This window comes from Phoxinus phoxinus, assembly GCF_949152265.1.
Source record: "Phoxinus phoxinus genome assembly, chromosome: 16".
Classification (NCBI taxonomy): Eukaryota; Metazoa; Chordata; class Actinopteri; order Cypriniformes; family Leuciscidae; genus Phoxinus; species Phoxinus phoxinus.
In genome coordinates, this window is record NC_136891.1 from 29807398 (window position 1) to 30056949 (window position 249552).

A 249552-nucleotide genomic window follows, 5' to 3' on the forward strand; every position below is an offset into this window, starting at 1 on the left:
TTTAATAATTTATAGGATTTTTTTTACAAATATGGTTTCTGTAATTTTAGGTAGCTTCTATAACACTGATATAAGGTCAAGTTTTTTTTTGTTTTTTGTTTTTTATAAGTTTGTTATACATTTTTTGTTAGGCTATTCGCAATAAAAACGGGGGGGGGGGGGGGGTGACGTTATGGTTGACAGCTTCTCTGAGTGAAGGAGTAACTGGGCACCTACAGTACAGACTTTTTTCAGGAGGAAATTGGAGCTTCAACTGTAATTCCTACATTTCCATAACTGTTTATTTCACACTGACATAATGAGTTGTTCTGCAATAAACTGTATTCACACACACACACACACACACACACACACACACACAATTGTGCTGTAATACTAAATATATTGTGTCTACACAATAATGCTGCTATTCAGAACAATAACACTGGGTGGTATTGCTTAATTAGCCTAGTCTATTTGTAAATGAGACTTTTAACTTTATAATCTTACATTCGCTGGCTGCACACTTCAGAATGTCACTGGGTGCGTAGAGCAGTGGTTCTCAACCTCTTTGACATTGCCGACAACAATATTGGAAGGTCCAGAGATTTTTCCAGTTTTGCATGATCTACTGGGAAAAAAATATGGAAAAGGATTAAAAAAAAAAAAATATTGACTCACAAAATTTTACTTAATTTAATATTTTAGAGGTTGACATATTCATTATAAGAATTCCCAAACAAATGAGATATAAGATTTTACTAATTTACATGGCTATTGAATGTAATCATACTTTTAATAAGATTACCGGTATGTTTTTTCTAGACAGTGATCCTGGTTCCTCAAAACAAAACAAACAAACAAACAAAAAACAGTTAAGGGGGTAAATAAATAAAAAATATCATCTAGTTATAGTTGTTTTTGCCTTATTTTAAAACTTGTCTTTTTTTAATGAAGTATTCTTGAGGATACCTCTGAAGTTTGCTTAGGCCCCCTAGTGGGGCCCGGCCCCCTGGTTGAGAACCACTGCAGTGGAGGTCATCCATGTATGCCTATTGTTCTCATGATTTTGTATAAATACAGTAGGCTACACTGCAGACTGCACACTGATGTACTTTTGCATACTAAATATTAAGGAAGTATGCATATTCCGAAGTGTTGATGGGCTCAAGGCTACCTTTTCCACTTACTGATGAAGAAATTAATTAGGTTATCAGTTTTGTTATAATTACATTTAACATAGGAAAAATAGCCTAACGAAGCAAGTTTTTTTTTAAACCTAGAGTTTGGGTCAACCTAGAGAGATTCTTCACTCAGTAGTTGAACTTCAGTTTGTATCGTAATCACGCCGTTGATTATAATGGCTGCTCGACTTGTGTCGCGTCGCGCGCTCGTAGACACGGTGTTCAGCTCTACATGTCTTTCCACATCAAAGGGAAATCACACAAGTTCCAACAGTTCAGCGGTGGGAGGCTGCCAGCGCTTGAAAGGATCGTTCGCCTCCAATGCACCAAAGCAAACAAACACTCTTGCCCTCGGAAGTTGCATATTTCCATAAACTGCTCTATGGATAAAAAGCGTCCTTGAGTGCCGTCAGTGTTGTTTGTGATTCAGCTCGATATGTCTGAAAATCAGCCTCTTTGCGCTCTGGTTTTCTTAACTTCACTTTTCTGCTCGACATTCTCACAGGGGACACGATTCGTTCATTCAGCTGCCCTAGATGCGGATGGGAGATACAACATTAGGTGGGGATTTGACGAGTCCACGATCACTTTTGAAGTAGAAGTGGAAACGAGAGGATATATAGGGTTCGGTTTGTCACCGACCGGTGCGATGTCTTCGTCTGATATCGTGATAGGTGGTGTGCTCCTCAACGGAAGTTCATATCTGCTGGTAAGTGTGTGCACGCACCTTTGGGTGTGAATGCATCTCTGATTATACACAGTTCACAGTTTAAAATTAGCCTGCTGCATTCTGACTTCTGTAAATGTTGTGCTGGATTGATTATTAGTATTAGTATTTCAGTTTTAAGCAGGTTACTAAATGATTTAAGTCTTTTGAATAAAACATTTATGGATCTGTGATGGATAAAAAACATAATTAACAACATATTTGCTCCCATCCATTTAACTTATACAACAATGATATGTAAAAATTAAAGAAAAAAAATGAAGTAAAAAAACTTTAAAGTTCAAGTTATTTTGTCAGATTTTATTTTTAGCCTACTTTCATTTGTTTCACCATCCCATAATGCTACTGTGCATTCAATAGGAAACAACATTGGTCACACGACTGGTGAAGTAACTTATTTAAGGCATAATTTTTGCATACTTTTTACATCAATTCAAACAGCCATCTGTTATGAGCATTTTAAACTTAATAGTAATAGACATACGCCAAAACATCAAAATTAATCTGCACTGGTTTGGATCACAAAACAACTTTACATAGATGCAGTGGCATACATATTATATTAATCAATAATATAATAATAATTATTATTAATAAAGCATCCATAATGCATGCTTTTTATTGTTGTAGTATTGTTTTATTAATTATTTGTGCCAATAAAGCAGAAATAAAAAATAAAAAAATGATCTGTTCTGCATGCCATTGTCAGATCATCTGTATCGGTAGTGGTCGCAAGAACTGTATTATAGTTTCTGTCCGTTTTATTTTATTTTAATCTGTTTATAAAATGACATACTTTTTCAAGAGTGTGAGCAACATTAAAGACCACTGTCTAAACATTTAAATCTGCTGTAATAGTTTTTTGTTTGTTCTGAAATCTGTTGCAATGAGATCATCAGCAGTAACCCACTGACCTGTCTATAATAGGCTGCCCGGTTGTGACCTGGATTTTAATCAGACAGTACTTGCACAGACACTATACCTTTCCAAATGAAAACAGGGCAATATTTGAATACACCCTCCCCAACTGTCCACATTCTGCACATTAAATCCCCATCCAGCTGTGTCTAACTGTATGATGTATAGAATAGTCCAATATGTTTATGATTAGTGTTCAGTACACAGGGTTATTCATCAGCATTGTTCATTGAAGACTCTTTTATACCTATACATTGAATTTTTAATTTTGTAAGCATGAGTCATGACTGTTTTTGTTCCAAAATGTCTGAATGCATTGGACAAAAATAGAACATTTGCGAGAGCAGCTGACCAAACATTTTGATCAAAGGTAATCAAATGTGAACGCATGCAGACCAAAACCAAGAAGATCTACTCACGTGATCCCAATACTCCATCAAAACAGGTTCAGAATTAAAAGATGCATACCTAATCTAACTTGGTTCCTCCTCACTCTGCTCAGGACTACTTTACAGACTCGGACAGAAAGGTCCACAAAGATCCACTGCAGAGCTACCAGCTTCTGTACGGCCGAGAGAATGGCACACATACTGTCCTGGCTTTCAGCAGAAACCTCCAGACCTGTGATGACAATGACAAAGTCATTACGGTAGGTTTGACTACATGCATCGTTACATCTGGCTCCATAAGTCTAAAAAGAAACAGCTTTTAGTGTCAGGGTCTCTTTATCCAATGTTTGGAGCATGCACCAAACCAAAGCCTTGTAACTGCGCTCTCAGTTGTAATTATAATGTCAGCACATAGCCTTTTGTTCAAGGGAAAAAAACAATAGTATGGTGTTTTATTGAGGAGTTCAATGAACTCAATTCCCTAAAATGTTGTCAAATGATGACTTATATAAAAAGTCTATTGTTTATAAGCTTACAATTACCCATAATTTGTCACTGAGCAGGGCAGTACAGTGAGAGTGATCTGGGCGTTCCATGAGGAGGACGTGGGAGTGTCAGGACCAGTCTACCATGGGATGAACAGAGGCAGAAAGAGTCTGCGATTACTCAACCCTGGAAGCAGCTCCAGCATCCCAGCAGGAACAGCTTTCTTTGACCTTCAGAACGAGGAGGTGAGGAAAGTGCGTGCAGCAGACTGCTGGAGCGTTTGATGCGCTAAGAGTGACATAGAACGGCTTAGCTTCAGGCAGTGTTATGCCAACTGTTTTGTCTATTTGTGCATGCTTAAAAATCAAGGTCCTTAATGTCAAGGTTTTGTGGTTACAGTACATATGAATCCTTTTAAAATACAGACCCTTTCGCCTGCTGATTGGGTATTTTCAATGAATACAAGGCTCCCTTTTATGCCTGTGGGATACTGCCAAACACCAGATTTTATAAGAGTGTACATATTTACAGCCTCATAACAAATGCCTAGCATTGAATAGGGAGCAGAAAAGAAAAAAACAGGAAATGGGATTAATAAAAAGCTGGAAGTCCACACTCTCCAGTCCACAATGCAATATTGCCGGTTGTTGCCATCTAACTGCTATGTTTAACTGTTTTGGGAATTTTGTAAACATTTTGAAATATTGCAGGTTTCTGTGCCTCATAAGGATACAACATACTGGTGTCAGATCTATAGATTTCCAAAGCTGAAGAAGAAACAACATGTAATCAGAGTGAGTAATACAACTATTTAAATGGTAAAGCATGCCCATCTTAATGAAACCATAATGTTTAAAACACTTGCATTAATTTAAGTCATGTTTTAATCCAGAGATTAGAGAGCTATTCCAGAGATGCATGAAATTATAGGCTTGCATATCGCCAATTAAACCCTCCCTGTTGTGAAGTCTTTTACTATCTCCGTTAACTTCTACTGTACCTGCATTTATGGGCTTGTGCATTTTACTTCTCTCTGCCTTTTTAAACAAAGTCCTTAATAGTAGATATTACTATTATATTACCACAGTGATGGGGAAGCTACTGTAGTTTGCCAGGCTACTAGGTAACCATATTTTTTGTAATTTGTCGCTAAACTTTATTCAAGCTTCTGTTTTCAAAAAGTAGCTAGGCACTCTACAAGTAGCAAACAATAGCTAACATTGAAGATTCTTAAGGGATTTTATTTATATATATATATTATTTATATATATATACATATATACAATTTCTACAATTTAACCAGTGCCATATATTTTACTGGCATAATAAAAATGTGGAGTTTTACATTGAAAGTATCAAACTTTAACAGGTAAATTTACACTAAATATGACAACATGAAAATGCTACAAATAAGAGACTGAATCAGATTCAATGCTGTACAGTATGTATGACAGAGAGGATCAGACTTGACAATCTTTACTGATTTAATAACTGATATCCTTAACTCAATCTGCTAGCGATCACATCATTCTCTATAGGGCACAGCTGATTGGTTCCTCTTGCATCAGCAGCCAATGAGCTCGCTACTCAACTTTTAAAATACTTGGTCAGTGTAGCTGTAGCTTTCAGAAACCCCACATCTTCCCCAGCTCCACCTGTATAAATCTGCTATGGGTAATTCATGTATGCTATATTGTACAGAAGCATGTCTTACATGATCACAGCAGTGTGTATGTGTACGTGTACGTGTACGTGTACGTGTATGTATTGGCAGTAGCAGGTCCCGTACATACTCTGCAGCAGCAATAGCAGCACCGTAGCAGATCTATTCCGCCAAAACCAAATATATCAACATTGTCATACCCATTACCATGCCAAACACTCAAAAAAAAAAAAATTTTTATGACAACTACTGTCATACTACTGAATAGCTCAACCATTTGTACAGAAATTAGATTCCACATGCATGTTTCAAAACATGGTATGTTTTACCTCATATTGGTTGTTTTTACATCTTGTTTATTTTGCTATGTTGTCACCTGAGTCGGTTTCCATCTCTTTCTGTCTCCCTCGCTTCTATTTAATGTCTCACCTGCTTATTATTGTCTTTTGCAGCTGCTATTTGTAGATCAGACATGTTACTGAAATTATACTCTCTGACCCAGATGAAAGAGTCGTCCCACAACTAAGCTTTTCAAGTTTTACTTAATTAAAGGCAGAATATGTACTTTAATCATATGGTAAACTACTACAATTAAGCTTCATCCTTTCAGGCTAATTTTTCAGATGCACCAACCTTTAATTTAATTTAATTTAACTGTTGTAGTCACCAGTTCGTGCCTATGTAAAAATTCAGCTGTGGAAAGACAGGCGTGCATTCATCTCCATGAATTCATCACTATGGCTACAGCTCCACGTTTTTAGCAAAAACATAAGCGCCGCACATGCAGAAGTGAGCAGCACGCAGTAGCCTATGAATGTAAGCCATTTAGTTTGCTGCAATGTTCAGCGTAGTGTGATGGATACAAAGACTCTATACAGTGAATAGACTTGAGTAGTCCATGTTTTACAAGATGATGAGACATACAGACAAATGCACACTTGCATATCACTAGTGCCTAAATCAAGCAATTGTAAATGACCAAAATACTTCTGGAGCATACTGTAAAATAAAGTTTGTCATATCACTTACATGTACTGTTAATAGTACATTTTAACAGATTAATCTTTCATTAACATCAACTGAACACAAATCAGTTAAAACTAATAAGTGAATAATTATTGTGACCCCTCTTCACCCTGTCCTTTCTACATACACTAGTCTGGTATTTGTGAAGCTCCAGGCTGTGTTAGTCGGATGCCAGCTGCCCCATTTAACCACAGCAGTGTCTGAATGTTTCTTGCTCTGTTCCTGCTCAGTTTCAAAGAGCAGATGTTGAACTGTCAAACAGGAGCAGATTTTCCAGACACTATGCTCTCACTGTCTATATTCAGGCTATATTGTCACTGTCCTTATTCAGTCTAAGCCTCATGCTATTTGATGCCTGATGAGGGTGTACTTTATACAGTAAGATCCCAAATAAAGGGTAGTTCGTTTGCTTGTGTAGTCTAACAGATTGCATGCACGCTTCGTAGGCATATTGCAGATGATTTACTTACAATAAAAGCACAACTGGACACCCATATTTAAATTAGGCATGTCCTTGTAGTAATTGTCACAAATGTTTGTCATCCAGCTCATTTTCTGAACTCTGATGAGCATTTTATCAGAATACCCTGCAACATTTTTGGATGATTGCAAGCGATGTTAGTGTGTTACTTTTTGATTAAACACACAATTGTGTTACCTAAACAAAAAAGTGCATAGATTAAAATCAATACAGCCATGTGCATGAAATCATGCTGTTCAATATAAAGACAACATAGGTGGTGAGAGCTGAATCTGTGATGGATTTACATTAGATGGATTAGACATGCTTTTATCAGTTAGATACAATATAATACTACTATACAAAATGTTACATGTTCATTTGATTTTGGGGTCTCAAAAAACAAAACGGCTCCCCATGGGTAAAAAAGAGGAGGTGGAAGGGAAATAAAGGAATGTTTGAATATTTATCCAGCCACTGTTTGGCCCTGGGTCCCACTGCTTTAGGCAGAGGCCCCTGGAAGAGAGGACACAGTTAGCTCTGTTGGAAATGCTTTTATTTAGAATTCCAGTTCCGACAGAAGAAGCCCACTGTGAGGAGAAAAATAATTCTAAAATCCCCCACTTCCTACTCCAAAGATATCCGAGCTAGTTTTAGCTCAAGAACACACACACACACACACACACACACACACACAGTTTTCTTGTAGAGTGTTTTAAAAAGATAACCTACTTTTAAAAAATCTTTATGGCTGATCCCTTCATCAAAGCTCTGAACCGCATGTGTAGTGGAAAGTGTTCTTATTTTGGATTTACTAATTTTTTTCACAAGGACAAATTAAATCAAAAGTGAAAAAGTTCTGAAAAAAAATGCAGCTTTGCCATCACAGGATTTAATCACGTTGTATAATATATTAAAGGACAAGTTCGGTCAAGTTATTTTACACTTAAAGCACTGTTTTCAGATCGTTTCTGGTGAAATAGAACGGTTAAGATTGAAATTTGGACACATGCTGCTGGCCCGAGAATTTTCAGTTTCTGTTTCCTTCCTAAAACGCATTAAACTTTCATTTACAAAGACGTGAAACTCACCGAGTGATCAGGGGTGTTCACTGATATGCCACAGAAACTGAAAATTCTCTGGCCAGCAGCATGTGTCCAAATTTCAATTCTAACCGTTCTATTTCATCAGAAACGATCTGAAAAAAGGGCTTGAAGTGTAAAATACCGAACTTGTCCTTTGAAATAAACAGTTATTTTAAATTGTAATCATATTACACAAGAGTTCGGTTTTTGCTGTATTTTTGATCAAATAAATGCAGTGTGGCTGAGCATGAGAGAGTTCTTTTAAAAACAAAACACAAACCCCAAACATGTGAACAATAATAAATATTAAAGGGTTGGGTTATTTATCAAAATTTCTATAAAATGTGTTCCCCTTGGATCCAACAGTCTGAAGTTGTCACACCCGTTAACAGGATTGTTGAAGTGGAATTTGAATTGGTGTAACTGGAAGTCAAATGTACTGAATTTTTAAATCTAATTATGCCATACATATTGACATTTATAATATAATTTTCTGGTTCAATCTATAATGATATAAATTTACTAATAATAAACAAATAAATACATTTTATACTCCATTAGTCCTATAATAAGGTTTTTCTGTACTCTTAAGTGAGATGGCTATTTGAATTTAATACCATTTTAATTCCTTCAGTTAAAATTCAAACAACTCTGCACCCTGTTTGCTACCTCAGTTCAAACTCAAAAACCAAAATGAAATGCAAAAGCCATTCTCAATTCAATTCTGAGTGGCGCACAGCCCTGCTATACATATTCCACTCTCTTTGTTTGCTGTTTTCAGATAGAGCCATTGGTTCAGAAAGGTCATGAGAATCTGGTTCATCACATTCTGCTCTACCAGTGCGACAGCAATCTGAACAGCAGTGAGATCAACAGAGGACATGAATGCTACCATCCAAATATGCCAGACTCCTTCTTCACCTGCGAAACCGTCCTGTTCGCCTGGGCTATTGGAGGAGAGGTGATCATTTCATAAGTTCATGTTCATTTGAAATAATGAGAGTTTCAGATATTGAATGAAAATGATTGTATGTATTGCAGGGCTTCACCTATCCTCCACATGTTGGAATGTCTATAGGAACCTCAATAGACCCAGTCTATGTACAGATGGAGATTCACTTTGATAACCCATCTTTAAAAAGAGGTACCATATGCTATATCTGTTTTTTATTTAATACCCTAACAGTTTAAAGCCAAACCTGGCTCACTTGGTGACCGATTACATGACTAAACATTACAGTTATTTTCTGTCACATTTTGAGTCGGTTATATTTTATGTAATCAATATAGTCTCCACGGTATACTACAATTATTTTTTTCAGCCAATCAATAATGAGCTTTTCTGTAAGGGTCGAGCCAACACAATCTCATCGCGAAATTTGGTAAATTTGTGGCTAAGGGTGAGGATACTTCCATGCTCACTCTTTTTTCGAACAATCAAGTTTTTACGATTCACGTCGCACAAATTCATACGAAATCGCCACTTCGTAGCATAGTTATGTTTTCCCATGAGATCAGGTTGGATAAGCCGCAACGAGCTGAGCTCTGAGTTTTGGTCTCTCCACAGGGATAGTGGACAGTTCAGGCCTGCGTTTGTACTACAGCCCCAGCCTGAGGCGCTATGATGCTGGGGTCATAGAGACAGGAGTGTGGGTCAGTCTCTACCACATGCTGCCCCCAGGCATGCAGGATTATATTACAGAAGGACACTGCACACAGGAGTGTCTCCAGGAGGTGAGACCGCAAAAACACAGGAATTATAGTGGTTACTCTCCATTTACACTCTATGAGATATTTGATAGCTACACTACCCTTCAGACATTTGGAATCACTATGAAAGTGTTTTTGAAAGACATCAATACTCTTATTCACCAGGATGCATTCAATTACAGTAAACACTTATATTATTACAAATGACTGTTTATATAAATGAATGCTGTTGTAAAAGTATTTTATGCATACCAAGGCTGCATTTATTTGGTCAAACATACAATAAAAACAGAAATATTGTGAAATATTATTACAATTTAAATGAACTGTTTTCTATTGTAATATATTTTAAAATGACATTTACTCCTGTGATGGCAAAGCTTAATTTTCAGCATCATTTCTCCAGTCTCACATGATGTCACATGATCCTTCAGAAATTAATATAATATTCTGATTTGCTGCTCAAGTAACATTTCTTATTATTATCAATGTTGAAAATAGCTACTTAATATTTTTGTAGAAACTGTGATACATTTTTCAAGATTCTTTGATGAACAAAAAGTTTAGAATAAGAACATGATTTATTTGAAATAATGATCGTTTGTATCATTACAAGAATCTTTACTGTCACTTTTGATCAATTTAATGCTCCCTTCCTGATTAATTAAAAACATTTTTGCATTGATTCCAAATTTTTGAAGGTAGTGTATAAAAACAAAAAACAATTATTTCAAATGTTTGTTTTTTTTTACAATTAAATACTACATTGCTGAAAACAAAAACAAAAGTCTTCTTTGTTTCAAACTTTTTAATGTAAACAAAGTTTCCCAAAACTCAGACCAAAAAAAAAAAAAAGTATAACGTGTCTCTCTTCCTGTAAGTCATTAGACAGTGAGATGCCCAGTGGAGTTCACGTGTTTGCAGTTCTGCTGCACGCTCACCTGGCAGGACGGGCTATGAGAACCAGACACTTCCGCCAGCGGGTCGAGCTCCAGCCACTGGCCTCAGATGACCAGTTTGATTTCAACTTCCAGGAGTTCCAGCCGCTCAGCCAGGAGAGGATCATCCTGCCTGTCAGTCAGAAACCATTTCAGTTTCATAATCTGCATTGCTCCATCTGAGGGTGAAATTGATGTGTTGCATTAATCACCAGATACAGTGAACCTCACCGTTTGCTTCAACCAAAAAATAGGTTCTGTTGTACTGTGCTTTTATCTACCGCAGTCTCGTTTGGGTCAAATTAAATATGACATTTACTCCGACTAAATTCTTTACACTGTTCTCAGGATTTAGAGTTTATAGCTGAGGGATTGGTTGTATTGTAGCAGAAAAGAATAGAGCAATTATCATTATCTGCTCCAGTGTCAATTTTCATACACTTTGCATTACCTGAGAGTAATGAAATAAATTCCACATGTAAACAGCGCAGATTGTGTATCCGTACGACTGGTGTCTGCAGGCGAGAGGTGACTCATACGTGAGTTGTGACCTGTTCTATTCTGTGATAACAATCAGCGAGGTTTTAACGGTTTATACTCAAATGAGTTTTTGACAATAGCATAATAGATAAGCAAATGTTTTTACTAACCGTGCATTAACTCACCTGCTTTTCTGTCACCAGGGAGATTCTCTCATCACTGAGTGTAGATACAACACTAAAGGCAGAATGAACATGACCTGGGTAAGATTAAAGCTTGTGAGGTCTTGTTTGCTTTTTTAACAGTTGAATAGGTGTATGTCTTGTACAGAATTATTTATCATATTAATGCTGGATAATAGCAAACCTTAATAATACTGTAATAGAGCTGTTCTGTCAAGATGTCTGATTTTTAGGCCACCCCGAGCGGTAATTTGCCATGGCTTCCTTTGGGAGTTTCTAATGGGATTTTAAAATAGCATTTCTTGATGTATGACTTAAAAAGATCTGTGGGGAATATTACTTGAAACTTTAACATTTTGTTCACCAATTTAAAGGGATAGTTCGCCCAAAAATGAAAATTCAGTCATCATTTACTCACCCTCCTGTTGTTCCAAAACCTATGACTTTCTTTCTTCTGTGGAACGTAAAAGATACGTATATGTTCTGTTTCACAGAAGAAGTTGTAGAAGATTTTGGACCAAAACGAGGGTGCAAATGATGACAGAGTTTTCTTTTTGGGGTGAACTATCCCTTTAAATTGGTGAACAAAATGTTAAAGTTTCAAGTAATATTCCCCACAGACCTTTTTTAATCCCATTAGAAATTCCCAAAGGAAGTTTTTTAAGTCTTTAAGTTTACAACCTTGTACATGTTGTAAGGTACACAACTACGGTAGTCCTAATGTATGAACTTGTAAGCAACTTTAAGAACCCTAATATATATATATATATATATATATACATATATATATATATATGTATGTATATATAAAGTTTCTTTTATTCTTTCGAATTTTACATTTTAAATTACACATATATACTGCATGCGTGCGTGCGTGATTTAAAAAAGACTTTAGGACTACAAACTGAACAGCTCTATTAGAAACACGTCTTTGAATCTCAACAGCGGGCTCTTGGCTAAACAATGTGTCTGCAAACAGCTGCAAGTCTGTGGAGATGATCCAGCTGCTGACGTTTGCCCGTACACATGCAGCCGGTGAGCTGATAGGCTGAGCCGAGCTGCTTTTTCTCTGTAGACAGTCCACAATCCATAAACATCAGGGCCAAATCACTGGTGTTTTGGATTCATATTAGAGAGATCGAAATATATTTGCTGCTCTGTGCATGTCAGTTCGGTTTTGCTCAGTACTGGGCATAATTTGTCACAGGCCTCTGGCTGTTACAGTGATTCAGATGCATTATGTCAGTGTAATAGTTCAAGGTCTTGACCCTAGTAATGTGGAATGACTTTTTTTTTCTTCTACAGGGCGGTCTTAGTACACGCGATGAGATGTGTTTGTCGTATCTGCTGTACTACCCCAGGGTTAACCTAGCCAGGTGTGAGAGTTTACCAGAAATCACCGGACAGCTCAAATTCATTGGGGTCAAAGAGATTCAGGAGCCTGTTACGTAAGTCTGAAAAAACACCTTAGAGAAGGACTTCCTTGTAAGTGGCAAATACACACAAATTAAGTTCATAACAATGAATAACATTTATCGTAAATGGCACTGAAGTATGAAGCAGCACAAGAAAAACATCCACATTACCTGACAGATATGATTGTATTAAGCATCCTGAAATAACAGACATGTGTCTTTGACAGGCTGAGACTAGACTCTAGATTTTTGTGTTTAGCCAATCAGAAGACTTTAAGGTGTTGTCTGCCTGTCAATCATTTTGCATTTAGCTATCCAGCTTTATTTAGCAATTGCCAATTGTTACTTTAATATTCAAAAGTGCTACTTCTATTGTTATTTTTGACAACTTTGACAGGATAGAGATTCTACTAACACGCTTCAAGTACAATGTATCTTTAAAGGCGGGGTTTTGGAAAGTCTAATTCATTGGCTAAAGTATACTTCCATTTTGGCATGAATACTTAACTTAGCTGAATGCATAGCCTATCAAAGTATAATCCATTTGATAGTGTGCTTGATAGACATCGTTTAAACTAGAGTTGCGTATCTTCTGAAAAAGAAACGGATGAGACGGAACTACAAAAGATTAACAAGCACTTGTGTGAAAGAGTTAAGAGACACTCGCAACTAGTTTAAACAAGTACAAAGTTATCAGTCATAACTTCTGGAGAGAAATAGCACAGAAAAGGACAAAGATTAAACTTTCTAGAGCGCAAGTGTCGAACACCTGTGTTTGCGCACGCTATCAACTTAGAGTATACTTTGAAAGGCCAAGAGTTCTCATCAAAAGTGATGTATACATTTACATTTCAGAGTAAGGAGTATATTTTCGGTGATTGTGCGAGACTTCAGATTCATTAGCCACTAATAACTAGAAGAAAAACAACGCGCACTGAAGCAATTTGCACTAAAAACGTCTCGGGTTACGACTGTAACCCTTGTTCCCTGAGGAGGGAACGAGACACTGCGTCGTTGAAAACGACTCTTTGGGGACGCTCCCTAAGCGTACGCCTCTGAAGTTGAATGAAACTAATCCAATCCTGATTGGTGTTGCGTCGTGACGTAACATGTGACGGCATAACCGGATGCATAAAAGTGTCGCCGGCGCACACACACATTAGCCTCGCGATGAAGCAAGCCGCTCCCAGGCGTTAAGGGGCGTGGCAAGACGACGCAGTGTCTCGTTCCCTCCTCAGGGAACAAGGGTTACAGTCGTAACCCGAGACGTTCCCTTTCGTAGGGAACTCGCACTGCGTCGTTGAAAACGACTCTTTGGGGAACGAATACCCACTAGGCCACGCACTGAAAAAGCCTGTCCTAGAGTGAAGTTGATCTCAGGCACTTAAGCTAGGACGAGAGCACTCGTGCGCCAGACGCACTAAGGAGGTGAAGACAATAAAACCTGATGAAAGTGTGCAGGGTAGCCCAACCGGCTGCCTCACAGATCTCCTGGAGGGGCACTCCCAAACGGAGGGCCCTAGAGGACACCATGCCTCTGTTAAAATGAGCCCTTACGGCCAAAGGTGAAGGCAAATTGCGCACCTTGTAGGCCTACTTATGGTTTGTTTGGATGCCGGGAGCCCCTTATTAGGTGACCCAAAACACACTAACAGTAGGTCCGACCTCCTCGAAGAAGAGGACCCCTCAAGGTAAATACTCGGAACCCTGACTGGCAGAGCAAAGGAACCTCTCTTCTTCTGCCGACACATGAGGTGGAGGATGAAATGCTCGCAGGACCATGGACCTAGCCATGTTAGAATGCACTTAAGGCACATAGCCGGGTCTCGGGTGCAGGATGGCCTTAACTCTGCCGGGGGCAAAACCCCAAGCAAGCTGGCGTTAGTGCCAGGGCTTGGAGATCTCCCACTCTCTTAATAATTTTAAGAAACAGCTAAGAGAAAGGCTATCTTGAACGTGAGGTCCTAGGCGAAGCCGACTGGAGGGATTCGAAGGGAGCCAGGGATAGCCCTTCGAGAACCACCACCAGGTCCCAGGAAGGACCTGACCTCCATGTACCATGGAGAAATAGTATGACCCGTTGGTGCCTCCCCAAAGGCCCATCACTCAGTGGTGCATGGACCGCCGAACTGGCAGCCACGTACACCTTAAGTGTGGACGGGGAGAGATCCGCAGAGAAACGATCTTGAAGAAACTCCAGAACTGAAGCCACTGGGCAGTTAACTGGATCTAACTCATGTTCTCTACTCCAAGTGGAAAAACCTACCACTTGAGGCCATATAATCTCATAGTAGACGGAGCCCTAGAGCTAAGTATGGTTTTGACCATCCCAGCTGATAGACCGGCATCTAGGTACTGGACCCCCTCAGGGGCCAGACCCACAATTTCCACAGCTCCGGGCGAGGGTGGAATATTGTGCCCTCCGCCTGAGACAACAGATCCCTCCTCAGAGGAATCTGCCACGGTGGAGCTATCAGAAGTGAAAATATGTCTGAAAACCATACTTGGGCCGGCCACAACGGGGCTATCAGAAGAAGACTGATGCCCTCCTGACGGACCCTTTCCAGGACTCCCGGGAGCAGAGCGATCGGGGGAAAAGCATACAGGCGAAGTCTCAGCCAAGCCTGTACCATGGCATCCAACCCCAGTGGGGCTGGATGAGTGAGGGAGAACCAAAGTGGACAGTGGGACGCAAACAGATCCACTTCCATTGGTCCAACCTCTGCCATATCAACTTCACCACCTCTGGGTGAAGTCTCCATTCCCCGGGCCTCAGCCCCTGCCTCGACAGGATGTCTGCTCCCTGATTCTGAACCTTCGGGACATATATTGCTCTAATAGATAATAATTTCCCCTGGGACCATAGATTAATCTGATGCGCCAGTCTGGATAGAGGGCGCGATCTGAGTCCCCCTTGTCGGTTCAGATAAATTGATGTCTGGGAGGAAGCTCCTCGGAGCCCTGAACACAGCCAACATCTCTAGGCAAAATATATGCCAAACATGTTGATGGTTCTGCCACAGACCCCTGGCAAAGCGGCCATCCATGACCGCGCCCACGCCAGTGAAGGAGGCGCCTGTCGAAACGGTTTTCCGGCGACATGACGCTGCTAACACTGGCCCTTGGGACAGGAACCAAGGTTTCTTCCATATTAATTAGGGAAACGAAGGCATCGGCGCGTAACCCTGATTGTTCGGAACGGATTCCCCCTTGGGGAAATCCCCTTGGCTATCAGCCACCACTGAAGGAGCCTCATGTGTAGAAGGTCCAAAAGGTATTATGTTGGACACAGCTGCCATGAGGCCCAGCAGTCTTAGAAATTGCTTTACAGTGATGGCCTGGCCTAGCTTTATCCCGGATGCCATGGCCCAGATGGACTCGATACACGCGGAAGACATATGTGCCCACATTCTATCTGAGTTCCATACCACGCCCAGAAACTTAGTTTTCTGAGCTGGTACCAACACGCTTTTCTTCGTGTTGAGTCTCACCCCCAAGCTCGGAATACGGCCAAGGACGACATCTCGATGCCGAACTGCCATTGCTCGAGACTGAGCCAGAATGGGCCAGTCGTCGATTCAATTAAGTGTGAGGATGTCCTGAAGCCTCAGTAGGACCAGAGCTGCATCCATACACTTGGAGCTTTTGTGAGGGGAGAGTGCTAGGCCAAACGGAAGAACCCGAATTTGGTACGCTTCGCCCCCGAAAGCGAACCTCAGGAACCTCCTGTATATTGGAAGGATGGAGCACGGAAGTATGCGTCTTTTAGACCTATCGTGATAAACCAGTCCTCGGACCTGATTTGATTCACGATGAGCATCTTGAACCTGAAGCTCCTCAGAGAACGATTTAAGTGACTCAGATCTAAAATCGGCAGGAACCCTCCATCCTTCTTTGGAACTATAAAGTACCGGCTGAGAAATCCGGACTCCCTGTCTGGAGGAGGAACCCATCATATGGCCTCTCTGACCAGTAGAGAGTATACTTTTTGTTCCATCACCCAATCCTGCTTATACGCAGGACCCATGCAGATATGTTGGGTAAGCGTTTGACACGCTTCAACAAAATCTATTACGGGAACCAGCCCCTTTAGGCTGGTTTCGGGTATTCTTTGAGCATTGTTGAGCATTGTCCGATTTTGTAACCATAGTCAATGCCCTTTTTCAAGCTTTTTGGAGCGAACACAACAGTATGCGTTCGCTGGAAACTGATGTGGCCCGAAGCGTCTTGGACGGCGGGCAACCACATAGTTTTCCTGAGGGCTCCGCTGTGAGAACAACCTCAGTTGCTCTACAACGGGGGGGAGGGAAAGGGTCTAATTTTTATTTCAGGTAGAACCTCTTTCCTGAAGCCCTCTTGCCTGAAGGACGGCCCTCAGGTCATCCTTCTGATCAAAAGAGCGAGATAAATTTCTCTGTTGCCAAACTCCAGAGGGAGGGGCTCTAGAGGAAGGAGTGGGGTTTATCCCATGACTTAGATAATTATACAAGTCAGGAAAAATAAATAAATAAATAAAAATGGTAAGCTCCGGCGCTGATGTTGTGATTGTTGCTGCAGGAAGTGTTCACTTATTTCCTTTCTAAGTTATTTATTAAGCGCTTCCTGTCTAACATGTGGCCAGTTAATTTTCATCTGGCCACAGCACGCATCACAACACGCTATTAAGCCTCGATGTTGAAGATTTTTTATTTTAACATCGGGTGCTTGTCATGGGCAGAAGAAGCCGCATCGCGGGCTTAGAACCATTCGAATGAGAAAGTGCCGCAGCAGTCTCACTCTCATCAGCAAAATTCATATTTTATTATTTATTTTATTTACGAACCCCACGATCTGAGTCGCGGACCTGAACAACGGAGAACGTGAGCTGGCGAGTCTAATTCACGTTCATCCGCCTCGATGCTGAACACACCCACTCCCTCAGAAGCAGATAGTTCAAACATCAGGTTCTCATCACGGGCAGAAGAAGCCGCAGCGCGGGCTTCTGCACCATGAACGGGAGCCCTAGAACCTTTAAATAGGGAATGAGAAAGTGCCGCAGCAGTCTCACTCTCATCTGCAAGATCCTATCGCGAACCCCGCGATCTGATTCGCCGCGCGCGAGCTGTGTGAATTTAACTCATGCTCACCCGCCTTAATGCTGAACACATCCACTCCCTCAGAAGTGTATAGTTCAAACATCATGTTCTCATCACGGGCAGAAGAAGCCGCAGCGCGGGCTTCTGCACCATGAAAGGGAGCCACAGAACCTTCAAATAGGGAATGAGAATGTGCCGCAGCAGTCTCATTCTCATTTGCAAGATCCCCGTGAACCCCGCGATCTGAGTCGACGCGCCGCCTCAACGGACGCGGGACCCGAACCGCGGGGAACGCGAGCTGGTGAATTTAACTCACGCTCCTCCGGCCGCCTCGATGCTGAACACATCCACTCCCTCGGAAGCAGATAGTTCAAACATCGAGGTCTCGTCACGGGCAGAAGAAGCCGCAGCGCGGGCTTCTGCACCATGAACGAGAGCCTTAGAACCTTCAGATGAAGAATGAGAAAGTGCCGCAGCAGTCTCATCCTCATCTGCAAGATCCCTTTGCGAACCCCGCGATCTGAGTCACCGCGCCGCCTCAACGGACGCGGGACCTGAACCACGGGGAACGCGAGCGCAGTACTGATAGGGAGTGTTTCACAGAGATCACAGACAGCCCCCTCGAGAGCTGCCCGTGCGTGTGTTACACTCCAAAACAATTCACACACAACTGATGCGTGTCCCCACTCGTAATATATTTTGGGCAGGGGTGCACACATCTAATGAATTGCTCACTCGCCATAATACAGTGACTGGATCAGACAGACAACACCAAATAAGACAGACAAAAACAGAGAGCGCTTGCTGAAGAGCGAAAGCTAATGTGTGTGTGCGCCGGCGACACTTTTATGCATCCGGTTATGCCGTCACATGTTACGTCACGACGCAACACCAATCAGGATTGGATTAGTTTCATTCAACTTCAGAGGCGTACGCTTAGGGAGCGTCCCCAAAGAGTCGTTTTCAACGACGCAGTGCGAGTTCCCTACGAAAGGGAACTAGTGTGTTTATGATGACAATAAGAAATTAAAATAATATGATGACAAATACCAGTTTGCAATATCAAGCAGGATAACGGACTGTTTCTGTACAGCTAAAATAACTGGAAGCAGATGAGACCGGAAGCCTTGTACTTTCAAGTTTTTAAATGGCTGGACCCACTGTTACATAAATAAGGTGGATACTTTGAGCTTTAGTCCGGTTTAAGTTCCAGAACAGCTAACACTTACAGCTCCTTTAAAATGAAATTTAAAATAACAAAAGTAGTACTAAGCAGTAAGCTACAGTAGGTTATGAAACATAAGAAAAAGGGTGAAAAACAATGGATAGAAAGCTCAAGGACAATATGTTCATTTAAATGGAACAAACTTGAGACAATTCTGTGAAATGGTAGACCTTCCAATGACAACTTGGTTCACATAAGACTGGCGTCACGTAATAGCTCAACAGCGGTTGATTGATGGCCTGCCGGGTAGTTAGACGATCAAGTGAGGACACATTTTTTTCACTTATCATCCAAATGTTCTTGATGTCATGTCAGCACAAGAGCTTTACCAGAAGATGTACCATCTTGCTTCCATCAGAAAGTGCAAATTGTTCGCCCGACCAACTGGAACATCTGGAATGGTCATTGTAAAATGTGTTTGTATCATTCTTCTAACAGGGCCAAAAGACAGATCAAATCTAGTTTGCCCTTCTTGCGAAACCTAGTTTGCAATTTTCATTGCTGAGATAAAAGTAAATAATCAATCAATCTTCAAGACTTCTCTTTTACGTTTCTGAAATTTCAGTTATGCTAAACACATCATCTGTGGACATCATAACATCACTGTTGTGTAACAGTTTAGTAACACATTCAAACATGGTGGCTCTCCAGCAGTCATTTAGAAAGATAAGTGGTTCTTAGCTAATTGTATAGGTGGAACTAGCTCTTCGAGATAAATCTAAAGACACAATATATGAGTTTTAAGGGAGGTCCACATCTCAGGGCAGCTGCGTGTTTTCGACTGTGTGGGCGTCTGCTGAGCTGCTGATGTTTTGTATAGATTCGTTTCACTAGTTTGTATAGGGAGAGAGAGATGTGCGGTTTGTTATGTCCGCACATGTTTGTTTGTGATTTTGTGTGTGAGCAGGCGAATGTGTGTTTTGGATGGACGTGTACGTCTAAAATGAGGAACATCTGAAGGGCCCTGCTGGTGGAGTGTGTTTATTCGACCCCCTGAGGCTCAGAGCAGTATTGTGCTCAGATGCTGGAATTGGGGGGATTGTAAGGGAATAGACCTGGCAACTCTAAACAGTTTTAGTTTCAAAAGCTCTGCCCCAAGCGCCCTCTGTCTTTCGATCACTACTCACATTCTCTCACACACACCTATAAAGCTCACTGAAGGGATATGGACCCTCTGGCGTATCTTTGATCAGTGAGTACATTTATGACACTCAAAGTACCATAATTAATATGTTTAAAAATCAGTACAATATTCAAAAATCAGTACAGTCCATATTCAAGTAATTTTTTTAATTCAGTACTGCTAAAGGAGTTGTATTATAGGTAATTCAATTAATATAAACTATGATATTTGCGTTGATTTGTATAGACTTACTGTATAAGCCAAGCATAAAGTGTTTAAAAATTAAAGGATTAGTTGACCTGAAAAATGGAGGCGGAAAAAATCCATCATTTACTTTCCCTAGTTTCAAACCTGTAAGACTTTCTTCTCTGAAACACAAAAGGACAAATTTAAAAGAATTGTGCTGGTTGCTGTTTCCATGCAATTACTCAACACTGAATGAAAACATAAGAGTTTAGTACACAACCTGAAAAGTGTCATAAAGGTTGTGTGTACTATTAGTGTGGATATTTTGGTTGTTGTGCTGTAAAATATGAACAAATCATTCCGTTTTGCAAAAGAGCTATCGATTCATTAAAAGATTCATTTAAAATAAATGATCAGACCACTACTTCTCTCACACCAAGAGAGTTATGGATGTCTTCAGTAAATAGCAGATGCTTAATATCCAAATTCAAATTCAAAAAAGTAATATGGACAAGTGTCATTTAGTTCAAGAGAGTCATATGGACTCTATTTTATGATACTTATATATAGTATTATATATATTAATATATATAGATAGATAGATAGATAGATAGATAGATAGATAGATAGATAGATAGATAGATAGATAGATAGATAGATAGATAGATAGATAGATAGATAGATAGATAGATAGATAGATAGATAGATAGATAGATAGATAGATAGATAGATACTCATTAGGTGCTTTGGTTTGTATATACCATAACCATAACTGTGGAAAAATGTATTGGAAAGACTTGGGGGTGATCAAATGTGGATAGAATTAAGTATGGTTATGATATTAAGTAAATGCACTACACCAAAACCATCTCTTTTGCTTTTTTGAAGAACTTGGCCATTTGTGATTAAGAGTCCTAAGAAATACAGTAACCTCTCCTTCACGGAGGCCATGGACAAATATAAGTGGACGAGGAAGAGAGGGAAAGCGTTCAACAACATTGTACGGAAACTTCCCATGAATGTCCGCTGCTCCAAGATCGGCCAGGATGAGTGGTCGGTGAGTGATTTTGGTTATGCAGGGCCTGTACTGTATTCTTTTATATTCTTTCATTTTAAAGTCGCCCTCAGTGATTGTTTTGTATATGTGGCTAGTAAGGCACCTTGGACATATACTGACACCTAGTGATGTGGATGCCAAATAATACAAAAGAAGCAGGTTTTTTTATATATATATACCGAATGCACATTAAATATGCTGTTCACAAGGATTAATTTCAGATAATACTATTATTTGGCTGGTCATGTGATCTTAAACGTTCTATTTGTTTCTTTACTGTATGTGAACAACTTTTTATTGTGCAAATACCATTCAAAAGTTTGGCTTCAGTATATTTTTAGTAGCAAGGTCAATACAGTATATTGACAGTAAAGACTTACAAATGATATCAAAGAATCCTGAAAAAATATCACATTTTCCACAAAAATATTAAGCAGCACAACTGTTTTTAACAGTGATCTTAATAAGAAATTATTCTTGCGCATCAAATCAGCATATTATACTGATTTCTGAAGGATCATGTGACACTGAAGACTGGAGGAATGATGCTGAAAATTCAGCTTTGCCATCACAGGAATAAATTACATTTTAAAATATATCAAAATAGAAAACTGTTATTTTAAATTGTAATAATATTTCATAATGAAATATTATGCAACCTTGGTGAGCATAAAAAAAAAGACAAAAAACTGAACAGTAGTGTCCATATCAATGTTTTTTCAAATGGTCAGTATTTTCAAGAGGTTTCTAAAAGGTTGATTCAAGTTGTTTTCTCTGTCTCTGTCAGATTCAAGGGATGATCGTCTCTCCTCCTCCAGAGCTAAAGTTAAAGCAGATGTCTGCTGCTGTCGTGACCTGTAGGAACGTCTCAGAAATTCACTGTGAAAGTTCCCTCGCTCTGCTGCTCACTGCTTGTCTCTTGCTCATACTGCAGACCTGCTTTCACCTCTAATGTCTGCTGTCATCTCATCCCGTGTACTCATAAACACACATAGCTACAGCAGGTTCCATTGGGCCTAGTGTTTTCCAGCAACAGTGAAGCTCAAGATTTACACCTTACAGACAGTATAGAGTAATTGCACTGTGTTACTTGACCTAAATCAAGTTTATCACTAACACTGATCACAACTGAGCTGTGTTCATGTAGGCATCATTCATCCTTCTCGTGGAATCTCCTTTGGTTAGTACACTGCGGTTTTGAAAGCCTTTCTAACAAACGCCTTGCATATAAATCTTCAAAATGTCACCACATCCCGTGTCTTGTGAGTTAAAGGGATAGATCACACAAAAATGAACATTTCATTTACTCACTCTCATGTCATTCCAACTCTGTATGACTAACATTCTTCTGCGGAACACAAAAAAACAATCTTTTGTTTTTTTGGTCCATAAAATGAAAGCCAGTGAGGTCTAATATTGTTTTGGACCCCATTGACTTTCATTGTGCAATGAAAGCAGTTAAAAGTACTTGTCATGCAGACCTCTTCAGAAGTGGTGTATATTTTTTAATACATTTATCTCATTCGCACTGGTAGTTTTATTAAAAGTGAAAGCTGCCTTGAAAATAACACATGCAAAAGCGTTCAGTCCAAAGCTCTGCGAACTGTGTTCCTCTAGCTAAATGTGTGTTTCATAAATGAATGCTGGCATTATATTCCAAACCATTACATTTTTATATGCTGTCTATGTCTTTTAAGCAATAAATGTTTATTTCTTGTAAATATTTAGAGACTTTATTTGTAGCTGGAGTTTTTAATGAAATGACACTCATGGCCATTTTATATTACAAATGTATTTTAGGTTAACATGTTTATTATTTTTATTTTTTGCATTATTTAGTTTGTTTGCTTTTAAGGTTTAGTTCATCTGAAAATGAAAATGATTCCTCTGTATAAAACAAAAGGAGAAAATTAATGTAATATATATATATATATTACTGAATACATATTACATGTGAAAATTGTATTCAGTAATGTAATCTGTTACATTATATATTTTAGGTAATTAATCTGATTACTTTTGACAACTCATTTATCAAATTGATTTTAATAGAATAATCAATCCGACGTCGGGTTCTGACGTGACAACGAGTTCTGACGTCAATCCGGCATCAAGTTATGACGTCAATCCGACGTCGGGTTCTGGCGTCAAACCGATTTTCCTTTCCTTCCAACCAAAATGCAACCAAAATCATCCCCTGACTGACATTACAACTTTCTACTCAAGGACCTTGCCAGAATTGTAGTGGAGTAAAAATTATGATATTTGTCTTTCAAATGTAGTAAAGTTAAAGTAAAAAGTTTCTATAAAAAATAAGTACAGTAAAGTACAGATACTCAAAAAGTGTACTTATAGTACTCAAGTAAATGTACTTTGTTACTGTCCACCTCTGCTGAGTGTTCAACATATAATAGACCTTTTTTAGAAAGGAAAAATGGTAAAAGATGAACTTAGGAAAATTCATTGAATTGTGAATAATTTACTACCATTTTGTGAATATTAAGTAATGATGTAATCAATAAAAAGTAACTGTAGTCAGATTCCGATTACATATAATCAGTTACTAGGACTGATATATTCATAATTCAATCACCCTCAATTCCAAACCTGTATGACTCTCTTTATTCTGTGGAACATAAAGATATTTTGAGGAATGTTTCAGTGTTTTTTGTCCATACAATGACATTAAATGGGGTTAAGTGTTGTTTGGACCCCCACATTTTCCAAAATATCTTATTTCTGCAGGTCAAAGAAAGGAACGGGTTTGGAATGACAATGTCGAGTAAATTATTTACAGTTTTGGATGAAGTATCCCTTTTACAGAGGACACAAAAGCAAGTTGTATCATGCCGAACGATATCTTTGCTTGCTGCACAGGTCTAAAATGTTACAAGTCTTAAGCACACAAAAAAATGAATTTTCAGTAAGAAAATACAATTACAGGTACACAATTGTTACTTTTATGTAGCATAATTCAGACTGGTACAAGATCATGATCAGAAATGATTTAAACAGACTCTTCAGGAACTCGGGATGTATTTTACAGTCCTTAAATTTGAAGCTGAAGGGATGTGATTGTTCTAGATTTATCCTCTGTTACAGCAGGGTACTGTAAGCCCACTGTTAGCCCCTGGGAGTCCCTGGTACAGCACGGAACATCTCTTGTTAAGGCCTTCAGGCTCTCTCACACACACCGACACGGCAAAAAATGTGCCAATGTGTGCTCGAGAATGCCACAGAACGGTTTCCTTCCCTCAATCTCTCATTCCTAACTCCCAAGATGTTCTTCAAGAGCGGTAAGATTTGTTACTTGTTTACTGTTTCAGAAGACGCTTAGCCTAATGGCACTAATGATGTGTGCTAGTTGTGTTGAAAATTGTACCACAACCGTCAAGCTAAGACTGAAAGAGGAAGCATGATCTCACATCTTTTCTTTCTCTTCAAAAGACTTTTATGTATGTTTACTCCTATTATAATATGGAAAACAGAAGTCAGGCATTATGGGTCTTAATCGTTGACGGGCCGTTATAAGCTTGTGGTCATAGTAGAGTTTAGGAGAGGAAGTCACTGATGTAATACAAGGACAATAGCCTTTGGTTTGGGGCAACACTGTCAACTGGAGCCGTGAAAAGAGGTTTTGTGACTGAGACTTTCCAGGCTTTGGTGTGGGAACACGATCTTCATCCGTTTAGCCACATCACAGGAACCACAGATGCTTAGATGGTGTCCAAAATCTCATTTTGTAAAGAAAGAAGGATTAAAAGACAGATTTTTAAACATGTATTTGTGGTTGAGTTATTGTTTATTGTGGCTTGAACTGGGTTATATAAAGTGGAGAGACTTAGTTGAAAATGTCATGTTTGGTAGTCGTCTTCCAGTCTGAACTGAACTTTAACTGAGGTTTAGATTCTTGTAATGGAACATCACAGAGAGTTGAGAATATGGCAGGGTAATGAGAAAGCTAACACATCCTGTCGTGCCAATGCAACTTCCTGTTGATTTTGTTTCCATTTTGACTTAGGCTAAGTCAAGAGTTGTTAGGCTTTATATAAATCTCTGCCAACTGTTTGGCTTGAAGACGTTTTGTAATATTGATGTTGTTGATGTTATTAGTGATGAATTATTAATATGTTTAAATGATATAAGAGAACGAAAACCTGACGTGACTTGTGTGGACATTCTGTGTAGCTTCACAATATTTCAGATAATGTTAATACCAATAGGAGCCAGCAGAGTGCGGTGTTTGCTAGGGATGGAAATTACGTATGGTTCGTTTTTTGTCATAGGAATGTTTAAACAGAGATTTTATTTGGTCTGATTTGGAAAATATTAAAAAGTTGCCTTATTTTTCTTTTCTTTTTCAAGGAATGTTTTAGTAAGCTTTATCATAATAAAAGTATTATGAAACATTATGCTTTTTAATTGATTATAAAACTTACAAAAAAGTTTTTTTGTATGATTAAGTAGTAGGTTGTAGTAGTAGTAGTAGTAGCTTAGTATTAAATTTGTAGGGTTTTGTACTACAGTGGGGGTTTTTTGGGACATGATACCATAGTTTGGCAATATTTTTGCCATGTGAATGCAATGGTATATATAGCCGACATATGATACCATTATTTTTTTATTATCTTACAACAGAGTACTGTGGCAGTACTATCAGATGGCAATACAATGGTATTCTGACATATACCATGGTACAGAAATGAATGTGCCATGGTATTTATAAGATACTGGCAAGAATACCATGGTACTACAGTACATGGCAAATGTCCAAAAAAATTAGATTTAAATATCAGATTGTTCAACTTGTGTGACAGACACACTGAATAAGTCTGCCTTGTATTAGTTGGCTAGTAACGTTTTTTTTTTCAAGTGCCATGTCAAGTAGTTTTTTGTTCCATTCAAAGCCCTTTGCTAAAGTATGCTTGTAAATGACTAAACCCATCTGCTCCTTTAGTACATTCTGTCCTTGCTCGTGTAGGCTACTTTTTCATTCTGACAGTAATTCATAATGGCACTGAAACTCAGAATAACCAGATAAAAAAAAAAAATCAATTTTAAGGTTCAACTGTTAGCCTACAAAATAGTCAACGCATTACTGGAATTTATCCCTGAAGGACAACTGACTAAGGCTATTTGCTTTAAATAAATGTCACATCCATTCAACATCCTGAGCTTATAGGAGCTCAGAACACATGATTCGATTTATCTAAATATTACATGACTTTGGAAATAGGAGCTTTGAGGCACAGCACATGCTCCAAACTGCTGTCGCTGAGGTCTCCCAATCTCGGTTTCCTCATTAGGAGCTTGAGGTCACCATTCAGAATGTAACCAGAGTACTGTAGTCTGGGACCATGACCTAAATATCCTTCAATAGGCCTAAAACCAAACTGTTTCCGATAAAGGGCTCAGATGAAAAAAATAACAAGCTGGACAGCTGGTTTGCACTGGTTTCTCAGCCGGTCTACAGCTGAAATGTGTCCAAATCAGTTTGCTGTACTTCATTAAAAAATATGATTATATTATATTAGCCTATATTATATTATACTGATGATTCTTTTTAATACAGTACAGCCAGTGTTGTTATTGTTAAGTAAAACTGAAACTTTATTTATTATTTAAAACTATTACAAACCATTTTCACTGATTGAAATAAAGCGAAGAAATGATAATATATGATAATTAAAACAAAATAAGGTAAAGTTAAAGTACTAACATGACTGAAACTAAAATTGAAATAAATAAATAAAAAATAAAATAAATAACAAAATGACTAAAACCTAAACTATAATTAAAATAAGACATAAAAAATAAAAGCTAATTCAATACTATACTTGTACATAAACATTACAACAACAAAAAAATAATTACAGCAAAAAGATAATACAATAAAAATAATATAGTTTTTTTTCACGGTGTACTTCATAGTAGAACTCAAGTCCAGTTTCATTTGTCTTTGATTGCTGTCAAAATCCCGCTGAGAGCCGGGCAAAATGTACCAGAGTGTTCTGCCAGCAATATTTTTAGACACTGTGCCAGCTCACGGGAAATACATTTCTGTATTTATCTTTATCCGGAGGGAAAGGAAATAACTGCAAACCAAAAAGCTACAACTCTAGTTAGAAATGTACATTCCTCCCCTTCCCAATAAAACGGTTCCAGGCTAGGATTTGCTTACGGGCGGATTCAAGGGACTCTTCCACAACGCGTTCTGTCAAATTCATCAAAACCTCCACGGAATGCAAACTTTACTTTGGAGCGATGGCGTCGTCCATGTTGTAGCAGCTCCATGTGTGCAGATGTTGTGTGTTTGCTCATAAAAGAGCATATTTGAGCACTGTAAACTACAGTTCACTTCTTCAAGTCCTGATGCATGAAGGACTGGAGCTTTGAGTTAAGTTTACGATGAGGGCTAGTCTACTCCACGGTGTTTTTGAGTCCGGCAGCATGGCCTCGGGATGTTCAGGATTCCTCTCAGGTCTGCAAGGAATGTGGAACATTTGAGGTGCCAATGCTAGTGACGCACACGACTGACGGCAAACATTTCCTTCCACCTGTCCTTTTCCCTTCTGGCTGGAGTCTTGTCCAGAAAAAACATGTAGGATGGCATCGTTTTATTGTATCTTATTTGGAGGACTCAGTGTTGAAATTTGTCTTGGATTAGGAAGTCAAATGACTGGTGTATTTCGTGTCCAACTGGCTGGATGGCGCCACATGGTGCCAAAAGAAATCATGGCAAATTGCGTCAAAACAAACAGAAAAAATGGATCGAAATGAGTGATGTAAATAGGATCCACCCTGCCAAGTGAGTGACATCAGCTTTGCCAGTGTAAACCATTACGGCCCACGTTACCATGCCAGCAGACACTGTTTGTTGTTAAAATCGCATGGTGGAAACTCAAAACACAGAGCGCTGCTGAGCTGTTGTCAAAATCAGCTTTCTTTCCACTTCCAGACAATATCGCTTTCAGGCCCAGGACTCAACTGAACTGAGTTCAGCTCCTACAAATACATGAACAAATACCACTTTTCCTTTTCCTGTTCTCCATCATGGTAAAAACTGCCTCTATCTGGAGCTTCCACTAACTGACATTAACCCAGACACAGCACTGAAGAATGTGCTTTAAAGAGACAGTTCACCCAAAAAGGAAAATGCTGTCATCATTTATTCACCCTGCTGTCATTCCAAATACTTTGTCCATGAAATATAAGAAAAGAAGTTCTGTAAACTGTCTGCTGCTCTCTACCATACAGTAAAAGTGGATGGGGATCAGCAGATGTCAAACCCCAAAAAGGACTATCATAAAAGTGCTGTAGTTCACACTTATGCACTGTATTCTTTGTCTTTTGAAGCCATACAATAGCTTTCTCTGAAAAAATATTAAGCGAAGAGTTGAAAGATTTATTCTGTTAAAATGTATTCCCAAAAACCTGCATACTGTCAGAAATGTCATAGTGTATCATGGGCACAGACTCAGATTTATTTTATTATCTTTTTATCTTTACACTATGATTTTATCCAGTTAAAGGATATCAAACATGTTTGGTAGTTGGAGAATATTTCAGAACACATATTTTCAGGCTTCTGTGATTTTGTTGTTTTCGGACTGTTTAATGTGTTTTTGGATGGTTCTGCTGAGGAAGCACTGCAAAAATATCTTTCCAAGAACCTTCATTAGACATAAAACTCCAGGCAACATGAGCTGTAGAAAATGATAAGTGATCTGGCAGTTGTATACATCTTTTTACAGCAGATGCCATTGAAAACAATCTATTCCTCACAGCCTCACTTTACCTGTCATGGCACTGCTCGGAATAAGGTCTATTCTATTCAATGCCTTGGATCATGTCCTGTCTTCTAGCAATATGGATCAGTGTAGGTTAATATAGGTAGTTCAACGGACAGACTAAGGGATCAGAGGTCAAGGGTCAAAGACCTGCCTACACTGAAGCCAGACAAAGGGAAGTTGTTCTTTCCCTCTCACATATATCTTTCACCTTTTATCAAGCACAACACCCAATTCCAAACAGAAAGACATGAATATACAGCATGTCATTTTTTTTGGCACGTCTGAAAATCTGCTGTACCTATAATACTATACCTTAGCTATTATACTCATACCATCATTTATACTGTTTTGTTTTGCATGTATCAAGTTCCAAATAAAAAGGAAAATCCCATAAGATGAAGCACATTTCAATTTAAACTTTTTTAATTCCCTTACATTTATGTTTAGAAGACGCTTTTATTCAAAGCGGCTCACCCTGCATTCAAGGTATATCCATCAGTTTTTGCATTCCCTGACATTCCACACATTTTACTCTTTGAGCAACAGGAATGCACTTAATGTTGTTATATATAAATTTTTTGTGGTTGAATTTATAGCAAAAAAAATTTGCTATCATGATATAAACACTGAAAAACATTGGGTGTCAAAACAATTTTTCACTCAGAATTTGCTTGTATGATTTCACAAACAATTACAAAATACAAGGTAACACATTGAATTAAACCGAGAACATGAAGTATTCTTGTAAAACATACTCCAATAGTAGGCCTATTTAATTACAACTAATATTATATATATATATATTAGTTGTGAAGATGACACAACTAGGTAGTGAGTGTGTAGGTACACACAATGATGTGCATCCTATCACTGTTGTTACTTCCCTACTATATATATGCAAAAACCAGTGTGTGGAAAAAGTTTATATATATATATATATACATGAGAATGACTATAAAACAGACCCTGAAGCAGCTTTGTGACTCCTGAGCTTTCTAAAGAGCCCTGTTCTAATAACACACATTCACATTTCCCAGATAGACAAACTCTCTCACACTCACTCACAGATTCCCCCACAGCACAGCATTTATTGACTCTCAGCATACTGTTACTTTCGTCATGTAACGCCTCCGATCTCACGCAGGCTACTCCGTTTCCGTTTTGTGTTTTTTTTCTCCCATCCGTCTTAACTCTGTCCAGACGGATTAACAGAAACACATGCGGGCTAGAAAGATCACAAATGCGTGTTTGAGGAAGTGAGGTGGCATAAAGCCTGAATTCGACAGGTGAGTGTGTGCGAACACCGTACGTCTCGCTTACATCCTGGGCAAACAGGGCCGGATCGCAAAACTGCTCCCTGAGCTCAAAGCGTATAGTTGCGAGCCGGGGCCTATTGACAGACGCTTCGTTCATTCGCCCACAGAACGTTGTTTCTCCTCGCAAACCGGTTTGAGCCGACCCCACTGCTGGACATAGCTTCAGCATCAAAAGATATTTTTAATAAAGTGGTCAACAGCAGTTGCGCAAACATTCTAAAGTAGCTTACGAAAACAGCCGCTCGAACGGCCGTAGAGAGAGAAGCCTTCTTATGTCCGCTGGAATGTCCGTAAGGCCCCGTTTCACCAGCCTCTCAGACACAGGGGCTCTTTGTAACCGTCCACTGACCACATAGCACACCAGATCGCTCTGGAATTCTGGGGTTGTTTGTCCTGCAGCATGCAGGACTTGTTTATTTTCTTTGACATTTTTCAATACAGTATGTGCTATAGGAGTTTGTCTAGCTGTCACAGTTAATCCTGTGAACCTTATGAAGTAAAATTAGAAATAGACTTTAGTGAGTTTCTGAAGTTAGTTAGGAAAATGTTTGCTTTTAATTTCAGAAGTTCAAGTTTAGCTTCAGTGAATATGGCGGCTTGCTTTTAACAGGGACCAATTTCACATTTCAGAGCTCTCACAGATGTTGTGCATGGGTAGCAGTTTGGTATTATTACTTTACATTTCTCTGAAACAATGACGCAGTGAGAGTAAAGAATAATACCAGTCAACATTTTACGGCAAAACGTGGGTTCTCGGAAACAGTGTTTTCTAACCTTTAATGCCCTCGTATTTTGAATAAAATCTCCTTTAAATCTTGGACACGAGAAAATGATTAGAGGGCCCCTGGAGGGCCTAATGCGGGTCATTCGCTGATGGATAGACTCTGGATGCTGGAGAGAAACCAAGAGTTATCCAAGGTGAACATATCATTTATATACTCAAGCATACAGCTTGGCATAAAAAAATTGCATAAAAAACGCATAATTTCTAAGAAAAGTGTGATTTTCTGAATATCTAGCATTCATCTCTCACCCTTTCACTGATAAACGCATTCAGGCAATCTGTGGGTGTTTCTGGCATGCTGCTTAATGATTATTAAGCCTGTATTTCTGAAAATCCATAAATTGTAGAGAAAAAAAATCAATGGCAAGTAATGAGTGCAAAAGCAAAAAATGTGTTTGTGTGATTGTCCTAGTAAACCCATACTGTACGTTACAGGGACACACTGTAATATCGTTGTCCTTGTGTGCAATATCTGAAATCCTTATATTTGTGTGGATTTTTCGGTCCCCATGAGGAAAACAGATTAACAATCACACGTACGTGTGTGTGTGTGTGTGTGTGTGTGTGTGTGTGTGTGTGTGTGTGTGTGTGTGTGTGTGCGTGCGTGCGTGTGTGTGTGTGTGTGTGCGTGCATTCTGGAATGTTAAATCTTTCCTAATCCTGATAACTTATAGAGAATGACTTCCTACTTTTATTTTCTGTAAATGACTTCAATTCACATGTAAGATGTATTGCTTCTCTGCGCCTTTGAAATAAACCCAGTCATCTGGCGATGGAACTGTTGCTATTCAAGGTGTCTGGAGCAGTGAATAGCTATTGAATGATATCTAAACAGAGTTGCTCTGATGCAAGGCCTGTTTTAAACTTCACCCATGATATATGCCTTCACGTCACATACCTCTCTTCCTCAGTTCATCTTTGGCAGCCTAAACAATTACAATGACTTCACCCCCTCTCGAGTTCCGCCGCAATAATAGCAGGGTGTGTGAATGTCTATGCGTCCTGGAAGCAGTCTGTTTGCTTTATTTGAACTGCATTAAGCAGGGCTCATACTTGGAACGGACACTAACCGATCTATGATTAAAGAATGCAGGGCTTTTTTTTTGACATCGCTGTTACTGTGTGTGCTGCGAAGAATTATCCCATTTCCCAAGCTTTCCATTCAGCACCGCGCCAAAGACGTTTGAAACAGCACGTATACACTAATCAAGGGAGAGCCTCGGCTGGGTTTCTTTTCACAAAGAGAATGATCAATTAAGCCCCTTGATTTATGAAGAAAAACTTCACAAAAATGTCTAAGCTACTTGTTTTACATCTGGCTATGTAATGTACTCCCATCTGTTTTAGTCAGGTTTTTCAGAAATTCAGGGTCAAGAGGTCGCACAGTTATGGAGTTCACGCTTATCTTTGGAAATGAAAGTGTGGGAGAAAACATGTTTTTAAGAGATTAAAATGGTTCATAAAAGATTGTTTTTCTCTTTTCTGCCTATCAGAGAGAGCAGAGGTAAAGTGTCCATACAGGGAGGCCGTAAATCACACTCCCATAGTCGGAATGTCCGCTTTCAGGGCAAACAGCACCCGCTGTAGTGCAAACAGTTCTGCCATTTACTGAGAGGATTTTTACCCTATTCTGCCAAAATGCCAAAAAAAAAAGTGGAATTTATCATGTCAAAAACATCCTCCAGCGCTATCAGACTGGGTGAGAGTTTATCTAACATTTTCCACCCTGTGCATTTCCTAAAACACATATCACTTTATTTCAGCTCCAATATTTAATATACTTTTTAATCAAAATGCATCAGCTTACTTGATGTGCGTCCTATCACTGTTGTTACATATGTACACTTCCCTACTATATATAGGCAAAAACCAGTGTGTGGTAAAAGTGGGTAGTGAACTAAAACTAAAGTTTCATTTTATTTCAGCTAGATGCCAAAGCAACATTTGTCATCTTCATATAGTTTAACTTGATGTACTAAAGTAACAAAATAAAACGTAAATAAGATTTAAAAATGAAAAAACACTCAACAAAATGACTAAATCTTTAACTAAGATACTAAATACAAAATAGAAAACGCACTCAAAATATAAAAAACAGCAAAAGTATCTCAATATATATTAGTTATAGGAGTAATATGAATCTGAATTCACAGTATTCATAAAACAGTAGGCCTAAAGTACCCAGATGACCTTCTACTTCCAGTACGATTCTGAAGTGTGCATCCAATGGACACTTTACCATCCCATGAGGCCATGTGAGGAGTTGAATGACAGTGAACATAACTAACGCTAAAGGTCACATGACAACATGTGGATGTAGTAAATCCGGATCAAATTCACTTTTTTTTAATTTGGTCCAAAATAATATTTATTCCTGGTGTGAATGCAACTTTCCCATATGCGATTTGTCTCGCATTTGGTGTGAACAGGCCTTTACATGCTAGACTAACAACAAGTAGGCCTATACTGAGGTTTTTCAAAACCTGTGTGAAATGACTGATATGAATACGCAAGTTATTTGACCTGGCAGCAACAACTCTGTCCTTGTCTGTAAGTTGTTTGTCAGACTTAGCCAGGCCTTGGAGTTTTTTAATGGTTAGCTGAGCGATTTGGCACTAAACTATAAACTTAAGCATCTTGATTTGTTTTGAAGTGGATTTTGAAAAAATTTCACAGCATGTCTGAAACTGGAGAAAACTGAGATTCTGTAACATGGTTGAATGAGGTGAGAGCTCCAGAAGTTGTGTGTTTCAGTAATGTGCTGTGGTTTACGGTCTCAGGGATCAGACTATAGGCTGGGCGAATGAGTGAACTAACGCCATAACTGTTTTTATACTTCCCAGGGCTCCAGTTATTAAACTCGAAACGAATGAGACCCAGACCTGACTTCCAGCCGCCTTTTTATCTTGATCCCCTGGCACTGAGATATAAATCTGAAAAGCACAAGCCTCAGAGGACGCAGAGAGGGTATTTCCCAAGTTTTCTGCTGACCTCTACGCCAGGTGTGCACCTCTGAAACAATGACTTCAACATGGAGGTGGATACAGACACACACAAAGTAGCAGTGGAAAAACAAAAACTGTCAGGTCAGCAGCTTTACAGAAGATTACGGGTGAGCCACAGAGATTACGGGTGGTGGGTTTGGACTCTGACGGTACACACCTTGATGAGGTGAAAAACAGTAATAAAAAAGAGTATGGGCCCTATTAAGTATCAAACGCAAAACGCAAGTAACTTTGTGGGCGTATCTCGGAAATCTAAAATGGGTTGGTCTGAAGTAGCTACATTACTCATAAGATGTGGTTTGGGCGTAACGTGCAATAAACCAATCAGAGCAACATCTCACATTCCCTTTAAGAGCAGGCGCGCTTGTTCCATGGCGGATTGCTATTATAAGGGCGGATTTGCCAGTCGCACGCAACTTACATGATGGTAAAGGGGATTTCGCAGTCTTCAGAATTGTGTTTCCTGGTTCTTGACGGACAACCCACTTTGCCAGGTGTCCATACATACCTATATGTCTTGCCACTATTGGTCAAACAGGTTTGATCCGTCATTTCTACATTCTGCATTCCTGAATAATTTGGCTAAATGTGTAAGCTAGATTTATGCCTATTTTTTCACATCTTCATGGACACCACAATGATTTCCCTTGTGTGGTAATATTTTTCCTTGTAATTATGTATGGTTTGCCAATATGGGAACTGCTGCGTCTGTGTAGATGAGAGAAGCAATATGCGTTGCGCATCGTGCACACGCTACATTATGGCCAAGAATGCACCCTTACAACAGCATCTGAATAACGCTTTCTTTTCCTGGTCTGTGGCGGAACTGTTTTCTGAAACTGCAAAATAGCGCCAGGGAACGTTTGCGCCGGAACACGGCTCCTCTTTTCGCTGAACCGCCCGGGAGCGCAAGTTCATTCCCTAATTTACCGACGTGCGTCAGTGGAGGGAAAAGTCCGCTGTGCGTCGGGTGCAAAATAGATTACATGCGTCGACGAACAAAGTAATTTGCGCTGGGTGCAAGATAGGGCCCTAAGTCCGAATTAAAAGTAATCATAAAACGGTAACAAAAAGGTTACGGTAATTATGTACGGTAACTATATACGGTAATTATAATAGACTTATAAATATTATAGCAAGTGCCAAACCAAAGACAGCCATCACAATATACAATAGAATAACATCATCACATTACAACGGCAAGGGACATAAGTTCAGAGTGCTATCTGGTCACCCTCTGAATCTGACCTACTTGAGCTCACACAAATACTTGTGTCATTGCATCATGAGAATCTAAATGTGTTTAAAGTGAGCTGAACGCCTGGCGTGAACTCTTGACACAGAGCAGAATAACCATGACGCAACCCACACAAACCGTGTCTTTGTAATGGCCGCGTTGCTAATAACAGCACAGCGGAAATGTATCGGTATACAGACAGCTCAAGAAGACCCAACATCTGCCCTGCGGACTGCCCGTGTCCTTGCATTTGCAAGTGTGTGAGCGAGGCGACTACTTTGGTGGTTATTTCCGCCACCCACCGCCGTCGTGTGTGGCTGAAGAGGCCTCAAGACCTCCAGCATGTTCTTGGAACTGTTGCTTAGTAACTTGTGAAATGCTTAGAGGAAATAAGTAACTAAAAGTGCACTGGTAAAAACAACAGTGGTTCGGACTACTTTTATATAAAGTAACTGTAGTCTGACATTTCTCTGGTTGGCATCACTATTGATAAACCATAGACATGTGCACATTATCACACACACACACACACACACACACACACACACATCATGTAGCCTTCCTGCTCACTTTCGATCTTTCCTCTGCGTCATCATACCACACACAGGTTTACATTCATACTAAAACACATACTGCTACTAGGCTAAGTGACCAACTGACGCAATCGCACATACGCAAAACGCATTAGTACTTCCGCAAGCAATGTTAGGACATGTGATTTTTACCCAAAGTGGTTTCAAGGTAAAACCAAAGCAACATTTCCCTGTTATTATTCAGTAAGCCATGTGTAAAATCGCGACCTAGATATATGAATCATTATATGGTGATTTTGCTGCAGGCTACTGAACCAGGAGCAGACAGAGGCAGACATCTGTTGTGCATCTCCTGTGTGGGCCGATGGTTTCGGGTCAGGTTAGTGATGTAACGGATGTGAGCTAGAACTGTTCATTCATAGACAGCTGATGCCTCTGGGTCTTGGGACTCTAAAAATAGCTGTTTAGATTCAGCTGACTGACTGAGGAATCTCTTCTTTATTTTTATTAGTCTGTTCCGACCTCCCCTGCCGAGTTCACTCTCTTGTCTTCCGTTCTCGCTCTCATCTGTTTCAAAGACTATGGATGTCCACCTGAAGATAAAACACTGTTGTGCATTCATTTAAAAAAGAAAATGTGCGCATTTTTGTATTTAAAAAAGGGTGATGTTTTGCTGAGGTAGCAAACAGGGTGCAGAATTACAATTTGAATGTGAATGTACTGTAAGAACAGATTTACAGTTACTGTTTACAGATCACAGAGGTAGTCTAAAAGTTTCATCGGTGACCTTTAACCTGTGTTGAAGGTGAGAAAGTGTTGAGTGAATGGTGCGGAGGTGCTCAGCGAGGGGTGTGTGAGGAGTGCTGGGTCGTTAAAGCAGTCTAGCCATACGGCACACAGCTCTAAGCTTCCCATAAGGCAGGAAATTCCTCCTATGGGCCGTTCCACACCTGCACAAACATATCGTGCCGTAGCACGAGCGAAACTCTACTACTGACACCCAAACAGGTCATGCAAACCACACAGACTAGATCTGAGATATGCCTGCACATTTTTCTCATGTAAACACACACAATCATTTTTAGGGTCGTAAGAGAATAAACTTTTACCTTTACTGTAAAAGTAAATGCTTTAGTGTGTTATTTGCATAAATGAAAGGGTTAGTTTACCCCAAAATTTAACTTCTGTCATTAATTACTCATGTCGTTCCAAACCCGTAAGACTTTTGTTCAATTTCGGAAGACAAATGAAGATATTTTTTTATGAAATTGAAACATTTTTGTTTCTCCATTGACAGTCTACGCAACTACCACTTTGACGATTCGTAAAACGAATCCATATGAATTAAGAGGTTTAGTCCAAATGTTCTAAAGAGACAGTCACTTTATATGATGAACAGATTGAATTTAGGCTTTTATTCACATATAAACATTCATCAACAAACGCGTGATTTGTGGGAAATTGGAAGTTCAAGCATATTCTCTTGACATGCGAGAACCAGTGAGCTTCATTCTCCTGTGTTACGCACGTTTGAGCCTCAGCAAGAACCAATGAGGTTTGTTCTCGCACGTCAAAGCAGGTTCGGTTGAGCTTTTGTTTATGATTGCTTATATCAATGTGTGAATAAAAGCTTAAATTCTATCTGTTCATCATATAAAGCAATCAAGTCTCATCAGAAAATGTTGACTAAACAGCCCAATTCATATGGATTAGATTTACGATCTCTTTATGAACTTTTTGAACCGTTAAAGTGGTAGTTGTGTGGACGGTTCATTAACTACATACTTAAGTTATGGAGTTATGGTTAGGGTTTGGTTTAGGGTTAGTAACTTATGCATAATTTACTGTTATTACTATAGTAAGTATGTAGTAATGTGTAACTACATTACCTTAAAATAAAGTGTTTCAAGTTCCAAAATTAAAATATCAACAATATGACCATTGCACTGCATTTCAAGTCTCCTGACCTGAAATCTAGCTCTCCTCAGTGAGTTCATATGAGAAATAGTGATATCTGATTCCGGAACAGATTTCTAAAGACTTCAAAACATCTTTTCAATTAATCAGTTGATTCAGTTCACAAAACCAGTCTGAATGATCCATACACATATTGGATTGGACTCACTGTCTCAGTAATCTGGTCTGTTTCTCACATAAAGCTATCGTTGGACTTCAGAACTGTAACAGTGTACGAGTAGTGGACTACTTTTATGATACTTTTATGTGCTTTCGTGTCCTTTGTAAATCTTGAAAGCTCCAGTCCACATTCATTGTATTTGCACATACAAGAGCGGCCAGCATATTCTTCAAAATATCTTCTTTGGTCATACAGTTGGAACAACATGAGAGTGCATAAATCATAAATTGTAATTTCTGGGTGAACTATCCCTGTAACTTCATCTGCTACAGTATTCGAGTAATATAGCTACCCATGTGTGCTAAAGTCCTTCTGTTAGCATGTGGAATTAAAGAAATGACATACATAGGAAAAAAGGTACAGTACCTGTGCAGAAGCAACTGGCAGAGCGATGTGCCAAAAGTTATTTCTTTAACTTTTTATTTAAACTTGACTCAATCAAGCTATGACATTATTGTCTTTACATCATGTCAAATGTTAAAATGAATTTGTTGGCTGGTAAAAAATAAAAGGCTATAACACACCAAGATCCTGCAAAATGTGTTTTTCAAATATTGAAACATAAACACTGCTTGCTATTTTCCTTTACATAACAGGCCTTGCCTCCGTCTCCATCTCCCTTCTATATCTTTTTTTTTTCTGTTATTTTTTTCCCAGTAGGCCCTGCTGTGAGTTATTAAGGCACTTGGGTCTGTCTGGTTTTATTTCCAGAGTCTCGTTTTTCTTCAGCAACAGCAGCTGGAAACAGTGCCGCCTGACACGCTGCCAGCCCTCAACGAACGGTTCCTCTGCTTCCCTCTGACAGGAGTGAAGACCATGGCCCAGTGCTTACTCAGAAACAGAGACCCTGGGGTACCATGGAAAGGATATAGGGATTCCAGACGTGTCTAAAGATCAGGAGATGCTACAGTATGGAACTAAGCCGAGGGGGATCGCCATTGAACAAAAGTAAATTGTGCAGCATCAACTTCAATAGTGAGTGATCTACATGCTGGCTTGAGAAACAAGTACTGCTTCATCATTAAGTAATGTAGGATACAATGTAAGTTCAAATGTTAAAAGTCTTTTATTACTCTTCCTTCTCACTCTCTTTCTGAGTCTGGCCTGTGGATAGAGGGCCGTATGAGTGTGTGAGTTTATGGTGAGAGAAGTCAACAGGGAGCTGTGAGAATGAGTGTGTAGAGCAAACACACATGCCGTGTACTAACATCACTTCAGACGTCATCAGGACCAAACATGAGAAAGTGTAAAACCCATCTCACCAAAATGTCAAAGATAAATATTCTGATAAAGATGTTGAAGTAGGAATTGGAGACGTACAGGTACAGATGTGTGCATGTTTTACTGTAGAGCTCATAGAGAAAGTTGGTGTAAAATGTCAAACAAGCATTAGGATTAATTTACAATTTGTTATATAAAACAAAAAAATATGTATTTTTATTTTATTATATTATTAATATAATATTTTATAGTCCTCTTTCGCATGAACATACTGTGTACTTATTGTAGTAAAATGCACGTACTGTAAAATAAAGTGCAACCGTTATTTTTGTGTTATTTATATATAGGATGTATTATTTTTAGTTATTTTAGTTTAAGATTACATTTTTGTATTTTATTTTATACTGTTAGATTTATTCATTTTAGCATTTCAACAAACTTATTTCAGTTAGAATGCAAGGCAACATTTTCAAGTTGAAGTTTTTCATCCAACATTTATATTTTATTTCAGCTTTATTTCAATTAACCAAAACAAGTTAACAGTAATGATTGACTTGACCGGTTTTTGTAATGTCTATTCAAAGTTTCATATGAATTATCTTCATCATCTTCATTATCCACATCTTCTTTGTGATTAATCTGATTAATTAAACAGAATTTTGTGCATATACATTATTGTGCATACAACTAATTTACAGCACTGATCAATTTTACTTCACCTTCCACTTAGGCGTTTGTCTCAAAGATCCTGCTCATCCTTGATGATATCCAGCTATCACAGGGGAACGTCACTCTCAAACGGACCTATAGGATCAAGGGGAAACATAGCATCTTATTTTCCATCCTTTAAAAAACTAGCCTAGAGGCTTTATCAACTTTCCAGAATGTTCGAAAGCAACAGGTGTTGCAATGCCTGTACACAGGGGAATTCTGGGGCTGGGGCCATGGTGAATAGGCCCTCAGTGTAGATACTAACCAATCGGGAGCAACAGGACCCCGTACATCATTGTACAATCGCATAGTCAAGTCAGTGCCCAGCAACACACAGTCAACCATGTGTAAACCCTTCATCTGTACACACTGTCAATCTTCTGTTACGAACAAATGAACATCTGAAAATGTCTTGCTTACAAAGACAATTACTCTAACAGAACAAGGAGCAATGAACAAATCAATGATCTGATATTAAGCTGGAGGTCAATTACTGATATATTTCTCATTTGCTAACTGTTTTTTAACACTTAATGTTTTTTTCATTATGATTCTCCAGTAATGACAAATCTGCTGACCAAGCTGCTACCAGATCAAGAACAGGACAAACTGTGCCCTGGCCTAAACCTTCAAATCCAACCCTAAACCTTCACGTTATTTTCAGCTTTTCCAGAGTATAAATCTCAGGCTTTTAGAAGCATTACACATATAGGCACGCAAGCACACAGACATTTGGATCGAACCATTTGAGATTCTAATTAGGAACAGACCTGCTTTTCACAAGCTCTCAGTACACGCACATTTTACGTAACTCTCACCTAAGTGCCATAGGTCAAGAACTCTATCGTGGGGCCCTGAGACGAAAAAAACATGTTTGTTTTATAAATTGTTTTAAATCATAGGGTCATATTATTCGAGCTCTAGAGCTCAGCAGGATGTGTTGTGACATCCAGTTCCACATTACTTTCACTGGAGATTCCGTCCACTACAGTCTCAGTGAGAAATAGAGGAGCTACAATGATAGATTTTGTTGAGGCTGTTAGAGGAACTGATGATTGCAGACCACTGACTTTCCCATGTCGTGGGTTTAGTGAAGGTTCAAGCACACGGTTTAGAATGAGTCATGCCCAGACAGACAGTGTTGCTCTCAGGGGCTCCTTCACTGACACAGACAATATGACTCTGGGTCCAAATGGGTGTCTGCCAGACACATCAGCCAGATAGAGCCAGATTCCAAACAGACATGTAATCCACCCCATTTATATAATCCTTTCCTTTGTCCCTGGCTTTTGCTGGAAAAGAAACACAAGTAATCATAACCAAGCTGTATAAATGACAGATTCGCTTATGACTCAGTAGCAATAACTAAATAAATAAAAATAATAATAAAAAAAAAGATTATTTTTATTTAATTATTATTATTACTAATGATGATGATTTATTAAATTTGAATAAAAAAAATTTGACTGACCACTTTACTATTTTTACACCTTAACCCACCCTTAAATCTAACCATACCACTAAACCTGCCCTTAACCTTACCCATATCCCACGTAAATAGCAGCAAAGGTGTTTTGCAATACAATATGAGCACAATGAGTACATAAGTACCTATGTTTTTATGTAAGTACAAGGACACCTCATAAAAAAGTTGTTTGGTAACACTTAAGTTTAGGGTCCAAGTCTCACTATTAACTAGTTGCTATTAGCATGCATATTACTAAGATATTGGCTGTTTATTAGTACAAGCACACGCCTTATTCTGTATGACCATATTCTACATTCCTAATATCCAATTCCCAATACCTAAACTTAAAAACGACCTAACTATTAATAAACCGTAATTAGTTTATTGAGGCAAAATAGTAGTTTATAGTTGAGAACTAGACCCTAATCTAAAGTGTGATCCCTTTTTACATAATAATAAGGCAATAATGCAAGATTAAAGTTTTTCACATTGCAAAAATCTAATCAAAGGCATGACACTTCTGTGGACTTTTAACAAACATTTACGAGAGTCAGTGGAATGTGTCAGCTTTGTTTGACTGTGAGCGGGAAACACACCTGTGACCAAACATGACTGCCCTCCAAAACCTCGGGTCAAATGCAATGTGTTCAAGATCTCTCCATTTCCTCGTCTCACTGAATGTGATGACACTTTATCACTCATTAGGTGGAAAGTTTGACTTCCTTGAGGCACAATATATTTAAAACTTTTCTGTTCCAGGAAGAAGAAGAAGAAGAAGAAGAAAAAAATCACAAAGAGCAGTGAAAAACTAACGCTTCGGTCAGAAAATGACTTTTTCACTATTATCTATCTAAATCATAATAATCCTATTATCACTTATTCTACTTCAAATCATCAGACTTACTGTAACTGCTATATAAGAAACGTTTCTGTTTTCTATTCAAATAGTCATGTTTTTAGGGGTTGCTTGTAGTAAAATCCAGAGGAAGATGTGTGACGCAGAATGAACGATGATAATAGGCTTTTAATAATCACAGAGCGATAGCATAATAATATAACATTAACGAGAAACAATAAACAGAGAAATAAGGGGTTAAACACTGAGGATGATAATCAAAGGAACAGGAAACAGTGTAACTAATAAGAAACCATAGTTGCCTTTCCACCGTCAGGCCGAACGGTTCTTAGAATAGTGAGGAATGGTTGTAGTTACTGTGTTTCCACTTGAGCCTGGTATGGCATGGCGATTACAAACAGTTCTCGGCCCGGTTGGCTAATTGTGCTGAACCGTGCTGGTAGAATGCACGTAGTGACGTCGCCACTCAGGATTGGTCACTTGCCTGGTCCCTGGCAGCCATTTTCTCTCAAGCCGGCTAAGCACGTTATTTGAGCGACGTAAACACAAATAGACACATTAATAATAAAATGTCAAGAAATATCATATCATCCTCCATTACGTGGTCCCTATTTATATCTCATTACATCATAACGCCTGACGCATGTGTATTACATTCCAAAGAGTTCCGTATTAGCTGGGCCGGATCATCACGGACTGGAGCGGTTAAGAAACGAGAACGGTTTGGCCCGACGGTAGAAAAGTAGCTCATGACAACTAATGAAGAACTAGAACAGAGTCAAATACAGACAATGAAAACCAAGACTAAACTGAACAAGACAATGAAACTAAACATGACAGTGACGCATGCATTGTGCACATCCACATCTATTTTTGAGTCAAAAATACATCCTCCAGAACTAAATTAAGACATAAAACCTATCATTTCTGTCACATATTTAGAGCTGATGGGGGAGTTCATTCTAGAATTATATCATATCTACAATTACTCAATTATAGAGCCCTATGTGACATCTCACATTTCACTTAATTTGATAGCCAACAAACACAAGTACAAATCCCATAGTTCATAGTAGAACAAGAGCTTATCATGTGACCAACTTAGCCTAAACCACACAGTAAATGTACATTTAAGAGGGGCAGTCACAATTACTGTTTGTCTGGCAAATTTTACAAGTGCAAAATTTAATTGGGAATTTTGTATTAGGTCTTTGCGTTGTTTTTCGAGTTAGCGACGCAAGTTCGCAGCGCTGGCCTACAGAAAGCTGCCTGGTTTGAAAATAACCTTGTGCTTAATACATTGCTACATACTGACAGTAGAAAATTGACCTTTTTTTGCCTTTGAAATTTCTCTAATGTGACCGCACCTAAATTGTTTTGATCCCAGGGGCTAAAGTTTATGTTCTTTCATAGCTCATCTTTCCTGTTTTGACTTTAGAAAGTATTTTGAGGGTCAGAATGAGCTGGAGTTCATCAGATGTTGCCAGGAAAGATCTGAGAGGTGATATTACCACTGGAATGAGGGGCATTCAAAACAAAAATATTAAAAAGACTATGAAAAAACTTTTCCCAGCATACTTGGACAAATGACTCAGACACCTCAAGGTTCAGGGCCGATCTCGGGGTGTTTGTTATTTTCCTGAACGCGTGCTGTGCAGCGCTGTTTTTTAAAACGCTCATGACCAGTCAAGGCTGAGAGACCACACTACATTAAGACTTTCACCCGGTTACACCCTTAAGACACACAATTGAGGCTGTCTTCTCTTTCTACAGGACTGGAATCTGGGCCTATCACATCTCGTCTGATTCAGCAGCAGCGAGGTGGAGCTCAGATCGGACTTCAGCGGGCCAAATGTGCAGCATCAGCTAATAAAGTTCCTCATCTGAACCAGCATCTGCATTAGATTTGGGTCAGCTGCACGCGTAGACTAAACAGGAGTCGGTTTCTCTTGCTCTGGTGATTTTCAGTCTGAGAAAGATTCGGGAGGTGTCCAGGGTTCCTCTGTGTGTGGGAGTACAACGTTTCGGATGTATGCTGACATCACTTCTAGCGCATGTTGTCATCGTTTAAAACCATTAATGGTGTTATATAACTGAGATTTATTGATGTATTGTCATAATTATGCATGATGTAAACAGAAAGCCATTGCAATTGCATGATGTCACTAAAACGAGTGTTCTGTGTACTGTAGATGTCATGTGCAATTTATCATGTGTGCTTTTTCTCACAATGGCTATAAAACCCTTTACTCTGTACAGTACATTTGTAATGCTTTACAAGGCCTAATGCTAGTTCTTCCATTACTGAATAAACATGATAATGCTTTATGGACAACGGCATCAAGGGTTGTTTAGACAGCCACTCTCATTATCTGTGTTATATCCTCTATAAGTGTCAGTATCTTTACAACACAGTTACACTTCCTGATAAAAGGCAACGCTTCAATAACAGAGTGTATCTCTCTGATATGGGCACACACATCCTTTAAGCCAAAAAGAGCTGATCATGTGAAGACTGTTGATTCTGAATTGGGAAACATCAGTTCTTCTTCTCTTTTATTCTTTGTTCTGAAAAATGAGCAGATATCATTTGAAAAATAAACTTATTTTTAAAAAATATACCAAATATACTTTTTTATTATATTATATTATATTATATTATATTATATTATATTATATTATATTATATTATATTATAATTTTAAGGTCAGATGACATTTCAATAATGAATAAGCTCATTAAGTTTTCATTGAGTTAGTAATAATAATAAAATAATATTAATAATAATGAATAGCATTTATAAATAGTATTCTATTAATTATTATTATTATGTTATTAAAAAATTTTTTTTTTTTTTTTTTTTTATAAAAATCATGATAATGACATATTATTGTTGTCATTATGACATATAATAACAGATAATTAAATAATTAACATTATTTATTGATATTGATATTATTATTAAGTGTTTAAAACACACACACACACGTACACACACACACACAAAATCCTTTACCATTCAAATACCTGCAAACATTTGAAGTGAGAAGTGAATGTTATTCAGATTCTGTCTGCGACCATTAAGTAAATAGGCCGTAACACCTGTAGGTCTTTTTAGGCTGTCAGACTCTGACAGCTCCTTCAGGAAAGGCAAAGCCACATGAATTTACAGGGTGAATGCAATGTTTTGAACTAAATATTCATTGGGGGGAAAAAACAACATACCAGGTTCCTTTGATATCTTTGGATCATACGCGGTATAATTGGGAAGGATAGCGGCGTATCACGCTATGAAACACCTGTTTTGAAAAAAAATGGTAAAGAAAAACAGTCAAGTCACACTCCTTATGAATGAAACATTTACCTTGGCACATAAAGAAACAAAAAAAGGTAGATTTGACAAACAGTACTCAAAGCGTTTTCAGGAAACCAGTTAGGAGTGCCTGCCAAATTACAAAGAGAAAGAGAGAGAAAATGGTATTCCTGTTAAATCACCCGAAAGCAAACAGCCAATGTCAGCTTATGAAAGACGGATAATGACTGTTTGGGTACACGGCTTCATGAACGAGGCAAATTACACAAATAAATGAAAGGAAGTCAAGTTTCCGTCTCTCTTTTTTTCTTGCAGTCTATTGAATGCCAAATGAACTTAACACCTGGGCAGATTGGAGAACTTAAAAGAAAGAGAGAGGAGAAGGGCTACTTTCTGGAGCCTAGAAGACTGAGTGACCGTGACCTACTCTGCAACCCAATGTCTGAAGGTGGCATGTGAATAGTTATAGATGACTGAAGACATTGAAAGAAAACAGAAGAAAAACAGAGACTGTAGGCTCGACATCTGGCAGGGTAGCGTGCTAGATTGGACGTGTTGTTAGTAGGTCAAGACTCGACAGTTGTCTGGAAAACGTCTCTTTTTTTGGGCACCTCTGTGCCCTGCTTTTTAAAAAAAGTCTAAGCCACAAAGACAAGGAACTTCTCATGTTGTTTACTGACATCATCTGTTTTCGTTTGATAATCTCGTTTGCGGATAATACTGTGTGTCTTCTTTTGTACAGTACAGTGATCTTTGCCATGGAAGCATGTTTCTTAAGAATCCTGCCCATGAACCCACATGAATTGCCTTTTAAGGGAAAGTTAAGCACAAAGACGGCCCGAGCTGAATAAGATGCCTTTCCAATGAGGGATTCACCACAAGCAAGCAATACAGCTAGAATAAAGACAAAGATTTTTTTGTGCATATCCTGTATTTTCATAACTTGGAATTTCAAAGCAAACCCATTCTGTAACACACTAAGTCTGGTTTGATTGTGTATAAAGTTAACCACAGAGCCTCTAGGCATTTTATTATGTCTGTCTCGATTAAACAGGACAGAGCAAACCTGGCTAAAAATTAATAAGCAAGTGCACTAGCATGTAAAGCCCAAGTGGATAATTATGTGCAACAGATTATGTTGTGTATATTTACTTTACACAATGTTTCGAAAACATAGCCAGAAGAATTATGTGAGTTATGGTTGTATTCATCCAATGTTTCAACTTACACCAGGACCATGTAAAGCCATTAAACCCGCTAACTTTCATACAATACAAAACCAAAAAGGGACATGATGTAACTGCAAAAAGTGCTCTTTACAGAGAATCATGACGTTGTAGGTTCTGCACAGTACAGTACAGCCACTAAAAAGATGATTTAAACATCCTTACAGATCAAATAAAACTTTAAAAATGCACTTTAAGACTGAAGAATATCGCCTTTCTCACACTTAAGTGTGATTGGGGGTTAGGTACCTTGCTTAAGGGCACCTCAGTTAAGTACCTCGTAATGAGAGTGGAAGAGCGCTGTTAATTCACTTCCCCCGACTACATTTCCTGCCGGTACTGAGACTCAAACCCACGGCCTTTCGTTACAAGTCCGAATCTCTAACCATTAGGCCACGACTTAAAGGGTTAGTTCACCCAAAAATCATTCAGCAGTTTGTGGAAAGGAATGTTCCGGGATCAGCACAAGTTAATGTCTATCCACACATGCTAAATGCTAATGTGCTTAATTATCACACACAAAAATTATCCCATAATTTACACACCCTCAAGCCCTTGTATATAACTTTCTTCTTTCAGCCAAACACAACCGGAGATATATTAAAAAATATCCTGGCTCTTCCAAGCTTTATAATGGGAGTGAATAGTAATTGAGATTTGAAGCCCAAAATCCATCCATTTATCACAAACATAATCCATAAGCCTAAAGGAGGCTAATGAAGGCCTTCTGAAGATAAGCGATGCTTTTTTGTTAGAAAAAAATCCACATTTATTACTTTATAAACTATAATCACTGGCTTCCTGTAACGGCCGTATGAGAGTCGAGTTCCGGCAGAAGAGTGACCTCTGACCTGACGCATGACGTAGGATGTAGGAGTAGTAACATAAGCTTAGGTGAGAGTAGACGCCTCTCTCGGTTTAAAACAAACAGGGCTGGGCAACAAACTCAAGCTCCTCCGATATTTCTCTTTAAAAATTCTCATTTTAGACTTATAATTTGTGACCACTAGTTAAAACATGTCAAAATGCACCTGCTGACTATTTTCCAGTCCTGAATTTTCTCATCTCGTTTTCGTGAACCCAATCTCGTGTCTTGTCTCATCTCGTGAGATAAGTGTCTCGACACACCCCTAGCGACCAGTGTTTTGTTTTACTCTATCCTCTGCGTTTCCGTGTTCGCCAATATGTCATGCGTCGGGTCAGAGGTCACTCTTTGGCCGTAACTCGACTCGCATATTGCCGTTACCAGAAGCCAGTGATTATAGTTTATAAAGTTATAAATATGCATATATTTAAATAACTATAAATATTCATATAAATATCCATCAATAAATAAATATATAAAGTTATAAATATGGAATTCACTCCCATTATAAAGCTTGGAAGAGCCAGGATATTTTTTAATAAAGGCTAAGTCAGATTGTGTTTGGCTGAAAGAAGAAAGTCATATACACCTGATGAGTAAATTACGGGTTCATTTTAATTTTACTAAAACATTATTTTCTGGGACCACATTTAAATAACAAAATATGACCAACATCAGGCACAACTTGTTTTGGGACTTTTTAAAGTTTGAGCTCGGCTTAACAAACGTTTGTGTGTGATAATTAAGCGCATTAGCATTCAGCATGTGTGGATAGACATTAACTTGTGCTGAACCCGGAACGTTCCTTTACACAAACAGCTGAATGATGCAGATGAGCCATGAATCATCAGCAAAATGCTGTGGAAGACAGGACCCGGGTGTTGAACGGCAGGGCGTAGCGCATCTAAACGGTCATGTTTGTGAGGATTAGTGGGCGAGTGCACAGTAGCGGACAGTCAGCTAGCAGTGATAGATTCCTCACCGAATGAGCAGACACATTCACTCTTTCACCTCATCTCTGCACTGCTCTGACTCATACCATGTCTGCTATTCAAACTTTTTAGTGGAGTATGAGTGGGAAAGAAGTACTGGAAAACCCCTCTCATCCTCCATGTTACCGTTACCTGTATGACTGTGCTGTTTTGCTAATCTCCATTTTGGGCAGAGAGACTTTAAAAGACAACAAATGTGTGTGTTTGTATATGCTGTGTTCAACAGGGTGTGATATGTTGCTAACTTCGCTGTTTCGCATGTTCTCTTTGGCTGATGTGGTGTTGTCCCATACGGTGTTGGACCTTCATTGTTTGTTGATTTAAATGTCAGGTATACGGATGCATCAGCTCTGAGTTTGTGGCTGAGAGCTGTGTGTTTGTGTGTGTGTTGTGTCACCAGTCTGCTATTTTCTCCCTGTTTTGGGGTAACATTCCTGCACTGCTTGTGTTGGCACTGAAGCTCCGTCCTGTACTGGTCACATGAATCAGAGCTTTTCATGGCCGCTGCCGCAGACATTCACCCTTCGCTCTCTGAGGGCACTCTACAAGGCCAACGTTACACATCTAAGTGAAGATACACAAAGAGCAATTATATAACAGCTAAGAGAGAAAAATGGATGCTGTGTACTGTATACTTTAATCAACTTTAAATGACTTACCAGTATCACTGCACTACCGGTAAATTAAAAATATAAAAATAGCAGAAAGCATTTTTTTTTATAAATAAATACTTTGATTCAGCATTTATTCAGCACTGTTACAAAAAAATAAATGCTGTTCTTTTGAACTTTCTATTCATCAAAGAAACCTGAATGTATCATGCTTTACACAAAAAGATTAAGCAGCACAACTGTTTTCAACATGTATAATAATAAGAAATGTTTCTTCAGCACCAAATCAGCATATTTAAATGATTTCTGAAGAATCATATGACACTGAAGACGGAAGTAATGGCTGCCGAAAATTAGCTTTGCAATCACAGAAATAAATAACTTTCTTTTTAAATAGACAAATAGAAAGCTGATATATTTTATATTGTAACAATACTTCACAACACAATTTAAACATTTAAGTGTGGCTACACGTTTTTAGGGCCACTATATTTAAATCAAGGACAGTTATACATACAAATAAATTATTTTACGTTTTTTTTCCGCCTGTTTATACAGTGAGTCTTTAAGTCTTACTTTCCATAAACAGTCCATCTTTGCACTCTGGTCCAATTTAGAAGACCGAAGACTGGGAAATAGCCTATAAATGTACAGAGTTTACTGGTACAAATTCCTCTTGTTGTCAGAGCATCTGTCACTCACAGATCTCAGTCGGTTTTGACCTTTCTAGTCTCATTACGGGTGTCTAAATACACACCGCTTCTGACGCCACATAGGAACAAAGCTGTCCTATTTGTGTGAGGTTTGGCGAGGCTTCTGCAAACAGCCAATCTCTCTGAGAGATTGAAAATATGGAGCCACATCTATAGAAGGTTAACTGCTCTGTGGAGGGAGGAGGAGATGCATACCTTGGCATTGTCTGGTAAAGCAGTAATGTTGGTGTATGTCTAGGGGAATGGGCCGTTCAGGGGCCTATATTTGGATCTTTATTCTTTTTTTCATGACAGCGTTCAAACCACGATCTGAATTCCAGGAGAAAAGAGGACTCAATAAACTGAGTAAAGTCAGTCAGGCGGCCATATGGAATATCACTGATTGGTGATTGGTGAACAGCACAAAATTGCACTGGTTTAGTGGGAGACTGGTTTAGACTTTCTCTCTGCTGTAAATCGTACAACGAGACACAAGACCACAGCACTTTCCTTGATTTTCTGTTCTAGTCTAAAGAATACCTTAAATATTTACTGACCATCGTGTTATTTCTTCCAAGAACTCACATTTTATCACCATACGAAAAGTTAAAGTGTTTTGACATCAGTGTTTGCCAAGATACAAGTTTGAAATACCCCTTTGAAAAAAGGAGCTAAACTAAATACACAGAAGCTATATAAGGGGTTATTGTCTTATTAAACAGAAATACCAGTTAATGTAATCAGAGCCTATTTTGGCACACAAAAATAAACATGAACAAAATAATGAACAGAAACACTATATTATATTATATTCCACTATTTAAAAAAAACACACACATAAAAGGATGCAGATGTCAGTGAATAGTTTTTAATCTTTTTGTTTAAAACGAATTTGACTTTCCAACTCAACATAAGAGAGAACCGTGTAGGACAAACCGATTGACTAAAATGAATAGGACAGTCCAGCGCTTCACACAGTATTCCAAAGGGGGCCGTTTGGATGTATCAATTCACTAGAATAAATTAGACTTTCCAATGCTGCTTATGTAGTCAATGTAGTTTTGACTTACTGCAAAATGGCTTGTTACTGGAAAAATTACAACATTTTGAAAACAGCGGAACCACTCATGATACTGACAAATGTAGTTCATAGAGTTCTCGTGTCCCCACTTTTAGTGAGTTATTCTCTACACTGCTCAGTAACAACTGATCTAAATACAAACAGATGGTTACTTTAGTCCAAGACCTCCAGAAACAAGACTTATAGGGCACTGTTAAGTGTATTATCTACTGTCAGCCAGGCCAGAAAAAAAAAAAAGTCTCAGATTTTCTCAAGTTTTTACCTAATTCTTCATTTAGTTGCTGGTAACATTAGACGCCTTCAAAAATGGGCTTGTGGCGCGGTTGAAACTTAACTGGTCTGTGCATATCCCAGCTTCCTCTCTCAGATCAAACCTTTCAACAAATCAACCACTGTTTCCCACCACATTCCATCCTTTAAATTTCAAACAAAACAACACTTAATACTCGATAGCCTTTTTCACAAACTCGCACAAGCCACCCACCCCATCATGCCCCTTTACTTGTCTCATAAATCAACCAACCCTTTCTGAGGGACCCAATTTCCACATTTTTTTTGCTCTCATAATACCTTAAATGATCTAATGAGCGGTGTGGTTTTTCGTTTCGAGACATGTGATGTTGTACGGTGGGCTCGGGCCAGTCTGGACTTTGAATCAGTTCAGTCTGACCCAGCCGCACCATTTCAAAGGGCCAAAACTACAGCCCGTAACCACCATTAACTCCGTTTGCCGTGTCTGCCACATGTGGTATTTAAACTGAGGCTGAGGGAGGGTCAGTTTGAAGTTTCAAAGTGCGGAACATTCTTTTAACGGCCAGCCAGAAGCCAATTATAGAGGCAGCAGCTTTAGATGAGGCGGCAGATTGAGGACTAAACAATCTTTCTTAGAGTTTATTTTATGGTTCAGTACTTATGGCTGCTTGAGTCTTTTAATGATGAGACTTTATACACTGAAATATATGATGCAGCCACTCTAATTTATGTCTTTACGTTCAACTTTCTCAGCAGTGATCAAGCAGGAGGTATCAAATATGCAGATTGAGACAATAACCATGTAATAATCAATGATCTTGATTTATGATGCTTGAGGTTGATTGTCTTCTGCTGATATTTGCAATATTCAAATCATTACAGTTACAGTCACCCACTCTGTTGACAAAAATGTGCTTGAATGTGCTGAATTATGATTAATGTTGGAAAATGTTTGTGCAGCAGAGGTGTTAAGTGTGGATTTTATGCCTTCCATATGGTCAATTCCACAGAAGCATTTGTGAATCGAGTTGGTTCACATACCGAGAGGCAGGGTGGAAAAATATGGATAATTTTTGGCGTTTCTATCAACATAAGGTTAGCATACCTCACTGAGGCCTGAATCTTCAACACATGTGAACCTGTTGAACCTGTAATAGTCACTTCTATATAAATTTATTTTTATCACATATAAAAAAGGTATTTTTTTCATTCAGTCTTATTAAATACAATTAAAGAAATACTCGACTTACCATCATATTTGCCGACCGACCACAAGGCATCAACTATGGCATCATCGCACATAGGATGGGCAGAGAGGGGAACTGATGATGTAACTAGAGGAGAAGTGAGAGATGCATGGGCGAAAGGAACGTCAGGCAAATCCCATGAGGAATGCTCCACTGAATCCCACAGGAATGTGGCCGCAAAAACCTCTGCTGCACAACAACCAAGCAAATGAGGGCATCCCTTTACCACAACCACCACCTCACCAGCCAGACAGAGGAAACCCTGAGCAGGAAGTGACTTAAAAAAAAAACATAACACAGGATTTCTAACTGAGAAGAGTTTACTCATACAAACAGTATTACGCCTCTTTTCACTGATCCTTGCTAAAACTTCCAAAGCCACAAACCCGAGGACATCTATAACCATATTGTTTCTGTTCAATGAAATTTAAGCACTTGTGTATGGGAGCTGTTTATTTGTGTGTTCTTATACATGATGGTGACATATTTTTGTCTTTTTTTACACAAGGAAATGAAAGAAATACATTTATTTTCAAGGCTATGCAAAAGCTAATTTGCCAGGAACACAAATTTGAGATTTGAATTAAGAATTTCTTTGAAATTCCAATTCAATTTCACCAATTGAATTGAGGTATAAAAACAGGATGTGGAATTGTTATTAGAATGCAAGTAAATTCAAATGAATTGAAATTTAAAGAAATTTATGATTGTAAAGGTGTGGTCACAATTTCTTGGGCAAAAAGGTCCATCCATTGTCAATTGCATAGGGCAACACTGGCAAATTTACATTACCAACTTGAACCTGACTGACTGACTGACAGACAGATATATTCTACAGACAGACAGACAGACAGACAGACAGACAGACACGGACAGACGGACGGATGGATGGATGAGATGTGTTCGGGTAAAAATACCAATATGATATAGACAGCATATTTTGGTCGAACACTGGTAACCGGAGCGCTCAAATTAACTGGTCTGGGAGCTGTCCAGACAGAATTCAAATGGGATGCTGGAATTGTGCAGCTATGTAAAATTGGCTGCCAGAACACAACTCCGAAGTATTCAAGCTTTGTTCGCTTTTGTCTAGAGAACAAATAACCGGCCTCCAAATTATGCGCAGAACACCCACCTGCCTAACCCTGACCCTACACCGCTTGGGAGAAAAGTGAAATGCAGTCATGTGACCACATACCCCAGTGACTTCTGTCAACAGGTTTTCATTTCCTTAATGCCTGGAGTCTTTTCCATTACATCATTAGACAGTGACCTTTGACCTCTCTCAGCAACTGATCCATGAATACTGTCTTAGCTCACCAAATTCCTGTTTGCAGTCCACATCACACCAGTTTTAGAATCAGGTCACCATTTACAACAACCTTTTTTAAAGACAGTTATTAAACAGTTACCTTTTTCCCTTTCCAACTGTTTTACAACATCATCTGCTTTTCCATCGACCTCTTTTAAAGCAGTGTGCCAGCTTGAATAAACTCAATGAGGGAGCTTACAGATATGCTTCTGTTCAAAGACCTGGCAGAAAGTTGTTTCTGAAATATCCTGTTGGTGGTAAAGTTTAACTCCTTCTTCATCCTCCTAGGGAGGTAGTATGCATGACATTAAAGTTTAGCAGAGCTGAAAGTATTTATCTTTGCTTCATTGAGGCAGGAATGTAGCTGCAGGCACTAAAAGAGCTTAGCATTGAGTGCGAAGGTAAGAACACGATTTTTACACACACCTGAATTGTGCCACACACAGTTATGTTTATTTAGTCGCCAGACCATGGGCACGGTCCATCCTGCTTGGCCACAGGAAAAACTTGCACGGTCCAACACACGCACAACACATTGTTAAGGACTGATAGGGTGTAACACCAGTTATATTATATTACCAGTTATATTACCAGACAAAAGGTAAGTTCAAAGCCAACTGTATAAAAACTTGTATTCTGCTGGCTGATTCGATTCAGGCGAGTTTTTCCATAACAAAATTTAAAAAAATAAACGTTATTTTTAGCAAATGTCTTTTATGTGCAAGAACAAATTCCCATGACTCATGTGACACTGAAGACTGAAGTGATGATGCTGAAAATTCAGCTTTGTCATCACGGGAATAAATTACATTTTTATGGCCTGGTTTCACAGACAGGGCTTAGATTAAGCCAAGATTAGGCCTTAGTTTAATTAGGACATTTAAGTAGATTTTATAAACATGCCTTAGAAAAAAAACATTACTGGTGTAAGGAAAAACAATGGCACTGGCATATTTTAAGATGTGTCAGTGCAAGTTACTGTCACTTAAGACAGCTTACTGTTTTACTGTATTTTTTATTAAATAAGTGCCGCCTTGGCTAGTTCTTGACACTTCTTTCCAAAACACAATCTGTATATGCATCTATTATATACACACAGCATTCAGCTCAGCTGGAATGAGAGGTTGTTGACAGACAGGCACATTACAATCCTCAACACCAGCAACACTGTTTTCAGACTAGCGACAAAGAGTGTGGACAAGAGAATGAGGAGGGAGGAGTGCAACAAGAGATCCTAGACTAGAGTGAAGATTCCCATATAAGGCAAGTCTTCCTCTGAGACTGTGTGCATGTAGTAACAGTATGTCTGCTGGCAGTGGGATAACATTCCTTCACCTCCCGTTTCTTCTCTGGGAGTTTTTCATTTCCGATTCGCTGGCTGGTAAGAGGCAGTGCTCCCTTTCATAAGAGCGAGGAGGGGAGTCAGGGGATCCTTCTTTTTTGTTTAAAAAAATATATACAAACGCTAAAGTCTAGCCACTTTCCTGCTGCCCTTCTGTCTGCGCTCTGTCTGCTGTCTGAAGGAGTAAAATAGAATCGTACTGCACCTGCACTGTAAAACACACAGCTGACTAAATGTTATTAGCCAGGTGAAAGTATACAATTAGGTGAAAGTATACAAGTATGCAATCAGTCAGAATCCAGCCAGAGTTGCGGTGTCACAAGAAAACTTATGCAAGATGTAAAAAAAAAAAGTCCATAATGCAAGTCTAAAAATAGTAATACATCACACATAATTAGGAATAAATATTTTCAGGATGTCTGTATACTTGTTTTAAAAAGCTATAACAAGCAATGTCCATTCAGAAATTAAAATTCACTTTCCCTCATTTCGTTCCAAACCTGTATGACTATTTCTTCTGTGGAATTTTTCAACTCTTTTTGCCAATGTCATTAAAGTCAATGGGGTTAAAAAACAACATTGGATTCCACTGAGTTTCATAGTATGGACACAATTTCCAAATGTCTTCTTTTTATAAATAATGACAGAATTTTCATTAATAGATAAACTGTCATTTAATTGATGCGTATTGGCCACTGATAATCTAACATCATCATCCTGAACTGTCAATCACCATGCAGTTATTTGGAGAACAAGACCCTGATGGCTAAAATCCGAAAAACATGCACCCATCTATCTCTGAGATAAATTGCTTAAACTACCACCAAGCACTGCAATGTAATGCCAAGACTGCACTTTTATTTTGCTATGTGACAGCCCAGGAATGTTGGATGGCAGCGGGTGCAGGTCTAGCGGAGGGGGAGAGGGGAGTGGAGAGCGGAGGGGGGCAGGAAACTAGGAAAGAATGCCAGGAATGCCCATGTTTATCCAGCTTTCCATTGAGGTGGAGGCAGTCCACCGCAGCGCAGCGTGTATAAAGGTAGCTCAGCTGCTGCTGGAGAATCAGAACACTCCAAGTCCTCCAGAGAGAAGCAACAGTCACTCAACTCGGCTCTGCTTAAACTTCATACCGAAGCTAAACTCTAGCTTTCACTCGACAACATCAGGAGGAACTAGATTCAAAGACTACGCAACGAGATCGGCTTGATCAAAACTGAAGAGAAGACAGCGGTACAGCGGCAAGACATTGTAGGATCACAAAAGAAGATTTTCTTGATACAGATTGTAAAGAAGAGGTCATCATGTTTTCTGGAATGAATCTGATTGCTCTGCTGTGCCTGACTTTCTTAAGATGGGTAAGTCCTTTTAATGCACTATTATGAGCTTGAGACAGCTATCATGTCTGAATGCATGTGGAGATCTAGAATATTATGAAATAGCGTGATCAGGTTACATTTTCAGATTTTTGTCAGACACAAACAGCTCTATTTTTTTCTCAAAATAGCTCTAAAAATTTATATTTCTAGAATGAAACCCCTCAGAGATTTCCTTTAAGGTCAATGTTGAGCAAATGTACAAACTCTCACTAGAACATTGTGTCTTATTCCTCAGGCTGTGGCTCAGGAGTGCAGTGGACAGTGCCTATGTCCTGATGTGCCACCCCAGTGTTCGCCCGGCGTGAGTCTGGTGCCGGACACCTGTGGGTGTTGCCGGGTGTGTGCCAAGCAGCTGGGCGAGCTGTGCACAGAGCGAGATGTTTGCGACCCCCACAAAGGCCTTTACTGTGACTACGGCTCCCCAAGCAACCGTCGTATCGGGGTCTGCACAGGTGAGGGTCTTGGCTTTTGACATACAGATACTGAGTCTATTGTTGTTGAGTTGAGTCAGAGTTGTAAACCCCCTTCCATCTGCTTTCCACAGCCAGAGATGGTGCAACTTGTGTGTTCAGTGGGATGGTATACCGCAGCGGAGAGTCCTTCCAGAGCAGTTGTAAATACCAGTGCACGTGTCTGGACGGTGCAGTGGGTTGCGTGCCCCTCTGTGGAATGGACATCAGGCTTCCCAGCCCCGACTGCCCGATGCCCCGCAGGGTGAAGGTTCCAGGGAAGTGCTGCGAGGAGTGGGTGTGTGACTCCCCTCACCAGAACACCTTTGTGGGACCAGTTTTGGCAGGTGAGCATTCCTTGATCTTGACTGTTCTCTGAGTCAAAATTGCCACAGTAATGGTCGCCACTAAGGAGGTTGGAATGAATACCGGTGCGATGATGTAATGATCTGAATAGTAGGATGACATCATGCTGCTGGTTGGAATGTGTTGAGTAATGTCTTGTCTTGTCTTGTAGCTTATAGAGAGGAGGAGACATACGGGCCAGATCCCTCCATGATGAGAGAGAACTGCCTGGTTCAGACCACAGAATGGAGCGCATGCTCAAAGACCTGCGGATTGGGAATCTCTACCCGTGTCACCAATGACAACCGCGAGTGCCGTCTGGAGAAGCAGTCCCGCCTCTGCATGGTCCGCCCTTGCGAGTCACACCTGGAGGAGAAAATCAGGGTAAGCGGGCAACCTTCCAACTAACTAATCATAACACCATGACGACATCACATAACTTGATGGCTAATTTTTTATTCTATGTCTTTACAGAAAGGGAAGAAGTGCATCCGCACGCCACGTGTCTCCAAACCCATGAAGTTTGAGATTTCTGGCTGCACCACTACCAAGTCTTACCGACCCAAGTTCTGCGGTGTGTGCACGGATGGTCGCTGCTGCACCCCTTACAGAACTGCCACCTTGCCCATGGAGTTCAAGTGCCCCGACGGCCAATTCATGAAGAAGCAGATGATGTTTATCAAGACCTGCGCATGCCACTACAACTGCCCCGGGGAGAACGACATCTTTGAGTCCATGTACTACAAGAAGATGGTCGGTGACATGGCGTGAGGAGACGTCGGCGGCAAGGAGTTCCATGCAGTGACTGTCCACTTGAATTGAACAGATATCCATCTCATATCTCAGCACAAAGTACTTGTTTGTCTTTTTATGGTTTGTTGCTTTCGTTTTACGCCTTTTTGCGTGTATGTGTTTGTATCTTGTACATGGGCTCTGAATTTATATGCTGTATGTGTATTAATTTGTCATGGTGGATGTCTAAGGCTAGGGGGTGGGGTTTGTAAAATGACCGGGCTCAGTTCGGACGCCCCCTAAAAAACAATACTGCACTATAGTCCGACTCTGTGACGCCCAATGTCACTGATTGGCAGATGACGCCAAGCCCCTCCCCTAAACTGTGGTGGGCAGATTCAGATTCTGAGAGCAAAAATAGTAAGAAACAGATGGCAGCTTTTAACCCCAGAAGCTAATCGCCTCACCAAGCTGAGAGAAGGCGGAAGAAAGAGACAGAAAAACTGATGTGCTCTTACGTTTAGTTGAATTTGTTGGCTCAGAGTTTGATTGAGCTGAACTGAGACATGAAGTTTGGCCAAGAACTATGAAGGTTAATATAGCACTGAGTGTTTGACTTCGACTATCTGGCTCCTCCTGTTGGTAGAGAGTCAGTACCCCTGTCAAAAAGACTGGATGAATTGTAGCTTCATTCTTTTTTTAATTACAGTATCTATTTTTTTGAAAGCTGTAAATAATGTACATATTTTGTACAGCTTAAGTTAATTTAAATTCAAAGCATTTGTCTTTCTTATTTTCTTGCTTCACCATGTTTAATGATGGCTTCATGTGCTGACATGACTGTTCTTGGTACAGCTTGTCCAATATTTTTATTGAGAAGTGTGACCAAAAAGTTACATGTTTTCACTTTGGTAGTTTTAAATAAATATATTTTTTATATAAACATTGCCATCTTCCGAGTCATTTTTCCTCTTATATAACTACTTACCTCTATACCTGATGTCAACCACACATGAACACCACCATGTTTTCACAAAGGCCTCTCATGTTCACGCTTACTTCAAAGCCATTTTGAAATGACTACTGCAGACCACACCGTTGCATTGTGTGGGGTCCATCAAGTTCAAGACCACACACACAGTCCTGACACATGCTTGTCTATAGATGTATAAAACAGACAGTGAATAGACACACTGCCACATTTTATCAATTTCATACATTCCCAAATACAATTATTAAAATCTTTCAATAACAACCTTTTATAAACGGTTCTTAAACACCAAGCACAATATTAAACACTGAGAAACCTTCTCAGACTTCCAATGAGTTTGCACAGGGCAGACAGAAAGCACACAGAGAAACATGCAAAAGAGGAAAGTAGTAAACCGCAAAAAGAGGAGATAGTAAACGGTTTTAAAAAGGGACAATAACTAAAATATGTGTAGCTATATTTGGCTGTTAGACCGTGGGTTGAGGGGGTCTGAGCTCTTAAACGTACAGTAATGAGTCGGATGTACAGTTGTCAAAAATGGAACAACATTATCAATATAATTATTTTGGCTATTAGAAAACATATAGCTACACACGTTTTGCCATGATTATAATAATAATAATAACATAAAAGAAACTTACTTGATTTCAGAATCATTAAGGATGCCACACACACACATTACACTAACAGGATTTGATATATTCTGTGCAAACTATTAAAGTTGTGTCAAATGAGCGCCATCTAGTGCATCGACTGTCTGTAGTAGTGAAATAGGTATACCTATACCTGCAGTCAGAGTCTTAAGTAATTCTAATGAAGAAATTTATTTTGAACATTAACGTAAGGCTTTTCAAAGACATTTTACCTCCAAACATGTTAAGCCAGGAGCATGGCTTATAAGAAGTGATTTCAACTTCATTCATTTTTCTTTTTCTTTTCTTTTTCCAGTACTCTAACATATGATTACTTATTAAATGGCCATTAGTAGCACACAAACTGAGGTTGAATGACAGGATAATAATTGTAGTGATATAGGAGTTTTTTTTTCTTCTGATGACCCAAAATTAGGACCAACATAAGAAAACATCAAAAAGTTGCAAAAAAAAAAGACCAGTCACCAAAAAGAAATAAACCAAATTGAATGAGCTAAACCTACGTAAAGGCCTGTTTTAAACAAATAAGCAAAACAAACCCCAACACCACCCTTACACAACAAAAATATATGAGAATATACTGCAAAATATAATGCAATTGTACTTTTGTTAGCTTGAAAATATGAAACATTTATAATGTAAATGATTCAAATATATGTTATGTTATATGTTTATCTCTATATATGTGTGTTTATGCTGCATGAGTAATATATCTGCAATATATTACACATGCAGTACCATATCTGATTTATTATGAAGTGTATTACTAAATATAAAATTACATACATTATATAATTATTAGTAAATATATTGTCGCATACTTTTCATTATATGAAAAGTGCATGGCAATAACTTATTATTCAATATATTGTAATATATAAACACATTTAATTCTGCATATTTTCAAATATACTGTTAAACGATTTAATATATGTATCATTCATATATGGAAATATATTTTCTTTTCATAAGACTAAGAGCAAACACACACTCAATCGATGTGTTCCTTTTAAAAACCTCAGGAACGATTAAATGGAACGGTGCCACAGTATCCCTCTTCAGCTACTCCGATTGGCACTGGTAAAAAGAAGGTAAAGTCAAACATGAGACAGTCATACTGTTTATTATGAAATATTTTAAAACTATTGAATGAAAACATTTATAATAAAGTGTGAAAATAGGGGGAAAAAATGGACTTGATGAAAGTATGAAAACTAAACAATTGCACACATTGTGACATGATAAATAAACATACCATTCTGTGTTTTAACATAGCCAGCCTTATGGATAATAAAATCTCCTTTAAAATCAGCCTGTGTGGGGTTGAAATCCATATAGGATGGCTTCTCATTATCATAGAGAACCCATCGATCGAAGCGGTTTGCCACAATCATGTGATTAGGAAAGGATGTCCTTGACATCAATAAAAACTGGAGTTCTAAGGTCCTTAAAAAAATCCATTAAAAGTTTCAGTGGAGGGTTTACACAACACAACTATAAAAATATATCTAGCAATTAAAGTATGAAGCCAACACATTTGTAATTCAACCTTGAAGACAAGCCAATTAATATTTTTTGAAAGGCCACAACAAAAAGTTTAGTTCCCAAAGCACAATAAAGTTGCTAGCCTACTCATTAGCAGCTAAAGGAAGGGAGTTATCGGTTAAATGCTTCTGTATAGCAAAAGAGAAGACCCCTATACGTTAAGAAAAAGCAAAACAGCTTGACCTTAAAACAGTAACTTACAAAATCACTGATATGGTAGAGACATTGTTGTACTTGAGATGGTATGTCCAAAAAACATTTTTACCTGTAATAATCATCCTCAATATATAAAGGTGGCACTGTATCCATTCCCTTATGAATTTTCACTAGTGCGAGCAAAGGATTCAGATCATTGAATCCTAGGGCATGCACATTGCCAAGATGTTTAAATTTGCTGGAGTAGAGAAAATAATAATGTTTAATGATGCGACTCAGGACATGTTTGGGTCACCACTAGTAAGGTTCAGTAAGGTAAACAAAAGTTGAGACTACTGTATATCATAGAGTATACTTAAACTATAAATATTCCTCAGCTAATTCTAACAAGATATATGTATATTTAAACACTGAAAAGTTACCAAATAATTACAGAATGTGTTCATATGTAAGTTTACATGTTGATTTCGTTTAAAAAATGCTAGTTTAGAAAGGACAAAGTTGCAAATGCAATTACCTCATTTTGTCGTTGCTCACTAGAAGATCATTAAATATGTGTAAGTGGTCTTCTGGGTCACTCCAAGCATCTATGACATACTTGTCTTTTTCAGATGTATTTTTGGTGACACTGAATTGAGACCAATATAACCAAGACGCTTTGGCAGCATCATTCATTCCAACTCTTAAAAAGACCATAAGTGCCCTCAGCTTTTCAAAAGAGTTGAAAAAAGATGCAATATGCTCATATTGATAGCAACTATATAAGGCAATCAAATACGAGTCAGGGACACACGTATTAATGAACTTGATAGGGCCAAATTGACCACCAGCTTTTAAACAGATAGTGTAGATAGAGCCGATGGGCCAATCGTCAGGCCTAGAAGGGGGAGGGGGGAAAAGAAGGTATTTTAACACATATTCAGAATCAGAATAAAAATACAAATACAAAAAAATACAAAAATACAAATCCAACCTTGACATAATGCTCCTCATCAATTCTTCGGCTGTGTTAGAAATAAAGCGTGAGTTAATATTTAATGTATGTGTTTAGTTCTAATACTTATTTGATGTGAAATGGTGTCATTTCATACCTCTTCTCAAGAGTTTGTTGTATTTTTTTGGTAGCAACAAATAAAAATCAAAGCTATTTGAAAAAGAAGGGACAGGCTTATTAAAGTCATCGAGATGAATTTTAGGAATGAAAAATGTCAGAGCCGTAGAGCACACATTGTTAGACTCGAAGCAATGTAATCTTTCTAGTAAAACTACTCTAGCATAATGATGTAGGATATATAAAGGATCTTGTTACTTAACAATTTTTAGAAAGGTATGTTCATATTTACCTCAATAGCTGGGTTCCCATCCTTAATATTAGCTTTGGGTTTGTAAAATGGCGACTCACAGGTGAGTTGTTTTAGAAGAATGTCCTTTTAATCACGTGCACAGGTATGACGTCTGGTTTGGCGCATGGCAATAATATTACAAAACTGACAGTAGCCAACACAAGTTTCATTTTCATAATCTATTCTGTATATTTTCACATTGTGTACGCTAAGCTTTTCATTGTCAGGAGCCTGTTAGGTTGCTAGGTTGTTACGTTTGTGTTCTAGTATTGAAGCTATGGTGAGAAGGTTCAGATAGGCTTAACATTTTATTTGTGTTTTACAAGTTCATGCTATCTTACAAGGGTGCTATCTTAGAAAAAAGTATCTCTGCTTGGAAACACACAAAAAAGGCATCTTTCCATACACAGTTGGTGAGCTAAACCAGCAGTTCTTAACAATGACCGGGTCCACTATGGGGCAGCTAAGCTTGACATACGGTCAACAAATAAAGTGTCAAACATGACAGATTTGTTGATTTTTTATTTTTTATTATAGGCTATTTAGCATTTTACAAAATGATAAGCACCTTTCATACACATTTTATATCCTGAGACGACGGACCTCCTTCATCTGTTCCACCAAAATGAGGGTAGCCATTTACTCCATTAGTAAATCTATAGCCCATACATACTTTTATAGTTACATTGAAATATTAAGTGGTCAGATAGGCATTTATGTATAAATATCACTTCTATAACCTACATATAATTTCACTGTGCCTCAGCCTTTTGTACCATGATGGATCACCTCTAAATATTTTTTTGCCTGTATGAAGTAGAGTCAAAGTCCCACAGAGTTGTCATTACAACAATGTTATACAAACTTATTCTTCTTCTTGGAAACTGGCAGCAGAATTTAAAAAAACAAATTATCCAAATAAATAGGAAAACTCTGGATGTAGACTATGAGACAAATGCACACACACACACACACACACACACACACACACACACACACACACACATGCCTAGGCTCTGAGCTTCATAAACGAATTAAACTCAAGTGTAGGCTATCCTATGAATTCTTGTTTTTTTGGATTTTTTAGTATGATTTTATTGTAATTAAATAAATTACAAAGGCTGGGGGCACAATTTTGACTCGAAAACTGACCAAGGATAAATTAAGACAGCTTTGAACGTGTCTGCACCTGCACGTGTCTGAAGGAGCGCGCTCACGAATCTTTTGGGTTTGAGAGACGTCACCATAGCAACACAAGGGTGCGCGCGGAAAAGCGAAAAAAGAGCTCGCATCATTTCGACGACGCAGTGAGTAGGATATCAACTTTAAATACCGATTAATATATGGAGTTCATTTAACTTTATGGACGAGTGGGGTTAGGGTAAAGTCCACAAATTGGCATTTGTTATTAGGCTATAACATACTGTGCGCTTCATACATTACGATGGACAATGTAATGATATCTGTAAATCCACTTTACCAAGTGGTAAATATACGTTAGCTAACGTTACCGCAAAAACGGAGGTTCAAACACATAATTATAAAGATAAGATGGCTGCGCGCTTGTTTGTCTGTCGCATAAGGCCAAATTACAAGTTCCTTTTTATGGTGGCGAACTCCTAACTTTGTGATTGTCTTAAGGATATGTACAGGCACTTTTGCATGAAAATACATTTGAATGTTGTTTGCTTTGCAGCTGCCATCCAGAAAAAGTAAAAGACCCAACTGTCTACTCGAGGTTATTCAGATGATGTTTGGATGGTCGGTCCTGCCAGGTGGAGTCTGTCAGCTCTGTACAGTTCAGGATTTCATGCATGAATGCCTTTTCTTTCTTTCCTGCATGTAAGTTACAGAGAGAGTGGTGTCAGTGGAAAACCCTGGGGAATTAGATGCTGCACTTCAGGTTACTGACTCACTGAACTCAACTGCAACAAGACTCCACCCGTGATGTTAGTCTCATTGTATTTCGTTACATGAAGAGACAATACTTATTATTATTTAAGTCAAATTAGGCATACAATTGCAGTAAATGGACTAGTTGTTCTAAATTAGAATTATTATTATCTGATATTAGTCATTTTAATGTCTTTGTGCCCGTACATTGAGGAAATAATATTTTCAAGTCATACGAAATAATAAATAGAAAAAGCAATTTTTTAATGGAACAGTTTATTGAAACTTTAGAACAAACTTTTTTTTATTATTAAAAAATGTTTTTGCACGTGTTTATTTGAGTATTATGTTTGATATATCAGGCTTATAAGGCTCATTAGATACTTGAGGAGGAAAGAAACACATTCAGATGCCCAAACTGAGCAAAAATATGCAAATTTGTGAAATTGCTGATAGCCTATTTATATTATATTGATGAAATTCTGATAGCTTTTAATGTAAATCAAAGAGATATTTATAACCAAATAGCAGAATGCTAACATAAAATGTATATACATATCAGTTGTCACTTTATATCTCCCAATAATGTCTTAATGCTTAGTAAGTAAATGTTGTATATTACCTGTCTTGTCAGGACTTTTGTTGTATTTCCTGTTTCTTATGCCATGTTTGTAGTTCGTTGTAGTTCTTCGTGTTGATTAGTTCCATGATTGTTTCCATGTGTCTTTTTATGGCCCTTTTCGACTCCGCACGGCTCGCTTTGCTTTTCCACTGCAGTTTAGTACCGCTTCAAATTGGATGGGGTTTTGGTACAAGATGGATGGGATTGTGGTACAAGAACATCAGACTGTTTTGGCTGTCAAAATTTCCAACGGTGCCATAAACCTACGCATATGCCAATGTTATTGTTGTTGTGCCCCTAGTGTCTTCAAATGACATTCATCAATCAGTGAACTTGTCAGGAAGCTCTGACCAACCAGCACAATGACACATACGAAGATTGCAGATGACATGCAACACACCATTTCTCTCAGCTCCAAAAAACAACTACTGGTACAGCCACAGTTGCATACAAACACACTACTGTACATATTATATAAATGGTGCACACTCACCCAACTCGACTGTCTGTTCGCCTGCAGGAACAATTACACTCTGAACAGCAAGAAGTTAATGCCATTACACAGCCACTGCTGGAGACTGAGGCTGGATTCATAAAGGTAATATTTTCAGATGTGATTATTTCTGTTACCTCTGAATCATTTGTGTTTGTGTGTGTCAGTACAGAATCTGGATCACTACCTCACTCACAGAGACGCACTGGACTTGAGGAAAAGTAAACTGCTCTATAAGCGCTGGACACAGAGTGTATGGCTGCCGATACAGCGGAGCATTCAGCAACACTTTACACACCATGGCTACAATGAGACACAGAAGATAAGGAGCATGCATGCACACTACATAAACTACTGTAATGCTAAGGTAGAACCTTAAACAGTTACAGTATACAGTAACATTACAGATATTAGCATAAGCATGCACTGTAATTTTATAAATGCACTCTATGAGTTATAAAGGCCATTTCAGCTCAGTCACAACATTATAGTACACTTTCATAGTAACCCTTTATCAGGCGAATTGCAATGCAGTAATGAATGTTGAGTCAATGTTGAATGAGAATGAGTCAATAATGTTTTTTTGTTTTGTTTTTTTCAGTCTGTGTTGTTACAGGCCAATGCAAAAAAAAAAAAAGAAAGTTAAATCTTAAAAATAGATTTAAAACACAAATTTAGGGTTACAAAAAACTTACAGTAAGTTAGGCCTGTTGTTGTCATGGAATGACTTAATTTGTAGAATAAGTTAAAAAAAAAAATGATGAAAACCTGCAATGTTTTCCAAAATCTGTGTTTCCAAAATGTGTCCTGTGTTTTAGGGATTTGTGTTTCTAGAGAGTTATGATCCCCTAGAGTACAACCCTTTCCCGCACCATTTCAACTCACCACATTATCACAAAGTGAGTCATATCATCTTCCTTTTTATGTGAATAGTTACACAACTAAACAAAAGCATTAATGATTATATGTACCGGTAATTGATTTGGTGAAGAATTCAATCAAGTTTTTGTCAACTTAGCATGTGCTTTTGTGCAGATTTCCACACCAACATTAGAGGACCCTCTGTCTCTTCAGTCACGAGCCAGGATTAAAGAAAAGACAGCGGTACTTCGCTGCCAAACAGGTGCCGTTATTAAATAATTTGTTTCACAAATGTATACGCTGCTAAACATGACTAGATTTTTTAACTACTTCCTTAAAGCAGGATACAGAGCATGAAACAGAGGTAAACTTCAGGTAAACAAAATGGCTTCTGTATGACTTTTAAACTCTGCATGCTAGGTCATGTGTATCGCCGTCAGCAGGTGGAGGAAATTCTCCAGAGTCCACCTGCTTCCCAACAGAGCCTTAAACAGTTACAGGCCAAGCCCTCAAGAGATACTACCTCACAGAGACTTTGGAAGGACCGCAGTCTGTCAAGATCAAGGTATCATCTTCAGGCTCGCTGTTGAGCTGCTTTTGTGTTTCTAGCTCTTCTGTGCCAGTAATACTGAGGTCATTTGTTGCTGTTCAGGAATAGATGCTCTCCACATTCAGCTGTGGCAGAGGGATGCTGCTTCCACACTAAGTGCTGGTCCTCATATGGTTAATGACAAGATTCCATAGGTCCTTTTTGACATCAGGTTGTATGGACACACATCTCTCCTTACTGAGGATGGTGCTTGTTTTACCATTCAAGTGCAATAAATAATGAGGTGTACCGTATGCAATGTGTGTAGTCCTGCTTATTGAACAATGTATATTATGTTCTACATCCACAAAGAAGGTGAGCAAATTCTGACAATCATTTGAGCCACACTTAAAGGTTGTGTAGGTAAGAATTGTCTAAAGAACTTTTTTTCAAATTGGCTTAAACTGTATTTATATACCAATACATAATTAAAATGTAAGTACTTTGAAAAAGAGAGTATAAAAATTGAGTGACTATAGTGTATTTAATCTTGAAAAAACAGCTCATTAATTCCTACCGGGACGAAACAAGTGATTGGCTTGCGCGACTGTCACTCTCCGTCGCCATGACTACCACAGCTACTGTATTACTGGCTCTGCCCACGTGCGCGCAGTCGCGCACCCGTTTTTAGGTGGGAGTGAATGGAATTAATGAGCTGTGTTTATTGAAGATTAAAAACACTAGTCACTCAGTTTTTTATACTCTCTATTTCAGAGTACTTGCATTTTAATTATGTATTGGTATATAAAGACAGTTTAAACTAATTTGAATAAAAGTTTTTTTTAGACAATTCTGACCTACCCTACCTTTAACAGAAGAAACTGAAGAAAATATATTAAGAATATACAGTGCTGTGCTTGAAAGTTTGTGAACTTGCAGAATCTGAAAATGTGAATAATTTTAACAAAATGAGAGAGGTCATATGAAATCTGATATTTTTTATTTAGTACTGTCCTGAATAAGATATTTTACATAAAATATGTTTACATACAGTGCTATGCATAAGTTTAGACACCCATGCTAAAGTTGACTAAAAAGAGGAATAAAAAATCATCTTTTGGAAATTGAACTTAATGCCTTAATTTAAAAAAAATAGGAAAAATCCAACCTTTAAGGACACCAATTTTCTTTGTGAATGAATAATGTATCGTAAATAAATAAATGTTCTTCCTTAAAATACAGGGTGCATAAGTTTGGACACCCCTATGTTAAATTCCCATAGAGGCAGGCAGATTTTTATTTTTTAAGGCCAGTTACTATATGGATCCAGGATACTCTGCATCCTGATAAAGTTCCCTTGGCCTTTGGAATTAAAATATCCCCACATCATCACACACCTTTCACCATACCTGGAGATTGGCATGGTTTTATTTCAGTTAGCCTAACAGCTGGTTTGATTTGTATTGAGAGATGATCTTATGGAAAGTACTCCATGCCAATCTCCAGGTATGGTGAAAGGTGTGTGATGATGTGGGGATATTTTAATTCCAAAGGCCAAGGGAACTTTATCAGGATGCAGAGTATCCTGGATCCATGAAGTAACTGGCCTTTAAAAATAAAAATCTGCCTGCCTCTATGGGGATTTAACATAGGGGTGTCCAAACTTATGCACCCTGTATTTTAAGGAAGAACATTTATTTATTTACGATACATTATTCATTCACAAAGAAAATTGGTGTCCTTAAAGGTTGGATTTTTCCTATTTTTTTTTAATTAAGGCATTAAGTTAAATTTCCAAAAGATGATTTTTTTATTCCTCTTTTTAGTCAACTTTAGCATGGGTGTCTAAACTTATGCATAGCACTGTATAGTCCACAAGACTTTCTATCATAATTGCTGCTGGAAAGGGTTCAAATATGCAAAAGATGCAGAAAAACTGAAGATTTTTCGGGACATTGGGCAGTTTAACTGCTCAGGACAAAAAAGTGACTCAAGAACAAACATCGTTTAAAAAATAAAAAATAAACGTTTCGCATAGTGACACACTGTTTTATGAATCAAGAGTACACTACATACACTTTTGAACAGGGTTATTTTTTATAAATTAAGCTATTTTTTTTGGTACAACTTTTAAGTAAAATATCTTACTCAGGACAGTACTAAAAAAATATAACATGCATTTTGTATGATCGCTCTTATTTTGTTGAAATTATTCATTTTCTGCAAGGGGTTCACAAACTTTCAAGCAGCACTGTATAGTAAACCTCCAGTCTGCAAAATCTTTTGAGATTCTATGAAAACAACTTTTTTCAATAAATATATTTAGAGAAATTCTGGGTTTTTATTTTTGGTGTATATGAATAATTGTACCCAAACCAATACAGCAATTGATTCCTATAGATGTTTATACAATTATGCATTAAACAAATAGTACACACAATCTTTCGACAGCCAGCATCAACCCAAATGTACAACATCCAGATCCAGTCCGCTCATAAAACTGAATGCTGTTGTTCAGTTAGGCATAATCAATGTAAAACCATAAGAACCATATTATACATTCTTAAAGCATTTATAAATAAAGCTTTCCTAAATTTATACAATTAAGAATTCAAATAATAATTTGTGTTCCATCACACATGTTCAGATAATAGTTTTTAAAACAGTGTTTCAGTATTTAATAATAAAATTAAAGGTTCAGGAATAAGTTCGGGAACCTCCGGGGTAGCACACGTGTGCTTGGCTTCATGGATTCTACAAATTACTGAATTAATGTTGGGCATTTCCTGAGTGCAAGCAATTTCAGTTGAACAAGCAGAGACCTCTTTTTTAATCTCTATAGGAAGCTGCAGTACATGGTGTTCGGATTAAAAGCAGTGAAGTAAAATAAAATCAATTAAAGGCTGCCAGTCACTGGTAAAGCAGAGCAGTGTATTTCACTCCATATCCAAGCTAACTGGGAACTTTCTCAGAACTTTGGCTAATGTTCTTGAAAAGGTTCTCTCAAAGTTATGAACAAATATTCTTTCAGTAACATTTATTCAAAGCTAGCTAGTCTTTAATAAGGTTCTCTAAACATTAGCACAAAAATGTTTTTTAAGCATTGTTTATACGTTTTGGTCTGAAATGCTATAGTTGGATATTTTTTTTTAATGTTACTACTTACATTCAAAAGTAATGTTCCCAAAATGTTTGCAGAATGATCAAATGAAATGTTTCCAAAACGATTGCATGACCGAGGGGAAGAAAAACTTTAAAACAAAGAACTAGATGCTTTGAACGTCCAGAGAACATTTAGAAAAACATTTCCATAACTTAAAGGGAACATTAGCAAAACATTTTGTTAGCTGGGATAGCAATCTTTGGCTTTTAAAGAATGAAAGGCCAGAAAGAACATCTAATCAAAGTCAACTGTGGTCTCACAGATTATGTTCTGATTATAAATACAATTAAAAAAATTCTAAATACAAACCAGTTCATATCCCAACCAAATCATCACATTATTACCCAGTATTCCCCATCATACATCATCCTTAAGCGTGAGAGTAAATATGACACTACCAGCCTCTATTTTTCAGCATGTAAACATCCGTTAAGTGGTTCACCTTTTCCATTTCAGGAGTGTTCCATTTTAAATATGAACACTAATTAACAAACTTAGTTTTAAGTGATCTGTTTAATGTTGTAGTGCTACTAAAGCAGATGTGGCGTTCACATGTGTGGTGTTTGCTCATAGAGCTGCAAGTCAAGCCGCACTTTGACCTCTCCAGTTGGAACTTCATGAAGCAGCAGACGCCGATCCAATGGGCCTTTCCCATCTTGATCCTTCTTTATTGTTGCTACAGGAACTTCAGTACGCCCTAGAAAATCTGTATTGAAATCACAATCAGTTGAAAATATAGTTTTTTGTGTGTGTGTGTGTGTGTATTTTGTATGTGTGTTGCCGTGTAGAATCCCACCGTCAGGAGAAAACTGGTCCCTCTCAAAGATAGTGAGGCAGAGGACGTCCTGATACAGGTCTTTGATGAAGAAGTGGCAGTTGAAGTTCCATTTGGGGTTGAGCGTGTCGGGCTGATGGCGGGACGTGTAGCACTGAGCGCCCATTGTCAGCTCACAGTATGGGTTACTCTTCCCTATAAGCACACAACACATCACACACTGCAAAAATAATTTCCTACTTAGTATTTTTGTCTTCATCCCCAGTATTAATATCTAAACATTCTTAAAACTAGATTAATTTACTAGAAGAGCAAAACAAAAGTACAAGTACAAAAAGCTGAATATGGGCTTAAAGTCACACTCAGCTTTTTTTATTTATTTCTCTTATTTACATCCAAATTGGAGGAAGGGTTTAAGGGACCAAAAATATTTGGGCAACTGACTCAAAAGCTGTTTCGTGGACAGGTGTGGGCTATTCCTTCATTGTTTATTCATCAATTAAGCAGAGGGGCTGTGTATTAAAAATGATTGCAATTCCTAAACGTTTTACTTGTCTTTTTATTCCCAACCAATTGAAATAAAGCTGAAACTCTACACTTCTAATTCATCTTGATTGCTTCATTTTAATTTGATTCTGGTGGCATACAAAGTTATAAAAATTGAGCCTGTGTCCAAATATATACGGACTTAACTGTGTGTGTGTGTGTGTGTGTGTGTGTGTGTGTGTGTGTGTGTGTTCATTCGAACCGTTGGGTTTGCAGGGCTTTAGCTCTGTCGCCTCCAGGACCGTTACTAACAGTCTCCCGATTCCACTGTTCTTCTGCGAGCGAGCTAAACAACGTGCACAGACTTTTATCAGTAATCCTGCATTCAATCACATTGACTTTGACTCTTAATAGCCATCATTGAATCCCAACCTTGGTACGCCTTCTCTCTTTTGAGCTTCTCAGTCTCTATGAAGAGGTCAGAAGCTGATTTGATCTTCTGAACCCATGTTGTTCTGATTTAAAATAAAAGTGATCAATAACGTTAGTAATTTATATACTGCACAACAAAAGACACTTACTGTAATAAATTAGTATTTTTGCTTCATACTTCATAACGAAAGTTTTAATAATCGTTAAATTCTATGAGAGTAGGGAAGTCTACACCGCATCTATAACGATAACAATACAGAGGAACAATATCATTGGAATCACTTTTCAGAATGATTTTTTTCCAGCTGATGAATGATAAAAAACATTGACAGCCAATCAGAATCCATCCTGCTTTAAAGAGTTTGAGGACATGCAACTGCAGTGCAAGCTTATAATAATCAACATTAACGATAACTATATTAGCATCCACAAATGATATAGTTACCATTCTTGGTGCGAACGGGCCTTTAGGCATTTCTCTATGCATTTTAGTTTGAAAGTGTGTACCTCTCATTAATGGTGTCAGTCTTGAGTGTGTACACGCGGTCAATGTGCGAGATGTGAAAAACTGGATCGTCGCTAGAAGGGTCAGAGGGCATTTTGACCAAGACCTCATTCAGAAACACTGGCTAGAATAAGAAAGATAATCTTAGAAAAAGACATTTTACAAATATTACTAGTGTTTAACACAAAACAATCTAATACAGCTAAGACAAGTAGTGAGGGACATCTAACCAATCGTGTTGCTTTACCGTTTTATACATCTTGTATTGTGCATTTGAGTTGGGATTGAAGAGTTTGTCTGGTCCAGATGAGAACTGTTTGGAGGTGTACGTGAGGAGCAGGAAGTCATTAAACAGGAATGCCCAGAGTTCTTTGCTGCTCTTGGTCTTGTGTAGTTTGCCGCTGTGCAGCAGTTTTCGAGGACCCAGGCAGTTCGTCAGAGAGTTAAAAACGAGGTGCTAAAACAAGAATATAACAAAAACATTTTCATAAATACCATAACACGTAATAAAAGCTGTTGTTTTACACTTTGAGGTCATCATGTAGCACAAAAAGGTCAACGGCAGCTCTCCTTCACCTCAATGAGTCCATCACACAGCACATGATTCTGGATCCATTCCAGCCGGTCAGAGTTTTCTTTCTCCCTCACGCCCTCGTTGACCTGCGAGCACAACTCCTCGGCCTGCTCGAGAGCCGCCTGCAGGTGTGTGTGATCTGCGTCAGCTGGAGGGGTGTTCTCCAGGATCTACACAAGCGCATTTCAGACACAATGGCTTAAATAAAAGTCATACAAATAATGCAGAATTAAAGTGTATTATGCTATTATTTCTCTTATCGTTCTATTCTGTTCTTATCATTCTGTAAAAGTTTCCACAGTTGAGGACAGCTTCTCGTACGTTCTTGATCAGCAGCGGGTAGCGTGTGATCCTCTGCATGGGTTTCAAGAGGAAGCTGGACAGTGGCATTCCTTTACAACGGTAATTACTGGCAATTTTCTACAAAGAAGAGTGAAAACGCACAGAAGGAAGAGAAGGATAAGAGCCTAATTAATGTCTTATCGCTGCCACAGTGAAGTCACACTAGCCCACGAGAGAGTAGTATATACAGCGCCATCTTGTGGACTACTGTGGAAAATGGACAACACAACTGGTTTTGCTTCAGGACACTGATCAAGCAGCGACCCAACACTAGACCAAAATTGTTTATTGTGCAGAAGTGTCCACCAAAATGTATTAATATTGGCACTTTAATATTATTCACTGTTACATATAGACCAGTGCTAACACTACATGTGTTATTAGAACTCCATGTACCTTCAGGAAGAGTTTGAAGTCAGGTGACTTGTCTGTTTTCTGTTGCAGAAGGGCTGCGGCGTTGAGCTGGCAGCTGCAGAAGCGGATGTAGGCCTGCATGTGAGAGAGCTCTGAGGACAGGATATCACCCACCACCTGCACCGGCATCCTCTCTCCAGCCATCTTCTTACGGACACGCAAAGCTCTGAAACACATACGCGTATTCTGTATATTATACAGTACATTGTTTTGTTTTATGGTTTGTTTTCCTAGGAATCAAAATGTACTTGAAATACGAAATTGTCTATTAGTGTACCATTTTAGTGACCTCTCCGCTTTTTTTAAAGGTGCAGTCAATTGTATTGTTGTAGTTATTTTAAATGTAATGATTTTTTACTCTATTGTGGTTATTTTTCCATGTATTCTTACTTTATTGTAGTTATTTTCAATGTAATTTTTACTGTTATGTTACTAGTTATTTTTAATATAATAATTTAACTCAATTTTAGTTATTTGTAATGTCATTTTTGACTCTAATATAGTTCTTTTTAATGTAATTTTTACTCTGTTGTAGTTATTTTTAATGTTATTTTTACTCTATTGTAGATATTTTAATGTAATAATTGCTATTGTATAATTTTACTCTGTTGTAACTTTTTAATATAAAATGTTTAAGTCTTAAAATATATAAACTGTGAGTTTTTTTATTTTTTATAAAATGTTTTAATTACAATTTATTTTAAATTAGATAAATGAATACATCATTGTAGTATTGACTAGATGTCTGAAAACAAGGAATACAATAAATTACTGGCATAAATAAAATAAACCAATCATGCAAGTATTGAAGAATTTAAAAAAAGGTTCCATCACTTACATTCATTGATATTAATTGCAATGACTTCATTGACCTAACCTGAACACATTTTTTTAAATATTTAATTTCTCAAATTTGCTATTTGATAGTCCCAAGTGTAAGATAAATGGTTTCCTACAAAGCCTTTAACCATGTACTGTAAACATAAAGAACTGGAAAATGAATTAATATTGGACTACACAAAAAACAAACCATCCACCACATGCACTTGCATTTTCACAAACGGCCTCTAGCGGTCACCGTTGACTCACTTCAGGAGTTTGGTGCTGCACATGATCAGTTCCCGCCAGTTCACAAAGATCAGGCTCATCTCAGCCTCCGTCAGCCGCCCTGATTCTGCCATTGGCTTATAGAACACCTAAATATCCACACACACACACGAAATAATAATTACATAGCATAGATATGTCATACATGTTGACTTGAAATGACGGTTTACCTCCCCTGCCAGTTCCAGGTCCTCCAGGTAGGACTCCTCCGTTTGAATTAGCTCATGGATGTAGCCTTGTCTCTTTCTCTCCTCAGTGCACATAGAGTCTAAACTGAGCAGATCAGCACACCCTATACACACGCACACAAACAAACAAACACACACACACACACACACGTGCAAGCACACGCATTCATCAGCGACCACATCACTGCATGTCACAATTGAAAACTTTATTTGTGAAATTCTGCTTCATATAATTGTGAATACTTTCCATACAAAAATGCATTCAGAGCAAAGGTTACAGTATGACATTCAGAGTGAGTCTAATGGTCTAAGGTCATGACTCATGACTGTTAGCTGGCTGCATAGCTGGTCAAGTGTGAGGGCAACACATGTTGCTGGTCATCAGTTCCTTTAACTACTTAATTAAACACGCAAAGGCAGACTAACAATCCTGTGATCTACAAATATATGATTGTGCTGATGAACAGTACTTGCTTGTGTGAAAGACACTTTTGACTAAAATGGTCGGTCACTGGGGCCAAGTCACTGGGGTCGGTCAATGTTAGTCAAGGTTCTTGTACCCAAACATGCTGTTTTAGTTGGTGCCAAACACCATTTTCAGATATTCGTACAAGAAATAGTTCTCTGGCATACTGGAATACACATTTGATATTGGGCTCAGTAGAGTTCAAATATTTAATAAAATAAAATGAAAATAATAATGAAAAAACTTGATAATTAAAATAAAAAAAGACCAAGGACCTAAGTAAAAATGCATAAAAAATCAAACGTTTTTATTTTTTTTTACAGTTAAGAATAGTAATATCTATCCCTATTCCCTACATCCTCTTATTACCTCACCAGGACTGGGCAGATCAAGTTACTGAACGCTGAATAGGCAAATGTGGGTATAGGTACTACTAGTTTAATGTTTTCAGGTTTTAACTATGTCAAAAATCCAAGGATTTCATAATGAGCCATTCTTGCAGCTTAGTTTTCTGTAAATGACCATGTAAATGATGACTGGGAAGGAAATTTAGAGTTGTGAAATGTACAACAAAAAATTTTTTTTACATAGTACAGAGAACTTTTATTTAAAAAATATCAAGGAAAATATATGCTCAAGATACGGCCCCATTAATTTGTCACTTCTTAAAAGAAACAGAGAAAAGAAGCGAGTGATATCTAACATTTCCCAACTAAACAGAGGTAAAGTTTACTCCTAAAGACAGTAAACTGATGTGTTCGTTTGCCATTTAAGTAAAGTTTAAACAGAAATAGTTGAAGGGGAACTGTTAAATCCTGAAGGCGTGCTTGAGGCTGCTTCCTGGACCAGAGCAGTGTTCTGATTGGCCCAGAAAAGAGAGGAGGAAGAGGAAGGAAGGGCCAGAGCTATCGTCCTACAATAAAACACAGATGAGGCGTGGAAAAAAGGAGGAAGAAAGGAGATAAGGGCAGATGAGAGAATGAATAATGAAGGGATGAATGGAAAGTATATATTAGAACATGTTGATAAAAACGAAAGAAAGAAAGAAAGAAAGAAAGAAAGAAAGAAAGAAAGAAAGAAAGAAAGAAAGAAAGAAAGAAAGAAAGAAAGAAAGAAAGAAAGAAAGAAAGAAAGGAAGGCTATGGACAAATCTCTCTTACTTTCCTTTTCTGTAATCAAATTTAAAGAACATATTTGGGTAAATATGTTTGTGTGCGTGAACATTGTCTCACTAACAGTCTTTTTAAAAGGTTATTTCAAATTCAATTAATTTCATATTTGCTCTACCCTTTTCCTAAATGAACATCTCTGAACTCTGATGTGGAAACAGGAACGGATAAAGTAACTCTCATAGTACTCACATTGCTGGCTGGGATCACATTCTGTGGTCATCTTCACATAGTTAGTTGGAAACAGCCCCATGACCCCTGCGACCTCTCCTTTCCACCAGTCAGGGTTGTCCTTGTTGAGTACGGAGATCAGCTGACCTTTTTGGAAGCTCATCTCATCCTTACTGGCTGCTTTGTAGTCATACATTGCAATAACCTGACACACTACAGGGGGAAGGGGAGAGAGACAGAGAGAATGGATGGATGTAGCAGAATGGGACAGAGGAGGGAAAACAACACACACAACAACACCACATACAAAAGCTCGTGAATGAAAGAGCATGATGACGTGTGTGTGTGTGTGTCTCACATGGTTGAGGTGCAGGAGTTATTTTGCCGCTGTTTGCCTCCAGTAATCTGACATTAGAAGAGTGGAACCAGCCCTTTTTACGCTTCTTACCCCGTGCCTACAAACAGAAACATGTTTTTAGTCTGTTTTTAAAAGCTGGTGATATTAAGCAGCACAGCTGTTTCCAACATTGATAATAATTCAGCATATTAGAATGATTTCTGAAGGATCATGTGACACTGAAGACTGGAATAATAACTGAAAATTCAGCTTTCCATCATATAAATAAATTATATTTTAAACGATATTCAAATAGAAAACCATTATTTTAAACCGTAATAATATTTCACAATATTTAATATTATAATACTTATAAATATGTATTATTTTTAGCCTTAGAGTAGTAGTCAGTATATAACTGTACAAGTATATACTGTATGTACTGTATAACTATACACTTCTGGGTGTTGAGATATATTTCTCTGTGGTTGTTTTTATATTGTATTGTCTTTGTACTTTGGTATTACATTGTATTATCTCTGTACAGCACATTGGGCAACTATGGTTGTATTAAATTGTGCTACATAAATACAATAAAGTAAGAAAGAACACTATGTTGCAGTATAAGCAAATGATGTCCTTTGGTAAGGTGAAGTCTGCTTATGTAAATATACTAACCTGTAGTTCTCCCAGCCACCAGCTGTTTGAGTTCTTATGCAGCACCACGATCAGCTGACCAGGTGTCAGACTCAATTGCTCTGGTGTTGTGGCAGCATTGGCCATGGTCACCTGAGCAATCTCTGAGGACCAATAAAGAGCACAATTTATTCATGTTTCAAATGTAAAACAGCCAGCCTTGATTTGTGTTTCTATGTTATGGTACTACTCTCTCAAATCCCACCTGGCTTTTTACCGGGAACTTCAGGATTGGCAGTCTAAAAAATAATAATACAGTGAGTACATCATTATGACAATACATACCAATTTAAATATCTATGAATGCTTCATTTACAACAGCTACATATTTTAAAACGTTTCTCTCCAAAAGACTGTAGTACTCAAATTAGTATCAAAGTATCAATACATAAATAAAATGCATATCAAATACATAAATAAAATGAACAATTTTTGTATTAAATAAATGATCCGTATATGGTGTCTGTAAATTAATAAATAATTAATATTCATATGGTAAATATGAATACATTTTTTTAAAAAAAATATATATATATATATATATACAATTATCTGAATATGCATACATCAGACTCTTTGGGTTTAACGTAGTTGGAAGGGAAGAGGCCAGACTGGTCCCCGATGCACCCTCTCCACCACTCTCCTTCCCTCTCTGTTACCAGAACAGCGTCCTCCGCACAGAACGTCAGGTCACCTGACTCCGGGCTCTCGTAGGTGTACAGAGCCACATACTCTATGAAGGTGAAATCAAATACAAAGCATGACAAAACCCTCTGAAATGACAATTCAATTTCATGTCATAATATCCCATCTGAATGACCAGAGGTGGTTCTATGAAAACTCCTCACCCTCAAGCAAACCAGAATCTGAACCGTCCATCTCGTCCACAGTAGAGTATAATGGCCTAGAAGAGAGAAGAAAAAGAACATAAAAGATTTAGCTTGCCATCAAATTGCGACTACTGTATACTAAATACTGTTGGTTATTAATAAATGCAATACATTTATTCCAAAATGACTGATAACATTAAAAAAATTAAGATAATAACTTACACACATAGTACTACAAATCTAGCTGCCATCTTTTGGTAGAAGAAACAGAGTATATGTGGGGAAATTTTTTTTAGCTGTCTGGAGCAATAAAAGTCTGACCTACTACATTATAATTATATCAAATGGGTTGAATGCTGTTTAACAAAATATTAAAGTAAACATAAAATCAAAATTGGAATATTGTAATACTTATTATAACTGATTTATCTGTGCACATCTTTTATTATTATTATTATTATTATTATTATTCATGTGCCCTCATAATCTTTAATCAAAATAACTTCCCCTCCCATTTGCAACTACATTTCTTCTCTTCTCAGATGGTGTGTTTACTGGCGTGTTTACTACATGTGAGTGACCGGCAACCTGTCACTCACAACTCATCACAGCAATAGCAAAACACAAAGATTAAACGATCCATTCCCGATGGACAAAAACAAGTCCCGCCCTACATTCTTTCTTGTTCGAGAAGCTGTTTCACTCAGATATGTCAAAATACGGAAGAAAAAATAACAATTTCCGTTTTATGCTGATTTGACATAAAATATAAAAATAAAATAATCAGCTCTCTTCAAATAAATACTTCAATTATTATTTAATGCAATTATTGCATGTTTGTGAGGTAAAGAAAGAGGTATCTCATCCCTTACTCGGTCTGTGTGTTATTGGTGGTAACCATGGAGACATATGAGCAAGGGAACCAGCCCCGGCTCTCGTTGAGCTCTCCGTACCACCAGTTCTCCTGCTTCTCTAGAACCGTGATGATGTCCTCTTTAGTGAAGCCCAGGTGACTGTCAGTCTTAGCGCTCCACTCACACAGAGCGACAGCCTATAGCACAAACACACACACACACTCGAACAAATGGCAATGATCAGAGTAATGTTTCTCACAATGATCAAATAAACAATGTTGTATGTGAGATAGATGGGGTGTGTGTGTGTGTATGTTCACACATGCCAACCTGTGAGTGCTGTGTGTTTGTAGACATTGGTGTGTGTGTTGGTGTTGGTCCTTCTATGTCCACCCGAGGAATTCTAGGAAAGATTTGGCAATCATTTATTTATCTAAAATATATGGATGAAATAATTTTTTGAAAGACTAATAACACAACAAATTTAAATGTCAAAATAAATAAAAAACTAAGTCTGTTCAGATCATGTCCCACCAACTCAACAGCGGTCAAGGATGTCACACCTACCGAATGTTGCTGAATCTTCCCCTCCTCTGACGGAGAGGTCTTTCACAATAATTGATTAATAATAGAAGACTAAACAACTGCATCAGATTTTTCTTCCTGAATGTCTGACACATAACAAAACACCACATATTGGCAGCTTATAAATGTGAAGCTCATCAAAACAGTATGTGTGTTAGTCATAGGGCTGGCTGATAAATCGAATATTCACAGTATAGTGTTGATTTTTTTGTCATTATATAAAAAACTGCGAATATTGTGATTTTGCAAGTAAAATCACCCTTTTTATTTGGCTATTAAGTTTCCTAAAGGTGATTAGACTAGTTTTACAATCCTTCTTTGTCTTTCAACCCTCGTGAGTAAGCACACACATTTATTTAAATATATATACGTGTGCTACACATTTAAAAAAAAATGATTGCCGTTTAAAAATCCATTTAAACAGCCGTCATGTTATATCTAGAGCGGGAAGATAAGCAAACAAACGCATTCGTAGAAAGGGATTTTTTAAAAATTATTTAAGGATTTTTATTTTAATATAAAATGTAATTTTTACCTACTGACCTGCTATTCAGGTCATCATATTTAGCAGACTGAATACTGTAGGTCCTGTAGAGTGAAATACATTGTATCACTCGAACTTGGGCAAATTAAGTAACAGTCACAGAGCCAGTCAACATTAACAAAGCTTATTGGCGATTTAAAATGTTATCATCCAATGTGATGGAAAATAGGCTTTCCAACTGATGTAAATCAATATTTACACAGTATAATAGTAGTAAATTTATCTCTCGTGACCACTCGTGTCCCGCATTGTCACGCAAAATCACATCTACTGCCCTGACAGAGCAATATCCAGATGGTCCCGCTACTGTAGTTCTATGTGACTTTTTTATGCATTAGTGAAAACGTTTTAATAAATTTTTTTGCTGTTTATTGTTTTATTTGTGCATCAATATATATATATTTATATTGATATACTACTAAAAAGGTTGAAAAGTGGAGTTTTTAGGCTAAATTGCACAGCCTGGTAAGTAATAGAGCAGTTTTAGTGCCATACCCAGGGTAGTTGGTAGAGGGCGCTGTGGAGTGTGTAACTGGTGCAGTCAGTTCAATCTGACTCTCTTTACTGCATCTCTCAGCATAACTCTCTGGAAACCAGCCACTGTTACCACGGTAACTCCCATACAGCCAGCCGGTCTCCCTAACTGTTGATTCATCTACCTGTGGATCCACAGGAAGCCAAATTATATGCGTACTTGAATAAGTACATTTACAGCTGCATGAGTGAATGTTTATTGACTTGTACCTGGATCAGACAGTCTGCATCCAGTGTGAGCTCGTCAGAGTTGCGTGCTGTGAAGGGGTAGAGAGCTCTGTAGGTGGTGAGGGGAGTGCATGTGTCTTCAGTGGTCACTACTGGCAGCAAAACTGCAAAAGACACACATAATCACCTTAGAAACAGATAACACACATCTCAAAACTATTCAGTAAAGGCAACACCTGTGAACAATCAAGACGATTGACCAATAAGAAACTGGCACGGACACCAGCACGAACACAGAGACCGGCACAGACACGGAGAGCGACACGGACAGCGGACACGGAGAGCGGCACGGACACGGAGAGTAGCATGGACACCGAACACGGAGAGTGGCACGGACACGGAGACCAGCACGGAGAGCGGCACTGAGACCGGACACGAAGAGTATTTATTTTCCTATTACGTCAATAGGGACCAGCAACTGTTTTGTTAGCCACATACTTCAAAATATCTTCTTTTGTGCTCAACACAAAAAAAGAAATGAATACAGGTTTGGAACAACCTTAGAGTGAGTGAATAAAGACAGAATTTAAATTTTTGGGTGAACTATCCCTTTAAGTATAAAAAGTTTAAGTTTAAAAATATCACGATTCATGTTCATGTTGGTTTTACTATTTTGCACGGACACACGGAGATGGACACCAGCCATTGTGGCATGGACACCGGCCACCACGAAAATAGTGATCGCACACCCCTAGTTCAGAGTATGATATGAAATTAAAATATACATACATACATACTGTATGAAATGCCACAAATGTTTAGTAGTCCATTACCTTTATTCTCTCAAAACACTCACATTCTAATGGAGACTGTTATAGTAACTCGGATAATTAATGGGAGGTAATTAAAGTGAATCATGAAGCTGTGAGAGTAATGACACCCATTACAATGAATAGAATGAAAACATCATATTCATGGCCAAGTGGATGAATGCTGTAATCACCCACACACAGACACACACAGACACACACAAACACACACAAACACACACACATTTAATCAAACTTACTTTTGTTCTCTGTGCTATTGTATGACATGGAGGGCTGAGTGTGCAGCGCCAGTTCATTCCTTTCTCTCTCCTCCCTCTCCTTCTCCTCCCTCTCTCTCTCTCTCTCTTCTGCCCTCCTCTTCTCCTCTTTCTCCCGTGCCTGCTCCTGGGCCTCCTTAAGTCGGGCTTGGGCCTGCCGCTGCTGTTCTTCCCTGAGTTTGGCCTCTCGCTCCTGGGCAAGCTTCTTCTTACGCTCTGCTTCCTCCTGCTCCAGACGCTCCTGCTCCAGCATCGCCTGTCTACAGGCACATGAACAACATGTTTCTGTGAGTCTGGCGTGAGTCTCAACATTCATGAGTGGGTTCTACAAGCGGGGGCATATTTGCTGAAAAATATCACAAGAGGAGAAGTGTGTGTGTGTGTGTGTGTGTGTGTGTGTGTGTGTGTGTGTGTGTGTGTGTGTGTGTGTGTGTGTGTGTGTGTGTGTGTGTGTGTGTGTGTGTGTGTGTGTGTAACTAACACTGAAGATAGTTAGTTAAATGTATGTTCGTCTGAGAGCACGATTTTACCTTGCTTCCTCCTCTTTCTTCCTCTTCCTCTCCTCCTCCTCTTTCCTCTGCCTCTGTATCTCTTTGAGTTTCTCAGATCTTACCCTCCTGAGCTGCTCTAGGACGTCCTGCTGCTGGCTCTGCCTCTGTCTCAACTCCTGCAACATTACCCACACAATCCTTCATCATTTAGTTCATGCATATAACAAATCATAAAATTATTTGGTATGGTTTCAAATATAGAGTATATGGTATTGCATTGTGCTCAGCTTTACTGACTGCCCAAACTAATCAACTTACCACTATTGAGTTAGGGCTGTAAACGATTAATCGTGATTAATCGCATCCAAAATAAAAGTTTGTGTTTACATAATATATATGTGTGTGTATTGTGTATAATTATTTTGTATATATAAATACACACACATGCATGTATATATTTAAGAAAAATTTGTTATTTATATATAAAATAGTTCTATTTATATATAATATAAAAATATATATGCAGTATATAAATGCAAATATTTCTCAAATATATACATGCATTGTTCTAGACTGGTCTGGTTCAGATCAGCCAAAAAACCAGTGTATTTATATATTCAAAATAATTATACACAATACACACATATATTATGTAAACACAAACTTTTATTTTGGATGCGATTAATCACGATTAATCGTTTACAGCCCTATATTGAGTGGTGCTGAGCAATTATAAGTTGCAAAACAAATAGTTCTAGATCTGTTCCATTTATGTTTTTTTTTCATAAATATAACACTACCGCTAAAAAGTTTGGGGTCAGCAAGATTTTTTTAAGTTTTAGAAAGTGCTCAACAGCGCTGTATTTGATCAACACCGCAGTAAAACCGTAATACTGTGAAATACTATTACAAATTAAAATGTACCTATTTTAAAATTTAATTTATTCCTGTGATGGCAAAGCTGAATTTTCAGCAGCTATTACTCAGTTCTGTTCTACATACAGTACTGTAGCACAAACTGTTCCTTTTAGAAAAATAAATGTTTCAAACATTAAAAACAAAAATCCCATTACTTTTACTGTTGTTTGTTAGTTTTTAGGCAGTGAGTAGAAAACGTTGTGAAGTGATGAAAATGGCACAGACGCACAAAGATGTTATGAGGTCACGATGTCAGACATTAGAGATCATTTCAGTACAATATGGGTAAAGTGAGACTTCTTTCATGGAGAGTAATAAGAGCAAAAGGTGAAATGAATGAAAGACAGGCAGCTTTGAGATGAGTGTGAGTAAAGAAACGAAAAAGAGAGGTCAACCTTTATTAGAAGGAAGAGATTGGTTAAGCAGCCCAGCAAAGAGAGAAGTCCTTGAAGCACACAGTCATCCATATCTACAAACTATGAAGACAGTCGGAGTATAGAGGAAGAGAAGAAAGAGGAGAGATACAGCAGGGGTGGGGGGTGGGGGGGGTTATAAAAATGGCCACAAAGAAAGAAAAAAGAAAGGCTTGGAGCAGAAAACATTAGACGTATACTGAACAATAGCCGAGTGCCACATGTATAATGCTCAGGTTTCCGATCCGACCAACCGGTGCAGGAAGTGAGTTAGTGATAGTGTGTTTTCTTTAGTGTTGTGAGCTGTGTGAATGTTAGTGTGTAGTGAAGTGCTCAATCATCTGCCTTCAGGGCTGGGAGTTGAGCTGTAGGTTTTAATCACAGGAACATGGAGAAGTAGTGAGTCCCTCACAGGGACATTAAGGTTTAAAATAATTTCCAAGATAGCAAGTCCCCAACCACACCCACATTAGCTTTAATCAAAACACGGCACTTTAAATGTTGTCGAGGCTTACACTGGGAATGTCAGAGAAGCCGCTGACCTTGATTTCTCTGTTGTACTGCTCCATTTGTGAGAGTTTAGCAGTGGTCTCTCTCTCCAAAACATCCAGCTGCTCCTTCAGCTTCCGACAGCTCAGATCTTTCTCGCACACACTCTGTTTCACATCATTTATCAAAGGGCCTGAAAGGGGAAAAGAACGAGAGAATGTGTCGGGTTCAAGAGGGATGAAATGGACACAAATTAAATTAGTCATCCACGTAGTCTATTCATTGATTGCTTCAGGTCTACGTGAGTGCTCACTTGAGTTGTTTTGGGTTAGATGTAGAAGTCTGTCTGTCAGTTGCTGCTTCTCAGGACCAAAACGACTCAACTGCCTCTGAATTTCCTGTAAAAAAAAACACATTTATAAAGGCTACTACCGTACTCAAAAGTTTGAGGTCAGTAAGACTTCAAAATGTTTTTGAAAGAAGTCTCTTATGCTCACCAACTTAGCATTTATTTGATAAAAAATACAGCAATATTGTGAAAAGTTCAAATAATTATTTTCTATTTGAATATATTTTACAATGTAATTTATTCCTGTGATGGCAAAGCTAAATTTTCAGTGTCACATGATCCTTCAGAAGCATTCAAACTTCATTTCTAGTAAATCTTTTGTAGAATTTTTAATGCCTTTACTGTCACTTTTGATCAATATAATACATACTTCCTGAATACATTTTTTAAAATATATATATATTGTGAACAACAAGAGACCTCAATGAGTTTTTCCCATATGGACTTCCCTGTCTCCTCCATGTAGTATGACCTAAAAATAACAAATGCTATACTCTTCAAGCAAAAAAAAACACAACATACCTCAAACTGCAACTGTAGGGAGTTGATATCCATAATACGGCTTTCTCTCTTCTGATTGATCAGGTCTAGCTCGGCCGCCTGGACCTGCCTTTTACTCTTGGCGTCCCTGAGCCGATCGGAGATCTGCTTATGCTTGTTACCCTAGGAGAGGAAAAGACTGAAATGTTTTTAATCAATAATATAATCTAACCAACAATCTCACAGAGAAGAGATCGGATGGAGAACAGGTATATGGAATAAGACAAAATAGAAAGAAGAAACAGCAATCTGACCACTGCCTCCAGCTCCATCTCGAGACTCCTCTTCCTGTCCTTAAGTCTCTGTATGTCGCTCTGCTCTTTTTCTCTCTGTGTCTGAAGCTCCACTCGTTTACTCTTCTCCCACTCCATTCGCCTCTGTCGCTCTGCTTCCTGAGAGAGCAATAAGAGAAGGAGACTATATATGAATATTCTACATAATTACACTCCCATTCCTTTTCCTAGGATGAGAATTGGGACAGCACTCCACTGGTACAGTGTATATTAGAGTTAACTTATCACTTAATTAAATATATCAAATGCTAATTATTTAACACATTTAACCTATTTGGCTTGTGTAATGAAATGCAGAATTAGAGAAGCATTAAACTTTGCCATGAAATAGTGCATACAAGTAGAGTAATTCATAAATCAAGTTTATAAACAATGTATTCATAAAACATGTATGCATGTGGAAAAAACGTAAGGCTTTTCAGTGATATTCTAGTGGTCGTTCAACCTCTGTCTGCCCTTGTGTGCTCTACTTGCCTCATGTCGCTCTAATTCTTTCAGTCTTTCTTCTTCTCTCTGTCGTTCTAGCTCTCTCTGTCTCTCTATCCTCCTCTCCTCCTCCCTCTGTCTCCTCAGCTCCATCTCCCGGGTCTCTCTCTCCTTGCGTTCTCTCTCTTCCCTCTCCTTCTGTTGCCTCCTATCCTCCTCTCGCCTCTCCTCTTCTTTCCTCCTCTCCTCCTCTCTCTTTTGTTCCTCCAGCAGAGCCAAACGTCTTTTTTCCAGCTCTGCATTTCCTCTCTGGAAATTCTCTCTCAGTTTATCCTCCAATGACACTGAGAGAGAGAGAGACAGAAAGGTGAGGTAAGAAGTGTCTAATTCAACACAATACAAGTATTTTTACATATATATATGTATATTCAAAAAAAGTATGAATGTATATTCAAAAAAAGATGATATCATGAGGTAAATATAAAGCAGCATTTTATCTCAACACAAACAGAAGAGACTGTTTAGTTGTTTGTTCAGCTGAATCAGCTCTATTTAGAAAGATCATTTACAATACTGTGTAGAAATAAGGCCAGTGTGTGTTTGTAATGGGAGCATGTATTTGCATAAGTGTGCTTATATATATTTGCACACACTTCAAAGTTTTGAGGTCAGTAAGAATTAAAAATAATAATAATGAATGAATACCGGTACTTTTTTTTCAGCAAGTATGCATTAAAGCGATATCAAAAGGATATTTTAATGGACTTTAATAGATTTCTATTTCAAATAAATGCAGTTCTTATGAACATTATATTAATTAAAGAAAAAATACATCATGGTTTCCACAAAAATATTAAGCAGCACAACTGTTTTGAGCATTAATAATAAGAAATGTTTCTTGAGCACAAAATTTGAATAATAAAATGATTTCTGAAGGATCATGTGACACCAAAGACTGGAATAATGATGCTGAAAATTTAGCTTCACCATCACAGGAATTAAATACTTTTTAAAATATTTAAAAATAGAAACAGTTCTTCTAAATTGTATTTAATCATATAATATTTCGCAATATTACTGTTTTCACTGTATTTTTTTATCAAATAAATGCAGCCTTTTGCGCATAAGAACCTCACATTTGTTATGTTTTGAAAAAATTCATAAAATTATGCATAAAACTGAAAAAATGAAATGTTGTATTGTCCAACCTGTAGTAAAACTATAAATTAAAAGCTTAAACCGTAATAACTTATTATTAACTTTGCAATGTGAGCACCTTGAACTAGATAAATACATTCACATGACACTAAATGCATGTTATTGTAGACCAAGTTTAAAATGCAACACAATGTTTAAAATCTTTAATTACAGCAATTCTGTGTATATATACCGTATATAGGCAATATATTGAACACCCATAATCTGTTGATCACTATTATGTACAGTATATGTAGATGCAAATACCATAGCTCTTGCTTTTCTGTGGATTTTCTGGCTCAATCAGCTCTGTGTTAATCAGAGGAACAGGTCCGTTCAGCAGATCACATGACTTCCCTGTTCTGAAAAGCAAACACACACTCACGTAATTAAACACTGTCTCCTTTATAACTTGCTCATTTCAGCGTGGGCGGGCCTGTGTGTGTCTTACCTCAGTGAAGGTGGCACAAGGTCAGGAGGTAGAGTCAGAGGTAAAGGCCGCCCAGTCCTGGCCATTTCAACCAGGTGCATTGCTAGAATAAACTCTTCTGCTCTCAACTGCCCATCACGATCTACATCAGCAAGAGTCCTGCAGATAGAGATGTATACTGGACATATAGCCATGCACAAGCACACACTTTTGTGATTAACCTGGAAGCATTTTAGATAATAAATAGATTCATTATAATTTCGAATTACCCAACTGGCACCTAAACAGCAGACGTAACACTGTGGAAGTGGGTGTTTAACACACGGCTTAGAGTAATAAAATGTGATCCAGAGTTCTGGCTTCTTCTTTTTTTTTATCTCATACAATTAAAAAAAAAAAAAAGAATATGCATTAAAAATAAGTTACCTTTAACCAAAACTAAAGTAAAAAAAAAAAATTAAGGAAACCGTTTAATTTTCCCACTCACATTAAAATGTAGTAAGTTAAATCAAAGTGTAATGAACAAGCATGCAACTCTGTACATCAATAATGATCATATAAAATAAAGCCTATTTTAGGCTTAGATTTATTTGGACTTGGATATAGTGTTTTATATTATATTCTATGCAATATATATTTTATATAAATGCAAATCATCCTCATCAAATCATGTAATGTCTTTATTTATATATTATTATATATATTATTATATTTTTTTATCAAAATCAGTATAAATGAAAGGAATTGTGTAGTATACATAACAATATGTATAAGTCATGCAAATAGGAGGAAGGAAGTGCATGCAAATTATGTCTATAAAGCAATGTTCTTCTTGAAATTGATATTGTGAGTGCAGTATTTTGTGAACTCACCATATAGTGGCAAGCTGTGTTTGCGTGAGGTTTGATCCTGTGAGGGCATTTCTGACCTGGGGACCTTTAAACATACACACTAAAGAGTTAACGCACAACACACATGCAGAGATGCTTACACACTATCATGTGCTAACATTGCCATTTCCCTCAGCTTCCTGACATCTACAACACACACTCACCTGACAGGTATCCGCTCATCAGCTTGTCCAGGCCGTTGAACTGCTGCCGGTATTTCAGACGGGACGACTGAGGCACCGCCCAATCAGATGCGCTCATTTTGGGGGAGTTACTCGCAAGGGAGGTGGTGGAGGAAGAGTTAGAACTGCGGAAAAAAAGTTATAAATAAATTTGTAATGCTTTTCATTTTCAAATATAGTTTCTCTAGTAAATAAAATGATTTATTAATACTCTAAATATTACTGTGTATTGCACCTAATTAATACATGCATGACATCCTTGAATGTGCTAACTAATGCTAAATATAGATCATATTGATTATCCAAATCATGCATGTGTTCAGATAATTCCTGACAGTTTTTATTTGTACAGCACTCTTTAATTCAGAAATTGCATTTGCATGCATAATTATTTTCAAATGAGCTCCATTTAGCAGATGCTCATTAACACTAATATAATCCTTTCATGAACCATGATAAAGTAGACTAGCTGCAAGATCAGCTTTTCCTCCAGTGCTGTGAGATTCTGCTGTGACATCATACTTTTAATAATTGATATGTCTGAGCAAGGTTTGCTGAATCCTTGTTAGGGCCGTAATTACCACTACCGGGACCATTAAAAATCGTAATTAAAACTCATAATTATGAGCAATTCCGCAGTATTCCAACTCACTGCTGTCAGTTAACTGATTTTTAAATACAAAGATAACACTAACAGGATTCAGCTGCCTTCTACAGTTAGGAATTGGCTGGAATGATGAAAAATAACAGGATGAGAGGGGGAGAGAGTGTGAGATATGACTTAAATAACATGTAGAGTCAGGTTATGTGAGTAAAATTATGATTCTGACGATTCTCTACATATATTTTCACTAAAACATTTAATATATAATTTGATATTTTATTTATGAACAATTTCTATTAATATGTCTTAGTAGTGACACCAGTGAATTGTTGAACCTTGTTTTGAAATGATTCATTGAAACTTTAGGGCTTAAAAAAGTCCATTAAAATGATTGCGATATACATAATGTTGCTCAATTTTACATCACCAGGATAGTCATCCCAAATACATTGTGTATATTCGATATATCGTCCGGCCTTAGACCCAAATTCATTTTTAAACGGGCACTGAGCAGGTTTTAGTGGGTTTATTACATGCTTCTGTACCACCACAAGGAGGTTGGATGACTCTCGGAGGAACTCTAACAAGATCCAATTAAGATACGAGGAGACAGCTGTGCTGTTCAAGGACTCTATCAGCAAACACACTCTTATTTACTACAAACTTCTAGTACTGGTGAAACAAGCCCAGTTCTAAGAAAATCTCTGTCTTTTTTTAGCTCTGACTGAAACAAACACACTGTTGCCTACAACAGATATTACGCCCAATTCCAATACAAACATTGAACTTTGGGGTTCACACCTGCTAGAGCCAAGGTCCAAGAGCGAGTGAGATTTACTCAGACCACTAGTGGCTGGGAATGCTGAAAAGGTAAAAGAAGAAAAACAATTACTTAAATTTTTTATTACCGGTATGCAGTTGTAGATTATGCAGTTAATCAATGCGTAAAGATTTCATAGTAACGGCATAATACTGGTCTGTAAAATGCTGCATGTGAATGAATTCAGGATACCTGGTGCTAGTGTGAGGAGAGTTGCATTGCCGTTAGGTAAAGCTGGCACACTGAGAGAGTTGGGCATCTGAGGCAGTGGTCCTGACATTAGGGCGGGCGCAGGGACCAAAGGGGTCACGGCGGGGCCTGGGGGGATGGGCATTCGGATGGGCATCACTGACATGGCAGAGAGATTTGGCATGGAACCCATACCTAAAATAAAACAGACAGATTATTTGAGATCATTTCTAGAAGATTTATTGATACCATATCCTTTATATAGAGTATATATCAGACTATACTGTGTGGTTCAGGCTTATTTTCACTAGTTCTACATTTCTTTTACTTTTGCCGTCATCTAATGCTCACTTCAAGTCATCTTTAAAAACACTAATAATTGAATTACACTGAATGTAATCTGTTGAAAATCTCATGTTGAATATCCCTTTGTCATATTGTACGTTCATATGTAACATGTAAAATGATTGATTTTAGATTTTAGTGTTTTATGTTTAATTTATTTAGACATAATAGTAATTTTATTTCAGTGTTATTTTAGTATTATTTACATACGATTATAGTATTTATTAATATTTTGAATGAGCTTTTATTTTTATATTTTCCGTTTTCATTTTAGTTTAAGTTTTAGTCATTTATGCGTTTAAATGTTTTTTTATTTCTACAAAGCTTTCGTTTATTTTATTTCAGTTTCAGTTTTAGTCATTTTAGTACTTCAACCTATTTCAGTTAGTTGCCGAGGCAGCATTTGTAATTTTTATTTACGTTTTTTAACTTAGGCTACTTTTTTTTTTTTCAATTACCAAAAACATTTAAATATTTTTAGTTAACAATAACAATACTGTTTTATTTAGAGTGTTAATATTGACCATTTACACATTTTTGAGATTATATATGAAAAATATGAATATATTTCTTCATTTCAGCATAATCTAAGTCACAATCTGTAAAAGACTCAACAAACTTAACAAAGCAAACAAACCTCACCCGACGTTAAATAACCAGCTATCAACTCATACCAAAGCGTGATGATGATGTCATAACAGGGGTAGGCGTCTGCTTCATGATGATTGGCAGGTTGGATGGGAGGGGCTGACCCTGCAGCTGCAGTTTAATTAGTTTCATTGCAATGGAGAACTCCAATCTGTCCATCTTCCCATCCTTTCCTATATCCGCCAGTGCCCTGAAAGGAAGCAGCCATTCTCATCAAAAGTGGCTTACAGAGCACTAATTGCTATTACAATCCCAATGGAGAAACTCAGTTGGTGCGTAATGACAGAGCAGCATTATTTTGGGCTCGGATTTTTGTTGTGCTAACGTATTTATTTATGAGAACAAGCAAATGCTATAAACTCAAATCAAACTTTCTGTATCCTGCATCAGTAAATCTACATCCTGTTTGTGGATGGGCGACAGTGTTTACACCAGTAGACTAACCACAGACAGGAAGAGGTTACTTTTGGGAACCTCCACCCTCCGGAGAGGTATGTGGCTGGCTACAAATCACATTGTCCCACACACATTCATTTCACAACACTATTATGATAAATCCAGTTCTGTCATAGAAAACACAACCATAGAGACACAGTTTATTTGTATGCACAGAGATATACAGTGGAGTCAAAAGTCATACATGCTTAACGTATTTAATACAACTTTTTTTTTGTGAGAGAAATGGGAAGGGCAAGAGAGAAGAACCGGATTACGCATTTACTGTATGTACATTAAGGGTGTGTGTACGTGTGTGTACACTTACCAGATGTCTGCCAGGACAGCTGTGGGAAGACCAGACTGCAGGAAGAACTTTCGTGCTTGATCTCCTAAAAAGAAATAAAACATACAATTATTTGCACTGTATAAGTAGATTATATGCAGAATATATGTACCAAAAAGATTTTGTTTTGAAAGTCTTATAGTACAAAGTATATATATATACTCATGTATACTTTGCAAAGCGAAACTGCAGTAACAACAGTAATATTGTGAAATATTACAGTTTAAAAGAACTTTTGTAAATGTAATCCTGATGGAAAACTGAATTTTCAGCATCATTACTTCAGTCAGTCAGAAATAATTATAATATGCTGATTTGGTGCTCAAGAATTTCTTATTAGTATCGGAGTTGAAAAAAGTTGTGCTGCTTAATATTTTTGTGGAAACTGTTTTTTTCAGGAATATGTGATATAACGTAGGAATATAACGTTTAAAAGTGCAGTACTTATTTGAAATATAATTTGTTTGTAAAATTGTAAATGGCTTTACTGTCACTTTTGATTAATTTAATGTGTCTACACTCTAAAAAATGCTGGGTTGTTTTAACCCAATTTTGGTTCAAATATGGACAAACCCAGCCATTGGGTCAAATTTTTAAATTACATTTTTGATCCAACGTTTGGGTTTGTCCATATTTGACCCAAAACTGGGTTAAAACAACCCAGCATTTTTTAGAGTGTATGCAAAATAAAAGCACAGATTTCTTACAAAAAATAAATGAAAATCTCACTGAAACCAAACGTTTGAGTGGTCACAGTATGTGTGTGGTCTTACCTGACAAATAGCCCAGAGTGGGAGCCAGGGAGTCAAACTGTTTGTCATGTTTTCCCCTTTCTTCTGGAGTTATCGCCCAAATAGTAAAACCACCTGTGAAAACGAGAGGGACAGAGAAAGTGAAAGAGTTTAGATAATTATGTTCTGTCTTCACAAATCTCTTCCAAGATCAGCTGTTGTTTTTCTACTTTCTGGGTCTTGAAGTTCCTGCCAGTTCTCTGCGAGATGTTGTCTGTTGCTTTGACAAGGGCTGTTGGCTTGTGTGATCGAGGCATTAGAAATCTCTGTCTGGCTGCAGGGAGGGAGTGAGGGAGGCTGCATATTTTCCACATTTTAATGGAATGATGGCCCCATTAATAATTATTAAGTATTATTATTGTAAACCATGATGTATTTCAGAGGCAGCAGGAGAAGATCCATCTAAACTCCCAGTGCCCAATAACAACTTGCCTGCCACTTAACATGCTGAAAGTGGGTCAATCTCAACACAGCTTTCACAGAGAGTGCTGAAGACAAGCCTTTTATCACCTGCTGGTGTTTTTGGCACTGCTCTTAATAGGTGCAGACAGCACTTGGTTTGAAAAATACAGCTAAATAGCAGCTCGGACCACATTGTTTGCTTCAAACAGACTTTAAAAACATTGTTTTCATACCTACTGTATGCACGTTATAAACATTTATATAAACAGAAAAAGTGCATATATTAACAATGTCGCAATTGCTAATTAAATATATTTTATATTAATGAATGCATTGGGAGGGACAAATGTTAATACACCCACTTACAGTATTTATTATTTCTTTCTCAGTCTCGCTTTCTCTCTGGGGAGGACAAACAGTACTTTCAGCTCATGTTTCCTGCATTGTCAGCAGTGCTGAGATTCAGAAAAAGGCCATCATGATTAATTAAGTGCAGGTCTGTGAAATCATGTGATGTCTTTCTTTATGGAAATTTAGCCCATTCACCAAAAGATTAAAACGATTTGACCATTTGAGATAAGCAGCCTTTTCTTCAGGAAACTTTTTGTGACAAAAAAAGAAGCAATTAGTCCAACCTTGAACAAAGTAGGTGCACTCAGAAATTTTTATTAAAAAAAGATACATTTCTAAATAAGTTAACCGTTCTTCCATATGTTTGAAATCACGTTCCCTCGCATGACTTCATTCATATCAGTAGTCTAATAAAAGCCGTTTTATCTCATTTTTACATGAAGCGGGTCACCGTGTGACAATGTGTTGTTGATGGTGCACCTTTAAAGAAACGTTTTCTGAACAGCTTCAAAAATGGTTTTACATTGTGAAGCATATATTGTAGGCTGATTATCTAAAACAATTTGCAATAGTAAAACAACAGCTTTCCTTCTCTGCAATGTCATCCTATTGTGACGCACAGGCAGTTACAAGGACATTGAGGATGGTTCATTTTAAGTCATTGAGTCTAAAAGCAGAACCAGGGACATATTTACATTTGGGGGGAATTGTTGGGACACCGCTCATGAGGCAAACACTGTCCCGAGTAAAAAAAAATAAAAAATTTAATATGGCTGAAATAACCTGGCTATATTAGTTTACATCAACAAAAAAAAAATTCAGCACTAAAACAACTTTTAGTTATTGTTTCTTTTTATAATACATTTAAAGACAATCAGGTCTCCTAACATTGAAACGTGGCAACGGAGTGTGTCAGTGTGGGAATCAGGGAGTGTGTGATGGTGTATTCAGGTGCTCCTTTGGGAAATTTTAATCTCTCAAGGCGACACAGTGAAACATGTAATCAAGCTTTATTACTTATTCAGGCCCATCCAGCTATTAAAGTGAAAGTGTTTCTTTGTTTTCAAGAAGTATCAGGTTTGCTTTTGTGCTAATTCAGCATTAGCACTTATACAGAAACAACTATGCAAATTTGAGATACCAACATACACGTATTTAATTTACAGAAGCATAGAAAATGTCCTTGCATCCAAAAATACCAAACATTATAAACAAACAATATCTGTTTATCTACAGTGCACTTCCAAGTTAATTACACTGTGAAGAGGCGACTCTTTCCCAAAAGCGCAAATGGGATTAGCCACTACACACACATATAAATGAATGAGTACAGAGACAAAATAAGCACCCCAGCACACACACACACACACACACACACACACACAGAACTTATTCCTAAAAAATGCCAAAATGCCCTTCACTGTGCTGACATTAGCATTTATTTGAGATGATTTAGCATCAAATATACACCAGCCATTACACAAATATGACTGATCTCAGAAACCAACTACTAGTGTTCAAACCTGCAGCCTCAGCTTCCCCACTGTTACCACCACCCTGACGCGGCATTTAACAAACACACCTGAAAATCCCTCCTGGGATTTTCTTAAAGTGAGAAATTGTATCTTTAATGTAAATGCTTAAATTTAGCGAAGGCTTACTTTAAAGTCACTGTCAGGGTTCTGTCACTTCGGTCTAGTCATTTCTTGTTTTTGTGACAGAGCCCTGACACTCCTGTTTTGTCTTGTCTGTGTGCCTTGTTTCATGAGCTTTCATGTCTTATGCTGTGTTTTACACTAGCTGTGTGCTTTCATGTTGTCTCGTTTTGTGTGAGCACATGGCTGGTGATTTTTTTTACTGGCCATGTGCTTGTGTTTTTTGTCATGTTAGGTGTGCGCACATGGCTGTTATGTTTCCTTGTGCCATGTGCTCTCCTGTTGATTGTCTAGCCCCTCCCATCTTGTTACCTGATTAGTGATTCATTTGCCCCACCTGTCCTCCCTCATTACCTCCTTTGTTTGTTCTCCCTATTTATACTCCCTGTGTTTACAGTCCTGTGCTGTTTTGTCGTCGAATGTAGCTACCCCTTGTGTGTCCTGCCTAGATCCTGTTGCCAAGTCCAGTCTGTCTTGTTTTTCCCCTCGGGTAGTTTTTGTTTGTATTTGTTTTTGTTTAATTTTATACTTGATAAAAGCTGTATTTCTCTGCACTTGAGTCCTCGCTACTTCCACCAACCCAAACCCTGACAGTCACATTACAAAACACACCCAAGATATTAAACATACTTTGCTTGCTCTCTTTCTCTTGCTTATCTTAAGATAAATATTTCATTAAACCATCAGCAAGAGCGGACTTGAACCACAGCAAACTGGTTCTTCAGATTTCCTTCACAAACAAGTATATGGTACTACCAAGTTTCTGGACATTTACTGTACGCAATTGTGTTTAATGCTTACAGTGCCTTCAAACTAATTTTGTCCATGGTGCCACCAGAGTACATTTTAAAATTGTTGTTTTAAATTGTACATTTTAAAAAGTTGTGATGGAGGCAGATTTAAATCACAGAATTAACCGAAATACATTAGGTAATACAATTTTGAAAGTGTTTTTAAGAGCAAGTGTAGCAAATATTCAAAAACCTGTTAAAATCCTTTCATGGAGTTTAGCAAATATTAGCATATCCCTATACTGTATAAATAGGGAAGCAGTCATTAGTAACTTTCGACTGGGTGTGTTCTATACACACACTGTGCTGATTCTGCTGAATCTAAAAAAATGTCTGTTATCAGAAGAACATTTTGATAACGATTAAGACTGTTCACTCAACAATATTCTACAACACCAAAACCTCGGATATATTTTTCTCAGAGAGCAGTTCTGCTAATGTTCTATGCTGTAGTGATTCAGCACACAAGCCAAATGCGTCTGAATTATTCTCTATAACCTCATCATCCTTTTAAAGGGATTGTTCAGCTAAATTTGAAAATGCTGTCATCATTTACTCACCCTCATGTTATTCCAAACCCGTATAACATTCTTTTGCAGAACACAAAAGAAGATATTTAGTAGGCTGTCTGAGTTGCTCGCTTCTAAATAATAAAACTGGATGTGGACCAGCAGTCAAACTCCAAAAAAAAAAGACAAAATGCATGATAAACAGATCATGAAAGTGGTCCATATGACTATATTCCAAGAGGAGGCATTATGATAGCTTCGTTTGAGGAACAGGTTGAAATTTAAGTTATTTAAAGTCAAGCCTTTAGCAGTCATGGTCACCATTCACTTTAATTGTATGGAAATGAGCAGCTTGGGCATTCTGCTAAACATCTCCTTTTGTGATCCACAGAAGAAAGTCAAATGGGTTTTAAAATACACAAGGGTTAATGGATTTAAAGAAATGTCATGCCCTTGACACAAAAGAGCTGTGTTCTTACCATTCATGACTGCAGGTGGGATGTGAGGGATCCTCTACTCGACCGGCTGGCTAATACTCATCTGGAGAAACAGAGAGAGAGTGTGAGGAGGATTTTACATGTAGAAGAGCAACAGAGGACACACTATGATGGGAAGAGATAGAGGTGAAGCAAGAGAGAGAGAGACTGTGAACAAGTGAAAATAATTAAATGGTAAGAAGGAAACAAGTAGAGAGTAATGATGAGAATGGAAAAGAGTGCTTTTAAAGATTGGACAAAGGGAGATGCATCTCTTCTCAGCTGCTTTTGAATATTTCGTCCATTGTTTCTATCCATTTTCTGCTTACACTCAATCATGTTGTTTGCCATAACACACATGCATACAACAATCCCCCGTGCACCATCACGCACTCACACACAAACAGGATATTGATTGTGCCAGAGTGTTTTCGCCTAATGCAAAGCGATTGTTCGTTTCTGTCTTCTCTCTAAAGCTCTTTCTGGGAAACTAGCCCTGCATCTCACAACTGAATCCTATTGGTGCTCCACGGGCAGATTGAACAAACACAAACTCCCAAAACAACTGAGGATCTCGGAGCCCATTTAAACACTTGCTGGAAACATCTAGAAGTCCAGTTAGGGTGAGAGTTACGGTGCCCATGGCTACATTCACACAGCAGCAGATTGTCAATCATGTTCAGAGTGTTAAATATGGCACTGTTTCTACATCTGGTTACCGAGCGACAACCATGTTTTATAACCAAAATTTGTTGGTTTGGGCTGTATAGATTAGAACAGCAATCTGTGTGTTTTGTGGATTATTTTTTGTTAATCATTCACTAATGTTAGGGCTTTCAAAGTCTTCTGGATTGTAAAAAGAGGCAAAAATAGGTATGTTGTGTATGAGAGAGTGAGACGGATTATATAGGGATATAAAAAAATATGAATAAATCCTGAACTGGAACATTTTGAGAGATCTGAAAGGATAAAAGCTGCAGGAGTGTGAAAATGCCAAACAATTTAGATGTAGTAATTAATCCTAACTGACACAATACAATGTCTTGATATTAGCAATAAATACCATTAAAAAGTGTGGGGTCGGTAAGATTTTTTAAATGTTTTTGAACGTTTTCTATTTTAATAGCACATATTTTAAATGTATTCTTGTGATATCAAAGCTGAATTTTCAGCAGCCATTACTCCAGTCTTCAGTTTCACACGATACATTCTTTTCAGGATGCTTTGATAAACAGAAAGTTCAAAAGAACAGCGTTTATTTGAATTGTAAAAAAAAAAAATTAACATGACATAACATCAAAAAAATCATACTGACCCCAAACAGCCATAACAGTCAATGCCAAACACTGGCTGCATGAATGTAGCTTAAATCATATCATGACCTATATTGCATGTACTACATTCAATCTTTTTATTTTGCCTAAGCTGAACTGTATACCCGCTGAACGTGGATAGACATAGATTCTTCCTAGTTAAACTGTCACCAGTGTGAGAAAGTTTCATGTGTCCAAACACTAAAATAAGATGAGATGTATTTTAGTCAGGGACTTCAGCTAATATTTATTTACAATAGAGCAGAGGGAAGCCAAGCCCACTGTGAAATTGTATAAGCCATGAGATATCGCGATATTAAATCATGACGGTATTGTTTGTCAAGGTGAAATCAGCATGACTGAGTTGAGTTTGTGGCAAAACTTTTTACAGGGCTTGCATTATATTGTTCTGTCTTTAACTGCATATGAGGATTCCAGAAATTGGAACTGAACTGACATTCATTACAAGATCATTATTATAGGTCTGGCACGATTTCTTGATTATATTTGAGCGTTTGATTTATTTATTTTAAGTGGCTCATTCTACATACGAGAATCGATGAACTGCATTATCGTTTTCTAAGGCTGCACATTATAGGAAAACAATTTTAAAACCTTAAAGTCCCCCTGTAGCCAATAATTGTATCCCTTAAACTCATATTTGATCACCAAAATGACATATTTAAATGTTTTTTCCTGTCAACATTTAATCATTCATGCCTTAAAATAGCTTGAATGTAACTCTCCACCCTTGCTTTATTTAGTATACACAGATCCATGGATATGCAAATTAGCCCCGCCTCCACTCACTCCCACCAGCTCACACTCAGTGGAGAAAGGCATATAGTTCATCATAATATACATCATAGGCTACACATAATTCACCTATATTGCTAAATGTACCTGATTTTTTCATATAAACTGAAAAATATACTGGTAGGCCTATAACCTGGCTTCTCTTGAGACTCCCCTGCATCACAACAGTTAATGATAAGCTAAAGCATGTCCACACGTTGACGTGATTGGTTACAAGCACTGATTTGTAAAATGACATGTATAATGCAGTTATATAATGCATAATGTGACGTAAGAAGCACCGGCGATATCAAACAGCGTTTTAAGGAGAAAATGGTACTGACTTATGGGTTTGTCTGAAAGCTCATTAAAAACACCACATAGACATAAACAACATTAAAAACTTGATTTTCACCACAGGGGATCTCCAGATTACCAAAATAATCGCTATAGTGGCAGCCCTAGATTAGTTAAATCATAAGTGAAAGATCATAAGTGTATTATTTCGTCTATAGAGCTAAGTATTTCTCGATATAGCTTGATATAGCTAAGTATATCCTCACACACCCCTAATAACAACATTCTTTTATGGTATTCCCAAATTAAAAAAACAGTCACATCAGAAACACATTTAAGCGGTTTAACATTACTTTAGAGCCATTTTTACATACAAGTCCGAATTCTATGACTTATTTATCTTTCATTATTAAATGGAAATTAAATGTTTTCAAATGGTTTGGCAGTGTGTCAACCGAGCTGCTGGTACGGGGGAGGCAGTAGTGGTGCGGTTTGGTTATTATCCTCAGAAGTGAGAGACAAAACATTACATCTTTCAGTAACCGCACCGTTATGCTACAGTGCATTAGTATACAAATCAGCACCTCTCTGCACATTAGCTGTCAGCAAATATTCCAGCAGTATTAGGAGTGTTTGAATCTACTAATTAGACTTTCCTGCCTGTGACTCAGTAGTGCACGAACCTCCTCCTGCTCATTTGCTTTAATGCGTTTAGATCTGTCTGCTGCATTTAAGACAGTAAAAATCTGATTATCGTTTGGTTGAGAACATGCTATGCACCACAAATACTCACTTCTGGTGTCCAGCTTGCTAAAGCTCAGATTACTCCTTGAGCCAAACAAATTTGAGGACCAGTGTTGTGCAGAATTTTAACTCCCCGCCAAATTGAGTTGAGGCTGCTACCTGGTTGCCTTCTACTAACTCAACCCCCACCCCTATACTTGGGGACTCAGGTGGGTAATAATCTGGCAGGGGTCAGAATTCAGCACAACAGCGGAACTTACTTTTTCTATACATTTTAATAGAAATTAGTCAACTTAAAACATTCATACATCTACTGAATGAAAAGGTTTACAGGCCCGAATTGTGCAATCAATTCTCATTCCTATACCTTGTAGTGTAAACTTTACATTTACTTTAATAACCCTGATGGTTAGAAAGGTTGTCAAAGCTAAAGTTTACTCTGCAACAAGCGCTTCGCTTTCACATCAGGAACACGTTTGCGTTTAATAATGCTTTGGTACAATAATCATAACTTACAATGCCACAAACAGCTTAGCCAGTCCACACTTACAAAATAGCACTGCATTATTGCATTGTATATGTGTTGTGCTGCTTTTATGCCTCCCAGGAGTCAGAGCTTTGACTACTTTTTAGATAGCTCATGATTTCACACTGTTACTGTACAATAGTATATTTCTACCTCTTCAACAGCATGCTGCAATGCAATAACAGCAAGTTACTTGAGTCAAAGTGTCAACCGACTGAATAAACAAGGCAAAATAGAACAGTGCAAAACACCAATTCTGCTCATTTTTCTCAATTCTCACTCTCTTACTGCCTTAATAACAAGTGATCCGAGTTCAAGTCCCTGCTCGAGGTCATTGTCAAATCATGTTTCCCTCTCTCCTCTCCCATTAGTTTGTCTAAACTTCATTGTCCCATCTAATTTAGAATCCTAAAGGAGAGAGGCATCATCAGTTTTGCATTAAGGAATACTGAGGCTTATGTGCTTAGAGCGATACATCTCGCTCATATGATTTATGAACAGCACAGTATCATTCATTTCTGCAGACTACAGAGGTTAACAGTATCATTACAGTGTACAATGAGGGGATCAGATATTTACATTTAATCATTTAGCAGACGCTTTTATCCAAAGCTACTTACAAATGAGAGGAATAGAAGCAATCAAGCCAACAATAGGTTAACAATATGCAAGTGCTGTGACTAGTCCCACTTTAGTCTAGCACAGTACACGTACCAATTTTTGTACAAAAAAAGAAAAAAAAGAAAAAGATGATAGATGTATAGAATAGTGTTGAAATTAATGGGTCAAGTGTTGGTGAAAAGATGCGTTTCAGCCGTTTATTGAAAATGGCTAAAGACTCAGCAGTTTAGGTTGAGTTAGGAATTAGATACTAGAAAAAAAACCTGACGTAATATTTTGTTTTCTACAATATATATTGCGTTATGAAAACACTTCACTACATGAATAACTATCTGGAAAGAATTAAGTGAATCTGCATAGAAAATAATAAACTAATTACAAGCATAGAAAAATACAATAGAACAAATATGAAATAAACATTGCTTTAGCCTATGTTTTTCAGGTAAGTCTACAGAAAGTTAGCCTCACACCACGTACCAAAATGTGCTGTAGAACGTTGATAGTCCAAGAAAGAGTCATTGTCCTTATTAAGCAGAGCAAGAATGGCTGTATCATCTGCATATTTAAAGTAATGAGTAGTTGTAAATGGACTCTAACAGTCATTTGTGAAGTAGAGAATAAAAAGGAATGGGCTGAGTACGCACCCCTGAGGGGCGCCAGTATTAAGGCCAATGGTTGGTGATAATGCACTGTCCCCTTTAACCACTTGGGGTCTATTAGAAAGAAAATTATGGATCCAATATATTATAGATGATGGGACTTGCATACTCTGTAGTTTCTGACGCTGAATCGAGTTAAAAGCGGAACTATAAAGAGAAGTCTGGCATAATTCCCAGAGATGGGTGTTGAAGTAGACAATGTAAGAGACAGGCCACTGCATCATCAGTACCTCTCTTCTGCTTATATGCAAATTGTAGACAATCTAGAGATGGTGTAACATATGGAAGCATAATGTTTTTTGACGATTAAGAGAGAAGAGAGGAGAATTGCAGATAATGAGAGTGAAGATGAGATCCAGGGTTCTCGTCCTCTACTAATCTGTGTGCGAATAAAGAGTCCATTACGGATCAATAAATGGAGGGTTAATAGACTGATGTGTAGATTAAAGAGCTGAAAGTTGAGGAAGACAGGATCTGTGGTTTGGACTGGATTCTCACACATTCACACACACTGAAACTAAAAACCTCTTCAGGCTTTGATTGTTTTTACCTTATAAGAATGCACTTCAATCTTTTACTTTGCTTTTCATATTTTACCTTTTGTCCAAACACCTCACTATATATCTGCTTTAAATATATATATATTATATATACAGGTGAAACTCGAAAAATTTGAATATCGTGCAAAAGTTCATTTATTTCAGTAATTCAACTTAAAAGGTGAAACTAATATATTATATAGGCCTAGACTCATTGCATGCGACGTGAGATATTTCAAGCCTTTATTTGTTAATTTTGATGATTATGGCTTACAGCTATGAAAACCTTTTTGAATTTGGGGTTTTCATAAGCTGTAAGCAATAATAATCAAAATTATAACAAATAAAGGCTTGAAATATCTCACTTTGCATGTAATGGGTCTATATAATATATTAGTTTCACATTTTAAGTTGAATTACTAAAATAAATGAACTTTTGCACAATATTAAAATTTTTCGAGTTTCACCTGTATAGTGGATTTCAAGTGGATCTCAATCCTTGAAAACAAACATACACACACACACACACACACACACACACATCTACAGTATACAAACCACTTTTGCATCCCTCTGTACTCAAACAAACATTTTTCCTATTCAATTGAACCCCAATTAGTTCATTCTGGCTCTAAATATAACTATTCCCGTTTTCCATTCAAGTTAAATATCTTTATGAAACCAGAGAAATTGATCAAAAACCGTTTTCATTTCATTTAAAATGCCAACCAGTGGGTAAAATTTGCAGAAAAAAAGCATGTAATGTATTAGAGAGAGTATATTCCATTGTGAACATGATGTTTAAATCTAAAGTGACCATTCAACTTTTTTTCTGTCAAATATACAAAAACCATCCAGACACAAAGCATGAAACTAAAGGTCAAAGAATCAAAAACCCATTTTATTCTCGCACAATCATAGAATTCTTAGCTCATATATATGCACATAGCAAACACCTGACATTTGCATGTCATTAGTTGAACAGGGGGCAAATTCTGATTCATTTCTAAATCAGCTTTATATAGCCTAATCCACCACATCATTTGCATAAAGCCACACAGACAACCAAATGTTGTCTATTTAGTCACATTGTTCACCATATCTGCCGCTTCATAAGGAGGATTTGTAGAACAACTTGTACTCTAGAGAGGCTTGGGATGTGGATGAGAGGTTCAGAGGTGTAATGGACCTAGGATGAATTGCTTATTAAAAACTGCTCTCTAAATTCCATTTTCAATTTCAATTTACTCCTGTAGACTGAACTAGATTGAATATTAAATTGTGTTTCTCTCTGTCAAATGCAGCAGAGATGGTGCAAGAGAGAAAGGACTTCTTCGTACATCAGTGATCTTACAGCACGGCTTGCAGATCCCATTAGAGTAACTCTAAAACATACACTTTTGTTCTCGCTTTCTCTGACCACGTACACACTGCAGCTAAATACACTGTCACTCTTCTTCTGAATGCTTAATCCCATTCTGTAAGTGACAACCGCACGCACTCTATACCCGCACTCACTCCTAAACAATAAGGTTCAATCAAATGTCACCACATGTTTCATGCCTTTCTTGACAGCAGTTGTACTAAAAATGGGCCAGGCTCTGGTCACTACTTTGTTCAAAACTGGTCAAAAACAACAAAATATTGCAATCATTGCAATTTTGGGAGTGACTCTTGAATTCCATACACACAGAAGGATAATTTGAAGTGAATCGCCACATTGACCAATGCAATTTTCTCTGACTGGAGTAAAAGTCACTGTGAGTCTCACATTTTTGAGCAGTAAATTTAAGATGGGCAGTTGCAACATTTACACCCACACAAATATGTCTCCCCGAGGCTGTGAGAAAACATTACATGGCATTCAGGCTGCACAGATACACAAACTGATCACTATAAAGACAGACAGAGAGACATGCAGTAAAGGAAGAAGAAGAAGAAAATATTCCTACAGCTCAAAAAGTAGAGCATGCATGGCACCAGCACCACCAAGGTTATGGATTAGGAAGAACTGATGAAATGCGAATGATACCTTGGGATGTTAAAACTAAATGTACATAACTGAAATTTGATTATTATTATAAAATATGTATAATTAATAATGAATAATATAGTTGTGATTTAAAACTGATATAAAAAGACAAAAAACTCTGATATAAAAATTGCTGTAAAAATGTTTTATATATATATATATACAAGTGTCATTTGTGTAATATATAAATATTTACGAGTGTAATATATAAATATTTAGTATTTTATATGCACCATTATATTTCCTTTTTTCCTATCATATCTTGGCCAATTCAGACAACAAAACTAGTTGTTGAGCCTGTTTTTCACCCACAGTATTGATTGTTTGAAGTTCAATAATGTCTTAAAACATGCTAAATTAGACAGTATAAAATTAAGTTAAAATGAACTTTTCTTTGTTCTCTACAGTATTGAAGTGAGTATTGAGTCTTACTGGGGCTGTCCACGGGGTACAAGAATGCATTTAATTGTCATTTGTTATCTAATGCTTCCTCATTTGTGTCAATACAGACAATAACACCATTATGCATGTAGTGTGAATGTGTTTGTGTATGTGTAAGCCAAGACTTGGCGTTACATCTCCAAACAGAGTCTGAGCCTTCAAGCCATGGAACATGATATACAAGCTCTCCTTTAAACACACAAGCACAGTAACATGCCATCCCACCCAAAATCCTTCCGTCAAAACCTCCCATAAGAACACTCACATAAAAAACAACAGGTGAGGCTAAATTCAACCAGTGTGAGTTCTTGTGAAAACCTTGCTCTCTCTATCATTCTGCCTTCCTCTGCTGTCCCATCCCTATCAATCTTTTACTTTGTCTCACACAGTCACATACAAATGCCCTTTGAACTATTAGTGATGGGCACCTGCAGCACTAGCGAATCAGCATTCAACATGTCACTCTCCTCACACAGCACATGTCTGTTCTGAGTGCGCTACCCAGCATGCTTTGTGCAGGGAAGGGGAATAAGGGCTCCTCTGTCCACACAGGAAACAAGCATACGAAACATGCCAGCAGAGACCACACTAGCCATTCAGAGAGTCGTACTGAATGATGCTGCAGAGGTGAACGTGAACACTAAAACGCCACTACAAATTAAAAGTAAAATGCAATATTGAGAGTTAAAAACAAATGGTGTTGTCGATTAACACAGAAAATCATTTAGACTTGAATCATACCTGCAGAAGCTAAAGGTAAGAAAAAGTGGTTGACTTTTCTTCTGGAATCTGCAGTAATTTGTCATGATGTTTTTGGAGTTTTGTAGAGGCACATTTTTCTTGTACACGTAAAAAATGCTAATTCTCATAGTTTTGTTCTTAAATTCTCCATTATCTGCATAGAAAATAGCTGCCGAATAGTGTTACTAAGATGGATGCCAGTTGAAATTAAAGGACTTAAAGGGACTTTGGTTAAACACGAGAGACGCAAGTCTACAAGTGCACTTCTGTACACAACTTTTTTTATGAATCGTAATACAGGGAGAACTGCAGCACCAGATCTTTATAACACCTTTTTTACCAACACAAGCAAGTGTTTATAGTTCACAGCATTTTTGTCTGTATAAACAGTGACACAGAAGGCAGGGGCCACGTTCTTTAAAGTGCACGTTCAAGGAGCCGCTTGTCTTCTCTACTGCACTTCGTTTCACTCAGGTCCACCATCCAAACTTGCCAACGTCTTTCATTAAGTTCAGAGGCACGTCTATCATTCTTATTCCATATAGAATCTCTTTTCAGATCTCATCAGAGAAGTTTAGCTTAGAGAAACTTTTCTCTGCCTTTTTACATTAGGTAAACAGGAACAGCAGTTTTTTGTAACTCGGTAACTCCATTGATATTCACAGTACAATATTGTTGTGTACTGAATGACGCACATGCAGCAAGAGAATTGAACTCTCACAGATTTGATTATATTAAACAGTGTTTTGAGGAAACATAGTCACACACACCATTTCATTTTCAGCCTCCCTTTCTCTCCTCTTTGCATCTCTCTGGTAAACTCTCTCTCTCACACACACACACACACACTACTATTGGTATTTAGGGCAGTCAACATCCTCTAGTAGGAAGCGATTCTCTCTGTGTGTGTGACATATAAGGCATATTTCTGGGGCACTCCACCCTGTTCCCACTGGGAAATATACGCACACACACACCAGTACTCACACAGAACATGGTGCAAAATGTAGTGAACCAGATATCAAACAGAAAGCATCTCAACCATACACTTTAGGCAACGAGAAAGATCCTTTCTCATTACTAATACTTTCTATTAGGCAGTTTCTATGCATTTCACTCTGTCCACAAATTACATCTCTCAGAGTTGATGTCTAATCATTATCAAGTCAAGCAATTCAAAATTCATACTATATAATATATATATATATAGGCCTACTGTATATACAGTTGTAATCAATATTAAACCCCATTGGAAATCAGGTTTATTGCAACATTTACAGACTTTTAGCTGTTTGCAATGAACAAATCAAACTAAAGTAATTGAAATAGCTCAACACAACAAATGTTTTAAGTGGTTTACCAAAATTTTTAAGTTGCAACTGAAAATGCAACTTTTAATGACTTCTGCAGTCTCAAAATTATTCAACCTCTGCACAGCAAGCATCTTTTGTACTTAGTAGAACACCCCTTTGTTGTCATGACCTCCTGCAAACGAGATGTATAACCAGACACCAGCTTCTGGCAGCGTTTCTGAGGAATCTTATCCCATTCCTCATGAGCAATGGCCTGCAGTTCAGTAATATTCTTGGGTTTGCGTGCTGGAACCGCTTTCTTCAAATCCCACCAGAGATTTTCTATGGGGTTCAAGTCTGGTGACTGTAATGGCCACAGTAGTCTTCCAGAACTTCTTCTGCAACCAAATCTGTTGGTGGAAATTGAGGTAAGCTTGGGATCATTGTCATGTTGGAAGGTCCAATGATGCCCAAGCTTCAGCTTCTTCACTGATGGCATGATGTTTTCTCCTAGGATTTCATGATATTTCAATGTAGAAGACCACCAAGGCCACATTTACACATAGCCGGGTATTTAGAGAAACGAATATTTCCCCCCCTCCGTTTTCAATAATAACATTGTGCACACAACCCGCATAAATACGCCGTCGAGCGCCTTTATAATTATGCCAAACCTATGGGTGGCAGTGTAGGGAGAAGGATAAAGCCATGCAAGCCAATCAGAATCCTCAGAATCGACAAGAGAGAACCTAAAACCCTGTTTCTCCCAGTTGACACGACAACATATAACCGGCGTTTTCATAAATCTCCACTTTGGCCGGAGTTTTTAGAAATAATCGTTTTCTGGGATAAAAACGGCGTTTTCGTGTAAATGACAGGCCAAAACGCAGAGAAATATCTGCGTTTTCCCATCGTGTAAACGGGGCCCAAGTCTTGCTGCAAGTCTTTTGCAACAGAAATCTGGTTGCAGCCGTTGATAGCTTTCTTTTTCTGCCCTCTCCAGGTAAAGCAACCACAGTTCCTTTAACTTTGAACTTTCGAACCATGCTTCAAACAGTGTCTCTGGAACATTTAGTGCCTTCACTATCTTATTGTATGCTGTTCCTTGTTTGTGAAGGGTGATGATATCTTCTCTTGTTAGACTATTCTTTTGACTTATATCAATTTGACTTATATGACTTAGCCATATTTCTAACATGCAGTCAAACGTGAAACTCAACAAACCTAGCCAGTTCAGATATTTCATGTGTTCAAGCCCAAGCACACCTGGTGCAACTAATGAAGCCCTTGATTAGTTGCATCAGGTGTGCTTAAGACAACACCTTTTTTACAGATTTGTGCTGTTCGGAGGTATTCTATTCAGGGGGTTGAATAATTTTGAGACTGCAGAAGTCATTAACAGTTGCATTTTCAGTTGAATTTGGGGAAACCACTTGAAACATTTGTTGTGTTAAGCTATTCCAATTTATTTAGTTTAATTTGTTCATTGCAAACAGCTAAAAGTGTGTACATTTTGCCAATAAACCTGATTTGCAATGAGAGTTTAATCATTTTGATTACAACTGTATGTATAGGATACTAACACACTAGTATACATAACCATTCAAACATTTGGGGTCAGCAAGTTATTTTAATGTTTTTGAAAATAATTATTTTATACTCATGAAGGCTTCGTTTAATTGATCAAAAATCGCCTACTGTAAACTCGTCAAAAAGTAACTGCTTTCTACCTGAATATATTTTATAATGTAATTTATAGCCATGTGAATGCAAAATGTTCAGAATCATTACTCCAGTCTTCAGTGTCATATAATCCTTCAGAAATTATTATAATATTCTGAGTTGCTGCTAAAGAAGAATTTCTTATTATTATTATCTATGTTGAAAACAGTTGTTTGTGGAAACAATGATATATTTTTATTTATTTTTATCAGGATTTTTTTGATGAATAGAAAGATTCCTTGCTGAATAGAAGTAGGCTATATTAATTTATTTCAAATAACAAACAAAAATCTTGCTGACCCTAAATGGTAGTGTACAGCAACACACTCCATCTTGTATACATGGATATTACCTCCAGGAAATTATGTCATCTGCACCGATTCTTTAGATAAAGACCTTGCCTCTATATGCGTGTAATGATTGAACAATTATGAATAGCAAAGGATTTAAATCTTGCAAAGACATTCGCAATTCACAACTGCCAATCTTTAATGTTGCCATTTCAAGAAAAAAAGAGATGATGCTCAGCATATTTCTCCTGACCAGACTCATCCGTTCATCACACAGGTTATTTACTACTGCAACTGGCCCATGCCCCACATATACTGAGAAGATGCAAGAACCGAAACAGATTGTAGCCTCTGCACTTTGATTAACAGCGTTAGCCTTGGAGGAAGAGAGTTATGAGAATATATGGGAGTTGGCAAACACTACATAACCTACTTCTACAACAGTCTGTGAATCTAAAAAACTTCAAAGGAAATAGCCTGGGTCACGCTTCACATTACAGTGTTCATGTTACAGTGTCATTTTATGAGTAAGTTCTGAGTAATATGAACAACATGATGAAACCAGTGTTGGTTGGTACATGATTGTTTTGTGGGTCATAAGGTGTAACAAAGTTGGGTTTGCCCTCTTAATCCAAAAATTAGATTGTTAACATGAACTAACGAAGACAAATATTTCTAGCATGTATTAATCTTAATGTTCATTTCAACATTTACTAATACCTTAAAATAAAAAGTATATCTGTTAATATTTAATGGACCTGAGATAACTAGTAATATATTGTTCATTGTTAGTTAATGCATTAACTAATGTTAACTATAATGGGACCTTATTTTAAAATGTTGCCCTAAAATCATTGGTATTATCAGGATATTAAAAGGTCAAAGGATGTCATGTTTTTTTGTTTTTTTTTCTGTCAAAACAAAAAATTAATCAGCTAAAAATGTTTTAGTGAAATACATAAATTCAATCATGGAGTTATAATTTGAATAGTTTGAGTTCAAGATTCTGAAGCCTGTAATTTATTATAGCAGTAGTCAAGCCTGCTTGACATCATTTATGTAAAGTGAGAGTGGGGTGAGGGTGTTTGGCACATTGGTTTCAGGGTTGGCTGGGGTATGTAGCCTATAAGAATAATTAACATTGAACACAAACATTGAACTCTAAATACATGCAGAAACAAACATATAATAAGTAATAAAGGCAATCCATCCATTATTCATATTAAGGGGCAAACCATGTTGACTTTTCACTGATTCTTAATTTTAGAACCAAGCTAGTCCTGAATATCTGGATGAGACAAAAATAGTTAAAAAGCATGCATAAAATAAATAAAACGCTAAATTATTTTTAAAAAAAGTTAAAGGAATTTTAAAAGATTGTGGAAATGGCTAACTTTATCATTAACAATTAAATGAGTAAAAATGTATAAATCATCAAAAAAATATGTTTGTTGCGCAGCACTAGCTATTACAATACTATTTTTAATACTAAACAATAATACATTTTATAAAATTTTAATACCATTCCAAACCAACTTCATAACATGTGCCAAGCATAAGTAGGCCTAAGCAATGTAAATTTAATCCTGAATAAAAATTACTTGGTAGCCTCATCCCTATAACAAGAACTAAAATACGTTAATTGAGTACACGAGTGAGCCAGCGGTTATCAAAACAAGTGCATTTCCTATATGCACCGAGGCTGGATGATGAGGGTCACTGTAGATCTACACAGGTATCCTGGAGGCAGGTGCATATGGGACAGGTGTGTTGCATCTCTGACGACACTTTCAGCGGCCCGCTGGGAAACAATTACAATGATCCAGTTCTTATGTTTCAGATAATTATGCAGTTTAAAACGGATTTAGTTGCTGTACAAGTTCACAACCTGCACAACAAGTTTGTCCGTTATGTGATTAAAATCAATGGCAGCGATTCCGCTCTTTCTCCAACACGTTACGGGCTTTTGTTCTGAAACTGCGCTTTTTCCACATAGATAAAATGATTAAGCTTTTAAAATTTGCTCATTAATCATAAAATATATTGAAAAGCTATTTTTAAACATTAACGATAGACGACAACCTTATTGCAAGCATCACAATAGAGTAACCTACAGGGAACCTCAGAATATAAATGCTTACCGTGCATATCGCGAAAGAGAAAGACACTGTTATTTTGGATTTCATAAAAACAGCGCCAGGGTAACCGGAAATCTCCTTGGATAACGGGCGAGATGTGGTTTTGGTGTCCAGGTGACGGATCGGCTGTACCTGCTCAGTGCTCACTGCAGATCGCTGACTGACTGCGGCGTCGGTTCACTATCCACAAGTGATAGGGCTGACGTCACTCACAACAGCAGGATGGGCGGAGCTTCGCGCGCTCGCTCTACATCTTGCACAGATGTGCGCGAGGATTAGCGCGAGCGGCTCCGGATGAGCTCGGACAAAATACCATGTCTCTAAAATAATGGGACAAGTTCACGCTGTGGATTATGCATATCTAGCAGATCATTTGAATTGAAATACCACGCCTGGACATTAGAAGTCGTCACTGGTATGAACACCTTGTTGGATGTGGACAGTTGCGAGGTTCATTGAGCAGGTGTTTTTCAAAGACTGAATTTTACATTAAAACACCTAGCTGAAAAACATACTAACCCAGCCAGCCTATATTAGTCTGCTCGTCTCCCGGACCTGGTTTTAGTTAGGCTGTGGAATAATAAAAATGTCCAAAACCATATAGAATAAATGAGTAATTATGTCCTCTTTCATAGATTTTAATATAAATATCATATTAACAGGCAGGTGTACTTATATAATCTAATTTAAGTCTCAGTTTCTCAATAAACATTAGGTGAATACCATGTAGGAATGAATTACCAGTTTACTTTCTTTTCATATACATAAAAGCTTGGGGTCAGAGAGAATTTTAAATGTTTTTCAAAGAAGTCTCTTATGCTCTAATTTTTATCTATTTTTTATATGAATCTGAATCCTATGATGGCAAAGCTGAATTTTCAGCCGCCGCACACTCCTTGAGCATTCATTCTTATATGCCAATTTGGTGCTCAAGAAACCTTTCTTATTATTATCAATGTTAAAAATATTTGTTAATATTTTGTAGATTTTTATTATTTGATAAATAGAAAGGCCAAAATAACAGAATTTGTTTGAAATCGAAAACTTTAGGAACTTTGTAAAGGTATTCTCTTTCAATTTAACGGATCAGTTGAATGCATCCATGCTGAATAAGTGTTTTTTAAAAGCAATCTTACCCCAAACATTTTAACGTATCATTTATTATAACTTATTTTCAGACTATGAGCAAATGCACAATTAGACTACATGAAACAACTCTGCACAATGTCATTAATTTAAGTATGGAATTAGGATTTTTTATTTATTCCGATCTCATTTTACATTTATTTGAGTGTTCTCTGCTGTCCTCTATTGGCCAGAGGCAGCAGGATCACTGCATACAAACTGCATTCGCACACACTGACTGCTGGCACAAAAGATAAATAGCAAAGAAATGATTTCCATTAAAATAGACAGATGAAAAGTTCCAATGGTTTTTTTCCCTCCCCAAGTCATCTAAATGTATTTCAAGAAACCATTTTGAGGGACACCCCAGAACCAGTCCTTTCAGCATCTTAAGTTGTCACCTCAGCCTTATTTCCCATCACAAAGATCATCTGTCCAGGCTGGAGGTGGTCTCTATGCACTGCTTATTTGCTGAGATTTTCCTCTACCTCCTGGAAGATCTGCTTCTCCAGGCTGGATGTGTCATACTCCTTCAGCATATCGTACTCTCTCCACGGTTCTCCCCACTTCTGAGCATGCTCCATCATCTCTGGGGTCAAACATAGGTCAAAGCGGATTCCCTGAATGTTAAACTTGGGACGCTCCCAGCGTTTAGACCAAGGCTTTGGCTTCATTTTTACTTTCAACTAAAAGAGAAAGAGAGAAACAGATGTAAAACCTTCGAAATCTGGTGGTTAAACACTGCAGGTGTACAATTTAACATTACAGAATGTTCCAGGTAAGAGAATATCTTTTACTGGAATGTCTTACCTGATTGACGGAGACATCTCCTGTAAGCTCAAAGCGGACAGGTTGCATGTTGAAGTCGAAGGTGCTGTACTCCGATAGAGCGTCTCTCAAGTACATGAGATTGTCATCCAGTCTCTTCTCCAGCTTCAACACTTCAATATTACGCATACGTGGACTGTACAACTCATAGCATATCTCCACACCTACAGAAAATAAAAACCTATTACTACGAAATTCATGAAAAAATTCGACGTCAAAAAGAATTTGATTCCACATATAGTGGATACCACGATTAAAATGAAACCAGGACAAATCAGAATGGTAGGGCTGCAACCAACACTTCTTTTGATAATCGATTAATCTGTTGATTATATCTTTGATTAATCTGATTAAAAAGCTATATTTACATCCAGCCCATTGTCTTCCAAACAGTGTGCAAACTGAAGAATGTACGGTATGTATTATATGCAGGCTATATACTCTACATTATGTGCAAAAAAAGGATGTTAAAATATAAACATTACATTACAAACTTAAAGCAAAAGCACAGACTAAACACATTCTGGATATCGTAATTATATTACATTTATACACCTTTGCAACAATCGTTTTACATTTACTGCTCTCATAAAAAAATACAACTACCTGAGTTAAATGTAGCATTTTTAAACATTTAATGGCCAGCAAAATGCATATTTAGCATAGCAAAGTCAGAATTCTACTTCTACAGCAGTCTCTGTTTGACCTGCATGTGTGCACCAGCGTTCGTTCTGTTTACAGTCACGCTTTCTGGAGGACCAGCCTTTATGCAAAATGTAAATACTCGTGTGACTTTCGAACATTTACAGATAAGAATATAACCACAGAATTTAAGTTACACCCGTAAAAAAAGTTATGTGCTGGGGAAAACATGTATTAAACGCTTTAAAAAGCACATGCATCTGTCAAGCCGTGTTAAACTATAGTGTGTGTGTGTGTGTGTGTGTGTGTGGGTGTGTGTGTGTGGCGCTTACTATAAAGCATTCTCGAGATAAGGACAGCTTGGGTCCTAGCACCTCAATCTGTGTTCTCTGATATTTTTCAGATCCGTTTTGTCCACAGAAATGTTTTTTATTTAATTATGTATGTAAAATGCAGTGACAGGTGTATATTTTCTGACGAATTAATCAAACTTTCATTATCTATTATACATATTAGTTCTTGCAGCCCTACAGACCAGATAATGAAGCAAAACTAAAACGAAGTATGACAGGTTCATTGATGGTGGTTGGGTGGAAAAATGAATTGTTGTTGTTTTTTTACCCTGGCCCTCGACCACATTCCTCAGTATGAAAGTAGCACCCAATCCTTTTCCAGAGCGCTGAGTGCAGATTCCAACGAAGCGATTCAGGTTCCCGCTTGCGTGAGGATCAGACATGGACACAGCTAAAATGCTGCCTACATGAAAGGGTAGAGAGAATATTTAAAGGAGGGATGTTTTTCATCTGTAGATTATATCAAGCACACATCATCGTAACATTTCTTACCAACATAAAACTCTGGAATGTTGAGAACTTTCCGTCTCTGTATCATGTCTTTCCGTTCTACGGAAAACTTCACAGGGTTTGTGCGCTGGCGAGGAGGGATGAACTCTGGACTCAAAAACCTAAACAGACATTTAAGATGTAAAGCTCACTGCTTAACCTGCTGTAGCACAGTGCATCATTGGAGAAATTATCTTTCAACTTATATGAAACCAGAGACAGGCTTCAGCTCATCCCCGTATTTTTGACTGTGTTATTCAGCGTGTTCTTTAATCCATAGCAGTGCAGCATCAAAGGCAGAGGACAATGTGTGTGTACATTTATTGATAGAATATGATATCTAGATGTGTACTAAATTATATATGATATCTAGATGTATAGTTGTTCTATCATAAAAACAATTTACATAATATGATGTGGGAGCAATTCAAGACAGTTTCCCATCCACTATAAAATCTGGGCTTATTTATTTTAAGAAAATACATTCATCTAAATGGCATGAAACCTTGTGACTTTTCCTACTCTTGCTATACTTAATAGCTCAGTGCAATAAAATTGCTCAAATGTGTTACAATATTAATTTGATAATAAATCCAAAAGCAAAAAACTTGAAAAATAAAAGAGTGTAGAAATGGCAAATGAGTTGATAGGTGTAGAACCGAATACGTTCATGCCTACCCTAGTATACAAAAATCCCGTAAATCAAAACATAATAATTTGCACTTATACAACAACAATTAACATACCGTCGCAAAGACGCTTCTTTCTGTGTTTTGTCTATGATAACAGGTTTGGCCGGAGGGGTGAATTTTGGAGGTCCATCAGACGCCGCAGCATGCCTCATCACAGACGTCGACAAAAGCCCTAGAAACAAAAGATGTATCGTGTATATGTACTAATATTTTTAGGAGTCAGAAATATCTATTTAATTCATTAAACTACTGTAAACTCTTATAAACTACTGCAGATTTATTTACTTGAGCAGATGACGGTTTTAATGATCGTCTCTCTAGTACTCTCTTCTGTTATTAATTATCTAACATTGACTTGGTAATTGGGAATATAAAACATAGTAACATACGTTCGTTATGAGTTAAATTTCTTAAAATTCGTAGCAAGCCCATCGTTTCACTCGCCCTCCTTGTGCACGCCGCCATGTTCGACCTCTGACAGTCAGAGGAGTGTTTACAAGAAGCATTCTGATTGGCTGTCTAATATCAACAACGATTACTCTGACTGGCTGATGATATGAAAACTGAAAAATTATTATACATATTATTACTAAATTCGGAACCGCATACTAGCATACCACTCTTACTATTTTAGTTTTTTACTCTGACTATTTCTGCAATAGAAAGATAAGATAAAAGTAGTAACGTTACGTAGAGTATGTGGTTCCGAATTCAGTAAATTAATTGTTTTATGTTAAAACGATGGTGCTTTAAACATAAGTGAAATTGTTATAACTAATTTATACACACTAATAACACTGTGTGAATCTAAATAATATCCTAAAAAAAATTACGACTGTCCCACAACGAAAATGTTTCGCCCTAATAAAGAATAATCAAATGTTAGGGTAGTGTACTTGTATACTACAACGAAAACAGTGTCAGTGAAGTGCTTGTGCTCAATTTCTCACCCTCATAAATTACAAGTTATTATCCCGTATTTTATAAATAGCTTTTTTCATAGGTTTTAGTGCTCATTTATCAATATGCTCATTTTTTGTTTCCATTCAAATGACATACTGGCAGTACTATTTCTAATATGGGCATAACCCGTAGACTGTAAAAACAAAAAAAGATATAACCTGATCAAACCATAGGCGATCAAACCCACATGGAAATGCGCATGCGCATAGAGGGTGATCCAGTGGCGGAAGGTTCGCGTTTAACCCACTGACACACGTGGAACTGTGTGCTGTGCTTCTGCAGTGAGTGGTCAACATCAGATTCATCACTCACGAGTCAATAACATTGACCAGTCTACCAGCGGACTTCTTGAGCAACCGAAAAGTAAGATGCTTGTTCACTATTTTGAAGCAGAAAAGTACTAACAATAACACATTGGCTTGCTAAGTTACAATTACAATAACGTTACTTATTTTATCTGGCTGTGAGATATAATATGCACCGAAAAGTTTGTAAATAGGCCTAATTATCAGGCTTTTAGTATGTCACTCACAACAACTCTGTCTCACTGTTAAGTCAGTACTTAAACATTAATATATGACTCCTTATTGTTAACAATGCATAGTGGGAGTGTTTGTTTTGGTATTATTCACTTATTCGTGTAATTTAATGAAGTTACCTTTTTAAATCTAAACCATAAACATGTAAAGTACTTTTATTTTATTAGATGACTCCTGTCTATGTTGTAATTGCCTGCCTTGTGAATGATGCAGCCCCCACATGATCTGTTGTTGACCCCTGACTTCACCCTTTGATACTCATTCCACAATCCACATAAAAGATCATTACTGGACTACAAGCCGTCTAAAACGTTTTTCACAAGTAAATGTGCAATAAATGCACTCCTATTTGTTCATATTATCCATAATATGTTCAGAACTGTAAATGTATATTCTAACTTAACCTGCATCTTTACACTTTTTCATATTTTTATTCTTTAATTTTGTTGTTGTCTTTATGTGCACTGTAAGCTTCATTACCGAGACAAAAAAATAATATTTTTTGTGTAAGCACTCATGGCAATAAAGCTTTTTCTGATCTTTTGATTTCTGAGTGAGCAGTTTTTTTTTTTTTTTATTGCTGATAAATTAAATTAAAGGTAGGTCAGGAAATGCTTCCCTACTATGCCAGTGTGCCACAGTATGCAGAGTGAAAGTACCGGTAGTTTGAAGCACATTCTTATCGATGTCTTTCTCTCTCTCTTTCTGTCAGGATCATGCCAGTCGTGCGCTTCTACAGGAGAGAGGAGACCAGGGAGGGCCGGGTCCTAAGAAGGATCGCACAACTGCATCCTGATGTTACTATAACAACAGAGCTTTGCTACAATGTAGAGCTGGACGGTGAGAGAATACAGTATAAAATGGAGTGTGTGGCTCTTTGTCATATAAATGTGCAATTTTTTTCTACCAATACAATACAAATTGTTGTTCTTTAGTTATGATGCAAAATACAATTTCAGCTGTAAAGCAGCTCTGAAAAGACAAGTCTTATCATTCATCTCAATTTAGTTTAATGACTGTGTCAGTGTTGCAAAGTAGTAACACTTAAAATAAAATTCAATTTTTTAAACATCATTGAACTATATTAGTCAACATCAACTAACTTTGAAAAATACTTAAAAAGCATTTATTAATCTTAGTTTATGTTAATTTCAACATTTACTATGCATTTAATTCTGTTCATATTATGTAATGGACATGAGCTAACCTGAGCTAACAATGAACAAGTTAACAAAGATTAATAAATACTGTAAATGTCTTGCAAATTGTTAGTTGATGTTAGTTAATGCATTAATTAATGTTACTAATTGGACCTTATTGTATAGTGTTACCTCATTTTTATGAAGCAAACTAAATCCAGCTATGAACAGCTCTACAGAAGGCAATATTCAGCTCAAGTCTGTTCAATATTGATACAATTCAGTTCAATAACAATGCCAATGTTGCAGAGTTCATAAATTATTAAACTAATTCGATCCAGCTATAAAGCAGCTAAATTATCCGGCACAATTTAGTTTAAGTTTTGTTGGATAATATTTAAACCCCTACTGTGTCTCTCTTCATATTTGTCTTCTCTTCATCTGCATCTTTTTCTCTCTTAGGCTCTGACTCTTTAAACGTGGAGCAGAAAGGTATTTTGCGCTGGTTGTTTAGTCCCCCCTATTCTGTCTGTCTGTCAGAGGAACCGACTCTAAAACCAGCGGATGGGGCACGGCTGGTGGAGATTGGACCCAGGTAACCTCTGCCACTGTTTTATCTTGATGGTACGGCATTGTAAACTTTGATACAACTTGTATCACATCTTTCAATTATATCTTAACCTTTGTAGGTTGAACTTTTCCACTGCTTGGTCCACCAATGCCGTGTCCATCTGCCGAAGTGCGGGTCTGAACCAGGTGATGAGAGTGGAGCTCTCTCGCAGGCATCTCATCAAGGTCAGGAGAATAGCTTTAAATAGCTTTTCGTTTCAGTGAGTTCTTTTCACCCGTTTTGATTAAAAGCTCCCTTTTCTCATCCCCATCTAGCCCCAGGAAGGACATACTGGAGTAATGAAGGATGGAGAGATGGAGAGACTGATTTGCTGCTTGTATGACAGTATGACCGAATGCGTTTACCCTCAGCCAATCACATCATTCGCCGTTGATATTCAGCCACAAGAAGTGTTTGAGGTGGACATTCTGGGAAAAGGTCGTGCTGCCTTGGAGAAGGCCAATGATGAACTTGGTAAGAGACGTATTTGGAGTCTGTACCACATTTCCACTAATATAAAAGTAACATGTTTTTTTTTATGTACCGTATATTCTTTGAAGTAGCTTAGAGTACCATGGTATTACCTAGTGAGAGGCAGATTAATCAGCCTATACTTGGCCTTTATGGCCTACATTATCATCAGCATCATCTTGGCCAGTTAACAGAAGAGGAAAAATATGGAAAATTGAAATTCCCATGTCAGTTAACTACTAGTATAACCATTCAATGCCATCTACTTACCATTCTATCATTATAGTACAAGTGCAAGGATATAAAACTAACTAGTATCATTACATGAAAATAAAAATAATGCATATAGAGTAAAGATGATACTGAGTATTTGAATAGGGATTCAATCAAATGCCTAAAAAGTGTGTGTGTTGTCAGTACTCAGTGATGAGATCAGCAACTCTTTCTTCTGCACATAATCATCCAGTATGTTAAGGTCACATGACACTTAACATGATTAGAGGAAGAGTAGATGTCACGAGATAAGGGGAGCCTAATTGATTAGATCACGAGGTGTGTGAAGGGAGAGAATGTATGACTGTATGAGAGACAAAGTTAGCCAGTGCAGTACAACAAAGCTCACTGTGTCTGTATCAGAGATTAGGTCTACTGAGTTAGAAATAAAACTCTGGTCAAATAGATTTTTTTAACGGTCACACTGTTATTTGAGCCTTTAAAAATATATCACGCTTTCCACAAAAATATGAAGCAGCACAACTGTTTTCAACAATAATAAGAAATGTATACCTTAACAAGAATTTGTTGAGCAGCAAATCTGCATATTAAAATGATTTCGGAAGGATCATGTGACACTGAAAATTCAGCTTTGCAATCGCTGGAATTAACTACATATGAAAATATATTACAAATTGTAATAATATTTCACAATATTACTGTTTTTAATTTATTGTTGGTCAAATAAATGCAGCCTTGGTGAACATAAGAGACTTGTTTCATAAAACTTAAAAAAATGTACCAACCCTTAACTTTTGAACAATAGTGTAAGTTTACCAACCATCTGTCTGTTCAAATCCTATTTTACTGATATTACCCAAAAATGTTTTAGAACTTATAATAGTGATAAATGTTACCCATGGTGTTTTTAAAGTGTTAAAGTTATTAACTTCACATCATCAATGTAGTGTCAATAGTAAGCGTTCATAGAACAAAAGTGAGTAGGAGGAGTTTTGTTCACTTACTCTAATGTTATGACTTGTGATTATACTCCTATAGGACGTTCTGTAAAGCTTGTTAGCAACAGTATCCAAAGGATGCTTAGCAAAGGTTCAGTTTATCAGGTTTTCTTTTGGTTTTGTATTTGTTTCTGATCATCTTTTTCTTCATTTCATATTTATCTGGTTGCTGTCTGTTTGTTTGTCTCGCTGCGTGTATGAACAGGGTTGGCGTTTGACTCTTGGGATCTGGACTACTACACTGCACTCTTCCAGAGAGTGAAAAGGAATCCCACCAGTGTAGAATGCTTTGATCTGGCTCAGTCCAACAGGTGTGTGTGGTCTCCAGAGAATAATCCCCAAAGGAAAGCGTGTATTTTATCTGCAATAGCATGAACAATGACGCCCTCATGCCCTGTTTGTCCTGCAGTGAGCACAGCCGCCATTGGTTCTTCCGAGGGCGGATGATCATTGATGGAGAAGCGCAGAAGGAGACGCTCTTCAGCCTCATTATGGGCACTCAGCACCATAGCAACCAGAACAATGTCATCAAATTCTGTGACAACAGCAGGTTAGATGCTTCACTGTTAATGTCAAACCGTTTGCATGGCACTTTAGCAGGAAGTCTCAATATGTGGTTCTTGTGTGTTTGTAGTGGTATTAAAGGCATGGAGCTGGAGTGCATGTATCCCACAAACCCTGCTCAGGCCAGTCCATATGAAGCCCGACGTGCTACCAGACACGTCATCTTCACTGCAGAGACTCACAACTTCCCCACTGGTCTGATCCTATATAATACACATTTAATCTCCTCGCTTTTTCACACGTGTAGAGGCCAACCTAAATTAATTTTAATGAGAATTAAAATAGCTATTACTCAAAACATATAACATATGCATATGCAGTTACAATCTTTTTTAGATCTGCATGGTATTCTTGAGGTGTTCCAGTCTGGCGTTAAAGCATTTCATAGCACAGAGACTGCACTTATAAAAGTTTTTAATGATCTTTTAATGTCAACAGACTCTGGAGATTCTGCAATCCTTATGCTTTTAGATCTCACAGCAGCATTCGATACTGTCGAGCACAGTGTTCTTATCTCTCGTCTAGAGCACAGCGTTGGGATTAAAGGCACTGCATTAGAATGGTTTAGATCATATTTTTCAGAGAGAGTGTTCAAAGTTGGTTTTGGTGACTCTACTTCACCCGCAGCACCACTGACATGTGGAGTTCCTCTATTTTGGGGCCGATTCTCTTCTCCGTTTATTTGCTTCCCCTTGGATCCATCTTAAAGCATAACATCAGTTTCCATTATTATGCAGATGATTCATATATGATCTACTTGCCTATAAAAAGTAAGGGTGAGATGAAAGTAAAACCGAAGTCATGATGTTTAGACCCAGCAGTTCTACTGGCGCCTCCCAATTGGACCTGGGTCCCCTGACACCCTATGTCAAGTCCATGGTAACTAACCTTGGTGTTTAGATGGATAGTGATTTTCAACTAGAGAAGTAGATAAATTCAGTTGTAAAAGCTAGTTTCTTTCAACTCAGGCTGCTTACCAAACTGAAGCCATTTTTATCTTTCACTGATTTTGAGAGGGTTATACATGCTTTTATCACAACTCGCCTGGATTATTGTAATGCTTTATATGTAGGTATTAACCAGGCCTCCCTCTCCAGATTACAAATGGTTCAAAATGCTGCCGCTCGACTCCTTACCGGAACTCGCAAGCGAGATCACATTACGCCTGTTCTTGCCTCCCTTCATTGCTACCGGTTTGCTTTAGATTACATTTTAAGAACTACTGAAGCCGCACGCTCCTCTGAGGTCATTAAGGTCTGCTGAACAGCTACTCCTTTTTTTTTTCTTTTTCTTTTTTTCTAGAACATGGCTCAAAAATAGGGGAGATCGAGCATTTTCAGTCGTGGCCCGAAGGCTGTGGAATGATTTACCTCTGCATGTTAGATTGGCCCCTCAGCCTTCCAATTTGGACACATTTAAGTATCTGTTAATTGCATATGTTTGTGTTTTCGTAAAACAACGATATAAATGTGATTCTGCACATAATTACCGGTACTTGTTTCATAATTGAAAAGAAACAAAAAAATTTTTCGTTTGTGGACGTTTGAAAAAAACGTGCATTTGAAAAATCACAATATTATGTTATTGCAATACTCTGCATATAACAAAAGGTTTAAAATCAATAATATCACATTGTGGCTTAAGAATCGTGATGATATCGTATCGTGAGCCCTCTGGTGATTCTCACCCCTACAGGGGCATTTTTTGTTGTGGTTTTAGTTAATAATAATACTGTGGCTCATATTTGAGTCATAAAATGCTCTTTATTATATCCAGGTGTTGCTCCATTCAGCGGTGCCACCACAGGTACTGGTGGGCGAATCAGAGATGTGCAGAGCGCTGGAAAGGGTGGTCATGTGATCGCAGGCACTGCTGGGTACTGCTTTGGTAACCTGCACATCCCAGGTGAGCTATTCATCCATTTGTTCTGTTTCAAGAATGAACCTCTACCACTTAGTTGAATAGTGCCCTTAAAACTCAGATCACAGTCTATTCTTTGCCATATTTTGTTTTGTGAGCACACTTCCACATACCAGGATCTTCTCTGTTCTCAGGTTTTGTGCTCCCATGGGAGGAGGAAGGGTGGGAGTACCCATCCAGCTTTGCTCCTCCACTCCAGGTGGCCATAGAGGCCAGTGATGGGGCCTCTGACTATGGCAATAAGTTTGGGGAGCCAGTTCTAGCAGGTGAAATCTAACAGGACAGTAGTCACCTGTTTATTTGTGGTTATTGGCTTGGATTTACAGCTCTTAATTTGTTATTTTCTTTCCTATTAAGGCTTTGCTCGTTCCTTTGGAATGCGTTTGGCTAACGGCGAACGTCGGGAGTGGATCAAGCCAATCATGTTCAGTGGTGGGCTGGGCTCTATTGAGGACCAGCACGTGGAGAAAGAACAAGCTGCACTGGGTACATAAGGAAAAACATACAGCTGATGCACCATAATATTTTTAAATCCTACATTGGCATCTTTCTTTTTTCCCTCTCTCATAGTCAATTTCAACATATTTTATTAGCTTGGTTGTTAAACAAAATATTGCCAAAGCATCAATGCACACAACAAAAGCAGTGTCAAAAAGAGAAAAGAAATATAACCATTATAATATAAACAATTACTGTTGGATTTGAGGTGTAGTACGTGTATGTTTTCCTCAATAAAAACGTAAGTGGTAAAAAAACAATAATAATGGTATTAAAGATTAAAATAATATATATTTAAAAAAGCTGTTAATAATAAAATAAATAAACATTAAGACATTTATGTACAAAAAGTTTAGGGTCTGCAAGTGGGACCTTTTTTTTTTAAGTCTCTTACGCTTACCAAGGCTGCATTTATTTGATCAAATATAGTAAAACAGTACTATTGTGAAATAATAATAAACCCCTATATAAGTTAAAATAGCTGTTTTTCTTTTAAATATATTTTAAAATGTATTCCTGTGATGGCAAAGCTGAATTTTCGGCAGCCATACTCCAGACTGCAGTGTGACATGATCCTACAGAAATGTATCTAATAAGCTTATTTAGTGCTCAAAAAACATTAGTTTAATAGTGCTGTTTAATATTTTTGTGTAAAACATGATGCATTTGTTTGATGAATTCAAAATAACTGTTTATTTGAAATTGGAATCTTTTTGGACATGTTAAATGTCTTTACTGCCACTTTTGGTCAATTTAATGCATTCATGCTAAATAGAAGTATTAAGTTCTTTCAAAAAGTATTACTGACCCCGACCTTTTAAACATTACTGTATACAAACAGTATACATTTTTACTGTTTATTAATCTTTATTCATTTATTCATTCTTGTCCTTGGCAGGTATGGATGTGGTGAAAATGGGTGGTCCTGTGTACAGGATTGGTGTTGGCGGAGGTGCTGCCTCTTCTGTACAGGTACACCAAAAATGTTAAATTAAATGAATTTACTAGCTGCTCTAAAGTGCAGGTGTTTTCTTTGTGTTTACAGGGCATTCTTGTGTATTCCATCATTATTCATATTCTGTGCGATGATGCAACTTCATGTGTGCATGTGTGTGTGTTATTGTAGGTTCAAGGTGATAACTCCAGCGCCAGGGATCTTGGAGCAGTTCAGAGAGGAGATGCTGAAATGGAGCAAAAGATGAACCGGGCTCTCAGGGCCTGCCTAGAGCGAAAGGAAGGAAACCCCATCTGCAGCATTCATGACCAGGGTGCTGGAGGAAATGGTAGGGGTCAAAAAATAAGATGTGCTTAGAACAATGTGCTCTCTTCTGAAGCCTAGACTTTAAAAACACCATGTTATTTGTGTAGGTAACGTGTTAAAGGAGCTGAGTGAGCCTGCTGGTGCCATTATCTATACTAGCAAGTTTAAGGTGAGATTTTATCAAAACATCTGTATCTTGATTTTAATGTCAAAGTGTTTCATATCAGTCACATACATATTTTACCCTGATGCTCAGAGAGGTGACCCCACCCTCAGTGTTTTGGAGCTGTGGGGGGCGGAGTATCAGGAGAGTAATGCTCTGTTGCTCCGCCCCTCTGACCGGAGCTTCCTCGAGAGTGTGTGTCAGAGGGAGAAGTGTCCTGTTGACTTTGTTGGCAAGATAACTGGTGATGGCAAGGTGAGTCACACTGTTTTGTACCTTTTTGTTGTTTGGGACACTTCTTGGTACTTTCTGTACTTTCTGATTATGTGCATACCGGTATATTCTCTATAGATCGTGCTGGTGGATGACCTGTGTAAACAGACAGATGGGCTTGACAGTGGGCGGAGCCCTGTGGATCTGGAGCTGGATTGGGTCCTGGGAAAGATGCCACAGAAGGTGCAAAAACAATCTATTTTGTTGATTAATCTCTACTAGACATAGAGCATCTTGTATACATCCCCTTTAATTAATAGCTATGCTGAAGAAGAAGAAAAAATAGAAATTGTTGTAGAGTGCACCCTCTCTTGTCTGATTTTTGAAATGCAGTGTCCATACTTTGAAATCTGGATTAATTTCTGGATTTATAATTTGTAGTCTTTATTTATCACCAGGAGCGTTTCTAGCATTTCATTATTACTGGGGCATAGGACCCCTATCAAAAAAGTGCCCCCATATTTCAAAACTGGATATAGGATATCACTTGTCTTTACCTATTCACAAGCTGCATGCACAGTTAAGATCTGCTTCATTGCTGACAAATGATGCAAGATGTCCAAGTTTTGTTTCCTAAAATGTATTGTAGGTATAAATATTCACCTCATCTGGCATTTTATAAAGTATCCTGTTACTATTCAATGTCAGAAACCGCTGGAAACAATTCACTGAATGAGTGAACTGTCCGATTGAATCAAACTGAATTGCAACTTGTTGCAAAGCTGTTTGACAGATTACATCAAATGTGATTCATTCATGAATCTGGCATCATCTGAATCTTAACAGCACATTGAAAACACACAACATGATTGCTGAAATATAGTCAGGGGAAATGATTCTCAGGTCATTATACATTATACTCCATTGAAAGACAAGGATTTTTGAGAAATTAATTTTTGAGCAGTATTTCAGAATTGTGGCTCGGGCCCTAGTTAAAAGGGTCTAGGGACACCCTTGTTTTTCACGTTAAGCATTAAGTCGCTCACTTCTCAGTCAGTACTACATGTGTCAACGTGAGTTTAAATTGTCTATTTTCAGGAGTTTGTATTGGAGCACATGGCTGTGACTCTGCAGCCTCTCTCTCTTCCTGCGGGTCTCTCTGTTCTTCCTGCTCTACAGAGAGTTTTCCGGCTGCCTGCTGTGGCCAGCAAGCGCTACCTCACCAACAAGGTATAATACTCCCTCTTTAGCACATGCATAATAATATATAACTTCTTCCAGGTTGTCTATTGCAGTGGTACTTATTTATAATCTTCCTGCTATATCCAGACATTTAAATATATTGTTATCTTGTCATCTTTAATGTAATAATTTTTTTTAATAATTACATTTAAATATTCAGTAATTGAATAATTTCATTTAAATATTGAATCAATTTGTTAATTGTCTGATCTAATTTACAGGCATTTCAAAAGAATTAAAAAAAAAATGAATGCAACATGTCCATAAAGACTATAGCATTTATAGAAATATCAGCATTTTTTAATTGACAAACATGAATTAAAATGAAATAAAACCCCTCTGTTCCAGGTTGATCGATCTGTGACTGGTCTGATTGCTCAGCAACAGTGTGTAGGTCCTCTTCACACTCCACTGGCTGACGTAGCTGTTGTTGCCCTGTCTCCGTTCAGCCTCCAGGGTGCTGCCACAGCGATAGGCGAACAGCCAATCAAAGGGCTGGTGTCACCGGCAGCTGGGGCTCGAATGGCTGTGGGAGAAGCTCTCACTAACCTGGTGTTTGCAAGAGTGACTGCTCTCAAGGTGAATAAACTCCATGTGCATTTTTAAACATGTTAAGTGACAGCATGTCATTTAAAACACACACACACACTTGTCATCCAAAGATATCTGTGCATATCTTCACAGGATGTAAAGTGCAGTGGTAACTGGATGTGGGCTGCTAAGCTGCCAGGAGAGGGAGCGAGTCTTTGGGAGGCTTGCCAGGCCATGTGTGAGGTCATGGGTCAGCTGGGAGTGGCCGTGGATGGGGGAAAAGATTCACTTAGCATGGCAGCACGTGTCAGTGGAGAAACGGTTAAGGCCCCAGGTATCCGTCTTGTGCATGTCGCCATTTAAAATGCTATTAGAACAGGTATGACATGGATGTATTTTATATAAAGTTTGGGTTCAGTAAAATGTTTTTATTTTATTTTTTTATTAATACTTTTATTCAGTAAGAACACTGAAGTAAAGACATTTATTAATAAATATTTCTACTTCAATTAAATGTTGTTTTTTTAACATTGATCAAAGATGATCATGTGACAGAAAACTGCTGAAAATCCAACCTTGTCATCACATGAATGAATTCCCTTTCAAAATAGAAAACAGTTATTTTAAATTGTTATAATATTTGACAATATTACTGTTTTTTTTTTTTTACTGTATTTTCAAATAAATGCTTTCAAAATTCTTTCAAAAAAAAAAAAACTCTTACCAACCCCAAACTTTTAAAAAGTTTTGTCTATATATTAAACATAATGTAATATATCTATATAATAAATAAAATGTAACATATATTTTGTATTATGACTCAAATAACCAAAAATACCAGTAGAACTAAAATATATTTAATCAAAATATTTGACTTGGATGAAAGCACATGCACATGGACATCACTCGTCCACAGCGCCACCCAATGCATTCAGCGTTAACTGCGTGATGTAGGTGAGGGATTCAGTGAGAAAAGCATATTTCATTGTTGTGTACATTTAAATACATTTGCATAACTTACAGCTACTGTAGTTTTAACTATCTGAGTTCACTAGTATATTATATTATCACTAGTATATTGTATATTAAATACTCAACCAGACATTTACCTGTGCATAGTGTTTACCTTTGTATAATGCTAGCTAAGATATTTTATGTCGCACAACCAACTACTCTCCGTGTGTTTTAGGTTCTTTGGTTATCTCAGTGTATGCTGTGTGTCCTGATATCACAGCTACTGTGACCCCTGACCTGGAAAACCCTGATGACAAAGGTTAGGAGTCGGACTTTGTGAATCTTGACCACTTTTTACCTCTCATATTAAAAACAGATCACTATTGTGAACATCTTTCACATACTCTCTCTTCCTTTCTCAGGTGTGCTTCTGTATGTGCCTGTGAGCTCAGGTAAATACAGGCTGGGCGGCTCTGCTTTAGCTCAGTGTTATGGACAGCTCGGAGACTGCAGTCCTGATCTGGATCAGCCAGACAAGCTCTCTGCTTGCTTCAACACCACACAGTCATTGATTCAGGGTCAGTATGTGCTTTATATATAAGCTGATATTTTACTTCATCTTATTGACGACACATTAACAGCACCATTCTTCTTCTATAGATGCAGCTAAGCTGTGAAAAAAAAAAAAAATGAACTGATCCAAACTCTGCTGCCTGGATTTGTTGATGTGCAGGAGCATTTTATCTATGTAAAATCTGTTAATGTAAACTATATATTGCAGATCGACTGCTGACTGCAGGACATGATGTCAGTGATGGAGGGCTTATTTCCTGTCTGCTGGAGATGGCCTTTGCAGGGAATCATGGGATGGAGGTGGACTTGCCTTTAGAAGGCGTTGACGGTTGGTAATAAAAAATATGTTTTTATGTTTTGGAAAAAGCTCAAGCTTTTTTGTTAAAGATACTTGTGCCATCCATCATAGGCTGTTTTACTTCCACATTTTTATTACAGTCTGCATGGAAAAACCAAATTGTGAATAAAACTTCCAAATTGCACAAGAAAATGTCTCTGATGAAATGACTGAGAAATGACTCACTCGTTTCTCTGGAAAAGTGTTATTTTAGTATTATTTATATATGGTTTTTATTTATATACTGTATTTATTAACATTTTCAATAAGCTTTTAGTTTACATTTATATAATTCTGTGTTTTTCTTGTGAAATAGTAAACAATTAAATACTTTTCTCATTTTTGGTCTTTTTTTATTTAATATTTACATTTTATTCTATTTCAGCTATTTAATAGTTTTAGTCTATTTAAAAATAACAACACTTCTCCAAAAGTGATGGTTTTGTTCTCTTGAGCACAAGTGCTGCTTTATTCGCAATAATTTTTTGCGATATTCGTATTTTTCACAAGATTAAATTTGCCGCTGGGATGGAAACGTGGCTATATACATATCTCTTCCCATTCCTCTCTTTCAGTGATGGAGGCTCTTTTTTCTGAGGAGCTTGGTCTGGTTTTGGAGGTGTGCGAGAGCAATGCATCGAGTGTCTGTGAGAGATACACAGATGCTGGTCTCTTGTGTCACAGAATTGGCACAACTTCTGGTTTTGGACCTGATGCCAAGGTGAGCTGAGCTCTTTTTATCTTAAGCATATGCATGGATTAATGGAGTCCAATGGGATATTTATACTTCAATGATTAAGTGATGTGCAGGGAAAAGTGATCAATAACTGCTGATTACTTTTCCATACTGTCTTGTAGGTCAGAGTGAGTCTGCGTGGACAGGACGTGCTGGATGAGCGTCTACCCACACTTAGGGCGATATGGGAAAGCACTAGTTTTCAGCTGGAGCGACTGCAGGCTAACCCACTGTGTGTCCAAGCAGAAGAAGAAGGGCTTGCTTCTCGCACACAGCCATACCTCAAACTCACCTTTGACCCCTCCCAAACACCCCTCATTAAAGAGCTTGGTGAGACCATGGACCCATTTCACAATCATGTATCTTTCCTTAATTCATACTTGACCTGTATATTAAGATATTTGTATTGTGCTTTAGCTTCACAGAAACCTTGCGTAGCTGTTGTGAGAGAGGAAGGCAGTAATGGAGACAGAGAGATGTCTGCTTCTCTGTTCATGGCTGGATTCGAGGTAAAGGTGCACATAAACACCAAAAAATGATAGCTATGTTGTTGAATAACTTTAACGTTGATAATAAGAAATTTTCTTGAGCACCAAATCAGCATATTAAAATTATTTCTGAAGGTAATGATGCAAAAAATTCAGCTTTGCCATCACAGGAATAAATTACATTTTAAAATACAAAACAGTTATTCTTGTAGTAATATTGCGTTTTTTACTGTATTTTTGATAATTTTTTGTTCAAAATATTTATTTAAAAAAAAATGAATGTATTATGATTTTCAGTTGCTTTGAAACGTAAGCATCATGTGTGCAAGTATGTAAATACATTAATATAGCCCTACACATGTTATTATAGCATATGCCTAAATACACTCTACCACACTTTTATACAATTAAACACCAATTGTTCCTTGGATATATTAAGCTTTTAGCATTATGTTTGTTCACTAATACCGCAAATGCTGCTTGTTTTCTTGCACAATGTTCAATGTTAAAGGAACACTCCACTTTTTTTGGAAATAGGCTCATTTTCCAGCTCCCCCAGAGTTAAACAGTTAAGTTTTACCGTTTTCGAATCCATTCAGCCGATCTCCGGGTCTGGCGGTAGCACTTTTAGCATAGCTTAGCATAGATCATTGAATCTGATTGGACCGTTAGCATCTCTCTCAAAAAAATGACCAAAGAGTTTCGATATTTTTCCTATTTAAAACTTGACTCTTCTGTAGTTACATCGTGTACTAAGACCGACAGAAAATGAAAATTTGCGATTTTCTAGGCCAATATGACTAGGAACTATACTCTCATTCCTGCGTAATAATCAAGGAACTGTGCTGCCGTACCAGCAGGCGCAATGATATTACGGAGAGCCTGAAAATAGTCCGCAGCTCAGTAACTTCCAACGTGACCGGCACTAAGTTTGTAATATCATTGCGCTGCTGGTACGGCAGCACAGTTCCTTGATTATTACGCAACTTTTTACTTTCTGTCGGTCTTAGTAAGAAGTAGTACGATGTAACTACAGAAAAGTCAAGTTTTAAATGGGAAAAATATCGAAACTCTTTGGTCATTTTTTTGAGAGAGATGCTAACGGTCTAATCAGATTCAATTATCTAAGCTATGCTAAAAGTGCTACCGCCAGACCCGGAGATCGGCTGAATGGATTCGAAAACGGTAAAACTCAACTGTTTAACTCTAGGGGAGTTGGAAAATAAGCCTATTTCCAAAAAAAGTGGAGTGTTCCTTTAACTGTTAACAAGACTGAGTTTGATTTATTTAGACTTTTTTTTTTTTCGTTTTTAGGTGTGGGATGTCACAATGCAGGACCTGTGCTCAGGCTCCACGACCCTTGACCCCTTCCGAGCCGTGGTGTTTGTGGGTGGTTTCAGCTATGCAGATGTGCTAGGGTCAGCTAAAGGTGAAAATCACACTATTGCATGTTGCAGCACTCTTACATATCACTGCTGAACTGTATGATAGTTCTGCTATGCATCCCCACCATTGACTGTTTCAATGACCTTAGATTTGCGAAAAACCGACTCGTAGGTCATTTCATACTGGCCTTGCCACTCTGCATACTGAAATTGTGTTTATTAGCACTTGTTCTCCAGCTGAGGATCACATGCTTTGACGTTTTCTTATTAATCAGGGTGGGCTGCAACAGCGACCTTTAACCCCAAGGCCCGTGAGGAGTTTGAGCGCTTCCGCAACCGTAAAGACACGCTGAGTCTAGGAGTGTGTAACGGGTGTCAGCTTCTGGCTTTGCTGGGCTGGGTGGGTGAAAGAGAGGATGGAGGTGAGAGAGAAAACTTTTAGTCTCATCCATATAATGTGTAAATGGCAATCACAGCCTCAAGAATTTCCTCACTTTCTTTTCTCAAACTACTTTCACTGTTTTTAATTTTTATAAATGAAATGTATTTATTTATTTTATATTAGATTTGTTTAATTTTATTTTATTTTATTATTCATTTCAATTGCAGGTTCTGATGTTACTTTGACCCATAACAAGTCTGGCCGGTTCGAATCAAGGTTTGTGAGTGTGGGCATCCTGCCCTCTCCGGCCATCATGCTTAAAGGAATGGAGGGCTCTGCTCTGGGTGTTTGGGTCGCTCATGGAGAAGGTTAGAAATCTGTTCATTGTAACACTGTACTTGACAGGTGCATTTACTTCTTCTGATAGTGGGGTCCAAAAGTCTGAGACCATTTTGAATTTTTTAAGAGGCATCATTTCTGCTTATAATAAAGTCAGATCTCTCTGTCGACATTAACAAAGGCTAAAACTCTCCGGTGTGTGTTGTTCCTGTTGTGTGACGTTTAAAAACACCTCCATTTTGTTTCACAGGTCTGATGCAGTTTCGTTCTCCCGAGGCTCAGCAGAAGCTGACCAGCGCCTCTTTAGCTCCTCTGCGTTATGTGGATGATTCGGGCACCCCTACTGAAATCTATCCCATGAACCCCAATGGTTCCGCACAAGGTGTGGCAGGCATCTGCTCTGCAGATGGCCGCCACCTGGCCATGATGCCCCATCCGGAGCGGGCCGTACTGGGCTGGCAGTGGGCTTGGGCCCCTCGCCACCTCCGCAGATCACTGGAACCCTCACCGTGGCTTAGCATGTTCCGTAATGCAGCAGTCTGGTGTCAGAACTCATAGAGATATGCTACTGTACATTAGTGATAGACGATAACCAAATAGACAGACTAGCCAACGTATTAATACTCTTGACTTGGAGAGTTATTAGATCATTTTGAATGATCTTGGGCTGACCTTTGGAAATCTTACATTCATACATATTTAGAATTCAGATCTGGTTTATTGTATGAATGTACTTTGGTAGAATTAACATGCAGATTCCTGCTGAAAACTGATGCCTCAACATGTCTAAATGTCTAAATACATAATGGGCTATTTGACATTAAGATATAATAAAAATGTTTTTATTTTAAAAACTAAAATATACATTCCAGAAATGATTAACATTCCACTGAAGAAAGGTTATATTGAGGAAACACTACTAACGCTTTCAAAGTATTAAAACAATCTTGAAATGTTTCTGTGGCATGTCTCGGTTTCCTTTGTGTGAAAGTTAAGCGATTAAACAAAAAAAATATATAAATAAGTATTTATTAGAAACTTGAATATTTACAAAAGCACTTTACATTCATTATGTACAATCTGTCTTTAATAAAACACTTAAAATTGCCTGGTTTTATAACATCAAAACTCCATGTTCACTAAGTCCAAAGTGCAGCAGGTCATAACACGGTTAACCTTCGCCAACAAGGTTGATTAGTGTAATTTCAACATGCTAGTAAGCACATTATCACTGTCCTCTACAAGGCGTCGGTCAGCACACCCTGCGTGACTGAGCGTGTTCCTGTCCTCTGTGGCCCCATCTGTTGGTTGATGTTAACAATAGAGATGAGCAGAAGGAAGACCACTACAAAATCATCCAGGGTGCCCAGCACGCTGCTCAACGGCCCAGAAAGAGTCTCCAGAGGGGAGGCCAAGGACATGGCAGCACCAAATCCACACACAGCCACCCTCAAGAGAAACAGCCACACCAGGCCGCCCATGTTCCCCAGCCATCTCACCAGCAAGAGCAGGAAGAGAGGTGTATCACACAGGTAGTCCTTAACCTAGAAAGAAAAAGATGACAATTATATTGCAGCATATGACCTAGCACGTGGGATATCAGTGTGTGACGTGTGTCTGAACAATAAAAACATGTCCGTGAGTGTCATCCAACTATAGGCAACAATGCCTTTCCTGGCCTGTGGTTTCACAACCTTTGAGGCATCAGGAACCGAAATAGGTGTGGTGATGTTATAGGTTATAGCAAATAAAATGATAAACTCTGCTGAGAAGTAATAATGGTCACTGCATTGATTTACCGGAAGCGGCACAAGCTTGTCAACAAAAAAGAAAGGTTATATAATTACGTTTTTTAAGTCAATTGTCTTTTACAGCATGCGCAGTACACACAACGCAGAGGATGATTGTCCGATTACATGATGGATAATGCCGAGCTACTACAATCGCATTGTAGCGTTTATATGACATTTATATGAATGTTTTTGTAGGATGAAACGGAACATGCTCTGACTTAAGTATTTACCTGTCTTGGTGCTCCAGAGTAGCGCTTGTTATAGTCTCTGACATGTCTCAGCACTTCTCTCTCTTTACAGTCAGCTCTGTTCTCGCTGAAGAGACGGCACATCTTATTCACCTAAGAATAAAGATGATAAATAAAATGATAGAAAAAGATAAACCTTTCCTTTTAGTGGTTGTCTATATAATAAAAGACACCAAATACGATGAGAGATTTATCTGTCTCATATTTTTGAGACCGCATCATCAGCTAAGAAATCTCTTACCGTCTGTCTGCACAAAGGACAGTTGATGGCATCTAACCAGGAGCAATGTTTCCAGTAAGATATCAGACATGGTGCTAGAGAGGGAAAGAGACAGACGACAGATAAGCATTGGCCTCTCCTTTACTATGTGCTCAGAAAAAGGATTCAGGCCCTTTATACTCCAACTCAATTTGGGCCAGTTAAATTGAGTTGGGCCAACTCAATTAAATTGTCTTCTTGGCAAACAGAAATGTATTTATTTGCAATAGAGTATTTTTATTGGATAGCTTCAATTTCATTTTCCATAGCAATACATTGACTTTGGTGATTCAGAAATGTAATTTGGATTCCATTATTCACATCATGTTAAAATCATACAAAAATATGGTTTGTTGCCAAGCTATATTTATTTAATCCCTTTTTTGATTCAGGTAAATCTAGCATTTCCAAGTAGATGGAAGATTTTTTTTTTCTCTCAAAGTTATTATTTATCATAAATGAATTGTTCAGGTTCACTTCTTTTTATATATTTAGTAAAATTTGTATCACTAGAAGGAAGAATAATAAGAACAATATATATTGAAACAATTGATTGAATCAAAAAGGTATAGGCCTACGTGTGTATCACCACATATCTTTATTTTTATGACTCATTTTTATAGCTTGTATCTTTGCTGCTCTTTATTTCAGTCTCTTTATTGAGCTTATTTAAAGTGGTGCAAGAATTACAATGTGATGGTAGGCCTTCAACGTTTTGAATTTTGTATTAACCTTGGAGTTTGCTATTTACGTAAATCTAAAAATTGTCCCTCTGAGTGTATTCTTGTGATCTGGGTCAGGTGAGAGGCACGTCTTTCGTGACTATGGTAACAGTATAATATTACACAATATACACAACACTGGAGAGTCACATGACCGGGTAGTAAATGCCCACCACCATCTGCTCTCTTGCAGTAGACCAGGGGCCGGTTGCATAAACCGCTAAGACTAGTCTTACAAGTTAGTCATCCAATTTTTTTCTTTTAGACTGTTCACAACTTTTTGGAGTCAGTTACATAAAAACATGGATTGGTCTAATTTAGTAAGACTGACTGCCCCTTGACTAACTGCTAACATAATGCCTATGTTTATGCAACTGGCCCCAGTTACTATAGTCTCTAAAGCACCTTAAGTGAACCAACATGTTATAATTAACGAGATCCAAATATATATATATTTTTTTTTTTTTTTTTTTTTTTTTGGCAATGATGTAGTTTGCAGTCGGTTGACACGCACCACAGAAAATATGTCCACAGTTTGTCTCGACAGGATAACTGACGATCTGTAAACACACGGGGCAGTGGACATCCCTGTTGCCAGCTGGTAACCACATTTTAGGCAAAACCTGCAAGCATAAAATTAAGAGATTAAATAGCCTACTCAACAACAACAAAAAACTGTAGGCCTAATAGGCTTACATGTCATTTATTTCTGGGATTGTTTAATTTTGTAGTATTGTATTGAAATACACTGAAATGCACATTTCTAATTGGAAATTATGCATTTAATTAGAAAAATACATAATAGAGGAATACTGTACTATAATATTCACCTCTCTGTTGTTCACGTGAGGATTGTGTGGCTGACCTTGACACCTTATCTTTGAGTGTAGAGAGGACCTTCAAAAGTGAGAGATGCAGTTATTGAAATGCAATACTGTGGAGTTTATGTTCATTCCTTCAAGACTTCAAATCACAATGCAGGACTAGCGTTTAAAAGGTCATCACCATCATTAAATGTGCATCATCAGTTGAATTACAATTCATTACAGCTGATTTTCTTTTGACATTCTGACTGTCTTCAATAAAATAATTTCTTCATCTCAAGATAAAACCTGTTCTTTTGTTACAAAATGTACTGCACGATTTATCTAGTTTGGATAGGCTGACTGTGGAGGAGCACGTACGAAATCTAAATAGCTGTCTGACACACCTGTGTTTTACTCATACTTGATGACGCAATATCAGGCAGCCTTACAATACTGAACTAACATTTGCTTTTGATATGAAAATAACTTTATTTAAAGGTATTATGATATAGCAAATGTGTCTGTAAAACAATACAATGTGTACATGATCCCATATGAATGTATTTAAGAAATGTGAGACTTTCAGTTCAACTTATAACTGAAAAAAGTTTGACTGACATGTTGAAATCTGATATCATAGTGTTTAGTGTGTGTGTGTGTGTGTGTGGAGCCTTTTATCGCCCCAACATACCATAACACAATTAACCTGCAGTCGCAGGACACAACACTTCATCATAATACATGAATAGCTTCAAAAGTATTATTTATATAAGCATTATGTCTAAATAATAGCTATATATTTCTCTTTTAAAGAGATGCTGGATATGATTAAACTTTTTTAATATAACCTTATATCAAACAAAGTCTGTTATATTAATTTGGGTAACACTTTATTTTACAGTGTCCTTGTTACATGTACTTATAGTAATAAAAGTAAATTATGCAAAATGACATGTTACTAACCCTATATTAAGTACATGTATTTTACTCAATACTATTACACTGTAACAAGTACACCTTAAAATAAAGCGTAACCATAATTTGCTTTGTTCATATGCAAGATGTTATCATTTAAACACTCAATTTAGGGTTACCAGGCACAGAAATGTGCATGAAATATTAAAAACACAAATAGTTAGACTCTCACCTGTTGTGGAAGCGGCTGGTGGGCATGTTTCTTGTTGGTAATTCAGTTGCTTTCTCTCGTGGAAGGCAGAGACTGGAATGCTTTCAACTGCTTCACTACACAGTACATTTGACAGACAGGTTAATCATTAGCCAGGGCTTGCAGTCTCACTTCAGTCCCTTTTTTGGAGATTAGGTACTACACTGATTTCCTGTTGGATTTTCGAAATTTAGGAAATTTGCTTGCAATCTTACTGATCTCTGCAATATGTTCATCAATGTGAAAGTGTACTGAATGGCAATATCTGTGTTGATCAAAGCCATGGCCATTCCTCGAGTGTTTTATTTTTGTCATGTGACCACTATCACAGGTTGAAAGACGGGTTGTAAGTCTCCTCCTACTTTAAGAAGGTTAGTCGTCTGCTTAACCTGTCAATGGTTTACCGTAAGTTTACACAATATAATACACTGTCCCATATGGATGACCAAAGAAAGGCATTTCACTGGGATTGGATGCCAGTAACTAGGGCAATCCAGGTTAAAATAAAGCTAAACCTTCTTTACTATACCCCATATAGGCTCATTATATTAAATACATTGACCCTCTAATCTACCTGTGCAGTGTAGCTGGAGCATGTGTGTGTTTTTATTAAATAAATATCTCGATATTCTTTACTGAGTTAGTTACCCACATTGGCTTCACCATATCAGTGCATTTGCACTGGACCTTCTTACTAAAAATATCTCAAGCTAATATTTATCTTTCCCATTTTTGCCTAAACTACAAGGTCACAGTGGCTGAAAATAGCAGGGGCAGGTTAAAGGCCCCTGGCCCAAACAAGAATCTGAAGGCTGTCATGGTTTAAAGTCCAGTGTCATGTCAGGATTAGTGCCACCATAGGCTGTCCCATATCGTAGTGAGCCGTTCCAACGGAAAATTTATTTTTGGCTTATTTCTTGAGCTTGAGTATATGCTGTAATGTGATTAAATTATGTGGATTTGTGGTGAAATTATTAATGGGATAAAGGAAAGCGTCATAAAAAAAAAATTAATAATGGATTGTATGGATTCGCAATAAAGGGACTAATATGTCTCTTATTTTATATATAAACTTAGCATATCTCATCCCATACAGGGTAAATGTGACTTCACAACACAATCTTATATTGTGTTGTTATTACAAAAAGGTAATAAAACCTTTGAGCGATATTAATGTTTAATGTTTAGCAACAGAAAACACAAATCTGTGTAAATCAGTAAACATTAGCATTTTTCCTTATTTCCACTCAATTTGACTTTTTTAACTATACAATTTTTTTAAGCCGGAGCCAGTGAGGTTCATTTGAAGATTTAGACTATATCTTTTTAGAAGTGTATCTGCCTTGTAAGTGCCTCTGATATAAAATAATGACTATATACAGTAGGCCTACTGTCTTTGAATTTGCTTGAGCTTGGGATCATGAAGCATTGTGAATCTGTGTGATATATAATGCATAAGAATGTCCCTACAGTGCAAAAAAAGTGTAAAATAAGTCAAATAAAATACACATTGGAAAAATTATGATATTTTACTTTAATGATAATAAAAATTTAAACCCAATCCAGCTTAGGCTGACGGATTTGTTTTAGAAAAGATTTCTAGCTGGTCTGAGATGACAGGGAAATCTGGACATTCTGCATGAAATACAAACTATTTCATATTGACCTCAACATGTTTTGTCTGCTGGTTTGTTGCTGGTCCAAGAAGGTTTATGATGTTATCCTATAATTCTATGAGAGAAATTTGAATCTTAAAAAATATCCCAGACTAATAATAGGCTAAATAAACATTAAATAGGCAACAACAAAAAAAAGTGCTTATTTAGGTGATTCTGATTTATTTTCACGTTTTTGCTGATGAATTAGAATTTTATAACACACTGTAGACGATTTCACATTATAGGCTAGCCTACTCTTATAGGTGCCCATATTCTTTTTATAGAGTGTGGAAACCAAACTATTACACAAAACAAGCCATGTTCACTGCTCTGCCAATCTTCTCAGATCTCTATTGAGATTGGCTGCACGGTGTCCTGAACTCAACACACCATTGGTGTTTCATTTCTTGCTGTTGCGCTCTTGATCCCATCAATCCCCAATCCTTATCAACGCATCACGCGCTGTATCAGCGACGTGCATTCAGGAAGCCTTTACGTATCAATTTGAGCGTAGACGCAATTGACGTGAACGTAGCGCTGGGGAGCGCTAGGCAAATACACTCGCAGGTGGGAAAGGGAAGCGCATTGTTGACAGGTGGACGGAAATATTTGCCCGATAGCACAGACGAGAGATGGATTTAAATAAAACGCTGTGCGAGAGCCTGATTGTTTGGGTAAGATCCTGTCTTTAGTTTAACAGCTCTGACGATCACCAGAACCAGGAATCGTTTATGTATCTGCGACCAGAGCCATGACGATAGCGTTAAGTTTCCTGGCGCAGGTAGTCGTTTCTTTCTATAGGTAGTCTAGGTAGTCGTCCAAAAATACCGGAAATATAAGACATATCCATGTACACTTCATGTAAACCAAATGGGGTCTGCGGTGCATCATTACAATATTTACAAATGCGCTCATTTCTCCACGCGGCACCCGTCCAACACGCGACAATAAATAAAATAGGCTAATATCAAAACGACAAACTAGACTCAGAATGCGGTTAAACATGTAAACAACACAAACAGTCACAGTCAACTCATTCCTCATCCGATTTAGGCGTCTAATCTGGCTAGCTAGAGTATTTGTGGAATGTCTCTTATGCAATGAGATATTCCCAGTCTCAGTTTAATATGATGTCGCTTTGATTGTTGACTGCGGCTTGTGATCGCGTACGGCGCGTGCTTGCGATTCTCTATATTTGGCTCTGATCCATGGCTCTGTTTACATTGCGTTTGCGCTAAGGCCCCTCTAAATAGTTCTCAAAAAGACTTGTAAGGTTTAAAAGACCATTATCTTTCTTTCCTAGATCACAATCTCTAAACCTGTGGTGTCTGTATTTTCATTCATTCTGCTGCAATGAATGGCATGCCTGTGCTTATAATGGTTACCTGAATGTATGAAACATTTTAAATGCAAGATTTGTTTGCTAGTATCTCAGAATGCCATTTATATAGTGATCTCTAATGCTTTAGTCAGAACCCAAATTTGCCCAAATTATGTTTTAACCAAATAGTATGTATGTACTGTAGTTGTACCATCTGACATGGAAAGTGTGCCAACCTATACCCATACTTGAAATTAGCCGTTTTTACCATGATTTGAGAGAGATCTACAAACCTTTTCACTCTGCCACAAAGATGAGCCATGTTTGCAGTTGTGCCACCCTGACATTTGAGAATATACAAATTGCTGGACAAAAGTTTTTGAATTATCTCAAAAGCTTTAAAACTACTGATAGGCTATTTATCAAATTTGTTTAAGGTTTCAAACATAAAATATTACCTTAGTTTTTAGTATTTAGACACCAATTTAAATAAGTCTGTTCATTTGTTCTGAGAGTTGCACCTCCTGAAATGTTGGTGGTTTGAAATAACAAAACATAAAATAAGATTTATTATTTAAATGTACTAAAAATGAATTCAAACTAAATAGTTTTTATTGCATGAAGTGATGTGTCATAAATGTATCAAATTATTGTTAAAGGAAATAATGCCCTTGGACACAAAAGTATGCATGTCATGTCATTGACCCAAATATAAACATTAACAACATGATGGAGCATTTTGTTAATGTTTACACCATTGTATTCTATTAGTGGGAGTACTAGATGTGGCGTAACCTTTGTTACTGTTAGTTATTCAAAATATGATTGTTCACTGTTTGTTCACAGATACAATTTAGATTTTGATAATGTATTAGTAAATGTAGAGTTTAACATGAACTAATGTTAATAAATGCTGTAGAAGTATTGTTTATTGTTTGTTAGTTCATGTTAACTAATGTAGTTAACTAATTGTTAACAAACAAACCCTTACTGTAAAGTGTTACCATCAAAATAAATTATTGGGGGCTGCACAATTATTTGATATAAAACCAAAATGTATAATAATAGTTATTATGCATATTATTAATGTGTCCTTAAATTATTGAAATATTAACTTAAAATCCCAGGGGGTATATCAAGTAGGCCTAAATATTTTACATATAAGGAACAGGAACCCCCTGTAGTAATACACACTCACTGTAGTGTATCATTGTTTATTCTAGTACTCTATACCCATGTTTCTTTTCTTTGTATGTGTGGCCTCAGCTGCAGACCTTCAAAACTGCAGCCCCCTGTAAGACCGTGGACGATCTGACCTCAGGGTCAGCCATGTCTCAGGCTCTGCATCAGATGTGAGTGTGTTTACATTTACTTGACATTTATTCATTGGCGGATGCTTTTGTCCAAAGCAACTTATATTGTGTATTTGATTGGTATGAGTGTTCCTTGGTAATTGAGCCGATGACTTTGACGTTGCTAGCGCCATTTACTACCAGTTGAGCTGCAGTGTTTCCTTGACTCATTCATTTAATTCATACTTGACTGTGTTTTACACTTTTCAGTTGCCTCCCCTCGTTCCTTTTCCCTTCTTGCTCTACTAAATCAAATTAGTTCTTTCCAGGTCAGCATTACTGATTTATATCTCAGCTTGTCAGTGTTTGAATATTTTATGACTTGTATTGGGTTGTTGGTACTGGTAGTCCTCAGAGTCATATTACCTGGGTTTTGATGTATATATTATTTGTTGAATAAACATTGATTCAAGTAGGCTATAGTGAAATTTAGCATATATTGTTCTCAGAGAGTGTGATTTAGCTAATTCTGATTGCATTAAAGCAGGATGGGATGGGAACAAAACATATTTGATTTGATTTTACCGACTGATCTGAATGAAAGCATCTGAAAGTGTCTGAATTGGATAAGACTGAACTGCACTGATCAATATGTTTCAATTACAGAGATCCTTCATGGTTCAGTGAGAGCTGGCTGTCTCGCATTAAAGAGGATGTTGGAGATAATGTAAGACTCAAGGTACATTCATTTTCCTTCCAGACCTTGGTGCTTAAATCTAATTTTGAGAAAATGTCAAGTATAATGTGTTAAAGTGTTTGTTTCACTCTGTTTTTACAGCTGAACAACCTCAAAAAGGTCCTGCAGATGATTATTGATTATTATAATGAGGTAATTGACAGAGGTTTGGTTCATTAAAATGCTTGTTTCTGCTGTAACATGGCATTAGTCAGACTTTGAAATGACAACAAGGAATTAACCTTTCATCTAACAATATACACATGCCGACAGTCACATGAATGCGTGTAATTGTTGGGTGGTTTAATTATGAGCTACAGATATTTTAATGCATGCAGTTTTTTTTTTTTTTTTTTTTTTTTTTTAGCAAAGGCATAATGACCATAAAATCAGATTAATTCTAATAAAGAATCAATGCTTGTATGTGTAATTCTTTATGTGTTATGATCCCTTTGTGTTCAGGTTTTAGCTCAGCAGATCACAGATTTTCCTCTGCCTGACCTGGTGCGTGTGATAGAGCAGTCGGATCAAGTAGAGCTGGGACGCCTCCTACAGCTCATCCTCGGGTGTGCAGTCAAATGTGACAGGAAACAAGGTAGTAAAAAGGGATAGTTCACCTGAAAACCTTCAAGGCTGTTTAACTTCACTTTTTGACATACAATCACAAACTTCCCATCGCCATTTTGAAGTGTGTTCGTCAAGTGGACGAGGGAAGTTCGTTAGGACAGACCCTTGCACCCTCAGTTTTGACTGAGAACGAGTCTACTCATATGTACACTTCAACACTATTGTGACGTCACAACAGCAACTCGCAGTGCTCGCATGTAATTTACGCACAAGTGATCAAGGGCTTATGGTGTTACATTTAAACCCATTGCAAGGGTTCCGCCAGTAGTGGGCACTCATTCACCGGAAGGAATGACGTCGTACGTCCAAGTGAACGAGTGGACTTAAACGCAGCCATGGTCGACCTGAAACGGAAGTTACGATAAAATTTTCTTCTCTATTGTGACGTATATATCTGAGTAAAATGGTTTCTCAAACATTAAGAAATGTAGGGTGGGACTAGATTTTGTCCTTCGGGAATTGATTGTTGTTGTTTACTATTGCTGTGATCAGATTGTCCCGCCCATGCCCGAAAAACACAGAAGAGATGAGATGTAGTTGCAAGAGGGAAGGGAAGATATTTTGATTAAAGATTGGGAGGGCATATGAACTAAAAAAAAATCTAAATAGTGATGTGCACATATAACTCATTTGTAATAAATACTGCAATATTCCTTACAAAACAAGAACTGCCAAGTTTGATTTCATGGTGAATTTAAAAGTTTGTCATTATTTACTCTCCCTCGTGCTGTTTCTTGTGATATATCTGTATTTCTTAATTTTTAATTGTTAAAATTGTTGTTGTTTGTCCAGAGTATATCCAGATAATCATGACCTTGGAGGAATCTGTACAGCATGTGGTGATGACTGCCATTCAAGAGGTGAGAGGCCATTCATTTCATTCAGATATTTTTGTGTGGCCATAAATTCACCTTAATAAAGAATGAAAAGGAATTCTGACGTTTTTTTTTATTATTATTATTACAGCTAATGAGCAAGGAGAATATGTCTCCGTTAGGAACAGAACCTCTTGGAGATGTTGAACACCAGGTAACAAATACAAACAATATAACAACACCATACCATCTGAGAACTGTGTTGATCTTGTTATATTGTTCAATGTTTTTTTGGTAGTTAAAGAAAGCCTTGGAGGATCTGACTGAGGTCATAGCAGAGAAAGAAGAGTTGGCACAGCGCTGTCAGGAGCTCGACATGCAGGTGAGAGGCCAGTTTCACTAAAACTATTGTCAAAGCATTTGCATCTATGAAGAAACAATAATATTAGGCATGTTAAAAGTCAAGTCACATTTATTTACATAGTGCTTTATACAATACATATTGCATGCCAGAATCTGTTATGCAATCTTTATTATTTAAAATGACATCCCCAATATTCAGCTCAATTTAGTTGATTTAACAAATTCTGCTATCAAGCAGCTCTACAAGTATTTTGACTGCGACAAAAATTGCTCTTGCATAGAAACCAAAATGAAAAAAAATCCTTGTTTTAGATATGAATGTATGTACACAGGTTCAGAAATATTTTCAAGCTGCATACATCTAAAAAGGCATTGACAGCATATGTGTTTGCGTCTGCTTGCAAGACTGTAAGTGTCAGCTCAGTGAACAGCATTTCTGCTGTTCTGTTTGTTCACCTTCATGGATGAAATGATTTAGCCTTTGAGTGCAAGTATTTTTGGTTTGTCTGTGCAGAGGCGAAATAATCTGCAATGTACAACATTTTCATAAAAACTTTAGGTATGCATTTCCTTTTTTGGAATTTGTGGTAAATATATATACATTTAAAGCAACATATTGTTGCAGGATTTGTACAGAAATTCATGTGTTGCTGATTCTTGACAGATTGAGTTAAAAGTATCCTTGACCAATGAGAGGTAAGTCTAAACAAATGCATGGCAACCTAGCCTAACTAAAACTAACCAATCTAACCACTGGCAAAAGTGTGTGTGTGCGTGTGTGTGTGCGTGTGTGTGTGCGTGTGTGTGTGTTTCAGAGTGTCTGTCTGTCTGTCTGTCTGTCTGTCTGTCTGTCTGTCTGTCTGTCTGTCTGTCAAAAAGAGCTCATGGGTTCAGTGCTAAAATGATTGGGTTATCAGTTTGCTGTTTTTATGTTTGGGGAACTCTAAAACAAGAAGAGTAAAAGCCATTTAACATGCCTAACATTAACAGTGTATTTGTTTAATTTGCTAAATTAATTGTATTGCAAATTCAATTTGAAACTGCATCAATTTGGAGTTTATGTAAAAGGAACATGTTTGTTTGTTTTGAGTGGGGGGAGGGTTTCCGGTTATTTTAGTTTTTTCTTTCTTTTTGGGGTGTTAATTGTTTGACAGCAAAAATGCAAACCTAGTTAATAAATGTAATCGTTATAAGTCATACTATAATAAAAATCTTTACTTCGTGGTCTATATATACACTGCTAGTTTTTTTTTTGGGGGGGGGGGGGGGGGTGACAAAGTAATACTTTTATTCAGCAAGGATGCATTAAGTTGATCAAAAGTCACAGTAAATACATTTATAATGTAAAAATTGATATTATGTATAAAATAAAATAAAAGTATAAAAAAATATTATGATAATAGCATAAGGAATGTTGCTCCAAATCAGCATTTTAGAATGATTTCTGAAGGATCATGTGACATCGAAGACTGGCGTAATGATGCTGAAAATTCAGCATTCCCATCACGGGATTAGATAACGGTTTATCTAATATTGAACTAATATATAATATTTATAATATTTAAAGTTATTACTGTTTGTACTGTATTATATGTATTGGTCAAATAAATGCATCCTTGATGAGTAAGATTAAAAGATCCTACCGACCCCAAACCTTTGAACAGTAGTGTACATCATAATGTACAACTCTAAATGCAATCCTACATTCAAATATGGCATGTAGGTCATTCATGCCTTAACATAATCATCAGGTTTCCAAGAAAGCCCTGGTGTTTGACCTTTTTGCCCTTTGATCAGGTGACAATGCTGCAGGAGGAAAGGAACAGCGTCCTGGCTGAAAATGACCTCTTGACTGATCGAGCCAATCAGCTTGATACTTTTGATGACCCCAGCACTCCATCAGGGAGGAAGCACAGCCAGCTACAAATACAGTTTGAGCAGCTTCAGGAGGAGACCTTCAGGTACAGCTTCATCTAACTACACATCTCACACTCTCACAAATCCCAACTAACTGGCCAAATATTGTCTGAAACGTGCTTGATATTAACCCGCTGTTGTTCTGAATATAGTCGTTGTTGCATAAGTAGACAAACATTGAAATAATGAACTAATGTCTCCGTTTGAAATAGCTTGCGGTGTGAACAATGAATGTGTGTGTATGTGTGTAATATCCAGACTGGAGGCAGCTAAAGATGATTACCGCATCCACTGTGAAGAGCTGGAGAAACAACTAGTGGAGCTTCAGCATCGTAATGATGAACTGACCAGCTTGGCTGAGGAGTCACGAACACTTAAAGATGAATTAGACATATTAAGGTATGTGCTGGGTCATACGTGTTGTGTTTCCATATGTAGTCTTTGCCAGTATTCTGTTTGGCTGTTTTGGGAAGTCTTTATGATTCATTTGTGTTTGTTTAGGAGCTGCTCTGACCGGGCAGTGAAGCTAGAGGCCTCCGTCGAGACGTACAGGAAGAAGTTAGAAGATCTAAGTGACCTCAGACGGCAAGTGAAGGTTCTGGAGGAGAAGAATATGACCTACATGCACAACACGGTCAGCCTTGAAGAGGAGCTGCGCAAGGCCAATGCTGCTAGAGCTCAGTTAGAGACTTATAAGAGACAGGTACCGTATAAAAGTGTTACCAGATTTATTTTAGTGTTTCGTTGTTTGTGTGTTTTGTTTTTTTGCTCAGCCATTAAATAGTTTTCAAGATATACACTACTGTTCAGAGGTTTTTTTAAAATAAATTACAATTTAAAAATAAATAAAAACTTAAAAACTGCATTAAACTGACCAGCAGCACAACAGTTTTCAACATTAAGGATAATAAGAAATGTTTCTTGAGCGTCAAATCAGTATAGTAGAATGATTTCTGAAGGATCATGTGACACTGAAGACTGGAGTAATGATGCTGAAAAATCAGCTTTGACATCACAGGAATAAATTACATTTCAATATGTTAAATGCAAAAACAATTATTTTAATTTGTAATAATATTTCACAACTGTTAACTGTTTGTTCTGTATTTTTTAAGTAAGTCTTGGTGAGCATAAGAGACTTTCAAAAACATTAATCTCATAAAAAAAATCTTACCGACCCAAACTTTTGAACAGTAGTGTAGGAATGGTGACCACAATCATGTTGGAGTGTTTTATAGAATATACATAGAGGTTCACACACAAATTCAGACTTGAAAGTAATATATGAACATTACATTGTTTCTGTAACTTCAGGGTCAGGAGCTCCACAAGAAACTGTCCGATGAGTCCCGTAGGGCTGATAACCTGGCCTTTGAGATGAAGAAATTTCAGGAGAAATATGATGCTGTAATGAAGGAGAAAGAGGTAGACAGACACATTCACATGCACATACTCAGACAACTAACACTGTACATTAGATGATTTAATGCTAACGTGTCATTTCTGTGCCACTAGCGGCACCAGACGTAAAAACTCTGTGATATCTGTGTTTCATCAGAGGATCAGCATTGAGCGGCACACTCTCAGAGAGACCAATGAAGAACTGCGATGCACACAGGCCCAACAGGACCAGCTATTACTAGCAGGTACAGTGTGACTGCAGATACCACTATACACATGTCCTGCTAGGAAATGATTGCATTTGAATTGAGACGGTCGCTCACAGACATGAATTCGTACAGACAGGCTCTGCCGAGTGCGATAAGAGTTCTTCCACTCCTTCAAGGAGGGATTTGTTTGGCATAGGCAATTTAAATTCAACCAAATCAGCTGGTTCAGAGGCAGTACAACCTGTTACATTTATATTCTGACCACAGTGCAGCCGTGAACCCAGCGATTTCAGTGATCTGTCTGGGTCACTTCACAGCTCAGTAAACACAAACTGAAAATTTAGTTTTGCAGATGGTATGAAATTTGAACTTGTTCTTATTTCACACTTCACAGCAAAGTATCAAACAGGAAGTCCAAGCCATGATAACCTGGCAGCTGAGATGTTGCCCATTGAGTACAGGTATGATGCATTTATGTTGTAAATCTATTTGAATACATTTTTAAATTATTATTTTTTTCCTGTGATGGCAAAGCTGAATTTTCAGCATTATAACGCCAGTCTTCAGTGTCACATGATCCTTCAGAAATCATTCTTATATACTGATTTGGTACTTTTAAGAAACATTTGTTATTATCAATGTTAAAAACAGTTGTGCTGCTATTTTTGTGGAAGCCATTGTGCATTGTTTGTAAGGATTTTTTGATGACTAGAAAGTTCAAAAGAGCATAATTCAATTCACATTTATTTGAATAGAGCTTTTCACAATACATATCGTTTCAAAGCAGCGATTTTGCTTTATTTTAACTTAATTTTGTGCAAAAATCTAAAAATGAGTGAAGAGAAAGAATTTGAAATGGCTGTTATTAGTACTGTATATAACATCACACTGGAAAAAAGGTCATTAGGAAGACTATAATTGTCTTTGTGATTCACATACATCTTTTATGCATTAAATTTAGGACACTTAAATATTTTGTATATGTTAATGTGTATTCTGTATCTGCTTCTCCAGGGAGAAGTTCATCCGTCTGCAGCATGAGAACAAGATGTTGCGGCTGCAGAAGGAGGAGTCCGAGAACGAGCGCATAACTGAACTGCAGGAGCAGCTGGAGGAGGCCCGGCGTGGACGGAGCCAACTGGACACTGAGAAAAGGTACAGATTGACATAATACATCAAATAGAAACTAAACTGTACATTCAGAATGCATTTTTAAAGGTTGTACCATTTTTAACTTGACACGTTGTGTTAAAAAACGAGTGCAGCTGTGCCTTAGTTTTAAATCGCAAGATTTTTATAGATTTGACACTATTGATTTAATGGGTATATTTTCAGTTAGTCATTTTCAGTCAATCTGTAAAAGCCTCGTGTTTTGTGTTCTGTGTATTAAGGTTAAACAGTGAAAGGATCAGCGAGCTGCAGCGGCAGGTAGAGGATCTGCAGAAGGCCTTGCAGACACAGGGAGCCAAACCTGACGATGTAAGTGTGTGTCTAGGCCTCTTGGTGGTGCTGTTTCGGCACATTTTTGTCAGTGCTACATAAACATGCACTTTGCTAAATGATCTGGGCTGTGTTTCTCAAAAGCATAGAGAGCTAAGTTGATTCTGAGCTAAGTTGACTTTTCATTTAAAAGTCACATTGCTTGTTTCCTTTTATCCAGTCTCATCTGAAGAGGAAGCTGGATGCTCATATGTAAGTTTAGATATTTGATCAGATTTTTTTCTTTGATTTGAGCATCTTATGCACCTTCTGAAGCTGATGGTTCTAATGTGTGTTTTTTCCAGGGTGCAACTGAATGAGGCACAAGATGAAATCATGAAGAAGAAAGAGCTGTTGGAGGATCTTCAGCCAGACGCTACTCAAACCAGTTAGCTTCCAAATGTTTATCTGACCCTATATTTGACACCAAATTGCCTTTCATGACTTCATAGACAAGAATGAATCACACTCACTCACTCAAACCGTAAACTTTGATGTCCAGAGTGACGTTATGATCCTCTTTGAGTCTGACATTTTTAAAATACCTTTCAGTTATAGAGATAAATGTCACTTTCAGGTGTGAAAATGGACGAGCTGGCGGCCGCGCTGAAGAAGAAAGATGAGGACATGAGGGCGATGGAGGATCGATACAAGATGTACCTGGAGAAAGCGCGTGATGTAGTTACATTAACTTCAGCTCTCAAATACATAGCCTATTTTGCTACTGGATGACGTGTGCTCTTGCATCTGTTACAATTTTGAAGTCCCCAATATTTTTATATTATTGAATGATGTACAATTAGGAGGAACCAATCAAAATGTATTTGACATTCTGTCATTTTTTTGCATATCAAATGTATCAATTAACAACTATTTTAATCAGACAATATACACTTCCTTGCATCATTTTTAGCTCTATTAATTTTTTTTTTTTTTTTTGAAGAAAGAAAGAGTGGTTTTACATCTTCCAATGGTTAAATACATCATGTTGTGCGTTCTTCAAGGTGATTCGAGCTCTGGATCCCAAGCTAAACCCAGCCTCAGCTGAGATCCAGTTACTGAAAGTGCATCTCTCTGAGAAAGACAAGAGGATCAATGCTCTGGAGGTAGAGAAGCCATCTCTTCTTACATAATGCTTTATTATGTTATTCATGTCCAGCAATTCCAAATTTAGTTTCTCACTCGCAATATCATTCTCTCCAGTTTGTTGTTCCTTTACTCATGTCTTTTCTTGTGCAATATTTACCCAGCGGGAGTGTGAACAGGCCAAACTGAGGGAGTATGAGGAGAAGCTAGTTGTGACAGCTTGGTATAATAAGGTATGTTTATAATGTACAGTGTCAATTAGCAATGCTGTAAGCTATTTATTTCAATTAAATATGCAGCAAGACATTTATATATGTATGTCAATTAAATGCTGTAAGGTATTACGATTTTAAAAAAAATCAGTTTAACCCCTTAAAAATATTTAACGCAATTAATGCTGCATTGTTTTGTTTTCTGTCGTCTTTTGGCTGCGCTACAGTATATGATCACGTTATCATTCATTCAAGTGCTATTAAAGCATTCAAGCGCCATAAGATGCAAAAGGGAAAGCCGCTTCAGACAGCGATTAATTGCAGAAAAAATGTGCGATTAATTAGTTGATTGTTTTTAATCAATTGAAAGCACTAATATATATTTATAGGAAAATCACAGAAAAAATATCTCTATTACCTGATATTTAAAACTTCAATTTAAATATGTCTTTAAATATCTATCTCTGTGACAGCTGTAGTTTCCGTATACATTTACCTAAACAGAAGAAGCACTTTCTGTCTGTTAAGCTGGGAGACAAATTTTGCGAATCCTAAAAGATTCTTCTGATCATATGCCAAAATCTTTAGTCTTTGATCGCTAGTCTGATTTATGACTATTGTTATTAAATTTACCTCGGCTGAAATTGCCAGTGTCAAAAGTTTTGAGGCGCAGTCCTGCAGTGTGGCTTCTCCTACGACGACCGTCAAATCAAAAACCAATTAGAGCGCAGAACCTAATGACGAAAATAGTGTGGCGACAACAACAGCACCACACACACACACACACCATTTCTTGCCACCATTTCAATCCCACATGTAAATGCAGCTCACCGTCACAGAACGTGTCACAGCATAAAGTGAAACTCCAGACGAGTGCATGCGTCCGTTTTTAAAGATTCTTGACTGTCGTACAGTCTGACATCTGAGATCTTACAGTGTGAAATGGCTTTAAACTGTGATCATGTTTGTAAAGTCTGACAAATAACAATCGTAAAGGACTATTATGTATCGTACAGTGTGTACGCGGCTTTAGTCATTTTGCTCATTCACACAACACCTTCACACCAGTTGAAAAATCAGCAGTGATTTGCCTTGTGTTCAGTGTTTTTTTGTTGTTGCTTTGTCTTGTTGTGCAAAACATACAGAGTTTGAACTTCCAGAAGATGGCAATCGAGTCACGTCTTAGTGGGCGATCCAACTCTCTATTGCCGCCCGGCCAGTCCTTCCTGGCTCAGCAACGTCAGGTGACCAACGCACGGCACACCATGCCCATCAACGTGCCTGCCACTTCTTCCAAGTAACCTTGTCCTCAGTACTTCCCCAGCTTCCTGCTCTTCTCCTCCTTTCTCTCACGTGCACACTCAAGTGACCTTAAGTACACTTCTGAACAAGGGGACAAGCATGCCATGATGAACAATAGCATGTCCCCTCACTCTCTACAGTTACACTTGTATGTATAATAATGTACATAAGGGGTTGAACTCTGAAGAAGGTTACTCAATCAGCACACAATGATATACAGTAGCAGTCTTTTTCACTTTCAGCACTAAACAAACACATGTAACAGTGCAGCGGGGTCACTTCTGAACCAGCATCCATACTGAGGGTCACAGGTCGATGACAAATGCATTCGATGCATCAACAGGTCCTGTAATGGTAGCATGCGTGCTTTTGCTAGGAATGACTTCCAATGATACACTATGCAGCCGTGGAATATATTTGTAATCGCGCAAGTACAACATATAAAACATTGAAAGTATATGCAGAGTTCACATTTTTGCCCTAACTAATCAAAATGCTTCGATCAGGAGGAAGATGTATTTGGTGCTGGACACCAGATTCTTTAGTTTGTTTCTTCCTATTACAGTGACTTTGTCAGACAACAAAACGACATTAAAAAAGACATGCATATAATCACTCTAATTGATTCAATCTTAAATCCAGGTGCTTTATTCAGCCAGTTATAGTATTTTATATTCAGTTGACTGTGATAGGACTCTTGCATGCTCTTTTAACAAGCAGAAGGGCCTTTTTATCCACGTAACGTTTCCTGTCTGTGTGAAGACCTCAATAATCAGGATTTGAACACCAGCACAGAATTATAACAGGCCATAGAAAACTGCTGTGACTGCTTTGAATGTGTTGTTCGCCACAAAGAATACATGCGTGACTTGTGAAACTAACATAGCTGCATTGTGAAATGGCTTTTGCTGTATTGTGAAAATCTGCCCCTGCTTAGGTTGATTTGACTGAGCTATCTGCTAATAGACTAGCTGTTGCGTTCTGAATAATTATGCTATCAATTCTGTTTTAAAGGGTAAGGTCAATCATTGCAATTCTGATTAGTCTTTTCCGGTGTTTTATTCAGCTAGGCTTTTTGGCCTGTGATGGGTAAATGCGTATGTATTTTGAAATGCTAATATTTATGTATGATGTGTGTTCCAAGGAAGAAATCTTAAATTTGTGAACTCAATTTTATGAGCACTGTCATTGTTTGTGAGAGATTTTGAATAAAAAGATTGGACTCATATGGCATTAGAGTAATATTTGGAGTTAAAGAGCACTGGCAGCCTTCATTTACAAGTGATGAATAAACTGAAGTTTGTTTTGCAATACCTTATTGCCTTTTTTAATGATCCCAGTGGTGAAGTCTAATACTCACCTCTCACCCCTAGATGGCGCCTAAATTAAATATTTTCAAATTATTTTTGCAATCCCACTGTGACACTTGTAGTGATAAAAGTATAAAGACAATTCTTAAAAATCTGCAGATCTAATTTAACTTGAATAGAAATTATGAAAATAAAATATATTATAATATACTGTAAACCCGAATAAGTTGGCAGAACTCAAAACATTTAAGGCAATCAATTGCCTCGAATTTTTTAAGTTCTGAAATCCAAAGTTTAAGTAAGCAGAACTAGCATATTTTTATTTTGAACTTAAACAAGTCAAGTTAAGAACAATTAAAATGTAGGAGTACACTAATTCATACAATTAACTTAAAACTTAAAACTTTCAATGTGAACACTTTTATCAGTATAAACTTAGTTAGCTTTAATAAACTAATCTGCTAACATATTAGCATAGACAGTATGCATATTAGCAATAGTATGTTATACAGAAGCACATGCTGTATGAGCACACCATAAAAAAGCTATTATTTTTTGCTCTCAAATCAAGCTGCATGCACCACTTGTCACCATGATGGTAACTATCCTAAAACCAACATAGACAGAAATTCTTCTAAAGTAGCATAACAAAACATTAATTACTACTAATTCTCCCACTTAACATTAGTCTGGCACAAAAAAAAACACATTACACTTAATTTTAGCATTTACTCTCCCTTTCGAGTGCCATCGGCAAAGCATGCTGGGAAATAGACATCCCAGCCGTTTCAGCTCAACTAAAGTTCGTCTAAATTAAAAGAAATAATTTCATAAAACTCAAACCAGTCAACAGTTCAGTTTACTTAAAATATATCAGTTCTGTGAACTTGAAAGAAAAAGAAAGTGCTAAATACTCATAAAAGTTAATTTGACTGAACTAATTAGTTTAGTTTAAGTTTTTCCTACTCAAACCGATTAATTATTTTGAGCGTTAGGGTTTACACACTGAAGTGCTTGTTTTTAATGATCTGAAATAGAGCCTATACTACTAGGAAATAGCACACAAACAGTTCAGCACATAAACATATTGTGACATGAGATTATGGATTTCAGATTATTTATTATCATGAAAAAAACCTTGCTTATTTGCTGACTAACACCTCTCTCTATGCATTATCTGTTTAAAAACTTGAACTTCACCTTCACCCCACAATCTGAAATCTGTGCCAACGGGTAGATGATTCTGTAATTCGTAACTTGACCTTTTCTCTCTTTTTTTTCACCTGGAACTAGGACAATGTTCATCCAACACTTTACTCTAGTAGTTTTTGTAGAGTAGGCATTACTAAGCATGTTTCATATATGGGAGCTAAAGCCGTTTTCTCTCACACCCTTTAAACAAACAAGAACGGCTGAACTTTTGCATTTAAGCGAGTTAGCACAAAGGGCCATAACCTCCAGATTTGTTTTCTCAAAGATTTTAAATGTGAAGTGAAACATGTATAATATAATTGTTTATATTATTGTTTATAGTATTCCCAAAGTGAATATGATTTGTTCAGCGTGCCGTTGCGTGGATCTTGAAGGGCTGCGGGGTGCGCGCTACTCCTGTCACTCCATCGAGGTTGAGTTTCTCTCCCTCTGCGGCTGAAAATCGAAATTTACGGAACAAACTGACAAAGAATAAGAAGAGTTCCACTCTAGCAAGCTGCTCCCCCAAACAGACCCTCTTTCCTGTGAGAGATGGAGACAGTGAGGAGACGTTAATGTAAATAAGCATTCATTCAAATAAGTTCATAATGCACAGATTGTCGGTTTGACTTTCATTTGCACTACTGTTCAAAAGTTTGGTGTCTGTCAGATTTGTAAATATATTTTTAAATGTTTCTTATGCTCACCATGGCTACATTTATTTGCTCAAAATACAGTAAAACAGTAACATTGTAAAAAATATTATTAGAATATAAAATACCTGTTTTCTATTTGAATATTTTAAAATGTAATTTATTCCTGTTATGGCACTGATGAAAAAATAATTTTCATTACTCCAGTCTTCAGTCACATGATCCTTCAGTGCTATTTTTTAGAATTGTTTGATGAATAGAAAGTAGAATAGAAAGAACAGCATTTATTTGAAAAACTTTTTGTAACATTATGCCTTTACTATCACTTTTGATCAATTTAATGCATCCTTGCAAAAAAAAGAAAAAGTTAGCAAAATAAATGTCCTTTAAAAAAATCTTTCTGACCCCAAACTTTTGAACAGTATTGTGACTGATTCCTAGTGAAGTCCTTTTCTGTGTGTGTTTCTTCTCTCACTTTACCTGCAGAAAAGGGCATGAACGCATCCCGCCTCACAAACTTGCCCTCTTTGTCTAAAAAGTGCCCAGGATTGAACTTGTAGGGTGTCTCCCATTCATTCTCATCGAAGAGAACAGAGTGCAGTATGGGTAAAATTGCTGTACCCTGTTTGAAACAATGAATCAGAAAGAGTCGGACTTCGTGTTTTTACAAATGATCAAATTGACATTTCAAAGCATAAACTCTGTGTTATAATTATATAATAATGTTTTCAAAAAGAAGATATGCACGACTTTAATGTTAGCTGAATAAAATATCACTCACCTTTGGGATGAACCACTTTCCAAGGGTTGTGTCTTTATCAGCCACTCGTAAGCCATTCATTGGTATAATGTCTCCAAATCTCAGAATCTCATGGATGACAGCTTCAGTGAAGGGCATGTTGGCCTTATCGGCTATACTAGGCTCCCGCGAGTGCCCAATCACTCTTTCTATCTCCTCCTGGACTTTTTCTACAAATAACACCATATTCAAATGTCAGTTGCGTACGTATAGTATTACTTATATGAATAGATTGGGGGTTTTTTTACCTTGTACTTCTGGGTAAGTGATGAGGTATATGAGACCCCAACATAACGTGGTGGATGTGGTTTCACTCCCGGCCAGAAACAAGTCTAGAACACACGGAACAATGTTCTGCTCATCAAAACCGTCTGCGGTTTCATGTGGCTTCTGGTCAGTGATGGAAGAAGTCAAATAAGTTGCTGTATTCATTAATTACATTTAAGTTTGTAGTCATCCTGTCATTTGAACCTGTCATTACCTCCATCATCTCTATAAGGAAGCTGTCGATGTAGTCCCGAGGCTCTGAGGGGTCTAGTTCGGCCTTGTGTTTGATAACAATCTCTCTTACGAAGGCATATAATAATTTGTAGTTATTGAACATGTCATTGTGCTTGCCTGGAAGGTGCTTCATAATGCCTGGAAATGCTTCATAGAGCTGAAAGAAAGAAAAAATGTTTTACTGTACTAGTGCTGCATGACCACAATTAAAGATGCATGGATGGATAGATTATTAAAGGCAAATATGTTGGTTTTTAGGGTCTTCTTGGAGACTTTATCCTAAAATTTGTCCTTTTTCTAATCTTTAGTCAAAGTAGTAAAATAAATCATAAAAAAGAGTTTATAACTCACAATTCTGAATTATTTTAATCTGACTTTACATGCAATTAAACATTTTACTGAGTCCCTAAAGGGACATGGAAAGTTTTGCTTTTTCAATAGAAACTTTGCATTCGGTCGCAAAACCTCTGTTCCCTATCAATTTTTTGTATTCTTGCAAAGAAAACTTGCAAAACTTTGAAAAAAAAAATCTTTGCATTTTTTTGTTTTGTTCCTACCGTCTCATATTTTTTCCATCACCATGTCCCTTTAGGGCCTCCATAGAATTGATATCTCGCATGAAAAAGTCACAATTGTGAGATATAAATTCTGAATTGTGAGAAATAAAGTCAGAATAGCTAGAAACAAGTTTCCATACACAAAGGACAATCATCAGAAAGAAAAAGAATCAATTTACCTGCGCCCAAATGGTGCCCTCTAATTGAATGCTTTTAGAAATATATTTTAGCATTGTCCTGAACTGGTGGTCAGTATAATCAAATCTCTGACCGAACACCATTTGGCAGATGATATTGGAAACGGCATTGTTGAACAGGATTGATGGGTCAAAGGCAGCTCCTGAGAATAACAAAAATGAAATGAGTTCTCATTATTTACCTTGAACAGATCGCCATATAATACCTTCCTTTATTCAAGTAGCCTACCTTCCTTTATTCCTTTACATTTGTATGCATGCATATTAGGTATTGTGTACCTTTCTGTCTGTCCATCTCGTCCAGCAGGACGCGGCTCTCTTCGCAGATGGCCTGCTCCATTGTTTTCTTTCCCAAACCAAAGTTCCTCAGCGTTGACATAGTAAAACGTCGTTGCTTCTTCCACATCTCGCCATTACTGAAGAAGAGTCCGGCTGTAGGGACGCGGATAATCAGCATTTAATTATATTCCATTGGGTACAAAATAAGGTCTAAACTTTTAGTTAAAGTAGGAATGTAAAATTCTGAAAATTTTGATTGTCAACCCTGGGGGATCGGTCTAAATATTGTTTAGTTTTAGTTTGTTATAGACTGTATGAGCATTTTTTTCCCTACCCTGTTACCAAGCTTTGGGACACATTTAGAAACTGTTTAAAATACTTATTTTAATTATATAAATAAACATTGAATAACATCAAAAGTAAATTGTCATGAACCGGGTTTTCCTTCCCTATCTCTCTGTCTCCCTCTCGTGGTTTGTTTCTACTTGCATTCACACTTCTACTCATTACCCTCTCGTTATTACTCCCAGCTGCTTCTTATATCCTCTGCTCATCTCTCTCTTCTCTCTCCACCTGTACGCCCTTCTCCCCTGATGAGACGCGCTATTTCTGGTCTCCCTCTTCCCTTTGTTCTCCGCCAGATTATTAATTCATGTCATACGTTTCTGATTGCTTACCTGCTGTCCTGTCGTGTCCTGTCTGGAACGTGTCGTTGTCTGGTGAAGTTTTCGCTAACCTTCTCTACACAGCCTCCTGCTGACGTGAGTTTGCTGAGACCTGTTGCGCCCACCGGCCACCTGGACCCGCTCTCTGTACACGCCGGGCTTCCCCTCTACTGGCGGTGCGCCAGCCTCCTCGTTTACATTTGAAGAAAGTTTCTGTTGAAGTTATCGCCGTGTTGGCAGCCTGTGTTTCCTTTTGTGGATTATCTGAGTTTATTAAAGAGACATTATCTGCCTTTGCGTTTGGGTCCTCTCTCTCCTTCTGAACTGTGACAGAATAATCTGGCCAACATGGACCCAGCGAAGGATGATGCTCTCCAGACCGCCCTCGAGATGCAGGGAGCCATGCTGGGCCGTCATGAGGATGATTTGGCCTCCGCCCGTCATGCCATGGAGGTTCTCGCTGCTCAGATGACCGACTTGACCCAGCAGTTTCACCACTTTCGCGCTGGAGCGCCTTCTCACAAGAATATCGACGCTCCAGAACCAAGAGTGAACAATCCTCCTTGCTATGCAGGTGAACCGTCTGAATGTCGTTCATTCCTAACGCAATGCGAGGTTGTGTTTTCTCTTCAGCCCTCGACATACAAGCAGGATCGCTCCCGCATCGCCTTTGTGGTCTCCCTCCTTACTGGCCGGGCACGGGAGTGGGGTACTGCCGTATGGAGCTCCGACGCCGACTGTTTAGACCGTTATGGGCTCTTCAAGGAGGAAATGTTAAGAGTTTTCGATCGCTCCGCGCACGGGGCTGAAGCGTCTCGCCTCCTCTCAACTCTCCGCCAAGGGAAGAGGTCTACAGCCGACTTTTCCATTGAGTTTCGCACTCTTGCTACCTCCTGTGACTGGAACGAGCCCGCGCTGGTGGCTCGCTTTCTCGAGGGTCTTAATGCCGACATCAAGGACGAGATCTTAGCCCGCGAGACCCCGTTCAACCTCGACCCACTCATCGACATGGCTATCCGCGTGGAGAAGCGTTTCGAACTTCGCCGCCGAGCCCGCCGCCTTGAAGGATCTCTGCCTTTCGCACCTGTCTCTCCATCTCCGTCCTCCACCAACCCAGAGGCGGAGCCGATGCAGCTGGGCGGGTTAAGGATCTCCGCAGCGGAACGTCAGCGCCGGATTACTGGACGCCTCTGTATGTACTGTGGTTCGTCTTCTCACTTCCTTTCTACCTGTCCGGTAAAAGCCAGAGCTCACCAGTAGAGAGAGGGTTACTGGTGAGCGCTTCAACTTTAGTCCCTCCGCCACGCACCCGCACTACTTTCCCTGTTCACCTTCGTTGGCCGGGCTCCGCTGTCTCCTGCCGGGCATTGATTGACTCTGGGGCTGAGGGAAGTTTTGTGGATGAGGCCTGGGCCCGTGAACAGGGCATTCCTCTCATTGATCTAGAGAACTCTACCCCGGTTTTTGCTCTTGACGGCAGCCCTCTCGCCAGGGTTCGCTGTGCCACGGTTCCGGTGAGTCTCACCGTCTCCGGTAACCATCGAGAGACTATTTATTTTTTTATTTTTTCATTCTCCCTATACTCCTGTTGTGTTAGGACATCCCTGGTTAGTCGAACATAATCCACAAATGAATTGGTCCAACAGTTCCATCGTCTCTTGGAATTTGCCTTGTCATGTGAAATGTTTAGTGTCTGCCCTTCCTGCTGTGTCTTCTGTCCCTGTGTTTCAGGAGGAGCCCGGTGATTTGTCTGGCGTTCCGGAGGAGTACCATGATCTGCGGGCGGTCTTCAGTCGTTCCCGGGCCGCTTCTCTTCCTCCCCATCGATCTTATGATTGTGGTATCGATCTCTTGCCGGGTACCACTCCTCCTCGCGGGCGTTTGTACTCTCTCTCTACGCCGGAACGCGAGGCACTTGAGAAGTATCTCTCTGATTCTTTAGATGCTGGTACTATAGTTCCCTCCTCCTCTCCTGCCAGCGCTGGTTTCTTTTTTGTTAAAAAGAAGGATGGTTCATTACGCCCCTGCATCGATTACCGAGGTTTGAATGACATCACAGTCAAGAACCGTTACCCCTTGCCTCTCATGTCATCTGCCTTTGAAATCCTGCAGGGAGCTAAGATCTTCACAAAGCTAGATCTCCGTAATGCTTACCATCTAGTCCGGATAAAGGAGGGGCACGAGTGGAAGACCGCGTTCAATACCCCCTTAGGTCACTTCGAATATCGCGTTCTTCCTTTCGGGCTGGTCAACGCTCCGGCCGTTTTTCAAGCGTTAGTTAACGACGTCCTCAGGGACATGTTAAACATTTTCGTTTTTGTTTATCTTGATGATATCTTGATTTTCTCCCCCTCTCTCCAGGTACACACTCAGCATGTTCGCCGGAGAAGTGTACTTTTCATGCTGATTCCGTCACGTTCCTTGGTTCCGTAATTTCCGCTGAGGGCATCAGTATGGATCCCACCAAGGTTCGTGCCGTTACGGAATGGCCTCTGCCCGACTCGCGCGTCGCTCTACAACGTTTCCTGGGGTTCGCCAATTTTTATCGTCGGTTTATCCGTAATTTTAGTCAAATCGCCGCTCCTCTCTCTGCCCTCACATCAGCCAAGACGCGATTTTCTTGGTCCGATTCGGCACAAACTGCCTTTGATCGTCTAAAATCTTTTTTCTCATCCGCTCCTATTCTAATGACTCCAGACACTAACAGGCAATTCATCGTCGAGGTCGACGCTTCAGAGGTGGGCGTGGGAGCTATCCTCTCCCAACGCTCATCTGCTGATGAGAAGGTCCATCCCTGCGCCTTTTTTTCTCACCGCTTGTCACCCGCTGAGCGCAACTATGACGTTGTCAATCGCGAGTTATTAGCCATCCGGTTGGCCCTCAGGTGAATGGCGACACTGGTTAGAGGGTGCTTCTGTTCCGTTTATAGTCTGGACGGATCATAGAAATTTGGAGTACATTCGTTCTGCTAAGAGACTTAACGCACGTCAGGCTCGTTGGGCACTTTTCTTCGCACGTTTCGATTTCTCCATATCCTACCGACCTGGTTCTAAGAACCTTAAACCCGACGCTCTTTCTAGGCAGTTCGCTTCCCCAGAGGTTGCTCCCACCAAGGAGGAGATCCTCCCTCAGGGCATGGTGGTGGCAGCCGCGGTCTGGGGAATTGAACGGCTCGTTAAGCGCGCGCTTTCGCACTCCGTTACTCCCCGTCTTTGCCCCAGAGACCGTTTGTACGTTCCGCCTTCCGCGCGACTCGCCGTAATTCAATGGGGGCACTCTTCTAAGTTGTTCGCTCACCCCGGTGTTAGAGGCACGATTGCCTCTATTCGATCTAGATTCTGGTGGCCCACTCGGGAGCGCGATATTCGGCGTTTTATCGCTTCTTGCACTGTCTGCGCTCAAATAGGCAAAATTATCAAATTAAACTAAATAATTACACTAGAATGGGTTACAGCGGTGCAAATTTAGGAGCTAGCTACCATATGTCGGGTTTTAGTTATTGCAAAGCTTTTATTTACTTTTAATAAAGCTTTTATATTTTTATTAGTAACAGGGTTGAGTGGTTAAGCTGAAAGAATGCAGGCAATCCTACAATTTAGGGGGAAAATTTACTACAAAGTTCCAAATTATGTAACTTTTTGGGTTTCACAATTTTAAGGAATGTCAATTGTTTTTATAGTGGGATTGAACAATTATCCGTCTGTCTTGACAACAACAACAAGACAACAACAAGAGTTGTCCAATATAACAATCAACAATGCTTTTTCCTGAACTCTTGTGATAGGTCACAAGCATTATAACCTACCACTGCCCGAATAGATTCGGTTTAGCACTGGACTGAAGGGCCGGTCCACAAAGTTTTCAGCTTGAGTCACCAGGGCCTCCTTCACCATTTTATAACCAGTAATGAAGACCACTTTGTCTCTTCCTAATCGCAGGCTGAAGATATTGTTGTAGACATGGCCTAGCTGGAAGGAAAACAATGTTTCAGAAGCTTGTTGCATGTGAAATCAAATCATTTGGTTCATAAAAGTTATTTTTCAGCAAATTACAAGCATGGGCTAGAAGACATGAACCATATTAATAATCAGTGTTATGGGATTATAGAATTACACCTTTTTTATAAATCCATTTATTTAATTTGCATGGGTTAATTTTTATATTTTCTGATCAAATATGAATTATTGCTTATATCTATCAGTAAACATGATATCCAATATTAAATAATCTGGCCATCAGTAAACAATTTGTTATGCTTTTCCAAATATAATAAACACTTTTTCCTGTGCTGTCAATCCAGAAGTGAATCTGCTCACCTTTGTCAGATATATATGTGGATCTTTGGAGTCAACGTTGAAGATGTTTCCTAGGAGTGGAAGAGAGAAAGGGCTTGGTGGGTAATTCGGTGGGTTTCTGTTCTTCAGGTAGTCTGCCACCAAAAGAAAAGCCACTACGAAGAGCAATAGTCCCTTAAAATCAAGATACTCGAGAATTGCAGTTAACGCCATGACAGGCAAAGAAGGAAAATGTGAGGTCAGCAGAATACGTTGAACAGGCGGTCTCTGTCCATCTGTTCAGTCCGACACTCCCCTCACATTTGGCTCAATAGCTGTAATGTTTTGAACAAAGAGCGGACTCAGAGTTACACAAGATCTTGATGGATTAGACCAGACCTGTTGTGCGAGACATGTCAAATGTGTATATATATGTTCGGCTATATGTTCATACATTTTAATGAGAAGTCTTCCTCAGATTGAGTTATTATCTTGTGCGAGAGATGTGTGAATGTCAAATGTATACATTTGACTATATATATATGTTCGGCGGCTATATGTTCATACATTTTAATGAGAGGTCTTCATCAGATTGAGTTATTATCTGCAGCATGAGTGAGACTTGACTAGGAGTGCCTTGCAGGTTCATTTTTAACCAAGGTTGACTTTTGCCATAGTGCTAAAGATTGAGTCCTCCCCACACCCACACATTCATCAGTGCTATATTTGCTCTTTTTGTTTATTCAGTGTAAAGTGGGCACACAAGTTATCAGTGTAAAACACATGAAGGTTTTGACAGTAAATTTAGGAGCTCATGTTTATTGCACTTTATTTTACTGATACTCATAATGTATAAAGGTGAATTGATAGTGTACCGCTTTACTCGTTTTCAGAAACCTTGGCTTATTTGACTGAGGGACGAGAACCTGATAAGCCAAATGACTCAGCACTTTCCATAGATTGAATTAATGTTTTATTGCTTGTAAATCAATCAATAAAGTACACTAATGGTCACTCAGGCAAAGGTTAAATGTCTAGGCTTGAGAAGAAGATAAAAGTGTAGCAAAATCACAAAGATACACACCGCCTCATTTCTTCAAAACAGGTAGTCAGGATAAGCTAAATATAATAATTAATAAAATTATAATGAGTCAGGAAACGTGTGTGTGTGTGTGTGTGTGTGTGTGTGTGTGTGTGTGTGTGTGTGTGTGTGTGTGTGTGTACATTTTTTTTATAATTATAACATTGTGTATATTATAACAATATTAATGTATTATAACTTTCTGCTCCTTAATATTTTTTGTAAACAGTGACATTTTCTCAATTTCAAAATTCAAATAAAGAACAGCATTTATTGATTTTTCTGCACCATTTTAAATGCCTTTATTGTCACTTATAATCAATTTAATGCATCCTTATTGAATAAAAGTATTATATATATCGGTATATATATAATTCTTTTTTTTTATAATTTTAAAATGACATGCATAAGAAGGATGGCAAGCACATGTTCATGTTGATTTAAAATTTATACATAACAAGAGTTGCTAGGAGGGAAATTAATAATGCGTAAAGATTTTAACAAATGTGGCTGTTTTCAGTCAGAACCAATTCTTTCCATGTGTAGACTGGAGGTAAGTTTTTAAGGCCGGAGGCGGAGCACATCTTGCGTTTATGAATATAATTGGTGTCATATACTTTAAATGGCCTTGTACATTCATTAGTTTATACATGTAAAAGTCCCAGAGTGTAACCATAAATAAAAGGAAGCTGTGGGTGATATTTCTTGCAGATAAGTTGCCATACTGCGTACACTCCATCCCCACTCCTTCATTTGGTGTGAGCGCAGAGCTTGTATGGTAGAGGTGCTTGTGTGAAGCCCACCTGGCTCTCCAGACTGGGCTCCTCACCAGAAGGAGGGCTGAAACTGAAGGTCTGGAGGAGGATAGTGAGGAAGATGAAGAGCTCCATGTGTGCTAGGTACTCTCCTGGACACTGCCTTTTGCCTGTCAATGTTTATCACAGTTTGAACTAATGCATCAGGGTTACTTGGCTGAATTACACTTGTTACAGTCTTTTTTTGCAGTCCAAAAATATGTTTTAACAGACAGTTGCGCTTGACTAAGATACAGCGGAAATAAGCAATAGATGAACCGTACCTGCTGAGAAGGCGAAAAAGGCATTTCTTCTGCAGAACTGGCCCTCGGAGTCTAGAAAGTGTCCAGGTTTAAAGATGTCCGGTGTTTCCCATTCATGTTTGTCATACAGCACTGATGTCAGATTCGTGATCACCACGGTCCCCTTAATTCAGCACAGCAAGGCTAAATATATAGTATATAAATATTTAAACATTAAAAATAACACAATTATCTGCTTTTACCTTTGGTATGAAGTAGCCACCAAGAGTTGTGTCCTTTCTCGCAATTCTCGCCAAATTAAGAGGCACGAGATTTGCTTTCCTGAGAACCTCATGAATGAAAGCGTTGGTGTAAGGCATGTTCGCCTTATCGGACATAGTAGGTGGACGGGAGCCAATCACCTGCTCGATCTCTGCTCTGACCTTCTCTAGTTAAGGAAACATTATAAGAACATTGTTGAGAAATAACAATGCACATTAAGTAGCAAGGCTGTTTCTGTCCATTTTTACTGTTCATTGAATATTATATTATTGTACTTTGAATGTCAGGGTACTTGATCAGGAAAAGCAGAGCCCATCGGAGTGTGTTGGTTGTTGTTTCAGTTCCACCCTCAAACAAGTCCACCATGCTCCACACCAGACTGCCAATATTAAACCCTGCCTCGGTGTCATTCTTCCTCTATGGCACAAATGAAGCACAAGAACATGAATAAGCAGTAATTTGCTTAGTAATGACATTGATTCAAGAACATACTTGGGTACATCACCCATGATTGCTGCAGAACTCATATTTTATCTTGCCATGTTTTTACCTTCTCAGTTTCTGTCAGGTAGGTATCAATATAATCTCTAGGATTGTCGCTGTCCCAGTCTGGTCTGTGTTGCTCGACCTTTTCTTTCAGGAAGTTTGATAACTCCTGATAGTTTGAGATTATTGTCTGATGAGGTCCTGGCAACCACTTCATTATCCCCGGGAAGGCATCATACAGCTAAAAAAAACATGACATCTTGAGGAAATGAGGAGTAATTTCCATTGTGATCTTGTATTTTAAGCTTTGATGTTTTGTACCCCTATATTTCAACAAAATATTTCCCTAAATATGAGTGTTTTAATATGCTTTAAGTGCTCTTTTAAATGCATACAGTATCAAAATGTTGTATTTTTTATAGATAGGTGTATTTTCAACAGACTCTACCTGGTTCCACACAGATCCTGTAAGAAACACTGACTCTGCACTCATTTGTAGACGCTTCTGGAAATCAACATCATCATACTCGTATCGATGGCCGAACACCAGGTTACCGATAACATTGGCCACTGCATTGTTTATTTTAACCAGGGGGTCAAAAGGGCAGCCTGTGTGTCAGAGTAAAGACATTGATAGAATTATATATATTTATTGAATATTTTGGGATAAGACACTACAGAAAACTTCTGTAAAATTTCGCTTTCATATGCATGCAAGGCCCATGGTTTGAAAGGCCCATCTCACCTGAGCTCATTTTTGTTCTTAATAAATGAAATGCATGTCAGTGCAATGCTAATTGCCCTGAAAACTGTTATTCTACAAATTAAAAAAAAAGGTTCCAGAAGGGGTTTTTACAGTGATGCCATAGTAGAACCATTTAGGATTCCCCAAAGAACCTTTAGATGAACAGTTATTAGAAGAACCATGTATTTCTTAGCGTAAAAAAAAAAACAGGTAATAGTCTAAAGAATCTTTTTCCATCTTTTGTGCAATGGAAAAGTTCCATGGATGTTAAATGTTCTTCATGAAGCCATGGATGCCATTAAATTACCTTTATATTTAAGATATGGGTACTTACCCTGCTCTTCTGTAAAGGCTCCACACAGGAAGTTGCACTCTCGTTGAATATGTTCTTCTAGAGTCTTCCTTCCCTCTCCAAAGTTTTTCAGGTGACTCATGGCAAACTGCTGTTGCTTCCTCCATGAATAGCCATTGTTAAAGGAGATCCCTTTCTCAGTCAAAGTCGGCGTCAAAGACAATAGAGGGAAATTGTGTTTAGGCCTGGTTTACATGCTCCTTTTCGAACAAAATATCGTTTGTATTGAAACACTTTGCTAATCTGCAATAAAAATTGTATAACTGAATGACAATAATCATCCATCTTGCTACTTTGATTCCATATATACTGTAGATGTATTATAAACAGGCACTTTGTGCTTCCTTTCTTTAAAAAAAAAACATGTTATTGTTAGATAAGATAACTAAGTATAGGCCTATATATATAGCTGATGCATACACCTACCTCTGCCTTTATAAAGTGTGTCAAATAAAGGTGAAATAGGGCGGTCGATGAAGTTTTCCCCTTGAGTGATCAAAACCTCCTTAACTATTTTAAACCCAGACACATACACTATTTTATCATTTCCATTTCTGAGGCTGAAGATGTTCCCATACTTCTCAATCAGCTGGAAAAGTAATTGGATTACTATAAACAAGTAGCACATGTGAAAATACAAAGATGATGGCAATCATTTACTTGATTTAAAAAAATATTATAGTTAAATATAGTTTAACTATATATATATATATATATATATATATATATATATATATATATATATATATATATATATATTAGCCTACATTTATTATTACATTATTAAATCTAAATGTTATTCGATTATTTCAGTGTCTTAATCCAAGAGTGCCTCACCTGGTCCACAGTTTTATAGTTAACATCAGTGAAGACATTTCCTAGGATGGGTAGTGGCCAGGGTCCTGGTGGAAAATTTGCTGGTTTTTTATTTCTGATCATATCTATAAGCAGCAGCAGTAAACAAATCAAAAACAAGCAGCTTTTAAAATCCAGACTCTCGTATAAGGAGTATAAAATCATGGCTGAGTCCATGGACAGCAAACTCTTCTGAAGTAAACTTATTTCAGCCTGACTGTTGTAAAAGGGTGTGTGTGAGAGAGAGGTCACATGCACTTTTTATCTGGGGGAAAAAAAAAGAGTTAATGTGGGTCTCAGTCAGCAGCAAGGGGGCATAAGAAAAGTTTGGAAGCCATTATGTAACTATGTTATGTAATGAATGCCTATGTTTATACTACAGTTTCCAACAATAACACACCCCCAATCCAACCTCTGTATGAACTATACATTCCAAAAGAATCTTTACCAGGAACAAGTCATGAATAATGACTAAATAATACAGTTGAACTACAGACTGCAGAGATAAGCCACACATGCATGCTGACAGAAGATATGAACATCTGTGCAATCGTTAGTGTCAAAGTGTTTTAGTTGGACAGAATGATTCTTGATTCATAATAGCAGTTTATGTACATAAAATGACAACAAAAACATAATTTGTGTAATGTACCATATGAATGCTCTTGAGTACTTGCATCTGGAGCCTTTGTTTCTGAATGATTAAGTGGTCGAGAGGGTTGGGAGAGGTAATAAGACACCCTTGTTTTGCTCTTTCCCTCTTGTTCTCTGCAGAAACGTTGTGAGATGTACAGCCTATATGTGCTGCTCCGTTTTCAAAATTTAAGAGGTTTTTAAATATAAACTTTACTTATCACACTTTTTTAACATTGCATAAAATGAATGTTAAATTCAGTTGGTTGAACAAACTAAACACCCATTAAAATGAGAAAAAAAGAACGTGGACCTCCTGCACACTGTAGAGAGGGACATTTATCCGACCTGAATAAACAAGCACACTCACTGAATCTAAAAGAGAGGTTGTCTCTGCTATGTACACTCAAAATGTTTCAGGGTTCAAGAGGAAGAGGCCTCGATGGGTCTGGGGCCCCAATGTTACATAATACCTCAGCTGTTGTTTATCTGTGACTGAAACTTTTCATCACTGGGTTATAGTTAAAGTAACTAAAAGAATATTTTTTGTGTGCAATAATTCTATTAATCTATATCTTTTTGTATGAAACAGAGATACATTTTTATGTGACAAATGTTCAACTCAGGTGTAATTTATTTCCATGACAAATAGTCAGTAAATTTGTCTGAAAAAAGAAAATCAGTAAATCATTTACAAAGTGCATTAACACACATATACATGAACATTTATACATGAAAAAAAACTCTGCAATACAACAGTTGACATTTATGTATTTGGCATTATCAAAAGCGATTAAGGCTTATGTAGCCCCGCCCCTTTTCATTTTTTTTTTTTTTTTTTTTTCAACTTTGAAAGTTTACAATGACATTTAACATCAAACATAAAACAAACAGAGATTGGGGAAAACGTACTGTATGCCCCTTTTCATTGCTGCGCTCCTTGTGTTCTGTCTTCCGGTTTGTATTTCCACAGCATGAAGGGAAAGATCTTTCGGATTTATGAATGAACCACTCGTTTTAAAATCTTCCCAGTCTACTGACAATTGTTATGCATCCGCTTAAAATATCACAACGCTGATGATAACTTTTTTCAACTCTACAAGAAGTAAATTTACTTTGACAATGATGCCATGGAACAATACAGAGCTACCGTAAAAACAGAAGTCCACACAAGATTCTAAAGATGGCTGAGCACTTAAGGTTTATACACTTTATCAGTTCATACATTCCCTGGGAATTGAAACCATGACCTTGGCATTGCTAGTGCATGCTCTACTGTTTGCTCTACAGGAATTCTAGCTCTTGTAAATGAAGATAATAATGATATTGCATTTTGAAAAATGGAAAGATAATGGTAACATAAACTATAACTTGTGGTGTAGTTACGGTTGATGTTCAGTTAGAAACACGTATCAGAAAACATGTTTTATGTCTGATTGTAATTACTTTTTTTTTTTTTTGTCTTGTTCACAAACTCCCTTGTCTTTTTTTTTTTTGTTCTAACGTGAGGACACACACATGCGGAAGGGAGCAGGAGCATATGTGAACCATATCTCGCCCTCCAAACTGGGTTCCTCTCCTGGACATTTGGAGATGGTGAATCGCTGCAGCATGGCGGTGAAGAACAGGAAGAGCACATTACGAGCCAGCTGCTCTCCCAAACACACTCTCTTACCTGTAAGAAAATGCCATGCGGCAAAATTACACTTCATATTGTAGCACTGACAAGAAGAAAAAAACTAGAAGTATGGCATCACTACTATAACCTAGGACAAATTTTCACTATGGTCACTTGCGTGACTGTTACTGTAGCTTTTCCAGCAACGAGCTTTGATGATACAATTATAACGGTAAGCCAAACACTGTTTTAATGTCTGACAATTGCTCAACTCTCACTGTATGTACCATTGTAAGACTTCAACATTCATCCTAACGAATCAGTTCATCCTAAACGTCCTCTCTCACATGTAGCGTTGTAACGTCAAACAAAAACAACTGACCAATTCGATTCCTTATTCATTATGTTTTAACGTCAAACAAAAGCAAATGACCAATTCGATTCCTTATTCATTATGTTTTAACGTCAAACAAAAGCAACTGACCAATTCGATTCCTTATTCATTAAAAAATATTACCTGCTGAAAACGGTAAGAAGGCATCTCTCTTCCGAAACTGGCCATTTTCATTCAGGAAGTGTCCTGGGTTAAAGGTGTCTGGGGTTTCCCATTCATTTGGATCATGCAGGACTGAAGACATGTTTGTTGTCATAGAGGTGCCCTAATAAAGAGAGAATGAAAACAATTTCATTTATGCACCATCCAGTACAGAAACAATGACTGGCTGTCTTAAGAATTGTATGCCAACATTAGCTTGTTTTCTATTAAAATACCTATATATCTATATTTCAACAAAGAATAGAATATAATAGAATAGAACAGAACAGAACAGAATAGAATAGAATAGAATAGAATAGAATAGAATAGAATAGAATAGAATAGAATAGAATAGAATAAATACCTTAGGAATGAAGTACCCCCCTAGTATCGTGTCTTTAGCAACTTGTTTAGGGAATCCCAGTGGAACAATATCCCCGAATCTTTGAATCTCATGGATAACAGCATCAGTGTATGGCATATTATCTCTGTCCGCCAAGCAAAGTTGACGTGACTGTCCAATCTCCCTGTCGATCTCTGCCTGGACTTTTTCTGAATGGGAAGTACAAGTTAGTCCTAAAGTGGGGACATTTATGTGCAATATTCTGTAACCAGTAAATAAAAACTGAAACCACACTAACCCTGTATTTCTGGAAATTTGATCATAAAAAGTAGACCCCAGCGTAATGTAGTAGCAGAGGTCTCTGTCCCGGCCTCAATCACGTCTAGGCAAGATATCACTAAGCCTTCTATGTTAAAACCAGCCTCAGGATCACTCTTTCTCTTAAGAGGGGGGTAGAGTTTTGACTTATTCAAACGGGGGGAGTATTGAATTATTCAAACTTTTAATAAAAAAATCCCACTTTAGTTACCTTTTCCATCTCGACCAGGTAGTTGTCTATAAAGTCACGTGGGTTTAAAGGGTCCCAGTCCTCTCTGTGTTTGATGATCTCTCCTCTCAGGAAGTCTGTGATGATCTTCTGGTTGGAAAAAATGGTCTGGTGGGGGCCAGGTAAATATTCCAAGAGCCGAGGACACACATTATACAGCTGTGAGAGATGAAATAGTGGGTGATGAAAATAGATTTTTAAATTATAATTTAAAGTTAGAATATTGAAGGAGTGTTTAAAGATGCTGTCATGAATTAGTACCTGTGCTCTAAAAGTGCCTGCTAACTGAACACATTCATTGTCAAGACGCAGAATTCTTTGGTAACATTCATCATGATATTCGAAGCGTTGTCCAAATGTCAAACAGGCAACGATATTTGAGACAGCACCGTGTAAGGTGGCCATAGGGTTGAAAGGTCCTGTTTGGGAGAAAGCATGAATATTTATCAAACTGCCAAATTGTTTTCATCCTTCTTTTCCCCAATGAACAAAAAATCTCCAGTTTGATTACATTTTGTTTACCTTTTTCTGCCCTAAAAGCATCACAGAGGTAGACACACTCTTGCTGGATGCTGAGCTCAAGACTCCTCTTCCCCTCTCCGAAAGTCCGCAAATGGAAGGCAGCAAACTTCCTATGCATCCGCCACAGGTATCCATTACTCATTGTTAAACCTACATAAAGTTTGATTATCATTAAGAAATCACCAACTCCATTTGAGAAAAAAATTGGTTTAATTTTAAGCATTATAGTCAGTTTACTTACCAAGTCCTTTGTATGTTTTATGAAACAGTGGGACATTTGGACGGTCAACGAAACTGTCAATGTGAGTAATGAGGGCCTCCTTTACCATTTTATATCCAGACACGATTATCATTTTATCACTGCCCACTCTTAGGCTGAACACCTTCCCGTAGACATCAGCCAACTAAAATAAAAAATAAAAAATAAATAAAAGAATCATAGGCTCTATCACCTATTGCCTCAATGGTGTACAGTGTCTTTGGGCGATTGCTGAGGAAACAGCCATTTCAGGATTGTTTCTGATTTGGTCTTAGTGACTTAGGAGTCACTAAGGAACATAAACAAAGCATAATCACAGATACAATGAATTATTACAGTGAGAACAATAACAATACACTATTCAGACTTGAGGAAATCCACGAAGGGCTGCCATATGGTTTGGAATTGGCGATGAGATTTGGACTTGAACGTATCCTCTCCAGTTGTATGACATGAAACAGTTCACCCAACCAAGCTTTGAAACATGGAGAGTCTGAAGATTTCCAGTTTAAAAGTATTGTTGTTTTTTTGAGTCATGCCCATCAATGGTAACTCGTTGCTGAGAGTTTGGAAGAGTGTTTAATGTCTCAGAAGATCTGAGAATTGCAAGACCACGGTCTGGCTTAACCTCCTTTTGAAAAACTTTTGGGGGAAAAAGTTAGGAGCTACTTTTAGCCTTAATATTTTTTGTGAATACAGCCCCAGGAACGTTAATAGCCAAAATCAGTGTCATAGGTTTGATTTTGAAATTGGAGGGGACTGGGACATCATTATATAGTTTTGATCGAAATTATTGCTAGGGATATATCAATTTCACTGGATATTGGTAGGGACACGTCCCTAGCGTCCCTGCGCCCCTGCCAAACATGTTATAGGTACAGAAACAAGAACATAAATTAAATCATGTAAATTGACAGACATACAAATTAAAAACTTATGAATTTAGATACTACCTTCTGCATGGTCCTAAAATCCATCTTAGTGAAGACAGTTCCCAGGAATGGCAGAGGCCAGGGTCCTGGGGGGAAATTGGAAGGATTCTTATTTTTGATAATATCAGCAATGAGCAGAAATACAAAAAATAAAATGATCCAGCTTTTAAAATCAAAGCTGTCAAATAAGAAGTGTAAGAACATGATGGCAGGGTAAATGGCAGGTTCCCTTTGTCTTGTTTGAGATCTGTGGTCTGTAAAGTATTTATCTACAGGACTGGGAAATGTGAACACTGGAGGGGAGGAGTAGAGGGGTATTACATAACATCTGAACGGACACTCCAGATTCCAGGAAGGACAGAAAATGAGGCCCCTATGAACGCAAATTTATCAAGAGTAAAAGTTACCAATGTAAAGATATGAACATGAGATAATATGAATGTGTGTGTGTGTGTGTGTGTGTGTGTGTGTGTAAACATATTATTTGTGTAAACATATTATTATATTAAAACTCTTTCATATTATTTAGTACATTTATGATTTTAGTATGTGTAATCATCACAAGTTCATAGGGGAATATGAACAATTATTAACCTGAATCTGGTCACATGCATGTGCATGCTTATGAGCCAGTCTGGCCTGCCTATCTCTCTCTCTGCTCTGCATGTAGCAGAGATATTTGTGATAAATTATTTGCCAAATGAGAAATGGTTCATTGTGATATAAACATGTAATATATATAAACATGTGATATATATATATATATATATATATATATATATATATATATATATATATATATATATATATATATATATATATACATCAAAATAACACGAAATAATTGACACAGGTGTCCATAATATTTTTATTAATACAAGATAGATAAGTTGATCTATTACATACATTTATACAGTAGTCAACACTTGAAGTGGATCAAAAAAGTTAATCAATAAAGTTGTCCTAAGACGCTGCAAAATTCATACATAACTTAGCTGAAATGTTTTGATCTACTTCAATTGTTGATTACTGTACATCAGAACAAATAGCTATTAGCATTAAAACATTGTGAATATATTGGTAAGATATTACATTGGTAATATCTTGGTAACTGTTATTAATAACAAGAATATTACATGTTGGTAGATACAGGTGTCTACATTTTTTTTTTTTTCAATAAACAACACTAAAACGTTTTTGTTTTTGTATTCAATATAAGCTTCTGTTAAAATTCTTCCCTGAAGAAACAAATTTTCTTGAGTATGTAGCATTTATGTAATTATAATGTAAGTGAGTAGATATTCTACCATAACAGATACTTGTAAACATGCTTCGTTGTTTCTTGTTCAAATTATAGCATATGTAGGCTGTGCTTGGAAAATAATCAGGGTGCAAAACACTCAAAAACGGAACCTGTCCTCAAGTCATAATGCAAATATAAAAATAGAGTATTATTTGATACATTGCTTTCTATTCATCAATGCATTGAAACTGATATAATGGTAAAAAAGTAGAAACAAAAGATTAGACATATAAGAAGCATATATACACTCTAACGTGAGGACACACACATGCGGAAGGGAGCAGGAGCATATGTGAACCATATCTCGCCCTTCAAACTGGGTTCCTCTCCTGGACATTTGGAGATGGTGAATTGCTGCAGCAGGGCGGTGAAGTATAAGAAGAGCTCCTGACGAGCCAGTTGCTCTCCCAAACACGCTCTCTTACCTGTAAGCAAATGTCATCAGCTAGAGTTAACATTCATTACGTAGCAGGGACACTTTTTTTTTAAATATTGACCCAAAGTCAATGAAAAGGACTAAATACAAGCATATCACTTTTTGAGAAGTGATATCAGGTGGTGTGTTTATAAAATATTACCTGCTGAAAACGGTAAGAAGGCATCTCTCTTCCGAAACTGGCCATTTTCATTCAGGAAGTGTCCTGGGTTAAAGGTGTCTGGGGTTTCCCATTCATGTGGATCATGCAGGACTGAAGACAGGTTTGTTGTTATAGAGGTGCCCTAATAAAGAGAGAATGAAAACTTTACTATTCTAGACACGACTAGACCCCAAAATAGAAGAGAATAGAATAAATACCTTAGGAATGAAGTACCCCCCTAGTGTTGTGTCTTTAACAGCTTGTTTAGGGAATCCCAGGGGAACAACATTCCCAAATCTTTGAATCTCGTGGATAACAGCATCAGTGTATGGCATATTATCTCTGTCCGCCAAGCAAGGTTGACGTGACTGTCCAATCTCCCTGTCGATCTCTGCCTGAACCTTTTCTGAATGGGAAATGTAAGTATTACTTGTATATTGTGTGTTTTCAGACAAATGTATTCATGGAAACAAATGTGTTCATGTATTCAATTCTTGCATTACCAAGCTAATTACTCTCGCTCTGAAAGTCAGAAAAGTACCCTCACCTAGTATTTCTGGGAACTTGATCATAAAAAGCAGACCCCAGCGCAATGTTGTGGTTGCGGTTTCTGTCCCGGCTTCAATTAGGTCTAGACAAGTCACCACTAACCCTTCTATGTTAAAACCAGCCTCAGGGTCACTCTTTTTCTGGAAAGAGTAGGAATCAACACAAAAAATGTACAAGAAAATATGCATAAACATTAGTTCTTCACAGGCACGACACTCTCTTTTTAAAGTGTCTCAGGCTGATCAAATGGCAATATCAAAACAAACACTCAAAAAAATGGGTTGTGCACTGTGCATAATATATTTATATTTAGTTTACTTATAATAATTGTGTTTGTTGACTTAAAAAAATATATATAATTCTATAAGGTCAACGTAATTATGTCTCAACTTAACAGTACAAAATCCTAACGTGTTGTCTAAACACAAACCATTTATGTTAAGTAAAAAATTCGTACGTCCAGAAGGTGCCAGTATAGTGCGACGCCCTAACTTAATTTGATTGTGTTCAATCTGCTTAAATTTATGTTACATTTAAATTTACTTAATCCGTTTGTGTTAGAATTACATGAATGATTTGTGTTGCATTAACTGAAACTGGGGGGAGAATAAATGTTAAAATTAAGTGTTATTTTATGTTTTGTTTTTTTTTAAAGTGAGAAAAGGGGAAGACTTGATAATTGTGTTTAATGTTCAATTACATTGGAATTATTAGAACCATTTAAATTACAGTGGGTTACCATTGTGGAGAAGAGTGGAACATTTTGTTTGGCTGTGGACTGATTCAATTACTTATAACTGCTTTGGTTGAAGGAGCATTTAAATCTTAGCATTTAAAATGCTAATGTATGCTACTGCTAGCAAATAGCTAGCTATAGTTTATCAATTTAATCATGTGTCACTAAAATAAATGAAATATTAATGGGTGAATTAAAATAAAAAATTCCTGAATCATGTCAGGAAACCTTAAAAATTTCACTTTGAGATTATTTAAATTGGGTCGCTTAAAATGACTTAATTCCATGATGTTGAAGTTACATGAATAAATTATGTTTATTTAACTTAATCCAGTTATGTGGAACCTGTTGACATAAAAAAGTTAATTAAAGCCAACATATAATTTTTTGGAGTGAATGCTTGCAAATGTACCCTCTTTACTCAAAAATATTTCAAAAGCATGATAAAAGAAAATCCTACTTTAGTTAGCTACTGTATACCTTTTCCATCTCAGTCAGGTAGTTGTCTATAAAGTCACGTGGGTTTGAAGGGTCCCAGTCCTCTCTGTGTTTGATGATCTCTCCTCTCAGGAAGTCTGTGATCTTCTTATAGTTGGAAAAAATGGTCTGGTGGGGGCCAGGTAAATATTCCAAGAGCCAAGGACACACATTATACAGCTGTGAGAGATGAAATAGTGGGTGATGAAAATAGATTTTTTAATTATATGAATTCAAAGGATGTTAGAATATTAAAGTGTGGATGCTGCATGAATCAGTACCTGTGCTCTAGGAGAGCCTGCTAACTGAATGCATTCGGTGTCAAGACGCAGAATTCGTTGGTAACATTCATCGTGATAATCAAAACGTTGTCCAAATATCAACCACGAGATGATATTTGAAACAGCACTGTTTAAGGTGACCATGGGGTTGAAAGGTGCTATTTGAGAGAAAAAACAGTTATGTGTATACATAAGGATATGTCATTATTTGGCAAGTTCTTCCAAATTCATTCAGAATTCAGACGATACCATTTTCTGCCCTAAAAGCATCACAGAGGTAGACACACTCTTGCTGGATCCTGAGCTCAAGACTTCTCTTCCCCTCTCCAAAGCTCCGCAAATGAGAGACAGCAAACTTCCTATGCATCCGCCACAGGTATCCATTACTCAGTATTGTACCTTCATAATATGAATGAATACTGTTTATTAGCAAATAATGTTATGAATATTGACTGGTTTACAGTGTTGCCTTTTTAAGCAAAAAAGTCGTAATGATCGGTGTACTTACCAATTCCCTTAAACGTTTTATGAAACAGTGGGACATTTGGACGGTCAACGAAACTGTCAATGTGAGTAATGAGGGCCTCCTTTACCATTTTATATCCAGACACGATTATCATTTTATCACTGCCCACTCTTAGGCTGAACACCTTCCCGTAGACATCAGCCAACTAAAAATATATATCATAATAATAATAATAATTATACATATATACTGTATATAGAGTAACTTATATAAAGTACATTCAACTTGCTAACATCCACCATTCTTTTAATCAAGAAATAGGGCAATATAAAATAAATCCTGCCTAAAAGGAATGTTAATCGACCGACATGCAAATAAACATTTATACATTTAATTTAACATAATTTGCTCCTACCTTATCCATGTTCTTAAAATCTATCTCAGTGAAGACATTTCCCAGGAATGGTAAAGGCCAGGGTCCTGGGGGGAACCTGGAAGGATTCCTATATTTGATAATATCTGCAAGAAGCAGTAAAACAAAACTTAGTATGATCCAGATTTTAAAATCAAAGCACTGATATATAAAGTGCAGGATCATGATGTTAAAAAAATGGCACGTTCCCTTTGTCAGAGAATATCAAAGCACTGGAGTTGTCAGTAGCAGTCTGTAAATGCAAATGGTAGTCTAGAAACAGGGCCGTCGGGACCCCACCAGGCCCCTCCCTTTAGACGGCCATTTCACACCCCTATCCATGCTTGGGACGCCCTGATGAGAAAGGTATAGCCTACATTAGAGTGGAGAAAGATTACAAAAGTCCCTCCAGATTCCAGAAAGCTGGGAAACTCAACTGATATTTACTATCATTCCTCTGAACACATAGTTTTGCCAAGAGAATCTGAACAACATGGGATACAGATTAGCATATTTATAACATACATTGTCTTGACTTGTTTTTCATATAGCCTACCTCATAATTTCCAATCAGATCGTCTTTTATCGTTTTTATTATTATTATTGTGTCTTTCTAGGCATGACAGACTTCTATCAAGCTATGGATTAATTTCGTGTATCTTGGCTTGCAGAGTCAGACTGACTGAAACACACTGGTTTAGTGAAGAGGGCGTGTGTTAGTTCAGTAGATCGAACCAATAAAAATGCTATTTTGCAGCTCGCGCTAGAATGGTATTCGCTCGCGCTAGTGTCAGTCATTACATGCAGAAAAACAGTCACTCTTCTAAAGAGAGATTTGACTTCTTTAAAATAAGTGCGTGTGTGTCCAGTGGATGTGTAAATCTTTTTTTTTTTTTTTATCAAAATTTCGATTCGTTCACGAACAGGTTTGCTCTCTCTGAATGTTTATTTCAGGCCATGGTTTTGTACGAAAGCACAAACGAAAGTAAACCAGGAAATAAACAACTTTAAGCGTAAAGCAGTGCAGTCACGTTGTTTCACAGTGCAGCATAAAGCGTGAAAATGGTTTTGGAGAACATTTTGTTTTCATTAGCCGCAGTGCGTTGGACAGATGCAGGGACTGTGCTACTGTTGTTCATCCTTGTTCTTCTGATCTTAGACCAGCTGAGAAACAGGAAGCCAAGAAACTATCCCCCAGGACCCACACCTCTTCCATTTGTTGGGAATGTTTTCCATCTGGATGTCACACAACCTCATATTCATTTAACCAAGGTAATATGGCCCCTTAATGTTGTGATTTCGAAGTCTGACTGTATAATGTCTGTATTTCAAATAAGGCTTGATATTTTACGCCTAGTTGTAACCCTTTGTTTTTTGTATATTCTTCCCATTTTGTTTATTATATTAACTGTTTCCCTACAGTTGTCAGAGCACTATGGCAACATTTTCAGCTTGCGTCTGGGAAACTTAAACACTGTTGTTGTGAATACCTACAGCATGGTCAAGAAGGCTCTTATTGATCAAGCAAACATTTTCACAGGCCGCCCAACCAGTGATGTGCTCAAAAAAATAATCAAGTGCCAAGGTATACATAAATGTTTGGGGAGAAGACATCAAATGACATTCTAACTCTCTCTAAATATCACAACTGTCATGTTGTGTAATGTCAACAGGTGTAACCTTCAATAATGGCTACAGCTGGAAGCAACAGAGGCGTTTCACTCTCAGTACTCTTAAATACTTTGGTGTGGGGGAAAGGAGCCTGGAATTCATCATCAAGGAAGAGTACACATTTCTGCACAAGACCATCATGGATACCAATGGTAAAGAACAGTAGCAGCATTGCTGAGATAATAAAGTCATAACATGGCTTACATTTAGGTTTACCATGCATTTTTGTAATGATCAGAATTTTTTGCATTACATTTGTATTGTTTATATTTATGAACTAAGTCACTGTTAAGTATTTCTAAACCTTTTATATTGTAAACCTCTAACCATGAGTATTACACATTGCCCTCTGGTGGTCTAAATTTTTGAATGGTACGTTGAAGGTGACTTTATGGCACTTGCTATATGATCACAAAAAAATGTGGATATGATTTGAAAAGTTAAAAAAAAAAAAAAACTTGTGATGTTCCTAGTCAAAAATTACCGCCATAAAACATGATTGGGAAACAATTTTTGGGCCACAATCTACAAATCAGCCATGGAGAAGTAATTAATGTCTAAATGTTTATATCCAAATGCAACTTTAAATCCACTATATAAAAAGAGAGTTATTATTTATTTATTTTTATATAGAAAAAAAAATGCTGCATTATTTTGCGGTGAATATTGTATCGTACTATGAAACCCCCCTCAAAAGAGAATAAATATTATTGAAACACAATATAGTACATTCATTTAAGACAAAAACAAGCAAAAAAAATCATTTGACAAGCAAGCAACAACTTAGTATTTGCATAGCAACACACTAAAAACTAAAGTTAAAAAGGGTTTTTTAAAAACTAGTTTGAAACTGAAACCAGCTTCACCTCTCGATGTATTTCCTTAGGACTGCCATTCGATCCTCATTACTTAATTAACAATGCTGTCTCCAACATCATCTGCTCCATGGTTTTTGGCAAGAGGTTTGAGTACACTGACCAGAGGTTTCTTAACCTGCTTAGTCTGATGTCTAAAGCCCTTAAGCTACAAACTTCCGTCTGGATACAGGTACTACAATGATCATTCCGACGATGAGATGAATAGATGTGGTGGAGATATGGGGGTCTGCCATTGGCACTCCTGAATTGCCACTAAATGTGACAATAAAGTGCACTAGTTGAAACCTAAATGAATGAAATAAAGGTGCCCACCCAAGTTGACCTGCTGCTTGTCCATTATAGCTTTACAGTGTTTTCCCTTCTGTTATGGACCTCATCCCAGGACCCCATAAAGACCTGTTTTCCTGCTTCCATCAAGTTTGTGCTTTTATTAGAGAAGAGGTGGACAAGCATTATGCAGACTGGGATCCCTCTTCACCCAGAGATTTCATAGACTGCTATCTTACTGAGATCCAGAAGGTACTATGAAAGTATGACTTTATAAGCCTATTATGTTTGTTAACAAACAGCATATTTGGTAAATGCGCAGAAATATTCCACTTTTTTTTGTTATTATCCGTCATGTCTACCCTGTGCTGGTTGTAATGTCTCTGTTCTTCATAGAGGAAAGATGATCTGGAAGCAGGATTTCATGAAGAGGGTCTTCAATACGCTGTACTTGATTTGTTTGTGGCTGGAACTGAGACCACATCTACCACTTTACTGTGGGCCTTTGTATACATGATGAAATACCCAGAAGTCCAAGGTAAAATGCCTCAGATTACAAGTCAACTGTAAATTCAGTTTTTCCATGCTTGGGGAAAAAAATGCAAAATACAAACACATCATTAGGCTGATAAGGATCATATGCTAATTAGACTAAAATAATGTAACTCTTTAGTTAAATATGTTAGATGCATGTTATGGAATTTTGGCATCAAATGTCATATTCATACATTCAGAAAAGGTCCAGGCTGAAATAGACAGAGTAGTTGGACAGTCGCGCCGACCCAACTTCGATGACCGACCCAGCATGCCGTACACTGATGCTGTTATCCATGAGGTCCAGAGAATGAGCAATGTTGTGCCCCTCAGTGTGCCAAGAATGACTAATGAAGACACAATATTGGGAGGATATTTCATTCCAAAGGTGAGATGAATGACAAAACTTAGTAAACCTTTATAACATTGACACCATTTTTTTATTTATTTTTTAAAGTTAGTTCTTGCCATGAGAATAGACATTCAAATTTCAACTACCTACCTAACAAATCAGACTGTTTAATTAATATGCGTCATGGAATAGTTCATGTTAGTCCTTAAATGTTGTTAATTTGTCTTTTTTTTATTCCACATTAAGGGTACACAGATCATTCCTAACTTGACCTCAGTACTTTTTGATCAGACCAAGTGGAAGACTTCACATTCATTTGATCCACAGAATTTTCTGAACACTCAAGGCGAGTTTGAAAAACCTGAAGCCTTTATTCCTTTCTCGATTGGTAAGCAGGTTTTTTTGCTTTTGTATTAAAACGTTTAATACATAAGATGTACATAACATGTTACAATTTTGCATACACATCATGTTAATTAATTTTTTGGAGATTTATTTTTCACAATAGCAACCCACACATAACTATAAACGCATATATGTCTTATTTCATCATTTCAAGGAAAACGATCGTGTCCAGGAGAATCGCTTGCCCGTATGGAGCTCTTTCTCTTCTTCACATCCTTTCTACAATCCTTTACTCTGTCTCCTCCAGAGGGAACTCAAACAAGCTTGGACTTTAAATTTGGAATGACACTTTCCCCAATGCCATTTAGAATAAGTTTCACTCCTCGTTGATTGATATACATTTTACATCACCATATTATTATTTTTTCCCAAAGTAGATTAATATTGTTTCTTCATCTGACAATAAGAAAAATAAGAAATATAATACAAAATGAATAAATGATTATTTAACTTATAAAAAATATATTATCAGCTCTGTGTTTTTTTTTTTTTTTTTTTTTTGATTTTTTACAAATGTGTAGTGTATTTTAGAGGATGGATACCCGACCCGAGCCCGACGGGACCCGCCGGTACCCGACGGGCCGGGCCGGGTTCGGACAGATATTTAGAAATGATGTTCGGGTTCGGGTCGGGCTCGGTCACATCAGCGCGATAAGGCATTGAACATTTTAAATTTAAAACAGCTTATTATGTAGGTAGCCGATGTGCCTGATGCTTTCACTTGATGCAAACGTTCGTTTTTGTGATTAAAATACATGTAAAATATTACCATAACATCCGTCTTCCTGTGTGCGGACATTTGTTTATGTAGCCGTGACAACGAAACACGTGCATAATGTGCGCGCGCCAGGTGTTAAGAGCGCTTGTTGCTCCGCGCGCTGATGCGCTTGTCCTGTTGACATTTCCGATTGCCTTCCTACAGTTGCTTAATAAATGCGGGCTTTCCACACAAACAAACGTACAAATGTCATTAGTATGAGAAAAAAATGGGATTTTAACTGCCGGTCTCGGGTCGGGCTCGAACATAAATATCTTTATGCCTGTCGGGCTCGGGTCGGGTTCGGTTACTGCTCTGTCGGACGCGGGCCGGGCTCGGACTGAAAAATTCGGCCCGACCCGCACTCTAGTATACACAACAAGGAGGAAAAACTCGCTGACCGGCCTGGATGTTACCTATCTTTTATGACCTCTTTGGAGACAAAGGTCAGTCAATCCAAATATGTGGTTAACTTGTCAGTCAGTCACACTACAAATATGAGCATTACAATACTAGGAATAATCCCCCTTTTCCCATGAGTGCTTTTGTAAAATAAAGAAAACAAACAGGATGCACGTATATACGGTTTCTTTTACGTTAAGTTTTTGTAGCGCGTAAAAATATTATTAATATTAATTTTGTTCAGCTGTATTTAAGTGAAATATATTTCCCTTGTATTTTTTCAATTTCTGTTCTGTTTTTCTCCATTCACAAGCACTGCAGGTGCATGATATGACGATGTATGAATTAGAGGATGGATACCCGACCCGAGCCCGACGGGACCCGCCGGTACCCGACGGGCCGGGCCGGGTTCGGACAGATATTTAGAAATGATGTTCGGGTTCGGGTCGGGCTCGGTCACATCAGCGCGATAAGGCATTGAACATTTTAAATTTAAAACAGCTTATTATGTAGGTAGCCGATGTGCCTGATGCTTTCACTTGATGCAAACGTTCGTTTTTGTGATTAAAATACATGTAAAATATTACCATAACATCCGTCTTCCTGTGTGCGGACATTTGTTTATGTAGCCGTGACAACGAAACACGTGCATAATGTGCGCGCGCCAGGTGTTAAGAGCGCTTGTTGCTCCGCGCGCTGATGCGCTTGTCCTGTTGACATTTCCGATTGCCTTCCTACAGTTGCTTAATAAATGCGGGCTTTCCACACAAACAAACGTACAAATGTCATTAGTATGAGAAAAAAATGGGATTTTAACTGCCGGTCTCGGGTCGGGCTCGAACATAAATATCTTTATGCCTGTCGGGCTCGGGTCGGGTTCGGTTACTGCTCTGTCGGACGCGGGCCGGGCTCGGACTGAAAAATTCGGCCCGACCCGCACTCTAGTATGAATCCTCATGTTCTGTTGTTTATGCTTGTGTTTGCACGTGTAAAACTGAACAAAACTAATTTTGGTCATTTTTAACGGGTCACAGACATCCATTCTAATTTTACATAATTTTCACGGTTATTGATTAGCGCTGGTTGTTGGTCAAGATATTTTTTTTTTTTAATTAACATCCTTAAAATGCTTCACCCCTCTCTCTGTTTAAGATGTGACCCCCAAAAATTTTGCTCACATACAATCTCTACTTTAGTACTTTGTATCTACCGGTACACAGCCATAGTTCAGGAGGAGATTGATCATGTTGTGGGAGGGTCACGGTCGGTAGCCATCTTTATCAGACAAGGACAACAGGGCCTACACCAATGCTGTCATTCACGAGGTACAGAGCAGAGGATCGGAAATATTATAGCAATTTTTGGGGTAGTAGTCTTTAATAATGTCTAAATATGTATCCAAGTGCAAAACTTGCATTGGAAATTGAAGTACCTTTCCTCTGGTTTAACCTAAAGCACATATTAATTGTAAACCATATTAAATATGTATTTGAATAAAATACAAAATATTAAAATAAATATTATTTAAACAAAATATAGTAGCCTACATTACGCTTATTTTCTTTGGTCTGTTTTGATGTCCCAAAGTGAGGAATTCTTTTGAAAAGCTTAAATTTAAACATGGATGTTTAGTCCTGATTGACAGTTTGACATCAGTGCTGTTTGATGAGTCGGAGTTGTAGGAGAAGACTCTTTTTTTTTTTTTTTAACCCCAGTCACTTTGCTGAGGGCAAATTCAGGAGAAGAGATGCCTTCTTATATTTTCTAGTAGGCCTAATCAATATTTGCCGACTTTAAAACCCGAGTCACCTGAATTAACAAATCATGTAGAATGACATGCGATATGTCTACGGATTTATAGCCAAAAGAAATCTGTGAATTTCAAACCGCAAATTACCTACAGCTACGACTGAATGATTGCCGTAAAGCAGTATCTCTGGTCGTACGATGTGAATGAGGTCATTGACATGTTAAAAGACTTTTTAGAGCAAATAAGTGACTCTAAAAAATCTAACACCCAGCAATGTGGAATTTCTTTGCATCTCTTTTCGAATACAACATTCAAATTACTAGACAAAAAAATATATATCTTGAGAAAAGTGGATTTTGAGGGGTATAGCTCCATAGATAGACCACCATTCATTCTGCACTCGTCCTGTGAGCGCCCTCATATGGAATCAGAGTGGAACTGCAACCAGTTCAGCCGGAAGTGTAGTGAGAGTGAACCTTCTCATTCTCTGATTTTCTTCTTCTTCTGGGGGAAGTGCCACCCACATTGTTTTGCTTCCGACGCGCATGGATTCGCCTCTGTTAAAGAGTTTTAACACAGGTGTCAGTCATCATGGACCTGTTGCAGCTTTACGAGTGGCTCGATATCAAAAGTATTTTGATATTTTTGTGTGTGTTTTTATTGCTGAGTGATTATACCAGAAATAAAGCGCCGAAGAACTTTCCTCCTGGACCATGGTCTTTGCCGATTATAGGAGACCTTCATCATTTAGATAATAGTAAGATTCATCTTCAGTTTGCAGAGGTAAATACAATTCTTGTTGGGTAAATCGATGTTTCGATAGTAGGCGAATGCATGATCTGAACAGCTCATTCTGCGTTCCAGACGAGTTTGGGCAATATCAAAGTGTAATGTCCCACTTCAGACCTCAGTTCCATGCAATCAGAAGTCACGTTCACATGTTGACCACATGATGTCGCCACGACATAACGAGAGGAGCATATTATTATTTTTTTTGTCAATTTTTTGTTCTGTATTGAAGAGAGTCGTACAAAACTGTAGTCAGGGGAACATAACATATAGGCTACACTTTGGTTTAATGTATTTGATATTTCCACACATCCAAAGCTTAATTAACTTAATTGGGAGTTTGGTGCATTTAAAATCACAGGCACCGACACATTTTTTAAAGATTAGATTGGGGATAAAGAACCATGGAAAATTATTCTCACAAAGACAGTGCTTGATCCAGTTAATTTTAAATATAGGCCTATTAATAGTGTACTTTTACGTTTAAATGCTCATTGGAAGCAGGACTTCCCGACATATTGGAAGTGACGTCAAATAATTCGTCTCGCTGAGGTCGGAGTTGATCGATGTACCCTGAGGTCACAGGTCGAATATCCGACTTTGAGTAGCGTTCCAGAGGTTATTTCCAAGGACGAGATGGGAAAATTCCAAATTCCGAGCTGTCTGGAATGCAGCGTTCCAAATAATGGACACATGACAAAGGGTTCTGTTCACATGGTCAGGGTTTGGGTGATCCTGCCATAACAATGAGTTACATAATGGAATATCCAAAACAGGCGAAAGTTATAACAGAATGAATGCATGAAGTATTTCTAAATAGTATATAATACATTCTTGTTATTTCAGTTGCTCAAGTTCTGACAAATTTATATTTCCAGCTGGACTGGGAATGTTAGACAGTCCAGCTAAAACTAGTTTAAATTAATTACAATTAAACTAATAAACATGTTTGATGTTTAGATTTTCTTTTCATAATGCTGGAAAATGTGCCTAAAGTTTGGTCTATTATAGTTTGTCACTTGTTTGCTTAAAGGGGTGGTTGATAATGATTTCACTTTTTTAACTTTAGTTAGCCAGAGTAGGCTAAAATGATTTAAACCTACTATTTCTAAGATATGTTGATATGTTGGCGTTTTCATAATTTTTTATCTTAATTTATCTCCAATCAATGTTATTTTTGTTCACATAAATTACATGTAATTTTAGTCAGTGTAAATGGACTAAAATGAGTGAAGATGACATTAAAAACTACTCAACCCCCTATTACTTCTAAGATACATATGTTGATTTTCAAATCATATTTTACAGTTTGCAGAAAAATACGGCAAGATTTTCAGCCTTAGAATTTTTGGACCAAGAATTGTTGTGTTGAATGGATATAAACTAGTAAAGGAGGTCTATACACAACAGGGTGATAACCTTGCTGATCGTCCCACATTACCTTTATTTTATGACATCACTGGAGACAAAGGTCAGTTTAATAATATCAGAATGTTAAATTGGTGGTTGAGCATTTCACCATAAATTGTCAGTATTAACTGTAAAGGGTTTTTGTGAGCAGGTTTAATTGTTGGCAATGGCTATAAATGGAAGCATCAGAGGAGATTTGCACTCTCAACTCTTCGAAACTTTGGATTGGGAAAGAAAAGTTTAGAGCCATCCATCAGTCTTGAGTGTTGCTTTCTGAATGAAGCCATTTCAAATGAACAAGGTATTTACTGAGGTTTGTTGACTGAAAATAATTGACAATTGCATTTGAAATTTGAAGCACAGAGTGATTTACATGAACAACTGTTCCAGGTCGACCATTTGACCCTCGCTTACTGCTGAACAACGCTGTCTCAAATGTGATCTGCGTGCTTGTGTTTGGGAATCGATTTGAGTACAGTGACCATGACTTCCAGTCTCTGTTGAAGAACATCAATGAAGCCATTTATCTGGAAGGAGGCATCTGGGCTCTAGTAAGCATTTTCTAATTTTAACAAGTTAACTTTGCTTTCGTTCACTGCTCATCTACTTTTTGCTTTGATTTCTTTAGCTTTATAACATGGCCCCATGGCTCATGCGGCGACTGCCTGGACCGCACAAGAAAATTTTTGCTCTGTGGAAAGAAGTGATTGACTTTGTTAAAGAGAAGGTGAATGCACATAGAGCGGATTATGATCCATCATGTCCACGGGACTACATTGACTGCTTCCTTGCTGAGATGGAAAAAGTAAGACCCTTTCTGCGTCAGTAAGTGAGCTGGTACGGAAAGGCTCTGGTAATAGTATGGTTATTGAATTGAAATGCCTTTAATTTGTGTTGTTTAGCTTGAAAACGACACAGCCGCTGGGTTTGATGTGGAGAACTTGTGCGTCTGTACTCTGGATCTGTTTGTAGCGGGAACTGAGACCACCTCAACCACTCTGTACTGGGGTCTCCTTTACATGATGAAATATCCTGAGATACAGGGTGAGAGCTTACTGTGAGAGATGGCATTCATATGCACATAAAAAGTAATACGTACTCACATTATCTAAAATTTTTGTATCTTCAGCCAAAGTTCAGGAGGAGATTGATCGCGTTGTGGGAGGGTCACGGCAGCCATCTTTATCAGACAAGGACAACATGCCCTACACCAATGCTGTCATTCATGAGATGCAGAGGATTGGAAATATTATTCCATTAAATTTGGCCCGAGCTACAGTGGAAGATACTCAGATAGGAAAATACTCTATCCCAAAGGTGGGCCTAGTGATGTTAAAAACAAGAATGTGAACTTAAGCAGAGCCTATAGTAAGAGTAGTGTGTATAATTGTATTCTTGTTAAGCCTCTTGTGGTTCTGTAGGGCACAATGGTGACCGGCAGTTTGACATCAGTGCTGTTTGATGAGTCCGAGTGGGAGACGCCTCAGTCTTTTAATCCAGGTCACTTCCTGGATGCTGAGGGCAATTTCAGAAGGAGAGATGCCTTTTTACCTTTTTCTCTAGGTATAGGGAAACTCTACAACTGAATCTAATCCAAATATATACATTGACAATGCTGAACCCCATAAAAAGACAACCTTTATGATTACCAAATTTTCTCTGATTTTCAGGAAAGAGAGTTTGTCCTGGGGAGCAACTGGCACGGGTGGAGCTGTTCCTGTTTTTCTCTTCTCTGCTGCAGCGCTTTACTTTCTCTTCACCAGCGGGTGTGGAGCCCAGTTTGGATTTTAAACTTGGGGCCACTCATTGTCCTCATCCATATGAATTATGTGCAGTGCCACGCTAAAAAAAAGCACAACATTTAATTCCTTTTTAATCAAATTAATTCAAGGTTCTGTCTGTGCACATCAAATGTCGACTTTTCTCAGGGTCTCTGCAGGTCCTTAAAAAGTCTTAAATTCAGTTGTATCAAATTTAAGGTCATGGAAAGTATTACATAGCCTATCTTAAATGGTATAGCAAAGGTTTTGATTATCATTTTAAGAGGACTTAAAAAAGAAATCAATGTGGCCTACTGGAATGATTAAACTTCAAAAGAATTTGATTTAATTCCATAAATGTGTGACGTAAATAAATAATGAATAATACTTGAAGTCTTGAATAATTATTTTATGTGCAGGAATAACACATTTTAGTGACTCGTTGTAAGACAGCTGGTTGTCTGTGATATGAGCTATTATGGTGACATTACCATTCTTTAAATAATCTAAGAGTATTTCTAGTTTACATCATACTGCGTTCCTCATGTGTGACGTGGTTAAAACCAGAACTTCATTTAGTGGAATGTTTTGCTAAATATGGTGAATTCGAATCAATCATTGGTGTTTAGGCCTGAATCTTCAGAGATTGAAAGATCTATCATTTTACAGATATGGTAATTCATTTTTACGGTTAAACTTACAAAAACCGATATTGACGTATTTGAGTTTAGAAGAGTTATTCAGACTAAGTGATAGCAGCACTTGTGGCAGGCAGTAGTGCACTACGGATGCAATATGTTTTTGGCCACATGTAGATTTCATGGCACTGTTCAGTTCAGCCTTGCAAGAATTTGGTAGTAGCTCACATTAGTCAACCATTCGCTGTGGAGAAGATGAAACGTGTTTTAACTTTTTTTTTCAAACCGGTGTGGTATATATACATATAATTTTATTTGTTTGCTGAGAAGAACAAATCACCAAGACAAATGTAACAGAGGAATGTTTATTGATGTAATGTACACCTGAAATGGTATTATTGCAAATAAGCTCTAGGTCAGCATTTCACATAGGCTTGTTTATAGGCAATGACTGGTGTGTACACAAATGTAAGCGAAATGTACAAAGTGTTTGGAGGGAATGAAAATGCTGATCGATTACAGGCTGCACTCTTGCAGCTTCTTGTCAGCTTGTTTCAGGGAGACCCAGGTGTTCAGCATGGATGCCCGAAGTCTGGCCCAGATCAAATGGTCATTTAGACCTAGGATCTGAGCTGCGAACTGAGCAGCAGCTTCAGGAGAAAGAACAGTGGAGCAGCCCAGACCTGAAAGAGTGAGAATGAGAAAATGTTTAGCATTGCGTACAATTCAGCTGCACAGTTGTTTAACTACCATTAAAAAGTTTGGTTTTAAGAAACTAATACTTTTATTCACCATTAAAAATGCCAGTAAAGACATTTATAATGTAACAAAACAAAAGAGTTCTATTTCAAATAAATTCTGTTCTTTTGAACTTTTTTGTCATCTAATAATCCTTAAAAAAAATATCATGGTTTCCACAAAATTAAGCAACACAATTGGTTTCAACATTGATAATAAGAAATGCTTCTTGAGCAGCAAATCAGGATTTCTGAAGGATCATGTGACACTGAAGACTGGAGTAATGATGCTGAAAATTCAGCTTTGCCATCACAGGAGTAAATTACATACTTTTAAAAAGATATTAAATTAGAAAAGTTATTTTAAATTGTTATGTTTTACAATATTGCTGTTTTTACTGCATCTTGATCAAATAAGAGCAACCTTTGTGAGTATGAGAGACACTATACAATTTTTTTTTTTTTTATCAGACCCCATGCATGTCTGTAGTAGTGTCCACTCACCAATTACAATACAGATAATCATATCACGGATAAAGTGACAGACAATAATTAATGACATTTAAATCAGTACCGCTAGGCATGCGAAGAGATGACCAGATGTCCTGAGCACCCCAGTCAGGGGTAATTGGAGGACAGTTAATAACTGGATACGCAGTGTTTCCTGACATCACAGGACCCAAGCCATTACTTCTGCCTGCCACAGCTACAAAGATGGTGGGAACTCCATCCCCTGAGGAGAAAAACATTGATCAATTAAATTAGTTATTATATTAAGCAATAACCTCACTATACTAAAGTGTTCTGGATTAAAATATTAGGTTTAAAACATGTTATGTTTTAAACAGCTATTAAAAACTATTTCAAATAGGGTAAGGGTCATTTTGGCAATGAAAAAAGCCATGAGAAAAAAAGTCTGCAGAAAGGGCATGCTTGTTCTGTTCTTAATAGATCAAATGACAATGTTGTGTTTGGTCATACCCTCATATTCAGCTTTGATGCGGAGTGTCTCATCAGGGCCTTTATGGGCAGAGCTGACTCTAAGGTAGCAGGGAATGCCATAGGAACCACAAGCCTTACGGATCTTCTCACAGTGAGCCACATCTGAGGTAGAGCCCATCAGAACTACTACCCTTCCTCTCGCCTGTGACTCCAGGAGCAGCTAGAAGCACACACAGAATCAGATTCGCATTAGTCAACTAATGCTTCAGTTAGAATACTCCAAACATTATCGGGAACTCAACCATGTAATACTCTCTCAATTAGAAATCGCATCTAAAGTTTCATCTATGAAAAGTTTAATAAGGAAAGGGGGTAAGGTTCATTCAGACATTTAGATGTTGTGAAAGACTTTTATTGGAGGAAGAGTGAAGTTAAGAGGGATGACCGCCTGAACTAGGGGGAACTAAGTAAATAGCCAAAGGTCACAGAGTTAGCGTTCAGCTTCTAGATGCAGTAAAAGAAATTGAGCGTAATTGATCTGAGCGTAACAAATGATCAAAAGAAAACGATTAGGGCGGAGACTTGGTTCTAAGCATTCGTTGTTGATTGGATTTTTAGATATGGACATTGCACTTAAAAAAGGAGGCCGATAAATGCAAGCTTGAGGGGGTGGGGAAGGACTAAATGGACTATTTGATTGGAAAAATCCAGCATGTCACCAGAGATAATTATGTCATTTTTACCCTAGATCCAGTTATATTTTTATTTGTTTACAAGGTAAACAAACACATCAAAAACATAATTTTTTTGTAAATAATGGTACCTTGACTCGCTCTGCGACCCACTCAAAGTTCCTCTTCACCATCTGCATGGCCTCAGGAGTGACTTCTTTCAGGTCCCGGTAAACCTACACAGAGAACAGTGTTTATCTGCCATACTCATATAGGTCTTGCCACAGGTTAGTCAGTTCTCTCAGGAAAGATCATGATCATCATTGCAGAAGGTTATCCTTCACCGGATTAATACTAAACTCTTAGTGGCTTCTAGTTTTACTCTAGTAAAGAAGTAGCATAAATTAATTTCATGCCTGAGGTATATAGTTTTTAAACACATCATGGTGCTTGGCTATTTACCTGTTTGTCTTTCTGCTGGCTGCGATCCCCAGCTGGCCAGAGCCTCCATGAGTCGTTGTCAATCACATCAGCCAGCACAATCTCTTTAGTGATCACATTTACACCGAATTCTATCTAAAATGACAGATTATGGGCATTAAACCTCTACTGTAAGAAGCAATTACCACAAAAATACAAAAATAATTAGGAGCCTGTTCAAACCAAGGATAATATACCACAAAGATAGCTATAACAATAATTATATCAGCATCCACACCAACAGATGATAATGTTCTGTTTATTATAAGCATGCACTGCAGTTCTGTCAGGACCACTATCATCAAATACGATTGACCATTAGCATATAGTCTTGGATTGGCGGTATGGTTCTGTTCTGGGCAAGAACTCCCTGCGCATCCATGCAGCCTAGCATGGATGAGAGCAGCAATAAACAGAGTAAACAGAACAGAACCAACATAAATGTATTGCAGATATCATTAATTCAAGATACTAATGTACAACAATTCAAGAATTTAGTCTGATTAAAGGGGAATCAGAATGCCACACTGACTGGACGAGAGGAGCTGGGGAGGGAGGAGGGTAATTCGCTCCTGAGAACGCGATTGCTGCTGATAATACTGAAGGAGCTTATATATGATTACAGTGATAGGCGTCATATCCTATAGGTAGATGTGGATCAGCTGAGAGTCAGCTGATGAGAGTGTGACTAACATGACCTGCCAGAACAAACGATACGCTTGATTTATGGTGTCTGCTGCCTTAAACACTTAAGCTATTTAAAGTAGGAGGGATTCTGATTGGCTTATCGTTCATCAGATGGGATAAAATCGTTCTGAGAGTCGTTAGAGTTGTAGTGTGGACTTCTCTACGCCAGATTTCTTACTTTCATATCCACCAGCGTGCAGTCCTGTGTGGCCCAAGCCTTCTCCAGGACTTCAAAAATGGCCACCGTGCTTTTGCTCATGATGTCCACCTCACAGCGACCAATAGTCAGACCTGCCAGCTCAAACCCAGCCGCCAACAGCTGCTCTTCTGACCATTGAGGGTCATTATTGGCGTCATCCTGAATGAAGTATAATGGAAGTAAGCGGGTGATCAATAGGTGGGAAAAATTTTAAATTGCATGGCATTACATTTAAATGTGATCGATTAAAAGCCTTCTCAACTTTATTTCTGATTAACAGAACCTCACCTTAAAGAACATTTCCATTTTTAGAGGAGTGAAGCGGTAGCCCTCTTTGACCCCAGGATTGCGTTTGAGGAAGGAGCCTGTGGCTATGCGCCTGCAGACCCACTCAATGGGTATCATCTCACATCGGGACGCCACAAACGCAGTCTCAGAATGCTGCCTGACAAATGCCGTCTTAAGCCCTGATAGAAAGTGATTCACGATGACTGGTCTAGTACATTAACAGCATTTTCAAGCAGAGTGCAGTGATATACTGACAGACTCTGCAGAGAAGAGGCATGACTGGCAAAAGACACGTGCTTCACACTGTGAAACCGGGACAGCAGTCTTAATAGCCTAGACACAGCATGCATATTGTAATGGAGAATAATTAAAGGAAGCATGGCTGTCACAAGGCAGTTATTTCCCCACAGTAAAACCTTCATCAAAAGCTGCACATGGTGAACACTAACTTTAATTCACTAAAATTGCTGAGGTTGTGGGAACTATTTTAAAAGTAAATTACTTTTAGAGACCTCTGGCAACTTTGAAATTAGGGCTACCTCATGAAGATCTTCAACTAGATTTTTTGAATGAATATTGTTTGTGACAAATAAATTAACCAGGTTGCCAAATGTTTTCTATAATTGGTTTTCATTTAATCAAGTCAACAGAAAGGAAATCTCACCAGCATCCTGTAAAAGTTTGAACACACAGCTGGTGGTCTTGTTGGCAATGGCGGCTTTTCCCTCCATCTGATCCTTCCGAACCGCATTGCCCGCTGTGATCTGGTCTTTAGACTGGACCAGAACATGACCTGGCTCACCCACAAGCTCAAAGATCTGCTTGGTCTTACCCTCGTTCAGTTTTTGACCTAGTTTCGGTTCTAAACATAAAAAACCAAGGCAATAATACACATTAATTGATTCCAATGTATGTGAATTTAAGATTTTGCTGCTTTTTTTGCTCTTGAAAAAAATGAATTTAGTCAATCTTTTTCTTAACAGCAATAATAATAATAATAATAAAAGTAATTAAGTTTCAAAACAATATTTATTGAAAAAATGTGTACGCCAAAAACCAAAACCAGTGTGACAGAACTGACATGAAGGAACCCATTTTTTTTGTCATGTGACAAGAAAAACTAAAACAGATGACATCTTTAGGGCCTCTTTTTTTAAAGTCACATATTTGACCTTTTAATAAAAAAAAACTTGTTTTGTTAAGGTGAATTTGATAAACCTTAAGAAAACGTCTTGATTTATAAGAACTCAAATTCATATTTTATTTTAAAAAGGGTATGCTTTGGGATTTTTAAAAAAGTATTTACATTTATTTAATAGTTGTTTTTTGATGGTTACATAATGACATTTTACAGTCATCATATAATTTGTGTATTTAAAAAAAAAAGTTGTTTTAAACTTTTAAAAGATTTCTACTTAATGCAGAACCATAAATTGACCCATATTCTGATTTATCTTAGCTGAAAATACTTATAGTACCACATTTACTCATCTAGAAGTGTTACTTATTCGTATTAATAACAAATCAGAAAACAAAAGACCTTAACAATATGTCTATTGAGTAATGCCATGTGGGTGAATTTGTATTCACTGCGCAACTGCACAGCGGGAAAAACATGGTGAACAACCCTTATGTGAACAACACCAGAAATATTCAAGCAGACGAATGATTCCAAACTTACCTGCTGTGTTCGACATTGTTGTTGAGCGTCGTTTTTCCTGCAAAATAATGGTTAGAAACTTGATTATTCTGTGTCGCTGGGTTTCAGGCAAACGTTTTAATAACTACCTGAACTTCAGAGGAAGGCTGATATGATGTAGGCTATGTCGAAGAGACGCGAGACTCAACTCAACTCATTTATTTTCACAAGAGCAACGCGTTACGACACTCAGGCGATTCATAAAAACCAATCAGAGTAATGCCATCCTCACCACGTGGGAACATTCTTAATCTGCATACTTTGAAAGACAAAAGAAAAAAACGTATCCATTGATATTGTTTAGGAGCAAACATTCGTTCTGATGCATCTTTGCAAACTACATTGGAGTTTACGCAAGGCATTGAGCGCATTTTTTCACAATTTATCTCTACGACTTTGAACATTCTATTGATTTGACAAAAGTTGCTTTGCTAAACTTTTTATTGTCCAGTTGCTCTAACTTTGGACTTAAAATCTTGTGTTTTGTTCATTTGAGCATTTGTGTTGCCAAATCCTCTGCGCTGCCGCATGTTCCGCTGTTTGAGGAAACAAACACGTGGTTTGAGAGACGAAAGCCAGCCAGCGTGGAAATACACGCTAGCCACCAGTACAAACCCAGCCAGCTCTATTCAGAGAGGAGGACATGGAGTTTGAGGCGTCGGGCATTGGAGAGGAATGCGGGGTGTTCGGCTGTGTAGCAGCGGGGGAATGGCCAACGCAACTGGAGGTCGCGCAGATTTTGACACTTGGACTTGTTGCTTTACAGCACAGGTAAGTGTGCTGCTGTTAATTAGGCTAGCTGCTCCCTTTTTATGTGACTTGGGGGTATTTTACTCTTACTATGGAACAAAATAAGATAATTCCTGCTGAAAATATATTGCATAATCTAGCCTATGTTTCTAATCTGGCCTGGCTGTTCTGTTGCATTTTAAAGGGGGTTTAGGGTTCATGGAAAACCATCTTAAACCAGCTAAGACCAGCAAGACTGATATGATTTTCTTCTTCTTCTTTTAAATAAAGCACATAAAGTATCCTATAACATGCAGGGATTTGCCTGTGGTTCCCAGGTTGAAAACACTGAATTAAATGAATCTCTTGTTTCACATATAATATAGCCTACAAACTACAGTAGTCAACATTTGAAGTGGACCAAAACTTTTCATCAAAGTTATGCATACATTTTGAACCATAGCCTACCTGTTCTTGTCTTAGGACAACTTTGATGAACTTGTTTGATCCACTTCAAATGTTGACCACTGTAATTTAGTGCTTTGTCATGTAGATGCATAATTGCAACTTTTGCAATTGCCTGATCTTGTTTTCTTACTGATATAATGATTTCTAAATGCTGATATAGCTCAGTCAACATGACGATTTTCAATACCCTGCAGCTACGCAGTAAAATCACAGATCAATAGACTTCTATTGTCCTGCGTCTCACCGATTGTTCAGATGGGATTGCATTGGATGCCATTGAACAGACAGAGGTTATCTCCATGATCGGAATGTATTGATCCTCCTCTTCTTTGCATTGGAAGTCTATATTCTCCGACCAGTCTGTGCTGCTTTCTCCATCATCAGTGCTCTGATGAAACTGTTTACAAAGCAAACGATCCCCTAAATACACATAAGATAATGTTAACACTGTTACATTGGTCAAAGAACGTGTTTGTTCACTGACCTTTTCTTTTTATGCTACTTTTGTCAAAGAAAGTGATAATACTGATGAATTTCATAATAAATATATTTACAGTAATCGTCGATATATAATAATTTATTAGGCTATAATTACTCTTGGTTCCATCCTGGTTCCAAATGAGTTCAGGATTGTTTGCATTCCCACTGTTATGTTGTGTATAAATTAAATTAAATCACATTTTCATTTATGAAATGCTATGTATCCTTATCAGTGCGTTCTAATTCCCAATCTTGATTCTATTAGATTAGTCAAACTGAAGTCACAAGATTGACTCACACCTAACTCTGCTCATTGCTCACAACTTTGACAATGTCTGTGAGGAGAATATAGTGAAAAACCTTCGTCTGCAGCTTTCCTCTTTCTCCCTTTGGTAGCCGACACATGCTCTCCTCTTGTGTATGATGGGTCGCTGCTGTCTATATTGCAAATATATGCACACATATTGAGAAAATGCAAATGAGAGTAACATCATGTTAATTTGAAATGAAGTATTTTGTGTGGTAGAATTCAGTGGTTCTCAACCGGTGAGCCGCGACCAAACAATTGTCTGATTGGGTTTCTAACAGCAGGGAAAGAAAACTGTGTAATTAGGATAGCAAAAAAATAAAAAGGCTTAAAATGAGGCAAATGCTTCCCATATCTTTTGTTGTTGACATTGAAGGCTTTGTGTTTGATCAAACTGTTTCAAACACAAAGCCGTGGTACAAATTCATGTCACTTGGCAGAAAATGCAGAAGTGCCAACATGGGACCGATTGCGTCATCCAAAAAACATGCCCTTATTTTCAAAAAACATGAACAAAACTTTGCCAGGTAAAATAAAAATGTACTTCGACTACATTAAATAAGGGTTCAAGAAGGATAATTGTGTTTGTGTCTGTCACAACAGTGAATTATTGTCTCAAAAATCAAAAATATTTATTTTTCTTTATTTTGTTTAATTTAGTTTCCTCTTATACGATATACCAATTTGGTCGTGCTTATGGTCGCCACTTGATATCTGATGCTAAACCAGTTGAGAACCACTGGTATAATTTGTTGTAATACCTGGGATCCTTCTGTAATTATGACTGTCGTCATAAATAACAGCAGAGATGGAGTCAGATGAGAGATGCTGTTCATATTCTATTGGAGGGCTGCCAGTAGGCCTTACTATTGTGGAATTAATTTCAGGAATCTCAAATTCAACATTTGACACTTCCTCTGGTCTTGTTAAAATGCCTTCGGTCTCAATCTGGTTTTGAAAGACTCTTGCAGAAATGGCAGGAGATCTCAATGTGGCCTCATCAATGGGCAGCTGGTCATATCTAACTGCAACACTGTCATTGTTCTCATGTGGAAGTCCACCCATGGAGTGTTCCTCAAATGCAGGAGTAAACATCCTAGAGTTCCTCAGTAAATGATTTGTGTCAGAAAACTCAGCGTAATTCAGTCGACTTCTAGGAGGCTTGGACAAAAGGGAATCCAGCTGTTCGTAAAACCTCATGACACGGCGAGGATCTCCGATGTCGGCTTTTCCTCTCTGAAGAGAACGGTAGAGGTATTTCAGGTTTTTGTACTTCGTGCGACACTGTTTCCAGTCCCTTTCCACACCCTGCTGAAGAAGCCTGCGTGAAATCTGCACAAATATGTCTTTGTTTCTGGTCGAACCCTGTAGCTGTCGCTGAATCCCTTCTTCGGCCCAGATTTGAAGGAGTGCGGCCACCTCTTCTTCACTCCAGTTTCTGCCTGAATCATGCACTGTTATTATGTTCATCTCGTTTGCTGCTGCTGCTGTTGTCGTCGCTGAAAAAGAAATTAGAGGTTTTTGAGAAATTGAAGATGTTGAAACGGCATTTAGCATTTTTATCAGAACTCACCTGTCTCTCTTGCCATCAGTGGATGAGTGGCGGCATTCATTATTGTTTGCATCTCCGTCAGACTTTCATCTAAAAGAAGGGCATAAAGATGGAAAAAGTCAACTTCTAGATGGAGAACCTGAACTATTTTGTTGCAATTAATTAAAATTCTTACCATCATAAATCTTGATAACCTGTTCTTCGACAGATTCACGCCTCATGGCCACCTGGTCCCTGTCTAGTATGTTCCTTGGTGACCCATCCTCCTCAAATCTACCCTCAATGTTTTTGCCCTGCATTATAGCATCAAGCTCAGCGAAGAACCTTATTGGCCGGCCTTGACTCTTGCTGACTTTGTAGTCATATTTCATGTTCTTGTATTTAGTGCGGCACTGTCTCCAGTCACGCACCACGCTGTGTTGGCACTCCAGCCGCCGTGCCATCTCCTGGAAAATGGCCTTGTTTCTGTGGGAGCGTTGAAGCTGCTTGTGAACCTCCTTGTCTGACCAAACCGTGAGAAGAGCCCGAACCTCCTTGTCAGACCAGTGTCTACCTCCTTCCAGCCCTAGAAATAAATTGGCTCTCACTTAACAACAGGTTTGGCAACATTTGGCAAAGGAATATTTAGTATAAACAATGTAGCTGAATGGAGCCACCAGGTGGGTTTTTAAATAAATTAGCTTGTGCAAGTATTAGCTAATGGCCTTTCAGATTAAAGGTTTTACAGCAGGTATTCTCAAACTATTTGCTTCCAAGGCCCCCCATTTTTCACAACTATATTTGGCCCAATGACTTTTCCAGTTGCAACCTTAACCCTTTACTGGATAAGGGTTTTTAAAAATATTTTTTACTGACAATTTCTAACCAATTAAACCCAACAAAGCTAGAAAATGCATATTCATTATAAGTTACCATGGAGTTTTTGCTAACTTTTAATACATTAAGATTTTATTAATGACATTTCCAGGACTTGAAATTACTCTTTTAGGCTACTATATATATTTAGGTTTTTCAAGACAGCGAGAACCTGGGTTCTTCAAAGAAGTAGGCCTATTGATTTATTTATTAGTTGCTTTGTCTTATTTAAAATAATTCTAAGTTATCTTGAGGCTTAGAAGTTTCCTTAGGCCCCCTAGTTGTGAACCACTATTTTACTGGATATTATTATTATTATTTTGTATTAACTAATTATAAGCAAATATTAAATTCTAACCCGAGTGTTTTAGGCAAAAATATTGTAGTTAAAGGATTTTAGTTTTGCTATTGTTTGAGAATTACCTTCCTGAAGACCTGTCAGTGAAGCTGGCTCCTCTCTTCTGACAGCAGTCGGCTCTTCGTCTGCCACGTAAGGCCTTTGGGTCTGCGACCTGCTATCTGCAGAAGAGCGTTTGTAGACCGCCTGTGTAGGCCTCCAGTCTGGAAGAGCCATGCTCCTACTCTGGGCCTTGCATTCAAGCCAGTCTCTACACACCCCAAGCTCTCTTAGACGGCTTGAGATGGCCTCATACTTGGCCCTGCTCTCTTCTTCTTCCCAGGCTTGTCTCTCCCTCCACACTGAAAGCAGAGTTTTCACTTCATCCCCTCTCCAGTGTCCAGCTGTGTCCCTCTGCCTCTTGTCCTCCCCAGTATGTCTTTGTTGGTCTGTTTCAGGCTCCATGTTTCTAAGCTTGCCTAGAAATGGCTTCTGTTTGTTCGCTTCTGCCTTTATCCTCTCTGCTCCCCCTCCCTGTTGACTTTAAGCTCAGTGTCCAAGGCAACCAGACGACTGAGCCAGTTAGGAACGGCCACGTGACCGAGTACAGCCTCATGACTGGCTTAAGCTGTGTGTGTGGTGGGGGAGGGGCGGGGAGGAAATGTGAGAAGTGGCTTGGCAAATGAGTTGCACTTGCTGTGTCGATCTTCCTCAAAAAGACACGTGGAAAAGGCTCAAAGGCGTTTGGTTGCATGCCTGATTTAAATGTCGTTTATGGTTATTCGGTCACATCTTTGGGATAAACTGTATATGCTTTCCCCTCATGCTTTCAGTCTCGCTTTCTCTCTTACTCTCTCTCATTCCCTCTCCCTCTCCCCTCCCCTCCCCCTCTTTCTCCCCCTCTTTCTCATTCTCTGGCTAACCGTTTCACATAAACCAGTTTTATCTGCTTTAGTTACACGCACTGTGCAGTCATTCAATCCTAGAAACAGATTTGGCTTGATTTTGTTTGTGTAAAATGCTGGGAGAAAGGGAAGAATGGGAGGGACACGATTCTCCAGACTAGTCTTGCAAAGACATGTTTTCTAATGGTTCACTACATGTAATATCACTTTAACAAATACCATCAGTGTGTCACTATATCTACACTTTCTTTATATTAAAGTAATTTTTTTCTTTATTTAAAAATGTTTAGCACATAAATAAATAAATAAATAACTATTACTTTTAGAAATGTTTAAAATCATGTAGTCTAAACCGTAATAGATTTTTCGATTAATTGTTTTTTTAAAATCCGGTCGATTCGAAATCGATTCTCAAAAGCCACAAATCGATATTTTTTTCCCTATGTATTTATAATTGAACATGAAATCTGATAGACGTTAATATTATTACCAGTCTTCTCCACTAGATGCCATCCTCATTACATTGCGCGTTGTGCTGAACATGCAGGTGCGGCTTTCAGCTTGAAAGACGTTTCGGACAGTTGAATGAACTGTCACTGTCCCGGGGCCAGTGCCTCATGGTCACGAAAGTTGATTATTTGCACGCGTTTTCAAGCCTGGCTAATTTAAGCATTAAATAAATACATTTTCATTATCATTACTCCAGTCTTCAGTGTCACATGATGCTTCAGAAATCATTCTAATATGTGGATTTGGTGCTCAAGAAACATTATTAAACATTATTAATGTTGAAAACAGTTGTGCTGCTTAATATATTTGTGAAACATTTCTCATTTTCACATTTCAGGATTATTTTAAAGGGTGGAAAGTTCAATAGAATAGCATTTATTTAAATCTAAATCTTTTGTTACATTATACATTTCTTGTACTTTAAATTTAGATTATTTTGATGTGTCCTTGCTGAGTAAGACAGTTGCTGAATCTGCATAATTTCTTGTAGATCATTAATGTGAAAATAACAATATTTTACAATCCGCTTTGTTAAATAGAGGCCAGGAGAGTGCTGGAATTGTCACGAGTAATGGAGCAAACCCACCAACATACACCACCCTGAAGGTAGCATAAGAATAACACAGCATTTTGATATGCACAACATCTACTGATCACTTAAAACATGATTTCTTCCTCTTCCATGGGACAACACATATCAACATACAGCAGTGAATGCAAGATTAGACATGCCTGACATAATTGCTTGTCTCTCTCTCTCTCTCTCACAGGGCATGGGCTTAGTGAATACAGCTTTTAAACCAGAGGATTTGCTGAAACTGCGCAATGTTAACCTAGGCATCGGACACACACGTTACTCAACCACAGGCATCTCAGAGCTGCAGAATTGCCAGCCTTTTGTGGTAGACACGCTGCATGGCAAGATTGCAGTGGCACACAATGGAGAACTGGTCAATGCCTCCGCGCTGCGCAAGAAGGTGGGCTTTGATTCTTAAGCGGCGGTTGCACTAGACTAGACTTTGAGCAAGCAAAAATTATTAGGACACCGCAATGGCCATAATATGACGTCACACACACTGCGGTGTCTTTTAAAATAAAATAAAAATTATTAGACAATTTATTAAATCCAAAATGTTAAAATGTGCAATCTACTCCACTGCAATCCTTCAGATTTAAAGTTTAGATTATTTTAATTCAGGTCGCAACATGATATACTAGGGCCGTTTTTCAAACTTTGGAAAATTTGCATTAGCTTGTGTTTCTTGTCTTCACATGCGTATGAAAGCCAATGGAACAAAAAGTATAGTGTGTCCGCCGGCTCTTTAGGGATACAATTTCAGTGGAAGGGTGGGGTTATATATATTTTTTCTTCTATTTGATACAAGGTGTTTGTGTGATGTAGGTTATGCGCCATGGTGTTGGTCTCTCCACCAGCTCAGACAGTGAACTAATCACCCAGCTCCTTGCTTTGACTCCACCCATGGAGGAGCTTGACACTCCTGATTGGGTTGCTCGGTAAGTTATGCAAGTCCATCCTCATCACTGCAACATCTGATTGGGTCACTGTTCGTTAAACCCTGTCTGTCTTACTAATTGCAAAAATTAAGTCCTTTTCTGTAGACTTTTTTTTAATGTATTTTTGTATGTTTGTTTGTGTTTGTCAGTATAAAGAACCTGATGACAGAGACACCTACTTCATACTCACTGCTAGTGATGTATAAAGATGTGATCTATGCTGTGAGAGACCCCTATGGAAATAGGCCTCTTTCTATTGGACGTCTAGTGCCCATATCCAAACTGCACAGCTCAGGTGTGTACAGACCAAAAGAGTTATTCTCAGTGAGGGAAAGGGTTGGAGGTGAAGACATCTCTGTATCTGCTCTGAATTTGGGTCGCATATATTATGCATTTGGGAACGTAACATGCGGCAACAATCTTCCCATACTCGGAATGAGAAGTGCTTATAAACCGGTTGTTGTTAAAGGGTTCCTTTTTAAAGGACAAGTTCGGTATTTTACACTTAAAGCCCTGTTTTCAGATCGTTTCTGAAACCCAAATCGCACAGCCCTAGAAGACACTATAAAAGGACAGCTATTGAAGTCTTAGTCTGTAAATAGATGTACACACTCAACTAGAAAAGGTAAAACATGCTACAAATGGTAATCAACTTATGAAGCCAACATGAACGGATTCAAACTGCAACAGATACAAAGGGATGATTATATATTGTCACAACTATCAGTACAGATATAATGTAATGTCATTTTGGTGTGACTAAGCTCTCATGATAAATAATTATCTGTCAAATTATCAGTTAGTTTGCAAAATGTAATCGCTTAAAGAAATAGTTCACTTAAAAATGAAAATGATGTCGTCATTTACTCACCCTCAAGTTGTTTCAAACCTGTATGAATTTCTTTCTTCTGCTGAACACGAATGAAGAATGTCGGTAACCAGACAGTTGATGGACCCCATTGCCTTCCATAGTATTTTTTTTCTTCCTATTAAGGGATGTTGTAAAGGATTTTTTCCCTAAACCTAACATTCTAGCGTCTACAAATCGACACTTAATAAATATCTAGCGTCTACAAATCGACACTTAATAAATAAATCTGGCGTCTTCCAATCGACACTTAATAATTGTTATACTCTAGCTCTTCGCGTCTCCCGTCGACAACTGGCCGAGTCTCTTACTCAAACTTACTTGCTTCCCTAAACTGACCTGCTGAGCAGCAGAAATATCAGACAGACTTTCAGCAAATGTCCCTTCAAATGCCTTTATTAACGGCATTTTATTTTCTTTAGGTGCTGGAGAAGCAGACACAGAAGGCTGGGTGGTCTCATCTGAGTCCTGTAGCTTCCAGTCCATTGGAGCCAAGTATGTTCACATCATTTCAAAGGAAGCACTCTGTTTGATTTGATTTCTGCTTTTGGTGTAATTAAAGTAGGGAAACGTTTTATTTTATTTTTTTAACTTTGGCTATTGATTATCTATACAATTTCTTTTTAAGGGAGTTCCTTCCACCCCTAAGCCCACATAGCTACTGTATATTTGATCAGGTTGTTTGCTTGTGTACAGTTTTCCATTTTTCTGTTGTCAGGTATTATCGTGAAGTACAGCCTGGAGAGATTGTCCAGATCTCTAAAAATGGATTAAAGACATTGAGTGTTGTGCCACGACCTGAAGGAGACCCTCCTGCTTTCTGCATATTTGAGTATGTTTACTTTGCAAGGCCAGACTCCATATTTGAAGGCAAGTTCATAATGTTTACAGTCGTTCTTATGTTTTGAGTGATGGGTAGGATTGAGATATAACAGTAATATGTGGTAAAAACTACTTTTCCAAAGTTTGGGATCAGAGGACAAATTAAAGGGCAAGTTCACGCATTTTCAACCAGCTTTGTATTGTTACAATGTTGGAAGTATATGTAAATGAACAGTACACTCTTTCTCCATGCTTCCTGCACCCAGATCTCCTGGTTTATTTATAAGCTGAAGTGAAACGAGAAAAAAAAAGTTTGTTGAGACAAACTTTAAGTTGGCTTGAGAAAGCCAGACATGAGATTTTGAAGAAGTTTAAAGTAGTTTCAATTTTGACCGAAAGATTAGTTAGAAAGAAAGAAAGAAAGAATAAGTAGTTAGAAAGAAAGATAGATTAGTTAGAAAGAAAGAAAGATTAGTAAGAGAAAGAAAGAAGGAAAGAATTAGTTAGAAAGAAAGAAAGAAAGATAAGTTAGAAAGAAAAAGAAAGAAAGAAAAAATATTAGTTAGAAAGAAAGATTAGTTAGAAAGAAAGAAAATAAATATTTGTAAGAAAGATTAGTAAGAAAGAAAGAAAGAAAGAAAGAAAGAAAGAAAGAAAGAGAGAGAAAGAAGTGAAGGAAGGAAGAACAAAATATCCTACTTGCGCATTTTTGTATTCCCGCTCACGGACAGTCAGATTGAGCAGTGTGTTATGGGACTTTAAGTTTTTTTTTTATCAAATAAATGCAGCCTTTGTGAGCATAAGAGATTTATTTAAAAAAAACATCCCAAAAAATCATACCTACTCCAACCTTTTAAATGGTAGTATATAGTACTAGGTGAAATAAGCACTTTTTTTTTGGTGTAACAGGTCAGATGGTATATACAGTGAGGAAGCGCTGTGGACGGGAGTTGGCCATTGAGGCGCCCACTGATGCTGATGTAGTCAGCACTGTTCCAGAATCAGCTACACCTGCAGCGTTAGGATACGCACAGCAAGTGAGTAATGAGGAGCTGTACACATGGTTTAATGCTTCATTGGTTCACGCAGGGACATTATAAAGTTTTACATTCTGTCTTTTAGTCTGGCCTTCCGTATGTAGAGGTTCTGTGTAAGAACCGCTACGTGGGCAGAACGTTCATTCAACCAAACACTCGCCTGCGTCAACTTGGAGTGGCCAAGAAGTTTGGGGCATTGACTGACAACTTTGCTGGAAAACGAGTGGTGCTTATCGATGATTCCATCGTGAGGGGCAACACCATCTCCCCTATTATTAAACTGCTGAAGGAAGCAGGCGCAACAGAGGTAAAATGTTTTTGAATCAGTACTGCATGTTTGCTGCCGTTTTTGTTTTTTTTACCGACAATGTCTTTGTTACATGACACCTTACAGGTCCACATTCGTGTCGCATCACCTCCAATCCGGTTCCCATGCTACATGGGCATCAACATTCCTACCAAAGAGGAGCTAATTGCTAACAAACCAGAGTTTCAGGACATAGCAAGCTATATTGGTAAGTAAGGGGGCAGAGATTGACTTAATTGCTAAGGTTTTGTATACAAGTACACAGACTTTCCCATCTCAAATGTTTTTTTTATAATTATGTGCTTTAATTGTTGTGAACAGGTGCTACAAGTGTCCGTTACCTGTCAGTTGAGGGCCTGCTATCTGCTGTTCAGAGGGGGATAGAGTCACATGGGAAAGATGAGAGGATCAGCTCAAGCACTAAGGCTACTAAATATGGCCACTGCACAGCCTGTCTCACAGGAAAATACCCTGTGGAGCTGGAGTGGTGAATTTCAGCTCTCTGAACTGTACTTCACATAAATGTCTTTTTTTTTTTTTTTTTTTATGGAAATGTGCTGCCTTAACATTTGTTGCCGTTGTAAATGTCATTAAAAAAAAGGTAGGCCAATACTGTATTAGAACTAAAATAAAACATTTATTTTCAATTCTCAATAATTCCTTTAAATGCATTTCTGGTGCTGTCAAATTTCAAACCACTAGTTTGGTTAAGACAGATTATTATCTATCAAAACACTATTTTGTATTTTAAAAAATTCAGTAACCATGTAAACTTGTGAACTTTGTTCTCACACTGACCGAGTTTTGAATTAATGTAAACTTTAACAGTCCTGCTTCTTAAAGAAACAGATTATCCTGCTTCTCTGTTGGTCCTCAAGACATGTACAAAATGAAACTCTGTATATGAAACGCACATTTGTTTATTAAAAAGTATGAACAAAACATTTGAATTATTTTCAGACCAACAAACCGTCAATGCATATGTAATTGGACAATATTATTAAAAAAGAAACACTGTTTTTCCTAATAAAATAGTTAATATTGAAACACAATGGTCTTTCAAAGTGATGGAAAGATATTTACACAACAACAATGTAACAAACAGGGTTAAAAGTACATACATATTTAAAACAGGACTGTTGAATTTCAAGCAGTGTTTACAATGTGACTTCATGTCATCTCCTGCTTTCTTCACTGGAGTAAGTGTTGCTTATCCCACATGGGGAAATGCATTTTGTGGGACGCACACAGTAAGGGTCATCACTGCAGAAGTCCATACTGCAGTCGCCTCCTAGAGAGACTGAAGAAAACATTAATTACTGTTCTCTGATCTTTTTCTCAGAGAACAAAACAACAAAATCTGCATATGTCAGAAATAACTAAGAAAATGTTAGGGATGCACAATATTGTTATCGGCCAGAACTGAGATTTTTAATCTATTTGATATGTAATTGTACATGCTCATTGCTTTTATTTTTACACTCAAAGCTAATTTATTTTAAAAACAGTGATAACATTGTTAGATGTAATATTTATTAATTCATTTTCATTTTTCACATTTTTTTTTAAATAATGTTGTAATCCCTTAATTCACTATATATAGCATTTAATATGATTACATTTTCTATTGATAAAATAATGTAAATATTTGAACACCAGCCATAACATAAAGTGTTTCAGACAGAAATGTAATATAGATACGTCCCTAAAAAAAATATTTATGAACTAATATATAAACTTCATATGAAAGCTCTAAGTAATTCATTGATCTTATTTCTTGGATGTGATTGTGCTGGAATTACCTCGGAGAGAGTGAGGCGGTACCCTGATTAAATGGTCTCATGGGGGACACAGCTGCTGAAGCAAAGTAAAGGATGATTTAACGAGTGAACAATTTGGGATATCTATAAGAAAGATAAGGACGCCATAATGATGCAGAGCAAGTATTTGTAAGACATGAAAATATGGCTACAAACCCTCCACTGGATGGATATCGCTTGGGGCATCTCTCTGCAAAGGAAGTGGAAAAATCAATGTTTTACAGCATTAATAAATTATTAATATTTTCAGCAGCTATTACTCCAGTATTTAGTGTCACATGATCCTTCAGAAATCATTACAATATGCTGATGTGGCATTCATGAATCATTTCTTATCAAGGTTGAGAATTTGTTATTTGAAATATTAAAATTATTTAGAAATGTTGCCTTGAATGCCAACTAACTGAAATAAAGCAAATTAGACGCGTCTGGTAATTCAAACATAAATACTATATTAGTGTGTGTGTGTGTGTGTGTGTGTGTGTGTGTGTGTGTGTGTGTGTGAGAGAGTGAGTGAGTGAGTGAGTGAGTGAGTGAGTGAGTGAGTGAGTGAGTGAGTGAGTGAGTGAGTGAGTGAGTGTGAAAACAAATTATAGAAATAATAGTCAATCCAATAATGCTCTTACCCAAGACAAAGCACGTTGGTTTATTTGCATTCTTAATTTGGCCTCCCTGATTCTTCTGAGGTTTCCAGTGCCTCTGAGGAACTGCGGACTGGGGCACTGCAGCAGGACGGCTCTATCCCAGGTGAGTTTGTCTTCAGTAAGCTCTGACATGCCAGAGTTCACACATCTGTCTGTCAGCTGGAGATGCTTAAGTGGGGAACGACTCTCTCTGAAGCGTTTGAATCTGAGTGACTCTTCCACTTCGGGCTGACGCTGCCGTTTCTTGAGCTTGGTCCTCAGAGGTGTCAATGCGAGAGCAGACATGCTGGAGGAGGCAAAGCTGGGGCTTTGAAACGTCTCCTTTGAGTGTCTCTCGCAGAGGTGACAGTGTGAGGAAGGGCACGGTGATGAAGTCCCACGACAGATGAAGTGGTGATACAGCTTTCTGAACTCAGCGTCAATCTGCGGTTCATTGAATGAGTATGTGGACTGCGGGCCAGAAAGAGATCGTTGCCGTTTGGATGGTGTAAAATGGAACGGTTTCTCCGCTTTAGATAAACTTCGGTCAGCACGGTCGTAAACGTGCTGTCGGGGTGACGACAACACCACATGTTTGGCACCATAAGGAGATCTGAGGGCCTCAGTATGGGCTAGGTGGTGGACAGGAGATCTTTGCTTTGGACTTGCTGTTGAGTTTAATTGTTTTTCCATGTTCAGCACACTGGGTCTGAAGCTACTTTTCCCACTAGAAGATAAAACACCAATGAGACCACGCTGCGGAGAGGAGACAGGAGAGTGTAGGCGGTCCCTGATGCAGTCTTTGTCCAATGAGAAGGTCTGGGAGATAATTGACATTCCTCTCTGGTCAATAATAGACGGACCTGCTTTGCTTCGTCGTGGAGAAGTAAAGACATTCGAGGCTGGAACAGCATGAGATGTTGGTCCAACATCATAGGTTTGGTCCAGATTTGGAGATTGGTCACTAAATGAGGGAGAAGCAGAATATGGGGGTGTGGACAAGTCAATCACCAGAGCAGTATTCTGCTCTGGCTTCCTGGTTAAATGCAAATCAGTCCATGGAGCCTCATCCATCACACCGCTCAGATCTGCACTGTTCCTCCTGGGTGAGTAAAAACAGGCACTGGCCTCATAGGATGAATTTTTGAGAGGTGAAGACTTTGGTTCGTTCTTGAGCAAGTTTTGAAGTTTGTCGCTGCCCTTGAAACAGTTGCTTATGTTTCTTTGAACTGGACTTTGATTGGTAAATGAGATATCTGTTGTTTCGTTTAGAGTGCAGTTGTGTCCGTTCCTAAAGGATGAGTTGTGGTGCGTCGGGCCGGCTTGCCAGTGTTTGCGGCGATACTTCTGCACCACAGCCCTCGCCGTGTCGGTCACATGCTGTCGCCGATATGCTTTGCCGATCTGGTTGAGCATGCTGGGATAGACATCCAGAAGGGTACTGCCATGGCTGCTCAGCGTTTTCTCTAGTTCTTCATCCTCCTCCTTAGGCTGAGACAGCTCATCCCATAGAGAACCATAAGATGTGTTATTCAGACCTCCGTGCCCTAGAAGATAATCATTGAGACATGATTTTGATATCAGATAAGAACTACTCTAATGGCGCTTTTCCATTGCCAGTACCAGCTCGACTCGACTCAGCTCGTCTCAGCTCGTCTCGGCTCGCGTTTCGCTCCGTTTTCCATTGCATAGTACTTCCACAATAGTACCTGGTGGTCGTCATAGCGACGCGACACACACCCGCTACCCACACACACAGGACAATGGAGGAAATCGAGTGTATGCTGTTTTACATAATATTAGTAATGGGTATATCACGCAATCTCTGGCAAAACTATTTAAAAATGCCGGGGTTATTCACATAGACAGTATATAAACGGTTATTCAGGATACTCCGTCTGGCGCGTGCGAATAGTGACGATTCTCGCTGACCAATCAGCAGTCTCCCGTGTGTCACGTCACGTTTTAGTATCGCCTCAGCTCGCTTAGAACCTCGCCGGAGGTGATACGAAAAAAAGTACCTGGAAGCAGGTACTGGTACAACTTTTACACAGTGGAAAACCAAACAGAGGCGAGTCGAGTCGAGGTGAGGCGAGCCAAGGCGAGCTGGTACTGTGCAGTGGAAAAGCGCCATTAGATTCATTTATTGAAGCAATAAACAGTGTAGTTCATACTGTAAATATTTTATAGCACAGAAATACTAACTGAAATGTTTATTTTGTACTAAATTGTAGGGTTACGCCTATTTGTTTGTGTCTTAAGTGTTATATACTCATTTCTTACACAGGTTTACGCTGTTCTCCTTTTGACCAGAGCCATTAAGATCATCCTCAGTGACCCCTGACACATCCATCTGAAATAAAAAACTTAAAGTTATACTACACCAGACTGCTGGTCTGTGTTCAGGTTGTACAAGCTCCATAAAATGTAGGGGTGTAGCAATACATCGATATGGATTGATGCATTGATCAAATTACTAACAATATTATGTATCGGAAGACTTTCTCATCCGTTTTCATTGTTTATCTCATTGCACAAGTCAATGAGGAGTTATCATCAAAAGATATTTATTTTCCTATATCTTATGAATGTCCAAATTTGGTTACAGACCACAGTTTGTTCAAGTTATATTTTGGTTGCATTTGTAAAAATGTAACTGGTTGTGTAAAATAGGCACATTATATTGTAAAAGTATATCAACCATAGACATCCAAAATCTATATCCAATCATATCATAAGTGTATGGCAACATGTTTTGAGGTACTGCTAAATATAATATCGTTGGAGGGAATCGATTTGTATTGTGATGAAATGCATGATTTACACTCCTAATAAAATGATACAACATTTGGCAATAAGAAGCCATTTTTGAGCTTTTATAGAATATTTCTATTTACTACCTGATCATTGTCATGGTCCTCAGAGTCAGACTCTATAAAATACAACATGATGAAACGATTAAACATGAAAATTGAGGATATATGGCATACTAGATTTTTTGTTTGTTTCTTACCCCTCATGGAATAGTCTGCTTTAACTCGAGTCTGAATAATAGAAAAGAAACGTTACCTTATCCAAATGGAACTATGGTTCAAATCTAGAGACATCTGGGCTACATCATAATAATAATAATAATAATAATAAACTTATACATTTTGTCGACTCTTACTTTTAATTCTTCCAACTCACGTTCTCCCTCTGCACTGTCAATGGGCACAGGACCTGTAGATATAACGTTAATATCACAAACTCAGAAACAAATTTGAAAGTTTAGGTAAAAAGACAACAACATTTGTGTTTATAACTTTATAATCATCTAGTGAGGAGAAACAACATCAGTTTTTATGTTCGATATTTTACCTCTTGCAGTCATGCAGGTCATTGTTTTCAGACAGACGTCTATTCCAGGATCATTTAGACTGGAATACTAGAAAGGACGTGATAAACATGTTCTTTTAAGGAAAACGTTACTTCATATGAGTCGCTACAGATGTTATGAATATTTTTTTATTGACATATGCCAATACATGAACTTTATATTACACATTCGTTTAAATTAACACTAACGTTACCTTCTGAAAAATAGCTTCCATCTTGTATCTGAACTCATCGTCATTTCTCCTAAATTCATCTGCAGATAAAGGTTTTGCAGACATGTTGCATCAACTAAATGTATTGCAAACAAAATTTATTTGACCAACATAAACTAGTATTTTGGCCCGCCAGTCGCCAGTACTTTCAAATTTCTCGCCGAGTAAAATATTCGAACAGTGATTGGACGTTATTTCAAGCAACACTAAAACGTCATTTTAAAGCGCGAGTTTGTCAAATGGGCTGTCCGAGTCATCTCTACGAATCGGTTCTTTCGAGCAGTTAATTTCAAAAAGCAGATACAAACTAGTTTTTTACGCCATAGCGTAATTGCGTTGCATTGCACATACAATTACATATATTGTCTAAAAAATAATCGTTTTTTTTTGTTCAATGAGATGTTCGAGAACCGTTTGGACCGAAGTTGTGAACGATTTGTTCAGTACCGGTTCAACGAGCATTCGACTCAAAAGATTCACGAATTGGTTATGGCTAGTTTGCTAAACAGGAGCCCATATAAACAGACGGGAATATAATATAGGGCGCAATTTCTCAAATTATGACTTAACATAATTTTCGCTCAGCTATGACAGCGAAATTCCTTCATGAGTTGGTGCACGCGGCGGCGCTTGAACATGGCGATAAAACAGCTGTCGCGTTCGACAGCAGCATCGCAGCGCGCGTCTCTTTGACATATGATGAAGTTATGTCCCTCGCAAATGATTTAACTGGACACTTGCGCGTCTCTGCCCAGACACATGATGGTATCATAGGGTTATTCTGCCATGCTGATGTCCTCCTTCCTGTCTGGATTATTGGGTACGATTTATTGTAGTTACAGACAGTATATGGTCATTCTATATATGATTAGACTAAACAAATGTTTTATAGTTCAATGCATATAATTCAAATGTACCCGTCTCTGAACAGTATTCTGCAGCTTCCTGCTGCATATATAGCACTTGATCCTGCATCACCACCTCTGTGCACCATGAGAATGATGAACAAGTGCAGACTGAACTTCAGCTTGATACAAAACGAACTACTTAATGTGGGTTTATTATTGTATTATATGATATTAGTTATATTAATAATAAAGATATATTGTTTTTACTAATGGCAAGTTTCGTTACCAACAGCAATTCCAGAGTGGATTTTCCAGCCTGCTTTCCCTGGAAATATGTGCAACATTCTCCTCACATAGGCTCACTTTAATAAAAATACAAAGTGAGCAGGACGCAAACATTCACATGTCCGATCAGCCTAGCTCTTCTATGACCAAAAACATCCAGCAGAGGGAGCCTTTGGCTTATGTTTTGCACACATCCGGAACTACAGGGCTCCCAAAAATAGTGAAGGTCCCACACAGGTGTATAATGCCTAATATTATACATCTACGGTAAGAACACATTGGACTTCTGTTTAAAATCTGCCTTCAATTTCATTATATAGTAGATTTTTACCTGAATGTGGCCAGTGTGGTTTTAATATGTTCATTTGTTTACCTTTCAGCTATAGCAAAAATATACTGAAAAATCACTTTAGAGAATATCATTTATATAAAATAAATTAAAGTACATGTGTTTGAAACCAACATGCAAAACCAGTGCTAGAGAAAACACACATTTGTGGAATTAGACGTTTGACTAATAACCTTATAGTTACTGAGATATAGCCTTTGTTACAACTGACCCAAGTGTTCATAAAGGTTGTGAGATAATGGATGGTTTATATACTTTCTCAATAGATCGGTCTTTAAGATGACGGCAGAAGATGTTGTGTTCCTGTCCTCCCCGTTAACCTTTGACCCCTCTGTGGTGGAGGTGTTTTTGGCCCTGTCTACCGGAGCATGTCTCTTAATTGTCCCCTCCGCTGTTAAAAAGATGCCACGCAGACTTGCTCATGTGCTGTTTAAACGAAACACAACAACAGTCTTACAGGCAAGTGACTTTATTCCTCACTGCATCAGTCAAGAGTTTCTGTTTTTGACAGCCTTTAATTGGAGATTTTAATAATCAAATGACTTTATCTCTCCATTTATCTTCTCATGAATGTGTATATTCTGAGGTTGAGACATTGGAAGTGGAAGTAGTCAGCTGAAATTTGTGCATTATGCAGATTATAGAGATAATGAGTGTGTTCTTTTGACATATGTTAATTTATCTTCATGCCCCAATAATTTGTTTTCAGTATTTTTAACATGTTTTGCATCACTCAGAATAATTTTATTTTAAAGGGTCTCAGTTGTTTTTTTACTCATGAAATAGTTTTTATACTCAAAATGTTGAGTCACCATGAAATTTTTATGTAATGATTTATTTATCAATGCACATCTTTCTTTCTTTCTTTTTTATTTATGCAATTTTCGTTAACTAAGTAACTTCCCTCCCTCTTGCAAAAATATTTCTGATGAAGGAATATTATGAATAATACTGGCATGAGGGCAAGACAACCTCTCACTCACAGAAATGGCAAACCACAACAATCCAATCAATTACCATTTCCCGCCTTACATTTTTTTCTTGCTCTAGAAGCCGTGCCACTTGAATATACATGATATGATTGAAAAGATCATTGCAACTTTTGTTACATGCTGACTTTAAGTGTTTAAAATCATGTACATTGACAAGACTTTAGTTATATCAGTACCCAGTTTTTTTTTTTTTACATTTAGTGGGTCTCCTCATGGGGGTGGCCATGTTGAAATCACATGACTTCCAATACTACTCACTTTATTTCGATAACCCCTTTGTTTGTTATTGGACAATTTAAGTAGTAGAATAAATTAATTATGGGTGCCTATGAAATGAATAACTTTTTTTTTTGTTATTGGAAACCAAAAACTTTTATGCCATACTGCCTCCACACCATTAGGTGTCATTATAAGTCCAAGTTGACATACACAACATATAGTACTGTTCAATACTAAAGTAATATAATTTTTTTAATAATATTTCAGGCTACTCCCACTCTTGTGAGGCGCTTTGGAAGGCGTGTCCTTCAGGAGGAGGTGCTTAGTGCAAATTCATCCCTGAGGTTATTGGCTTTTGGAGGAGAGCCATTTCCATCTCTAAATCTTCTCAAAAGCTGGAGGCAGGCAGGCAATGGCACACACATCTGTAATCTTTACGGCACTACAGAAGTTTCCTGCTGGGCAAGTTGGTACAAAGTCCCAGACGAAGACCTGTGCTTGGAGAACACGTGAGTGCCACAAAGCCTTCAGCCATACATGCATTGATAATGCTAAACTTGAGCTATGCATGTTCAATTTACCATTATATCTTCAGTTTGTTTGCAAGCGTACAAATTGTTTACCTAGAAATGGCAAACTAAGTCAAATCCGTCATTTGCATTTTGCTGTGTCTACAGTGAATATTGCATCAACACTGTTAATTAAATTATTAAGGAAGTCTGATTATAAAAACTATACCGATCTTTTAAAACTGTTTTTTTTTGTTGTTGTTGTGATAATTATGTATAGTAAAACAGGGTTATTATCATAAACCTAAACTATTAAAAACATATTTGTTCATTGAAATAAAGCTGAAGTGTATACTGTATATATTAAACTAAACGAGGATTAAAAATGTTGCCTTGCCTTGAAGCCTTAAAATTACTAACTTAAATTAAATAATAAATAAAATTAACACTGAAATAAGACAAATTAAACCTAAATAGTCAAATTTAAAAAGAGAAAAATAATAAAAATGACAAATGCACATAATAAAATTAATAAAAAGTAAACTAATTTAGCAGCAGAAAGATGGATGGATGGATGGTAAACTAATTTAAAATTAACACTGAAAATGTCATTTAAAATATTAATAAACTATAATAGTATATAAATGACACTAGTAAATAAACATCAGCCACAAAAGAGTAATATTGACAGTCTGTAGAGAATGTTTTCAAATTCAAATGCAAATAGTACATATTATTAGTATTAAACAATTTTATTGTGATGCATTGTCTGTTTACATGCCATGTTTTATTTGACAGAACTGATCTATCTGTGCCGCTTGGAGAGCCGATGTTGGATACCATAATGGAGGTCAGAGATGAAACCGGACGTCTCGTCACTGAAGGAGAAGGACATTTATTCATTGGTATAAGACAATTATTTAAAACCAGAGTCACTAGAATAATGAAGGCCTTGAAATGCTCTTTAAAATAATGTAAAGTTGATTAACATGCTTTCAGAAACTACTTTCTACTGTTCAAATCATTGGGGTTGGTAAGATTTTGTTTTCAAAAGAAGTTTATTTTGCTCACCAAGGCTGAGTTATTTATTTTTTTAAATACAGTAAAAACAATAATACTGTGAAATAATATTATTTTTCCTGTTTTAACATATTTTAAAATGTAATTTGTTTCTGTGATAAGCTGCAAAATCTGAATTTTCAAAGTTTTCTTCATGCAGTTTATTTATTTATTTTTGTTAACCGTGATACATTTTCTTTAGGATTCTTTGGTGAGTAGGACATTCAAAACAACATTTATTTGCACTAGATTTATTTTTTTAACTATAAATATATTTATTGTCAGTCTAATCAATTTAATGCATCCTTGCTCTATAAAACTATTAATTTCTTTAAAAAATAAAATCTTACTGACCCTGAATTGTAGTGTACATTCTTTCACATTCATATTAGTTGTTCTTGTATTCGTAAAGTGAAATTTGGTTTCTTTTATTTAGGTGGTCAGGAGAGGGTGTGTCTTCTTGACGATGAAGAAACTGTAGTCAAGGGAACGATGCGTGCTACTGGTGACTGGGTGCTGGTGCGCGAGTCCCGTCTGTACTTCCAGGGCAGGAAGGATCGGCTCGTCAAACGGTTTGGTCAGCGGGTACACCTAGATGCCTTGCAGCGGGTAGGCTCTATGTGACCCATGTGTCATGTTACGACTTTAACATCTCTAATAAAATCTGAGAGGAGTGAAAGGTACATATAACATTTAATATCATTAATTTATTTATTTCTGTCCTCAGGTCATTGAGAATTTGCCTCAGGTAGAGGCGTGTGCAGTGAGCCTGAGTGAGGGTGACCGGCTGGTGGCATTTATAGTGCTCGCATCGGGTCAACCAGGAGCCCTTTCATCCTCTTCCTCGGGAATTTATCATGAAGAAACTTTCCAACGTTCTACACAGTCCTCTGAAGACCTCACTGCTGTAGAAGTATCTAGAAATGCCACCTCCCTCTCGCTGAGAGTTATTGAAGGAGAGATTCGCCATAGGTTATCACAGCTTTTGGCCGGTCACAGCATTCCTGACTGGATATTATTCATCCCTGCTCTTCCACTCACCTCTCATGGCAAGTGAGCACTATCCTCTAAGGCTAGTTTCCCAAACTTCTATATCAGCTGTGCCGCCTGGCGCAATAACGCGCGGGCTTCCATGGGCTGGGGAGGGGCTGCTGGCTGCACGAAAAATTTTTTTTATTATTTTTATAAATGGGAGATTACAACAGTGACAACTGCTTTTTATTACAGAACTCACACTCATACATTTTTTAGGAATCACAACCGCATTTTTGGCGAAATCCTGCAGTGTCGTCGCCATCTTTGATATGACTTAGTCACTGTCACTATAGTTGCAGTTGATAGATCCCATTGCTTTTTCATACAGACAGTATTCGAGAAGTTAAGCGGTGGTGTGACCGCGTGAACGGATCTCGACACTCAAATTCTCAAATCATTCTCAAAACTGGCCTTGGTTAAAAAAAATTGTCTATCGAGAGTGGAATTCACTAAAAATTTAATTGGACTTTTCAGCAAGAAAAACAAGAAAGATAAGTTATGCCAGTTGAATTTATTCCATAGTAGATCACAAATTGAAACGTCTATATTGACTAATGGCTATTGACTCATTTGTAATCATCTAGCCCAGGGGCCTCTGGTTATCTAAAGGCGCCCCTGCCACCATGACCTAAATTATGTACTTGAAGTACCCCCTGATAAATGGATGTTATTAACCAATCCAAATAGAATTAAAAAAATTAAATTAAAATGCTTATTATTATTATTAGATATATATATATAATATTTAAAAAAAAAAAAATCTGTAAATTAAATTACATTTAGTAAAATATGAAATTATATTGAAAAGTATATTCATAAAAGTCTTTAACACACACACACACACACATACATACACACACACACCATTAAAGCCATTAAAAGCTTAAACTTCACAATCACTTTAGCATATCTATTTAATCAGATGTGTTCATGTTTTTCATTGTGGTCATTGGTTTCATAGTCACTTTTACATTTCTGTTGTTTTAGGTAAAATAGCCATTGACGAGTTGATGAGAATGTGTGACACACAAAGACAAGACATAAATAAACAAACTGAATGGAAAGACATTGAATCTGTGAGACTGACGTTACAGACCCTGTGGAAGGTATAAATAGCATTTACTCTATTTACTTTGCTCAAAAATTACTAGTTCTAATTATTTGAGACGTGGAGGTATTTCTTAAATATTGCAACATCTTTCCCATTGCCTGCTGAGTGACTCTGCTATTGTGTTTTTGTCCGTGTGTATTAGGAGTGTCTCGGCCTGCCGAATGACGTGGTGGTTGAGGAAGATGCACACTTCATGTTAAGTGGAGGAGACTCCCTTCAGGCCCTGCGTCTCTGTGATGAGATCACTGTTGCCATGGGGACGACCTCTGTGGGCCTGCTGGAGGTCATATTAGACGGCTCTTTCTCAGATGTGCTTAGCCACGTCATGACAGAAACACACAATGCAATCCAACCATCAAAGAAAAGAATGCTAGATTATTCAGACTCTGTAGTTTCATCTAAAAGACAACAAAAGAAAATGGCCACAGTGAATGCTACGGAAAGCGCACTGGGTTCTGTAGTTCCCTCAGTGAGGAGGACTATGGGATGTGTAGTTGTGAGACGAGCTGGTGAGGTTATCGATTGGGGTTGTTTTCAGAAAATGCGAGAGGGAAACTTCTCAGAGACAAACGAAAGCAAACTTATTGTGACAAATACTTCTGAAGACAATCACTTGGGTTTTTTATCTAATTCGTCACATCAAAGTTATAAGACATGTCAGATAAATTCTGCTATTGAAAAGGTCACAGAGCTCCGTGAAGTTACGGAGACGTTACCCGTCACCGAGAGCGCAGTTATAATTGAGGGTTCTAGCAAAGTCCTGCCGCTTGGCCTGCGAGTCCTCTGGAGCTCAGACACAGGCAGATGTGTGGACGCCTCTCCAGTGCTGCTGCTGGGTCCTGATAAGACCACTGTGTTCATTGGCTCTCACTCACACCGACTGCAGGCTCTTGACCTGTTCAGCGGAGAGGTCATTTGGGAGCGTATCCTTGGAGATCGGTTAGAGTCTTCTGCTGCCATCTCAAAATGTGGAAGCCTTGTAGCAGTAGGTTTGTACTTGATCTTAAAGGAATGTTTAATTGAATTAAAAGAACTAACATAGTTGTAGTAAAGTTGTTACTACTTTAGCTTGAATATGTTTTTTTTCTTCTAAAAGTAGAGCTTTGAGATTTCAGGGGTAAGTTAATTAATCAGTTTATTTGTCATCCACATTTTTAACTTGTGTTTAACCCTTTTTCACAGGCTGCTATGACAGACACGTGTATTTCCTGGATGTCTCCTGTGGGGACACAGTGTGGACCTTTGAGACGGGGGATGTGGTGAAAAGTTCCCCCACTGTAGACCCTAAAACTAGGCTGATTTTCACAGGGTCCCATGATGGCTATATTTATGCATTAGACCCACTGGTAATATACTGGAGAAATACTTCTCAGTTTTGTTTATTTGTATTTCTAGTGCTGAACAGTGTTATGTTAGTATTATTTATTTTTATTCTATTACTATATAATATTTATTTTTAGTTAAATTAATGCTATTGCTCTTAAAGTATTTATTTTATATTTTATCTTTAGTATTATATTTATTTAAAAGAATTATTTAGTTTTTATATTTTAGTTTGAGTTTTAGTATTTTTGAAATGTTCTAATGTAATTTTTATAGTTTAGTTTAGTTGGTCTAATTAAAAAAAAAATTGTAAGGTTAAGTTTTTCATCTAATATTTATAACTTTATTTCAATTAACAAAAATAATTTTGAATAGTTTTAGCTTGAGTTAAGAATAACCACACTGGGGCTATAATGTATATTATATTAGCTATACTTTGTTTTTTTGGTTTCTTGCAGATTCTGTATGTCCCCTTGATATTTTCACACACTTGTCTCTATTTCTCCCAGGCTAAGACTTGTAAATGGCAGTACTATTGTGGTGGCGGTGCGGTGTTCTCGTCCCCTTGTGTCCACTTGTCTCCTAGACAGTTATACTGTAGTACTCTGGGTGGGAATCTCCACTGTCTTAATCCAGTAAGTAAATGTTCCTTCTTCACTGGAGTACATGCACAAAAACCCATACCAGTATTGAGTATTGAAGTTTGAAAGTGTATTAGCAAACTTCTCTGATACAAAAGATCTTGGGAATGAAGTAGGGGTCAGAGGTCATGTTTGAAAGCTAACATTTGTCTTGTAATTCTCCATTTATTGTCTGCCCAGGACAGTGGAAAAGACTTGTGGACGTATTCCGGCACTGTCCCGTTTTTCTCATCTCCTCACTGCTCTGATTCCTCTGTCTTCATTGGTTCAGTAAATGGCCATATTATTGGAATAAGCCATTCTGGAGATAAGGTGAGAGGAAAATGTAAACGTTGCCCTAAGATAGGATAAACTGAATATATGTGACTTTTTTTCAAATTATGGTCAGTGCAGTGAACACTAAACAACTACAATGCTCTTTTATTCTAATATGTATAGTTTTTCAAACCTCTTTTTTTTTTACTCCACATATTTCATCCAGTAGACTTTAATTGCAGTGTAGAGAAGATTATGAGAATGTCTACACTGATTTTGAGTTATTTGACCGCATTCTGTGCACCAGTTTGATTTTGTTCCATTGTTTTGCAGTTATGGGACTTCTCCACTAAAGGACCAATCTTCTCATCGCCATGCATTTCTTCCTTGACATTTTTGACTAATCGGACAATTTCTACAACACCCAGCATGAGCACATCACCCAATCACACAGTCACATGTGGGTCACATGACGGTCATGTATACTGTTTAAATGGCAATGATGGATCATTATTGTGGCAGTTCCAGACCACAGGCAAGGTGTTCTCTACTCCATTTGTATTTGACGGCGCTCCGTGGGGTTTGAGAACACTAGCGGCCGTGTGCTCCACTGATGGAAAGGTGTGGGTTTTAGATGGAGAAACTGGCACATTGAACGCAACCTTGTCTTTGCCAGGCGAGCTTTTCTCCTCTCCTGTCGTATGGGGGCATAACTTGGTTGTTGGATGTCGTAATGATTATGTTTATTGTCTAGAACTGACCAAAAGGTGATTAATCATAATAATTGGGTGACTCCCAAAAGTGCTTATTAGAAAAAATGATATGGATTTAATCTGTATGCATTGTGTACATATACATCCTGCAAAATACATTAATGTTTTTAGCATTAATGTTAATGTTTGTTTTTGTGCAAAATCAGGAATTTTAGTCTGCCGAGTTCAAACAGCTTCCTTTTATTTTCTCTACATATTTCATAACATTTGCGTCACTTTTTATTTAATGGATTTTTCTAAAGTGAACAAAATAAGTGCAATATCAACAAACTTTTTGTTTCATATCACATACAACACTGTTTGCGCTATGCTATTGCACACGACCAATGTAAAAACAAAGTGACGTGACTGCAGTTCAGGAGATCTCCAAAGGAATACAGTCCGTTTCATTTCACCTCTATACATACATACATACCTACATACATTACATACATACAACATTACATTAGATAGTGGAGTCAGTGGCTCTGCTCAGAGATCAAGGCTTCCATTTAATATCTTCCATCATTTAGCAAACGCTTTTTATCCAGAACGACTTAGTTCACCTACAAGGACAATCCCCCCTGGAGTGATCTGGGGTTAGCTGCCTTATTCAAGGACGTAGAGGTGATGCCAGTTAATAGTCTGTTCGATCGCTCACTGGAAATGTTCCCTTTTTTTGTTAGGGGCAATTTCATTGGCTAGACCTCTTTTTCTTAATCCCCCCTGGGACATTGCATTTGAAACACTGATCTCCCATCACTTAGTCGTGTCGCGGGTTTTGTTAATTAGCTGTAAAAGTGATGCTAGCACACGCTACGCAAGGATAGCATTGTTTATGATACAGCAAGCAGGCAGTTCTACGGAAACAGACGGGGATGGACACTGCAAGAAGTAGATTTTTCATCAACTGACAGCATGGCTCAAGTGCATATATCCTATATTGTCATGGAAACTTGAAGGAAAAATTCAATGTTAGTTCATAACACGAGTCAACAGTGCTGACGTGTCATAATGATAATTTTTAAGCAATAGTTAAAATGACAGTACTCACAGTTGTCACGGACACAGTGAAGATCTTTTTACTTTGCCAAGATATCAAATATAATAAGTTAAGAAATAAAAAAATTACCACGTCTGTCCATCGGCAATGTCTACTATGAGTGCCAACTCATTTTAGTGTACATGAAAAAAAAATTACAAAACCGTTTCTCCACTTTACATGCTTGTAGGTGGGAGGAGAGAGATTTGTGATGGTTTCAACCACTGTTATTATTAGCCCTTGAAATGCTTCCCAAAATTGTCACCAAAGTAATAACATACTGTCTTGTCTTATTTGAAATGTTACATTTGTATTGAATGTGAATACAATGTGAACCGCTCATATTGTTTTAGTAATATTTAGTTTCAACAGTTTGACATGCATTGTGTATATACACAGTTAACAGAACCACTGGCGACTACAAAGATATAAAGGGCTGCAACTTCTGGATGAAGATTCTAGGGCTTGTTTGATTGGCTGCAACACAAAATTTAATTAACATACCATATTGCAATAATCCTACGTTGAAAACCATAGGGGTGGCATTGATGTCATTGTTTCTCTCATCAACTGATCTGTAGCCAGTCTGAATATTAGTACAATATTTTGTCTTCGTGGAAATATTTAACTTAAAAAACAATTATTCGGAAATGTCTGATTGTTTATTATGTACTTGTTGTTCAGAGCCAGATGTGAGCTGGAGTGCAGTGATGGTTGACTGATGTGGATGAAGGAGAAAAGACTTATTTGCTTTTTCACTGGGTCAGTAGTAATGTATCACTTGATGATCTGTGGACAGTCACTCCAGGCTTTGGCCTTTCGCTTGGCTAGGGCAAGCCAGGCTGGCTCGGTAGAAACCTGGGTAGTGTCACCAGGAGGTAAGCGCTTCGTCACATCCTTTGTTGCTGGCGGAGATGGTGTAGAGTCTGTTATTTCAACTATTCAAAAGAATGAAAAAAAAATTGGTTCAGCTGTGATTTCCCAATTTTTAGCTTTGCTCTCATCAGTTACAAGTGGATGAACAATTTAGGGATTGCTCTAGATGTCTCAGTTTTAAAAACATTGAACCATGTCTAAATCCCACTCATACTTTTTATGTCAGTTGCAATTCAGCTAGGGGTGTGTATATGTATAAAATAAATAATCAAAAACCTTCATTACAACTGGCCAAAGTTACCAAAAATAACCCCAGTATAAAGCTTCTGACAGGAAATATAATCAATTTTCAAATATTTAGGTTTTTTTTTACCTGTGACTGAGCTGGGCAAGGTATTGGCTTTCTTCAAGTTGTCGCGTCGTTCAAAACGGGCCAGGAGTGTGTCTGGTCTTTTAATTTCATCTGCTGTTTGAGGTTTGGGCGGGCTGGAACTTCCATTACCTTTCTCCTCTGTGGGACTGACCATTCCAGCCTTTCAGAGACAAATAACACCGATTGCTATTAATACAGAGAAGTTTATTTAGTATAACATTATACAATGCCCAAACCAGGTGCAAGTGGTTTGGGCGACAAGTTTACAAGAAGTAAAACTCTCAGCCAATCAGAAGAGTGTACTGTGATATTGTTATATTGTAAAGTTATATGCAGCAGGATTTTGGACCAACGTGATTTCCAAATGGACAGTGCTACCCAGCACAATATCACAAAAATAGAAACCAAGTGATCAACAAAATGTCATTTGTCATGGCTGGTAAGATTTATTTGAAAGAGGTTTTATAGATTGTTGCATTATTACATTGCATCAGGTTAAGACACTGTTAGTACAACTTAACATATAGTACTAGTTATGATAATAGACTCTATGGCTATATTTATGATATATATACATACGCTTTCCCTAGCGTGTTTCTCAGCCAGCTTAGCCTCTCTCTGGCTTCTCCTATCCTCGCGGTTTTGTTGCTGTTCTCTGAAGCCTTTCTGTTTTTGCAGTGCCAGAGTTATCCAAAGTGGTCCTGCCTCTTTCTCCTGTGTCCGTGAGCTGTCCAGAGAGTGCCTGGCCTGCAGAGAGGGTTTTTCTGTGAAGGAGAATAAATGTACGCGTCAAATTAACTAGAACCCACTTTAGAGTCTTCTACTCATCTGCTGTACTCTAAATATCTTAATTTTCTGAAGGAAATACCAATACTCATAAGGTATGACAAGAATATTGCTAAATATGGCTGTATGGTTAAATAGATGCAAAAAATAAAATCCATCACAATTTAGTATGCAAACATTATGACTCCAAATGTTTGAATGGAGAGCGCAAGCGATTCGGATTTAATATATTGTAAAAGTTTAATATAGAAGTTTAGGAAATATCAATACAGTGCTGCTTTGCAAGCATTGAAATGAGGTGAAGATCCTACAAAGATTTCCAACCTTTTTTAATGAGTTCTGTCCTGCGATCTGTTTTTTCTCTCCATGGGATGCTGATGGAAGGAAAAAATGACTTCTTTTCTTTAAACTCCTCTCCTTGTCCATTTTTCTGGGATTGTACAGATACTGCAACTTCTTTATGATCGCTGCTCTTCTCAGAAGATATCTGTTCTGTTTCCCCTGTCCTTTGTGAAATCATGTCTCCTGAAGTCCTTCTGCCAGGTTTTGGGAGAGGAGAGGCTGGAGGAGTGGCACCTTCAGATGGTTTAGGGGAAGTAGCTGGTTTTTGGTAAAGTGGAAGTTTGGGGGCAAAGTTGTCGCCTTCAGTATGTACCAAAGGGAGAGTACTTCTGCTAAACTTGCTTCGAGATTCTTTACTGGATGCTACAGAGGTTCGAAATTCAACAATCTCTTGTTGTGGAGAAACAGGGCTAGACTTTTCCAGGACTGTAGAAGTATCAGGGTCTTGGTCAATGGAGGTGAGGGGCACTGGGACGCCTTCAAAACTGTCTCCAGCGCTGTACCTTTTCTTTCTCTTCTCTGCTGATTGTTCATTGTGAAAGCGAAGAGAGTAGTTGGTTCTCCTCAACTTAATTCCAAACGGTGAGGGCTGCTCATCACCACCCTGATCCTTCTGATCACCTTCATCCTTTGTGTCCGAATCTTCTGATTCTGCCTGACTTGGGGAGCCAGTCTCGGATCTCTGTGAGTTGGGAGATCCATGTGGAGGACTGGGAACAAGAAAGGAGGGAAGGTCTTTGGCAAACATGCATTCTTCAGCACTATCTGCAATGCGAACAACCTTGCTTCCCCTGCTCTGGATCTTGGTACCTAAAGACAGCAACTCTGCTTTTTGGACTAAGGGAGTTTCCATAGATGCCGATTCTATTTTCACATCTTCTTCCTGACCAAAAAACTCTGAGTTCCTGTTGGAATCAGGGAATTTCTTCCTGGCTGGTGTGATGGAAAACTTAGCACTCGCTGACATGGTTTTCCTGAGGTTGGTGTGAGAAAATGGCACTGTATTTAGATCCTCACTTATCGGCCTGCGACTCTGATCTGGGTATTCGGGATGTTTTCCCTCTTCAGCACCTTTAAAAATTTTGGATCGGATACTTGCCCATTCTGCCAGGACAGCAGCGTTGGATTGGTCTGCAGATAAGGAAGACTCATGTGAGGATTTGGTTTTCCCAGATTTATGGTCTGGAGATTTCTTGATCTTGGTTGGAGGAGTGCCCATGGCTTTTTTGCCCTCCGAAAGGCCAAGAAGTGACTTGCAGGCTGTGTCCTTGATTTGATCGAGATTGACTGCAGTTCCACAAAGTTGGGCTCCTGTCACAAGAATTGCAGTATGTGGGACGTAAAGAGATGAAGACCGAGTTGGTGAATCTGTGCATCCTGGTGAAGAAGCTTTTGCTCCCTCCCTGGTTTCAGCTATTGTTTCGCCCTGTTGGCCAGTTGTTGGAGTAACAGGAGTGAGGTTGACCTTCTGGAAGAGTATCTGCTTCTCGCCTGAGGAGACCTTGAAAGTGAAGGGTCTCTGTCTCTCCTCCATCTCTCTCCATCTCAGTTCCTCTGCTTTTCTTTTCCATTCTGGGTCAGAAGCTCCAGCTGTCTCTTCTTGCTGATGACTCTTTTTTTCCTCCTCTTCCTCTAGTCTTTTCCTTTCAGCCTCCTTACGGACACGTTCCTCTTCCTCTCTCAGCCGTTTCTCCTCTAACACTTGAATCCTACGTTGTTCTGCCTCCTCCTCTTTTCTTCTCCTCTCTTCCTGCTCCCTTTTTCTTTCCTCTTCTTTACGGAGACGCTCCACTTCAAGTTCCTGCTGCCTTCTCTCTTCTGCTCTTCTTTCCTCTTCCTCTTTCTGCATTCTTTTCTCTTCCTCTTGCCTCTTTTGCTCTTCTTCACATCTTAACCTTTTCTCTTCCTCTTCTCTCCTCCTTTCTTCCTCTTCCCTTTTTTTCCTCTCATCTTCCTCTCGCTGCTTCCTCTCCTCCTCCTCCTTTTGCAGTCTTTCCTCTTCCTGTCTATGCCGCTTTTCTTCTTCTAGCCTCTGCTCCTTGATTCTCCTTTGTTGTTCCTCCATCTTTCTTTCTTCCTCTTGTTCCCTCCTCTGAAGCTCAAGGCGTTCTAGCTCCTCCTCATGAAACTGTCGCCTCACCGATTTCTCAGTAGGTTCATAATCTTCATAACCTTTGCTGCTATGGATAATGTCATACTCCTCTCTTGACAAATCAAACACTTCTTCGTCTTTTTGTGTTTCGTAATCCTCTTGCATTTCAGAAAGATCCTCTTCATGAAACTCCTGAAATATATTTAAAGTTGCAGAACTTAATGTTTTGGAGTTATTTTCTCATAAGCAATGGTTCACCCAGAAATAAAAATTTAGTCATGATTTACTCATCCTCATCTCATGCCAAACCTGTATGACTTACTTTCTTCTGCAGACCACAAAGTAAAATATTTTGAAAAAAGTCTGTTTTATTTGTTTTTGTTCATACAATCAAAGTCAGAGTTGTTTTGGAACCCACTGACTTGAATGCACAAATACAGTTAAAATACAATATTCTTCAAAATAACATTTGCGTTTCACAGAAGAAAGAAAGTCATGATTGTGACAACATGAGGGTGAGTAAATGATGAGTAAATTGTGCTTTTCATTTTGGGTAAACTATCACTTTTATTATCCCTTTTACATTAAAGCTATCCTAATAGACGCTGTTCACATTTTGAAGAACACCTTTCCCTTTACCTGTGTAAACCTTCTGTGTTTGCGAGATACCCTCTGGTTCTTCGGTTTGACAGAGAGTTTGTGTTTGGCAGCAGTATTGTCCAAGCGTGGGACAGACTGAGGGACAGCATCTAGATTGATGGACTCAATTGTGCCAGGGGGAGGTGGGCGCTTAGAGCGTGGGGATTTGACTGGAGTTCTGTGCTGGACCTTGTCATGGCTGACATCCTAATTGTAAAGCAAAAACACAAACAATCTTGAGTTTGTGACTATGGGAGAGCAGGGTTCTGAAGCATGTTATATGTCTATGGAATCAATAGCCGCTTTTCCACCGTCCAACCAAACCGTTCTCGTTGCTTAATTTGTATGAGATGTAAATAGCGACCGCGTTATGGAGGATGATCAGATATTTCTTTTAATTGTATCATTAACTTGTGTTTACTCCTCTCAAATAGCACACTTGCACAGCTGCAGTGAAACTGGTAGCCAGGTAACAGACAAGAGACCAATTACACGCATTATACCAGCATGGTTAGCCATCCGTACTGAAAATTGCCATGCCGAACCAAGTTCAAGTGGAAATATAACTGGAACTGTTCCTTACCATTCTTAGAACGTTTGGCCCGGCGGTGGAAAAGTGGCTATGTATTGATAGTCTCATGGTATTACAATTTTCTGCAACTTAACTAGCGCATGGCATTAGCAACAGCAAGTTACTGATAAAGTGTATACCATGAATGCACTGTTAATTGCGTTCAATAATAGTGCCTATCAAGTGCATAAATGTTCATTTGACAAGTGAGGGAATCTTTCTTAGAACATTACTTGCTAAAACAGAGCAGTGATCTTTAACTGTGCTTTCTAGTATATAAAGTGTGACTGACATTGCAATTCTATGTTACTATATGTAAGTAGTGGAAAATAATTTGGAGATGAACTTACTATTTCCTTGGCTTCAGTCTCCTGTGGTTCATTCTCCACCTGAGCAAGAACCCTCAGCGGACTTTGTGGTACCTCTTCCTCATCTGAGCTACCTTCATCTCCCTCACTCTTTCTAAGTGATGGGGGTCTCTGACCAAATTTGATATTATGTCCAATTTGCTTCTGCCAACAAAAGCATAGAGAGTAAAAGAATGGACAAAACTGGTGTTGTTTAGCCCTAAACATTTAATCCTAAAGTTACCGGCATTTCTTGACCTTGATGGTAACAAAAATATCAACAACAAAAAAATCTGGTGTAATGCTAATATCAAAATGTACATATTAATGTTAGAAAAGTCTGGTGCATGGCTTGATTTGTGTGCATATGGACATTTTTAATTATACTATTTGTGTAGAGTTTCACCTGAATGTTTTTGACTTTGTCTGAAACGTTCTCCTGTGACATTGTCTGTCCTGGATGTGTCTTCTCTGACTCCTCAGGGATAAATACACTCTCGTGAGAAAAAGCTCGGGACCCTAGGGTGTTTAACTCCCTGTGAATGCAGATATAAACACTTTTTAATTACAGCACATCTGGGAATGTTTTCAATACACAATTCAATAAATAAAAAACTTTGACAGCATCTAAAATAAAGTAAAATTTTGCATTGATTATGCATTCCACACCCATACATAAAATAATTACCTTAGATACTGATTGTTCTCTTCATTAACTGTGGCCACCCCATTGCAGACATTATCAGTGGAATGGCTAGGTTTAAGTTCAGATCCGTCAAATCCACGTTCTGCTTCCCTTCTTTTCTTCTTACCAAATAGACGCCTGAATGGCTGGAATTTGCCCTGCCGTCGCCGCTCTGGTAAAGTGGGGGCAAAGAATGGTGATAAATAGTCAACAAGAAGTAAAAGGTTAGTGCTAGTGCTGTCCATGTTTAAATATATGCATACAGTATTTTATTTACACTAGGTACAGTAGATGTACAGTATGTGAGCATTATTTATTAATGTTAATGAAATGGAGGACCAGAACAGATCAGACGCTATGGAATCAGGTTATATCGTGTGAAAGTCCTTGTCCTGAGACAGCCTTGTATGATTATGGTGACCAGATTTTCCATCTAAACATCAGTTTGAGAAGAGAGAGTCTGACAGGCTTTACTTAAAACTCTTTGGGAGTATTTACTGAAGGAAAAATCCCTCCAAGATCCATTTAAGATTGATACCAATGAATCCAGCCAATCAAATGCATACAAAAATGTTGATCAAGTGTAAATTTCATCTGGTTGTTCAAGCTACGTTCTGTATGTAGACGTGTACTCTTGAAAATGTTTTTCCGTCAGCGTGAGCCCCGCAATCTACATGTGACTAGCAATCATGGATGAGACACACGGATCCGATAAGTAGATGACATTCGATAAGTAGATTACTCAAATAATGCTGTAGACTACACGAACACTGAGCATCACGTATTGTGCAGATTTTTAATAAATTCAGAAGTGGTATTACAGGTGGAGGTTTCTCCCAATCTACCTAGACATCACAGCTTGCTCACTGGTTGTTTTGTAAGGCACTATTCCTTTTAAAGCTGCTTGGATCGATATGTGTTGTGAAAAGTGCTATACAAATAATTGAAACTCAACTGGATTTGCTTATATTTAATGCTAAATAAACTACTTTGTTTTTCATCCATTACTTATGTTGACAACACACCAATTGAGAATTAAATCTGAGCTTCATTGCCAACAATCAAGCACAAAAGTATAAACAACTCATTCCTAATGTGTACAAAAACAATCTGTAGAGAATAATTGACTGAATAATTCACAACCTACCAAATAAAGTGGAAATCTGCAGGTGGAAAGTCTGACTGACTGAATCATACGGTTCCCATGTAATGACATTAAACCAATGATAAGACAAAGGACCTTTGGTTTGTATGGAGAGCTCTGCAGACGCACCATTTCCTGAGACTAGAAAGTTATTAGGAATCATAAACGCTACGGAGATAAGACTAGATCAAAAAGCACTGTTTATGAATAAAATTACAATTCTGTTTAATAGTTCGGGGTCTGGAAGATTTTTTTCATGACGATTTGTTTTCATGATAGAAGTCTCTAATGCTCACCAAGGCAGGATTTATTTGATAAAAAATACAGCAAAAACAGAAATATTGAGAAATATTATTTAAATTTTATTTGAAAACATTTTAAAATGTAATCATTCTAATATGCTGATTTAATGAATCCCTTTGTTGAATTTTGTTTTTTGAATTGTATTGTATAAGTTTCCATTTTTGATAATCAGCTACATTAATTGTTCAGTTCCTTCCTGTGTATATGTACTTGTATGTGTGATTTTTGTCTATTACAGCCTGTAGTTTCCTTCTTGGTCTTTCTGAAGGTATAAAAGCCATAAGCACTCTATCAAGCAAGAGCAAAACATATCCATGTCGTCTTTTCTGTTTCTAAGTATGTGTTTGTGTGCATTTCTAAGGCTCATGAGTGTGTGACTGCATCTCTGTGTTGTAGGAGTCCTCGTGAAATGGCTGGAGTGACAGGGCTACTCTACACCACAGAGTAGATCAGTGTAGATCTGTTACAGGCTAAAATTGGAAAGTAGTGTGGAGTTACACAGTAAGTGTGTTGCTGCTCAAAACACAATGGCACAATAACAAAGAAAGTATAAGACGTTATACCTGCCGTCAGTGGCCACTTCTGTTGATCCTTAACCCACCATCAAGCACCCACCTTTTTTTTAATAGGCATGAAAATGCTCATTCCGAACTTAAATGTTTGTAATTCAAGAATGCTTTGGATTATAGATGTAAGAATTGGTCTTGTTTTTAAGAAGACATTTGGCAGATTTTTGTAGAAGTGAAATAAATTAAGAAAGTGAAATAGAAAAAAAGTTATAGAAGTTTGAGTTTATGAAAATGTACAACGTTCAAAATTGAATTATTCACATTTTATATAAAATATATATTTTCAAAACCTGGTGGACTCTAAAACTGCATGGTTTCTACCATTATTTCATGATTTTTCATGTTCATCACTATTTCAAAATAAAGGACTGAACATACCTTAGGAGTATGAAAATATTCTTGTTGCAAATTGATCAATTACGGCTCCTCTGTAATGTATTTTAAAAATCAGTCACCAAAAATTAAAACTAGAGATTGTAAGCTCTCAAATGATATATAGTTTGTCAAGATTGGTTTAGGTTTAGTATAGGATATTAATCTTTACTGTTTTAAATATATAGTGGCCGGTGCCAATATAAGGGGTTAAGTTATTATCGTTCCTGAGTTTATTGCGTTACGAGCGCATATGATGATTTTATGATTTCTCATATTTTGTCTCATCATTTCCCCCTCAAAGCCTCGTCCAAGTCACAGTCTGTTCCCAGCTGCAACTACTCCGTTTCTCTGGCCCACAATGCAGTGCTGCAGGCATCCTCAATCACTGAGGCATATGATACGAGTGGACACCACTCAGCCAGAGAAACAGCCCTCGATGTGTCTCCCTTGTACTCCTCCATACTACAACCATACACGGCCTTCCTGCTCCTATGAGTGTCAGTACTGCTAAATAAATTCACTCAGACCTGACTGTTCCTCTCACTTCTTTACAAAAGCTTAAACACACTTAACAACATAGGAATGCTCAACCTTGCTCCTTGTTGTACAATATTTCTCACTAGTGCAGCAAAGCCAATAACCCATTTTTTTTCCTGTCCCACTGCATGTGCTACACCTGAACCTGACTGTTCCTCTCACACTCCAAATCTTGGCATTATTAATTGATAAATGTATCATACATTTATTCTCAGCAGTATATTTATTTTCCTAACATTGGCACACATTCGTAAAAACATTTAAAATCGAGCTCAAACTAAAACATGCCACACGTCAACCATGCTGAGAAAGAATGAAACAAGTCACACGTGGGATATTAATAGTTAAACGTGGTTATAAAGTTTGAGGGCAGAAGGTTCACACGGAAAGGTGTGCAAAGCAACAATAACACGCGATTATGTCATATTTAAAGGACTTGTAATTCACACAGAAATGAAAATCATTTACTCATGCTCATGTCGTTCAAAGGAGACATTTTGGAGAATGTGATGGTCACTCTACTCCATGCAATTACAATGAATGAGGAGTGGAGATTTCAAACTTTATACAGGACACAAAAGCACCATAAAAGTGGTTAATGGGACTAACAGTCACTATTAATACCTAACAGATCCAAATTTAAGGCATCCAGCTGCATGGATAAGAGAATTAACAATAAAAGCTCCAGTCTTCCCAATCATTGTAATTGCATGGAAAAGAACATTAAAGAAAATCTTTCATATAAAACTGGTTTTTAAAGACATGAGGGTGTGTAAATATTGACAGAATTGTCGTTTTGAGGCACGCAGACCGCACACAACTCTTGAGTTTTTTTGTAACCCATGAAACACCAAACAGTTCTTAAAGAGACAGTGCTGATAATCTTTGGTGCATTTAGTGTGTGCACTGCCACTTTAAGAGCAGGCCGCTCGCAAAGATCTTCACTCTGTTTTTGTTTACCTGGGCCTTCAGATACTATTACCTCTACCCGCTCATCAAGCTTAGCCTCCTTACTGTCCGTCGCCATGGTTATGACGGGCTTTGTCTGCATCAAGGGTAGAGGGGGGGGGATAAACGTGAACACAGAGGTATTTTATCATTGATGTGTTCATGTGTGCAAGTCTAAAAAGAAAATTGAAGGAGGAGATGACAATAATAGGAGATAGAATGGCTTAGAGAGATCATAAGACACATATCACTTTCCCTTTCTTTCCTTATGGGCTCCTAAACTCTCTTTCATAAAACCATATTTATTCAATGCTTTAACTGTTTTTATTATCATCATAATCTCATAGCTCATACACCGTCTTCCTTTGGTCCTAGGTTTATTTCTTGCCATCACTCTGTTGCAAATAACAGGACCATCTATTTCTCTGCAGTGGGAATTGGATAAGAATTGAGGAATACAATTTCCATCTTGCAGATCAAAACCTTATACATTACTGTAAACTTTACTCGGCTACGCATAAGTCTGGATATATGCCCAGTTATAATGCTCTTCAGTCATGATTTAATAATGTACTGCTGCCATGATAAAAGAAAATGTACACAAATATCTAATTTTGTTGTTTGCTGTATAACTGACAGCTCATATAGCTGTGCTTTCTCTGATGACTACAACAACTATTGCAATATAAATAAATATAATAATTAAATATTAAATATTTCTTGTAATTTTTTTATGTAAGTATATGTGTAATAATGTACAATTGACTAATGTACAATCATCTGGTCATTATTCCAAAACAACCCTGTTGGGATTTATTTTTTGTGATGATATTATTCCTTACAAAAAAAAGAGGGAATGTAAGGAGTATATGTATATATGTATGTACAATAATTAAAATGTATATAGAATTCTTATTTATCTAGAAAAAAACTGCATTTATGCTAAAAAAATGATTTAAAAACATTGTACTTTTTTTTTTATTTTTTTTTATTAGATTTAAAAAAACTTTAAAAACTTGCCCTGGCAACTAGCTGAAATAAATATGTTTACCGGTAATTTAAAATACTAAAATGACTAAAACTGAAAATGAGTTAAAGAAAAGAAAAAACTAAATAGAACTCAAATCAAAATGAAAACTGAAAATATAAAAATAAAAGCTATTTTAAAATATTAATAATAATGTAATACAGTACTAATAACACTGGATTGTGGAATTTTTTTTAGTGAAGTTTTTGGGATGAAATTGCATAAAATAGGCAATTGTTTAGTGTTTTGTTTAGTGATCACACATGCTAGGGAGTGTTAGTATATTAGTGTGTAATTACAGAGTGTCGTGTCAGTGGAGAACATCACAGTTGTGTGTGTGTAGTGTAGTGCACCTCCAGAGTGCATTATTACATCATATTTATGCCTGGTCAGCAATCTGTGCAAAATCGAAATGAATGGCTATTTAGAAAGCACTTTTTCTACCACCTTATGTTAATGGAACCCCCATAGGACGTACTGTACAATAGAGCAAGATACAGCATATAGAAAATGCACACAATTTTTTTTTTTTTACCACATAATCAACTCAAATTCGCCTTATGTAATTTATATCAGTCAGTCCTCAAATAAAGCAAATGGTGTTTTTCCATATTGCTTCTGGGATTCTACATGCGCTCATTCAGAATGCCAGGACAGAAAATGCCAAGATTTAAAATGCCACTATTGTTGTTAGTTAATCAAAACTCATTGCCTTCAAAACCTGCATTCCTTTTGGCAGATAAAAACCTTCAGCACAGCATTGCACAAACTGTTAAACACAGCAAACTGTAAATGATTACAGTCTTACGTCATCCTTAAGTCGTTTCTCTTTGTATGAGTAGACAGTGTCCTCTAACGGCTCCCAGGGTCATCCCAAAAGTTGCACTGTCTAAACAGACTCAGCTGCGGCTTGAATGGGTCAATGTGTCTTTGTCTGTTTGTGATGCTAGTCCAGATGTGTTTGTGTTTGTGTTTGTGTTTGTGTTTGTGCACATGCACCTGCGGTACAAGTGTAAATGTGGTCCAAACCGCACGCGTATTCGTCATGTTCTGGCCCGTGTTAACGAATGATCTTGCTTGTGTTATGCGCATTAAAGAAGCTCCAGACAAAATGACGATGGCAAATGCACAGATCGCAGCCACATGCACTGCACCAGGACACTGAAGATACCCCAGACAAGCAGAAAAGGCTGCAGCAGAGCTACAGTGGGTTAGCGGCTAAGTTAGCTCTAGCTGCTACAGATCTAATTTAGCACTTGCTGAAGTTTAATGGTACAGACTGACCTCACTACAATTGGGATACATCACCAAGAGCAGTTCAAACCATCATTACAAACATTTCCAGCACAGGCCTGCCTCTATTTGACCAAACCGGTGGGCTATAAAATGGGCTATAAGTGGATTCCTGGAATGGTGCCCCTGTGACTCCTGAACCTGAAAGCTACATGACTCATTATTAGCAGTCATACGATATCCCATAATGCCCATCATAAAGAGATTAAAATATTTCAAATAAATTCATGGAAGATGAAGATGCGCTAGTGATCTGCTGCAGTAGATTAAGTTTGTAACTCAGACCACGTACACTACTGATCAAAACTTTGGGATCAGTAAGATTACAACAAAAAAAAGTATTGTTTTATTCAGCAAGGATGCATTAATCTGATCAAAAGTGATAGTATAGACATTTATGTTACATATATGGCTTATGTAATGGTTTCTAAAAACCATTCTCAACTGTTTTCTACATTGATAATAATAATAAGACATTTATTCAGCACCAAATCAGCATATTAGAATGATATGGAATAATGAGGCTGAAAATTCAGCTTTGATATCACAGGAAAAACATATTAAAAAGCCTTGGTGATAAGAGACAAAAACATGAAAAAATCTTACCGACCCCAAACTTTTGAATGATTTTATGAATTAACTATTTTTGCTATAGCTTTGTGAAAGAAAGCTTTACAGAATGCCAAACTTTCCAGATGCTATCTTAGAAGAATTACATGAGGCATAGAAGCTTCATTTGAAGCCGCATATAAACTACAAATGTTTGTAATGTGGCCTAGAGGCAACATAAATGTATTTACACAGGAATCACAATCTTACAAAATTGCTCACGACCATTTTTTTTTAGCATAATGTTGCCTTCTGTGTTGATTCTCATGCACAGCTAATAGAAAACAACATGTGTGCTTATCGCTATGACAACAGCAACATTTAAGGCGGTTCTGATGTTAAGACAGAACTAAAGGCTCATCAGACAGTCTACTAGGGGAAGATGCAGGTCAGTGCCGCCATATTTGAGTAAAGACGACCTATGTCACCATTATTTTAGCCTAAATATGCGACGGGGCTCGGAGCTGTCAGTAATGCCTGCACATTCAGCAAATCACACTTTATGCATTATGTATCAGGGGTGAAATGATCTTGCCTTGCGCAAAGGCCCATATATTATTATGATAGCAAGCTAGCTTCACTCGTACAATGGGGCGGCTTGAATGTACAGCTAGAAATCACTGAAGCAAAATGGGATGGCTGACTGCGCAGCGTATAGCAAAGCTGGTCTAGTTGCCTGTGCTTACTGAGCACAAAAGCACACTTTTACCTAATTCAGCCGCACAGCTGGAAAGAGCTGCATACCACTGAAGGAAAACCTTAGGGAACATGGATTCAACCTTCTGCACCTTGATTTACAAAGCTCGGTTGCTGCTCCTTGGTGCTTTAGGAAAAAAATATAACAAAACCATTGAATCACAACTTACAGATCTCTAGTAATAGCATGCCTTATCTAAAGAGTGTTTATTGAAGTATGAAGGCTAATATTTCTAATTGTGTTGGTTCTGGATGAATGATGGTTATGGAGATCAAATGAACACACATCTGTCATCAATAGCCCATAAGACCTCAATGGATGTCAGGGTTGCCTTTCAAAGCTTGACTTCAGCATTATTAAACCAGGCAATTCTGATTCAAACATAACTCATATGTGGCAGTGTAACTTGCAGTAGAATAAATTGAGGGGCCTGGGGCTAGTTGTCACAATTTTTACTTTGTGTGTTGGTGGATTTTGACGTCAGTTTCTGCATACCCACCTTGAACACTATTGCCCAGGAAAAAGATAATGCCACAGTTTATGGGTTAAGCTGCCACATTGGAACCATTAAAACATTTTAAACAATAAAAACTGTAAATATATACAATTATAACATTACAATATATAAAACATGTTACAACTTGCCCCAACATATACCGTAATTTCTTAAAACTGTATGCACATGTCAGAACACAGATCAGCTTGGTTAAAATCTTTTCTCTGACTGAATGTATGATAGTGTGGTTTTATTTTTGTGCTCTTTTTACACAACAGCTGTTTAAAAAATATGATAATATACTGACATTTTTGTTTGGTGGACAGAATTCATAAAAATGTATCTAATTTCAGAGTTTGAAACCAACAGACAAACAACTGCAAACAAACAAGCTTTCGCACAAATCGATCTTAGACTCAAAACCTCATAGTTACTTGGATATATGGCCCTTGTGACAACTTCCTCATGTAACTACAAGTCCTGGTCTCCCTATAAAATGTATATTAAATATACAATATAAATGGCAAATAATGATGAATTTGTATTTAAAATGTTCTAAAACACTAGACTTCACTTCCACTTCACAAGACTCCAGATTCTCCAAACAGGCATTTTACGCAACTCCCTGTAGCTGTATTTTCACTCAGTATTTAGTCTGCAGTCACAGACATGAGCAAGCTCTGGTCAGCCCTTGTCTCTTTCTAAAAAACAAAACAAAAAAATGTGCAGATGGTTGTGTGAATCTGCAAGAGATTTCTGTCTGGTGTAGGCAGAATAACCATTAACCATTTGAATAGTGCTTTTTTTATTGTTTCAATTGGTAAAAGGTAGAATTTTCTATTGGTCTAAATTATTAGTAATACAAATATTTATTATTTATATATACACTACTGTTCAAACGTTTGGGGTTGGTAATATTTATCTATTATTTTGAAAGAAGTCTTTCATGCACACCATTTATCAGTAGTATTCGAATTTAAAATAACTGTTTTAAATTTTCATAAAATTTAAAATGTACTTTATTTGGGTGATGGTAAAGCTGAATTTTCAGCATCATTACTCCAGTCCTCAGTACCACATGCATCTTCAGAAATCATTCTTATATGCTGATTTGTCGCTCAAGAATTTCTTCTTATTATCAATGTTGAAAACAGTTGCTGCAGTGCTGCTTAATAATTCCTCTGAAAACTCAAAGAATTGGTGAATAGAAAGTTAAAAAGAACAGCAAGAAATATATATTTTTTGTAACATTAAAAGATCGTACTGAAAATCATACTGACCCTAAACTTTTAAAGGCATATTATGTAGATTTCGCCCCGCTAGAGGTCGCTTATTCAAGACAATAACAAAGGCATAGCTTTGATGATGCTGTGAATAAGTGTGGAATTATGGGAGTTGTCTTCTTCCCCTCCACAGCCGATGGCAAGCAATCCGACGGGACTCAGGCAGAAATCATGTTCATGGATGGGCTAATGTATTAAAGTTTTATTAACATAACTATTATGTTAACAGAGCCTGGGACATTTAACATTGCTGTTTTTAGTATGCTTATATATGCCCCAATCGGACGCTGCCACTCCTTTCATTTTGTTGTTTATGTTTATTTTACGATTAAAGTTACATTTATCGTTTGTCTCCTTCCCTGAACTTGAATTTTCTTACAGTTATGCTTGATCACTTAAATTCATATTATTTTATTTCATTCTAATGAAACAGCTGCAAATTCTGAATTACTCACACAGGTCTCTTTATTTGACGAATTAACATTGTTGAGTAACGCAGTGCTGTTTTACTTGGTCAGAACAATCATACTAAAAACACATTTGATTTGAGTGTGTTGAAAGTTATGTTATAACGTTACTCCGTGCGTTCGCTCGGTGGCTGGAATGAGACACTTGTTGCACACTGCCGTGAACTAGATTGATATTAGTATATCATATTAATAAAAGCTGGATGACTTGTGTTGCTAAATGGCATGCAATTCTTTCTTTTTTTATCCTCTAATGATTTAAAAATCATTATAAATGTCTGATATAATATCTGATATAATAGTGTTGTCTGATATACTTTTTGGGAACGAACATGTCAATGTAAATCAAGAAAACAAGACATTCAAACAATAAGACTAACCGTGTTGAGCTATATAATAATTAGTTTTCTGTCCATAAAGGTATGCAAGCAGTTGCTCACCTGTCTAATAAAACACATAGGCCTGGTTTCACAGACAGGGCTTATGCAATGATTAGGCCTTAGTTCAATTTAAGTAGCTTTAATAAACATGCCAGAGAAAAAAAATATTGTTTGCATCTTGAGACAAAACAATGGCACTGACATATTTTAAGATATGTCAGTGCAAGTTGCTTTCATTTACACCAGATCAAACATGCATTTTAGTCTGGGACAAGGCTCGTCTGTGAAACCGGGGGATACTATTAAAGTGTCTTCAATGGTGTTTCAATGGTTTCTACAGAAGTAAAACCTGAAGTCGAGGGTAACGCTGATATGAAATCATTGACAGGCGACATAATGACACGGGATGTTACACTGGTTAAAATAGCAGATTTGTTGTTGGGAACATTTGGAATGAGGTAAACACACAAATCAAAATATATATCATTGCTCAGTTTTAATCCAAAAATCTTACATATTGTGCCTTTAAATTGTATAATATAATATAATATAATATAGTATAATACAATATAATATAGGCTAATAACCTAACCCTACCTAACCCTAACCCTAACTGTAAAAGAAGGAAAATGCAGGCCAGGAGTTTATCATGTGATACAGTTCACAGATGTGTACCCACACACGCAAACTATGGGGCATTTCTGCCATTAACAAGTATTCAAATAAAACTTATAATAAAAATTATAACAAAAATGAATTAGGAACAAAAAGCTTACTTTAATACACATGAATTATATTTTACATATTCTTTGAAAATAAACAACCAAAAAGCTATTGGTTCTTGGTTCTAACGCACTTTTATCATTGAATATTTATACATCTATTTTCATTACGATAAGAAAAAAGGCACAATGGGTCTTTGAGGATATGGGGCTGGCGAGAGATAGTGGCAGTTTCATGAACAGAGGCCTATTGTGTTTAACAATACCTTGCCACATGCATTACACAGAAAAACGCTTGATCGCATATATGGTCGAAGGAGTACACAAGAATAAAGGCTTACCTGGTTGTCGATTTATCTGGGTACGAGTCTAGTATGTATGCGTTTGTGCATGTGTGGCTGTTCCACCTGCCTGCTGTTACTGTGGAGCTACGCTATTACCTAGAGTCAGGTGTCACATTGCACAGGTGCAAAGAGAACTCAAGAATGCTTATAGCTGCGTGTTGTTGTGCGCACATGAGGACAAATATATCTGTTCCTTCATATGCAGTTTTGATTATTAACAAATGATGAATTCACAAACATCTCCGTTATTGAATAACGTGTGAAAAAAGATGGTATGCATATTCATACTCCCATAAAGTTCTCACAATGTATGTTTTTGTGTTCTTCGTGGGACGTTTGCATGATTTCCTATGTGAGAGCTTAGTCGCCTGTGCCCAAGATACATTCACACATGTGACTGAAAACAATCCTAGAATGTGTCCGAGAGAAGAGAAAAGTGGGTGATGATGGTGAGGTAGTGTGCTGGTTCACTGCTGTCTCTGTTGCTACTCACAGAATGCCACTTTGTTCATTGGCCAGTTTACCAGGGGCAGCAAGAACAGACGTGCATTGATGATTTTAAACTGCCCAACACAAACAAAGACTGTGACTGTAAGCTTGTTTGTCAGCATATGTGAGGATGCGTGTGTGTATTGTGTTAAAACAATTTCTAAGAACAAGGGCCTCCATTAACTGAATAAAGACGTGTGGCGGATCAATAACGGCACAAACTGCAACCTGTCTCCAGTGTCAGAAATCAACTGTATTATTAAGGGGCAATTTCAAGTAGCCTGCTTTTATGTGGGCATACTTATATTCCAACCATATAAAAACATGCCATGTCATCGATTTCAGTTGAATCTATTACTTGATTAATATTCTCAATCAGATATGGCTGTTATAAAGTCATATCAACATCAAATACAAAAGTTGCTGTCCGTAATGCAGATTATTACAGTCAATTTTAATAAAATGTAAGTTTGATGAATGGCCCCACTTTATATTAGGTGTCTTTAACTTCTATGTATTTGTTTTAAAAAAAAATAGTTGAGTTACTTAGTTCATGTTTTATTGCAAAACACTTTTTCTGCTTTTGAGGTGGGACATGGGTTATGTGACATTTAGGTTCAGTTTAAGGGAGGGGTAAGGGGTCAACAGTGCATTATATTTAATAATATTGTTACGCATAGGTGTCGGCAAGTGACTGTCTTTATGAATCATTCATTCAAACGATTCGTTCAAAAACGCTGATTCATTCAGCAACAAAATAAGTGAATGTCTTTACGAGTGAGTCATGGAATCATTCATTCAACCAATTCGTTCAAACACATTGAATACTTTGCTACTATACAGAAAGCAAAAAACAGTACGCCAAAAGAGTAGTATGTCCAAATACGAAAAAAAGTAGGCAAAAACTACCAGGATGACCTGTTACTTCCACTGAGATACTGAAGTGTGCATTTGATGGACACTTTACTATCCCATGAGGCCACTCGAGAGGATTTATGAATGGTAGTGAAGAAACTGACGCTAGGTCACGTGACAGACAACATGGTGGATGTTGTACATCCGACTTTCATTCATACCACCCATATTCATATTATATAGAACATACTTTTTTAACAGTCTCGAAGTAAATTCAAATTCCAGTGTACTTACACTATGGGAATTCAGAAGCACCCCAAGTGTCTGTTTTTATGAGAGAGTCATTGATTCGTTCACTCTACTGATTCGTTCAAAAATATTGATTCATTCAGCAACAAAAACACTAATGGTTCTGCTGTGGCTTTGTTTGCAACTTCAAAACCGGCAAACAGACCAGTAATGGGCATATTGTGTCTAAAATGTAAGCTACTCAATATTGAATTCTTGTTTATTGAACTGCTGTTTAAAAATAATATTGCACACACATGTCCAAATGTCAGTATGTTAAAGGCTAATAAATATGCACTGTGGAGGAAATTGTTGCCCCCTGTTTCAATATTTGGGGCATTTTTTCACCTTAATTTCAGATATTGTCTGTCCATCATGTTGCACACAGTCAAAATACACTGATCAAAATTGTTCCTTGGGTACTGTAAAGTAATTAGAGATCTCATAATATGCCGACTCAAAGGACAAGAACACTTAGCAGTTATAGCATAAACAATTAAACCTGTCATTTCTGCTGTCCTCAGCACTACAGAAGGGCATGTTCACTGAGTTTAACATGATGGACTATTTTTAGTCTATATATTTAATAGACTATGAACATGCAATGCTTTCCAAAAGTATTCAGCCCCTATAAGCTGATCTGTGCAGTTTTCTTGATGTTAAAATATTGTTTCTTGTCTCAGTTTAATGTGTAGAGACATCTGTTGGTAAACCTCTAGCAAACAGTTAGACTCAACCAATTGGTGTGAGTAAGTAGCCCTACTTATTTGGACAATGAGAGATAGGGGCAGGGCAAAATGTGTAGTCGGCATGTTTGAGAAGCCTATTGCATTATCAGTGGTGTGGGAATCATCCACTGCAGCTTCAACAAAGCTATTTTCAGTTGTTTGGTTTCTGCTCTAAAAATAAATGCATTATAATGCTGGTGCTTATAGTAATTGTTAACATGAGATTCAAAATCTCCTGCACTGGAAGCCGAGTCTTTCTTGCATGTGTTAAACTTCAGAGACTGTATAGTGACTCACGCTGGCAGGGAATATTGGCGTTTAATAAAAACTCCCACAGAACAGACACAGAAGGGAATCATCGAGGAATCAGATTCAATCTGAAAACATTACCTTTCAAGATCCGTAGAAGAACAGGCTGAGACAAGCAGCCCACTCTAATAAAGCACATGGCCCCCAGTGACCTCTAACTACAGAATATGAATCCACAGAGAACAAAGTTCTTTCTAAATTTCTATCTACAAAAATCTATCTGTCTATGTATCTGTCTATGTATGTTTCTATCTATCTATCTACCTATCTATCTATCTATCTATCTATCTATCTATCTATCTATCTATCTATCTATCTATCTATCTATCTATCTATCTATCTATCTATCTATCTATCTATCTATCTATCTATCTATCTATCCATCCATCCATCCATCCATCCATCCATCCATCCATCCATCCATCCATCCATTCAACGTATTTCATAAGTATAGAAATAAATAATAGTTGTAGGGAATTGCTGATAGCATTGATGTTCTTCCATATCACATATCACATTTCATTTCTCACTCCTATTTCTTACTTCATATATCAAATAGAAAGAATCTGTGTATCCTACTAATGAAAGAGGAAGTAATTTTAAAAAACAATATACTGACCAATCTTTGATTAAACTCATTTTAATCGCTGGTGTGATGTGTCCCCGCACCAGGCTTTCTAACAAGCAACATTTCCATGGCCAACCAGCTTCACCAGAACGACTATTACTCATTGTGCTGATAAAGAGCCTAGGTGTGCAGGACCAGCACCAACTAGTCAGGACCAGCAAAATCAAAGTCTTGCTTCAGCGTTGTCATTGTAGGTCAAAGTTTTGTGTATTCAAGGCCTGACCTGTGTTCTGATAAGGTATTTTCTGTATAACATGACTTGCGGTTTGGGTGAAATTAGAGATGCTTTATTATTGTGGAAATGATTGCTGTGGAGCCGCAGCTATTGTATAATAGTGCAGTTACAGCAGATTTTAACTTAAGCTAAAACATCTTACTTACAGCATATAGTTGCTGATTAAAATGAGAGGAGGAACTGGGCTGAACCATAATGTAATTACAGAGCGTTCCCAGACAGACACACAGTTCCTAACTGTGCTGTGTCCTCCTGTCGCAGTCTCTCTATCAAACAAACAGACACTCTTTTATACTAACAACAAACAGTTGTAAATAAGGGCATCTGCATGTCAGAACATTGCACTCATAAGAATTGGAAGAATAAGAATCAGTTTGTCTTTCTAACCCCTCTTGTGTCTAGATCTTAAAATATCCCTTTTTGTACAGAAACTTGTGCAGTGTCATTGTTAACTGTGGTCTGTACTGATTGTGTTCGGCTACTTGAGATTTATATCAATAGTTTAGTGTTCATGCTTCCTGCTCCACCTCACCACACAAGTCTTAGTCAAAGCAACAACCCTTCAGATGAATTATTAAATGAGAATTCATTATTAATTATGAAATTATTCACATATGATCTGAGGGTTTGGTGGAAAAACTTCAATATAAAAGCATGTTAAATATGCAATGGACATAATCATTGTGTTTACACTAATTAGGACAGAAAACCAACTGAACTCTGAAGCGTTCAACCTCAAATGCATGTGAATCGCCACTTGCCCCGACTAATTGACTGACCTACATGTCAGCGATGGTGTGTTCTGGTGTCTAGGCAACATTTGCCTGTTTCCATACAGTACATGCATTCAATTATATTGCTACTGTAAGTGAATGTATATGGCTGAATCATTCTATGAAAAACATATGCACACTTACTTCATGTGATGTTTTAAGAGTGTATCTCTGCTCAAGATCATGTTCTAATGACACTAAAGTGCAGATTGTGTTACATTATATCTGAGAGGGTCACGTTACTCTATAAGTGCCTATTTAGACACTGTTTGGTGTAATAGGGCAATATGAATTCCTCTTGGGATCAATGGACAGCTCTATATTAATATTGTCTATCTGTGTTGTAAAACACTACAGGGCAATGTTATACCACATGTTTTGGGGCCAATGTCTGTCACGTCGAATTTGTGAGCCTACTACAGTGGGTTTAATTAGGTCATAGTGTTATGGAAAATAACATCCTATAAAGTCCAGCATGCATAAGGCATATATACCCACTGCCGACTAAAGATGTGTAACCTTTTTCAGATTATGCTGTGGGATCGCCTGTCACACCAACAAAAGCACAGACACTCCGGTCAAACACACAGGGCCTTTCCTCTTCACTGGTCAACTTGTAGCCTATTGATGCAGTACTTTTTATGGATTAATATTAATTGGCCTTTTCATTCATTATTTATAGTGGGAGGAAGCCTCGGGAGTAGTTTCTCTTGTTTCCTCTACTTGAACGCACAAATCTCGAAGACGTTTAAGGGGAACATGCCGCTGAACCGAGGTCAGCAGTGGGAACTTTTGAGGCCGTTTCCTGTCTTATAAATGGAAATTGTTTTGCCTTCAAATGGCAGACCTAAGAATGTACAACTGACAAAGGAGTTAGCTCGTGTGTCTAGTTGTGTATTTTGTGTATTTAAAAAACATTTATTTCTCCTTGTCTTATTTTTTTTAAATGTAACTTTATATAACTTTAATATAATATTTTGTCACAATGTAAACATTTTCAGTGAGGATTCATGATTTTTATTAAATTATGATTTATAATACTCAATAAAATAATTGTAAGCTAAAAAGTAATGCATTTGACCCTGTGTCAACTTTTGTTTTTTAGCCAGATAAGAATGCACAATATACCTTATTCGTTTTGATATTCGCTTGATATTAGAGGGTTTTTCATTTATTGGTATTAGTCAACCCAATTAATTTATTTCTTCATGCTCATTTCCTCTATCTTTTACAATAACCATAATCTAACACTCACTTATTGTTAAAAACATAATTTAATAATAACACCGTTAAATGTAATCTTAGCAAATTCCAAATGTAATACATTTTTCATGCATTTATTATAATTTTGCATTGTCTAAATTCACTTGTAGTATTTAAATCTATTTATTTTAGTTTTATGTTTCATTTCTGAAACAAACTATAAAAAATACTTATTGGCATATCGGCCATTATTAGAAGCATGTGATCCAAGTAATTCAGAGAGAAATTACTGTGATTCAATTTAATTTCCATGCAAGAAAACACATAATTACAGTTTGCTAAACGTCATCATCTGTGTCTGCACTATCCATCCATCCATTTATGAGTTATATGAAGTGTACAGTGAAAAGAAATCACAACCTTATATAGTAAGTGTAATGTTTATGTGTATGTTATTGATTTTATCCTTCTCACATCACTGAGCCTTTAACAATAAGATCAGTGCTAGATATAGCCTATAAACAACTCATGCATGAACACCACAATGGGGTTTATATAGTGTGGACCTGGTAGCAAATACAAACAAAGAAATAAAACTGAAATTCAATTTAGAATTCGGCATTACATCACCGTTACGTCATGATAAAAGAAGAAAAATTAGGCCAGACACTGTCTATAAAAAAAATAATCGTATTATGGGTATATAGACACCTTTCTTGCATTAATGAATCCCAATAAATCGTATCAGTGATATATATTTGGCTTATCTAAATAGTGAGTAACCATCCATGTTTTTTTTAGGAACGGGCAAAGCTACCGATTGCATCTTTTGCCACAAAAGCATGCATTGTGGCAGGTGTACATGCATCGTGAGAGAAAACGACACTACAGCTCAGGGAACCATCAATTGCCTGCACCAGTAAGCATATTATGAATGACTGACGACTCATAATTCAAATAGGCCTATTCAATGTTTGGCGAAAATTGCATAAGCATCACTTAATCAAAAGGACTGTCATTCATAAATAAGCTAATAAAAGGCAACATATGAAGGGGCCAGATGGATGTGATGATGCTAACGTATCGACGGCGTTTTCTACAAAATGACAGATTTCTTTATCATGCATTTCAACGCGAAATGCAGCTCGAGACATGTTCATGCCTCCCCAGCTGCGCACACATCTGTAAAGAATGGTGGATTTTGGAAGATGGGCTAAATGACAAGGTCAGTATCACCGACAAAGATGCAGTTTAACAAATGTTTGATAATCTCCTACCTCTCCCGCGTGTGTCACGGCACAGCGACCAGTCCCTATGCTTCCTTTATTGTGTCTCGCGGCACTCGGTTATCTTCCATTCAAGTCGCAGCACGCGAGCTGACCTCTTTGTGTATGTGTGTGTATATGAATGTGTGTGTTGCTGATGCTGCGAGTACTCGCCCTCCTCCTCGAGACAGTTCCGTACGCATTCAGTGCGCGCGGAGGCGCGCTTCTCTCACAGCTGCACGTGAAACAGGAGGGTGTGGCAGAGGCCGTTCACACAATAAAAACAGACCATTCTGACATAATATTGCAGCTTTAACATTATACACAACACAAGAATCTAAATGCAGGTCATAATCTTAATTAATTAAAGAGATTGAAAGTGTCCTCAGTGCCTAAACACAATTGTACATCGTTGTTGAGAATTATCATTAAAATAATATACATTCACACGAGATAATAATAAACATATGTCTTTTAGGTCCAATCACACCAAGAACGATAACAATAACTACCGTAGGGTCCACCAAAACATACATTTGTTATGTCGTCTGCCGCTTTAAATGCTATAATTGATTCTGATTGGCTGTCAAATTGTTTCGTTCATTAGCTGGATCAAAATCGTTCTGAAAATGATTGCAACGACATCTGTGACGTTATTTACGATAACAGATAAGTGTGATGTGGACTTTCCTATTCTCATAGAATTAAAACGATTATTAAACCGATTGCCCTTTATCACGTGATCAGTCGATACAGAAGAACGTTCGTTTTTGGTTCCCAGAATGTTCTTTAAGTTTTTTTTTTTTTTTGGAAATAGAACATTAGTTTTTGGTTCGCAGAACGTTATTCTATTCTTCCCTGGCGTTATTTTAATTTTACTTTACGTTATTCTAAACGTTCCCAGCAGGGGCGTAGCACCAAATTCTGGGCCCTGTATACTCACAATGTCAGTGGGCCCCCTACACATGCCATTGTACGATGCGGGTTAGCAAAAATGAAAATTCAATTTTGAATAAAACATTTTTTTAATTATTTGAAAATAAACAAGTAGAAATAGTGTTTAAATCCATAATCAAATCAGATTATAGTAATGACTGGTTATTTCGCTGTAAAATGACTTGTGTGTTGTGTTTTTACTTTTCGAGTATTAATGTGTAAGGTAGAGTTGAGTAGTTATTCAAACAAAGAGAAATACTTTCCAATTCACTTCATGATTATTTTTTTGCGCAGGTTTTTATAGCCAAAAACCGGAATAAAGTGCTCCTACTAGGGGGGTTGGGGGGCATGCCCCCCCCGAGAAAATTTAGATTTACCTGAGCTCAACATGAGAATTTTAAGGTGTTTTGAAGGCCAAAAAAAAAAAAGGACAACAGGAGCTTTAAAAGCATGTCAGTGGGCAGTATGTAGTATTTTATCAGATAACAAATTCTAAAACATGAGAATCAGTTTAAATGTCGCAATGAATTATCCACACTATAAAGTGGAAATGCAGAATGTTTATGCTTATTGTTGACTATACACAATCACATATTTGAAACGGGAATGGCCTTAAATAAGAAATGATTCAAGGATTATTTTGCATAGGCTAGATGTTACATTTCAAACAAACGCCAATGCAATAATTCTGTGTCCAGAGGCATATGAGCAATTAGTATGCGCATCAAATATCAATTTCATCTACTTTTTATTTCCTAAATGAATCAATATTTGTGGACTAATCTGTTCATTTAATCAATGGTTCAATTGCTCACTCATAAAGAAAGTCACTTGTCGCCGCCTTCTGGCTTAATGATGCAAGTTGCGCAAACACGAACAAGCGGAGTGATACAAACAGGGAAAAGGTCTGGCACTGAGTTCATTCTCTCAGTTGGTGTTATCAATATATTTTGAAATGAATAATGACATCAATTGGAGGGCCCAATTAATTCGAATTAGGTTAAAAAAAAAAAAAAAAAAAAATTTTTTTTTTTTTTTTTTTTGATGGGATTTCAAAGGGCCCTCTCCCTAGACGGGGCCCTGGGTAGTCAGGTCCACTTTTCCCCCCACTACCACGCCCCTGGTTCCCAGAACGTCCCCCTTTAACATCTTTCAGTAATCATCCAGCACACCCCGCGACCCATATGCTACCCATACACAGGTGAAACTCGAAAAGTTAATTCATTTCAGTAATTCAACTTAAAAGGTGAAACTAATATATTATATTGACTCATTACATGCAAAGTTAGACATGTCAAGCCTTTATTTGTTATAATTTTGATGATTATGGCTTACAGCTTATGAAAACCCCAAATTCAAAATTAGAAAAATGTGAAAAGGTTTTCATAGCTGTAAGCCATAATCAGGTGGCATAATCATCCAAATTATTACAAATAAAGACTTGAAATATCTCACTTTGCATGTAATGAGTCAATACAATATATTAGTTTCACCTTTTAAATTGAATTACTGAAATAAATGAACTTTTGCACGATATTCTAATTTTTCGAGTTTCACCTGTAAGGGTAGCCTAATCTGTATGGACAGCTTTTAGGCTATTATACAAAACACATATCTTGTTTTTATTTATTGTTTAGTTAATAAAAAATAACCCGAGTACATCAACCATTAAATTGAAGATTAAATAAGATTCAATTTGTCCATTATGTAAGATAATATATTTCACGGGGTAGGCCTACCAGATTTTACATTTATTCAATGCCATTTAGGCTACTTGTATTTAAAAATAACCTCCCTGCATGGTTTTTATGGTTGCAAAAAGAAAACGGGAACCAAATACTACGTTAGGGGGACATTTTGTGTTTGCTGATTACTACCAATGCTGCTAGGCTCCTGGTTAAAATGTCAGCTTTTCAGGCAATGGAAGTTCATTTACAAGCATAATTTATTTAACCACAACAGTATTATATCTGGAATAATTGTACTATTTTGTAGATTATTTTGTAAGCTGTTTTCTTTCTTAAATGTGAGGTCTATATTCTCACTATATATCATACTATTTGAGCCACAAAAGCCTCAAGTATCAAATATGATCA

The 249552-nt window shown here is 37.7% G+C and overlaps 18 protein-coding genes and 1 long non-coding RNA gene across 28 annotated transcripts; 9 read left to right on the forward strand and 10 right to left on the reverse strand.

The window, feature by feature from the left end:
* Window positions 1–1332: 1332 nt before the first annotated feature.
* moxd1 (monooxygenase, DBH-like 1) lies at window positions 1333–23040 on the forward strand. Its single transcript, XM_079584374.1, has 12 exons — window positions 1333–1872; window positions 3311–3457; window positions 3761–3928; window positions 4394–4477; window positions 8699–8878; window positions 8959–9061; window positions 9485–9651; window positions 10509–10700; window positions 11249–11308; window positions 12533–12675; window positions 21140–21308; window positions 22096–23040. Exons 1-12 carry the CDS (start codon window positions 1600–1602, stop codon window positions 22258–22260), a joined length of 1851 nt encoding a protein of 616 aa, XP_079440500.1. The 5' UTR covers window positions 1333–1599; the 3' UTR covers window positions 22261–23040.
* Window positions 23041–24363: 1323 nt separating this feature from the next.
* LOC306983738 lies at window positions 24364–44771 on the forward strand. 2 transcript variants are annotated; one of them, XR_013794426.1, is made up of 3 exons: window positions 24364–24604; window positions 38825–39088; window positions 44143–44771. It is a non-coding gene; the product is annotated as an uncharacterized lncRNA (long non-coding RNA). The 2 variants fall into 2 exon arrangements; XR_013794427.1 differs by having other exon boundaries at window positions 38919–39088.
* Window positions 44772–56286: 11515 nt separating this feature from the next.
* ccn2a (cellular communication network factor 2a) lies at window positions 56287–58687 on the forward strand. Its single transcript, XM_079584375.1, has 5 exons — window positions 56287–56657; window positions 56914–57130; window positions 57223–57474; window positions 57645–57856; window positions 57947–58687. Exons 1-5 carry the CDS (start codon window positions 56604–56606, stop codon window positions 58241–58243), a joined length of 1032 nt encoding a protein of 343 aa, XP_079440501.1. The 5' UTR covers window positions 56287–56603; the 3' UTR covers window positions 58244–58687.
* Window positions 58688–60767: 2080 nt separating this feature from the next.
* On the reverse strand, window positions 60768–62532 carry LOC306983739 (uncharacterized protein). Its single transcript, XM_079584376.1, has 5 exons — window positions 62523–62532; window positions 62067–62426; window positions 61659–61787; window positions 61104–61294; window positions 60768–60925 (listed from the first exon to the last, which is right to left on the reverse strand). Exons 1-5 carry the CDS (start codon window positions 62528–62530, stop codon window positions 60867–60869), a joined length of 747 nt encoding a protein of 248 aa, XP_079440502.1. The 5' UTR covers window positions 62531–62532; the 3' UTR covers window positions 60768–60866.
* Window positions 62533–64070: 1538 nt separating this feature from the next.
* Window positions 64071–67609, forward strand: fam228a (family with sequence similarity 228 member A). 3 transcript variants are annotated; one of them, XM_079584413.1, is made up of 9 exons: window positions 64071–64199; window positions 64589–64841; window positions 65709–65838; window positions 65928–66005; window positions 66073–66267; window positions 66719–66799; window positions 66936–67023; window positions 67182–67326; window positions 67414–67609. In XM_079584413.1, exons 3-9 carry the CDS (start codon window positions 65770–65772, stop codon window positions 67487–67489), a joined length of 732 nt encoding a protein of 243 aa, XP_079440539.1. In that variant the 5' UTR covers window positions 64071–64199; window positions 64589–64841; window positions 65709–65769; the 3' UTR covers window positions 67490–67609. The 3 variants fall into 3 exon arrangements, with proteins under 3 accessions (XP_079440539.1, XP_079440538.1, XP_079440540.1); XM_079584412.1 differs by having other exon boundaries at window positions 64589–64734; XM_079584414.1 differs by having other exon boundaries at window positions 64589–64667.
* Window positions 67610–69614: 2005 nt separating this feature from the next.
* On the reverse strand, window positions 69615–112024 carry itsn2a (intersectin 2a). 2 transcript variants are annotated; one of them, XM_079584377.1, is made up of 40 exons: window positions 111851–112021; window positions 97701–97761; window positions 93496–93588; window positions 92705–92768; window positions 91968–92131; window positions 90952–91143; window positions 90741–90801; window positions 89318–89460; window positions 89136–89199; window positions 88285–88422; window positions 88101–88195; window positions 86685–86980; window positions 86172–86309; window positions 85900–86040; window positions 85342–85426; window positions 85082–85221; window positions 84522–84602; window positions 83248–83384; window positions 82700–82977; window positions 81673–81794; window positions 81424–81587; window positions 80130–80202; window positions 79818–79996; window positions 78964–79019; window positions 78682–78848; window positions 78321–78354; window positions 78098–78219; window positions 77441–77537; window positions 77104–77295; window positions 75259–75380; window positions 75071–75177; window positions 73964–74147; window positions 73547–73645; window positions 73228–73395; window positions 72899–73108; window positions 72654–72775; window positions 72147–72229; window positions 71977–72060; window positions 71250–71423; window positions 69615–71159 (listed from the first exon to the last, which is right to left on the reverse strand). In XM_079584377.1, exons 2-40 carry the CDS (start codon window positions 97705–97707, stop codon window positions 71002–71004), a joined length of 5034 nt encoding a protein of 1677 aa, XP_079440503.1. In that variant the 5' UTR covers window positions 97708–97761; window positions 111851–112021; the 3' UTR covers window positions 69615–71001. The 2 variants fall into 2 exon arrangements, with proteins under 2 accessions (XP_079440503.1, XP_079440504.1); XM_079584378.1 differs by lacking the exon at window positions 84522–84602 and having other exon boundaries at window positions 111851–112024.
* Window positions 112025–112468: 444 nt separating this feature from the next.
* mrpl19 (mitochondrial ribosomal protein L19) lies at window positions 112469–116518 on the reverse strand. Its single transcript, XM_079584892.1, has 6 exons — window positions 116366–116518; window positions 116031–116148; window positions 115288–115406; window positions 115064–115198; window positions 113783–113964; window positions 112469–113658 (listed from the first exon to the last, which is right to left on the reverse strand). The coding sequence occupies exons 1-6, from the start codon at window positions 116439–116441 to the stop codon at window positions 113437–113439; spliced, it is 852 nt and encodes a 283-aa protein (XP_079441018.1). The 5' UTR covers window positions 116442–116518; the 3' UTR covers window positions 112469–113436.
* Window positions 116519–117113: 595 nt separating this feature from the next.
* On the forward strand, window positions 117114–133622 carry pfas (phosphoribosylformylglycinamidine synthase). The gene is made up of 29 exons (XM_079639725.1): window positions 117114–117302; window positions 118191–118318; window positions 119080–119212; window positions 119307–119412; window positions 119503–119701; window positions 121136–121241; window positions 121340–121480; window positions 121565–121689; window positions 123271–123399; window positions 123549–123680; window positions 123772–123900; window positions 124811–124884; window positions 125039–125195; window positions 125281–125342; window positions 125430–125591; window positions 125688–125792; window positions 126648–126779; window positions 127140–127370; window positions 127476–127656; window positions 128512–128595; window positions 128699–128854; window positions 129058–129177; window positions 129762–129907; window positions 130045–130252; window positions 130340–130431; window positions 131725–131839; window positions 132071–132217; window positions 132405–132545; window positions 132767–133622. The coding sequence occupies exons 2-29, from the start codon at window positions 118195–118197 to the stop codon at window positions 133072–133074; spliced, it is 3945 nt and encodes a 1314-aa protein (XP_079495851.1). The 5' UTR covers window positions 117114–117302; window positions 118191–118194; the 3' UTR covers window positions 133075–133622.
* Window positions 133623–133630: 8 nt separating this feature from the next.
* LOC307012733 (E3 ubiquitin-protein ligase RNF170) lies at window positions 133631–137701 on the reverse strand. The gene is made up of 6 exons (XM_079639726.1): window positions 137492–137701; window positions 136369–136435; window positions 136053–136161; window positions 134799–134872; window positions 134540–134650; window positions 133631–134060 (listed from the first exon to the last, which is right to left on the reverse strand). The coding sequence occupies exons 1-6, from the start codon at window positions 137515–137517 to the stop codon at window positions 133755–133757; spliced, it is 693 nt and encodes a 230-aa protein (XP_079495852.1). The 5' UTR covers window positions 137518–137701; the 3' UTR covers window positions 133631–133754.
* Window positions 137702–139553: 1852 nt separating this feature from the next.
* hook1 (hook microtubule-tethering protein 1) lies at window positions 139554–153239 on the forward strand. The gene is made up of 22 exons (XM_079584395.1): window positions 139554–139841; window positions 141755–141840; window positions 142447–142519; window positions 142619–142669; window positions 142979–143111; window positions 143936–144003; window positions 144110–144172; window positions 144257–144340; window positions 146119–146282; window positions 146497–146637; window positions 146740–146941; window positions 147553–147663; window positions 147797–147884; window positions 148243–148309; window positions 148863–149003; window positions 149240–149327; window positions 149509–149540; window positions 149633–149715; window positions 149905–150005; window positions 150332–150433; window positions 150578–150646; window positions 151771–153239. The coding sequence occupies exons 1-22, from the start codon at window positions 139800–139802 to the stop codon at window positions 151924–151926; spliced, it is 2145 nt and encodes a 714-aa protein (XP_079440521.1). The 5' UTR covers window positions 139554–139799; the 3' UTR covers window positions 151927–153239.
* A 296-nt stretch (window positions 153240–153535) lies between these two features.
* Window positions 153536–167402, reverse strand: cyp2ad6 (cytochrome P450, family 2, subfamily AD, polypeptide 6). The gene is made up of 18 exons (XM_079639501.1): window positions 167173–167402; window positions 166762–166924; window positions 166318–166467; window positions 165687–165847; window positions 165303–165479; window positions 165028–165169; window positions 164734–164918; window positions 164513–164654; window positions 164199–164359; window positions 162396–162653; window positions 161885–162047; window positions 157415–157567; window positions 157118–157278; window positions 156362–156538; window positions 156129–156270; window positions 155863–156050; window positions 155562–155703; window positions 153536–154971 (listed from the first exon to the last, which is right to left on the reverse strand). Exons 1-18 carry the CDS (start codon window positions 167365–167367, stop codon window positions 154796–154798), a joined length of 3036 nt encoding a protein of 1011 aa, XP_079495627.1. The 5' UTR covers window positions 167368–167402; the 3' UTR covers window positions 153536–154795.
* Window positions 167403–168439: 1037 nt separating this feature from the next.
* LOC306983751 (cytochrome P450 2J2-like) lies at window positions 168440–172852 on the reverse strand. Its single transcript, XM_079584408.1, has 9 exons — window positions 172601–172852; window positions 171630–171792; window positions 171389–171538; window positions 171128–171285; window positions 170849–171025; window positions 170618–170759; window positions 170341–170528; window positions 169959–170100; window positions 168440–169498 (listed from the first exon to the last, which is right to left on the reverse strand). Exons 1-9 carry the CDS (start codon window positions 172781–172783, stop codon window positions 169323–169325), a joined length of 1479 nt encoding a protein of 492 aa, XP_079440534.1. The 5' UTR covers window positions 172784–172852; the 3' UTR covers window positions 168440–169322.
* A 569-nt stretch (window positions 172853–173421) lies between these two features.
* cyp2ad3 (cytochrome P450, family 2, subfamily AD, polypeptide 3) lies at window positions 173422–178075 on the reverse strand. Its single transcript, XM_079584409.1, has 10 exons — window positions 177938–178075; window positions 177385–177735; window positions 177012–177174; window positions 176753–176902; window positions 176504–176661; window positions 176226–176402; window positions 175008–175149; window positions 174679–174866; window positions 174461–174602; window positions 173422–174307 (listed from the first exon to the last, which is right to left on the reverse strand). The coding sequence occupies exons 2-10, from the start codon at window positions 177565–177567 to the stop codon at window positions 174132–174134; spliced, it is 1479 nt and encodes a 492-aa protein (XP_079440535.1). The 5' UTR covers window positions 177568–177735; window positions 177938–178075; the 3' UTR covers window positions 173422–174131.
* Window positions 178076–178297: 222 nt separating this feature from the next.
* On the forward strand, window positions 178298–188724 carry LOC307012620 (uncharacterized protein). The gene is made up of 19 exons (XM_079639502.1): window positions 178298–178653; window positions 178804–178966; window positions 179055–179204; window positions 179939–180099; window positions 180273–180449; window positions 180594–180735; window positions 180932–181119; window positions 181330–181471; window positions 181643–181813; window positions 182961–182985; window positions 184964–185180; window positions 186495–186657; window positions 186748–186897; window positions 186987–187147; window positions 187225–187401; window positions 187499–187640; window positions 187726–187913; window positions 188018–188159; window positions 188267–188724. The coding sequence occupies exons 1-19, from the start codon at window positions 178444–178446 to the stop codon at window positions 188440–188442; spliced, it is 3045 nt and encodes a 1014-aa protein (XP_079495628.1). The 5' UTR covers window positions 178298–178443; the 3' UTR covers window positions 188443–188724.
* A 551-nt stretch (window positions 188725–189275) lies between these two features.
* On the reverse strand, window positions 189276–200023 carry paics (phosphoribosylaminoimidazole carboxylase, phosphoribosylaminoimidazole succinocarboxamide synthetase). Of its 2 annotated transcripts, XM_079584382.1 has the most exons (15): window positions 199512–200023; window positions 198409–198798; window positions 198255–198323; window positions 197443–198180; window positions 196735–196812; window positions 196139–196314; window positions 194680–194716; window positions 193663–193860; window positions 192999–193177; window positions 192690–192869; window positions 191807–191920; window positions 191497–191580; window positions 190713–190893; window positions 190306–190464; window positions 189277–189677 (listed from the first exon to the last, which is right to left on the reverse strand). In XM_079584382.1, exons 1-15 carry the CDS (start codon window positions 199888–199890, stop codon window positions 189511–189513), a joined length of 3129 nt encoding a protein of 1042 aa, XP_079440508.1. In that variant the 5' UTR covers window positions 199891–200023; the 3' UTR covers window positions 189277–189510. The 2 variants fall into 2 exon arrangements, with proteins under 2 accessions (XP_079440509.1, XP_079440508.1); XM_079584383.1 differs by lacking the exons at window positions 196139–196314; window positions 196735–196812; window positions 197443–198180; ... (1 more) ...; window positions 198409–198798; window positions 199512–200023 and adding an exon at window positions 194787–195283 and having other exon boundaries at window positions 189276–189677.
* On the forward strand, window positions 194569–206324 carry ppat (phosphoribosyl pyrophosphate amidotransferase). Its single transcript, XM_079584407.1, has 12 exons — window positions 194569–194729; window positions 195194–195468; window positions 201380–201446; window positions 201611–201817; window positions 202243–202355; window positions 202505–202650; window positions 203646–203718; window positions 203942–204093; window positions 204955–205082; window positions 205168–205389; window positions 205477–205597; window positions 205711–206324. Exons 2-12 carry the CDS (start codon window positions 195341–195343, stop codon window positions 205878–205880), a joined length of 1527 nt encoding a protein of 508 aa, XP_079440533.1. The 5' UTR covers window positions 194569–194729; window positions 195194–195340; the 3' UTR covers window positions 205881–206324.
* LOC306983747 (uncharacterized protein) lies at window positions 206291–211890 on the reverse strand. Of its 3 annotated transcripts, none has more exons than XM_079584397.1 (10): window positions 211405–211890; window positions 211193–211259; window positions 211002–211054; window positions 210846–210876; window positions 210733–210764; window positions 210116–210185; window positions 207836–209379; window positions 207366–207399; window positions 207192–207243; window positions 206291–206689 (listed from the first exon to the last, which is right to left on the reverse strand). In XM_079584397.1, the coding sequence occupies exons 1-10, from the start codon at window positions 211486–211488 to the stop codon at window positions 206650–206652; spliced, it is 2007 nt and encodes a 668-aa protein (XP_079440523.1). In that variant the 5' UTR covers window positions 211489–211890; the 3' UTR covers window positions 206291–206649. The 3 variants fall into 3 exon arrangements, with proteins under 3 accessions (XP_079440523.1, XP_079440524.1, XP_079440522.1); XM_079584396.1 differs by having other exon boundaries at window positions 206295–206689; window positions 207192–207246; window positions 211405–211630; XM_079584398.1 differs by lacking the exon at window positions 210733–210764 and having other exon boundaries at window positions 210823–210876.
* Window positions 211684–220994, forward strand: aasdh (aminoadipate-semialdehyde dehydrogenase). 2 transcript variants are annotated; one of them, XM_079584381.1, is made up of 14 exons: window positions 211684–212242; window positions 212354–212474; window positions 212563–212822; window positions 213171–213363; window positions 214383–214624; window positions 215423–215529; window positions 216120–216292; window positions 216411–216732; window positions 217706–217824; window positions 217972–218818; window positions 219012–219175; window positions 219662–219787; window positions 219974–220105; window positions 220382–220994. In XM_079584381.1, the coding sequence occupies exons 1-14, from the start codon at window positions 212010–212012 to the stop codon at window positions 220817–220819; spliced, it is 3477 nt and encodes a 1158-aa protein (XP_079440507.1). In that variant the 5' UTR covers window positions 211684–212009; the 3' UTR covers window positions 220820–220994. The 2 variants fall into 2 exon arrangements, 1 of the variants encoding a protein (XP_079440507.1); XR_013794428.1 differs by having other exon boundaries at window positions 211686–212242; window positions 217972–218814; window positions 220382–220936.
* Window positions 220995–222619: 1625 nt separating this feature from the next.
* cracd (capping protein inhibiting regulator of actin dynamics) lies at window positions 222620–246799 on the reverse strand (the record flags this gene model as incomplete). Of its 2 annotated transcripts, XM_079584380.1 has the most annotated exons (9): window positions 246533–246799; window positions 228557–228725; window positions 228275–228404; window positions 227872–228033; window positions 226951–227157; window positions 224202–226503; window positions 223671–223855; window positions 223092–223251; window positions 222620–222780 (listed from the first exon to the last, which is right to left on the reverse strand). In XM_079584380.1, the coding sequence occupies exons 3-9, from the start codon at window positions 228314–228316 to the stop codon at window positions 222620–222622; spliced, it is 3219 nt and encodes a 1072-aa protein (XP_079440506.1). In that variant the 5' UTR covers window positions 228317–228404; window positions 228557–228725; window positions 246533–246799. The 2 variants fall into 2 exon arrangements, with proteins under 2 accessions (XP_079440506.1, XP_079440505.1); XM_079584379.1 differs by lacking the exon at window positions 246533–246799 and having other exon boundaries at window positions 228557–228837.
* Between the last annotated feature and the right edge of the window lie 2753 nt (window positions 246800–249552).

What these genes read in the sequence shown, in the direction of transcription:
- paics (XM_079584382.1), bottom strand. Translation starts at nt 199,890, where the DNA reads ATGGAGCCTGAAACAGACCAACAAAGACATACTGGGGAGGACAAGAGG. An exon ending in GAGGAAAGCTGCAGACGAAG is followed by an intron (nt 196,315 to 196,734) that starts GTTTTTCACTAT and finishes ATGTGTATTTAG; the next exon opens with GGGATCGTTTGCTTTGTAAA. An exon ending in GCACGCTGGTGGATATGAAA is followed by an intron (nt 191,921 to 192,689) that starts GTAAGAAATCTG and finishes CTGTCATTTTAG; the next exon opens with ATAGAATTCGGTGTAAATGT.
- pfas (XM_079639725.1), top strand. Translation starts at nt 118,195, where the DNA reads ATGCCAGTCGTGCGCTTCTACAGGAGAGAGGAGACCAGGGAGGGCCGG. An exon ending in AAATTCTGTGACAACAGCAG is followed by an intron (nt 121,481 to 121,564) that starts GTTAGATGCTTC and finishes GTGTGTTTGTAG; the next exon opens with TGGTATTAAAGGCATGGAGC. An exon ending in AGCGCTACCTCACCAACAAG is followed by an intron (nt 126,780 to 127,139) that starts GTATAATACTCC and finishes CCTCTGTTCCAG; the next exon opens with GTTGATCGATCTGTGACTGG.
- ccn2a (XM_079584375.1), top strand. Translation starts at nt 56,604, where the DNA reads ATGTTTTCTGGAATGAATCTGATTGCTCTGCTGTGCCTGACTTTCTTA. An exon ending in TCGTATCGGGGTCTGCACAG is followed by an intron (nt 57,131 to 57,222) that starts GTGAGGGTCTTG and finishes TGCTTTCCACAG; the next exon opens with CCAGAGATGGTGCAACTTGT. An exon ending in TGTGGGACCAGTTTTGGCAG is followed by an intron (nt 57,475 to 57,644) that starts GTGAGCATTCCT and finishes CTTGTCTTGTAG; the next exon opens with CTTATAGAGAGGAGGAGACA.
- LOC306983739 (XM_079584376.1), bottom strand. An exon ending in GTGAGCAACGACAAAATGAG is followed by an intron (nt 61,788 to 62,066) that starts GTAATTGCATTT and finishes TCTCTACTCCAG; the next exon opens with CAAATTTAAACATCTTGGCA. An exon ending in ATTGAGGATGATTATTACAG is followed by an intron (nt 61,295 to 61,658) that starts GTAAAAATGTTT and finishes GATTTTTTTAAG; the next exon opens with GACCTTAGAACTCCAGTTTT.
- aasdh (XM_079584381.1), top strand. Translation starts at nt 212,010, where the DNA reads ATGACAGCGAAATTCCTTCATGAGTTGGTGCACGCGGCGGCGCTTGAA. An exon ending in CCTAATATTATACATCTACG is followed by an intron (nt 212,823 to 213,170) that starts GTAAGAACACAT and finishes CTTTCTCAATAG; the next exon opens with ATCGGTCTTTAAGATGACGG. An exon ending in ACACAACAACAGTCTTACAG is followed by an intron (nt 213,364 to 214,382) that starts GCAAGTGACTTT and finishes ATAATATTTCAG; the next exon opens with GCTACTCCCACTCTTGTGAG.
- cyp2ad6 (XM_079639501.1), bottom strand. Translation starts at nt 167,367, where the DNA reads ATGGACTCAGCCATGATTTTATACTCCTTATACGAGAGTCTGGATTTT. An exon ending in AGCCTTTACAGAAGAGCAGG is followed by an intron (nt 165,848 to 166,317) that starts GTAAGTACCCAT and finishes TCTGACACACAG; the next exon opens with GCTGCCCTTTTGACCCCCTG. An exon ending in CTTTTTCGCCTTCTCAGCAG is followed by an intron (nt 164,360 to 164,512) that starts GTACGGTTCATC and finishes AAACATTGACAG; the next exon opens with GCAAAAGGCAGTGTCCAGGA.
- mrpl19 (XM_079584892.1), bottom strand. Translation starts at nt 116,441, where the DNA reads ATGGCGGCGTGCACAAGGAGGGCGAGTGAAACGATGGGCTTGCTACGA. An exon ending in AAATTTAACTCATAACGAAC is followed by an intron (nt 116,149 to 116,365) that starts GTATGTTACTAT and finishes TTTTGTTTCTAG; the next exon opens with GGCTTTTGTCGACGTCTGTG. An exon ending in GAATGTGGTCGAGGGCCAGG is followed by an intron (nt 113,965 to 115,063) that starts GTAAAAAAACAA and finishes TATTTTCTGTAG; the next exon opens with GTGTGGAGATATGCTATGAG.
- cyp2ad3 (XM_079584409.1), bottom strand. Translation starts at nt 177,567, where the DNA reads ATGATCCTGCACTTTATATATCAGTGCTTTGATTTTAAAATCTGGATC. An exon ending in CAGGCTCTCCTAGAGCACAG is followed by an intron (nt 176,403 to 176,503) that starts GTACTGATTCAT and finishes CATCTCTCACAG; the next exon opens with CTGTATAATGTGTGTCCTTG. An exon ending in ACCTGACTGAGATGGAAAAG is followed by an intron (nt 175,150 to 176,225) that starts GTATACAGTAGC and finishes TACTCTTTCCAG; the next exon opens with AAAAAGAGTGACCCTGAGGC.
- LOC306983751 (XM_079584408.1), bottom strand. Translation starts at nt 172,783, where the DNA reads ATGTTCTTACACTTCTTATTTGACAGCTTTGATTTTAAAAGCTGGATC. An exon ending in CAGGCACTTTTAGAGCACAG is followed by an intron (nt 171,026 to 171,127) that starts GTACTAATTCAT and finishes CATCTCTCACAG; the next exon opens with CTGTATAATGTGTGTCCTCG. An exon ending in CAAATTTCCAGAAATACAGG is followed by an intron (nt 170,529 to 170,617) that starts GTTAGTGTGGTT and finishes CTTCCCATTCAG; the next exon opens with AAAAAGTCCAGGCAGAGATC.
- LOC306983747 (XM_079584396.1), bottom strand. Translation starts at nt 211,488, where the DNA reads ATGTCTGCAAAACCTTTATCTGCAGATGAATTTAGGAGAAATGACGAT. An exon ending in GTGAGTTGGAAGAATTAAAA is followed by an intron (nt 210,877 to 211,001) that starts GTAAGAGTCGAC and finishes TCTATTATTCAG; the next exon opens with ACTCGAGTTAAAGCAGACTA. An exon ending in AGCAGACTATTCCATGAGGG is followed by an intron (nt 210,765 to 210,845) that starts GTAAGAAACAAA and finishes TGTATTTTATAG; the next exon opens with AGTCTGACTCTGAGGACCAT.
- LOC307012733 (XM_079639726.1), bottom strand. Translation starts at nt 137,517, where the DNA reads ATGCCCACCAGCCGCTTCCACAACAG. An exon ending in CTGTGGACATATTTTCTGTG is followed by an intron (nt 134,873 to 136,052) that starts GTGCGTGTCAAC and finishes TTCCCTCTCTAG; the next exon opens with CACCATGTCTGATATCTTAC. An exon ending in GTCCTTTGTGCAGACAGACG is followed by an intron (nt 134,651 to 134,798) that starts GTAAGAGATTTC and finishes CTTTATTCTTAG; the next exon opens with GTGAATAAGATGTGCCGTCT.
- fam228a (XM_079584413.1), top strand. Translation starts at nt 65,770, where the DNA reads ATGACACATACGAAGATTGCAGATGACATGCAACACACCATTTCTCTC. An exon ending in GGTACTTCGCTGCCAAACAG is followed by an intron (nt 67,024 to 67,181) that starts GTGCCGTTATTA and finishes TCTGCATGCTAG; the next exon opens with GTCATGTGTATCGCCGTCAG. An exon ending in CGCAGTCTGTCAAGATCAAG is followed by an intron (nt 67,327 to 67,413) that starts GTATCATCTTCA and finishes GTTGCTGTTCAG; the next exon opens with GAATAGATGCTCTCCACATT.
- ppat (XM_079584407.1), top strand. Translation starts at nt 195,341, where the DNA reads ATGGAGTTTGAGGCGTCGGGCATTGGAGAGGAATGCGGGGTGTTCGGC. An exon ending in GCCAGACTCCATATTTGAAG is followed by an intron (nt 204,094 to 204,954) that starts GCAAGTTCATAA and finishes TTGGTGTAACAG; the next exon opens with GTCAGATGGTATATACAGTG. An exon ending in AGGAAGCAGGCGCAACAGAG is followed by an intron (nt 205,390 to 205,476) that starts GTAAAATGTTTT and finishes GACACCTTACAG; the next exon opens with GTCCACATTCGTGTCGCATC.
- hook1 (XM_079584395.1), top strand. Translation starts at nt 139,800, where the DNA reads ATGGATTTAAATAAAACGCTGTGCGAGAGCCTGATTGTTTGG. An exon ending in GGACCAGCTATTACTAGCAG is followed by an intron (nt 147,885 to 148,242) that starts GTACAGTGTGAC and finishes CACACTTCACAG; the next exon opens with CAAAGTATCAAACAGGAAGT. An exon ending in TGACAGCTTGGTATAATAAG is followed by an intron (nt 150,647 to 151,770) that starts GTATGTTTATAA and finishes CAAAACATACAG; the next exon opens with AGTTTGAACTTCCAGAAGAT.
- itsn2a (XM_079584377.1), bottom strand. An exon ending in TCTAACCCAAAACAACTCAA is followed by an intron (nt 85,222 to 85,341) that starts GTGAGCACTCAC and finishes TTCCCCTTTCAG; the next exon opens with GCCCTTTGATAAATGATGTG. An exon ending in CCCTCTACCAACTACCCTGG is followed by an intron (nt 80,203 to 81,423) that starts GTATGGCACTAA and finishes AATCTTTCCTAG; the next exon opens with AATTCCTCGGGTGGACATAG.
- LOC307012620 (XM_079639502.1), top strand. Translation starts at nt 178,444, where the DNA reads ATGGTTTTGGAGAACATTTTGTTTTCATTAGCCGCAGTGCGTTGGACA. An exon ending in TCCTTGCTGAGATGGAAAAA is followed by an intron (nt 187,402 to 187,498) that starts GTAAGACCCTTT and finishes TGTGTTGTTTAG; the next exon opens with CTTGAAAACGACACAGCCGC. An exon ending in GAAAATACTCTATCCCAAAG is followed by an intron (nt 187,914 to 188,017) that starts GTGGGCCTAGTG and finishes GTGGTTCTGTAG; the next exon opens with GGCACAATGGTGACCGGCAG.
- moxd1 (XM_079584374.1), top strand. Translation starts at nt 1,600, where the DNA reads ATGTCTGAAAATCAGCCTCTTTGCGCTCTGGTTTTCTTAACTTCACTT. An exon ending in ACAATGACAAAGTCATTACG is followed by an intron (nt 3,458 to 3,760) that starts GTAGGTTTGACT and finishes GTCACTGAGCAG; the next exon opens with GGCAGTACAGTGAGAGTGAT. An exon ending in TCGGCCAGGATGAGTGGTCG is followed by an intron (nt 21,309 to 22,095) that starts GTGAGTGATTTT and finishes TGTCTCTGTCAG; the next exon opens with ATTCAAGGGATGATCGTCTC.